This window comes from Amphibalanus amphitrite, unplaced genomic scaffold (genome assembly GCF_019059575.1).
Source record: "Amphibalanus amphitrite isolate SeventyFive unplaced genomic scaffold, NRLGWU_Aamphi_draft 000479F_arrow, whole genome shotgun sequence".
NCBI classification, from domain to species: Eukaryota; Metazoa; Arthropoda; class Thecostraca; order Balanomorpha; family Balanidae; genus Amphibalanus; species Amphibalanus amphitrite.
In genome coordinates, this window is record NW_024881973.1 from 102,208 (window position 1) to 390,565 (window position 288,358).

The following is a 288,358-nucleotide window of genomic DNA, read 5'->3' on the forward strand; positions in this document are numbered from 1 at the left end:
ATTTTGCCGGTTTGATGCAGCCTGCCGTCCTCTAGGAGGCTTACTTTGAGATCACTACACATGTGGCGGTTTTTGCCTTTGACCTTGACCTCTGACCTTGAAAATTGACCTGAGGTCAAAAATTTTAGATGCATTAGAATCGTCTCGTAAGGACCTTTCGTTTGGTATCGCTTTTGTTTCCGTAGCTCCCTTATTTACGGAGTTAGACAGGGGGGGCGAAAAACGCCCCCCCCCCGGGCTGCGGTGGTTGGGATTACCCCCCGGGCCCGGCCGGGTTATGTAACTGGTAGAAAATAATGAAATTATTTTTAGAATAAAGGACTTAAGAACATGTCTTGGGCTTATTGTGCTATTTGGACTTGCAGGGAATATTTTTGTTTGACGCGGATGCCAAATTGTGTTTGACGTTCGTCCCTACGACTACTGTTATTGGAAATAGTCTGCAACGCAGCAAACGAAGCATCTTCTCGGACATGTCTAATGCTTACTGCTCATTGTTCACATTCGAAGTTAATTGTGAAGGTCAAGCTTAATGCTTATACCCAGTCGCTGAAGCTATATTTCTGAAAAAAAAAGCTGTGCAAATACAATACTTGAATTTTTGGGGTCACTCGCCCTCCCCCTAAAGGCTGCCTTTTAACAGCGTTCTAACTGATATGCAGGGACGAAAATGAATACCCGGCCGCCGACCATGGCTTCGATAGGCTTCTTTTGGCGGTTGCTTTTCCCTTTATCCCTGGCTGAGAACTGCCAGTGGCTCTATAGGCAAGGAAAGCCGAGTTTGAATTAACTTCGTTCTATCTCGCTTAATATTTTCTTAATCGTTTTTAAGTGTAATCAACTGCTAGAACTCTACGTGCAGACTAGTACCACTAGTAGGTACCTATAATTCAGCCACAATCATGAATATCTAAGTTTTTATGGAAACACTCTCTGTTCGATCTTGTATGACCATAACAAGACTTGTCAATTGTTTCGTGAGGAGCACACCTCGTAGGACGATTCGAAGCGTCGCTGCCAAACAATGTCTCTCTTGCACGCAAGATCTGCCAACAGTCAATTGCCGATTCGACTTGGGAATTCTGATACGGTGAATAGCTATTGTTCATGAAGTTGTTTTGGGTGGCAATCCCAACAATATGCTTCATTTAACCATGGCTGGTGAAAAATATTTAGGCCCATTCAATCAGTAGGCCCAGCCATCTTTTTTATCCTACAATTGTTACACAGATTTGGCACACGAAGTCTTTTTTCTTGTGAATGGGACCTTCCAGCTATGATGATATTTGCACACATTTTTCTCTTTGCATTGTACCTATCAAAGGCTTTTTATGACTAGAGTCTCGGTGCAACTGTCGGGCTGTTGCTATTTTGTTTGTTTGTTTATTTAAAGATCGACAACGGGCTTGTAGCCAATGGCAGGTAGAGTCATACGGTAAAATTATTGTGGAGTAACACTATCGTATTTATTGTAAAAATAATGTGGAGGCGGATGGGGCTGAGCTGGATCTGACGGCGTTGTGGCCGCTGTAGGGGCGACAGTCTGCGCTGAAGGGTCGTCTTCCTCGTCCGATTCCCCTGCGTCTGTCTCTCGTGCTGCCCCGTTTCTGTCGTGGTCGGTTACGCCAAGCTGACCCATGCTGCTGACGGGAAGCTGGTCACAGCTGTAGCCTATATGGCGACCACTATGGGGATGCTGCCGTCGCGGCAACCATGGCGCAAGGAATGGACAGCATCCATTCCTCGCTCCAGTGCCCGCGATGTGTCGCAGATGCCGCATGAGCTGCAGCTGTGTCCATTGCACACATCTGCGGCACTATCTGGATCTCTGCTCCGGTGCCACTGCGACCGGCGACACCGTAATATAATCCAGCGCAGTGCACGCATATGTAGCGAGTGACGCGCTTTGAGATACATATGCAGATCAGTGCGGGCATAATTTGTCAAACGATATAGGCCTGCTGTTCTGATCTAATAAAAAAATGACATAATGTGTGATAATCGGAGCCAAGTTAGCTAATTTCATCATTTATTGATACAATACATAACAAGGTACACCTTGCCTTATCATTATTTGCACATCAACATATAGACTAGCCGCAACATATACATAGCTTCTCCACAACACGCAACATATGAAGGCAAACTGCCCCATTATCGCTGCAAAGTCAAAATTAAGTATACTGCGAGCATATTCTTATGTTGCATACCACCAAGGCGCGTTTGGGTATTTGACAAAGCGCTATTATACGAGAATCCCCCACCCGCATCAATGATCAGCCGAAGCCATCCGTTTATAATATCGTGCAAACTGATTACCCAAGCTCATTTACAAGGTCATTCAGCTGTCTTTCAAGCATACGGTACTTTTCTTTCTCGTTTCTAAGCTCGTCAAACAGCCGCTCGGCAGTGGTCTTCAGCACGTAGTTGCCCTTCTTGATTGCCTTCTCGCTCTCTTCATGGCGCTTCACCCGTTCTTGAGTCGCTTTGAGCCGCTCCTCCAGCGGCAGCTCCTCGTCAATCGACTCTGACTCCTCCGACTCCGACTCCTCCTCACTCTCGGACTCTGTCTCGGAGACGGACTCCTCGCTGGACTCTTCCTCAGACTCCTCATCGTCTTCGTCCTCGTTCTCGTCATCACTGTCCTTCAGCATCGCTCCCATCTTCTTCACCTCCCTCTGCAGCTCCTTGTACTTCCTGTTCTCGTCCTTCATGTTCATGTTCAGCGTGCGGATCCTGTTCTTCAGGTTCATCCGCTCATCCTTGGCGTGCTTCTCCTTCGTCTGCAGGTGCGACACCTTACTCTGGCACATCTTCAGCTCCCGGAGCGTCTTGCGCCGCTCCTGGTCGGCATCGCGCCGTCGCTCCTCCTCGCTGTCGAGCTCCTCGTCCGACTCCTCGCCGGAGGACTCCTTCGCCTCGTCCTCGAGCGGCGGCTCCTGCTTCCAGCCGCTCTCGTCGCGGCTGATGCGCGCCTGGGACGCCGTCTTGGACAGCCTGTCCCTGGTCCGGCTGCGGGCGACCTTGGCTGACGAGCGGTTACGCCGCAGCTCTCCGTCCCCGCCGCCGTTCTCCACCGACACTTTGCGGCTCTTCTTGTTGCCCGTCTCGAGCTCTTCGAGGCGAGCCCGCAGGGCGGCCAGCTCCTGCTCGGCGTTGAGACAGCGCTCCTGCCACTGCTGTGCCTCGCGGCTCGACTGGCCGGCCTGGTCTCGGATAGCCGCCATCTCACCCTCCAGAGCGCCGAAGTCGTCATCCAGACCATCAACAGCGTCATCGGACCTCTCCGGCTGAGTAGGGCAGAAAATGGTGGTGTTAGATGCGGTCTAAGAGCTCAAAAGAAGATGGAGTAAGTTTCTGAAAATGATCATGTTGATGGGATACACTTGTGCTAGTGAGACATGCGACACTAAATTTGTTTTGACAATATCTACATTGTTGCATTGACGCAATGATTTTATCTTCATGCATCGAGCCGGTTATAATGTGAAATGATATAGTCGTTTGGAAAAGTGATTCTCAGGAGCCTAGAATTACGATGCATGGCCAAGACTGTTAGCAGTGGGACGGTGAGTGGGAGATGCATGCATACTGCATACTTATTTTACTTAGCGATGTATACCTTGGGAGGAAGTGTAACGGAGATACGAGGTCTCTGCTGCAGCTCTTCTTGCGCCTTCTTCAGCTCATTCCTCAGGTGTTTGTTTTCCTTTGTGAGACGCTCCCGGTTCTTGACCTCTTCGCCCAGCAGCTGACGCACAGACTGGAGGTCGTCGCGCACCTGACAGGTTTACATAGGTCGGGTCAGTGAGGTCAGACTTTGATATGCAATGAAAGGAAGCTCACAGTTTAGTGCCTGCGAGATGATGTCCCTTCGCGATGATGTGGTTAGAGGTTACATTAAGTGGGTGAGAGTTGTTTACTACATACAGGGTGGACCAAAAAGGATGGAAACATTTTGAACTCGCATAAAATATGTGTTATTGCATGCAGGTGACTGAAAATGATACTCAACGAGCGAACATTTCGTGGAAATTCATAATGACATCTCTCTCATCTGCTTTCTCTCGTTTTCAGTCTCTCACAGCAAATGTTCGAAGAGGCCACCTTTGCGAGACAGGCAAAGAGCGGCCCGCCTGCCGGCTGACGCGATAGCCCGATGACACATGTCCTCTGGTATGACTCGCACAGCCTTGGTGATCGCTCTCTTCAGATAACAGAGGCCTACATAACCTTCCTTGTAGACCTGGCCTTGAGATGACTCCACAGGAAAGGAATCCATAGGTCAGATGAGCAGACAGACAGGCCAGTTCCACTTCGGCTCGAGGATGGGAGCGACAACACCGTGGCTGACGACCAAAAGCGCTACCAAGCGACGCTAAAGAAGTTGTTGAAGTGAGCCCAAACGAAGTATGGCAGTCTCATGGACCTCATGTGATTCCAGCCAGACGGTGCGCCTCCTCACATCGCGAAACAACGCTCAATTGGAGCGAGAACCACTTTGGTGACCGGCTGATATCCCGCAGTGCCTGTCGGCGGAACTGGCCTGTCTGATCACCTGACCTGACCCCGACGGATTTTTCCTGTGGGGTCATCTCAAGGCCAGGTCTACAAGGAAGGTTCTAAAGGCATCTGTTACCTGAAGAGAGTGATCACCAAGGCTGTGCGAGCCAAACCAGCGGACATGTGTCATCGGGCTATCGCGTCAGCAGCCAGGCGAGCCGCTCTTTGCCTGTCTCGCAAAAGTGGCCTCTTTCGAACATTTGCTGTGGGAGACTGAAAACGAGAGAAAGCAGATGAGAGAGATGTCATTATGAATTTCCACTAAATGTTCTCTCGTTTGGTATCATTAACCGTGTTTACATAGGGTTCCCTTAATCTTCCCCTATTTGTCTCTTAAATGTCCCTTATAAAGGAATCCTCTGTCTCCTTTACCTCGCTTCACTACAAATATGGCGCAACTAAGTCATTCTAGAAGCAGTTTGCAATTGTTACTTACCTTTAGGGCTCTCCCAAATAGCTTCCAGACTAGACACTGAGGTAAAAGTGATAGCACATGAAAGCTCAAAGCAAGAAAAATCAGAAAACTATCTGGCATTTAACATACTTTAAACGGCTGAGCTATTATTCAAGTAGGTGTTATCACATCCACGGCAATATCAGAACACCGCACCTGTCGAATTTCCGCCTTGACATTCTGCCGTTTATGCGTTAATGCCACTTAAAAAATCCTCAGTCGGCGCACGTGCGCTTGTCGAGTCGGGGACCACCAGTCGGACGATTCGGAACTGCCGGCCAATCAGCACGCCGCTTTTGTGATGTGGTAGTTTGAGAACCACTGGATATGGTAGCGTAGCAGCTTTTGGAAAGGCGCTACGCTACCAAATCCTCCCCTATTTGTCGCTTAAAGAGGGAATTGAAGGGCAGGATAAAATTACTTCAAAATATGAATTGTTGAATTTCGAGTAGTAAATAAGCCCAATTTATATTGTTTACAGCATAAACGATGCTTAGTATGCTTCTAACAACAATAGCGTCCATAGCAACGTTACACGCGAGCGCTATGATGCCTAAAATTCGATCTGAAAATAGGGGAGAAATAGGGGAAGATTAAGGGAACCCTATGTAAACACGACTATTTTCAGTCACCTGCATGCAATAACACATATTTTATGTGAGTTCAAAATGTTTCCATCCTTTTTGGTCCACCCTGTACTCGTATACCTGGTTATTTCTGGTTTATTATTCGATTGATATTTGGCTGCTAAATGGTAGGTATATTGCTTTCCTATACGTATTGTACAATTTGTATATGCTGCTCTGTTTCATCGTTATCGATCGTCGGTATATGTTACATGATGGCCTTCCATTATTTTGTTTTTTAGAAACCGCGTAGGCAATAATCTTCCCAAAGAAATCACTGAGCTACTTCCACCGACCTCTAGCGGCGAATACGGTGCTCATCAAGTAAGATTACAATGTCATGGAAAACATTTGTGCGTCCGTATGTGTAGCTGGCTTGCAGATCAAAACTGCATTGCTCCTACTATGCTATGCATTGCCTCGAGTCAGCTGCGAAGTTAAATGTCAGCATGAGCAAACAGAGGGTGAATGCAGGGGGTACACAGAGCCCGCGTTCTGTTTGTTCAACCCAACCGCTTCCAGCCCACTGATTCAGCGAATCACAAGACGCTAGGTGTACGCAGTCATCTCATGCACATCAGACTCCGAGCACGACCTGGCAGGAACGTGCGAGAGGGGGCCAGGCGGACGCCAGATCTTTGACCTGCAGGTGACGCGTCCCCTGCCTCTGTCGGCGGAAAATCCACGCAGTCAGACGTGTCACGTGGTGTCCCCGCCTGCGCCCGCGGGCCGCAGACCCTGAAGTCAGCGTCTGTGCGCGGTCATCACCGCAGTCAGTGTCTACCGGTACCGCTTTGTGGATCGTGGCCGCCACTGGGGAGGGACGCGACAGGCTTTTTGCCGCCCGGTCGCGTCACTGTACGCGCCGGATCACGTCATCTTGACTTGGTTCCTGTGCTTTCGGCTGAGGTGTAATGAATCAGTTAGCGGAATAGGAAGGGTTACAAATTGATGTGTTCACGGCTTGGACTTTGCTCTGCATCTGTTGAAAATTGTTTATTTTTTATCAATTTTTGTCGACGGATTCGTCATTGTTTTCGTGTCAAATGTAATTATGTCTTATATGAAGTCATGCTGTATGAGCTGCCAGGCCCTTTGTTTCGTATGAAATGTTAATGCACTCAAAATAATTGAAGAGACCAGTGTAATCATGAGCTGTCGTCACCCTTCCACCCTTTTATGATATGAACTTGGGAATATCATATACATTTTTTAGATGCCTAGTATTCCATTCAGCGATATCCCTTGTAACTCCATCTATAAAAAAGTAATTTGAAAACGCCTTCCTATAAAGATCAACATTGAGCTGAAACAATATCGTGGTCAAGTTGGATTAGACAATAAGTGGAACATGTTATAAAAGACTTAAGCATATGTTCACCGATGTAAATGTTCAGAAAAACTGACACCAGTTGCCGCATTTGGGTCGTTAGTATCAGTCACGAGTCCTCTGTCATCAAACCCAGACTGAAATACAGTAGTGTCAGTCCTCACTCACCAGTCCTCATTTCTCAATCCCGCTGTCCTCAGTTCTCTATCCCCAGTCCCCAGACTTCGGTCCCCAGTCCCAATCCCCAGTCCTCAATCCTCTGTCCCCAAAGCTCCGTCCCCCCCCCCCCCCAGCCACCAGTCTTCAATTTCCAGTCCCCAGTCCTCAGTCCTAAGTCCTCCGTCCTCCGTCCTCACCCTATCGATGTCATCCTGATCCTCCGGCTCCGAGTCCATCAGCTCCTCGGGAGGCAGGTTCAGGAACGCTTCCGACGTCCTCTGCCGCCGCAGCTTCCGCAGGCCTGCCGAGAAAACCAGGTCATCGCGGCTGGTCCGAGAAAAGTCGGACGTCGTGCTGACTTAATGACACCGCTTGATATTGCGCCCACCTGAACAAATAAGCGGCAAATGTATATTTACTGAGAACAGTCGCCGAACTAACCTGATTCAGTATTACAGGCTTGCAATGATTACCGTTCGTTGTGTTACGACAGGACACCCACCATGACTACCCAAGCCATGGTGTGCACTGTGCATTGTGAAGGGTTATTAACAGCGCAAAAAATGAAATGGTTCCATCTCGATATTTTTCATGCTTCAATAGTTATTTGTGCAACTTCTCCGGCCTGTGGTACCAGGCAAACGTCTTTACTGAAAGAACAGGTTCAATGCAACATACGGCAATGCCGGATTTCTAAATGGAATCGATCATACGGCTCACATTTTACTTGGCGACTTTTCCACGTAAATAGCAATATACTCAATAGCACCTGAGGGCCCACAGGAATGCCTTGCATTCATGCCCATATTAAGAACGGTGGCGCAAAGCAATGCTTTGTTTTTCCATGGGATATGGTGCAACTATGCATTATCTTGCATCCATGCCCAAGGTCTCTTGCAACAAGTAAACAATGCGTGACAACGCTCGCAAATTGAATGGTGTTGCATGTGTCCAATCGTGTTCCGTCACACATTTTTTTAGCTCCATAAATTGATTTGGTCCGTCTGCCAAATCCGCCTGAGCAAATACGATAAATATGTAATTTACAGTCAAATAATGTATGCGGACATTGATATACTTCATACCAGCACAATGCAGAGTTTATGTGAGATAAAAGTGGAAGAAACAACATTCCTATTGTGATACACTTAACAAGTCAGCACTGCTTTGCTAAATAAGGATATGTGGGTTGAAGTGAAGTTCCACTAAACAATTGACTGAGGATAACACAAGTATCGAGCGTTCAGTCGTCCGTACCTTGCAGGTTCGGCCGGCTTCTGTCGTTGCAGCGAACCTTTTTCAGTTTGACTCCACTGCGGATGTCGTTCATCAGCTTGACCGCCGCCGACTCCTTCGCTTTCTCAGACTCAAACACAAACTGAAAAAGACAAAGATGCTGAGATTTGGTATTGCGACCTCTAAGTGCTGATGTGTTTATATGGGTGAGGCATCATTATGTAAAATAAGTAGAATCCATTTTAATAAATCTTATATGGCTTAACCCTCGCCGGACCTATTGGTTTTCTACATACGCGCCGGCCGAGGGGGGGGGGGCGGGTACGACCCCCCCTCGCCGTTTCGCTCCTGGTGGAGCTAGCGCGTCGCGGAAAAAATGAGTGTGTGCGCCGTTACAAGACGCAGAGATTGGTACCCGATTTTAACCCGCGCACCGACGGGGGTCTGCGCCAACTTCGCACCGACGGGGGGGGGGGGGGCGGATGACCGCCCCCCCTGAGATCTCGAGAACGAAGCAAGATAGCGACAAGCGGTAAACGGCATCGGATACGCACGGCCAAGATCTACAATTTTTACTAAGGTCATTTTCAGGTCAGGTCAAAGATGACGTCACAGGGGTCGAAAAAGTCAAAATGGTGGCGCTAAATATGGAGAGAGTTTTTCTCGAATAACTTTCGAATCAGTCAAGATAGGAACAAACTAAGGGCATCATCGTGATCCTCTCGTCAATCCGCATCGAATGATATATATGTTGACCTCGAAAGGTCAAGGTCAAAGGTTGACCTCAGGTCACGTGACCTCGAGGTCATCATGTATATCATTCGATGCGTCTTGACGAGCTGAACACAATGAGACCATCCACGCGTCTGTATCTTGTTCCTGTACGGAGTTATTGGCCAAAAACCTTTGGTGACCTTTGATGACGTCACATGACCTCACAGCTGCCCAACAGCAAAACAGACCTCAAGGTAGTGAAGGTTGATCGTAGGGGAAGCCGGGGGAAGCCCGGCATAGTAAGCTCTTTTTCATTTTTATTACATACCATACGTGCTGTATAAAATGTTGATATCCTGCTAGCTAGCTAAGTTCATTGGCCGTGTTTTCCCAAAAATTCGGTTTCGTGGAATAAGTATAAGGTTGAGAAAATCGAGTTTTAAAAAAGTGTTGATTTTTCTGGGGTGAGCCCGGTATAGGGGTAACGCCGGCCACTCCCCAGCGCTTTACAACGAGTTGATGAAACCATTATGTGTTTTCCAAATATTAACGGAAAGTGAAATATTAAGGTACTGATTAGCTCTGGACATCTTGGAGTTTATGTCACTACTGGTATTTTAGCTAGCGTCTACTACATATACAGTACAGGTCGATGAAAATCGTGATGCAAAATTGACAAAAAATGTGTATTTCAAAATTCCTTAAAACTTATTTTTCTTTTTACCTTAATGCATCATATTGCATATCATTCGACTCGGCTGATGAAGAAGAACACAACGACACCATTTTTGAAGCTCTAGCTTCATTGTTTGTCGCGTTATCTGCAAAAACGTAGTTTGACCCTAGTTGACCTTAAGTGACATGACTGGCTTTGTCTATGATAACATGTTTATTTTCGAAATTTATCTTTGATCTAGGTGTAAACCAAACCTGCTCAGTACCTATTATCTCATGAAAAACAGTGGTTTAATGGCATTGCTCTCGGTTGGGGGTAAGCTTGGCCACTCGCCCGGGGTTACCCCAATGTGCTAATTTTTATTTTAGAACAGCGATATTCGAAAAAATGTCATACTTAAGCCAGCCTGCCTCATCACCCCTCACTACAAACACTTAAACGGTCCTTACATAACATTCGTATAAATATTAGTACTGTATGGTATAACATTAACAGTGCAACATATCTCACTTTTTAGCTAAAAACCCTTAAAATATCATTTTTGCGCTATAACTTAAACAATATGCAATTTTTGTCAGCCTTAACTTTTTCGCTGGCGTTACCTTAGCTGCCACGCTGAAAGGACAAACAGTTGAGCATTTTATTGCGAATAATTTAGCCGGAAACGGGGTGGCCGGGCTTCCCCCGCGCCCGGGCTTCCCCCGGCTTCCCCTATATGAAGTCATGTATGGTATATGGGGCCATTCCGACCCGTTTTAGTGGTAAAAACAGGGAGTTGATTTTTCCCCCATTGACTTATAATGGGGAGGTCGCGAAATTGACCTGACCTTAGGTCACCGATATCAAAATTCCGAGATATACAAATTGTAGCTACTAATGACCTAATAATATCCTGCGACTTTCAAAGGCCTCCGACATCTACTGTAGCTCTGGCACGGTGACAAAGTTGCAAAAAAGTGACTTGAGGTTGGGTCATTCAAAGTGACCTGGTGACCTGACCTTAAAAGGTAGGAGGTTCAAACTTGCACACCATGTGTAAAATTGATGAGGTTATAGTCATACCAAATTTCGCGGCGCTACGCGCCGCGGTTTTCCCGCTATTCGCGAAAAACCTCAGGGAGGGGGGCGGATATCCGCCCCCCCCGTCGGTGCGCGGGTTAAGGTCCTAGGTCAACCGGTGACCTCTGAGGTCAGGTCAAGTGCCCCAAGGTACGGTTCAGTTTTTGGTGAATGACTTCGTAAAAAACGGCCGCAGAGCCGCGATTTTGGCAACATCGTGTTCGCCTTGCTCAGGCGCGTCGAATGATATACTTTTTGTTCGGGTCAGGTCAACTTAGGGTGTTGACCTCAGGTCAAGGTCAGGTCAGCACCCCAGGTCACGAAGTTGGTCGAAAGAGGTCATGTCGCATATATCATTCGATTCGGCAGGTCTTCCTGAGTCCATTGGTGGCTTTTTCGACTCGCTAGCTCAATTTGATCAAGAGTTATTGACGAAAAACTAATATGACCTTGATGACGTCATAAATGACGTCACGCAAGGTCAACATTGCAAAAGTGACGCATCTAACCTTGCAAGGAGTGCATCAAATCACGATTCTGTGTGCTTGAGATAGTTGGAGATCGTTCCCGGTGCCAGAATAGCAGTTTTCATTTTTCCCCATTGGCTTATAATGGTGAGGTCACGAAAATGACCTGACCTCATATGACATTTAGAAAAGATCCGAGATATACAAGTTGTGAGACTCATAATGGATACTAGATCCTGCAAGTTTCATTTCCCTGTGACATCTCCTCTGGCAGTGAGGGCGTTGCGAAGTTGTGACATCTGAAGACCGTGCAGAGGTTCACTTATGACGTCATAGGTCAGTGACCTGAACTGACCCGAAAATGCGGTTGGTGTCAAAAGATCCCGCTTGAATCAAAGGTCAGGTATGTAAAGTTTCAGCTCTCTATCGCCAGCGTGTTCGGAGCTATCGCGAAAAAAACCTATGGGCGGCGGCACCGGCCCCCCCCCCTCGGCCGGCGAGGGTTAAGTTTTACACGAAATCGATGGATAATTAGCATTGCAATGTCAATAAAAAACTATATTTATTATCTAGCAGTGCACCTAATAATCTAAGCATTATTATTTACTATGGATTCCCTTGGTTACCTACTTCATTTTTAGCCACAAACCATCCTTAGAATTTACAATTTACCGAAAAAATCGATAGAGTATCAACTTTCCTTCACTAGCGCTCGTCAAAATCCGTATAAACACCCTTTCAGTTGAGTTTACATAGCGACCTTTACCGCTGTAGTATACACATGGCAGCCCACCGTCGAAGAAAGGAAGCATTCTGTGGGTTCGCGGTAACAAACGCGTGTTCTCAGCTGCACCTGCCCTTGGTCCGTAAATAGCTGGTCTAAACAGTCTGTCGGGAGGGACGGGGATCGGACCACCAGGTTCGTTTGGCCTCTGAACTGATTCCTGCAGGTCGATAGACGGCCAGATTACAATCTGTCGTGCAGGCTGCAACCTAGAGCTCAGCGGCGAATATTTTAGTTTAGTGGTAAAATCCTCTTGCGGGTAAAATAATCGAAGAATGTAAATGTTTTTATATGTGGTGACTGGTGAATGTTTAATTACCTACTACATTTACTTATTGTCTCGTTCTCTGCACCTTCTGCTATGTATGGCGGAGCCAGCTTGAACTAGCCTCTGAAATGATAAATAAACAATAATTTTTCGATGGACGTTAGATGTGAGTAGATTTTGCTGCTTAGCACTGACTTTGTAGCTTACTGGTATCAACCGATTTATTCACCCTAGCTGGGATTCCCTAAACATAATCTGGCTATGAATGAGATTTGGTACCTTGCAGGTCAAATTAATTGAACCAAACATTTACAATATTTGGTCGCTCCGAAAATGGCAAGCACTGCATCGCATGCTTTCATTGCGATTCATTAATCAAATACATTCAAACCAAACTATCTTATCACTTCCTGTAGACTAAGACCGAATCCCCGCACCCCTCCCCTGGATCCCTGACCAGCTGAGAGCACCTGGTGGATGGTGGCGCCACCTACCTCACTACCTCGTCGCTTCAGGTCGTGTATGATGGGGGCGCTGCGGTCGCGGCACTCCACCCTCTTCAGCTGCCGGTCCGGACATGTGATCTCCTTCATCATTTCGTTCCAGTCGGGACGGCGGCGAGGAGTCTTCTTCAGCCGCTCCAGACGCTCCTGCTGAGATTCACTCAGAGGCTTCTTGTCTGCCGACACGGGTGCACGTAAACATCAGAAGAATGCACGGAGCGAGAAAGTAAGAACATGAAGACATACTCGTACGACATTGAAAACGTTGTGATCAAATTCAAGACACGTGTAGGACGGTGAAGGTAGGCGATTAATGTAATATACGTTATGAGGAAATATAGCTAGGAATGGGTAAGTTATCTTATTATGCAACAATGGCCCTTTATATAATCAGACAAATTATGCACGCAAGTGATTGCATACGACTGCGACAGAGTGATGGGCTATGAAAAGAAGATCCCATAGTTGACTTGTTTTGCCAAACTGTGAAATTAAATAAAAACTGCTTCGATGTGTGGCATTAAAGGCTGAATATCAAATAGCAATTGAAATAATGGATTAAAGAACTTGTGGATTTATTCTGTATGCATGATTTATTTCACTCTGTAGGAAAAACGTATTCGTACAAAGTTATTACTACAATTAAACATGGGTACTTAGAAATAGCCGTGGTTAATAGTAGGTATTAGATTGAAAAATGTTAAATAGTTAATTTTACCTTCAAAAATAGGAGGGAAAAATAGACCAACCGAAGCTATATTACTGCCTATTGACAACCAACTGTCTTACCAGCCTTTTCATGTTAATGTGTAGAGTCGACGACGTAATGAGGTGGTAAAGGTTACTCAAAAGTTGTATTAGTATTTTAGGCACCAATGACAGATCACATTCTGCCCATATACCTGGCGGTGGCGGCGGTCTGCCGGGGGGCGGGGGAGGAGGAGGGGGCGGAGGGGGCGGAGGGGGCACCAGCTTCACGGATTCCCATGGCGCCTTGGCCTCCGGTGCTGGCTCAACTGGCTTCGATTTGTCCTCCAATTGTTTCAGCTTGCTGAAATCTGCAACAATTTTGGTCAGAACAGCCTCGCAACATGGTATTTGTATGGGGTCATACAAAATGCGTGCTAAGCAGTGCAAGCGAGATCCTGATCATGGACTATTTTCTACAGTTTACTAAATGCGCACTCGGAATGGGCATACGAGTATGCTCTAAAAGCATTCGGTCAAGACTGAGTGAAACTGTCTCCTTACGTAGGCAAAGCTAATCTTATGGCTACACGGTCAACAAAAGCACACACGATAGCTACACGAGGGAGGAGTGTGTGTGTGGGGGGGGAGGGTAATACACGGAGAAAATTTAAAACACTGCTAACGGTGTAAGTGGTTAAACTGCATACCCACGGGTGTTTTTGAAAGGTGTCAGATAACACTTATATGAGCGTCAAGATACACCATTGTACTATCCCTAAGGGTGTCCAGTTTCTGTACTGTGGTGTCATACACCCCAGACAAGGGTGCGTTTCGACTCCCCTCAGACACCCTATTTACACTTATAATGGTGTCACCAAGATAACACCCGTAGGGATACTGGGGGGAATAATCGCTTGGGTGTGTGTTAAACTGCATACCCACGGGTGTAATTTAAAGGTGTCACAACGCTTATAACGGTGTCACCAAGTTGACACCCATAGGGATACTGGGGGAATAATCGCCTGGGTGTGTGTTAAACTGCATACCCACGGGTGTAATTTAAAGGTGTCACAGCGCTGCTTAGGGGAGAGAGGTCATATTGCGCCATGTTCTTAAATGCGCCACACCTTCCTCCTGCCCAAAATTCGATTAGAACGAATACTTGAATGTGTGCATTTACTTCACCACCAATAACTCGCTCTTATTCCGGTCCACGGGGGCAGTTGAGGTGTCTCAGCTTTCTCGCAGACCATTTTTTGTGATTTCCTCTATTTTCTTACGCGAAACAGTCTATTTCGACCTTTGCTAGTGTCATGGTTTATCTTAGAGATAGTGATTCAACTAATAATCATTGTTAATTGCTCGTTTAATGGTAGTTTTGAAAGTTTATCGCCACCGTGGCTTCGCTGTCGTCGCCATATTTGAAGCTCATGAAAAATGTGTTCCATTCGTAATTGCGCCCACCCTATTTGCGCCCTATTCTTCACCCAGAGAAACAGCATCTGGTGGTTGGGACACATTTCATTGAACACTTTGATTATTGGAGCGCTCACCTTACCATTACCTTAGCCTTCACAGCATAAATGGTTAATGGGCTGACACGTTCAAATAGGCTACTTAGTTAGGTGGCAAACCGTTGTTTTTAATAGGGCGCTTTTACATGAGAGGCATGGGCGCTTTTTGATGGGGGAGTCTGTAAATGCGCCCTTTGCAGATGTGCCGGAAAGCTTTTCTCTTGTTAATTTTTCTGGGTGTGATACAAATTGGGAGTTGTTATTTGATGCCAAAATAACTGAGGTACAATTTGAGATATCATCAAACATGACAGCTGGTCAACTTTAGCCGCAATAGGTCGATATCCTTAAGGTGGCGCAATATGACCTCTCTCCCCTACACTTATAATGGTGTCACCAAGTTGACGCCCACAGGGAGCCCACAGGCTCCATATACTCCATGACACCCTGTGGGTGTCATGGAGTATATGGGCGGCTCCAGTGGCGCAGTTGGTACATGGAGAAAATTTAAAACAACGCAAATTCAAATTCAAAATTCAAAACAAGTCGCATGGAAACATGGTTTCATTAGGTTGCATGTGGTGGGATTCAATCGGATCTCAGATCCTGATTTTGGTTTGTTATAAGATGCAATGAGATCATAGATTCAGAGATTCAGGATACATTTTCTACGTGGGATACAATGGGATTATAGATCCAAGCTTGTCGTTTGCTTTAAGATCCACTGAGATCATGGATCAATCACTCGGATACATGCACATGTCTACTACATATCAGCCCCCCTCCTCCCTCTTAAGACCGTATCAGTTCAGTGTTCACCGAGGTCGCCGTAGGACGCTAGCTCTCTCTAGCCCTATTCACACACTTATTTATTTATTTATTTATTTAGCAGATCTTTGTGGATTCCAATATACAATTGGCTGGTTATTCCACAGCGTCATACAATGCAGGGCTGCCGTCAAATCACATGAAAACACAGTGCATATTATACAGTACAATACAGTCACTACTAACTTCGTCATACAACACTGGATCAAAGACATTCTAAAAAAACATTCTACTGTTTGCTGAGATAAAAACTCTTGACTCGTTTCTTAAAAGTACAGACGCTGCCGCAGTTGCGCATCCCTAAGATCGTTCCATGCAGTCAGTGAGCGGACGGGCGTCGCCATACGCGTTTTTTCCAGTCGGGCGCGCGGCACATGGAGAAGATCGGCGGCGGTCGCCCTAGTGCTACGCTCTGACACGTCGGCTCGCATCGAGACTAGGCTTTTTAGGTGGACTGGCGCGTTTGCTTCATGTAGCATGGCGTGCACCAGAATACAGTCCCTGTAGTCAATCGTGCGCTCGAATGACAGCCAGCCGAGCTCACGTTTCGCCTGTGAGATATGGTCAAATTTACGCTTTCGGGTTACAACTCGAGCGGCGTGGTTGATCACTTTTTCCATGCGCAGACGTTCGCGTTTGGTAGGCGGTGCCCAGGCCGGTAAACAATATGTCACATGCGGGAAGACCAGTGAGCGCACGAGATGAAGTACAGTTGTTTTGGGAAGTGTGTCTCTGATCTTACTAATGGTGATCAAGCCACCGTATAGCATCGCTGCACTACTCTGCTCGTCTGCTGATGCATGTTGAGCTCTCTGTCAAATATTACACCGAGGATTTTGACGCTTAGAGCAGGTGTGAGCTGTACGCCTTCAAAGTCGTTAGAGAAGTCAGCGGTCTTTTTTAGAGCCGCTGTTGTTCCGAACAGAATGAGTTCCGTTTTGTTGGGGTTGATTTTGAGCCCGTTGGAGCAGAACCAAGCAGAGAGTGCAGCCAGGTCGGTTTCCGTTCCGAGACGCAGCTCAGTGAGACCTGACAGAGTCGGCGGAGCGCTATGTACTATCTGCGAGTCGTCGGCGTGAGAAATGAATGCTGCGTGCTGGGACAGGTGACACGGTAGATCGTTTGTATAGAGACTGAACATGATTGCTCCGATCGTGCTACCCTGGACCACACCGAACGGTACTGGGAGGCTGAGGCCGCCGTCTATAGCCTGCGTGCGGTTGCTGAAGTAGTCAGCGAACCAGTGCGTCGAAATGCCATACCACTGGAGCTTTGTGAGCAGTGCCTCGCGGTTAACACAGTCAAAGGCCTTGGAGAGGTCGCATGATGACAGGCACGTCACCATGCCCTCGTCACTGTTCGCTGTGATTCGGCTGACGAGCTCGACAGTGGCGCTCTCGGTAGAATGGCGAGGCCTATACGCGTGTTGGGATGGTGACAAAACATGGTTCTCAGTCAGATAGGTCAGACTTCGCAGTTCATAATCGCCTGTCGTGCCTACCCCCCCCCCCCCCTCCCTCGCCACACACACCTTTTACAGCTCTGTTCACTTCAGCGCGGCCCGAAGCTTGATCTCTGAGCCCTTCTATCTCTTTGCCCTTTGCTTCAGCTCTTTGAAAACGGAGCGCACTTGAGTGGGTACATGGCAACTGAGCTCCACTTCGAAGACCGTTTGCTCCATGAAAATGTTATGTTCTTGGCTTTTGGAGGCACATTCTGGAGAAACACGAAATGACGACACTTAGAAATAGAAACACGTACAGACTACAGAAACAAGTACAGGATGACTCCGCGGCGGGCTTGAGGTGTTTGAACATGAACACCACTCCCCCTCCTGCGGTATTTCGCAGATCTTAAAAAAAACGGCGGCGCCCTGCCCACATTTGTCCAAGATTTTTGCACATGTTAAAATTCATACCCAGGTCGCTCAAGGGCAGGTCACCAGGCCACATCAAGTGACCTCATCCCAGAAAATTAAGAGTTTGTTCGCCAATGCTACACTATCTGAGTGATCACTTTCAAATTTTAGGCGATTGATAAGATTAACAGCATGAATAAATACGTATCTCTGAAGCTTGATATCTGTAACCTGTAAGGTCAAGAATGCAAACATTATGCATAAGTCAACGGGAACAAATTGAAATGTGTTCTTTTGGACGAAAGTCATACTTAACGCCCCCAAACATTGAATAACAGAGAAACATTACACACTGAATGGGAAAATTGCACCCGTGACTCTATTTATACCCACGACGTGCTATCAGGTCATGACATGTATCCACTATCCACTATTCAGTTTTTTTTTACAGTAACTTTTTATAGAGCTAGAGCGATGAAAACACATAAGATGTGTTCAGCTCGACAATACTAATCGACTAATTTGTAACATGACCTTTCTGGTCGGGTCATCACCATAACCCTTGGTCAGATTTTCAAAATCGCATTTGACGGTCATATTATTTTTTAATTAGACGCGTCTCAAATCGAGGAACACGATGCCGGAACATTAAATGTCGTGTCGGTTTTGAATCAAATGAATTGCTGCAGAAAACAATTTCTGTAAAACCGTTTATTTCATGGGTTTTCTCCTCTGTAGGGCAATTAGTTGATCTTAGATCAAATCTGAGGACGCATTTCACACCCACAAAAAAAAACGTTGAAAGAGCTACTGGGTGTACTTTTCGGCGGCGCTGTAGCTCTATTCGTTCACAAGTTATTCGCCGATTCGTCAACAAGTGGCGTAAGAGGCAAAATTTGTCCTTCGATGAACTTTGGTGACCTGACCTTTGACCTAATCTAAGGCTCCCTTAATATCAGCTTCGGGTTACGTTGTTTTTAACGCCCTTTGGAATTTAAGCTCATCCTTCAGGCGTCCATTAAGGGTGTACTTCAACACTGTTAAGACACCCTAGTAACACTCGTAACGGTGTAAAATTGATAACAAACACTGACATTGCAGGGAATGACGCTCACATGTGTGATAAACTGAACACCCACTTTCATCATTGGTGTTATTCAACCTTGTTATTACCAACAATTCATTTAACCCGGCAGGCGGTGGGCCTACTAGCCACCTTCCGCGCGGTGGGGGGGGGGGGCACTTTTTTGCCCCCCCCGTATCTCCGAAACTACTGGACGGATCCGGAAAATTCAAACGGTGTTCGATAGCCCTGTCAAATTTGTCGAAGGAAACCAAATTTCATTGACCTCGGGGTCACCGATGACGTCACAGGTCAGGTCAAAGATAAAATGTTTCACCGTTCACGGGGCTTCTAGGGAAAGCGCTATAACACCGAGTAAAACGCATTTTGTCGAAAATCAGCGATAAGGCGTCAGTTGTCTAGTACATATGTTGCTATTAGAGGTCACTGGTCATACCAGGTCAGGTCACAGGTCAGGTCACCAAAGGTCACCAAGGGTCACCACATGAGCCCAACTTTACTAAGGTTATGCGATGCATGTTTTATGGCCAGTTTTTCATTTCCAACTCAATGGTGTTGGTTATAAGACCATCAGGTACGGTTTAGGTCACTTTCTGGTGGAGGTCAGGTCAAGGTCAGGTCAAAAAAGGTCAAATTTCAAAGTTGATATTTTTGCATAAAATTGGTATCGATTCGATGCAGCTCGTCACGGGGAGTCTAATGGTGGTCTTTGTTTTGCGCTACGAGGTCTAGAATTGCTAAAAATTGAGTTTGAAAATTTGACGTCATCAATTTTGAACAGTTTTTTCGCTATAACTTGGCCAAAAAAAAGAGGTATCGATCTCAAATTTGGTATGTAGATAGAAGGCGGTAGGGGATATGACATATATTCCGGTTTGTTTCGAAATTCAAAAAACTTTTTGGATTTTTAGGCTATTATATTCGAAAAATCTATTTTTTGATTTTTGGGGGTCAAAATCCAAAAAATTCGAAAAACCGAAATAGCAGTTTTGTAGCCCTTTTAATTCCACACCTTTTATGTTTGAAACATTTTTCTGTATCTCTAAAGCTGTAGGCCTGACAGCTCTTCCCGCGAAACCTTTTTTTGGGTCGAAAATGGCAAAAATGACGTCACTCTGACGTCAATAGCGGCCAACCTATCATAGCCTTTGGAAAAATTTTTGGTCACCATGTGCGCTAGCTGCTCCCGGGAGGGTACTGAAAGTTTGGTGACGATCGGCGCAGCGGTTCTCGAGATATATCGAAAAAACTAAAGGGGGGGGGCAAAAAATGCCCCCCCCCACCGCCTGGAAGGTTAAACTACCAGTGATACATTTGTACCTGACACCCTGTACCCATGGGGGAATCAATAAGTTGTATGCATACCTATATGATACAGCGTTATGAAATTACACACAGAATGTAGGTTGCAGGGAACAAATGCCACCACATTGCATCGCAAATCCGTGTAGCAGCACGGATACGCGGAGCATAATAGAAATAAGCAGAATCCAACCCCCTCCCCCTCTCCAGTGGGGTTACGAATTCGGATAAATACCCAAGCAGGGTGCGTGTTAAATTGCACACCAACACAAGAGAAAAAAATCTGAGGATACATTTTTCGGATATTAAAGAACCCCTATCGGGAGTATGCCGCCATCCCCCCCCCCCCCAGCGGCCAGTACCATGTCTTTCGGAATCCGCAGCAGTGCCATTGCTAGCCAAGAATAGATCACCTTTGCTAAAACTGGAGCTCTTCGAGTACCAAGACACCACTCACGATCACTTCTAACTCACTTGCACACACTTATACTCCCAACACACCGTAATCCCACCAGCGCCTCCGCCCGCAGTCGCGCACGTTTCAAACTAGTATGGCGGCCGGCCGCATGGAAGCCAACGGTTGAACATGGGCTACTAGGGCTGCATTATGTTCCCAATATTTTCCCGACGCGTTTTCTTTGAAGTATTGTATATGAATTTATTTATTTATTATCGTGGATTTGTTTAATTGATGTAGTTGAAGCAAATCCATTAGAATATAAATGCAAACTCTGTACACCATACAGCACAGCAGCGCCATCTACCCAACTGCACCCATAGGGAATTTCAAGGGTGTCTGACACTGCAAAGACAGGCTGACGAAGAAAGACGAACGTCTTTCGAAAGCTCCCGTAACTAATAAACGAAGCTGGTAATTTGAATATTTTTATGCTAGAATGTCTCTGTCCCAGCTAAACAATAACATTTATAACTACATGAAGTACCAAGAGAATACGAACGGTGTTAGTCATCCCCGAAACACTGCCACTATAAAAAAATGGGTACATCCCAAGTCACCAAGTGTGCTTTTCAAGTGTCGTGTGACACCTTAAACGGTGTTTAAGGGATGACATGGCACACTCAGTACACCTAACGGGCGTTATGTTTTCTCTGTAACACCAAAAAAGGTGTTGGATGGGAGTTGAGACACCTCGATTACACCCCAAGTGTGTTATTTCAAGTGTCATGTGACACCTTAAACGGTGTTCAAGCAATGTCATTACACCAATAACGGTGTTCAACGGGGTAATGACACTGCTATGAGTGTTGAATGGGAGTTACGACACCTCGATTACATCCCAGGTGTGCTCTTTCAAGTGTCGTGTGACACCTTAAACGGTGTTTAAGTGATGACATGACACTTTCAATACACCCAGAGGGTGTTTTGTTTTCTCTTTGACACCAAAAGGAGTGTTGAATGGGAGCTACGACACTTCGAGTACATCCCAAGTGTGCTTTTCAAGTGTCGTGTGACACCTTAAACGGTGTTTAAGGGATGACATGGCACCCTCAGTACACCTAACGGGTGTTATGTTTTCTCTGTAACACCAAAAAAGGTGTTAGATGGGAGTTGAGACACCTCGATTACACCCCAAGTGTGTTATTTCAAGTGTCATGTGACACCTTAAACCGTGTTCAAGCAATGCCATTACACCAATAACGGTGTTGAACGGGGTAATGACACTGCTATTAGTGTCATGATACACCATTAATGGTGCTTAACACCCATAATACACTAATAAAACACCCGACCAGTGTTTTATATTTTTTCAGTGTAGAGGGAGAGAGGAGGGGGAGGGGAGTTACAATAATACATTTGGTTGTTTGCGCGCTGCTTCGTTTGAATATGCACTTCACATTGGTAGCTCTAATTCCAGTCGCTAGATGGCACTAGCGTTCAGCGCCTGAACTTATACTGTACCGCATGGCTTCAGGGCTTGTGTAGCGACGGTAGCAAGGGCGGTTTTCGTAAGAAGACAGTATCATCTAATGTGATGTGAGCGCGGAGTGTGTAGGCATACAGAAATGAATCAAATGGGTGAAGATGAATAAAGATCAATATGGTCGCAAAGATGACTGCGAAGGCTGCTGGCGGAATCCAAGACATGCAACACATTGATTCACTATTACGTAAATAGCAGTCATTTACACATACGCAATCAATTACTACGGTTGCATTAAGCATACCATGATGGCTGATGCACAACTGTCTTCACGGGGATATTGGTATCAAAAACCGATTGGCACGGTGTCATTGGACTATGCATTACTAAGGTGGTTTGGTACAGGTGTCCTGGGTACAACAATGCTACCGAATACCGATAATCAAATGGGTGACCATTGCCGCATCAATACATTCAAAAGTCCATCAAGCTACTTCTACGAATGTTTCGATCCATGCCATGGGTTCTGCTATACGGTTTTCTCTGTTCTGCGCAGTGCGCACACTTAACATTATCTTCTAAAAGGGTTGGATCGCATTCCAGTTCAAACTTCGTGTAACAACCTTGTTCATCTCCCTCGTCCTCTTCCTCCTCTTCCTCATCACTGTCCTCTTCCGAGTCACTCCCGCTAGAGCTCCCCGACCCATTACTAGCAGGAGCTGGCGGAGGCGGCGGGGGCGGCGGCGGCGGCGGCGGCGGCGGCTTCCTACCGGCCGCGTCTCTCAGCATCTTCTCCCTCATCCAGTCCACCTTGTCAGTGAAGACTGACTCCTCTTGGTCTTCATCATCATCCTCTCCATCTTCATCGCTTTCCTCCCCGATGCGCGACCTGTCAGAACAGACGGCAGACACACGTCAGGTGTTAGTTTATCAACTCACCGATAGAGGCGCTGCGTTCGGCCCACTCGGGAGGCGACCGGTCGAAGCTGGCCATTTTGTCCAGTCGGTTGTGACGCTCCAACTTTCCCAGGGTCGTGGCATCCAGACGTCGACCGCTCCACTCGGGTTGCGAGACGTTCGTCGGCGGCTTCTCCTGGCTCCGCTTTCTCTCCAGCTCCTCGAGACGCTCGACATCGACCTTCCGTTCGGCCCAGTCGGGTCGACTGCTGCTGTCAAACGGTTGGCCGCCACCAGTCGGATAGGTCAGTCTACAGCAGTGCGGCACACCAGCACACCAGACGGACCTAACTTCCTACAGGTGCTACATTACTGAGAGCTAGACACCAAAGCATTCTCAGACTACATACGGTGCTACGGTCACAGTCCATCGCAACATAGTTGCACCGTCTTATCTTACAAACATTTGGGATGTTTTTTTAACAACCATTCTGAATTAATTTACTCCTGTGGCTGAGCGCTGGAAAAAGAGAAATAAATATAAGTCGCTAATCAGTGAATGAATAACTTCCAATTAGGATGATATTTACGTACTATGAGGTTTTGATTCAGACGTTGAGCACGTAATCGGCTAAAAATACTGATGCAACAACAAATCATCGATCTAGTTCAGACGAGTAGCAGGCAACAGCAATCTGCCACGCTGACTAAGCTTACTGACGCAGACATAAACAAAGTTAGAATAATATGGCTCAACTCCAGGCTGTTCGTCTTCTTCATGGCAACGAATCAGTGACAAGAAAACTAAAACCGGGCCACGACGGCTGATTGCGAGCGCTGAGTTATATCCAGGGGTTACTCAAAATGCGTAGCTTTGTGCATGTAGCACGGCAAATAGCAGGTATGGTATGTTTCACCATTCCGGGAAGGCGTGATGCAAAGCGCGATAAGCGAAGCGCGAGGAGCACAGCAGCGGCTGTAACACGGACCTCTCAGTGGTGTCCTGGTGCCTCAGCGGCGGCAGCGGCACGTCTCCGAGCCGCTTCTTGGCGTCCTCCGCCCACTCAGGAAGCTCCGTAGACGGCTGGCGCACCACGCTACTCTTTCTCTCCACGCGGCGCAGCTTCGGGCGCCGCCAGGGCACCGGGTCCTCTCCCGAGGCAGACATCTCGGCGGTGCCCGGCCGGCGCCGGACCGGAGCCGCCTCCCGGTGTTCAGAGCCAGAGGAGGAGTCCTCTGAGGACTCCTCGTCGTCGGAGGACTCGCCGGAGGATGATGCGGTGGTGTCGTTCGTTTGAGGAGAAGTGGTTGGCTTGGTGGTGTGGTTGTTTGGCTTTTTCTTCTCTTGCTCTTCTTCTTCACTGGATTCCTCTTCTTCACTGCTTGTCTCCGCTTCAGAGGAACTGCTCTTTGCCTTGGTCGCTGACCGATCTGTCCCCTTTTTCGTTTGTGTTTCTTCCTCTGATGAACTCTCCTCCGATTCCTCAGAGGATGTTTCCTCCTCGGAGCTGGATTCCTCCGGTTTCACGGGTAATTTCTTCTCCGGAGCATTTCTCTTCCTCGGCTCGGGGTCAATCACCGGCGTGTTCGAGTACCTCGAACGATAGCTGTTGATAGACGTCCTGGGAAAAACGTGGCGTCATCGGGTTAAATCAGGAACTCGTTATCGTTCACGTTAAACGTTTGGCACGTTAACACGTTGACGGTCTGATACACGTACTGTCACACGTCAATGCGCCGTTACCTGTTAACGGCGCTAATGAGTTACTGCTACGGTGCGCTAACGAGTTGCGATACGGTTACTGTTGTTCACAAACAGAAACTGAGTGCCCCTTAGCTTTGATATCCCGAACGAAAACATTCCAAACTGGCTTGGGCGTACATTGAACAAGGTTATTGGGTTTCGGTATAATGGTGGAATGATTCACCGAGCTACAAGCAAAGCAGGCAAGATGACGCATTAAAAACTCATCACACTGCAAGAAAACGCGATAGAGACCTGCAACATGCAGACATGCGGTCTTATGTATGTACGCTCGTTGACCAGACAGGGACTAGGCGCGGGCTCAGCGCCTCTGTCAGGTACTTCTGTCAGCTGACACAGTGTACCGCTGTCAGCTGACGCAGCGTACCGCTGTCAGCTGACACAGCGCCCCCGCGGCGACCAGCTCGCGCTCTGACGTCACTCAGGGATGCGCAGCTCTCTCGTTGGGCCGTCGCGGGGCGCGTGAACACCTCGTAACTGATGGCTCGACCGATGACCGCGGGCTGGCGACGGCCACGGCCAATCCGCCAACGTCACCGACCGACCGAGGCCCCTCCCCTCTGACTGTCCTCGCCCGGCCCGGAGGACCTGTCACCCAGAATAGAGGCCACAGGTCCCACCGGGTGGCAAAAACGAGAGCTGCCTCTGAGTCAGGAGAGGCCATGGCTCAGCAGGGCTGCCAGTGTGCAGCTGTCTGACGAGAACGCCAACTCAGGGTGCTGCTCTGAGAACAGTCGGTGGCCTTTGATGTGCAGCTTATCGTGACTATAATTAGACTGTTGAGGGAAAATGAATCAGTATGAAGTAGTGGAGAGGTGGATCATTACATGCCGGTTAAACCAGCTATGCTGATCGCAGTCTAAGACGTACTGATTTTACTAATTGGCTTAGCTCGGAACTCGGAAGTAATCCTAATCAAGCATACAAGTCACGTTTAAAGTCTTCCCTTCAGACATTATGTGCGGCATATCGTAGCATGCTAAATGTAAATATCATACAGTTTCGAACCGAGATTATTGAGGCAACGGGCAAAAAAATGACATGAGACGCACACACAAATACTGGGAGCACTGTTATGCGCTATTGTGCATTTTCAAAAGACATGATTCCGATTTCCGACTACGAGCTGGAAAGAAGCTAGGCCTACGTCAACGGCTAATTGGCTTGAGTAATTACTTAATTACGCACACGACATGGGCTACTAAACTGACTGCTACAACTGTACAATCGCATATTCACTGAACAACCACACATATGCTTACGTGTCGTCAAACGAAGCCATTCGACTTCATAGGACAACAATCTACTCATTGCATGCTCTTGCCTCGGAAAGTACGAAGATCTTGAGAACGCCATTGATTCTGATAGTGACTGGAAGCTGAAAAAGGCAAACAGTTCCAACATTTGAACTTGCTTATCATGCCTAGCCTTCACTACAATAACAAGCGTGAAGACGTTAAAGAAATGCCTATTCGCAAATGTCACCTGTAGTTAGTCATATTATTCTATCAGGAACAGGAAGACATGTTAAGATTGTTTTGCGCTGGTATCAGTCGCTATCAGCGTCATCATGCTCAGCACGGAACTCTTTTCTGGACTCCCTTATAGTCTCCACTATGGGTATGAGTAGGTGCAGTTGCTGGAGGTGTGACCACTAAATGAAACCTTCAGGCTTCAACCTTGGTTACATGAGATTCGAGGATATCAAAAATCGAGATAAAGTTGTGTCATTTAACCCTATTAGTGGCAGGCTCCTGGCTACCCCATATTAGTGGCAGGGGGGGGGGGGCTGTTTACGACCCCCCCCCTTGATATCTCGAGATCTAACCGGCCGATTTTCAAAATTCAAACGGCATTCGATTTGGCTCAACGAGATCTACATTTCTAAAAAAAACAAAATTAAAAAATGTCAATAGGGGGTAGAGGGGGGTAAAAACGGGCAAATTGCAGATACATTTTAGACTCTTTATCACGGCCAGGTTTCTGAACCAATCTTAACGCAACTTTTGCCGATCGATAGAGAATGAGCCAGGAATTCACATGGATCCTAAAAATATGCATTTTCAAAAATCATAGGCGGATACAGATCATTGAGATTGGGGGTACACAAAAAGTATAGTATATAAGGTTTTTGTTGGTACTGTTTCTAAAAAGGGTGGCAATGGTCTTGTTATGTTACAATTTTCTTATGAGAGAACGACTAAAATTGTATTGGTCATGCATAGGCGGTGTCAGGGCACCTATGTTGGGAGGTAAAAAATAACCCCCCTATTTGGACGCCTGGATCCGCCTATTATAGCAAAAACGTGTCAAAAGAGGATGCACAATAACTTTGTATATGTTATCACATGATACCTTTCATTCACTGTTCGTAAAACTGGTGCAGCATCGTGATCTTCGCCCAAATGACTCGCTTCACGAATAGGACCCCCAATTCCCAGTGCTCTGGAGCCGCCCCTGGTAAAGTTATGAACTTGAAATTTTCAGGGAATGTGCCCAATTTAGTTTTAGGAAAAGTCAGAAAATTTCAGCATCGTAGCTTCAGCGGTTTCGGAGATATTCCCGAAAAACCTGAGGGGTGGATAAAAACAACCCCCCCCCTGCCACTTATAGGGTTAATGCAGAATGATGTCTAAAAGGAAATGCAACAAAATTGCGTAGAAATTATATCCAGAACACCACAGCACACTAATAAACCGCACCGGCCTTGCTTATGAGTTCATAAGAACAGTCATTGGGAGTGTCTCCCTCAATTCGCACGCCATATGTGACCAAGCAGTTGAGCCTGCCGGCCACGTCAGCAGACAGGCCTCAGTGACGTCATTTCCTCGCTCTGCCGCGCGCCACGAATGCCGCCAGAATAGTTGTGTTTACCGGAGCGGCGCGGCTGTGTTTTCGTTTTATGTGTAACGCTGGCCGAGTGCCAGTGGCGGCGCGGCGCGGCGCGGCGATACCGACGCGGCAGTAGCAAGTCCGGCCCCGGCACCGCCGCGCGCGACAGGAATAAACCGAATGGGGGTCAGGGGGACGCCGGCGCGCCGGTGGCAGCGGCAGTGGTGCTGGTGTGCCGGCTGAACTTGACTGTCGGCCGGGACGACCGCCGTCTGGCCCCGAGAAATGTGACAGTTCTGGGACGACATCCAGGTCGTCGGGTAGAGGATCTCTGGCCCATGACACCTTGCTCTAGCTCGTGTTTGGTACGGGTTTCGTTCTCTAAGGCTGGATTATATCCTACTTGTCACCATCCAACCAGCACTGCTGGACGAGTATAATAGGTCAACGGAAGCTGTTAGTTATGAGACGTTAGAAACGTCACGTCACGTCATCGGATCATATACCTTTATCATAACTTTTCGCGTGCATTATGGTTGCACCTGTTCTTCATAAAATATTTCATATATCAGCTCACAATCCTCAGATCACAAGAGTTGGCTATACATAAAGGCTATTTGAATTCGAGAAAAAGTTTTCATGAAAGAACTTCAACCTACATGCGTCATGCAACCTAACCAACTAAGAGTATTGATCAGACCTGAGCTTGCAAGGGATGATTATTGATTATTCACTTCGAAATTGACCCCTACAAAGGAAACGACGACCACCTCATGACAATCTCTTCAAAACTTGTATAAATGAGTCCACTATTTATTTCATTAAACGTCGATATACCAAAGAATATATTCCTGCAAACTTTACCGGTTGTTGGCAAAAGGATTGTCGTGCCCGACTCGAAATACAGGGAAGACATGGCTTATGATGGATTGCGCAGCGACTGTTGGCGTTTTCCGCAAATAAACAATTTTCGCGGCTCCGGTCATTAAGTGCTGGCGCGTCGCCAAGAGATGACAAATTCTGCTGAGTTGGATCGCCCGAACTGTCAATGACACTCAGAAGTCAGAACGCCACGCATCAGCGACCGTTTTCCGAAAACAAAACAAAATTGCACCCGTCCATCAGCCAATGTAGTGAACAAGCAATGGTATTGGTGTCTGGTATCAATCTATCAGATGCACTTTGCCACATGAAAAAAATGTTTTCTGAAATTCACAATGGTACTCTATAAAAGAGTGCACCTTCCGGTCACTCAGAACACAGGCATTGCATCAGTTTGGCTGCCAAATGCGGTGTCTCAAGTCTTTGTGCAGCCGTGCTCCACTGGCAGCACGGACCGGGCTCTTAGCCGACCGCTTCATCATCCGGCGACATGATACTTGGCAGTGACCGCGGTCGGGAGCCCATTCTGGCCGATGCCCCTGTCCACGACGCCCAACGATGCGGCGCCCCTGGCCAGCGCAGTGCTGCCCAGTCCCACTGTGTGGTCGACAGTGTACTTACAGAGAGAGCCTGTGACACAGTGCACAGTGGGCCGATATGCCATTCTAGCGCGACAGGGCCTGAATCTTCGAACGGAACCCTCACGGTTCGTCGGAAGGTCATCTCAGGCTCAAAAGAAGCGATATATACCATTCGAAAGCTGACGGTGAGCTGAATCCAAAAATGTAATTTTTATCAAAATCGATCGATGGCCTTTTTTGAAAATTACGTTTTTGTAAAAACTTTATAATTTTTTATTCAACGGGCTGTCCCGGACATTCTTGAAAACATAAACATATATTTTTTAGTTCCAGTGAAAGCTGAACGCCAAAAGAACAATATTTAGCGAAGCAATATTTCCAAACATTAATATGCGTCTCCCACAGCCGACAATAAGGCGCAATCACACAGCTCAGTGTCACGATGGACAAAAGTCAGCCACACAGAAGCGTGAAATGACCGTTATCGACTCACAGACCCGGCGCTCTCGGCCCGCCTGACCGGCCACGGCAAGGAGGTTCGGCTGTCGTTCTACTAAACAGACGTCATATTTGTTAGTTTAACGATTCAAGTCGGTACTTTAGTTATTCAGGATACATGAGCAGAAGATTCATTGCTCTGTCATCTTCACATCATGCATTAATTTGCATTTGTTCATGTCTTCTTTGCTCAATTGAGCTTGGTATCATGCCCATATAAGGAAAATTGACCGCGCTGAAATGTCAGAGGTTGTACCGGCCTCAGCTCGGGTGGAGTGGGGGTAGCGCCCGGTGGGGCAGGGTAACCTTTGACCGGTCGCACGGCCGAGCAGCTGTCACCAGTACAGCCTCTGACGGTGAAACCCCGCTCACTTCCCCTGCGCGGGCACTGAGCGCAGCTGGATGGAACAAAACATGTATAAGAAAAATGTAAATTAAAGCATGTTGTAAATCAAGCAGAACAACGAATTTTCTTCTCAGGTATCCTGAATAACTTTAATAGCGATGTAGACAGATAAACTGACAAATATGACATTTGTTTAGTAGAACCAGAGCCGAACGTTCTCTCCGTGGCTGGTCAGGTGGGCCGAGAGCGCCGGGTCTGCGAGTCGATAAGGGTCATTTCACGCTTCTGTGTGGCTGACTTGGGTCCATCGTGACACTGAGCTGTGTGATTGCGCCTTATTGTCGGCTGTGGGAGACGCATATTAATGTTAGGAAATATTGCTTCGCTAAATATTGTTCTTTTGGCGTTCAGCTTTCACTGGAACTCGAAAAAACATGCTTACTTTTTCAAGAATGCCCGGGACAGCCCGTTGATTAAAAAATTATAAAGTTTTTACAAAAACGCAATTTTCAAAAAAGGCCATCGATCGATTTTGATAAAAAATACATTTTTGGATTCAGCTCACCGTCAGCTTTCGAATGGCATATACCGTTTCTTTTGAGCCTGAGATGACCTTCCGACGAACCGTGCCCTCGGTTTTTCGCGAGTAATTCGCGTAAAAAGCGGCCGATCGCAACGAAACTTTCAGTACCCTCGCGATAATTAATTTCACAGCTAACCTGAAGATTTCATGACCCTGACCTAAATGATCTTTGACCTGTGACCTTCTTTCGAGACCATGTTTGGCTGGAATCGCGATTCAGCGTATGTCGGCTCCATTAGTCGCGAGTTTGCAGTCTTTTCGTGGTTTAAAGCGTTCAAGCATGGGGTATTATGTTGCTCCCATGCATTAGGGTGGGTGTCAAGGTCACCGGAAGGTCAGGTAAGGTCATTGACCTTTGATGACCTTGGTTCAATTTTTCGAGTTTTACGTGTTTCTAGGCTAGTTTTTGGAGCTGAATTCGAATCTAGCAACCATTTGAACATTTACCATAGGCGTAGGAACAGGGGGGGGGGGCCAGGTGGGCAAGTGCCCACCCACTTTTCGAGGTGGGGGGCCAACCATGTGTTTTGGCCCACCCACTTTTTACTCGATGCCCCTCTTCTCGATTTGAGAGGACGTCGTCACCTTCCAGAATAAACAAACTCGGTAAAAATAAGTTCCACGAATCCCCACGCACGGAGTCCAAGGGGCCGTGATGGATCCAAAGAGGCCCTCTGTTCGTACTTGTCAGTCGAAGCCCTGAGACTGATGGCCTGAGAGGCCCTAGTGGATCTGAGGAGGCCCCAATATCCACACTGGTCTGGGGAGGCCCCTGACACTGGCGGTCTGGGGGGCCCCTCTATCCACACTAGTCAGATGTCTGAGACTGGTGGTCTGGGAGACCCCTCCATCCACACTAGTCAGAATAAATTTAGGCCCCTGACACTGGCGGTCTAGCCGAGACCCCCTACCCTCACTAGTCAGAGGAGGCCCCTCTATCCTCAATAGTCATAAGAGGCCCCTGAGACTGATGGTCTGGGAGGCCTATCCATCTACACAGTAGTCAGAGGAGGCCCCTGAGACTGATGACCTGAGAGGCCCTTATAATCACACCAGGCAGAAGAGGCCCATGATATTGATGGACTGAGAGGCCCTTCTATTTATACTGGCCACAGGAGACCCCCAAAACTTTCGGTCTGGGAGGTCCCTCAATCCGGCACCAGTCAGAAGAGTCCCCTGAGACTGATGGCCTGGGAAGCCCTTATATTCACACTAGGCAGAGGAGGCCCCTGAGACTGATGGTATGAGAGGCCCTCATATTCACACCAGTCAGAAGAGGCCCCCGAGGCTGATGGCTGTGAGGCCCTTCTGTTCATATAACTGGCCACTGGAGGCCCCTGAAACCGGTGGTCTGGGAGGGCCCTCTATCCACACTAGTCAGAAGAGGCCCCTGAGACCGATGGTCTGAGAGGCTCTTATATTCATACTGGCCACAAGAGGCCCCTGAGACTGATAGTCAGAGAGGTCCACTCCTAATGAATCTGAGGGGGCCCTCTATCCACATTTACACTTTTCTAGGGAGGCCCCCCGAGACTGATGGTCTGAAAGGCCCTTTTATTTATACTGTCCACAGGAGCCCCCTGAGATTAATGGTCTGAGAGGCTCTTCTATTTATACTAACCAGAGGAGGCCCCTAGGATTGATGGTCTAACAGGCCCTTCTATTTATACTAGCCAGAGGAGGCCCATGAGACTGATGGTCTGAGAGGCCCTTCTATTCAAACTAGGCAGATGAGGCCCCTCAGAATGATAGTCCGAAGAGCCATGCGGCGGCAACTGGCCGTGGCCATATTTCGGCTCGGTAGGGCCCCACAGAGCTCATGAGAGCACCTCAAGGGCTCCTAAGTAGACACGCTTATCCCCACGTGCCACGCCGGCTTCTGAAGGCTCCTTGTAGGCATCTAAGGGCCCTTTCCGGCCTCTAACGGCTCCACCCGCCTGTGATGGCTCCACACCAGTGTTTATGAGCGCCACACAGCGGCGCCTTTGAGGGTCATAGTGTCTCTTAGGGCCCTATATCGGTGGCTCTGGGGGCCCCACACCGGCGCCTCTGTGGGCCACCACACCTGTGCATCTCAAGGCTCTATAGGTACATCTGAAGGACCCACACCGACACCTCTGAGGGCCCCAGACCAGTATCTCGGAGCTCGGAAGGCCCCACACCGGTGACTCTGATGACTCACCGGCTCCTGAGAGCACCATGTTGATGTCTAACGGCTCCACAAGGCCACTGAAGGCACCACACAAGCTCTCACTGAGCTCTTATGTCCATGTACCGGCCTCTGAGGGATTTAAGCCAGCGCATTCATAGCTCCACACCAGCAATTGTAAGGGCTTCACACTGAAGTATCTGAGGGTTCCACACCGGTGTCTCTAAGGGCCACATACCGGCATCTCTGAGGGCCCATACCGGCATCTCTGAGGGCCCCATACCGGCGTCTCCGAGGGTCCACATCTGGCGGGCACCCATCAGCGACTGAAGGTCCCACACTGTCGACTCCGAGAGCCCCATCTGCGTCTGGGAGCACCATGCCGTCTCTAAGAGCCACAGCGGCTCCTCCGTACGAAAGATGGGCGTCTCCATGCCAAAGGGGAGCGGTTCTGAGACAGTAGGGCACCTACGTGCAATAGAGGGGCGCCTATGGAGCCCATAGGGGCGCCTCAATGCGAAAGAGGGGCGCCTCTGAGGCCTACATATATGGGCGTCCACATGCAATAGAGGTCTGCAAATTGTAATTGATCAATGCCATGGGGGTGCATTCATAAGAAACAGGGGCGCCGGCATGGCAAAGAGAGGTGCCTTCAAGTGTCCATAAAAGAGAGACGCCTATGATAAGCGCACATTGTATGCGACAATGGGGCGACTGTGGGACATATAGGGATGTCTCTGATGACTATACATAGGGCGCTTATATGCCAAAGAGGGCGCCTATGAAGCTAATGGGGGCACCTGGGAAACGAGGAAGACATTTGTGTAAGGGTTTCAGGGGTCATGCGCCGTTTGCGGCAAATACATTCTAAAAAAAATCGGAGGGGGAATAAGTTTTAAAAATGGTGCGGACTTTCTGCACTGTTCGCTTAAGCGGTTACGCCCCTGGGTACATCAGCCCGATCTCAGAAGCTAGATTTGGAGGTCATACTTGAAAGCAGCCAGCAGGACGAGGCAAAAGTTGGAGGCCCCTGAAAATAGGAGGCCCCCTGGAAAAGGAGGCCCCTTGACAGGGTGGCCCACCCACTTTTCATGACGTTCCTACGCCCGTGACATTTACTATGTAGCTTTGGTGCCTTCGTAACATGTTACGAAGCTGTCAGAGGCGGTTGCCTACTACAAATACCCGGCAAAACCCTTACTGGTTGACCTGACCTGACCTGACCCGACCTGGCCTAAATGTATGAAGACATCATCTATGATCATAAATAACATTATATTCGTGATCAGCACCCAAAAAAACCATAGCAGCCACCCTTTACGACGTTCTAACAGGTCCCGATTTTCCTGACTTTTGGGTCATTGACCTGACCTGGAAGATCAACCGATGACCTAGGACCTTACAAATGGGTATCATCAGCTTCCTCTTGTTACTTGCAACACGCTCGTTATTTCCGCGAAGCTCTACCTCGACCAGGGGCAAAACGGCAGGGGGGTCCAACGGAGCCCTTCTATACGTTCGCGGCTGGAAAAACACCACTATGGGCGAGGGTTAAGCCAAATCTGAGGGCTTATTTCAGAAAGACCGCTAAAAGAGCAATTGAATGCACTTTTTCGCGACGATGTAGCTCTATTGGTCCCCGAGGTAAGGGCCGGTGTTTCGAGAAATGTTGTTATATGCAACATTTTACCTTTGATGACATCTGGTGACGTGACCTTTGACCTGACCTAGAAATGACTAATTACTCTATCTGGAATTTCGGGCGTTCTTTCGAATGCCACTTACTACGTGTCGCTATGTGGCCCAGGAGCCGAGTTAGAAGGGGAGTGTTCAATCAACACCTCCCGGCCCGGCGCGTTTGACGCCGAGCACCGGTCCGGCGCGGGTTGATGTTTGGCTGCTACATCCAAAGTCGCAAAAAGTCGCAAGAAATGACTGTTGGATCTTGTAGTGCAATGACTCATTAAACGCGAGATTTTCGAAGCGGTACTTTGCGGTACTTTTTTTAAAAGTCTATTTGTGTGTGACATCAATTATGTGAAATTATATTTTCGTCTTTAAATCTTTGCGGTGCAAATACATCATAACCAAGTAAGAGTTCGCCATTTTCATGTGGTTATGTGTGTTCTGCAGACCCGGAGCTATCGTTTGATGTATATTAATGTGAAATTCCTCCTCAAATTGTGATTGTTTTCGTGGATCAAAGATACGTTGTCGAAGAGTGCGGGGGACGATTCCGGTCCAAACGATTCCGAAGTTCGTGTTTCAGCTGAGTTTTCACCATGAAATAGCAATTGTGTTGGAAAACAAAGACCACAGCAATGTAGTATGATCATTTTTGAGCAAATTGGTATAGGTTTCATTGCACATCCACAAAGTTCGATTTTTTTACCCATGTCGTGCTAGACCTGGCGATCGGCCCAGTGTGCAGTGGGCGCAGAGGGACTCTCGAGTGAGCCACTCGGGTTTTACATGACTGATCCTTGCTATCCTTACTAGCTAACATCCCTTTTTATCACCCCACTTCATCAGATTCCCGCGAAACGTTCCACTACGCTCCTGCAGGTATCCACCAATCAAAATCCTAGCCCCTCCTCCTAACCCCCTCCCCCTAGTCCCCCCCTCCTCCCCCGCTCGCGGCGTCCGCCGTCAGTCTGTCAGTCCGTCTCTGCCCCGCGGTATATTTCGACAGCAGGTGATTGACGTCCAGGGGAGCCACCGACAGCGTGCACGGGCCCCCGTCTCTCTGAACGAGGCACGAACGGACGCACCGAACTGGGGCGCCGGGGCACTGAACTGGGGCGCCCGGGCGCCGAACTAGAGCGCCGCATGTGCAACTGCACGGGCCAATACACGCACGGAATGGAGAACACGCGTGAGATAGCCGTAAAGTTTGATGATTTGTGAGATGGGTGAATGATAAGGGATAATTTAGTAAGCCTGTGATAATGTGAGCTGGAAACGCTTTCTAATACAATATAATATGAAAAATCACAACTATTCACCTATTTGCAGAACAGGGCCTATCGTTGGATACTTGAATTGTAACTTTGGACGTTGAAATTCACGTTGCATTTTTATTTACTTCCAATGGTGCCTTCTAGAATAGAGTCGCCTAACATCTTTCTCTCAACTACGATATTCCTTGCCAATATCGCAGAGAGTGCAATTGAGCTCGCCTATACAGTATACGTCTTTCACCTACCACACACGAGAACGGTGTTCGCCGGTTAACCACCAACGTATTTAGATTTAGAAAAGAATCACAGCGTCGTTTATAGTGCACTGCTCCTGAAAATTGTTTGGTCGACTCCTTCCGTATCTACGAATTCCGCCGTTGTCTGTGGACGGCCTAAGGCAGACCTTTGGAAGCTCTCCGGGAATTGTTTGGCCCGTTCGTGTCCCAGACACACAAATTTACCTTGTTGACATTACGAACTGTTGACGTGAGTGCTACTTTCTTGGAAACTAGGTGCAGCCTTTGGGTAGTTTCTATCTTTCCTGCATGTGTTCTTGCATTACGCTAAGATCCAACTCCATTAATTGTAAGTCATATATGCATGCATGTGTAGTTGTCGCTGAATTGAGCTCTTGGTTTATGAAATCGAACAATGTATGCAGTATTGTATGCTGTAATATTGGCGCATAAAACATGCTTCAAACATATAATGAATAAATTTGAAAATAAAACTTAAGCCATTTCTGAGAAAAAAGGACACTCATTTATAAAATGAAATTCAAAGCAGAAAGATATAGATTGACATATGGAGGACAAAAATAATGGTTGAACCATAGATAACATGAACTACCTGGATTGGACACTCGTTTTTGGCGCGAAAAATAAGAGGCCACTTTGGCCTCTTATTTTTAATGACGGATTTTTAATCAGTCTTTTGAGAGGCTGATATCTCAGCAATCGCTGGGCCGATTCGCCTGCGGTCTTTTTTGTTGGGTAGCTCCATCCTTTCTGCCCCGCAATTCGCTTATCGTGATGCATTCAGGTGACCGTCATGGCACGTGGCACGTGAAAAGTCGGGGTGTTCAAGTCGTTCTGCTGGAGTAACAATTTTGAGAGGCCTATATCTCAGTAACCACTGGGGCGATTGACTTGCGGTAACTTTTGTAGAGTAGCTGTATCCCTTCTAACAAACATTGGATACTCTTGGTGCACGTGAGTGACCCCCGCTGCACGTGCAAAGTGCAAAAAACAGAAGAGGTGTTAAATGTGTTCCCATTACAGTAACTCAGCAACTACTGGGGCGATTTCGCTGAGACTTGGCATTCATGTAGGCAGTAGGCATCCACCGGGCAATGCATATCCGTATGTCATGGTTGGGGTGCTATTGCACGTGCGCACGTGCAGGGGTCGCTTCCAGATCTCGAGAACGGCTGGACTGATTGCGCTCAAATTTGGTACACGATTAGAGACCGGTGAGAAGGGTGCCGTGCAAAAGTCAGCTGGGACCCATATTGCACGTGCGCACGTGCAGGGTGCCGCTTCCAGATCTCGAGAACGGCTGGGCCGATTGCACTCAAATTTGGCACCTCGCAAGAGACCAGTAAGTAGAGTGCCGTGCACCGGGGAGGTTGTAGCTCTGCGCGCGTGCTCACGTGCTCACGTGACACCCCTCTGTCATATCTCAGAAACGGACTGACCGATTGCAATGACATTTAGTGTGTGATTGGATACTGAATGTGCATGAATTTTTCTAAGTCGATGTAGGTGAGGTAATGCACGTGCGCACGTGCAGGGGTCGCCTCCAGGTCTCGAGAACGGCTGGACCGATTGCGCTCAAATTTGTCACACGACTAGAGGCCGGCGAGAAGGTTGCCTTACCAAAGTCAGTTGGGACCCATATTGCACGTGCGCACGTGCAAGGTGCCGCTCCCACATCTGAAGAACGACTGTGTCGATTGCAATCATATTTGGTACATTGCAAGAGACCATTTGGTAGGGTGCCGTGCACCGAGGAGCCTGTAGCTCCGCGCGTGCTCACGTGCGCACGTGCGCACCCATCTGTCATATCTCAGGAACGGACGGACCGATTACAATGAAATGTGGTGTGTGATTGGATGCTGACCGTGTATGAGTTTTTCTAAGTCGACGAAGGTGTGATAATGCACGTGCGCACGTGCACGATTACACCCAACATTAACAGCTTAAAAACTGGAAGGCCGATTTCGATCAAATTTGCCGTGCGATTAGGGGATAAGACAACAAATTGCATTCACTGTGTGCATCAGAATAAGTGTGAATATGCATAACCCATTTTTTAGAGCTGAAAAATGAGCACGCTGGTGGTGATCAGATTCGGTTCATAATCGATAGCGTAGCTCACTCAGGCTGGGTAGTACGCTCAGGTCAGGTATATACCTGACCTGACTGAAATCCCCAGTCTGAGCGAGCTACGCTATCGATTATGACCCGAATCTGATCACCACTAGCCTCTGCCCGTTTTTCAGCTCTAAAAATGGGTTGTGCACCTTCATATGTGCATACTCACACCCATCATCATGCACACAGTCAATTCACTTTGTCATCTTATCCCTTAATCGCACGGCAAATTTGATCGAAATTGGCCTTCCAGTTTTTAAGCTGTTGCTGTTGGGTGTGTACTTGCGCACATGCATACTCAGTGCTGGAGCACACAATTAATGCACTTTGTTATTTCCGAATCGCACACCAGTTTTTACTGAGATCGGCTTGTCCGTTTTTAGCTGTTAATATGGGCTGTGCGGTGTGCACGTGCGCACGTGCATTATCACACCTTCGTCGACTTAGAAAAACTCATGCACGGTCAGCATCCGATCACACACAAAATTTCATTGTAATCGGTCCGTTCGTTGCTGAGATATGACAGATGGGTGTGCACGTGCGCACGTGAGCACGCGCAGAGCTACAGGCTCCTCAGTGCACGGCAACCTACCTATTGGTCTCTTGCGATGTGCCAAATATGATTGCAATCGACACAGCCGTTCTTCAGATGTTGGAGCAGCACCTTGCACGTGCGCACGTGCAATATGGGTCCCAACTGACTTTCGCAAGGCACCCTTCTCGACGGTCTCTAATTGTGTGACAAATTTGAGCGCTATCGGTCCAGCCGTTCTCGAGATCTGGAGGCGACCCCTGCACGTGCGCACGTGCATTACCTCACCTACATCGACTTAGAAAAACTCATACACATTCAGCATCCAATCACACACCAAATTTCATTGCAATCGGTCAGTCCGTTCCTGAGATATGACAGAGGGGTGTGCACGTGAGCACGTGAGCACGCGCAGAGCTACAACCTACCCGGTGCACGGCACTCTACTTACTGCTCTCTTGCGAGGTTCCGAATTTGAGCGCAGTCGGCCCAGCCGTTTTCGAGATCTGGAAGCGGCACCCTGCACGTGCGCACGTGCAATATGGGTCCCAACTGACTTTTGCACGGCACCCTTCTCACCGGTCTCTAATCGCGTACCAAATTTGAGCGCAATCGGTCCAGCCGTTCTCGAGATCTGGAAGCGACCCCTGCACGTGCGCACGTGCAATAGCACCCCAACCATGACATACGGATATGCATCGCCCGGTGGGTGCCTAGTGCCTACTGCCTACATGAATGCCAAGTCTCAGCGAAATCGCCCCAGTAGTTGCTGAATTACTGTAATGGGAACAAATTTAACACCTCTTCTGTTTTTTGCACTTTGCACGTGCAGCGGGGGTCACTCACGTGCACCAAGAGTATCCAATGTTTGTTAGAAGGGATACAGCTACTCTACAAAAGTTTCCGCAAGTCAATCGCCCCAGTGGTTACTGAGATATAGGCCTCTCAAAATTGTTACTCCAGCAGAACGACTTGAACACCCCGACTTTTCACGTGCCACGTGCCACGACGGTCACCTGAATGCATCACGATAAGTGAATTGCGGGGCAGAAAGGATGGAGCTACCCAACAAAAAAGACCGCAGGCGAATCGGCCCAGCGGTTGCTGAGATATCAGCCTCTCAAAATACTGATTAAAAATCCGTCATTAAACATAAGAGGCCAAAGTGGCCTCTTATTTTTCGCGCCAAAAACGAGTGTCCAATCCAATGGTTGAACTTAATAAGCGATCGGAAGCCAGCACGAACGTACGTAACACAATGACATGTACCTTTGCACGTTCATACGCAAGCCGTAACGTACACACATGCACATAACAATAGATAGTCAATCACCATGGCATTGGCAGTTCATCGACTTACAATAAGGTCGGCCGTCCTACTGGCAGTATTTACACAGTTCAGTGGTGCTGGTGTAATCGCACGCTGGGCTGAAAATAGTTAGTTATTTTTTCAGCTAAAGAAAAAAGCTATCACAGACCTATGTCAAAAAAGTTAATTTCATGAGTAGTCACTAATGATAGACTATGATATACATTGGCAATTGGCATGCATGTTAAACATATGGTGAACTGTAGCATTCTTAGCCCTGTGATGTTCTTCTGTCAACACTTAAAAACCGGAAAGTCCAGCTCGTCCCTGTAAAACCTCTACGGCGTCCGAAATACAATCGCATGGCTGTCTCAGGTGGACCATGGCAAGGAGTGGGCACCTACATTGTTCTGTGGAGCGACGATCCTCACACCCACTGCACAGCCTGCACACCTTCCGTAGCACGCCGCGTCACTGTTCCGACTCCCTCTCTGTCTCTCTCTCTCTCCCGGCCGCGTTCGCCGCCGACGACACACTCGAGCTGGCGGGTTGGCCCTGTGCCCTGTGCTGAGCCGGGCGCAGCTCCGACCGCTGAGACAGGGCGTGCTGAGTTCTGGTGGCCCACTCCATTCCACGCGTGCACTGCAGTCGGCCTCATGTCTGTGAAGATCTGACTCAGCAGTCAGCACGTGGATACTGGGTTCAATGCTGGAATGTCTAGCGCTGATATTTGTAGCATGGTATATGTATTACCGTAAACGGGGGTGACTTTGCCTCGCCGGGTGACTTTGCCATGCTTCTCGAAAAATGCTTTAGGGAGATCTCCCATGATATTTTACGAGAAATGTAGTTATGTTTTATGCACAAATGAAAGGTAATTGATGGGCCTCCCAATATAACTAACACTGATAGGGAAGTTACCACTAAATACCTAACTGGGATCCATTTTATTGGAGTCATTGAAATGGTCAAATTTGAAGAGTTCCAAACTTTTTATTATCTAACCATGTCTTAGACAACCTGCGATGCTGAAGCTTGGTATGGTTGATCATGACAAGGCTGTTAAGGTAGCATGTCCAACAAAACTGGCATTTGTTACTTCATTTAGCTAAAATTTTTGGTGGCGATTTTTCCAAGTGAATAGCAGGCCACATGGGGTGACTTTGCCACCATGTTATTTATGCAAAAATTGAATACTTATACAATGCAATTCAAAATAATTTTTAATGTAGCATCATTTTGACCTCCAAACTGGTTTTTAAAAAAGTGAGAGTTTATACGTTTAAAATTATCACAGGAATGCATAGTGGGAGTATAGAAAGGCAAAAATTACCAAACTAAAAAAATGGATGAAGCTGGGCCCAACTTTACAGCACAGTCATGATCATCTACAACTCCTGAGTTTGCCAGTAAGACTAGCTGAAGAAATCGGTATCATTTTATAGATCAAAACGCTGATAATAAGGGTGCCGGTAATTTGCCGCAAGAACGTCTTCTTTCTGTTCCTCTCAATGCCGCTGGAGAAATGTGGCGCGGTCCTAGAGTACCGATACAATCATATTTTTGTATATTTATCTATTCAAAACCATTTTTCAGTTTCTATTTACTATCAATGTCAATAATTTTCAACAAATATAATGTACTATAAAAGTAATGCATCTCTCCTTTTTTGTACATCATTTAAGAGCAAAAAACTTTGAATTGCTTTATTTTTTTCCTATTAAACAATTAAAGATGGTTGGCCTCCCCAATACAATCGAACAAAAATACTTTAAAATTATTTGCAAGCGTTAAAAAACCATTTTTTGACATTGTGGCAAAGTCACCCCTTTTTCAGTTTAACTTTGCCACGACTCATTTTATTTAAAAAATTATATTTTTAGGCAAGATATAAATACGATAATAGCAAAACCAAAAGAGCTAATCTTCATCCGTGTTTTGAACATAGAGTCATCCCAACAAGTTAAGAAGTGTAAAGAATACAAGCGTCTAAAGTTGAAAACATGGCAAAGTCACCCCCGTTTACGGTACTGGTTTTGGTTGCATGCTTGCGGTTTCTAATCAAGCGTACTTGGTATAGTTTTCATGAGCCAGCTTATTTTTTTCTTCAAAGTGATCCCATGCGACTATTGGGTGGCATCGTCTTTATTCTGTTGCTGGTTAGAAATTCCTGCCCGTCCCATTAAAATTTGTGATGCTTGCTCGTTCCCTTCTCCGTTTGAGATCATAAACCAAGATGTGTGAAGTGTGAGCTATGCATATTACATGATGACGATTTATAAATTATGATGGGTGTGTCTTCCTTTCTGAAAATTTAATGAAAATAGATATTGAAGAAAAATGATATCTGTCACTGAGCTATTCAATACATATTTCAATTAAGCATTATGTTATGTCACGGCCAGTGCATCTCATAATGTCCTGAGTGTCTCCGTCCCGCAGCATTTAGCACTTTGTCATTCAGTTGTTACATAACTATCGCAACTCTCGACGATGGGCCGTCCCCAAGTTCCTCGAGCCAGTGACAGCCCCGCTATCATTTGCGTCATGACCGCGCTGTCGCTGTCAACCATATCATCCGTCACCTATCGCCATTTGTGACCATCTGGGGTCACCTATCTGGGGTCACCCCGGGTCACCCGCCAGGGGGGGTCATCCATCGGGGGTTACCCGTCGCCAAAGGATATCAGCGGCCGACCGTGAGGGCCTAGGGTCACAAGAGTCATCAGCTCGTCAGAAACGCAGAAGCATCGCGACTGCAATGGACAGAATGTAACCATGGATTCTGTTATACCACCAGTAAAACGCCTTTTGGGGGCGACCAACGGAACGAGCGAGAGTGGGCCTTGCACGTGCGGTGCGAAATTGCGAGGGGTACCTCTCCAACTAACCTGTGCACTGCACCCTACTAGCCAGTCCCCAGCGATGTACCAAATTTGAGCGCAATTGGCCAAGCCGTTCTCGAGATCTGGAGGCGGCACCCTGCACGTGCGCACGGGCAAAATGGGTCCCAACTGACTTTTGGATGACACCCTACTAACCAGTCCCAAACCATGTACCAAATTTCAGTGCAATCGATTCAGCCGTTCTCGAGATCTGTAATCGACCCCTGCACGTGCGCACGTGCAGCATCACCCCAACTGTGGCACATGGATATGCATTATGCATTGCCTAGTAAGTGCCTACCTACATGCCAACTTTTTAGCACAGTCGGCCCAGTAGTTACCGATATATTGTAATTGTTACAAAACTGACACCTCTTCGTTTTGCACGTGGCACGTGCGTAAGGGGTCACCCATATGCATCGGGAATAGCCCAATACTTGTAGAGGGAATGAAGCTATCCTTCAAAAATTACCGCATATTTTTGTCAAGGGGTTGCTGAGATATAAGCCTCGCAAACACGCCCGCACCGCCGGCCGCACGGCCGCTCTTGCTCAGAAATTTCCGTTAATATACCAGCATAACGCCTTTTGGGGCGACCAACGGAGCGAGCGAGAGGTGGGCCTTGCATGTGCGAAATTGCGAGAGGGTACAGTCATGTACAGGTTGATGGTCCGCTACTCTTTATCCACCGGGTTCCTATGGCTCAGCATTGGCAGCAGCCGCCTGGTACCGGTAGGCTGTGCCGCATGACCCGAGAGTGAAGCGGCACAGCCTACCCACACTGTATGACACCGGCTCGGGTCGCCTGGTAACTAGAGCGATTTGACCGGACGCTGCGTTACACCGGCTTGGGGGAGTTAACAGTTAACAGTTAACACTTATATACAATACAGTTAACAAGCAATTTTATAGTTCTTAATGTGGTTGTGTAGAGAAAAGACGGCGCTACAAAACTCCTATCTCGGATTTTCGAAACTTTGGGATTTCTTTCCCAAAAATAAAAAATGATCTTTTTAGAAAAACTCAAAAAAATTCCAAAAAAAATCGAATTTCGAAAATACCGGAATATATGTGATAGTCCCCGCGCTCTTCGATATACATACCAAATTTTAGATCGATACCTCCTTTTTTGGCCAAGTTATAGCGACAAAACTGTTCAAAATTGTTGACGTCAAATTTTTTAACTCAATTTTTAGCACTTCTAGACCACCTAGCGCAAAACGGAGACCACCATGGAACTCCCCGTGACGAGATGCATCGAATCGATACCCATTTTATGCAAAATATCAGCTTTAAAATTTGACCTAATTTGACCTGACCTTGACCTGACCTTGACCTGACCTTGACCTGACCTTGACCTGACCTTCACCAAAACATAATCTCGACTGACCCCAAGGGCTGCCTGTCCTACATAACTGCATTTGGCATATAAAATGGACCATAAAACATGCATCACATAATATTTTTAATTTGTGACCCTCAGTGACCTTACCTCTGTGACCTGACGGTATCAGTGACCTCAAGTAGCAAAATATGTGTTTGACGAACACATATTCGATTATTTTCAATGAAATGCATTTTACTCGATTTTACAACGCATTTCTTGAAATTTGCCTGTAAACGATGAAAATTCGACATTTGACCTGACCTGTGACGTCATCGGTTAGACCGAGGTCAATTAAATTGGGTCATAAGGTAGTTCCCCGTTGGGGCTATCCAACGCCGTTTGCCGCTTGTCGCTATGTTGCGTGGTTCTCGAGATCTTAACCCGCGACCGCCTGGGGGGGTCGGATCCGACCCCCCCCCCCTCCGTTTTTTCTTGAATAACTCATGAACCGATTACGTTATCAACTTGAAACTTGGCATACCTTCTCCCCCATCAATTTTACGTCTCCTATGTTATTACGGAGCGAGCGAAGCGAGCGGAGTCTTTCCTTAGATTAATTAACGGAAATTTCTGAGTATGAGCGGCCGGCCGTGGTCTCGATTCTGCGACGCTTATATCTCAGCAACCACTTGACCGATTTACACGCGGTAATTTTTGTAGGGTAGCTTCATTCCTTCTACCAAGTATTGGACTATTCCCGATGCATGTGGGTGACCCCTTATGCACGTGCCACGTGCAAAACGAAGAGGTGTCCGTTTTGTAATTGTTGCAATATCTCGGTAACTACTTGGCCGATTGTGCTGAAAATTGGCATGTAGGTAGGCACCCACTAGGCACTGCATATCCATGTGCCAGAGTTGGGGTGCTGCTGCACGTGCGCACGTGCAGGGGTCGTTTCCAGATCTCGAGAACGGCTGGACCGATGGCGCTCAAATTTGGTACACGGTTGGGAACCAGTTAATAGGGTGCCGTGCACAAGTCAGTTGGGACCCATTTTGCACGTGCGCACGTGCAGGGTGCCGCTTCCAGATCTCGAGAACGGCTGGGCCGATTGTGCTCAAATTTGGCATATTGCTAGATACCGGTTAGTAGGGTGCCGTGCTCAATTCAGTTGGAGGTACCCCCTCGAAATTTCGCACGTGCAAGGCCCACCCTCTCGCTCGCTCTGTTAGTCGCCCCAAAAGGCGTTATACTGGTTTTTACGATGTTTTCCAAAACTTGATATATCGATTTTAGTGATGTAACTACATGGCGTTTTCAGTCAAAAAGTGGTAAATGTTTAAAAAATCACCAAAAATCAAGGTTTAAAGTACATTGCAAATAAAGGACATGAGTAGACGCAGCTCATCGAGTTCTTTAAAATGGCTATCTCGGATTTTCCATAAAATGCGTTTTTCACCCCTAAAAATTTAAAAAACTATATTTTTTGGAAAACAGCTAATAAAATCCAAAATTTTGAGAATTTCCAAAAAACCGGAACATTTGTTATAGAGCTCTATTAAAACATTAGATGTCCCAAAATTTCAACTTTCTATCTTGATTTTTGACCCCCAAATTGTAAAAAAAAAATAGCTCCAACATGCATAGGGCATGGTGACGTCATAAGCATTTTCGTGAATTAGAGGCACTTCTTAACATCGCATGTGAAAACAAATGGCACCATTAGATTCCCGGGACAAAACTCGTCTAGAAAAGGGCATTTTTATGTCAAAAATAAAAAGTTGAAAAATTGACCTTTTTTCTTAGCCCTCGTTTAGTTATGTATGGTATAAACGATTTTTTATGCTTTCAATGCACATTTATCACCAGCACAGTGACTTGGGGTCACATATAACCATTACCATCGGATTCGGCGTAAAAAATAAGCCATAAAACATGTGTCGCACGCCCATATAGCAGAAAGTGAAAACCGTGACCTTTCGTGACCTGACCTGACCTTGACCCGTACTTAGTATGACCCCTATACGCACATGGTACCTTCACTAGGCCTTTGAGGTCATTTTTGGTGAGTTTCGAGCAGCAGCTATCGATTCCGCTGTCCGTAAGCCTAATCATGCAAAACCCCAGAATTTGACCTTTGACCTGACCTTGACCCGAAAGTTGACCTCAATCTAAAAATCTTAATAGTGCTTTGGGAAGGTCTCGTAGAGACCTTTCGAACGCCGCCTCGCGGGGCTCGATACGACCATTGGTTCCCGAGAAACGGATCCTACCCCCCCTCCCCCCAGGCTGTCGTGGGTACGGAAATAGCCCAGGCGGTGCCGGGTTAAGGGGGGGGGGCAAAATGGCCCTCCCCCCCATCAGACCACGCTGCTCGGCAGACCCCATCAGGGTGCAGGTTAATCTACGAAAGACTCCGTTCGCATCGCTCGCTCCGTAACGAAACACTGCGCTCGCTTCCTCTCCCCGTAAAAATGTATGGTGAAAAGGTATAAGGTAAGCGACGTATTTCGTAAAACCCGCGCCCCGCTAGGGGGGGGGGCAGAATCTTCCCTCCCCCTCCCGTTTTTCGCGAATAACTACTAAACGCAATTCGCCAGCTACGCCAAACATTCAGTATACCTTATCATACATCAATTTTACAAGATCCCTGAAAATTTGAGCGAAGTCCGTCGGATATGTTTTGAGAAAATGACGTGTTAGTGACGTCGTCACGTCATTTTTGCTTCAAAAACTGCAAAACTTCAAACACCGCTAACTTCTTCATTTTTAAAGGAATCAAGAGGTAACAAATAAGGTTATACGTGATTTTACTTTGTCTATGAAATGGCTATCTCGTTTTTTAACCCGGCAGTTGCTGGGGTATTTCGCCGCCCACCGTTTGCTGGGGGGGGGGGGCGTTCAACGCCCCCAGCCGATAACTCGAGAACCAATAGGCACAGCGAAACGCACGAGGCGGCAAACGAAAGAGCGCGACGAGACGCTTCAGATGAGTACTTTTAAGTTGAATTTTGAGGTCACAGGTCAGGTCAAGGTCAGGTCAAACACCGGAAATCGGGCTTTCAGTAGCATGGACTTCAGGATTTCGCAATGGGCGCCTCTCGTCATAAACTCTGTCAAAACGGTGCACAATCCATCATATAAGGCCTACAAGAGTGTCAGCTCCATTTAGGGGTCAGTCAAGCATAGGTCAGGGTCAAGGTCAGGGCAACCGGGTAGGCACATATCCCCGAAAATCAAAACTGATATTCGCAGCCTGTGACACATGTTTTATGGGTAATTTGGAGCGTAGAACACGATGGTGACATTCCTTTTCTCATATGTGTACGTGTTTGGCTCAAAAAGTTCAATTTAAGAAATGCATGTATCATGGTCGTGAAGTAGTCACGAGAAACTGCCAAGATTCAGTTCAAGATTGTGGAAAATGCGGAACGATAATCAATAATCGAAGATAGCCATTTGGTTGCGCATGGTATTTGCAGTCTAATGGCGTTTACGGCATGTCTGTATATGTATTCTGTGATTTTATATGATTTTTTGAACATATGCTGTTTTTGGTCGAAAACTCAGAAATCATGACGTCACTAAAACCTCGATATCTCAAAAATTTTCCGACCGATTTTTTTGAAACTTTGTCACAATAAACTTCAATCAATTCCCTACAGGTACCTAAAATTTGGCGCGCCTGCGGCGCGCTGTTTTTATGCTATGGCCCGGCGAAAAAGTGGGGGCGTTTAACGCCCCCCCCAGCAACTCGCGGGTTAATTTTGGATTTTTGCCCAGCATTTAAAAAAAAACTGACTTCTTGGGGCAATTCAATATAAATCCAAAATTTTGTGTTTTTCGAAAACCCGGAATATATGTAAGAGAAATGGTCTATGTGCACCTACAATATCCCTCGATGCGACAAGTACATAAGAATTACACAACCACCATCGTAGCGAGATAAGGTTCTTCTTTCTCTAGCTCACATGGGGTCCATACAGGTCTTCCCGCAGCCTCCGATACAACATTTCTGCACCCCCTCGCAGAGTGCATCATTGCTTTTGCACCGGTCTGGCAGCGGGTAGACATGGCAGGTATACATTGGCCGAGGAGGGCAGCGACCCGGCTTTGTCGTCGGATTGAGAACAGGATCCACGCACTGGGTACCGCAGCCTGCAGCGCAGCACTTCTTGTTACCTTCACAGTTGAAATCGTTACTCTGGCAGGGATCCGGCAGTGGGTAAATAAGACACTGATATTTGGGTGGTGGCGGGCACCTGCCTGACTTTTCTAGATGCTTTCTAGTTTCCTCATTCAGCGTTCCCACAATGCCATTCCACTGTTCTTGGTTTTAATTTTATTGAAACAGCGTACTGCGCTAAAAGCATCATATCACGAACAATGGCTGGCATCACGTCCAAGAGAGACCTGGTGTCATAGGCCGTCAACGCCAAACGGCCACGCACATGCACCTATTAATGCACTCGTGCGAAAGACAACACTAACCCTATTACTAGATGGTGACTAGATAATGCAACAAGGCTTCTAGAAAGCGTAGTTGTATATGCCCATGAACACCAAATCAAACACTCAATAAATACAAACAGTCGCGATTTGTGAGAGCGATGAACACAAATATGATGACAACGTGGAGTTTTGTGCATGGCATCTGAAGGGACTGGTCACTGAGATCTGAACATCGCTTCGCCGCGTCACTATACTGAAGGCAACAGAGAGAAAGTATAGGTGCATAGTGAACACGGAAAAATTGCAAACATTACCCACGACGAACAAGAGGTCAACAGCCATTTTGTTTCGCCATTATGCTGCACGCAATAGGTGCATGTCAGTGAGAGCATACTCGGAGCGAACCATCCTCATTTTGTCAGCGAATGCTCAGCAATATATGATGTTACGGCATTTATTTTAGAGGTCATATCTGACGTCACCCAGGCGCCATGCCTAAAAACCACCCAGCGTTGTCATACCTAGTTACTGACGTCAAAAAGATTCGCAATACCTGACGTCACTCAAAGACGCCGTATCTGTCACTTTATAACGTCAGTTAGTGATGTCATACTGTTAAGGTCACCACCCAGTGATGAGCTGTTGCTGCTGCTCCATTGGGTAGCAGAGTACCTCCTGGCTGGCGGCGAACGTCTCCGCCAGGCCTGCACTCTCCTGCAGACAGTCCAGCCCAGTCTGGGCCTCGGCCGGACCCAGGTACCCCACCTCTGTGGGAGGTCCCAGTGGGGGCGGGGGCGGGGGCGGCACGGCCCAGCCGCCCTCGGCCGGCGGCGCCATCTGCTCCACCGGCGGCGCCACCTCACCGGCCTTCAGCAGCGGCTGCTCCAGAGCGAAAATGTCGCCCGGCTGCGAGAGATCAATCTGGTCCAGAAACTGACCGTCAGGCGGCAGGCCGATCGGTCCGGCGAACTGAGCGCCACCTAGCTCGTCCGCGGCCGCCGGGGCGTAATGACCGTACTGAGCTTCGGTGCCATACATCAGTGGCATCTCCCACATGTAGTCCGAGAATCCGTCGGCATCCGCCTCGCCGTAGTACGGACTCCGATTTCCGGAGAACGTGCCCTTCGCATACGGCTGGCTCTCGGAGTCCGGACGGAGGATGTACCGAACCTCAGCTTCGGTCGGCTGCCAGCAGGTGGCAGTGTCGGTGGCCATCCAGTCGGCCGAGTTAGCACTGGGCGGCGGAACCACCGCGCGAGCCGGCTCCTGGTAGGCGGGAGCCGGGCTGGAGCCGCTCCATTGGCACACGCACTCGAATGGAGGACACGAGCACATGGTCCACGATGAATCTGAAACAGAGGAGACTGAATTAAAAGTCTGGCTACAAAGTGTGTGTCTGTAGAGCTTCTTTTTGCCGAGCCGGATTCTAATTTCGGGTGCAGGTTACTGCAAAGTACGGTGGCTTACCAATTCCGTCCTTAGGTAGGCATTTACCTATGCCTAGTGAATATGGTAAAGTGGCAATTGTTTTTTTCCATTCATCCTACGTGATTAACAAGTAATATTCCAAGAATTATCAGAATCATCGTAAAAAAGCTCAGTCCCATAAGAAATATCGAAAAACCGAGCATTGACTCACCCTCTGAGCAGACGGGCACGGGAACGGGGACCGGCGGCGGCCGCTCGCCGCCCAGTAGCGCCCTCTGCAGCAGTTTTCCGGACGGCTCGCCAGGTGGCGGTGCGGACGCCGGTCCGTGCCGCTGCCGGCGGCTGGAGCCCACTGATCGGCGAGCCTCCGCGGTCGACTTGGCCTCGGGTCGCCGGTGACTGTGCACACCTTTAGCCTGAAACAGCGAGGGGATGTGTGACTTCAAATTGCTGTAATGTGGACTACACGGACCTGTGGAAGTGACATCGCGATGCTATTTGAGTCGTTGAAGTGGTCAATTACTTAGTAAGGTGGATCCCACCACCGTTCCGTGCTTCTATCCTCACTCCTCACTCCTCAGTAAACTGAAATAATTCTCCTCCACGCCGCAACCCCCTCTCAGCCCCGGCGACTCACTAGGGTGCCTGCCCAGACCAATGTCTCCCCCTATATCCTATCATCCTCCCGGCTCTGAAATGGTCTAATTGGACCGAAAGGGCCTAACCCAACAAAACAAAACAAAACAAAACAACCCCCTCCGGGCTGGACAGGCAACTTTATCTCATGCGGGCTGCTCCCTTGGAGCGGCACCGCTGCTCCTTAGGGAGCGCACCCCGTGGCCGAGTGCAGAGTACCTTGGGGCTCGTCGGCCTGTCTTTCGGGACGGGCTGAGGGCTCAGCCCCGGTGACTCACTAAGGGTGCCTGCCCAGACCAATGTCTCTTCCTAATTCCTATCGTCCTTCCGGCTCTGAAATGGTTTTGTCAGACCGAAAGGGCCTAACCCAACAAAAAAGCAAGGTGGATAAGAGTAACCAGAATGCAAACAGAGCTCGAGATCTTACCCTCAGTTTCTGGGGGTCGGCCAACTATCAAAGCAGCAGCAGTGCAGCTAAAAAGCGCATTATAAAAGACAGGTTATCAAAGTGGTCTGACAAGGACGAATTTCCTCTGATAAGCCAAAAGCTTGATTGATTTGGCATCTACCCTGGAAATAAAATGACCAGCTGACCCTTAACGAATTTTGACCTGTGACCTTTTTTAAGACCATGTGGGCCCTGCAGAGCTGCAACTTTATTGGTTACCGAGTAATGCGCCGTTCTTTAATCTTGCTCTGCAATCTGCTTTTTATTTTTTGCTCCGTCTTTGACAGTGGCATAAGTATTGCTGATATTCGAACCTCGAGACCACTGATAGCTTATTCTTGGATGTAAAATCCATATAAGCGACATCTTTATCAGCATTTACCAGTGTATGATATGTGTTTATGCTGCCAAACATATACTTAACGGCCACTAGGCCGTATAAAAGATACGACCACCACGCCCGGTGCTAAGGCTGAGTTACAACACTATCAGGTGTCAACTCCTCATGACGGAACGATGGTTTATTAAGATTAAATGAGTCTTATGCTGTTTAAAGGGCGCTGCCAACGACGGTCCCGGCGATCAGCAACAATTATCTCGATGATATATTAGCTGGGCTGTGGCGTCTCGCGCCGCGCTGCATGCTCCATCGCCGTACCATTAGCTCTACCAGCGGCGGCATTCTAATGAATTGACCGTCGCTAATCAAATTTGACGGCCGAGTAATCATCAATGAGCTACCATTGGGGTGATAGGGCCGGTTAGGTCCCCGGCGGCGATGCAGGGCGCGGCTGACTTGAGCTGACCGGCACTGCCGCTACCCCGTTTCTGATCAGCTGATTACAGCTCCCTGCCACGACGCGATAGCCAGGGGCAGGGAAGACTTCAACGCAGCACGAGAGCGTATCTATAGGGTGGTCTGGGGGCCGCCGTGCCGCCGCGCCACCGCAGCAGCGGCCGATCGCTGTATGCTCTCAGCGGGCTGCCGTGAGCTGGGATGGTTGTCGGATGGGGAGGGGAACACACGCCCCGGGGCCAGCTCGAGCGGCCGTCAGTAAAGTCCATTACCGCGGCGCCGGGAGCCTGCGGGCGGTAGCAGCTGAGGTGAGCCGCCGCCGAATGGCGCCGCTAACTAGACGGTCTCGTTCGGCGGTAGTTAGCAGTTAGCACCTGGCCATTTATCCCGCATGCCCATTAGCGCGTGTTCAGTTTGCAATGCGCAACGATTATGCAGCGCTCATTGGTCGTTAAACGTCGTGTCTAATTTAAATTCAGTGCGGAACTGTGACGCATTGAAAATCCCAGGATGTTCCGATATTATTGCGACGTCGCGTCATAAGTGTAACTTTATATCTCTTTGTGGGTGCTCAAGCACCCCCAATCCTGAGCTCAGCACCCCCTGTCTCCCTAAAGCACCCCTGCCTTCTTAAAGCACCCCCAGCCTCCTCAAAACATTGCCAGCTGACTCAAGGCCCTCAATAATCAGTCTTTTCTTCTCCTAGTACTGTAATGAGCTCAGTGAATCATGCAAATACTATGCTTACTCAATTCAGTGACTAAGAGAATATACATTGAATAAATTACCACAAATTAAGACGCATGATATATGTGTTTACATTACATCTGATATTATGGTGCTTGGGACTAAGTAAGATCTCCAATCTAACATAAATGAAGGTTGGCAAACAATGTCAACGGCTGTAAAATTTATCGACATTCACAACACCATACTTAGTTCCTCTGTTTGGGTAAAATATACAAGCATGTATAAGCAGCCGCCAGCCTAACAATATCCAATTTTCTGTAATATTCTAAAAGTTCAGTACAACCTGGGTCAATGAATCAAGTGGGACATGATGACAGAGAGATCCCATAGCTGCCCAGTGTTCAGGCGTACTGGAAAGCCTCACGCCAGAAGGACGTGGAAGGGTGGTAAAAGTCCACCGACGGACCTTGCGCCAAAAACTGATTGCACAACCGAGGAATATGCACAGAAAGACAGTTCTTTACGGTGTTCACTCTCCCGAAGGGCACATGAAACAAGCCCGTGCGGCGGTTACGCCTCCCAGGCACATTAACCCTCGCCGGCACAGGCCAATTTGCGTCCTTCGACGGCACAAGGGGGGGGGGGGTTGGTACGACCCCACTCGCGTTTGGCCCCTGATCGAGCTAGAGCTTCGAGGAAAAACGAGCGTGTTGCCCGTCACGAGAGGAAGCCGATGATATCCAATTTTAAGGTCCTAGATCATCGGCCGACCTTCCAGGTCAGGTCAATGACCCAAATGTCGGGAAAATCGGGACCTGTTAGAAAGTCGTAAAGTGTGGCTGCTATGGGGTTTTCTGGGGTGCTGATCACGAATATCGTGTTAGTTTTGATCACAGATGATGTCTTTGGGCATTTAGACCAGGTCGGGTCAGGTCAGGTCAGGTCAACAGGTAGGGGTCGTGACGGGTATTCGTAGAACGTGTCAACCGCCTCTGACAGCTTCGTAGCATGTTACGAAGGCACCAAAACTACTTCGTAAATGTTGAAATGGTTGAGTTCAGCTATAAAAAAAAAACTAGCCTAGAAACATGTAAAACTCGAAAAAGTGAACCGAGGTCACCAAAGGTCAATGACCTGACCTGACCATCAGGTGACCTTGACATCCATCATGCATGAGAGCAACATCAGATCACATGTTTGAACGTTTGAAACCACGAAAAGCTTGCAAACGCACGGCTAATGCGAGCCGACATACGCCGAATCGCGATTCCGGCCAAACATGGTCTCGGAAAGTAGGTCACAGGTCAAAGGTCATTTGGGTCAGGGTCATGAAATTTTAAGGATTGGTGTAAAATTGATCAATGCGAGGGTACTAAAAGTTTCGTCGCGATCGGCCGCTTTTTGCGCGGGTTATTCGCGAAAAACCGAGGGGAAAGGTTGCATCAACCGTGCTGGCGAGGGTTAAGGCCAAACATCGATACCAGGTAAGCGCAGTCGGTACGGTGGTGTAGGAGTTGGTACAATAACATGACATCGGTATGAATGAGGTGGGCTTTGATGGACTCAGTTTTAAAGGTTTGCAGTAGACTACGATAGTCCATAGGACAGTTCCTCTGCGTTTTAGCCCCTAGCCACATGAGAAAGCAGTGCTGTAGCCGCACCAGCCGTACCAGGTGGGACTGGGCTGCACCGCTCCAAATGACACTTCCGTATTGGAGGACGGACCTAACATGAGCATTGCACGCGCATAGTATCGCCTTGTGCTCGAGACGCGCTGGAGGTGGACAAGCTGGCATCTCCATGCTCCTCATGAGGAGCCCCAGCATCCGGCAGCAAATCTATGACTTTCGTTTATTGAAATCAATGTGCTATTTTTAAATATTTTTAATCAAATTTAATCATTTTTGAGTAAATAAATGTAAATATAGCACGGCAAGTATAGCGTCATTATTTAACCCTCGCCGGCACAGGAGGGGGGGGGGGTTTGATGCAACCCCCCTAACGTTTTTTGCGAATAACTCGCGTAAAAAGCGGCCGATCGCGACGAAACTTTCAGTTCCCTCGCATTGATCAATTTTACACCTACTCTAAAAATTTCATGACCCTGACCCAAATGACCTTTGACCTGTGACCTACTTTCCGAGACCATGTTTGGCCGGAATCGCGATTCGGCGTATGTCGGCTTGCCCTAGCCGCGCTTTTGCAAGTTTTTCGTGGTTTCAAACGTTCAAACATGTGATTTGATGTTGCTCCCATGCATTAGGGCGGATGTCAAGGTCACCCGAAGATCAGGTCAGGTCATTTACCTTTGGTGACCTCGGTTCACTTTTTCGAGTTTTACATGTTTCTAGGCTAGTTTTTCGAGCTGAATTCGATTTAAGCAACCATTTGAACATTTAAGAAGTGCTTTGGTGCCTTCGTAACATGTTACGAAGCTGTCAGAGGCGGTTGACACGTACTACAAATACCCGTCACGGCCCCTACCGGTTGACCTGACCTGACCCGACCTGGTCTAATAAATGCTTAAAGACATCATCTGTGCTCAAAACTAACACGATATTCGTGATCAGTACCCCGGAAACCCCATAGCAGCCACACTTTACGACTTTCTAACAGGTCACGATTTTCCCGACTTTTGGGTCATTGACCTGACCTGGAAGGTCAACCGATGACCTAGGACTTTAAAATTGGGTATCATCGGCTTTCTCTCGTGACGGGCAACACGCTCATTTTTTCCGCGAAGCTCTAGCTCGATCAGAGGCCAAACGCGAGGGGGGTCTTACCACCCCCCCCCCCTCCCTTGTGCCATCGAAGGACGCAAAATGGCCTGTGCCGGCGAGGTTTAAGTTCCAGGGACAAAATGCAATATTTCACGAGAACCATGTCCGGAGAGTAACCATCGAGCCTGTCCCGTCAGGTAGCCCTCAATATAAGCCCATTCGTGCAGAGCTATGCAGACCAGGCTGCCTAAGCGCGGACCTACCAAAAGTCCGGTAGGGCCTGAATTTAAAATTTTAAACCCAGCGTGTTCTGAAATATGTTAAAAAAATTTCCGTGATTATGAATGCATTGGGTGAGCCAAAATTGTTTTACAGTGGTGCTATTAAAACAAGCTCTCGAATCGATTTAACATCATTTCTTGCATGATGCCTGATACAGTAAAAAAGAACAACTGAAAAAAGACCTACGAAAAATATGGCATGCCTTTCTGAAAGCTATTGAGCACCCCCAATGATTTTTGGAAAACTACACCCATGCGTCGCGTGATGTAGTGCCTCAGTTACAACGGCATGATGTCATATACCAGAGAGTTACATTTCCGTGAAAATCGCTCAGGTCAAACTGTTTTTAATGATTTGTAGTAATAAGAAACGATAAACAAAAGCGATGGAAAAAGCAGAGGTGAAAAAAGGTGTCAACTCTCCAACCGGTGTTGGAGACAGAGTCAATCCAATAAAGGAAGGTAGTCGGAGACACAACCACTTTAAGATATCTTATAATCTCTTTTCATTGTTGTCGTCAAATTCTTCTCGTTTTTCTTTGATGCACGCAAAAAAATCAATCATATTGAGTCTTAGTTCATTACGAGAACTTCATACTCCATAGCACAGAGCACTATACAGTATACATAGGCTGCCCCGGAGACAACGGAGACAGAAGGTGGCGAGAAGGTGATGACTCCTTGAGCCGGCCGGAATCCGTAAAGACGATTCTCTTTGACGCTTGCCGCAAAACTAGACCTTACGGCTGTCTCCGGAGACACGAAAAAATTTCAGTAGCGAAAACGCTAGCACAAACCCTGCGCACTTGTGACAACGCGGCGCAGCTTCTGAAAATACCGTTGGGATAGTAGCGACAGTGAAGTGTGCTTGAAGTGACGGAAGAGAGTAGTTGGATCTTGGTTGGATCTACCTAGCTAAGACTAAAATAAGACAATGGTTGAGGTTGAGGAATAAGGATCAAAGTTGAGGAATCAATAGGTACTGAGAAAATATCGAACTTTTCAAACAAAAGTTACATATATTGTACAAAATCCCTTGTGAATGATTTTTATTATATAGTTGATGCAGAAACAGTCGTTTTCCTTTCGATTTGTTTCATATTTCAGATCAAAGTTCAGTTCTGATTGACTGATTTAGGAATGCATGTGAAGGTGGTACAATACATTGATTGCATTTTATTCTACAAATACTTCAAAAGGAAAAGACAAACTTGAAGTTTCTGTTGCTGATTGCACTTCTCTTTGAATTTCTAGAATTTTATATTAAGTATTCAATAGAAGTTTTATTTAAGCTTGATGTTGTTTCTTATCCTAGCTGGTCCTAGCATCAGCCCATGATGTGTAAAACTTGTTTCTATGTACCCATTATACAAACCACATGGTTTGATATTTGCAGATTGAGGTGCACAGCCTCAATGCAAGCATTTGCATTTTGCAACAAGCATTTACCTATATTATTGAACCATTTCTGGACTTCCTGTTGGAAGTGAAGAGCAAATACTCCAAAGTCATCATTTTGATTTTACAAATATTAAATCTTGGTGTTGGTGGTCTATATCAAAGCACCCATCTTGCTGACACTGTCAGGTAAGGCCAGAGATCAGTCTAAATATGTGCATGCATCTCAATGATTTAAAACAATCCAAGTCTTCATTGGTGCTTATATCAATGTAAATCTGCTATTTTCTTTGGCTTATTCCCATGCCTTAGATTTCTGCATGGCAGAGGAAGCATTTATTCAAAGGTGATTATAGCTTTAAAATAGTAAGGATATGCGAGATGACGTTTCCATTATCAATGCATGACTTCATTCCAGTAGCCAAATCAGTCCCTTGCAGTTCTGCATTTCTCGACCTGCCAACGGTGGCCATGACGGCTGGTAAGGCCCCGGTCCGGCAGTTGGCAGTAGCGCCACCTACACTGAAGGTCGGCGGATCCCGAGGCCACGGGCCGGCCTGGCCCGGCCGTGGCGGACGGGCCGGGGAGCGGGCGGCAGGGGGTGGGGAGGGGTCTCCGAGGACGACGGGCAGCATTGCACTTTATAAACAAGGTTGGTATAAATAATTTGCCTGGAGTATCCGCGAGTCATTTTAAGGCAGGCGCGACGTTACCCAAATATAACTTACTTTTAGTTGGAGAGTTGGTAGGCAAATTAAGGCATTCGCGTGTTGCTCATGACTAGCTCTCTGTTTTGGAATAACACCCGGTAATGATGCCCACAAGTGCCCGTTTTTTTTTTTTGTCTGTTTTAGGTATACATAGAAATGATTGAACGCCCTGCTAACCTAAATTTGTTCGTAGGTAATTCTTACGATTTGTTTGAAGTGCCGACCTCCGAAAGGATAGTCCTTTCGAAAGCTGATACTTGCGTCCGGCTTTTATTTTAGGAAAGTAACACACATTGTATTCATAAGCATTGCTGATTTAACAGCAAAGTAAGTTGAAAATTTCAATTACCTTGCCTTTGTGTAGATGAAGGAGAGCAGCCACCAGCACACACGTCTAGCCGATCCCCTCACAGCCTCCACACTGCTGCCCATTGCCCAAGGACCGACCGTAACATCTGTGTGCCATAAAATGGTACAACGGCGTCTTTTATCAGGCGGACCCCAATGCGAACGCCACGCGGTCCGCCCGTAATCGAACGGTTGGTCCAGGACGACTGACGCAGGGCTTAGCTGATTTTGTCTGGTCTGACACAATTTCTATAAGCCTTGGTAAACCATCAGTTCAATCGTTTTGAGTTGACCTCGCGATTAAAGCATAAAGGCTAGCCATTAGTCTATCCCATAAACAAATAGGTACACCCTTCGCATTTGTTCGCGGCATTCGTGATAACTGCGGTTCAAAAGCATGGGAACACAGCATAAGCACAGCCAGTCTTCCAATGGGTATTGTTGGGTCCAGATGGCAGAAAGATGGCAGAAAGTTTTTGAAGGTAGGTATAAAAGGAACACTTCCCTAAAAGCAACTCCAAAATCCAAAATATTACGTTTCCACTTTTTGATCCTTTTTCAGCTCTTAAAAATACTTCACCTTTTATCTAACAGAACTTGATTGAGTGTCTTTCAAAGCCAGAAAATTGTAAAGGTTGTATAAATAAGGGCTTCGTGTGCTGCTCAGCCAAAAAAGTTTACAATTTGCCTGGAGACAGAGCCAGTATGCCAGCTTATACAGTTGGAGACAGCGTAGACATTTTTTTTCACCTCTGGGAAAAAGAACGAGAAAAAAGAGGGAGAGCAAAAGCAAGAGAGAGAGAGGGGGTGAGACTTGAGAGAGAGCGAGAGAGAGAGAGAGAGAGAGAGAGAGAGAGAGAGAGAGAGAGAGAGAGAGAGAGAGAGAGAGAGAGAGAGAGAGAGAGAGGATAAAGTGAGGGAGAATGACTATTGGTCAGTATAAGAATGTTAATGGAAGCAACCAGCCAGGCGACGATCTAATTGATGCGCTTTTGACTGTCAGCTCAGCGACGAGAGTTGAAAAGAATCACTCACCTGGAAGCTGAAGATATTTCCCTCTCTCTCTCTCTCTCTCTCTCTCTCTCTCTCTCTCTCTCTCTCTCTCTCTCTCTCTCTCTCTCTCTCTCTCTCTCTCTCTCTCTCTCTCTCTCTCTCTCTCCCTCTCTCTCTCGCTCTCGCTCTCGCTCTCTCTCTCGCTCTCGCTCTCTCTCTCTCTCTCTCTCCCTCTCTCTCTCTCTCTCTCTCTCTCTCTCTCTCTCTCTCTCATTTCAAAGCAGACAGACCTGACTCTATAACTTTATCTTTGATCTCATAAATGAGAGTATAAAGTCCCCCTGGCATAAAGGAAGTCAAAATCATCATTCACCCACCCACTCGTACTACCAGACAGAATAAAAAATATCACTGATATAAGTAGTAAGAGCTCGTCTTACCTGGAAGAAGGTGGCGAACGGCGTGTGTCTCCAGAAGTGGGTGACCGGATAGCCCTGGTGTCCTCTGCACGCGATGATTGTCAGCTTTCCAGCACAGCGCGGGTTCGGACACGGCTTCCCTGTGGCGGGGAGAGGAGAAAAATGGAAATGCTGAGGCTAATTAGATACTGAGTTTTGGCTGGTTTAAATTTGACTCTAAAATGTCTATTGATGTTTGGCTATCTTGGCAGCTTTGATATCGACACTTCTTAACAGTTTCCATGTTTGAGTGACTGAATGAAAATGTTCTAGCATGCTCTTCTGTGATTAAAGCAGAAATTCCTGTTACAAACCTAAGCCATGCCATATTCGGTCGATAAGATGCGTAGCTATCCAGCTGCTCAGACCGGCCAGCAGATGCCACGGTGACGATTATAATTTAATGTTCCGCTGTGTCCTGGACAGTTATTGCATTGCTGATTATTTAGCCGACAGCTATAACTCAGGTTAGTTCTTGCCCAGGTGTATGTTTCCGTTGCCTCACCGAACATATTGTGCTCGCCTTTGATGCTTGCCTTCAGATATAAAAACTGCATTGTGCAACGCTCATTTATGCGCTGACCCGGCGAGATGAGCAGCTGGTCAATCCACAACATAGTTACAATAGATCTTTCAAAATGAATTATATTATAATTGAAGAATTATAAATTATAAATTGTTCAATGTGTGATCCCAAATTATATTCAATAAACGGAACAGAACGGAAAAAATAAATTACTATAACATATGTAACCAGTATAGCGCCTTTTGGGGCGACTAACGGAGCGAGTGAGGGGGTGAGTCTTGCACGTGCGAAATTTCGAGGGGGTACCTCCAACTGACTTGTGCACGGCACCCTACTGACCGGTTTCTAGCGATGTGCCAAATTTGAGCACAATCGACCCAGCCGTTCTCGAGATCTGGGAGCGGCACCCTGCACGTGCGCACGTGCAAAATGAGTCCCAACTGACTTGTGCACGGCACCCTACTAACTGGTCCCTAACCGTGTACCAAATTTGAGCGCCATCGGTCCAGCCGTTCTCGAGATCTGGAAACGACCCCTGCACGTGCGCACGTGCAGCAGCACCCCAACTCTGGCACATGGATATGCAGTGCCTAGTGGGTGCCTACCTGCATGCCAACTTTCAGCGCAATCGGCCAAGTAGTTACCGAGATATTGCAACAATTACAAAACTGACACCTCTTCGTTTTGCACGTGGCACGTGCATAAGGGGTCACCTATATGCATCGGGAATAGTCCAATACTTGGTAGAAGGAATGAAGCTACCCTACAAAAATTACCGCGTGTAAATCGGTCAAGTGGTTGCTGAGATATAAGCCTCGCAAAAGCGTCCGCACGGCCGGCCGGCCGGCCGGCCGGCCGCTCATACTCAGAAATTTCCGTTAATCTAAGGAAAGACTTCGCTCGCTTCGCTCGCTCCGTAATAAAATAGGCATCTAACGAGGCTTGAAATGATCGCACGCATGTCAAAGTGTTTTTATTTTAGGCAAAATAAAAACGGGTGTTGATGATGTATGCGGCTGATGTTGAGGTGAGATTTATTGACATTGTTGTACCTATGATATATTGTGTGCATGTCATGTTGTAGTGTACGTAATGATACATTGTTGTACATTATTTACTTGCCATGTGCAATGTACCACACTATTTGCAACGTATTGCAATACGTTTAAAAAAGTGAGCTGCTATGAGGATGCCCGGAACAATATGATTGTGCTCTAGCTTTTGAAAATCAAAAACATGTTAATTTATTCAAACTTGATGATGGCGTAATGCCGAAAGCTTGTTTTACTGTTTTAGATATTTATTTTGCCTAAAATAAAAACACTTTGACATGCGTGAGATCATTTCAAGCCTCGTTATATTAATAATAATCATGTCATCCATCCTCGCCCATATAAAAAATAGGCATCTTGTCTAAGTAGGTAGGTACTGTTTTAAGATGTTGAGCAATGATTTAATGAGCCAATTACGGAAACAATTTCTATCTCTAATCTCTACTTTTTCTCTAAAGGATGTTTGGTAAAAGTTTCTATTTTTTCTTTTTCTCTCACATACATAGAATGCAATCATCATAGGTTTCCCCATATCTTTACGTAACCCGCCATCCTCGTTTCGTTCTCCCATTCACTTCCTTCTTTCTTACCCTGCTGTTTTCGTCGCGCCTTATCGCAGATGGCCGGTCGCAGGTGCACCATGGAGCCATCCTCGAGCACACACGAGTCCGAGCATACCACCACGCCTAGGCAGCTCTTCTTCAGGATGCTCACCTGTGAGAATGGGAGATAGTGTGTGAGACTCGCCACGAGAAGAGGCATAGAGCGAGATGGGATGGGTATTTGCAAATTGGAGCTGGGAACAGAAATGTCAGAACTGGTGCTGACTGCTGACCCATCCACCCAGGTCTCGCAATTTTGTTCATTGGACGCCGTGGTGAGAACGTAGCAAATTTTAAATGGTAAAATGGCAAAACTTAAATTGGTTCTATGCAGAAGTGTTTGAGATATTATGATTTTCCAGAGGGTTTCACTGATAAGAAAATTAAAAAACTTTGATGTATTTAGTGCATTGCTACAGTTCAGGCGTTTTTTTCACGACGCGTCAATTAGGAGGACCGGACGTAAATATGTAGTATATTATCTAAGCTTTCTGCCATGAGTGAATTGGACACTAGACGGGCTGTCGGGCTCGATAGGCCAACATTTAGGTCGGTGAGGGCATCCTTCAATCAGCAATGTCACTTTGTCAATGTATGCAAAATAAATGCACGAGTGTAGTTCAAGACAGCGTCAAATAAGAATATGCAAATGACGAGTATGTAATTGCGCCGACCCTAGCCACTATCTGATTTTTCAACATGAACGAAGAACGTCATGCGTCTGAGCATTTCCGGCTCGTGACTACGACAACAACATCCCGTACATCATTTCGAAATCCCAGCCGGCGGCGGGACGAACACCTGGCGCGGCGCGTCAGCTTCCTCCCCTCCATCCCTCTTCTGTCCCTGTGACTGCCTGGCCGTCACGGCTGACCTGTCAGCCGGGCATGACCGGTGACGACCGGTGACAGCAAGTCAGATGACTGTGCAGGTGACACCTCCGGCCGGTGTATTGATTAACCCGCGCCCAGATGGGGTCTGCCGAGCAACGCGGTCTGATGGGGGGGGCCATTTTGGCCCCCCCCTCAGATCTCGAGAACCACGCAACATAGCGACAAGCGGTAAACGGTGTTGGATAGCCCCAACGGGGAACTACCTTGTGACCCAATTTCATTGACCTCGGTCAAACCGATGACGTCACAGGTCAGGTCAAAGGTCGAATTTTCACCGTTTACAGGCTTTTCAAGAAATGCGTTGTAAAATCGTGTAAAATGCATTTCATTGAAAATCATCGATGGGGAAATGTTCTTCAAACACATATTTTGCTATTTGAGGTCACTGATACCAGGTCAGGTCACAGAGGTCAGGTCACTGGGGGGTCACAATATGAAAGTGTCGTGTGATACATGTTTTATGGTCCATTTTACATGACAAATGCGATTATGTGGGTCAGACAGACTTTAGGGCCAGCTTAGATCACGTTTTGGTCCAGGTCAGGTCAAGGTCAGGTCAAGGTCAGGTCAAATTAGGTCAAATTTCAAAGTTGATATTTTTGCATAAAATGGGTATTGATTCGATGCAGCTCGTCACGGGGAGTTCAATGGTGGTCTCCGTTTCGCGCTACGAGGTCTAGAATTGCTAAAAATTGAGTTCAAAAATTTGACGTCATCAATTTTTAACAGTTTTTCCGCTATAACTTGGCCAAAAAAAGAGGTATCGATCTAAAATTTGGTATGTACATGGAAGAGCGCAGGAACTATCACATATATTCCGGTTTTTTTCGAAATTCGAAAAAAAAAATTGGAAATTTTTGAGTTTTTCTAAAAAAGTCAATTTTTTTATTTTTGGGGTCAAAATCCAAAAATTTCGAAAATCCGAGATAGCAGTTTTGTAGCGCCGTCTTTTTTCTACACAACCACATAAAGAACTTTAAAATTTCTTGTTAACTGTAGAATTGGTGAGCGTTTCAAGATGTCATGTTTTTTGCTCATTTTTACTCGAACATGACCTCAGTTTGACCTCAATAACTCCTGACCTGAGGTGACCTGTGACTTGAAATTTTGTGTGAAGGTGTCAAATTGATGCCCGGTAAGGTACCCAAAATTTAGCGCCGCCGTTTTTTCGCTATTTAAGAAAAACCACAGGGGGGCCAAAATGGCCCCCCCCCCCCCCATCAGGGCGCGGGTTAATGTCGGCAGGAGCTGCGCCGACATGACTCCATTTATCATCTGCGTTAGATGGTATGCGACATGATCTGCGTATAAGCCGGGGTGGGCTGGAGTGTAACTTTGGCATTGCTGCCAGTTGCCACACAGATACGTATAACGCAGCTGTATTATAAGTGTCTGTGTTTGAATTTGTAGACAAATTATTATAATACGGGATCGCAGTCTTTTTGTGGAGCGCTGCATGCTGAAGTATAAATTATTCACGAGGCGAATGGCTTTATGAGGAAAGAACTCATCCAACTGAAGTTATTCGACCTAAGACCTCAAAGTGTGCAAGCAAAGCAAGCAGCAAACATGTTCAATGTTCATCCCTGTCAATGTAGATTTTCCCACCAGTCATCGCCCGTGTTACTCACGTTGTGGTTGTTTGTGTTGCGCATGGCCCAGCCGGAGGTGTGCTTCTTGGCGTCCTCCGAGTCGGGAGCGTACACCCTCTGGAAATCACCGTCCGGCCACTCCTCGAACGTGCTGTAACGCACCACCTGGGGGCAAACAGGGGTCAGTTAGGGGTGGTGAGAGAAGGGGTTACTCAGGGGCAGTGGAGGGGGTCACTCAGTGCTGGCAGGAATGATCACTCAGGAGCCTTAGGACGGCATTGCTTAGGCTTGTCACTAATGTGGTCAATTGTTTTTGAGGTGACACTTACTATTGGTGATATTTTCAACCATAATTGTGTGTCGCTAAGATTTTCTTAGATGGCTTTGCCTCCTCCTAATAAGTAATTACGAACATTTGGAATGCATTGATGTCAGATGTGCGCTCATGCTGCGGCAGATGATAAATTTGTCATTTATCTAGTTATCAGGATGTTTTTGATACTATCGGCCCTCATTAAACTATGCATGTTCGGTCTACACAAATATTGCTGACGGGAATACCAAACAGTCATTCAGACCTTAAATAGACATCTAAATTACATGCCTCAGCAATAAAGGTGCTTCTAATGATTGTAGCGAGTGCCTCAGTGGTATTCAGCCCATGTGCTGATCAAAATCACGCAACAGACCGGCGCGGATTTAAGTCGCTGCGCCTATGTAATCTTGATGTGTTATCACAGTCTCTCAGATGCTAACGAGACAATCACCAAATGTACGAGACGCTCTGTGCACGTCGAATGGCAATGGTGATGTCTACTGCACGATCTCGCAGTCACGTGACCGAGCTCGCAGCGCGTGCCGAGTTCATTAGTTAATTAACAGGTCGTTGGGTGTCACAGTGCATCAATTGTGGATGCAAAGTATCTGTAGTCGAAGTGGCACCTGCCCATCGATAATAATTGTGGGAGCAGTTAATGGCGGTACTCTGGGCGTGCGGGAATAAAGACATAAGTTACCAATCGTGGGGTGAAAGTTGGAAGATATAATAAAAGTTGATGATGAAAAAATGAGAGAGCAACAGTTTTTGCCTAAGTCACTGGCAACACAAATATCAGCTGATGCTAAACCTCGTGCGTCGACTACAGATCAAGCGTTTATAATGCGCATTTACTTTGCTTATATATCCGGAAAAAGTGCTTGAAATGAGCCGCTTGCGTCATGCGACATACCCCAACAGGCAACATAAAATCGAAGAGGCCGGTACTGCACCGATAGTCTCGTACTTGTCTGACGGGAAACATGCGCACCGTTCTGTCCCATTGACATTTATGTCTTTTCGGCAGATGTCCTGATAGCAATGTCAGTGAGCTGTCACCATTGCTCAGTCTCAGTAGCTCCGTTCAGGCGGAACGGAGCCGCGGGGTGCCCTCCCCGGCGAGCTGCGACTGAGTGGACGGCAGCCACATCTTCGATTGGGAACATGTCAATGGTGCGCTTTTGCATTGGCCAGATGTAGGTATTAGAAAGGAGCTTTGGTAGGTTCTAGTTTAAAAACGCATAGTCACTTTAGGATGGTTATATTTATCTTTAATTTTTTGTTTCTTGTTTCTCCATGAGCTGGAAAGTGAGCGGATTGAAGTAAAGCTTGCATGCAATCAATCTTTGGATGTCTTGACTGCACGACCCCCGTGACTAGAAACAGAAATAACCAACTTCAAAACAGCCGTCTTCCAAACCATGCAATTTCTCCCGGGTGGTTACCATGAGCTCTGAGAGGAATGCAATCGCTCACATGCTGCGAAAATAAATATCACGTAACGAGCTCGTTTGTCACTGAGACCATGGGCGCATTCATTGCATTACGGGATTGCAGATCATTGTGCTTCTGAACGCCAGCAGGTGAGTTCGATCGTGTGTCATCTGCAGCTGTGAACTGTTCGTTAGGTGAAGAACCTAATTCAATATACCCTGGGTGAAGAATGCTGAGAAGAATAAACACGCAGAAGGCTTAGCATATTAGCACTACACCAGTGTAAGCTCCGATGTGCTAACAATAACAGTGATGTGGTGAGCAGCGTCACTGACGTTGGGCTGAAGTCGGCGGGTGGGTCTGATGCTTCTGGTCTCGGAGGGACCGGTTCAGGGGTATCATGAAGAGAGAGAGAGAGAGAGAGAGAGAGAGAGAGAGAGAGAGAGAGAGAGAGAGAGGGGGGAGGGAGGGGAGGTGAGGGGAGAGGGGAGGGGAGAGGATGCTGGTGGGCAGCACGTGCCGACCGCCCACGGCACGGGATGGCCCCGTCATGACTTGCAGACGCTGCTGGCACCCAGCAGCAGCAGCAGCAGTCGCCTCGTCCTGCCGGGGGCAAACCACCGTTTAGCAGAACCTGTCCATGGACACAGGGCCAGCCGCAGATATTGAATAAAACGGCGGCTCTGGCCCCCGCAGCGAGCAGTCCGTGCCAGTGACGAGCTGTTAACTGCGTCACGGATGTCCAGGACTGACGATGAAGGCCAGCTTTGCGCCGCCACTGCCGCAGCCGTCACCCCGTCGCCCCGGGCGGAGCCGGCAGCCTTTGATTGGCTTCACAGTACCGTTTGACGGCCTCTATCAGACTCTCATGCATTCGAGCATCAGCATGCTGGTGTATGCTGAGCATGTTTTCACTCTCGGTGGGGTCCGGCGGTGAGTGGGGCCGCCCCGACCGGCCGCCCGCCCTGAGGTCGCCGTGATGAGCCGTGTCAGCCGACTGCAGCTGGTTGGACCAAGTCTCCGGACCGTGGTCCGATGTCGGACCATCAGACCCAAGCGTCGATGACAGATCGACATAAGATGCTGTCAACTGACAGAGGCGCGCCCGGCTGTGACGGATGGGCTGTCTGGCGAGGTTGACAGTGAATGGGGCCAGAGCATGCCGACGTCGCCACCAGGGTCGTGCGGGGGATATTAGACGGCCGAGCGGTGTTGTCGGTTATGTGTTTGTGTCTGCCTAATGTGCTGCGTTTTGTTTTGTTTTACAGATGCCTTATAACGAAGTGTTGGTGAGCATGTTAAGTTTAATGGTGTTATTGTTAGAATAAAATGGGTAATGGATGAAGCTGTCGTGAATGTGATGCATGAATCGCGTGTCAAACAGCAACCGGAAAACGGTGACTAAAAACAGAGATAGGCTAATGGTGGCAACGGCATTGCACGCGCAGAGAAGATGCGTGACCGGGTTTTACTACAGGGTAAAGTGCCCTTTTAGGGATTGCCCACTGCCCAGGCTTCAGGCTGCTGACAGTTTGCCTAACTAATCTGCTGTGTTTAGTTTTGGTTTGTAGGTGAGGTGCCCGAGCAAAGAGCGATGCCGTTTATGACTAACCTGTCTTTCATGAAGCTCTCATCGAAGCGTTTTGCTGCATCATGCAGCCTTTTGCGGCATCGCTAAGCAGAAGTGAGAAGCACAAACTCGTGGATGCAGAAACACCTTCATATTTGTAGTTTTTCAAATTTGTAGTAATATTTAGCTGTATAACATTTCGAAAAATAGCTCCCTTTTCGATACTTTGACTAGGTAAAAGCTTTTTACCGACTCTCCAGGCAATGTGACTGATTATTTCCGCCCCCGCCGTGACTGACCTTTGGCACGCTGGCGTCGCTGATCTCGTTGATGTCCCACTCGGGGTCGGGTCGCGGGCTGGGGCTCTCACTCGGCGTGTGTAGACTCATGGCGCAGCCGAGGCTGCCGCTGCGGCACCTGATGTCGGCACGCGTCAGTCGCACATCACACTGATGTGACACGTTATCACACTGACGTTCAAGGTGATACGTTATCACTAAGGGTGGGCTAAGGCACTCGTGATGGCACGCGCGTGGAAGACGTCTCAGCCTGACAGTGTAGTTTGTCAAACAGTTCCGGCTGCCGATCGTCTCGTTGTCACGTAATTAGATCAGTAATTGTGGCGTCAGTGGCGGATAGCTGGGCGGCCGGGCGGGCGGAGGCGGCGCGGGCGGGGCGGCCACGCACGCCGCCAACTGGGTCGGCTATCGGTCGGCCAATCAGGGCGCGCACCGCCGGCCGTCCGTCATGCCGGCGGCCAATGAGCGCCTCCAGCGCTCTCATTAAGCGTGACGTCAGCCAATCAGAGCGGCGCCTGGCCGGCCGTCGCCTGTCGTTTGTCATCGCGGGAGAACCCACCGGGGGGCGGGGGAGGACACCGCTGTCAATGGGGACCCGACCCGGGGAGGGAGGCGGGGAGGGGGAGACGCGCGCCGCCGAGACGTGAGAGGTGTTCAAAACACACATTACCAGCGGAGGCGAGTGTCGGTAGTTAATTACTGGGGCGGCTGTCGCGAGGAGATGGTCCCCCACTGGGGAACTAGTGTCCCGTAGATTAGTACACATCTCCGACACTGGACGGACGGGACCACCGCCGCGGGGGACGCGCCGCTGGCAGACAAACGGACAGCGCTGCCTGCTATACATGTGCTAATGTCGTGGGACAGCCGATTGTCATCTAACGGGGTCGCAGGAGCCGCGGCTGACAGCGCGGACACAGGTGGCGCCGCTGATCGATGCCAGTTTCACAGAGAACAGGGCCGAGTTAAAGTCTCCTCTGTTTGCCGAAAACGAGCGCCAGCTCCTCGAGTTTGTTCTTTGTATTTGTGTGTCTTTCTGAATGGTGTCAGTTGATGGCGAAAGCTGAGCGTTGGGCTTGACTCGGGATAAAAAGTGGAGGAGTGAGAGTGTTGCACATTGGTTTTCTAGCAGAGGGTGTGAAGAGACGATTAAGTGTGTATTCCATGAAAGCAACGAATTAATCCTATTTAGAACTTCTAAGAATATTGAATGAAGCAGTCAGCAGAAGCAAAACATTTGGAGCTGTTTTTATAATATTTCAGATCCCATAACACAAACACAAGAGCTAGATGATGAAATAAAAGAATATCAGCATTTTAAAACGAAAGTGAAAGTTTTACCGATGAAATAACAAAAAAAAAAAACTGTGAATGTTCTAAGCGTAAAGCCTCCAACGCTCCAGATGTTAATTTTCATCGTAATAACAGCTGGCACATTTTATCATTCGGATAAAAACGGCTACTGGACCTAGAAAGAGATGAAATAATTGCCTAAGGAGCCGCTGTACCGTACCGTGGTCACGCGACGTTCCTATCTGCTGTGACGCTCATGACTTCGTGATAGCGTTTTGTCCCTGCATTGCAGTCCCGCTCTGACGCAGCGTCCTGTCGGCTTTCCCTGGCAGGCTTTATCTGTTTGCCACTTGAGACTATAGCATGCATATAGCCGACGCTCGTCCTTGATCTGACAGTCTCCCGCTGAGCGCACAGAATAGAAATGACGCGGCGTCGAGAGGGAAACAGTGGCCGCCCGTGCCGCCCGCCCCTGTCCCTGCATCACCCCAAGGTAGGCAGACAGCCCGACTGCCGGGGACGATTAACCGTGCCCGCGTCCTGTCACGGCGCCTCCGTGAGTCCAGTCGTGACCGAGCTGTGCCACTCTCCGTGACCGGGACGCTGAACAAACCGGTTTAGGGCGTGCTCGACGAGACCCGATAGACGCAGCGGTAGCGCCGGCTGATGGCCTGAGGCGCCTCGTGCCGGCGTCAGGAAGGGTTGGGTGGTATCAGCAGCGCTAGCGCCGGCCCGCGGCGTCCCGTGCCGACGTCAGGAAGGGTCGGGCGGTATCAATCGGTGATAGCCGTGGTTCAGTGTCGCCGGCAAAACACCGCTCCTTGCTCATCATTGAGCAGATGCACGGAGGTCAGCCAGTGCCAGCCATTGTCATTTCGTATCTAAGAACACCCATGGACATTGCTGCGAACGGGTGAAGCGTGGCCGCATTTGGCACGTGCTCGTCCCTCGTGAGCACTTCATTTGATGGTCTGCATCACTTCGCCACCCTCCAGTGCTCTTAGCAGCGTGTTTGCACAGCTGGGTCTGAGAGAAATTCGTCGGGGTGCGACATGTGCCCAGCAAGGTCAGCCAGCCTCAGCTGGACGCAGCAGCAGTGCACGATAGGAGGCACACAAGGCCATCGAAGCGCGGAGATGAGACGATCTTCCGTGAGGATCTTGGTGACAGAGTGCTGGCGAAGATGCAGACAAGAGATGAGCGCTGCTGAGTTCTTCTAGATAGTGGTTTGCTGACGTCAAAATGCGAGATTTATTGTGGCTGCTGACTGCTGTATTATATCGTGGATGGGGATGAACAGTGAAGGGAAATAACCAAGAGACAGTAAACTACGGTCTACAAATACGAATAAGAAGCTCTGATGGAAGTGAGAGAACGACAAGAAGACTAAGAGTAGAAAGACAGAGATAGAGAGAAAGAGAATAAGAGAGAGAGAGAGAGAGAGAGAGAGAGAGAGAGAGAGAGGAGAGAGAGATGGAGATGCAAGAACCAGCACCTGGCGCATCAGTCGTCATTCCTCCCTGATCTCCCGGTGATCCTGTGACGTCATCTCTCCTTCGGGATGCCCCTCACGTGGCAGTGTCGGCTATCACTGTACATTGGCACGCTCTGCTGACACTACACAACATTGACTACAATCGCGGCGCGTCGGCGACACTGCGGCGCGCCCGGTGCTGTTCGGCCCAGCTGCCGCCGCCGCTGACGGAGCCGACGCCGCTGGGGTATTCATGTATGCGGCTACATATGTGCCAAATATGCGGAAGGCCGTTTAGCAGTCAGTAAACCAGTTCAGCTATCGCACGATTTTCATCGAACTCCTTGCAGCTGGTGATATTATGTTTACTGATTGGATGGAAGCTTAATGTTGTTTATTTTATTGAATTTGTTCTTTAAGGAATTTACCAGGGTGACAACGTTACGATCAAGGGAAAGTGAATATATGTAGTATAGTATTTGGTGAATCGTTAACAAAAAGCATTTTGAGACTTATGGGACAAATACACCAGCGAAAAAGTAAAAAAAAAAAAACACCATGCACCATGCGTGCTCGAGGATACCAAAGGCGCTTTTCTCAAAACACGCATAGGTAGTTAAAAGACAGCATACAGCACCTTTGTGTGTGTTTTTATCTCTGCCTTACAAAATATCATTTCACACTCATAAATAAATTTATTTTGAGAGCTCAAAAGGTAAACTATCATTTGAATGGCATTAGAGCATGACATGGTAGCTCTCAAAAGGTATGCTTAGATGACGTTCATAGAAGCATTACCTGAGTCTATGTCGGTTTGTCCAAAATGTGTCAGTTAATAAATACAGCTTATCTTCTGCTCCACTATATCCTAATTTGTACAGCTATTGAGGAGTGTGGAAATCATTGATTTAGCTAAGAATAGGTTTTGCACAAAGCAATGTTATCTTTATGGATAATCTATTACATACCATAGAAGACGCAATTAACTATATCAAATTAGTTAGATTGACAGTCCTTGCATTCAATGATGTTCGAGTCAAAGCCCTAACAAGACAAATGGCGAATTTTAAGTGGAGGGTAAATGCTGCAACCGATCATGTATGTAAGTACCTATGCTGCTTTTCTAGCCACATCACAAAATTATCTTCAAATAGGCCATACCAACAGAAGAATACCAATTTGGATGGCGAAACAGCCTACTGCACTGAAAATTAATTGCTTCGTGACAGCGTTATTGCTCTTCAATGTTATAAGGAAATTAAATACACAGCAGCACATGAAAGCTGCAGCTAAGCGACTCTGGATGCCGATTCGATCATAAACAGCTATTAATGTACCATGTGATGAATGAAAAAGAATTTTGTTTATCTACTTAGCCATGCACGACCAAACGAGCACCTGAATCTGATGAAGAGGCTCAACATGTTCATTGTCATTGTTTATAATTTCCGGGTACCAGGTTCATAATCCCTCCTACATCACTCAATCACGTGCACATGCCAGACAATTGACAGCCCAACCACAAAACGCTTCTGCTAGCCTGACATTTACCACAAAACCACCGACTCCCTGATAACCGGGATATCTTAGTAAACCACTTCATGACCCCTCCAACAATGGCGCTGTGCCAGGGGAGGCCACGGGACCGGTCGAGGTTGGGGTCACGGCCAGGAGCTCCCTCACTGCACTGCCGGAGTCGCCCCGACCGGTTTCTGACCGATCTGCACATGCAAAATTGCCGAACAACAATGCTGAAGGGTCGGACGCTCGGCGGTGGCTGTGCCAGTCACGTGCAGCAGCGGCCATGTGAGAGTGTTCCGACGCGGGGTAGAGGGTGTGGTGTTGTTATCGGCGTCATTAATTTGATATTGTTGTTTGTTATAAATTAAATGAATAAGCCAGAGGCGTCATGAGTCTGTGAGAAATGAGAATCACCGAACTGTTAAAATTACTTAGGTCGCATACCTGTTAGAAAGGGTCGCCCGGTAACAGCTAAAAAGGCAAAACATCTGAAAAGGCAGGCAGAGTCTCGCTTGACAACCATTGCGTACCGAACCGGGATTCAACAACCAAACACAAACATGGACATAACAACAACTGCTTCACCTGACCACCTCGACATCCACTAACGCATCAGACCAAACGGAATGGCATCAATGGTGCACCTGACACTGACACTCACCTGACGACCATGGCGTGTGTCTTGGAGAGACGGTCCTGATACCGGCAGCTGAGTTCGCTGAGTGAAGACCAGTGAGAGACGCGACCCCTGGTCGAGGACTGGACCGAGCGCGACCCCTGCTGGTAGAGGACTGGCCCGGCGCGACTGTCCCCTTCTGACCGGTTCGAGATGACCGTCCGCCTCCGCCGCCCGTCTGTCTGTGTGTCTGTCTGTGAGCGGTGTGTGTGTGTGTGTGTGTGTCTGTGAGCTGTCGGTGCCGACTGAACCGTCGGGAGGCAGCGGGCCGCTCTTCACGGGCGCCGCTGCTGACCGGCTGCCCGGCTGCCGGCGGCTGGCCGGCCAGCCTCATCCTACTGATCCACTGAACGCCATCCCAGACGCCGATTGGTCCTCGGCGCGGTCACGTGACCCAAACGGGGCCCTCCGCCGAGCGGCCGCGCCGGCTCAAAATTGCATTTTGTCCGCGCGAATGAACAGTTTAAACAGCCGCCTGATGAACGCAAACGAGTTGCCAGGCTGGATATTGACACTGGCGGAAAATGTTGCTGATTATCGTTGTAGAACGAGATACAAGTTCGCGAAACGCGGCAGCTGCCGAGAAAGGATGCTCATCGGCTCATAGGGCGTGAAATGATGATTGCTGGAAATCAGAACAAACTTCTGAATTACAACTTTGATCACCTTTGGATGTTTTACTCGTTATTGTAGAAACAGTGATAAATGAACATGGTGTGTCAAAAGTGGAAATAGCCGGTGCGCCGTCTGGCAACCCGGCAGCCCGCCGCCATAGGGAAATTCATGTTTTTTGTCGCTTTTTCGCTCCTTATGAGTCACTTGATCTAATTAGAGCTTAACTAGGAACGAGGCGGATCACTTGGACGTATTCGGGAGCCGAATACGGTGTTTTGGAGCCAATACCTGGGAAACCCTACCCGCCCAATGCGAGTTTTTAAGAGTCTGCACGCCCAAATTAACGTTGAGCGCGGCCGTTTTCGGTCGATTTTCCGCGACCTTGTGGCGAAATCGCCTTATTTATTCAACCAGGGTGGACTAATTCGCTTAACTAGGAATGAGGCGTTGAAGAGAATTATTCAAGGAATAGAGCTGTGCAAAAATATTTTTTGTATTGTTAAAACTGTATCCGCCCTCAAACGATAAATATTGTTGACCCAGCCGAAACACATCCCCTGGAATGCGTTGGGACTTGGCTGGATCTAATATTAGCGAGTACCTGCTAATGCAGTTTCTTGGCTTACACAGTATGCATACAAGCATACATGCTTCCTGCCCTTGGATTATTCCACACTTGAATGAAATTTTGCTATGGTAACTATTCCAAGCAGTTAACAGGTTTTAGTGCAGTGCCAAGTCGGAACCGTTCCGCGCCGCCAGTCTCCCAGGCGGCGCGTAACGGCTGCCGCCGGCCGCCGCGCCGCCGCTCTGGCAGGGTGTTTGACTTCATACCCCTGTTGCTAGAAAAGTTGTGGACCGATTTACTTGATTCTTGCATGACAAGATCCGCCATTCAATTCTTAGCAGGTAACGAAAATTTGACGTCAATTGCACGATCCGCTGCCCATATTGTGGTACTGCCATCTATTGACAAGGCTGGAGAACTAAAGCCATGCGGCTATTTCCACTTCTGACACACCATGAAGAAGTGAAATCAATCGTTAACAAGTGAGTAGTCAGCCGGGTTAAATATTTTCAGAGCACCGTCAAGTTGATGCCGAAGAGAAAATATATAAAAGTAAGTCAAACGCTAAAATATAGTCGTCATATTGATACCTAATCGGCGTAATCCTATTCATAAATACCAAATAGATGCGTCTCCGCCAATGCGAGTTAAGGGGAAGATGGCCTGCTTTCAGTTTCAAATAAGGCTCATTTGTTTGCTATTGTCAGATGATCCATAAGTCTAAGACCCTAGGGACAGTACAATGCTATTTTTATAGGAATATGGATTTTCTTTCACGAAAAATATGAAGATTAACCATTAGCAAGGAGAGCAAACGGCTGATTATTATGAACTGATAGTCGTAGTGACCAATGTTCATTTGGCATGTAATGTTAGATCTGACTTTTTGCGGAGTCCTAAATTCAGCAAGAACCTGGAAAACAAGTGATCAAACGAAGCCATTAGCCTGGCTGAGACTCTTCGTAAGCAAGCTAATTAGCTGATTGTAATCCGTGTCGTACTGACACGGACACGGTAGCTCTTGTTACGCATCGAGGGGCAATAAAGCCATCATATCACGTTTACCCGACCTCCCTGAGGCTGCAGAGATAATTGCTCGTGCAGGGGCTAATGACAATGATCACGCAAAGTGCCGGCATGACTTACTGCGAGTGCAGGTTTAATGGGAGACCTTTGCAGGCGAGGTACACAGAGGATGGGTGTTTAATGCTTTCATGAGACTTTAGATAATAATACGCTCTCGGACAGCCTTCAGCTGCTGATAATAAAAGGGTGGAGCTGCGTAGCCTCAGATATACGAATTCTACCAATCTTTGCGTGTTTCTAGTCGATGTAATTGTTTCGAAACATGACTGGAAATAATCGAATCATCTCGATGGATGGAATATCAGGATATGAAAACGACCTAGTAATTGTTCGCTTCGATCATTGGTATGCATCTATAACAATGTAATTGCGGTTGCAGCAGTTCTTTTTAGGAATGCCGACTGCTGAGGGCTATGCTAACTAACTAGAATGGGATACTGAATGCGAGTGACCACCAGGAGCGTCAGTGATCACGAGCTACTGGTAAGTACGTGTTCGGCGCCACGGGGCCTTCCATGAAATCGCTTCACTCTGGTTCATAAATACGAGTAAATTTCCGCCGAGCTGCAATGTCTGAAGGAGGTGGGTGGTCCGTTCGTGAATATCTATAAGGTCATACTGAGCAATTATTTGATATGATATGCATTCATAATATTACGTTGCTTTATCATGAATCAAGCATCTGCAGAAAATCATGACAGTCCTTAATCAGTGATTGAGTAGTTGTTAAACTATTCAAAACAATCAACTATCGGTTTAATTAATTTCGCTGTATTAATTCAACGCCCAGAAAGACATCGATCTTGATCATATACGGTAAACACTAAGCAGAAGGAAACTTTTTCTCTAATTTTGTTGGCAGCGTAAATATACTGCAGGGCTGCGGAGTCGGAATCGGAATCGGAGTCGGTCGGAGTTGACAATATTGCCCGGAGTCGGAGTCGGAGTTGGAGTCGCCAAAATATTACCCACTCCGACTACGAAGTAGGAGTTGACAATACATGGCGTAGTACAGGTGTAAGTCACGCCTTACACCTGTTTGCTTGACGATATCTCGTTCGCTAACCTTTCAAAATCAGATTATGTTAAAATAAAGGACAAACCCCTGTTTTGGACGAGCGTTTTCATTGAAAATTAAACAGTGACGGCGGCTGCGGCAGAACCTGTTTTTATTTCTGAATGTTACTTAAAGTGACCATCCCACCCTCACATTAGCTTTGGGCTGAGATAGCCAAATTGGTGTCCCTGGCTTGCACTTACCGGTTTGGGCACTCACAACATCGAGAATTGCCTTTACTCGGAGATATTTAATTTCAAACCTGTAGTTTCAGATTCTAAGGGGCTAATGCATTTGAATGCCCCCTTAGAATTTGTGACGTCAGAGCAGATCTAACGATTTCCAAATCTTATACTAAACCATCGGTAAAATGTGGTGGTATACCGCTTTCCACGCAACATCTATCGCATTTTTAGGATGCCATATCTTGAAAACCTGTGAATATTTTTCGGTGAATTCATTTTTGATCTTTCTGAACCACGGGACATCACTTTTATGCCCATTCATTAACTTTTTTAAGGTGGGAGGGTCGCTTTAAAAGGTACCTATATTTCCAATACAAGACAATCATGGAACGCGCGAAGGATCGTTTCAGGTAAGATAAAAAGGACTCCGAGATGACCTTCACTTTTATCATATGGACATAAAGACCAATATCCGGAGTGGGAGCTGGAGTCGGAGTCGGAGTCGGAGTCAATTTTGGAAGTCGGAGTCGGAATCGGAGTCACTAAACAATCCATCGTCTCCGCAGCCGAGATACATACTTCCCATATTTTCTTGTGTTGATATTTTCTTGTAACAGGATAAAGACAATTAGTCGATGGCAACTAAGAAATGCTAATCCTTCTGTTTAAAACTGGGTAGTCATCATCCTCCCTAGTACATCCACAGGCAAAAAAAAAAACAACAACAAAATGTGCATTTTTGCGTTAGCAGTTCTGCAAAAGCTTTGACGCAGAGCCCATATGCAAAACTGTTATTTATTCAATGCATTGCTCTCAGAGAAACGCGACTAACTATAGGTATATCATCTCATTTCCAAATCACTAACTAAAGGTTATGAAAAGGTTAAGTTAAACGTCTTATTAGGCCAAGCTGCATGTCAGTCGATCCGTGGCGTTGGACCCTATGCAATGTGTTTTAATAGTTGCATTGTAATACCCAAAATTAGATTAACAATCGCGTCTTAGTTTAAAAGAATTAATTCACCAGGTCACCAGAACACTCCGAAATGCCTCATTCCTGCCTAGTTTCCCTAAGAGCGATGAAATGAGAGATGACAAATAATCGAACTCAATAATTAAGTAAAATCAAGGTTAGATAAACTAATCTCTTATATTCAGGGCATATTTTAACATACTGACTGCGTCCCATTTTGGGACGCAGCCCCCTGCCTTTGGGACGTAGCCCTCGCGAAATTTGGACCACTGCGTCCCACACTGAAATGCCACGATTTCAGCCGAAAAGTGCGAGCAAAAATAAGTAACATGCCCCGGTCTTTTACTGTGTAAAAGATGTTGGCTTTCCGATTGCTTTGTGCCCTGATTTACTATGTACCTAAGCACATACATGCCCTCTCCAGTCCTTGTGCCCTGCCCTACCCTTGGTCATACACCTTATTATGTTCTTCCCTACTATACCCCTAGGATATGTGCTCTGCCCAGTGCCCTGTCCTTAGGTCTTGTACCTTGCCCTGCCCTTTCTTCAGGCCCTGTGCCCTGCTCTGCATTCAGGCCCTGTGCCCCGCTCTGCCCTGCCCTCAAACATGATACTTTATATATTCTGCCTGGAAATTTGATGCGCTGCCTTCCCGTCTTTTGGCCCCGTGCCCTGCCCTACCCTAGTTTGGGCCCCTGCCCTTCTCTGCCCTCAAGCCTTGTGACACGTCCTGCCATCAGACCCCATGCCGCTGCCTTGTCTTCAGGTACTGTGCCCTGCCTTGCCATCAGGCCTTGTGCCTTCCCATGTCCTGATGCCCCGGCCCCGCGCCCATCCTCGAGCCTAATGCCTTGCCCTGCCTCAGGCCCTGTCCTGTCATGTTCTGCTTCCAGGCCTCATGTGCATTACCCCTCGCCCGTATAGGGGGGGGGGGTCGAACGGACCCCCCCATGGTTTTTCGCGAATAACTCGCGTAAAAAGCGGCCGATCGCGACGAAACTTCCAGTACCCTCGCGTTAATCAATTTAACACCTACCCTGAAAATTTCATGACCCTGACCCCAATGACCTTTGACCTGTGGCCTACTTTTCGAGACCATGTTTGCCGGAATCGCGATTCGGCGTATGTCGGCTCGCATTAGCCGCGCGTTTGCAGTCTTTTCATGGTTTCAAGCGTTCAAACATGTGATATGATGTTGCCCCCATGCATTAGGGTGGGTGTCAAGGTCACCTGAAGGTCAGGTCAGGTCATTGACCTTTGGTGACCTCGGTTCACTTTTTTGAGTTTTACATGTTTCTAGGCAAGTTTTTGGAGCTGAATTCGAATTTAGCAACCATATGAACATTTACGAAGTAGTTTTGGTGCCTTCGTAACATGTTACGAAGCTGTCAGAGGCGGTTGACACCTACTAGGAATACCTGGCAGGACTACTACTGGTTGACCTGACCTGACCTGACCCGACCTGGTCTAAATGCATAAAGACAGTATCTGTGATCAAAACTAACATGATATTCGTGATCAGCGCCCCGAAAAACCCAATAGCAACCACACTTTACGACGTTCTAACAGGTCCCGATTTTCCCGACTTTTGGGTCATTGACCTGACCTGCAAGGTCAACCAATGACCTAGGACCTTAAAATGAGGTATCATCGGCTTCCTCTCGTCACGGGCAACACGCTCGTTTTTTCCGAGAAGCTCTAGCTCGATCAGGGGCGAAACGGCAAGGGGGGGGGGGTCCAACGGACCTCCCCCCCTTATACGTTCGCGGCTGGAAAAACACCAATACGGGCGAGGGTTAACCTGCCCTTAGACCCTGTGCCCTATTCTGCCATTAAGCCTTATGCGTTGTATCGCCCTCAGGCCCGTGCCCTGCCTCGCCCTAAGTTGCTGTGCTCTGCCCTGTCGTCAGGCCTTGTGCCGTCCCATGCCATCAGACCCTGTGTCCTACTCGGCCATCAAGCCCTGTATTCTGCATTGCCCTAAGGTCTCGTGTCCCATGCCCGCTCTCAGGCGCTGTGCCCTGTCCTGTCATCATGCCCTGTGGTGTCTCCCGCCCTCAGGTCCCGTGCCGTTTCCCGTCCTCATGCCCCGTGCCCTTACCTGGGCCCTGTTTCACCGGTGATAGCAGCACGCTGCTATCACACGTGTCAAATTGGGTTTCCATGGAAACATCAACAAACCATAGCGTCGTCAAACTGTGTGATGTCATCAAATATTGCTGCTAACATCTTCACGGTTTGGCGATCAAACAAATGTATCAAACGCATTCAAGGAGACATGGGCGCCGCCACCGGGGGGGACGGGGGGGACACGTCCCCCCACTCTCAGAATGGAAGGGGGACGTCCCCCCAAACTCATTACGGAGCGAGCGAAGCGAGCGTAGTCTTTCGTAGGTTAACGGAAATTTCTGAGTATGCCGTGGTCACGCTTTTGCTAGGCGTGACCGGTCAAGTGGTCTCAGCAACCACTTGACCAATTTACATGCGGTAATTTTTGTAGGGTAGCACTAGATTCATTCCTTCTAACGAGCATCGGACTATTCCCGATGCATGTGAGTGACCCCATATGCACGTGCCACGTGAAAAACGAAGAGGTGTCAGTTTTGTAACAATTTCAATATCTCGGCAACTACTGGGCCCATTGCGCTGAAACTTGACATGTAGGTAGACATATTTAATCATGTAGGTAGGTATACCCACTAGGCAATGCATATCCATTGTTAGGGACCGGTTAGAAGGGTGCAGTGCACAAGTTAGTTGTAGGTATCCCCTCGCAATTTCGCACGTGCAAGGCCCACCCCACCCTCTCGCTCGCTCCGTTGGTGGCCCTAAAGGCGTTTTACTGGTTGTTATCCTACTCGAAATTTGATTAGGCCCTTCAATCCAATGAGTCCATTTCAGAGCCGCAAGTATGAAAGAATTAGTGGGAGACATTGGTCGGGGCAGCCACCCCAGTGAGCCACTTGGGATGAACCCGACCAATTGAACAGGCAGCCCAGCCCACTGGCACTCACTGCACCCGGCAAAGGAGTCAAAGGACTATAGCTCCAATGGAGCCATTCCCGCATGGGATAGAGTTGCCCGTCCAGCCCGGAGCCTAGGAGGTTGCGGCGTGGAGGAGAAGGATTTGACTGTCCTGAGGATGGAAGAGATGGAACGGCCGGTGCCGAATCTGAGAGGGTCCAGGAGGTTTAGATACTCAGTATATGGGGTGTGGGCCTAACATGCATTGGTCTGACCCCTGCCACCTCGGCCAACAAAATCTCCAGCTCTTATCCGACCTGTCATCGCGGAACTGCCGATTTTTGATATCGTGATCAAGGTGTGTCGTATAACACGACTGGCCGAACACGGGCCCGAACACGGGCCTAGTATATTTCGTCTAACCAGCTAAGAACATGACTTTACACCAATCCGACCTCGAAGTCAAAATCCGAACATTTTCGAAGACTTCAACTCCGACTCTGGCCAAAACTGGCCAAAACAGTCAACTCCGACTGATTCCGGCTCCGACCCCACACTTCTGCAGTCACGCTACACTAAATTTCCAGCTTCTAAGAAATAAGCTATACGGTTGACAGGACCACAACACTTTGAGGCGACTTGACTACTTGACTTGGTTTTCCTGACCTAAGGTTTTCTGGTATCAAGCTTGTTACACTGGCTGCAAAATTCAAAGTATTTTGGAGCAGTTTTGCCTAATGTTTTTTTTTGCCAATTTTCGCGGCGCTTCGCGCCGATTCGTGCACAAACCAGAAAGAGAGATTTGTGACTTACCTATACCATAGTGTAATAAATAACATACAACGCCCCCTCCCCCACGCGGGTATGCAATATGCATTATCTATGCAATATGCATTATCGATCATATTAGTGGCATACATCAGCAATTATTCCGTGATAGAACACGAGACTTTGCCGTGTCAAACTGAATCGGACATCAGATGTGTATATATGCGGTCTGTGGGAATGCGGTCTATAGCCATTACTTTAAGGAAATACCTATAACCTAAACTACTTTCCTCAAGCCAGTTGTTTTGCCACAGTTTTATGATTTTTCGAACTTAAAATGGTCAGGAAATAATGAATATTTGCAAAAGGATTTTATATTTATTTTTACATCACTATTTTCCATCTTTCGTAGAGGCTACTTACCTATAGGTATTGCAGCGGAAGCTGATTACGCGTTGACCAAGCATATTACGTAGTTCAAACCAGCTGAATGCTGATTGGCTAGCATTTTTCCGTAAGGGAATGGATTCCTCGGTAAGAGAATGACAAAGTGTAATCTATGGGAATGACTTCAGTCTTCAAACCTAAAATCGATACCGATATATTTGGCTAGGGTGATCGTTGGGCCATTAAAGCTCCTGATTTGTTCTCGTCTCAGCTCAAGCTACAACACTGTTACTTCAGTTCAAAACCCTATGTTAAAAGTGGCATATTTGCTCTAAACGTTGAATGCATCCGAAAAGCCACGGTAAGAATGTCTACTTTTGGGTTTTCAGTCGGTCAGTCCGTCCCCCCCAGTCAAAAATCCGTGGCGGCGCCCCTGCAAGGAGACAGCAACTCTTTTCCAAACGCAGCTATGAAAAAGCTCACGGATTACACGAAACGTCATTAGTGTGACCTCATCACATTACGTCAGCTCGCGCAATTTGATAGTAGCGTGCTGCTATCACCCGTGAAACAGGGCCCAGTCCTCAGAACCCGTGCTTTGTTCTGCCTTCATGCCCTGAGCCTTGCCCTGCCCTCAGGCCCCATACCCTGGCCCTGTTTCACCGGTGATAGCAGCACGCTGCTATCACACGTGACAAATTGGGTTTCCATGGAGACATCAACAGGCCCATTGCTCAGACACTACTACAAGTATGACGTCAGCTCGCGGAATTTGATAGCAGCGTCCGTGAAACACCGCCCACGTCTTGTCATACCTTCGGGGCCCGAAGGTATGACAAGACGTGGGCGGTGTTTCGGGCCTTGTGCCATACCTGTGGCTTATGTCTTGCTCTACCTTTAGGTACTATTTCTTGCCCTAGATCCTGCGTGTTGCCCTACCATCAGGTGTGTTGATCATCAGGTGTTCTAAGGCCCTGTGTCTTGCACTACTCTCCGGCCTTGTGTAATGATAGCCTCAGACCCGCGCCTTGCCTTGCCCTCGGACCCTGCATCCTACCCAGCCCTCAAGTATCCGGCTTGCTTATCTTAGCTTCATGGCCTGTGCCTGCCCTGTCCTTAGGGCTCAGACTCTGTGTCCTGCCCTTCCCTAAAGTCCTGTTTAGAGATGTCAAATTGGAGCCCGCAGGCCCGGAGCCTGGCCCAAAATCCGGCCCTACAGGGCTTTTGCATGCACAGTGGATTATATCATTGTTTTGAGGTACCTCATCGAAACGCATCGACTGATAGGTATGCGACATGATCTATCTTGGTCACGAAATGACCTTAATGTGAGGTCAAGTTCTGACCTTGACATTTTGAGGTAAAAATGAGAGAAGAACGATCGTGCAAACGAAAATTCTCTACCTTTTTTAGTTCAAAAGCTTTTCATGAAACCTATATTGACAAAAATTGTAACTTTACCCGTTTTTGGCTATGGAGCCTTAACCGTTGATCTGAACTCAATTCTGACGAAATATTGACGAAAGAGCTGTTCAAGATATATCGATTGCTTTTCTCCTATCGATTGCGCCCTCCTAGCTATCATAGTTTTTGAGATACCGGCACGTTTTCCGAAAAAAAAATATCGCATCATTGCGAAGTTTGACATTTGATGGCATACGGTCAGATCAGGGCCGTCATGGCCGTCTGACCGTAGGAGGATAGAGGGGGCCACGGGGCCATGCCCCCCCCCCCAAAGCGCCCGGAAATGGCACAAAATCGACACATTTCTGGGCATAATAATTAAACAAAGGAACTTCCGTTGGGAAAAGTTTGGGTTATATTACATGATAGGCAGTAAAGAAGCGAAATCCGAAGCATCCAAAGCATCCGTTCATCCAAAGCATTAACCCTCGCCGGCCCTATTGATTTTCTACATACGCGCCGGCCGAGGGGGGGGGGGCGGGTACGACCCCCCCTCGCCGTTTCGCCCCTGGTGGAGCTAGCGCGTCGCGGAAAAAACGAGCGTGTGCGCCGTTACAAGACGCAGAGATTGGTACCCGATTTTAAGGTCCTACGTCAACCAGTGACCTCTGAGGTCAGGTCAAGTGCCCCAAGGTACGGTTCAGTTTTTGTTGAATAACTTCGCAAAAAACGGTTGCAGAGCCGCGATTTTGGCAGCATCGTGTTCGCCTCGCTCAGGCGCGTCGAATGATATGCTTTTTGTTCGGGTCAGGTCAACTTTGGGTGTTGACCTCAGGTCAAGGTCAGGTCAGCACCCCCAGGTCACGAAGATGGTCGAAAGAGGTCATGTCGCACATCATTCGATTCGGCAGGTCTTCCTGAGTCCATTGGTGGCTTTCTCGATTCGCTAGCTCAATTTGATCGGGAGTTATTGACGAAAAACTAATATGACCTTGATGACGTCATAAATGACGTCACGCAAGGTCAACATTGCAAAAGTGACGCATCTAACCTTGCAAGTAGTGCATCAAATCACGATTCTGTGTGCTTGAGATAGTTAGAGGTCGTTCCCGGCGTCAGAATAGCAGTTTTCATTTTTCCCCATTGACATAATGGTGAGGTCACGAAAATGACCTGACCTCATATGACCTTTAGGAAAAATCCGAGATATACAAATTGTGAGACTCATAATGGTTACTAGATCCTGCAAGTTTCATTTCCCTGTGACATCTCCTCTGGCAGTGAGGGCGTTGCGAAGTTGCGACATCTGAAGACCGTGCAGAGTTTCACTTATGACGTCATAGGTCAGTGACCTGACCTGACCCAAAAATGCGGTTGGTGTCAAAAGATGCGGCTTGGATCAAAGGTCAGGTATGCCAAGCGTCAGCTCTCTATCGCCAGCGTGTTCGGAGCTATCGCGAAAAAAAAAACCCTATGGGGGGGCGGCACCCGCCCCCCCCCCCCCCCCCCTCGGCCGGCGAGGGTTAATCTATGATGGATTTTTTTATGTAGCTTTAAAATCCGATGATTTCTTGTCACAACTTAGATGGGTACTGTTTGACCTTACGTCATCTAATTATTTCAAACACATAGTATCTTCAATGCAAATTGGCAATGTTTCACACGTCAACCTCTGCTTTGAATCGATTGATAAGGGTGAAAAACGCATGAAGAGACGTATGTTTCACATTTTAATCATGTGCATATTCATTTTTATTCTCTAAGCATAGGTACACTTTGGTGCGTCAAGGGAGGTCAAACACGCCCAACGCCGTTCAGGAAAACGAGTGACTAACAACAATGTAAATGTCATTAAATCGCCGGTCCGCCCTTTGAATGCGGATAAAGAACGCACTACGACTGGGCGAATTTCGAGACTGGCCAAAAGCAATCACAGCCCGCTCCCAATATCCCGCTTGCAGTGCCCCTCCACCAGCACAGTACACAATGTATCTGTACATTATCTCACTTGCATTATATACTATTTCGCTTGCAATGTGCCCTTTCCGATCAAAGCGTGTGCCCTATGCCACCTTTGGGACGCAGTGAAAAATCCGTAAAATATGGCCTGCTTATATTTTTCTAAGCGCCAGCAAGAGTAAAGAATAGTGACCCAGCTAAGCAAAAATATTTCACAATACACCTTGCTGCAGTCACGAATTTCAAACTTTATGTTCATTCGACACGATGACGCAAACTAATTCCATCACTTTGACGCTCACTTTCTTTCAGACGATTTGTCTACAAGCTCAGTTCCATTCATGCCCCACTGGGTCACATTCTCCCGCTCGGCTACCGGCTCCGTTCCCACACCCTCCCGTCCCTCCCATCCTCTCCCCGCCGCCTCCTCCCGCCTCCTCCCGTCCCTCCCATCCTCTCCCCTCCGCCTCCTCCCGCGGCCCAGTTTACTGCTCTGACGCCTCGGCGGCAATCGTGGCGCGCTAGCGGTGACGAGTGACGCGCTCGGTGTGCGCCACACGCCGCCGATCAGCACGCCGTGCCGCGATAGCATCGACTAATTATGGTGCGAAGCTGGCGCATGAATTACAAACCGACAGCGGGCGGCGGCGGCGGGAACGGCAGGAAACGGAGCTGATTGGTATCTCTCCGAAGCCGCAGTGGCCACACAAAGTACCGGCGAGGGCAAACACGGGCCTGATTACTGAGTGAACGGTTTGCCGGTCTCGCGGCGGGGTGCCACGGCAGGATATTTATCGTGTGTCGTCGGCGAACATAGCCGGGCATGGATGCCGCCCCGTGTCTCAACTGTAACACCCGAACGGCCTCGGATACACACTTTTTAAGGCCGCGCCACACCTGCCGTGGGATCCAGCACAAAACATACGCCAGACCCGGGACTGAATTGGTTTCTGTTCGATGAGAAAATGCCTGGATTGGCAGCTGAGAATGAAGGGCCGCTTCGGCACAATATCCCTGGTAAAAGCTTCTGTCTCTGCTCATCAAGGTGAATTGATTCATTTGTGTCTAAGAGCATTGGTGGATCGTATGGAGAAAATACTTTGCATATTTGTTTTATTGCTGTTTTCATACCCACGTTTAATTTTCTTCATAATAATCCCAACTTTTTGTCACCTTGTTCGCTTATTATTTAGCGCCAACCCTTTGTTTTCTAGCCAGCCTCATCCTATCAAATATCGCGTGACAACTAGCAATTAAGAGACCAATAAAATGACAAGAATGCGTACCGTCCGGCGAAGATGACGCGGGATTTGGAAAGGGTTGACAATCGACATGGTGGGGAGGCGCTGGCTCGTGTTAATTAGTGCTATCACAGGGCGTTTAGTCCAGATTTCCTCCAATCCGTCACCTTTGAGTGCGGGCACACGATGCAGTGATAACATCGGGTGGATGATAGATTCGGCCTGTCCCCGCCAGGCGTCGTTCAGTTGATGACAATGATAGTGACGAAAATCGAAAGTGTCAGGGACGGAAATCCTTCGGTGTAGGCCCCAACTTCGCTCAACATTTTTCGTAAACCAATTGGTCACGACGCATAATGCGTATTGGCCTGCCATGTTCCACAAAAAGCATACGCTGCATAAGCAAGGATGATATCTGGAATCACATTCCTGTTTCCATTTCAGTATGAACCCATCATTCAGACAGCCAACCCTAACCGTTCCCACTTTACCAGTGCTGCTGTCATTCAGCGTCAAATAATCAGCATCTCCATCTCACCAGTCAAACACCGAGACCTCGACTGCTAACGATTGATCACACTCAGCTGGAGGTCCGCGTTAGAGAGTCATCCACTGTATGCCGAGTGCATACTGACTGCAGCGTGAACACCGGGCGCTGAACACACTGAGCAGTGAGCACAGTAGCTCGTGTTGATTGCATCGGAACGCCTCTGATCTGCATCGGACCGAGGCTGATCGGCGGCACAGAACCAGGAAGGAGGGACGGGCGCAGCGATCACTCATGACTCGCCAGTCACCGCCGCTGCTACCGCCGCCGCCGCCGCCGCCGCCGCCGCTCGCCTACCCAGACCCATCATCACCCAGCAGTACGGGCCGTGCTAATTTTATGGCTATTGACTACTGGTCGGTAAAGAAGGCACCCCTGGACGCTCAGAGGCGTGGCGGTGCTTCAATGACAGCCGGGGGCGCTCCGCGGCCGTCAGTGCAGTCAATGCATTATCGGTGCCCTCTCTCTAGGCCGTGCACGTAGTCGGAATAGGTTCCGCCGCCGGTGCCTCCACAGGATTGTCCATATAACCGACTCAACTGATAATTAGCGGCAACTGTTTATGTTTCTCGTTGTGGTAATAGATGAAATAACTCAACGGCAAAAATGACGTGAAATTTACCATAAGCAGTCGTAAATGCACATCTTAGAAACTAGCTGCTTTCGGCAGCGTCAAGTTCGGATGAATGGCGATTTTTCTGGCCATATGCACTTTAAAATGAGCATTAAATGTAGTGTTTAGCTCCATGAATCTGCATAAATTCAGTAACGACACAACCAGAACGTGCCAACCAGTGGAGGCTTATTCAGAAGCCCATGAACACGCTAATGCTGATTTGAACTTCTAGTCGATCTTGTTCAATCAGCGAGAAGCGCGTGCTCATATTAAAAGTGTCATGTTCTGACATAGGACGAGCAACGCATGTTGATGCAGATGAATATCAATTAGTTTTATCAATGCCTCGAGGCAAACTATTAACTGCTGCAAGGGTCTGCAAAGAGGTCTGGATTTTCCTTTTCTTTTTTTGCCTGTTATTATTAAAGGGACAGTATCACCATTTTGATGAAATTTGACATTGCATAGGCCCCACCTTTCTGGTCCGGGAACTGAAGACCGATCCTCGAAGCTCCACACCGTTATCCCGCTATCGCCGCTCAAAGTACGAAAGGTGTACCACACTTTTTGAATCGTGCTTCACTATCTTCACTGTTTAAATGTTTGCGCCGTTTTGAATTGACCGCCAGTAATAAAACTTTTACCCTGGTCATTTCATCAAATTTTATAAAGCCAAAACGTTTTTCGCACTTATTCATCACCGTTAAATTCATTAAATAGTCGTAGGCAATTTCCGCTGTTTCCTTCGGATTTTAGCGGCTCAACAAAGGAATTCCTCCAGCTTGAATCACAATCTCCCTCCAATGTATGACGTTTATCACGTGATTGTCACGTGATATTTTCTCCAATTGTCAATTGTCACGTCCAATTGTCACTCCCTCCAATTGTCACGTTATATTTTTATAGGCAATACCTAAGGCTACCTCTCCCTAAGGACAACTCAATCAGAAGAACGACCGCGTAAGCGTAGCGTCAATAATGTATTATCTGCGCCAGTTCTGTAATAATTTTGCATGCTTCCAAACTGGCGGCCATGCTTGTATAGTGGTGGTTCGCTCATGAAAATGAATCATGAAAATGAAATGTGGTTGCAATATTTTTCACCGAGTTCGGTCCTTAAACTATGTTTTTCTGATTCAGAAAAATAAGAAATGCTAGTAAAAAAAAAAATCAGCTCCATACATGGATTTTTTTTTCGATGATACTGTCCCTTTAAGACATAAGAAGAACACATTCAGGAAACGAAGGTGAGGATTCCCAGCCGTTATCAAGTAGCTGTTACACGTTTTTTACCAGCTGTCTCTCCCAGGGTCAAGGTGTAGCCTTCCACATTCAACTGGAGCTCCGAGTTTGAGGTCCTCCACTGGCGTTCCAGGCTGTCCTGATCCACTCCGATAAACCCCAGCGGGAACAGAGGGCACACGCGCTCTGCCCTCCCCTCCTCCCGTTCCGCGCTCCTCCCTGCTCCCCAATCACCTGCTCCTAATGGGAATTATATTTCACAGATTTGTTCAGTCGTCTGGCCGGCAACATGCGCAGCGGTTGTGTTGAGACTTTTTGCCGGCTTTTTTGCCGGTCTCGATTCTTGTGGTTGATACGGCGCCTCGACAAAAGCCGTGCCGCGTGTGGGGCACTTACGGCGAGGAGCGGAGAGAGGAGAGGAGGGAGTGATAAAGACGTGCTCTGGTGCGCCGGGAAGATGAACTGGAGGAAGGACTTCAGGTGGACTTGGCGGTGACATGTGTTTTATAGACTCCTTAGAGCCTTGTTTGTGAGTGTTTGATTAACATCATGGCTTTGAAATACCAGTGAAAGCGAAATAAATTGAAAATCGAAGAGGGAAAATAAAATATTTTTTAGCAACATTCCTATACAATGATTAAAAAAGATAATGGATCGCTTGTTCTATAGGATTATAGTGCAAAAGTTAAAACTGTTCGAAAACATCATTCGAGAGGAATCAAAACCATCGTCCGACCCCAACATTTTGCCAGAGTTTCAGCCAGCATTATGTCTGGCAGCCATTCGCCGAACAGCCTCCGTTGACAGCTGCATCTGCACTTTGACGTCTCTATGACGGCTGAGTGGTTGGTCATGCTTGACACGCCAACGCTCTTAACGACAGCGATACGGCACGTCGTTAAGTCTTCCCGAACATGTTGCCTAAGCACGTGTAATCCCGCTGCTGGCTATCCCTGACGAGATGTCACCGACATGTCCTGACAAGACCGACTGACACCCGACCCGGTGTCGCCTCTGCGCCAGCGAGGACCTCAAACAGAACCCTAATGCACATCAGCATGCAGCTGCAATGCGTGCGGACACGCCGGCGTCAATTTATGGACAATTAGCGCCTCCCCTGACAAGACAACTGGTATCACAATGCGAATCGCATCAGCGATTCATTACTGAACATCGGCGCTGGTCCTTGGACGACTTCATGAATGCAGCACATTGTTATTCTCTGGAATGTGCACTAGCCAACGCAGGCTGGGAGGCCCTTCGGCAAAGGTGGACAGACAGACAGCCAGACAGAAAAAAGAGTTACAGAACGACATAAGGTGATGGAAGACGAGAGCTATTGAGAAAGAGAGCTAGAGCGAGAGAGAAAGAGAGCTTTAGCGAGAGAGAGAAAAAGAGAGCAAAGAGAGGGCGAGAGGATGAGAGAGAGATAAAGAGAGGGAGGGAGAGAGAGAGAGAGAGAGAGAGAGAGAGAGAGAGCGGAGAAAGAGGGGAGAGAGAGGCGGATGTACATACATACAAACGTCTACCAATTGTAAGAAGGGCTCCGTTGCATCAAGTTGCCTAAAGCAGAGCTTGCAAGGAGTCAAGTAGTAATAACAGCGACTCAGACAAGGGTGCAGGGTCCGTGGAACGCCCGTGAGGTCAGTGAGAAGTCGGGGGAAGTCTGGGTGTCGGGAAGAGGGGAGGGGGCGGGTAGAGGTCCACCTGCTCTTCTGGCGGGGCATTAGCATTCCGCTGGGGCGACTCGGCTCGCGCCAAACTGCCACCGCGGCTGGCGCGCCAGATCAACACCCAGAGGCCGATCGGCGCGGCTTTAGCGGCAAAAACGGGCACCGAGGCCCGCGCGCCGATCGAGAAATTGGTCGGTGGTATTCGCCGCCGTTTTGGAGGTCATGGACAGACAGTGGAGACGATGAAACCGGTAAGTTGCACTGAAAAAATATGTGTGTTCTGTGTATATTGGACAAATATGGCGAACAAACAAGCAAAGTTTAAAGTCTATTTGCAATTTCGATCGATTTTTCACGAGCTAAATAAAACGTTGCACACCTTTGCAGTATCATATGTGGGTAAATAAGTGAGGTGTATTGTTTCGTTATTTTTACGCTGTACAGGAAGGGCTATTTACAACTAACATACTGGCTGAAATTCGCATACAAACTCCTCTGTAAACCAGTAGTTATTCAAACTGACCGCCCAATTACTACATCGCTTGACAATAGCCCAAAACATACCATTAGAGAAATGCCTGCCATTCCTTGCCGATCCTCGGTGTGTGCAGCACGTTCCTTGATTGACAGTTGTCCTCAGAGTAACAATTGTTCTGGTGTCAGTGACATTGTCACCACGGGGAACCGGAACACCAATCAGTATTGTTTCTCCGGTGGACAGAGCGGCCGCCGCGTCTGTCTCACTGTGGGTGGTCGGCAGGGGTGGCAGTCCGCCCCCGCCCACCGCGGGCGGCGACGGAACCGGGCGGAACCCCCGCCGGAGTCGCCGTCAGGGGCACACGGGACGCCGCTCGCCTCCTCTTTTCTTCTCTTCTCTTCTCTTCTCTTCTCTTCTCTTCTCTTCTCTTCTCTTCTCTTTTCTTTTATCTTCTCTTCTCTTCTCTTCTCTTCTCTTCTCTTCTCTCAAGCTCCGCTAACTCTTCTCTTCCCTTCTCTGCTTTCCTCCTCTCTTTTGCTTTATTTTTATCTCTGCGCCTTTTTGTTTCATTATTCCATCATTAACAAATTTGTTTGTTGCTCATTTACCGTTCAAACTCACCCTAGCTTCTACAAAATCACTATACAATCAACTCGCGCCAAACATTTATTTGGCAATAATCACCGCGGCCGTTGGGCGGTTGGTCTTCCCCAGTCCTCCCCTCTCCCGGCCCCTCTCTCCCCCTGGCCGCTGGGCACGGCACGAGCCAGCGCGGCTGTTATCAGTCGCCGGGATCAGATGGGGGTACTTGAAGTGCCGCAGGTGCCGGCTCCCCACCTGGACCCTCACCGACTGCAGGTGGTTGACTTCCTCGCCGGTCCCCGGGTCTCGGGCCGGCGGCCGGCAGAGGCGACCGAATCACTGAGAGACTAAATCACTGCGAGACCGAATCACTGCAGAAGAGGCGACCAAGCCGCTGCGAGACGAGACCGAATCACTGCCATCACTGCTAGGACGGGACCAAATCACAACCGGCAGAGACGACCGAATCACTGCGAGACTAAATCACTGCCGGGAGAGGCGACCAAATCACTGCGAGACCGAATCACTGCAGAAGAGAAGACCAAGTCACTGCGAGACCGAATCACTGCAGAAGAGGCGACCAAGTCACTGCGAGACGGGTCAAAATAACTGCCATCCTTGCCGGAAGACGGAACTTAATCACAGCCGGCAGAGGTGACCGAATCACTGCGAGACCGAAGTTACTGTGAGACCGAATCATCGCCGACAGAGACGGCCAAATCACCACAACAGACGCAACCAAATCACCGTGGCAGAGGCGACCAAACACCACGGCAGAGGCGATCAAATCACGAGACCGAATCACTGGGACACTGAATCACTGCCGTCACTGTTGGCAGAAGCACTCGAGTATCAGCCGGTGACAGGCAACCAAATCGCCGCTAGACAGGATCGAGTCACCAACAAAACGCTAGTAACCGCAAATTGTTGGAAATAGGCAAACACTTTTCGTTAGTAAGCTGGTATGATGCGACCGGCGACAAAATCGTCGCTGACAGAGGCGACCGAATCATTGCGAGACTAAATCACTGCCGGGAGAGGCGACCAAATCACTGCGAGACCGAATCACTGCAGAAGAGGCAACCAAATCACTTCGAGACCGAATCACTACGTGACTAAGTCACTGCCGTCACTGCCGGCAGAGACGATTGAATATCTGCCGGTAGACGGGACCGGCAACCAAAGTTCTGCCGTTAGACGGAACCGAGTTAACACGTAGACGCGACCGAATCACCAAAGTCCAAAACACCGCTAGTAGATGCGACCAGTGGCCAAATCACTGCGAGACCGAATCACGAGACCGAATCACGAGACCGAATCACTACGCCAGACAGAAGACACCACCGGGTTTTCGGCTCGCCACGGTCACCGTCAGAGGGGTCCAAATCACCGCGGCAGATGCGACCAGCGCGGCGACCGAATCACGATCACTGCGACCCAACAGCTTCCAAAGAATGTGACCGAAGCACAGACATCACCGAGCGTAGCAAAACCATTGCATGGGCGAATAGATGACTATCTTTGGAAAGATTGTTTTCATTTTGCGTTTTACTTTTGCTCTGTGCGGCATCTTCGTGGTTATTGTATTCTTTTTCATTCATACCTGATGAATACGAGCCTGCTCGAAGACAGAAATGATATGCCCCTTCACCGCGATTTGATGTGTCATTCTGAATAATTGCGACACAATTTTCGTCATTTTGGGTGATTAGATCACTTTAGCGTTACTTGATAATCTATTTTGTGATTTACAAATGGAGACGTTCACACAGGTCTCACATCGCCAGCTAAATCGAGTTTAGATCGAATAGGAAAGTTTAATTTCTCAATTATTTGTTCAGAGGATAATTGTCTCACAGCATATTTTTATCTTAAAGTCCAACAGTCCATGTCCTATTGTGTGTAAGCGATGAGCGTGCCCTTTTGTGTTCGAATCATACAAAGATCTGTTTAAACTTCTCGGGTTGATTAGGACAACCTTGCGGCATTTTTGTAACGGAAGACAGAGCCTCCGTTTCCGAAAGTTTCTTTCTTGACTCCATGGTGGATATCGCTGCACCAATACACCATGTGAGGTAACTCGGTCAGTGGGCTGTCGTGAAGACTGCATTACAAGCACTCCAAGCAGGTTTGGTCGATCACTGGAACAATGCCCTACGCTTAGGCGAAACGCTGTTACATATTTAAAGCGACCGGTGGCGCTGGTGTGTATCATCTGCCTGTCGGGCCGCCCCCTGCCTGTCGCGGCCTCAGACGGGGTCCGATAGACGCCGAACCATCAGCTGGTGTGTCTCGCTGCCCCCTGGCCGACCCCCGGATGACCAGACTCGGGCAGCAGCTGCAGCGGGCTATGGAGACGCCACCGGGTCGGGTCGCGGACAACTCGTCCGCTCGGACGCCGCCGCTGCTGCTCGGGAAATCGATAGGCATCGCACTTGACGGAGACTGCGCTCTGACGCCGCCGAGACAAACGACATAAGAGCGGCGTTTAGCGGCGCCCATGTGCGCCAGGTGTGCCGGCGGCCACGAGCGCCGGATGTTGGACTGGGATCGAAGCTGAGCTATGGATATTGCATGCGATGGTGATCCGTTCATGGTTGACTTTAAGTCGGTCAGAGATGACTACTGATCGAACGCTGCAGGCAGTGCGTCATTGAGATGCTGCGCAAGGTCGAGGTATCTCAGTTTTACGTCACCCCATGTCCTTTTTCCAGAGGCTCAACATCCGGTGACCCGACCAAGCCTCTCAGTTTCATAACAGCTCTCAGATTTCCTACATGACCCGGACGGGAAGTCACAAGGAGCGGCGGGAGTGAGTCGCCTCCCTGCCGACTGTCGGGCGGGCACTGGACCGTGGCCGAGCCGTGGACCCCCCTCGTCCCCGCCGCCGCCGCCGCCGGCCGGCACGTGCTGCATGTTAATGCGGCGCGACTGGCGCTAATGTGACGCGCCGCCGTGCAGCCGGCGGCGGCCGGTGCGGCGGCTGCTCGCGCCGGTCAGGTGCGCTGTAACTCCGCCAATCATTGCCGATTGGGAGGCAGGTGAAAACGCCGCCATACGGGTACTATATGCCGGCTCGTTATTGATCCCGAAACAGCGAGCGCGCGTGCCGATCTGTGCCAGCTTGTCGCGCGCGCGGAGGCCGCCCGACCGACTCCCGGCTTCCGGGCTGCGGCGGACTCCAAACAATGACTCCCCGTGGAGTCGCTAATGAGTCAACCAGGGTCACCTCTTACCAGAAGGGTAAGCGGTTGAGGCCATGAAGCCTCAAAATCTCATGACCGGGATTATCGTAAGATCCAGATGGTAGCTAAATGAAATCATTGGAACCATATTAAATCCATACGTACGAAAAACTGACTATAGAACCTAAAATGTACTTACTAAGAGCCCGCCCTGACAAGACAGTTTGTTGACCGAGTCATGAGACGGGCGCCGTATTTGCCACAACACTAAAGGGGACATGTGTGTCGCACACTGTTCCCGTGCAATTAAAAGCGTTAAATGAGTAGTCACATTCCAGGCAGTTTGTTGCACACAGACAAGCGAACCACATCCAGGGAAGCAAATGACCTCACGACCGGCCGAGTCGGGCCTGCGGCGGTCCCATTGTGGCTCACCACAAAAGCCGGCAACGGGAGCAGCTGGGCACAGCCACACTGCGAACACTTGTCACCGAAAACCTCCCACACACGGCGCCATTCACATGGAAAAACAGCGCCCCAAGGGTGGCCGGCATTGAATTCAGGACAGGGGACGGTCGCGACGGAACACTACACGGCAGCTTTGTGATGACGTTTGGGGGGGGGGGAGACGCCCGTTCAGGACGGCTAGAGGGGTGCATTGCGGTCCAGAAATGGTAGTCGAGTTCTACGCGGTGCTGTGCTTGCGTAGTAATGGATGACAAAGCGTGAAACCCGAATAAGGCAGACTATTGAAATGTGTTACATTCGGTGTCAGTCGATCGACAGCGATGCATAACTTGATTTCGAGAAGGACGATTGATAAGGGCTGTGAAAGACTTCCGTAATCAATAGGCATGCTTTTGCTTACAAAGTTATTCTTAGCACCTAGCTCATTCCCTTACAATTATTTCATAAGCTACTTTACTTAACTGCCATGTGAGGGCAGGTTTGTGAATGATCCAGGGCAGTGACTACACCCCATCCCCCCGCAGAGCACTGAACTTCACCCCAACCTTCCGCCAGACAATACCCCGGCCGTGTTCTTGACGAAGGAACAGAGAGGACCTCTTCACAGCAAATATCATGCACTCGGCTACAAAAACACCAAGTGTGCCGACATGTGAGAATGCGGGATGACTAAAACTATTCCCTGGTGCGTGCTGCAGGGGTCGATTTCGAGTGCCGGCTCAGAGGGGCTGGGACAGACGGCAGGGGAGTGGGACAGGATCAGAAGCTCGGCGGTCCTCTCAGCGATGGTGCTTGTAGGGGTGTTAGAGAGTGGTTAAAGACCTCCCGCAGAGGTACCGAAGCGTGGTCAGGTGCGCTGAAATAGTTCGGAATTGACTGGAACAATTTTGTGACGGGGTATTGTCTGAAGAGCATTCCGTTAGTTGAAACGGTAATGGTATAAGTGGTAGGTTAGAGGAGGCTGAAGTGGTCTCCCATAACCAATGGAATGCGGACGAGCATGCCAAATGCCAAGGCGACCTTACATTCAAAGCGGCGTCAAGTACCCGAGAGACATGGCTAGCATCATTTGCATAGACCCAACATTTCATTTAGAAAGAAGTAGGAGAAGTGAGCTTGGTGTCCTCGAGTCGTAAAGTCGACTGCAATTTTCAAACCAGTGATGTGCATGTGAAGAAATGATAGCTATATGCACAAGCTTTACTCCTTACTCACTGAACAGACCAGAGCTGACCTGAAGAGCTGACCAGCGCGTGCAACCACTCCGACTCTGTCTCGCCTCGCGGCAGAGCGGCCCATCCGGTTGCCGACGCGGCAGCTCTTCATTTGGCCGGTATCGCCGACGGGCTCCGATTGGACCGTCCTTATCGGAAATTGGCGGATCGCCGTTACGAATGGCCGGCTCGGCCCACTGGCATCTCGGAGCGCCAACGCTAATAGCTGTCACGACCACGCAAAGTAGCTAAATTGCGCCGCAATCTGACCAATGTCGCCACCGTGCTGAGAGAACAAAGCTTTTATGTCGATGTAATTTGCCGCCGTGTGACTTCGATATACAGGGTGTCCCATAAGTTCCTTCTCACCTAAATTTTTCTTTTAAAGGCTCCCTTATTTAAAGCCACGCTTAATTTATTTTGTAACTTAGCTTTTGGGGTTGCTATGGTAACTGTGAATATGCTCCACGGTAACTAATTCGTCTAGACAAAATATTTTTTGCTAGAGAGTTCACTTCCTGTAGAGACGGCTTACGCCGCAACATAGAGGTCTCCGATACGGGTACGTCTCGGTATTTAGTCCGCACGTGGGCCATTTGCGACGGTTGAGGGTGATTGAGGCATCCAGTCTGTAGCCAATGTCTGTCGCTAACTGGACGCACAGTCAGCAAGTGACACCGATGATTTGTCGGGAGTCAATCGCTGCAAGTTTATGCTCTTTTTTGTCAGCTCTCAGGAGTGTGCCATGTGGTCAAAACTGTGTGGCGCCAAAGTGGCCGTCAAAAAGGTCTTAGCGTTAGAAAGTTGGTAAGCAGGCTTTTCAGAATGGATTACCAGCTGTCTAAGAGTATTATTTCGGAGTACATAACTCACGGTCACTTGGGCTTAAACTTAACGGAGGACGCAAAACAGTCGAAAATGTCTTAAAATGGCCAAACATTTGTTTCGTTATGCCTGAGGCTAAAAAACTGGAGGGCCGATGACATCAATGTGGTCATCTGGACTACCTAGTCCGTGTTCGAGATAAAACAACCGTCCAAACCCCAAAACGGTCCCATATGGGCGACGGAAAAGGCCTTCGTGTCATCCCGCTTTAATCCTATGCAAAAGGCCAGGGTCATGGTAATGTGGGGTAATATGCGTCCAGACGCTGAGCAGGTTGCGATTGATACTCCAGAAACAGTGTTGGGACGCAGAATGCTTCTCCAAGAAGATCTAGGAGGAGTTTCAGCCTTCTAGCTCAACTCGAACCGCAAGTATGAACACATTTTTGGAGGAGAAAATGGCATTCGGGAGGTCGTAGGCCTATCTTCAAGCAAGACAGTGCATCAGTGCAGAGGTCAAGCAAAGCTTGAAAGCAGTGCCAGGAGACTGTGATAGGCATCTGTGGCAAGATCACATCCCAGGCAACTCATCGGATCCAAATTTCATAAAAATGTGTTGGAAATATTGAAATCGAGGCTCGTCGAAGCGAAGCGCTGTTCCAGCCTCGAGGAGCTCACGGCGCATGCCAAGTCAGTCTGGGCTAACTTCAAGCCTGCTATGCTGCCAAACATGCCGGTTGGCATGCCGCAGCATGTATTCATGTGTTTGCCTATGAAATGGGGAGCACATTGAGGGGTCATAAACATATCAAAACGCAATGTTCTCTGTTTTACATGCAAATGTAAGGTGAGAACGAACTTATGGGACACCCTGTATGTAACCTCTGTGGCTGATAGCCCAGGCAACCAAAGGTAATAGGATGACATATGAGTCTTATTTACAATAGGTATAGCTAATTAGGGGGTTATTCATCGGTAGATTATAAATCAGAATGACAGAGCCCTAAAGAAATGATGCATTTATTGAATGAGTGGCCCTTGTCGCAAAATAATAAAAAGGATTCCATCCTCGCATAAATCACTTAGCACAAGGTTTGGAACACTGCCTTATTTCACATTGACGCTGAGGTTATATGAGTTGGTTATGAGTAGGGTAAGGGCGGGTAAGAGTACGCGGGCGATAAGAGTACGCATCAGCTGTTTCGGTTGCTTAGCAACGCGGGTTTGTCGAGTTCATGAAGTGACATGAAGCCGCCAGTGCGTGCTTGTCACCAACGGAACGTGGGCGTTGAGCGGCGACGCTGTTGAGTTTAAGGCGATGAATATTATTTTCGAGTGTTATGATATTATTATGGTATGGTACAATAATTTTGATACTTGGCAGTTGAGATAAGGTACATTTCCGTGATTGTTGTGGGAAACTTGTGAGGTTATCTGGGGAAATACTGTGCAGTGCAATATTCTGTTTGCAAAGTTTTGCACAACGTTTCGGGGTTGTTTTGTGCGCGAATTGCATGTACGGTAAGAAGACGCACTGTTCAGGAGGGTAAGAGTACGCAGAATTATACATTAAATCGAATATACAGAAATATAAAATTATTAATCTATCGCTCAATGACGTTTGTTTTGTAGGTTTATCATCAATGGAGCACTGTGATGCAGATGCGTACCCGAAATTCTTCCAAATACGAGTTATTCTCCCTTTTAATTGTGCATTTTTTTTTTTAAGAAACACACGACATGATTATTTCCTGATTTATAGACTTGAAATATTTATTTTGTTTTTCTTTTTGGATACTAGAATTAACTTAATGCCTTCTGAGTTTGAAGTTAAGCATTTGGACAGTACAAGCTGCATAGGTGTGTGTTCATATGCTTGCGTACTCCACCCGCCTGGCGTGCGTACTCTTACACACCCCATATGGTAAGAGTACGCAACTGCAGCGGTTCAGAAAATGTCAGTTTTAGACCACTTCCATTTACGCTGAAGGATCGTTGTCCCATGGGTTGATGGCTAATTCAATGAACTTTAATATTCCCTTTTTGCGATTTCTTCCTTTCAAATATTAAACAAATGAGAGCAAGAAATCCACTAAGTGCGTACTCTTATACGACTTCACCCTACATGAAAATAGAGCACCTTCTTCACTTCGCAGGTTCCTTAGCACTTGATCGAAGTTGTCATAGCAATAAATTGGCAATGACAATAAAACCCTAATTCATTAGGTATACCCTGAATGAAACAGCATTGGAACTTAGTGCCCTGATTGGAACAAAGCGTGAAACAAGAACAGAGGCCCCGACTGAATTTGCTAGAAACCATAACGTTTAATCAGGCTAATAAGATAGGGAAAGTATAAACACTGTAAAGCTCACACAAAAACGTCACAGATCAAGCCACCAACTGAGTGCACATCATGGAAGTCCGATCTGTTCTGCTGAAATCATTTCACTTGGATCCAAGTTTTTCTCTGATGACAGTGCGATCAGCCGTTCTCAGCATGGAATTGTTCAACCTGCTTGATATTCACGGTACATCAGCGATTAACGGTAAGTGCATACTGCATGCGGAATGCCTACCAGGAAGGGTGGGGCCTCAAAAGACTGAGAAATCGATCATCATTCTAATTTAGCCGAGAGGCTGGCAATCATCGAATATCATCGGCTGGTGTTGTGCCAAGGGATTGAGCATGAAAAATCAGCGTACATTTACAAAACTATGATGAACATAAGCGCACGTTGATAACAAATGCACATCACCGAGCATATGATCATTTGTGTTCACAACGCAGACGCACATGCACAATTTGAAAAATCGAGCTTATGGCTCAGCCGGCTGGTTTCAGTCTCGCGATCAAACGTTGCTCACGTTCTCACATTCTCCTACATACAGGGTGATTTTATTACTTGTTAACCCTATTAGTGGCAGGCTCCTGGCTACCCCATATTAGTGGCAGGGGGGGGGGGGCTGTTTACGACCCCCCCTTGATATCTCGAGATCTAACCGGCCGATTTTCAAAATTCAAACGGCATTCGATTTGGCTCAACGAGATCTACATTTCTAAAAAAAAAAAATTAAAAATGTCAATAGGGGGGTAGAGGGGGGTAAAAACGGGCAAATTGCAGATACATTTTAGACTGTTTATCACGGCCAGGTTTCTGAACCAATCTTAACGCAACTTTTGCCGATCGATAGAGAATGAACCAGGAATTCACATGGATCCTAAAAATATGCATTTTCAAAAATCATAGGCGGATACAGATCATTGAGATTGGGGGTACACAAAAAGTATGGTAAATAAGGTTTTTGTTGGTACTGTTTCTAAAAAGGGTGGCAATGGTCTTGTTATGTTACAATTTTCTTATGAGAGAACGACTAAAATTGTATTGGTCATGCATAGGCGGTGTCAGGGAACCTATGTTGGGAGGTAAAAAATAACCCCCCTTTTTGGACGCCTGGATCCGCCTATTATAGCAAAAACGTGTCAAAAGAGGATGCACAATAACTTTGTATATGTTATCACATGATACCTTTCATTCACTGTTCGTAAAACTGGTGCAGCATCGTGATCTTCGCCCAAATGACTCGCTTCACGAATAGGACCCCCAATTCCCAGTGCTCTGGAGCCGCCCCTGGTAAAGTTATGAACTTCAAATTTTCAGGGAATGTGCCCAAATTAGTTTTAGGAAAAGTCAGAAAATTTCAGCATCGTAGCTTCAGCGGTTTCGGAGATATTCCCGAAAAACCTGAGGGGTGGATAAAAACAACCCCCCCCCTGCCACTAATAGGGTTAAAAAGTAATGAGGTCTAGTGGGGTTAAAATGCAAATATATCTTGCAAAATTATATGCCAGGATGACGAGCATTCTGGGACATTTTGATTTCCTTGATTTCATGCAGACACAATGTGAAGGAACGTCCATCGTGTATTTTACTTGTGCTTGAAGTTACCCCCTCTCTCACCGACACGAATCAGCCCGCCTGAGCACGTGTTGAACAGCACCATGGACTCCCATACTCATTAGGCGGACTGAAAAGGCTCCTATCGCCCATTTTCAGCTCTGCCAGATATCTCCACTGTTTTCTTGTTATATCTGCCATAGCTGGGTCCAAAAACTACACCTTTTTAGGCGCAATTTCAAAAATTTAAAGACCAAATTCAAAAAGTTTACATTCAAAATGCACGTGAACGTTTTGAATTTGGTCTTTAACTTTTTGAAATTGCGCCTAAAATGCTGTAGAAGCTTAGGGAGGGCAGGTCGAGGATTTTGATACTGGCGGCCCTGGTGGTGTCTGATTCGCTGTTTTTCTTTCTCCCTGAAGACTGATTCTTCAAAAGCTGCTCATACGCCAGATGGACCGTTTGAAGATTATTTATGACTACAAGCTTGTTCATGCGTTATTTAACGTCTTTCTGAGGTATCTCCTTGATCATCGTATGCTTCGAACTGCCTCAATGCTTCAAAATCATCGTTTTGTGTCGTCCCTTACTGAACGGCGGTGGACCATGCGTGCCCGATTGGTGGGACATTTTCAGGCTCCATTGGGGCCGAGGCCGTCGGTTAAAAAAAGGGACAAATGATGACACCATACATAATGTCCCAGATTTATCTATCACGTGCATTGCTTTTTTGCACGCGATTTTTCGATTTAGGGGCCACCATTGACGTTTACTTTTTAACAGTTAAAAAAAATCACCCTGTATGTGTAACCACCCTGTATGTATGTGTATGTGTAAACTCAACTATAATCGCATTTTTTAACCAAACTGCAAAAGTCAAACCCTAGTCATACACTTTCTCTTAATTCCGAATGTGATGACAGAAGTAGGTACGACTGGTCAGCTAAAACGTGTGACCTATACCCCCTCCCTTGTGCCCCCAGACGTCATATTCTGCGCTTGGCTGCGCAGCTGCACAAACCTGAAGGGCCACCAGGTATACGACCTGTTTGAACTGTTCGACGTCGACCGATCCGGAGAGATCGATTTCGACGAGTTCTACCTGGTCATCGCCATACTGGTCGCCGTCAAAGTATGCAAAATGTGGGACAGGAGTTGATAAGCGTGATGTGAAACCTATAAGATGACGGACCAATATTATAGCTAATTTGTAATGCATTAGCTCGACTTACCAGGAAAGACAAGCCACATTTATTATCATTATGCTGCATTGTGCACGATACGGCTCGACTATAAAACAACTTTTGGACAGAGATACTCGTCAGCCTTGCACTAAAGAGTTTATCCGTAAACACGACGATGCTTATCAGCTCTTGATACAAAGGACTTCGCTGCCTATTACAGATAAACGTATCTCACAAAACAACACAAGTTTTTGGCGTTTCTCTGTTCACATTCTCTGTCCACAGGACAAAGTGGAGAAGGAGTTTATCTACCGGCACTCGCGGGCCGTGTTCAACATCATGGACTTTGACCAGTCGGGCTCTGTGTCGGCCGAGGAATTCGAGAGGATCGGCTTCATGTTCAACTTCTACAGCACGGCCATCCGCTCCATCTTCAAGGAGTTCGACGTGTCTGGAGACTCAGAGCTCGACTTCAAGGAGTTCAAGGTAGCCGCCCGGCTAGAAGTAGGCCATGTTACGATATTCTCAAAGCAAAGCGATCAATTCGATATAAATGGAATATTTGGGGGGGGGGGGAGGCAGCTGTTTTCTGCGACATCCCAATGGCATTTGATTCATCGGGAATTGGACATGAGCTAGTGAGAGCTAGCCTGTGAAAGAACGGTACATGAATTTGAAATAATTAATCTTATGACATGAATGTAATGAAGTGCCTATTTTCAACCACGGCCGGGTACGATCATCCTCGACTCTTCTTTCGCAGCTGTTTGCGATGGCGTGCATTGACCAGCAGAGGGCCATCTGGCTGAAGGAGCAGCGGAAGCAGTTGCAGCGCAGCCAGCTCAAGTTCCTCACAGAGAACAAGGAGCTGCTGCTCTCCTTCCTCCGCAGAAGCGGCACCATTATCAAGGTAAACGACAACGATGCGACGAATCCACCGTTATTGCAGGGGAAAGAGTGCAGCAGAACGGGACCGGCCAACATAATAGTAATTTCGTACAATCTCAGCAGTGTGGTCGATCATGTCGCTATTGTTTTTCATAAGTATTGCCAATATGTAGAAAAAATGAAGTTTAATTAATCCATCAATCCTCCATCCACAGCGGCCAGGAGTCGAAGATTGAGGATGTTTGCACGGCTGCGAACGCCGGCTTGCCATATAAGTCGGGTGGATACGGGACATCAACTGCCCATGCCCGATCGGCAGCGTGGTGCGCCGTCCACCCAGAGTTCCACAGATCATTGGTGTGCGTGTGATAACACAATGTGCGTGCAGTCAATTGCATGCAGTGTTTGTGATTTAAATGCGGTAAACTGATGTTTTTTTCTGTGATGGTCTTCCTCGGTTTCATGATCCGATAGCTAACTTGGCCAATGAAGAGTTCCCATGTCAGTTTGTGTATAGTGTATATTTTTCCATCATCAGCCACACAAGATGATCGTTCACTACATTCATCCGGGCCTCGTCAGCCACTGATTCCAGTCGATATACATTTATGGCTGCTGACCGTCTTCAGCAAATTATAACTGAATGTGATCCATCACTTAGACGCGCGCCGTCAAGCTACGCATCTCACCCACATGGAATGTATATCGACGACGCAATTCGCACTATCTACACAAGACGCTCACACTGAGGACAGGGCGCACAGGCACACACTGGCCACTGGACCAGCCGCGCTCCCTTCGACATATATGATCCACCTATCGCCAATATATGTACAAGGCCATGGCTTTGAACGGTAACAAATATACATACCTCAAAACGAATTCGCACAAACGTGCCGATAAAAACGTACTGGGCACGGTCTACCAAATGGCCGAAAATTAACTCACACTTTGACGCGGCGGTGCACTTTAGAGACACCTAGCGGCGATTGCGGGAGACTGAAGTTGACCTACCACACACGGCGCGGCGCTGGCTGCTCAGTTGTTATCCGCAGTGCTCTTGTTCTCACGCGGGTAGAACTCGGCGATGGTGCTGGCCGGAATTCGCTTGAGCATCTCCTTGGGGAAGATACGCAGCAGCTGCCATCCGATGTCGAGCGACTCGAACACCGAGCGGTTCTCGTAGTTACCTGGCGAAGACAGAGTGCCGGTTACAAAAGGAAGGCAGACGTGAAGATTATTGGTGCGTCAAAAACGACAACACTCATCTGAGTCAGGTGCCATTGCTAGTAGATGTACGAAAAGTGAAATCATTTAGTGTCATGGGAAGTAGCGTGATGGATGTGCTTCACACAGCACACCTCAATCGGCGCTTCTCATAGCATGAAAATACTGAAAGAACGGAAGCCAAAGAGGGGGGGGGGGGGGCGACAAGCAAACAAATGAGCCTGCCAGTCTGAACAATAAAAAATAAAAAACGCCGAAGCCACGTTCGTAAAGTGGCTAGTGGTCATGGGCCGAGTCAGCATAAAATTTTGTCGCAGCTTTTCAGCACCTAACTACGCAGTCCCACGACAAAACATAACTTTCGAAATGACGTAATGACTTCCCATTTCAGTTAAGCATAGGTAACCCAGCTGGCGACTCTGGCACCTGACATTTATCGGCTTATGACAAAAATATTCCTCTGCTGCAAATGTTACGACGCATCAGATCGCTTTACATGATCAGATAGGCGATTAATAGCAATGAGTAACGATAACAGCGTAGTCGCTAACAGGCACTATTACCTAATACCAGACCCACGACTGATCAACGGCTTTCATTCCATCAATTCTGACGCGCCGCTCGACACTGGACCTCTATACTCTTCCATCCACCACTCGGACTCACCCTGTGTGATGAAGTGCTTCTCGAACTTGGTGAGGAACTCGAGATAGAGCAGATCGTCGGCCGTCAGGGCCTCCTCTCCCACGACAGCCTTCATGGCCTGCACGTCCTTTCCGATGGCGTAGCACGCGTACTGAGAGAGCACAGGAGAACAGGGCGTTAGTGGTGAGATACGCCCGGCGTGGGGCAATGGGGGATGTAAAGAATGGTGATTATGATTTAGGGTTACAGGAAGTGCGGCTACATAGTAATAATGTCTCACTAAAACTACAGAAAATGAAGATCCACAGTTACGGCTGACCTAAATTAACGCATTATCTCTAAGGAAATGCGCAGTATATTTTGAATATTTAAGTGCTCTTACGCAAGTCCATTTGCTGCAAAGTTCATTTCAGAGAACGCATCGGGAAAACTCTGAACAAAGCCCCCAGTTTCATACTCGCAGCCATGTCAAAACGCACAGCACCCTCCTCCGAGAGAGAGAGACCACGTATTAGCTGCACATTTCCGCCCACGGCTTAAGTTTAACTGTTTAAAACGGCTTAAAGTATAAGTTTGAACTGAGTCAGAACTATCGACGCACATCATTTAACGTGCCTATTCAGAGTGACAAAACTATCAGGAAGTCACCGACGCATGCCGAAGTTAAAGTGGCGATTTTAAATGAGTGCCCCTTAAATAGCTCTGCAGATGAGCTTCCTTCACCCTCCCCTCGACGTTACGTGTGAAAGTAAACCGAAGTACGACTGGATTCCAGCCCACATGCCGCAGCTTTTCATACTCGATCTATATAGACAAATAACTCCTTGAACACGGCAAACGTATAATCAAAAACTACCAGCAAGAGCGCACATAGGGGAGAACGGGGCGATTTGGCCGCCCTTTTGTAAAAACGATATTTTGAGAAAACCAGTGCGCGTTTGGTCGATTTCTCCATGGATGGGTGTGGGGCGCTCAATTGTTGTTCCGGCCTATTACTTGCATCATGCAGGGACATCTCGTTTCGGTAGTAATTAACCGTTCTTTCAAAGACTGCACGGCGGCCAAATGACCCCGGTACCGGGGTCATTTGGCCGGGGGAGTGGGGTCATTTGGCCGGGCATGTGATTCAGAGATATACCCATTACAGAGCTGAGACAACCTGAAATATTGACGCTCAAGATTATGCTTAACTCATGAATCCTGGATTGATTCGACGCATGACTGATGTGACGATCCAGATGCCCCAATGCTGACACAAATGATGAGCATCGTGACTCATCTTTGATTCGCCTGAAATTCTTAATTTTTCAAAGGACTAGGCTTACACTCGATTCATTTGAATCAGTGCAAGTGAGGAGCCACATTTGATTTACGAGCTTACGACTCATGAGTTGAGCACTGCCCAGTGACAACAACAGCCAACTGTAATGGCCGCCAAATCGTAGATTGCTTTAGACGACAATCGCACTGCGAAAAAGTCCTTTGTGCACGAGTTGTTTGTTTATTTCAAACTCTGTCGTAAACATGAAATAAAAACGATTCCAGCTCTGGGTCTTCGACCCAGCACTTAAACACATCCACTGTAAAATACGGTCCCGACGGCATGGACACATGTCCATTGTCCAGTCATCACTGCGCTTCACTGTTTTTCACCTTTGCGCCCCTGTTTCTTCGACGGTCCAGCTCCCGACGTCAGATGGTTCGACGGTCCAGCTTGTGGACCCCGCTTTTTGCTCCTCGCCATACGTGCCTGTTGATTGTCCTCCAAAGCCGTCCGCTACGGGCTGTTAGTCATGATTTTAGAACGCCCTTTCTTCCGACCGGCTTTTCGAACGTTGATGCGCAGCTGCGGAAGTGGTCGGATGGACTCTGGGCTTCCGACAAGCAACTAAGACACGGCGACAGCAGGCGGCTGGAGCACGGCCGCGGCAGGCAGCTGGAGCACGGCCGGCCCCGGGGCTGGCGGCTGGAGCACAGCCGCGGCAGGCGGCTGGAGCACGGCCGGGGCCGTGGCGTGCTGATCTGCCGTCGCTGGGGCGACGACCGGTGCGAAGACCGCCGTCGGCGCAGTCTTCGTCGTCGAAGATATCCCGGTTGAGCGGCGATATCCCGGCCGCTTCGAATCCCTTAAGGATGTTTTTCCGCGTGAAGTCTTAGGCACGACGAAAAATCGGCGCCACCTGGTAGAGGTCGATGTGACGTCCCGGGTTCACCATCTGTCACCTGGTGCCGAAAGCCAATCAGCGGACACCTTGGTTAGGTCGTCCCTTGCATTTAGACTGCGCCGCATTACCATCCTCAGCGGCAGAACTTAGCCAGCGCAGCGCGTCGCTCGCAGACTAGGCAAAGAATCAACCGAGTCGCTGGGCGGCCAATTCGCCCCGTATGGGGCGGCCAATTTACCCCAATATGACATTTTTAGAAAAAGGGATCCGCAGACAAGCAAAAATTGTCACTTAAACCTGCAAAAGGGTCAGACAGCTCCCTGAATTACCAGATTGTTCTACCAATAGGGTTAAAATTTTGATGTCACCCAAATTAGGGACACCATGCAACTTTTCGTAAAGAAGAAAAAGTTACGTTTTTTAGCAAAAATTCAAATATCGTTGGCTTTACAAAAAAAAACTGGGCGTCGCCGAGTTTCCTTAGTTTCTTTCCAAAGTAGCTCTTATGACGTCGGATGGTGCCATATTTAAAAATAATCCCTCGGGACCGTCAAAACGCGTAGGCATGGGGCGGCCAAAGTGACCCGGGCGGCCAAATGACCCCGCTCTCCCCTACGCAAACTTTTAACGGAATCCAGAGCGAACCTACAGGAGTCCCTACCTCCCATCCCAACACGCTCAGCATATATAATCCCGCACAGCCGCGGACGTGCTCACCAGCTGGTTGGAGACATCGGCGTGGTCCTTGCGCGTCATGCCCTCGCCGATGGCCGACTTCATCAGACGGCTGAGAGACGGCAGCACATTGATCGGGGGGTAGATCTGCCGGTTGTGCAGCTGTCGGTCCACGTAGATCTGACCCTCGGTGATGTATCCGGTCAGATCCGGAATCGGATGCGTAATGTCTGGGGGAGACGAAACAATGGCGGTTAGAGGTGATCGATGTGGAAAGATGTTCGTAAAAAAACAGCAATCAGTGACGAAACAATGTTATAGGGTGGTCTAGGAAGCACTGTCTTCCTCATGTTGCGGTACATTGAAAACTAAAACTTCGCTTTTACTTTCTGGCGTAAAAAATTAACACCCAACTTTGTTTCGTTATTCTAGAAAGTTCATGGACCAGCGAGCGGTAACGGTAACGGCGCTTCTCATCGGTAACGACGCACATGTAGCTTTCTTCACCATTGTGCCCGAGTTTCGTTCGGACGGAAATCCGCAATTCAATTGGCGGGTTAGATAACCGATAAGTGCGTCATAGGTTAGCGTCATAGCCGTCATCGGTGCGTCAGAAAGATGACGTTAATGACCCCAGCAGCTGCATCTGTTTATTACCAGAATAACAAGGTTCAGACGGCAGCTCATTGTTCTCGCTAGTTCCACCGCCGCCGGCGCCCGTTACACGCCCACAAAACGCCCACGGACAACTCAGCTCACATCGTGACCAATTCAGCCATGAACAGAAAGTGCAGCGACGGCGCACGAGCCGCCTACAGCAGCTGGAAGCCATACGGCGGAGAGGTACGCAGCGGCCACAACGGCGTTCCCACGGCCGGAGGAGACTGTACCCAAAGTTACCGCGCCTGCCCTCACACGCGGAAGCAACCGGGGCATACGAGCGAGGATCTGCACGCGGCAACTTGGCTGACCGAGTTCGACTCGCTCGTTCGGCCGAGTTGGGCCACATGTCACGACCAGCTGTTTAACTTGGTCGTGTGTCAATGGCAGGTGCATTGTGCGCGCCGGCCGAGGGTGTTGGTTCTGATGGCTCCTATCGGGATCGGAGTGCACCCTGTGCTCAGGTCGACAAAACCGAGGGTTTCTGAGCCTGAGGCGGCTCACTGGCTCCTTGGGATGCCGTGAGCGCCGACGAAGGGGCGTTGCGCCAAGGCACACTTGCCCATCTATCTCAGTATGCTCTAATCCCTTCAGGTACGCTGTGTGGATTACACACAGTCTAAAATTGGACCCGGGACGAAACTGCGACACGGCCAGGCCGGAACTTCGAAAATATGGCCCCTGCAACGTGGCTACAATAATTTGAAACTATGTACGCAGCAACTAAAAACTAAAAGCGATGGCAGAACAATTTTCCGCCAGCAACTTTTCAGCATATCGTACTTCCGTTTCTTCAAAATTTAAACTAAATCAATCATCTACCGAAATCCATACAAACCCTCTTTTAAGCCAGTACAACTTTATCTTATCCTCCCAGCTCCCTCCCCTCCCCCACACACACTCACCATCGTTGGGCATGGTCAGAATGGGGATCTGCGTGATGGATCCGTTCCTGCCCTCCACACGGCCGGCCCGCTCGTAGATGGTGGCCAGATCGGTGTACATGTAGCCGGGGAAACCGCGCCGTCCGGGCACCTCCTCGCGGGCAGCCGACACCTCTCGCAGCGCCTCGGCGTACGAGGTCATGTCGGTGAGGATGACGAGCACGTGCTTCTCGCACTGGTAGGCCAGGAACTCGGCCGTGGTGAGCGCCAGACGAGGAGTGATGATACGCTCAATGGTCGGGTCGTTGGCCAGGTTCAGGAACAGACACACGTTCTCCATGCTGCCGTTCTCCTGTGGAGAGGGAGGGGAGGGAGGGGTGGTTAGTGCTGACTCCCAGTCCCCAAGCGGTTGGTGGGTTCGGGCTCTAACACGTCTGGACTGCATTGGTCCACAGAACGTTCAGGCAATCACAGCATCAGAAAGACTGTCTATGTCTGCGCCTGTGAGCCAGACAGCTTCCAATGTGCTGCATTTGACTGCACTCAAAGATAAGTCGAGCCCCGATAACAGGAGAGGTACCTATCAATGACAATCGCTCAGGATATCCGTGATAGGTAACGATACATTTCGCGTGCTCCCATGATATCACACTGCTAAACTGAGGAGTCAGGGCATATTTTGAGCAGTATGTCAACATTTTACATTTCACAAATGATCTTATAACATCACGGGAAACTAGGCCGAAAAACGAAGAAGTAAACCAGTCACTAAGTCGGCCTTCACAGCGTTATCAGCTAACATCAGACAGTCTGCTAAGAACCCAAAACGCGTCCTCAGCGTCCGGCTTACCTCGAAGTCCTGCTTGAAGAATCGGGCGGCCTCCATGTTGACACCCATAGCGGCGAACACGATGGCAAAGTTGTCGCTGTGGTCGTCCATGACCGACTTGGTGGGCAGCTTGACCAGACCGCCCTGCCTACAGATCTGGGCGGCGATCTGCACAGCACAAGACGCAGAGAAAACGACATTGTCAGTGAGACTGTTCGGAGAACACAAATGGAGCACAGGTGTAAGGGTAAGAAGACTGGGACTGTAAATGCAGCTGGAGGTTCATGGGTCTCGAGGTATGGTATTTAGCGACTTTTATCATGCGATACAACATCGATGCTGTAAAACTTAACAACAACCATAGAAATATGGATTCAACATGACAAAATACACTACCTGAACATTACTCATTATATACAGCAATAAGCAGAGGGTGGATGCGCCATGTAATTAATCCCAACCAGCAGCAAGTTAACACCAACCGTGACCTATGGCAGCCAGAGTATCCGTTCCCCATGGCGACACCTTACACCAGATAACAAATTGGACGTCATCAAACACCAAAACATGCGCACCTGAAACATGACAACATCCTGCTAGGCACCTCCTCTTGCCTTTACCTAATCACTCTGACTCTGACTCTGCCTCTGCCTCTGACTCTGTCTCACCTCGTTGTGAGGCAGACCGGCGGCAGAGAAGATCGGGATCTTCTGTCCACGGGCGATCGAGTTCATCACGTCGATGGCAGAGATTCCCGTCTGGATCATCTCCTCCGGGTAGATACGCGACCACGGGTTGATGGGCTGACCTGGAGCACACGTTACGGTCATGTTATGGTCGTAAGAGCGTCAAGGGAGTCAGCAGCCATGCGGAAGGAAAGGTGAGGGTAGTGGGGATTCAGCTGAGACTGGTGCACTGACAACGGATGGTGCTTTTGTATTAACGATTGCTTGTCATCGGTAGACTAGCGACACGACAAAAACAAAATTGCTAGCACCGGTATGTCCTTTCCCAAGAGCGCTGAAGTTAATGTAGAGTGAAACATTAAGCAGCCTCGAGTCGACGCCGCATTTCGCATAGAGCTAATAAGAGATGTTCGCTGGCAGCGTAACTCATACCGGAACAGCTGGGACAACAACGCACAACTCACCACCTTATTGAGCTGATCAGAATTGACGGCAATAGCAAAAACGCAATATCGTTTCCCGGTGGCACGGAACTTATTTCATTAGCCCTCCAAGTTGCTCTAATTGCATATACGTGAATACCGACACCACAGCATGCAAAGCTATATTGCTCGCATATCATCCCTACCAATCACACAATATAATATCTTCCGCACTATCTCGGCAATAAGTACCGTCAATACTCCCCCTGTCTACCCCACCTACACTACCGCAGCTGCCTGTCGCGTTCAGTAAGCCATACCCTGGATATCGAGGAAGTCCTCGGCCAGCACGGGCGGTCCCTTGTCGATGGGCTTGCCGGAGCCGTTGAAGACGCGGCCCAACATGTCCTCGGAGACGGGGGTGCGCAGGATGTCGCCCGTGAACTCGCAAATCGTGTTCTTGGCGTCAATGCCCGAGGTACCCTCGAACACCTGCGGACAAGGTATAGTTAATTAAATTCACCGAGAGGAAAGGCAGTGTCGAAAACACTGGGAGAAAACAGCAGGTCAAAAACACTACCGATAAGTGCGAAATTTACCTACCTACAGATAATGCTCCAATGGCTAGATGCCAACAAGTCAAACTAAGTTATCGGCATTCGAAACCAAGTAAATTACAATGACAATTTTGCGTCTAAAGCTAGAAAAAAAATCGTCAGGTTTACGGTGAGCTTCGATGACGTATTCCACACCCCACCGATACAATCTCCGTAGCTGCGCTGCGATCAGGACCGTTTCCTACACATACCAAGCACGTTCCGCGTAGTGGCGCCATAGCTGGACACTGGCCATTCTCTGGCCGGCAGTCGGAAGCTCAGCACCCACGGCACGAGCGGTCGGAACGTGGCCGCCGGCCCGGCCGGATATACGGCACAATTTACAGTGGGCCGGTTTTATTTCCCCGGCCACAGGCGTGGGCACAATTTACGGCTCATCACGGCGAGGAAATGATGGCTGGGCCGCCATGAAAATTCGCCGCACGGCCGCCGGAGACGACCGCGGTCCAATACCGGGCCGCTGTCTGCTGGCGGGCCGTCCCCGCCCACCGCTGTCGGCGGCTCCACCGCCATCGGCATCGGTAGAATCACCCACGGTAGAATCACCCACGGTATCAGTAGAACGACTCTCTGCACCGATACCATCACTAGCTCACCCAAACTATCCCAGAAACCACACCACCACCCTAATCACCACAGAAGTCCTCGGCACCAAAATCACCACTCTCGGCAACATGACAATCAACACCTACTTAAATCGGTATCGGCGACAGTGCAAACACAAATACAAAGTAAATCCGGTATCGGTTTCCCGCTCCTATTCAGCCCAACCTTTATTCCCGACGACTCACAGTCCATCAAACCCAGCACGGGGGTCAGAACACATAAAAACACCAAAGTTTTAAAACTAACGTTACTAACAGACAGGGACACCCCCACACCGGTCCCGCCGCTCACCTGTACGATGGCCTTGGATCCGCTGACCTCGAGCACCTGACCCTGGCGGTCGGTGCCATCTCCCAGAGTCAGGTTGACGATCTCACCAAACTTGGGGAACTTGACGCCCTCGAGAATCACCAGAGGGCCGTTGACACCCGACACTGTCTTGTAGGCTGTCGAGGGAAGAAGGAAGACGTTGGTGAGATGACCTCAGGAGTGTAGTATGAATATGATGAATGTGATGAGTGTATGTCAAAAGGTGTGGCGGGGTGAGTGTCACGCAGCACAGGACAGAAAATGGCGCACCGTGATGTCAAACACACCACCAAACCACACACAAGCTCACCATAAATCAGCATTTGACTTTAATTCGCAAAGTTAAATGGCAGTTGCAAATTAGGATCGATGCAATTCTTTGAACTAAGAGTCGTTATCACATTGCTAAATCGATGCTGATGACTAGACTAGTGCAGTGACCAGACTAGCCTACTTTATCCACTAATGAAATGGACGATAGTGCACCGCCGCAATACCGATACTAGTCGCGAGTAGCGCACGCTTATGACGCATTCATCTCAATACCCGGGAGCACAATCATGCTTTAGCCAAACGCGTTCCAGCCAATAACCTGTCCCTGAATGCTACGGCGACCTATGCAAATGTATGGCTTCACTGCGCTCAGCACATAATGAATACATGTCCCTGTTGGTGGAACATAATAATATTTAGCATCATGTAACGGACCTTGGCCAGAAAGTACCGGATAAAAGCAAGCTAAAATATGCCGATTTCATAGCAGGAGTCACCACACGAATTCGTCCCCTTTTTAATCAGCATTAACACCGGCACCTACAGACCTGGACCCGGTTTAAGACAGCCTACCTACTGTAGTTATAAACAAATAGTCAATACGTCATTACGAAGATTGGATTGTTAATCACTCGGTGGTCCCGGAACCCGTTTACATTGACCAGACTCAAGGCGTAGCAAAGTAACACACAGGTTACAGTATTACGACTGGCAATATATCAGCGCAGCAGCTGGGGACTTCAGCGCTTAGTCCGGATGCTCGGATAGTTAGCAGTTTTATAACAATGAGGCCCTGGGCACCCGGCCACCTCTAAGCAAGATACCTATTCAATTATACCTTTACTCCTCACAAAGAACAAACTGTATTCACTTGGTCTGGCATAAAAATAAATAGTCGATTGCTAGCAATTGTCCACTGAGCCAAGTTCCTGCCACGAATATTTAAACGGCGCTATAGCGATCGAGTTGCATGAGATCGTAATGGAGGTCTTTTCACATGGAGGGTCACAAGCCTCTGCAACAGCCCACCAATTTATGCTAAAGCATGGATATTTTACATAAAGCATTCATAAATGCATAAAACTGCACAGGGAGCTGAGCCCAATGTACCTTTTGAAAAATGCATTCGTATCCTTAGCATCGGGTGATCTAATTGTCACAATCGTACTATCAGATTAATCAATACATACATAGCCTAGAGCGTCGTAGGTATGTCATATATCGCCGGCCTCAATCAAAAAATTGTAGGCAACTAAAATCGTAAAAATAAAGATACAACCTTTGATCATAGTTTAGGGAGGGGCAATTTTTGGCATTGACAACTTAATGCCTCAGGTACCTACTCAGGGTTTTGATAGGCCTTCTTGTGAGCTCTCAGGTGGTTTCTGTAATCTGTTCTTGATATACCAAATGTCAAGATTAGAAGATCTCCAGGAGAGGAGACAGGTATCTGCCCCACGTCCATTCTAGGGTGGCTCAGAACCAAGTTCAGAGGCCTCTTGTACCAAAATACCACAATAGGTAGAATCAGGAAGCTGTTTTTTGTAGTTAGCTAGCCTACAGTGGTGAATTATGTTGCATAACCCATAATGAAAAGCCCATAGCTGAAAAAGCTCAGTGGAATGTTTAAGTAAATTGTGCTGCAGGCCTTCATGTCAGTGTTCCAAACTGGACTGTCATCAGTCATCACCTCTTGGTAGGCAGGACTGCTAAAGCTGCCAGGTAAGCAACATTATCCTCTCAAATATAGAATCAGTGGGGCCAATTATGATATGATTATCAATGATTTAGTGTTACAGTTCAGATTGCAATTGTCATTAAACCTTATCTTCAGTAAGACTGAGATTGAATGGGCCGGATCAACTATCAAGTCCGAGTGTAATTTTACCCTGAATGAAGAGGCAAATGTAATAAGAACTCGATAGTTTTATGGGACACTGGGACACACAAGCACATCAACTAGTCACTCCCTGCCTAGCCCAAAGCCTCTAAGTCTCACTGCTGCTCGTGTGGCATACCATGGCCCTGAAATGAGTTCCTAATGTTGAAATGGCAATTTTCAACAAAAAAGAGTAGCCCTTAATTGAAATGGACTGTCTCAGAAACAAGAATGCTAAATAAAGCGGCAGCTGAAGCCACACCAGTGGGGGAGCAGGAGGGAGCTATGCTAACCAGCCTGTGCTCAGTAGGTACAGTCCACAGCAGAAGTAATGTGGGGTTTCAGTCATGGGTATGTTCTGCTTATGAAGCTTAGGAACGATTAGCCAGACTACAATGAAACTTTGAATGTAGCTTATATGTATTGTCACCCTTGCAGCTGCAATTTTAGCTATTGACATCTTCTTTTCGATCACTCCGCATTAAACAATCGCCAGTCAAAGCCAACCGTTGAGATTGGTAAAACCCTACATTACTTTAGCGGTGGGCTGTACCTACTGGTACCAAGCAAGGATAACTGCAACATCAAATCTAAATGTGACATATGCATGATATTTAATTGATAAAATTCTAACTTCTCACTGGCTAGTACAACCTGGTTCTTGCAATGCATTGTGAACCTTGACAGTGCCTGCCGCCTGGTGATACAGCACCTGTTCTAGATACCATACAGGTACCGATACTGTGGAAACTCTGCACTGTAGTTAGAAATAGTGTCACAGTAGGTACAGCAATACTCAGTGCATAATCTACCTTGCATCACATAACATTCACACAGGCTTAGCATCCAATACCAGCCAAGATACCTATAATAAACAGGTAGATCCGATGTTTTGAGTAAAGCCCTGGTGACGTCACTGATATTTCTTATATGGAGAATTTCACCCGTAAGGAAAATATTTTACATACAAAAATTTGAATGCTATTAGGAAAAAATACAATCTTTCAATTCCACCATGAAAATTATATAATTTAATTAATAAACTCGAAATCCTTTGAGTGTTTGTCCCAGACCCCTGTTATACCTTTGGTCACGTGACTACCATGATACACTTTGCATTTTACAAGGTTATGACTTAAACGGAAGTAATAAATGCTGCAAATGTATTATTTATGATGTTTTAGGCAGCAATCGTGTGAATATATCCTGAAATTATCCATAATCTGCTGAAAAGAAGTCACGTGATGTTACCAGATTGTGCTCGGACAGCATTTTCTTGAATTTCGATTTTGAGTACTTTGTACCTTCATTGAGGCCTAATAACGGACGTTTTTAGTTATAAAATGAAGCACTGAATCTAATGAGGGCAAAATTTATTCATTTTTGCACTTTCAGGCCGGGCTATCCTGGCATGAACTTCGGCAAGTTTGTGTGTAAAGCCTATGGTGAAGGGAAAACTTCACGCCCGGCTGACGTCACAGACCTCGGCTACCAAATCGTGTCCGGTGGGGGCTGATACCAGCAATGATTGATTAAATTTAGCATGGGTACTCCGTCCCTTAAAATACTAATGACTATCCATATTTCAGACTATATTTATGATACCAAAAACATTCGCAAGACATTTTGAATGCTGAATCTGTAAAAAGCAAATGATTTGGCAGCTAAAACAAATTGATAAAAATCGCACTACTGAACTCAAACTCACTGATACGAGGCTGTGAGATGTAGTCTCTTGTGATCGCCATTGTGTGCTCAGTACGAGCCTGGTGTGGAGTCAAAGTCGTCGGCATCTTGCTGACTGCTGGAACTTCCGCTTCGAATTAAATTTCAAGGAATAACACTAAACTTAATTGAATACGACGGATTAGACCGGTCACAACCAGCGAAGAAGTGCAGTGGTTGCTCGAAGAGAATCTTGTGTATCAGGTGATCCCAACAGCTGTTTGGGCTGTACTCCACACTGTGATGGTTTGCTTTAAATATTTCTTATTTTGCATCTAACTTATGATTAAAATCCATTTTATCAAAAAATGTGTAGAAATTATTCATCGAATGAGTACATGTTTCAAATTTTACTGAAATAAAAAGGTTCTATCAGTTGAAGTACAGCAAATTGTGCTATGAAGGAATCTTGTGTTTGGTAGCATTCTGCATCGTAACTAGCGACAAATCCTGCGCAGTTGTTGCAAAATATTTATCCTGCCAAATTCTGTTTTTGTTGACTTCCGGAAGCCGAATGAGAATACGGGAGATCTTTTCTTCGGATTAGTCATGCCGGCTTTTTCATGGGAAGGTTATGTGCATTGATGGTTAAAGCTTTTTGTAATGAAATTTACTAACTGATAAATCCAGATTGAAGCAAAAATATCTGGGCCGTAAGGACAATTATTCACCATTCAAGCATCACAACCACTGCACTGCTAAGTATCTGATCCTACATCATTTCGATATTTTATTTGCCAAAAAACAAAGGCACAGGCATAGCCAAATATGTGGTTTCTAAATTTAGTAGGATGGCTTTCATTTCTTCTACAGATCTGTTTCTTCACTTTTGCCACAGGTGAGAATCAAATTGAAATGTTCAATAACTTTGTTACCGAGCTTTTGCCTTTTGACTGCTCACATTATCATATAACATACCTACTTGGGTTAGTTGATCCCACATCCTCTCATTTTTTAGTTTGAAATATGTGGTTTTCTTACTTCAACTTCCACCATTTTCAGCTCAAATTAGGAAATGATCTAGATCATCTGTGGGAATATAAATGGGGAGCAGTCGTTTTACTTCTTGATATTCTTGGTAAAAGTATACATTGAGTCCGAGTGACTGTTAAAAGATAAAGTTTTCATATTCTTACATTATTTGACATCCTGAATCAAAAAATGATACTTATATGTCTTGGAAATAAAAGAAAAAACATAATCAAACCTGACCTAACCTTACCTATTTACCTACAACCTACCAACCTACAACCTACAAACCTACAACCTAACCTAACCTAACCTACAAACCTACAACCTAAAACCTAAAACCTACAAACCTACCACCTAACCTAACCTAAAACCTAAATTTTTTGCTGTTACATATTTGTATCAACAGCGTCACAATTGTCCACTCGGACCTAATATATACTAATACCATATCCTTTGAGTATTACAAGAAGTGTATTAAAATAGGTCACCAAATAATACATGCTATTAAATCAATGACTTTCAACACAAATCAGTCCAGCCTTGTTCATCAGGAATCTGACCATCCTTGTCTTGATGCTGTCAGCGGCATGCCTGTACTACCTGGCTGAGCTGGTGGAGGAGTACTCTGTGGCAGCCGGCCGCTTTATCCGCTGGACGATCCTGGTAAGTCCCTTTCACTCTACAAGTACAAGGAGGGGTCATTTGCAACACCTTTCTATTCTGGGGCTATTGTGTAAATGTGTGAAAAATTATACCTACTTTTAAGTGAATTTTGTCTTAATGAATGGATGGGTGGCTATGAACAAACACAGACTATATGAACATACTTATAGTATTTCTATCTGCTTTAGTATTTGATGTATTTTAATATTGGTTTTCAAGTGATAACTATTAACTGTTTTATTCAGGGTGTCGATGACCACTGCAGTCCCGGCAAGGCTACAACCCAAGCATTGTGGCCATCTCTAATCTCTATCGTTCGCTCGACTATCCCCAGTTTACTCGATATAGCTAGGCTCAGGCTAGGAGCGCACGAGACATTCCCTCGATCGATTGCGCCTGCCACCATTCCAGCCAGTGCCGTTAGTGAAAGGGTCGACCACTGTCTTTCCCGGAGGTCATCAGTGCGATAAGACCGGCTGTGGCCACGAGTATCTGAGCTGCAGAGGTGGCTCTGGGATCGTTAGTCCTTCGCAGTAGCGTCCCGGACAGACGGCTTAAATCATTAGAGTCGGCTCCGTCCGTCTCGGGGCCGATGCTTCAGCCTAATGACCTCCGTCGGGCGCCACCGCGGCAGGGAAATTATGAGGACTGCCCGCCACAGTTTCTCGCGACAAGAGGCATTGCACGACGGGCGGGGTCGTGACCTTTGACCCCTGCGACCCCTCGCGAGACATGGTATGTGGCTCCGCTCTGCTATCGCTGCGATAGTGTAAGACAGGCAGCAGCATTGTCTATTTGAGGTATTGGAATGAGCTTTTTGGTGCCTGAGGCCATAAACATGTCTTGACGATTATAAGTGTGGACGCTCCCCGTTCATTATTTGTATTTTGTCGAACGAGTCATTGCCCTGTGCCAGTACCCGCGCTCTGTCCTATGCATCGCAGTCCGGAAATGTTGCTCGTCTGATAAATGTTCGGCGTAGTATCTTATTTAGAAACATTATTTGATTTTCGCTTACTTCCTCAACCCTGAATCTCTGAGCCGCCAATTTGATCTGGCATTGGGATTCAACCTTTCACTCGCTGCTGTCCAGTGACGTACCCAAGGGGGGGGGGGCACGGGGGCCATGGCCTTGGGGCCTCTGATAGCCTGTGGCCCCTAGTCGCCTAGGGGGCCCTGGTCAGTGGTCAAATGGGGGGCCTCTGGTCGCATGAGGCCCCTGATCGACTGGAGGCCCCTAGTCGCCTAGGGGGCCCTGATAGCTGGGGGCCTGGTCGTATGGGCCCCTGATAGTCTGTGGCCCCTAGTCGCATGGGGGGCCTCTGGTCGCATGAGGCCCCTGATCGACTAGGGGCCCCTAGTCGTCCAGGGGGCCCCTGATCGCCTGAGGGCCGCTGGTCACCTAGAGGGCCCCTGGTCGCATGGGGCCCCCTGGTCGCCTGGGGCCCCTGATCGCTTTGGGGGCCTGATCGCATTGGCCCTTGGTCGCCTGGAGGGCCCTGGTCGCCTGGGGCCCCTAGTCATCTGGGGGACCTGGTCGACTGGGGGGCCCCTGGTCTCCCGAGCCCCCTGGTCGCCTAGGGGGCTTAGTCGTCCGGGCTCCCCTGGTCGCCTGGGGCCCCTGGTCGTCTGAAAGAACACTTATCACCTGATTGATCCCAAATCTCTGAGTGGCTACTGGCTACTGGATATATGTAGAGACTGGAGTAGGCACTCATCTGAAGGAGCCAATATCTTTCACGGTGCCGGAGATATCACAGAAAAACAAAAAGGCTAAACTGAATATCCCCCAACCTTGGCCCCAAAGGCGTCATTGGCTAACACAGGGATGTGGGTCGATTTGCAATCGCATTTCCTCCTAAGTCCTATTCCTCCAATGAATACAGGGTGTCCCAGAATTACCCAAGCATTCATAGACCCAGGAACAGGGGGGGGGGGGGCAGCGGGGGCGCTTGCCCCCCCCCAACTTGAGAGCCGAGGGGGCGGCGCCTCCCCAACATTAAGGCAGCGATAAAGGATCTTTCATCCATTTTCCGGACTTCTTTCCTTCTTGTTTCCTTTTATCATCTAAACATCAACACATGGCATTTTCTTTGCCATCTGAATGGTTTCTGATGATACAGTATCGATTTGACAACTTCTGCTATTGTCATCCCGCTTTGGTTTGGGCCTGACCTTGGCCAAAAGTTTGGCAGGCCGGATTTTATCTATTTTACTGGACCATTTGAGTCAACTTTGAGAATTACATAACTTACAACGGTGGTAAAATCGTTGCTATAGGCATGACACAGTTTACCCGCTCCGGGTGTGAGAGAGGGGTGTGGGGCAATGAGTGCACTGACGTGGCGCCCTCGGAAGGCCGGTATGGGATTCAAGCTCAGCGACACTAAGGGTTTGAGTGGTGCCTTCGGTTATCGGTAGCGCCGTCAGAATCACCGGCGAAGGGCCCTCAGAGCCGCCGGTAAGGGCCTTTAGAGGCACTGGTGTGGGGCCGTCATGCAGGTGCCGGTGTGGGCGCTCGCCCAGAGATTAGTGTGAGATCAGATAGAGTCTGATCAGAGATCAGAGATAGTGTGATTCTCTCAGAGGCGCCGGTGAGGGTCCTTACAGGCTTTGCTGTGGGCCCTCATAGACGCTGGTGTGGAGCCGTTACAGACGGGTGTGGGGCCTTTAGAGCTGCTGACGCGAACCCTCTACAAGGCGGCAGGGGGTTCTCAGTGATCGGCAAGGGGCCCTTAGGCCGGCAGAAGTAGTCCTGTGGGGTCCTTAGAGACCGGCATGGTACTGTCAGACGCCGTTGGTGCCCTCAGAGTCAGTAGTCACCGGTGTGGGACCCTCAAAAGTCACCAGTGGGTGGCCTTTAGATGCGCAGGTGCTGACTGTTGGGTCCTCAGAGCCGCCGATATAGGGCTTTAATATAAGGCACTGGTGTAGGCACTCAGAGTTGCGGGTGTGAAACCCTCAGAGACACCGGTGTGGGCCCTCATAGGCGCCGATGAGGGCCCCCACAGTTGCCGTTATGGGACCCTCAGAAAAATAAGTGTGAGACCATCACAGGCGGGAAATGCCCCTAGAACTGGCCTCTCATAGGCCGGTAAGAACTCTCAGAGGCCAATAATGGGCCTTTGGGGACCACCGAGGGGCCCTTAAAAGCCGCAATAGGCCCTCAGAAGCCGGCGTGGGGCCCTTATGGAGATCTTAGTGTGGCTATTTAGGGCCCACGAGGTGCTCTAACGAGCCCCATGGGACCCTTATGAGTCCAAATGTGGCCATTGTTAACCCTCAGCGGTCAAATGGCGCCGCAGGGCCCCTCGGACCCGAGGGTCGCTTTGAACCCGATGGGGGGGGGGGGGGTACGTGTCCTCATAGACCCCTAGCTACGCTACTGTTTCATATGCATCATGTCAGGTATTTTAGGCTCGCCCGCCCCCAAACTTGAAAATCATTCCCGGGCCCCTGCAAGCATTTATTTTCTGGCTAAAAGTACAATTGCGCTCGATTCCTAGTGAAACATATAATAGCCGCGTTTACATAGGGCTAGTTGCCAGATAGTGGAATTCCGATAACGAGACATTTATTCCACACTTTTATATGATATACCTATTGTCCGGAATTGGAGGATGTTCGGTAATTGAGGCGCTCGCTCATAAAATGCCATGCGTTACATGCACACTCCTTAACCCTAGAACGCCTAGGGGGGGGGGGTTGTATCAACCCCCCCCCCCCTGAGGTTTTTTCGAAGTGCACGCTAAACGGCTTGTCGTAGCGGGCTGAAATTTTCAATACCCTCTGGGGCAACCTTTGCGCATCTTTTGCCGAAAAAAAATTGATCGGGTCATGTCAGGTCACGGAGTTATGACGTCATAAGAGGTACAGCCTCCGGCCGACAGTTACCAAACGTGTGCGCCGAATCCCTAGGTTTTCTGCCGGTGATACCCACATTGTTTGATGGATCATGATGAAACTTCCCATGCATGTTGGGGCAAGCATTGGCTATCGTGTGGTGCAAGAAAATTGACCGGGTCAGGTCAGGTCACGGAGTTATGACGTCACAAGAGGAACAGCGTCCGGTACTATTTTTGAAAAGCGCCCGAACCACTATTTTGCTAATTCTTGTCACCTCAATGGGAATATGCAGCAATATTAGCTTCTATAGGGAGCAAATGGACCTCCCAAATCCAAAAATACAATCAGATTTCAAAAATTTAAATTTTGATTTTTCGAATTTCTGCCGCCGACTGTGACCTTGCCGACTTCCGGCGCTCCCAACGCGCCATTTTTAGAGCTAGGGAAACGAAATACATACCAAACGATAGAGAATTGATCAAGGAACACGATAGTGAAGGTTTCAAGTCGATATCTCCCACCGTTTTGCCGCCATCGCCGCCGAAAGTTGAAAAAAGTCTATTTTTCCGAAAATTTGACCTTTGACCGGTCAAAAGTAGGTCAAATGTTGACCTAGGACCAAAAAGTATACCACCAATCGCGAGATCTCGTTGAGAGCAATCCGTTGGTTTTTTCCGCTAAGCTCTACGACCTTCCGTTTCGAAACGCCAGGGGGGGGGGTCGTAACAACCCCCCCCCCCCCTGGTCGTTCGTGTTATGAGAAATGGCCTGGTCGTGCGAGGGTTAACCCTCGCCCGCACATGGGGGGGGGTTGCCACCCCCCCCCCCAGGTAGTCTTTCTGCTCTGCACTCAACATTTTTAGAGCTAGAAGGCTGATTTTTCGTATAGCTGCTCCTCTATCCTTTCTTGATGTCCACTGAAAATTTCAAGTTTCTGTGGTTTTTGGTTTCGGAGATATGACCTTGTTTTTCAGGTCATGTCATGACCCAAATGGCCAATTCTCAACATCTTGCGTTGGCTATGGGCCTTGTGAGCTTTTAACACCTTGATTTCGGCCTTTTATGCCAATCCTACCTCCCACCTATCATGAAACATATTGTTCGACGATGTACAGAGGTCAAGGTCAGGGTCAAGGTCAACCTAGGTCATCTAAGATAATTGCGTTTTAGGCAAGCTGAATTTACTTTTTTTGAAATTTTTTGACTACATTTTTGGTAAAAGCTTCTCAGATCATGATTTCATGTAATATGGACACATAAACAATCGGTGCACTCATCAGTATACACACAGACACACACAGACATACAAACACATATTATTTGTTACATATTTAGAATTTTGAAGGAGTGTGCAGCAGAGTTCACTGTGCCGATCACAAAACTCATTCGACTTTCGCTGAGCCAGGGCACCTTTCCTAGAGTCTGGAAACGCGCGTACGTTACCCCGGTTCACAAAAAGGGTGACCGCAAAAATCCCAGCAACTATCGCCCGGTTTCCCTCTTGCCGATTTGTTCCAAAATATGTGAGCGCATCATATGTGACCAAGTGATTCAACACGTGTCGCCCGTTTTATCCTCAGCACAGCACGGTTTTTTAGCAGGACGTTCATGCGAGACCAATCTTACCTGTCTTGTCGATCAGCTGTGGCGTTCGATAGCCGAGGGGGCTCAGACTGACGTAGTTTATACGGACTATTCGTCGGCTTTTACTAGTGTTGACCACTCTCTGCTTTTACATAAGCTACAGAAGTCATACCATTTGTCTGGTGCCGCTCTCAATTGGTTCCGTTCTTACCTGAGTAGGAGAGAGCAGAGTGTAGTGTTGAACGGCAAGTGTTCTGACTGGGTGCGTGTGAAGTCAGGAGTGCCGGAGGGCAGCATATGTGGGCCAATCCTGTTCGTCTTATTTTGCAACGACGCCCCTCTCGACATATCTTCTGGGTGCCTGATGTATGCAGATGATCTGAAATTGTACCGTCGCATTCGAACTGCTAGTGACTCTTTGGCTCTTCAAGCAGACGTAGATAAATTGTGTGTTTGGTCAGGTACGTGGAAGTTAGCTCTGAACCCATCTAAATGCAAAAGTATCACGTTCACACTTCGTGGAAAGCCTGTAGATACAACCTACCACATTGACGGTACTGCACTGGAACGTGTGAGCCAGATGCGTGATCTTGGTGTTCTGCTTGACTCAAAGTTGACATTCGGTCCCCACATTGATGAACTTGTAAGAAAGGTAAACCGCGCCTTGGGCATGTACTTGAGGTCGCTTCAGAGTTATCGAGCTCCCACCGGCCGCAGGCTACCGCCAGGACCTATAATGACAAGTTTCAATGCCCACATTCGTGCAATCATGGAATTCGGTTGCGTGATATGGGGCGGAGCAGCAAAAACTCATATTGCGAGATTGGAGCGTATCCAACACAAGTTCCTGATGTGGTTGGGCAGGCATTCAAACAGTCCATGTGCTTCTCTTGACTATACTGATCTGCTTCGTCATTTTGGTGTCTTGCGAATTGACCAGCGGCTTGTTCTGAATGACTTCTTCGTGCAGAACGTGTTCACCGGCAGGATCGACTCCGGTGACATTCTTGCGATGTTTTCACTCGCTGTACCATCGCGAACTCGTTCCAAGCCTGTGCTGTATGTGCCTGCAGCAAGGGTTGACACAATCAGAAACGGTTTGTTCTGTCGCTTGCCACGAGCTGTGAACAGTAGGGTGGTCCATTTTTCCAAAGTTTCTAGGATCTTTCGGGCCGGGTCGGAATTCTTGTCGATACCATGATACAAGGTTGTGTGCAAAATTTTATTCCGATCGGATAAATTTATCCCGTCCCGCAAAGCGACCAAAGTTTTCCCTATGTTAACAATAACGGGGTGAGCGATAATACGAATTCTCCCACTCAGTCCACATTTTTTGCTCAATACACACTGGCAGTCACTAAAAAAAGAACAGCAAAGGAGAGAAACACATCAGAGTGGAATAGGCATCGGTGAAAATAGCATGTCTGGTATAGATACAAATACAAAATCCACCGTGCGTGCCACCATGTACTATTGGTCTCAATATAAGGGCCCAGGCGACCTGTAGTTTTAATGCGGTGAATACCCTTACCCTCGCCACAGCTCGGGCCGAGTGCATCCCTCCTCCCACCCAGCGCAACCCCCACTCGAGTTGTGGCGAGGGTGAGGGTATTCACCGTATCCGAACTACAGGTCGCCTGGGGCCTTATCTTGAGACCAATAGCACCAATATCCCTCTCGGATGCAACGCCCGGTGCAGTGGTGCTCCTCGACCTGAAGGAAGTGCTTTCACTATTCCTTGCCGTGCGCGATGGCGCTAAAAATTTCCCACTGATAAGGGCAACAGTGCAATACCCAGCTCTCGCAAGTCGTTCACCACCCGTATATGTGCCGGGCGCCGATGAGCAGTGGTCAAGTCGTCATTGTCTGACCACTCGGCCGAGTCGACATTGAGGAAATCGTGGCTGGCCCCGAGGGATGTACCGACCGACAGATGCAAACGACGCCAGCGAGCGCTGCCCCACTGCGTCGAGGGCGACTTCGGCGCGGCAGGGTTCGTCTCTCTCAGACGCTGCTGCATGGAGGTGGCGATCGCCTCTTTTCCTCGACCGTCGTCCCGTCGTTGAAGAAGGAGAGACCGATGGTCTTGCCCATCACCTTGCCCGGTTACCGTCCGATATCTGTGTGGTAAGCGGTAGGAGCCTTTGCGGAGGGCGATGTCAGTTCACGATGCTGAGGTCGATCAGCGGGCAGACAGCCACGGTGCTACTTACCTTGTGACGATGAAGGTGGTGAACCGGACCATCGTCCTCTTCTCGTGCTCGGTGAGCGCGAGCTGACAGAAGAGTGTTCTTGAGAGTGTTCTTGACTTGAGAAATCTTACGTGTTGATCACAGGCCATCCAACGAGCACGTTGTAAGGCAACCGGTTTCAGGATGCTCGCTTCCAAGTCACCGTCCATCACGACGGTGGTGAAGTACACCACATTGCGGTAGTTATCACGGGGCAGCTGCTTCTTCAGCAATGCGCGTCAGGTGACGATCATCTTGTCGGCGAAGTCGATTAAGTCATTGAGCGGTTTGAACGACACTCGGCCCGTGAGCTGCCACCACTTTACAAACCGCTTGAATGACGGGATCTCGGGAGTTCAGGGCCGGAAGACGGATGGTGTGAAAAGTGAAAAGATGCGTCATGCATTTCGTAAGAGGCTGTTTCATCCAGCAAGGATTTGCTTCTGTCTGCCAAAGCAAGCCACATTTCGGTGATTGAGCGTGTTCCTTTTCCAGCTTCAGCGGCCATCCCAGACGCAGGCAAATTCATAACTAGTGTAATGCATTCGCACCTCCTGGCATACAGGGCCTTGCTCCTGGCACTGAGAACAGGAACTGTAACAGGAACTATGGATTATCGTTCCTGCCTGTGGCTGATATGAAGACTAGATCTATCATTGAGAAGGCTAGAGAGGGTTGGTGCGTTGAGCAGGCAAGCTCTTTGGTAGATAGCAGCTGGCGCGACTGGGCAATGTTGGAAGACAAGTATTCGCCCTATACTGAAGACTGGTACGTATCATGGAAACTTTGACCGCTTTGCGGGACGGGAAAAAATCATCCGATCTTAATATAATTTTGCACAGAAGCTTGTGCTATAGTATCGACAAGAATTCCGACCCGGCCCGATGAATCTGACGAACTTTATTTTTTACCATGTAAATGTGGACCACCCTAGTGAACAGTCTATGTGAGAAACGGCCCACTGCTGACCTGTTCGGATCCCGGGCGGCGTTTAGAAGTCAGGTGAAGGCATTCGTATCGAGCCTGTAACCTTATTTATACATGTGTTAGTTAGACATAGGTAGGTGTGTGAAAATGTGACGTATATTTATGCTTGTGACTCCGTCTGTAAATGGGGTGCACCTGTGGACGGTATATTTCAATACACAATACACAATTATTGACCTTGACCTAACTTGACCTGAGATGACCTCAGCAGCAAAAACCTGGTCGGGTAGTGTGACAAAGAGGTTCTAGCTGGCTTGGCACCAGAAAACGGCATCGTCATCGGTATATGACAAGCAGCGCGCTTGATATCCAACGGTGACCTAAAACAGCAACATTTTTTAGTTTGACCTGACCTGGAAGGTCAATGACTGACCTGAGAAGGTAAAACTGGGTATCGTTGGATTTGTCTCTTCCCAAAGAATCTTTTTGGTCTTTACCGCTAAGCTCTATCTCCAACAGGAACGAAATGGCGCGGGGGGGGGGTGGCAACCCCCCCCCCATGTGCGTTCTAGGATGGGAAAATGGCATGTGCGGGCGAGGGTTAAGCAAAAAATATTTTTAATTTCCAATTTTCCACATTTTCTCAAGGCTTAGACCGTTACAGAGACCGTTTTAATTGACTTTGATGAAGTTGAACGCGAGAAATCACAACCAAATGCTACATTAGGTTGTAAAGAACTGAATTGCGTTTTCCCACACACGTGGCGTTTTCTCACCTACGTCTGCAGGAGAGACCGGACCCACTATGCCCCCCCCCCCCACCATCGAAAGGTTCTGTATGACTCCCGGGGGCCCCCGGGTGACCTGGGGGCCCCTTCGAAAGCAGGTGGCCCCCTCCTGGGCGAAATCCTGGGTACGTGCCTGCTGCTGTCCGGCGGTCCATGGCGAGGTCACCCCAAATGACTGGTGTCAGATCAGCTGTCAATGGAGTGCCCACCTGGGTGCTGACTGCTGACGGTTCCTCTGCGTTCCAGGTGTGACCCCGCGGCCACGTGCATCCACCACCGAATCCAGTGCTGGTCATGGAGTACTTGTATGACGTCCTTTACTTGCGCTGACTTGATTGGTATTGGTAGATTGGTAGGTACAGTTTGAAATGAGCGAACTGGACATTCATGGTAAATAAAGATAAGTGCATTAGTCCATTAGACATATATCTCATCGAGATATTCTTAAAAACGACTTTGAGCAAAACTAGACAGCTAAACACAGTTTTGACGTCCCCGATTGTTTATTTATCACATTTTGTCGTTCAAGAAATTGCGAAATGCGTGCTATGCAAGCCATGCTTAAAATAATTTGTTGTAGTAAGGCGTATTTTAAACGGAATAATACAACCAATGACAACACTTATGGCCGTTATTGACACGGAGACTGTGACGGCATACCAATGCATTGGTATTGACTCGATCTTCTTATGTATTGTTCCTCCTTCTCAAGTCGCAACAAACCGACGCTGCATTCCATTGGAAAGAATGTGCATGATAGATGAATGCGATGCATTACCTTTTCATCGGAATTGTGTCCAGGTCAGCGGATTGGAAGTCGTTCGTTATGATGAGTGGAAAACTGCCGCCGTTGCGTACTCAGCTCAGTACGTGTAAACTGATGCACCGTTGCGAGGGAAGGAAGCTCGGCATTGTGCAACAATTTGCAGGTGCCGTAAACTGCGACGAATTCCCTATTTAGTCCCGCTTGAGTCCGTACCAAGTCCAAGGGGTTTGCTGCACCGGTGCCAGTTGTCACTGATTCGAGAGGAATTGTTTCCTCGGCTGCTTTCAGTCAGAGATGGCGAGTTTTACTGCATATTAGCCAAATCGCGCGTTGCAAAGATGGCAGGCCTGCTTTTCAGAGCCGGTTGAAATTAAGTAGCAACACTCTCTGAAGTATGATAACAATTTTATGGTTGGCCTGTTACTCCTCTGGTGCCCCGATGTTGATAATAAAACACCAATAACAGCCCACTCCGGTGACGTAAAATACCAGTCGGCACCGTCGCCCGTAAACCCCGATCTCAGTTCGTCGGACGGCATTGCACGGTACGATTTGGGCCATTCTTGTCCTCACATGACCATTGACAGCCGTCAATAGGTGGGGCACGATGTGCTGCGACGGCAGCCATTGGGGCCATTCTCTGGTTTGTTGCTCGGTGCTGAGCTCAGGCGGCTGTTTCGCTCGGGACTTATCGTAATCGGCCATCGGGTGGCTGTTGATGGCGCCATTCAGACGCTATGTCGCCGAGACGGCGCGTCTCCCGTCACCGACTGAGATGGTACCGCCCCAGACGGCATCGGCGAAAAGACGACCGGAAGGACGGCCTTGTTTGGGTGGAGTTGGGAACCATGCACGGACTGTCCGATAGTTTGGAAGGCCTTTTGTGTGGCTGGCCGCTGGTAGCAGTCGCCGGGCACTGGGTGCTATTTGAATATTTTATTTTTTAGTTGCGAGAAAGCAATTTACAGGCACCAAGTCGCAATTAAAACTGCAGTTAGAATGGCACAGTGGCTGGGAGTTCTGGGAGCGCGAACTTTTCAGATGGGTTCCGAGTTGAGACTGCCGCCTAATTGGGTTTTGAAGTTGGACCAGACGGGTTTTGGTTTATTAATGTGAATATGTGCAAAACGGCACACCTAACTTATCAGGACACGGTGACTTTTGTACCAATTCACTCCACCGAGCAAAGACGCTTCTTGTGTTACTCGCATAGCAACACCTAGCCGTGCATTAAATGAGTGCATTCCGTTCATTTGTGATTTATATCTACCATCTTCTGTCATTAATCGATGTTTATCATTGAAGTATCTGTAAAAGGTATCTCTTGGAGATGTTTTTTCACCCTCATAGAATACACAATGAACAGTAGCTCAAGTTGTCTACCTTTAATGTTAACTGTATTCGAATTTCAATCTCAACTGTGGCTCATTCAACAACGGCACTACACCACTGAAGGCACAATTTCAGTCGGACAGATAGCTTCGCGCGCCCCTTAACCTTCCAGGCGGTGGGGGGGGCATTTTTTTGCCCCCCCCTTTAGTTTTTTCGATATATCTCGAGAACCGCTGCGCCGATCGTCACCAAACTTTCAGTACCCTCCGGGGAGCAGCTAGCGCACATGGTGACCAAAAATTTTTCCAAAGGCTATGATAGGTTGGCCGCTAATGACGTCAGAGTGACGTCATTTTTGCTATTTTCGACCCAAAAAAAGGTTTCGCGGGAAGAGCTGTCAGGCCTACAGCTTTAGAGATACAGAAAAATGTGTTAGACATAAAAGGTGTGAAATTAAAAGGGCTACAAAACTGCTATTTCGGTTTTTCGATTTTTTTGGATTTTGACCCCCAAAAATCAAAAAATAGATTTTTTGAATATAATAGCCAAAAAATCCAAGAAGTTTTTTGAATTTCGAAAAAAAACCGGAATATATGTGATAGCCCCAACCGCCTTCTATCTACATACCAAATTTGAGATCGATACCTCTTTTTTTGGCCAAGTTATAGCGAAAAAACTGTTCAAAATTGATGACGTCAAATTTTCAAACTCAATTTTTAGCAATTCTAGACCTCGTAGCGCAAAACAAAGACCACCATTAAACTCCCCGTGACGAGCTGCATCGAATCGATACCCATTTTATGCAAAAATATCAACTTTGAAATTTGACCTTTTTTGACCTGACCTTGACCTGACCTCCACCAGAAAGTGACCTAAACCGTACCTGATGGTCTTATAACCAACACCATTGAGTTGGAAATGAAAAATTGGCCATAAAACATGCATCGCATAACCTTAGTAAAGTTGGGCTCATGTGGTGACCCTTGGTGACCTTTGGTGACCTGACCTGTGACCTGACCTGGTATGACCAGTGACCTCTAATAGCAACATATGTACTAGACAACTGACGCCTTATCGCTGATTTTCGATAAAATGCGTTTTACTCGGTGTTATAGCGCTTTCCCTAGAAGCCCCGTGAACGGTGAAACATTTTATCTTTGACCTGACCTGTGACGTCATCGGTGACCCCGAGGTCAATGAAATTTGGTTTCCCTCGACAAATTTGACAGGGCTATCGAACGCCGTTTGAATTTTTCGGATCCGTCCAGTAGTTTCGGAGATACGGGGGGGGGGCAAAAAAGTGCCCCCCCCCCCCCACCGCGCGGAAGGTGGCTGGTAGGCCCACCGCCTGCCGGGTTAATGCCAAGAGAATCGCGGCGCTGTTATACGTGTCGTCCTGAGCCGCGGCACGAGCCTTTCGTGCTAGGTCGCTCGTCGGCTGGCCGTCTTCCAATTGATCTCGTCCCGCTTGGATACCCCGTGCCGCGGCGGGTCGCCCGCTGGGTTCCTCGCTCGTGTCAAGGGTCGCCGCAGGCGCTCCAGGCCGTGCCGAGAGGGCAGCGCTTCGCGGGCCGGCCCGTCCGCCAACAGCGGATGGTATTGTGGTTAGACGACACCCTTTTCGGTGGCTCGGTGTCTTATGACACTTGGCGGCGTTTATGGTCTATGTTCGGCGGACTTGTTGTTTTCATATGGTGACGGTAAAATGTGATTGTATCTCTGAATGGGAGTATAGGGGTTATATGGCAGCGAGATACACAAATAGCTGCTTGTCCTTGTCTCTGGGCGATGATGTGGTGGGTGGAGCCTAAAGAGACGTTTTCCGGGGCTATTCTTGTTGATGAGAAGCGAACCCTCTTCCGACGCATGCTAAAGGCTATGCATTATTTGTTTCGGTACGTGTCGTATGCAACGCGAATTTTGGTTTGCACTGTAGGCGCGTTACCTGTTTCCAAGATATTGAACACGGCATCATCAATGATGCATCATTGCAGTCTCGATCAATACTGAGCCGGATCACCACTCGGAAAGCATCCTGTCTGGGGCTTATTTTAAGGTCTTGCTGATAGGTTTCCAGACATCTGCTAAGACGATGTTACTTCCTTTGTAGATTATTTTCTGCTTTGTATGTTGCATGCGCGGCCATTTGTTTCCTGCGTTTCTGACATTTGTTTCTACATCCATTGAGCATGTGTGGGTTGACGTTAATTCTATCGTCAGTGTATTAGCCGTGGCGGCCCGTCTTACTGTAGTCCGATCACCGGACCCTGTCAATGCGTCTGGTAGTCTCCCTGAACTGTCGACGTCACTGGTTCGCCATGCGGCCTGTCGACGCTACCACCGATCCGTGGGTCGCCATGCGCGGGTCTATGTCCGCCTACCACGTGAAGCCGATCTTAGTCGCCTGACCCGATCGGGCCTCTCTCCCCGGGGGGCGATATGTCCCTCTCGGTCACTGGCCGAATGAACCGAGCTGCTAGCTATAAGCCGCGCCGAGCTGAGAGCTGTGAGCCGAGAGATGGGCTGCGAGCTGAGAGATGGGCTGCGTCTGCGAGCTGTGAGCTGAGGACCGACCCGAGAGCTGCAAGCTGAAGGCTAAGAGCTGAGAGCCGGGAGCCAACCGGTGAGCTGTGAGCCTAGAACTGAGCTGCGTCAGCGGAACACGGAGACGGACATTGATATTCAGCCGGGTTTCGGCCGGCGCGGAGCCGGTGCCTTATCTGCTCGACTGCGCCGGTGTCCGGGTTGGGTACGCGCTCCCGCTGCTCCCGGTCCCCGGTACGTGCGAGGGCCGGGCGGGCCGGCAGAGAGCAGACTGGAGACCTCCGACGCACCTGATCGCAGCGTGATACGACGCTAAACGTGCCGTGGCTGGATGTGATATGGTATGGGTGCCGCTGACCTCTGCAGGTTAGGAGCGCTAAAATGCAGGCCATCATCATAATCATCATTATTATAGTTCTGTCATTCATTTGCATCATCTTCAACGGATATTTCCGTTTAGCGTCGTTCAGAAATTAGAAGCAAATCGATTTCAATTTCGATTCTGATTGGATGCGCTTTTGAGTCTTTGACTGTTCTCGGATTGAATCTGACACTGCTAATGTTTTTCCGTTTCTTCCTACGAAGGCTGGTGCAATTGTATAAAAACATATTTGTCTCCTCCGCTCCTCGTGGCCGCGAAATTAATAAGTTACTTAACCAGCTCGCAGCGGTGCTACCCACATCAGACTCAAATTTCACATACCTACGTAATGGTTGGCCACACCTACCTGTCGTGGCTATCAGCCAGTCCAAGTGAATACAAATATATTGAAGCTCATTTTGAAATGCAACGTCGCTTGCGAGAAAACAGGAAATGCTTTACACATAATTCAAGTTTTGTGACCTATCCAGTAGATATGCAGTAAATGCATCTTCATCCTTGGCATGGTATGATCAATGATCATTGATCAATTTCAGCTACAGGGAGCGGCTCGTACGAGTAGTATAGGTAAAGTAATCTTGGCTCGCACGGCATTGTGCTCTGCGGCACAGCATGTGCCAGGCGCCTCGATTCGAGAGCCATCTAGCGACAGATGTGGTAACCTGTGTCGTGTGGTGCCGCTGGAGAATGGACGTTGATCGTTCACTCTCACATTAACTTTCTCTCTGTATATGAACCTTGTGTCGGAATGCCAACTAGTTTCTCGCATGACATAACTGGCATTTCTCATTACTCGTACGAAACACTCTGGAAGTACTCGTGTTTATTTCATTTTCCCTCACGCACGAGTTTTTCTCCGCTATTTTTCTATGGTTTGTGAGACTGGGGCCGGGCCGGGCCGGCGGCCGTATGTCATTTCCAGTTATATGTTTCGTGCCGCCATTTCAACGGCAGTCGTTGGTTGCATTCGTAATCACGCCTCCCCCTCTTGGGCCGAGAGCGGACCGCGTTATTCCTGCTGAGAAACGGGCTGTATTCTCGGCGGATCTTGTCCTGGTTCCGCGCGCTGACAGCTCTGGTGCGGTGCATAATTCCTGAACTCTCCGAGAACGGGTGTCGCCGCTCGCCCGTTGTTTGTTGTGCTCTGGACTGTGGTAGCTCTTGCGCAGTGTGGCCAAATTTGTGATGTTGCGGGGAAAGTCACCCCCAATGAAAAGTATAATGACATCCTCAGAAATTTTAAAATTACATCATCACATACCTAGTGAAGGAATAAAGACTAAAAATGTTCCAATGTACGATTCACACCGTCATACTCGTACTGTCGCGCTTGCAATGTTTTTTCATCTTTGATGACAATATTTGATTTTTTTTTTTTTACTTTCCACCAGAGCTTGACGTCAGGTATAGTTTTTCCACATAACTTGTAAAAACTGCACCTAAAATGACACTGAAGACGAGTTTTTTTTTTGAAAATAGTGACATCCTCATACGACTTTTTTATACATCCTCCCCCTAACGCTAAACCAATTTGGCCACACTGCTCTTGCGTGCGGTTCCGTGTAGCGAACTGACTACTGAGGTTCTCCAGAATGTTGGAAAGATATTTGGAAAGTGGTAGATGAGTTCCAATTACGTCTTTGCATTTTTATTGTTTTTTTTTTCTGGTCAGTCTGTCTCTCCTTGTCCAGTCAGACTGGACTGAGTGACACCATGCGACTGGTCTAGTCTGAGCTCGTCTGAGTTCAGCCGCTGGCCATCTGGGAGTCATCAGAGGACGGAGCGGCGCCGGTGTCCGCCCGCCGCCCACCGCTGGCCGTCAGTTGTCCGCCGTCCGCCCACCCGCTGCCGTCGGAGCCGCTCGGTGATCAGACAATCAATGGCGCCAGCTGCCCGACCCCATCTATTGCAGTGTGAATGCCTGCAACATACTACAGCCCAGTATGTGGCTATAATACAGCAGCTGCCTCGGTCGGTTGGCTGGTGCTTGACCTGTTCTGTATCCGAATGATACACTGTTGGCCGCAGTACTTACGTTCTGTTTGGGGGGCATTCCACGTCAAGTGGGACAGAAAATGACCATTTTGAACCTCACCTCCTCCGATTTTTGCGAAACTTGGTTAAACTACTCATCTATATGTGAAAATAAAGGAGACATTTTTTTGTCAAGATATGACGTCACGTTTCCGAGATACACGTCATTAAACATTGACTTAGGCAAGGCACATTATCATCTTTAAAGCGTCATAACCATTTAAGTTTTAGACATATCACCACGAGATAAAGTGTGAAATGGAGGGAATAGATCAGGCTTTAATTTGAGGCTAACAATATTGACGTAATTAACTAATTAGTGAACGTAATTAAAATTCAAAAAATAAATTTTGATTTTCTGAAAAATGGGTACCCTTCGATTTTGCTGATTTTTACATATTTTATTCTCCTATACATTAGCTACATCATATAAAAAATCCAGAATGGGCCGACGTCTACGTAACTGTCTTTTGGGCTTCGTAATGTCTGGCACTCGCGTGTTTCGTTTTAGCAACCAAGGAGAGGCGCTACCCGAAGATGCTTCTTTCTGCCCCAAACCAAAGCAAACCTAACCTGACCTGACGTGACCTGGCCTAATCTAACACGCGTAAATATACAGTCCTCACGGCAGTTGCCGACTGGCCAAATGCTACTTAGATACGAACATGAGCCCTCACGACATTTGCCGGCTGGCCAGATGCTACTTAAAAAACGAATGTGTGTTAAAACACTTGAGGCTGACCGGCTGCGAGGCAGCGACCTTTAGATTACGAGGTGGGTACACTCGGCACACTAACTACTAAGCCATGAAGATAGGTGGTCATCGCGGAGATGTAAGCCAGTTTTTTTTTAATGATGCCATTGGGCATTCTCCGGGCAGCGCCTCTCTTTGGTTGCAAAAAAGAAATACGCCTGACTCTCCCAGCGTTAGGGGAGAAAGTCCCGGTTTAGCCAAAAAAGGTATTTAAAAAAAAACGGAATTTGAGTTGTAAGTGGGGCGGTGGGGAACTTTATCGTGTGCCAATTTCATGGCCCTAGATCAATATCTTCAAGATCAAGTGAGGTTAAACGTGATCAAATTTGCTATAGTGACTATTTTGCGTTTATACGCCCATAGCTCTAAGAGTTAGTGGCCGATTTTCCTATTTCTTCCTTTATACGACATTTGTAGTGTTATGAGAATCTCTAGTTAATCTAACCATAAATTTGGCAGTTAGTGGCCTGCTAAGGATGCCGCCGGCAGAGGCGGGGATCGGCCGACGCGGGAAACGTTTCAGTCAAAGATTGTGTTTGCGCCCTAATAATTCAATTTTTACCAGTTGCTTTTCGTATTTATTTGCCCATTAGATTGCGTGTAAATTTTTAAGCCTTCACACAAAATTTGACACGAATCGATCAAAATCAGCGGTAAGAAGCGCAGTGCAAAGATGGAACAGTCCCGCGCCGGCACAGTCTACCATTCAGGCGGCAACGGCCGGCGCCGGCTGCCGCGCCGCTCCGGCAAGATGTTTGACTTTACACCGCTATTACTAGAAAAGTTGTGGACCGATTTACCTATTGCTTGCACGGGAGGATTAGCAATTCAATTCTGGACAGATACTGAAATTTTGACGTTAATGTAATAATTATGGCGTGAGTTATTGGCGAAAAACAGGTGGGGTTGGCGAAATCCGCCACTTCCATCGGCCGTGCTACGTTGCACTACTTGTTGCTATATCATCCAAAGTTATCGTTGGCCCACTCTAATTTTCTCAGCACGTGTGCCTTACGTGTAGTGGAAGACAATATCTAAATTTGAGCAAAATCGAAGGGTACCCATTTTTCACAAATTAGATTTTAGGAAATTAAATCAAAATAAAATAATTTCAAAATCACCAAAAAATGTAAGAATTGCCAAATTTAACTAGCATAACTCCTTATGTACACGTTTCAGTTTGTTTTAAATTAATAGCTTCAAAAATGTTGAAGCTATAGATCTTTCAAGATTGCAATACACGTCCAATTCTGCTAAAAAGCAGACGTTAAGTGGCTTTTATCTCTGTAGCCCGAGGGCATATGACAAAATCCTTTCACCCTCAGAGGTTTCACCCAATAGCCAATAAGTATACCAAGTTTGAACAAAATCGCAGAGGTGGCCGATTTTGGTTGTCCCGGTTGACATGGAATGCCCCTTGGCTTTCATTTGCAAAGAAGAGGCATAGACTGAATCGGCCCTAATCACAAGAGCTTTCAGCGGTGGCATGTCACAAGCCATCATTGGAATGCATCGTACTATGTTAAACGGATGGTAGGGGTGTGCCCAAAAGCGCTTGATTATCGCTGAAAATAGTCTATTCAGATACACAACCATTCCAAACATCATGTTAAATATGTACATGTCACTGCCATCGATGCATTGGTAACCGATTTCGATCACACAAAAACTATAATTTCAGGTTGGTTTTCCGAGTATTTTGGGGCGTACAGCGGCACCGTTTTTCCTGCGTGTATTGACATAGCGACACGGAGCGGCAGGGGAGGGGTAGGGGAGGAGCTGGGTTGGGACGAGCCGGTCTGAGGGGAGGGGCTCGGGAGAGCCACGTAACCACTCCTGTTGCTAGGCGGGCTGGGCTCTAAAGCAGCACGCGGCGCTGCGGAGAACAGCGAGTCTCATCTTATTTGACACGATTTGGTAGCGTTCTATAGAGCTTAGCGGTCGGAAATTCTCGGCCGAGAAAGTCCGCTCCACTGGGGCTCTCGTCGGTAAGGAGGGAAGTTAGCAGATAGTTCACTCTGGGTAGGTGCGGGTAACAGCCATTGCCATAGAAAAGTTAATAGCCGCATTGATCGCCTGAAGCCGTCGGGCTCTGCAAGTTAGAGCAAATGATGCGTCGCAGAACCAGGCGATACTTATAGATTTGACGAGCTCATCGGTATTTTATAGGATGGCTGTTTTTACGTGTGGTTTTTGCACACTCCAATTCGTAAAATATGTCTGCCGATTTTTTTATTGTCACCAAGCACCCCACTTGGTCGACAGGTAGGTGTCCTGCTACGGGGATATGTCTGGCTTCAATATGTATTTACCACGGAAGCTCTGAGACCACAGCGCTCAGTTAGACCGTGACTGCAGAGAGGCATAATTGACAGTAGCGGTGGTAGGGAACAGGCTGCGATAGTGACGGTGGCGGTCGCTAATAAAGAATAATCTGCTTGTGACTTTCAAAAGACTTAGCCATAATATTTAGCTTTGGCTTCGTCCGGAAGTATTGTTGGGCATAGATTTTTCTGTAAAAACGTCTTCGGCTCACCAGTCACCATTCGACCTTTTCACAACATCCAGTCAACTTTAATTGCTTGATTGCTTATAAACATCAGTTAGAGACTGGTGACATTAAAGCATTAGAAAATATGACAATGGCCTTGGTCACTCAATACATATTTGGTAGCCGTGCTCCACATTTGCGTGCAAAACCTATTCGACAGTTGTTGAGCTCCTCTTACGCCCAAATGGATATCTCTTCATTGCAGTTCGCTCATTTGGTTCCTAAGCCTGATGAACCTGAGCCTAATCATGCCATTAGCATTACCAGGCTCCATCTAAGTTCAGCGCCGTCTGCCGGTCGCGTCTCGTGACATTTGCATTACTGTCCTTTACGAAACGCACCGTGGCACAGCTACTCGCTTCCAGTGCGGATCTCCTGGGGCTTATGTGGGTAAGATGGCCCAGGACCAAGGGTCTAGTCTTGACTGGTCAGTCAGCAATTCATGTTATTACGCCGCGTGTCTTTAACCCGGTTTACATAGCATTTTTGACGAGGCTCTAGCTCGCTAATTTGGCGATAATTTCGATGCAGTGGTCTTCAAATATTTAGAGGGGATCATTTTGTAAATTGTTAAGCACCATTGGCATCTTTTGCAACATCACGGACGGAGATATAAGCTTGCAACAAACCCTATGTAAACCGGTCTATTATGAACAGTTTCACGTCCTAGCTGGTATGAGTGAGAAACTCAGGGATCACAATTTTGTGGAAAATGATTGACTTGTTGTTTTCGACTTCCATTTCTCTCCTATAAAGACGCTATTAATGCCTTTTCTCGGAGAAAGCTTCTTGCGCACCGAGGCGTGCTCTCGTGGCATTGGCCAACGGCTGGCTCGTCACTACTGACACTTTTCTGATGAGGAATGCTATCCCGTTGATTTCCGAGCCAAATCGGGTAAACCTTATAATCACGGCCATCACAAAAACCACCAACCACCGGTGGTGGGTGGTGGGATCCGGCGGATCCGGCATTAGAAGAGGCACCGGAGCTGTCTGGGCACATCGGAGTTCGACGTTATCGGTGTCAAATGCGTTCGACGAAACTGATCTGGCAGTAAATTAGATGGTGGGTTGAGACTATTTTAGATGCATGTAACTAGTCCCACTTTTTGTTTCTGACAACAAAGCCACTAGCCGGAGTCAGTGTTGAGTTGGTGTCGGTGGGTGCTTTTTATGATCGCTTCACAATGCACTCAAGGCGTAGCAACAGGCACGTTCATGAATGGAAAGTCGTCCATTAATTGATTTTGATAATGGGCAAGTTTTGCCATTTTCTTGAAGTTTCTGACACTTATTTATTGTGAACATTGGAACGAACTATACGTCCACATAATACATCCAGCTTGTTTTTAGAATAGTTGAGCTACTTTAACGATACGCTACACATCCATGAGCTATTCCATCCAATCATAGCGTTGCATGTAAACAGTAGTATGCACTTTATATCCTTATGGAATGGATACATGCTTAGGGTTATATGTATGCATCATGCATTTCCGTTGACTGTGTGATGTTAGAGGTATGTCGGCTGCCTGAGATGCCCGTTGGGTCAGTGTGACACACGTTTTCTATCCATTGCTCTCCGTTCTCAAAGCCTCTCAGCTCTGCCCACGCGGGCCCTTTGAGTGCGTGTCGGGCGGCTGTCCGGCCGAGGTTTCCCCGGACACGGGCCGGTCCATGGTGGCACTTTATTCCGCCCGGCTGCCCAGCTCAGAGCGGCCCGTGCTCAGTGCTCACTCTAGCGGCGCTTTGAAGAGCCGGTGTGGGCTTCAAACGCGCACTGACTCGGCCTGAGTGCGGCATTTATCACGGCCCGGCCGGTGCGCCTCACGCTAAGAGCGTATCGCTCATCGCTCCATTACGGGCTGACGTCATAGACTCGGCCGGCCGCCGCTCATACTTATAGGAGTGCAGCGTATTGCGACGGTGCCTGTATCAATGTTCTCAGACATGACACGGGGTGACCAGGTGGAAGCTATCAAAGTTTTTTCTTTACTCACGCTCGGGTACGAGTAAGAATAAAAACGTGTTTGGAAAAGTGTTGGCAGCTTTGGGATAATACTTACCTACTTGATAGTTCGTGGTAGGATTGAATGATCAACTGAATCATGAACTGCTTACTGCTGGTGAATTTATTGAAGAATAATTTATGTCGCATATTTTGTATATGCTGTTAGATTTTCCTTGGTATAAATACCGAGCGACATATCCTCTGGAAATGCTGTTTATTGGGCTCTCGCACTGCTACAGGGGCTATTAGATGGGGGCCGAATGACTTAATATGTCAGCTACATTCGGCCCCGGTCCCTTGGCGTTAATTTTCGGCCACCATGCGTTTCATTATATCGTTCTAGCTTTTAATTGATTTTTTCGTGAAGCTAATGGTCACTATTCTCATTGTAATTAGTTGAGACACTTAGATAACGTTCAGTGAAATATTCTGCTATATCTAACGAATAGTGTTTGTCTATTTCAAACAACCTGCGGTTATCTATATTGAGTCCATCGTTCGTTTGTGCACCTGGCCATGACAGAGTGGAAAACTAATGGATGTCGGCGATTGGTTTGAAGGCGGCCAGTTCATCCGTGTAATATAAATGACTGGCCTGTGGCCCAGATAACGAACTTCTCCGAAATATTATAGGCAACATTTATAGATGTAGGATACTCAGGTAGTGTAATTGCGGACTGCGGCAAGCCTGGGCGTTGTTACCAATACTTTGTATTGCTTGTTAGCAGGTAGTACATTAGCGTTAAGGTTGCTAAGTGAGTCCGGGCTAAGCTATTACGTTCGGTGTATTGGCATTGGCTGGCCTCGACCCCTGACCCCTTCCTGGGCTCTTCTGAAAGACGCCCTAGAAAGAACAGAGGGAGACAAAAAAAAAACAATGGCTGCGCGCACTCCGTCGCTCGGCGTCCTAACGGAAAAGGCCGCGTGGGCAGCGTTGCCTCGAGACCAACATAAGTTGTATGTCGGACTTACTTACGTGCAGTTGTGGTAGCCGTTGTGGTTCCAGTGCCTGCGCCCACGCTGTAAGTTGCTAAAATACATTCATGGTAGAAATCAACGCTGTTACAATATATCGCCCACGTTCTAAATGCCATATATCTGCGCCTGTCGTGTGTGTGCGCGACATCTGGTGGCACTATGCGACCCGTAGTTATCCCCCGGCGCACCTAGGTGGCACTACCTGCCCCGTGATGAGGCACGACCTGGCGCTGGCGGAGGTGGGAGATGGCGCAACTTCCCGCTAATATAATTTGCACGGTTCCATCGTGAAATGACCATTAGCGTTAAGGTTGCTAAGTGAGTCCGGGCTAAGCTATTACGTTCGGTGTATTGGCATTGGCTGGCCTCGACCCCTGACCCCTTCCTGGGCTCTTCTGAAAGACGCCAAAAAAACGCCAAAATTAGACGTCATGCCGCTGTTCAGGGCTCTAGAAGGAGCTGCTGGGACAGGGCCAGCGGGGACATGTCATTAGTAGCGACGTAATGACATGGTAGTTGACGGTGAGGTGGATGCGGGGCAAGCCAACGGGCATGCCATTAGTAGCGACGTAATGGCGTGGTAGTTGACAGTGAGTGGTATGCTGGGGCAAGCCAGCGGAAATGTCATTAGTAGCGACGTAATGACATGGTAGTGGACATTGAGTTATGTGCTGGGGGTAGGGGCCAGCTGACATGTCATGGTAGGGACATAGTGACATGGTAGTTGACAGTGAGTTGTATGCTGGGGCAAGCCAGCGGACGTGTCATTAGTAGCGACGTAATGACATGGTAGTTGCCAGTGAGTTGTATGCTGGGGCAAGCCAGCGGACGTGTCATTAGTAGCGACGTAATGACATGGTAGTTGACAGTGAGTTGGATGCTGTGGCAAGCCAGCAGACATGTCATTAGTAGCGACGTAATGACATGGTAGTTGACAGTGAGTTGTATGCTGGGGCAAGCCAGCGGACGTGTCATTAGTAGCGACGTAATGACATGGTAGTTGACAGTGAGTTGGATGCTGTGGCAAGCCAGCAGACATGTCAGTAGTAGCGACGTAATGACATGGTAGTCGACAGCGAGTTGTGTGCTGGGGCAGGCCAGCGGACATACTTGACCGTCCTCCGCACCGGGGGGCTGCCGGGTGACTCATCCGGCGTGACGTCAGCTGCCCTTGGCCAAGGCCGTGACGGGCCTGTGGCCGGCGGTCGGGCGGCCGTTGATCGGGGGTGTCGCCTTGCACCGGTCTGCAGCGGGCCGACTGAGGGTCAGGTCACTGCTGGCAAAGTGCCACTCTGTGGATGCACGAAAGCCTGCGGCTATGCTGCATTGATGATCCAGTGGTGACATAGCATGACAGCCCAGGTAAGGGCAGGCCAGTCAGGTATGGCCATGGGTGGAGAATAAGGGGTTTGAGGGTGCACGAGCACCCCCTCATGTCGCAAAGCACCCCCACAAACATGCCAGTGGGCAGGGCATTGTTCAGGGCCAAGCTACAATGCTGGTGTGTGTGACCGCCCAGAGGGCCATCTGAGTATCTGAGACAGGCGGCCACATTAGTATGGGGCGAAGGGTAGTAACAGAGCAAATGTGCCAACTGCCAGTATTCAAGCAACTTGGCAGACTAAGTTGCTGACGAAAATTAGACCGCCGGTTAGAGGGGCGCCATGATTGCCTCGTGCGAAGGGCCTGCGCGTAACTAACAGGCCGGATAGCTGGTAACTCACCGGTGTTCCTTCTGGGTCGTCCCATGGTGGCGGTAGCCGCCGCTAATAGCTATCACTCAACTCTCCGCGGGTTTCAACCGGTAAAATAAAAAAACAATGGCTGCGCGCACTCCGTCGCTCGGCGTCCTAACGGAAAAGGCCGCGTGGGCAGCGTTGCCTCGAGACCAACATAAGTTGTATGTCGGACTTACTTACGTGCAGTTGTGGTAGCCGTTGTGGTTCCAGTGCCTGCGCCCACGCTGTAAGTTGCTAAAATACATTCATGGTAGAAATCAACGCTGTTACAGTATATCGCCCACGTTCTAAATGCCATATATCTGCGCCTGTCGTGTGTGTGCGCGACATCTGGTGGCACTATGCGACCCGTAGTTATCCCCCGGCGCACCTAGGTGGCACTACCTGTCCCGTGATGAGGCACGACCTGGCGCTGGCGGAGGTGGGAGATGGCGCAACTTCCCGCTAATATAATTTGCACGGTTCCATCGTGAAATGACCATAATCAACGAGTTTTTCAACGTGATCAACCGGGGTTCGAATCATGCTTCGCAGCTGAATTTCATCATGTGTAACCAATTTTGGGCCGATCGAAGTTTTGATATGGCGGAGTGGACTCTGGCACATGATTCTGCATAAATACATTTTTGAAAGGCATCTTTTTTAACCTGCTCGATACAGGAAAAGCGTCAACAGGCGTCCTTTCTAGATGGAAATGAGAGGTGACTGCTCAATACTTCCGAAATCAATATGCGACTGTTTTTGTGCGCTTGCGTGATTTATGAATGTGTGCTGATCTTTGTGGGCATGTTTAGAGACTAGTCTGAAGGTAGACGGATGGAAAGCTCTTTTTTGATGGATTAGAAGGAGGAGAACGGAGAAACCATCAGAATGAGAAAGAGAGGGAGGGAGGGAGGGAGACAGACAGACAGACAGACAGACAGACAGACAGACACAGACACAGACACAGACACAGACACAGACACAGACACAGACACAGACACAGACACAGACACAGACACAGACACAGACACAGAGAGGGGAGGGGAAGGGGAGAAAAAGGGTAGCGGCTGACGGTATTTCATCTGCATTCCTGTATGCCGGCGGGTCGGTCCCTGATGTGGTGGCTCATTGGACGGTGTCCTCTGCCCACTCCGCTGACAATGACCCTGACCCGGGAGGACCGGCACGCACGCCGCTGGTGTGCCGGCATTGTCTCGCCGGCGTCACATTGCACATCATACCCGATTACATTGCCGCCCCGCCATAGACGGTATCTGACCTCTGACCTTCGGAGTGCGGTGGCGCGGTCCCCGGTGCAGTCAGTGGTGGATGGAGCTGGTTTTCTGGGGTAGATGATGAGAACAAAAAGAATACGGCGGGCGCTATTTGTTTTGTACTGGGATGCAACTTAAACTGGTAAACCTACAACAATTTTTCAGTTATATTGGACAGGTATGTAGTAAAGAGCCAGTAGTCTACGAATATATTAAAAAACAATTAGAAATGAATAAGCGGACCGGTTTCGTCTATCAGACTTCTTCAGCGCTTTTTCAAAAACGTTTTTGAATTGTTTCTAATTGTTTCTACAATTTCTAATTGTAAACATTTCTAATTGTTTTTTAATATATTCGTAGACTACTGGCTCTTTACTATATAAACAACTTTTCAATCATTGTTTTGTTTTTCATTGTTAATGGATATTACCTAATTATCGAAATTATCCAGTGTGCCAATGCAGATGTCAAGGCTGTATGTATTTGTTGCGCCTAAGGCGAACTATATTCGTTGTAATTAGATACAAGTTTCATTCTTGAAAGCAATATCAAGCAATATGGCAGGGTTTTGTCGGTTTTTACGTCGGTGACTGGTCGTTTGGCAACATGCTCCACCTCATGTGAATTATTCGATGCAGTTCGATGCTGTTTAATTTTTGTTTTTGCATTTCCTGCTCCGATCTTTTAACCCTTTATATCTGTGACAACTTTGTTTAAGCGACTCTACATAACGTTTAGTGTCGTGGCTACCTCAGTGACCCCCATACCATTGGCCTGATGCTGGTGGCTGCGGCCTCAGGGCTGTAAACAAACTACTCGTCCAGCTGCTGTTGTTTTGTCGGCGACTGCGGGGGCGGCGGCGGCAGCTCCTGGTAGGAACTCCACCGCTCCTACCCAGTGACCTGTTCCCACACGGTGTCACAGCTGACTCTGGTATGCTAATGGGCCGACGGGCCTGTCGGCGGCCGGCGCGGTGGGCGCGGCCGGCGCCGGTCAGGGAGGTGTGGGTGCCCGAGCCACCCGCGGGGTGTGGGTGCTCCAGCCACCCGCGGGGTGTGGGTGCCCGAGTCACCCGCGGGGTGTGGGTGCTCCAGCCACCCGCGGGGTGTGGGTACCAGCTCTGCTCGTGGCGGTGTGGGTGTTATGGGTGCCGGCTCTGTCCACGTGACGGCGACCCTTCCCATCCCCCATGGTGCATGGGCGTGAGTACAATGGACTGTACCAGCTGTCCATTGTACTCACGCTAACCAGCTGTACCAGCTCAGACCAGCTGGCAGACTTTACCAGCTCTGCCGGCAGCATGAGTGCCAGACCGACCATGGTGTGGGAGCCCGCTCTGGCCGTGCCGTGGGCGTCGTATGTACAGCGCGACAGTCGGCGCTCCTATGAGCGCTCCATTACCACTTTCCACTGATGTCCGACATTGTGCGCGCCCATCAAAGGACGGCAGGATGGCGGCATTGTGGCGTCACCGGCGGCCTGTGAATGGCCGGTCAGGTGCGGGCCGTTTGTCTGAGGCCCCACTGGCGCTCGTGGCGCCCGGCCGGGCGGCCGCCGATGCGAATCCACCGTGTGTTGCTACTTCGTCCCACTGGGTCATTACAGGTGGAATGGGAATGCCTAAGCCGAAATGAGAACGGTCAATGTAAGACTGTCTCACTTTTTATTTATTCAGTCGCCTTTGTTTTATCCTTTTCTATATTGTTTTGGTGTCTTGGGAATACGATAGTCGCACTGCATGACATTTTTTTTTGTCACGCAGTCATAAAATTCATGTTACATAAATGACAATGGTTCCCTGCTAGTTCGCCTGCGTCATGGGTGATTATGCGTAATGCTTTAACCACTTGAGTAGTCTTTTGTAAGCCTACGGAGCCTGCTGTCCTATAACGAATGATAGAATGAAAGGTGGTTTCCTGACCAGATTATATTTTCCTATTACGTCGCTTATTTGAGCGTAACGTGAGCTGAGAGTTCCCTCACTGCTCACAACACCCACCTTATGTTTCAGTTTTCCCATAATGCTCACAACATTCACCTGTTATTTATGATGTGGTTGATCTCGAATTATGAGAGAAATAATTGAAAAAACTCGATTGCAATACTGGTAAACAAGCTGCAGATCATGTCTATCGGTGAGTGCTGTTTATGACGGTTGTGTAAGTGTTCATAAATGTCACCCGACTTTATCGGCATGCAATGACTGCAGTCAACGTGCAAATGGCTGCCTGCTCCCGAACGAAGCTTGAAATGCTTGGCACCGTCATGGATAAGAAATGCTGCTTGAACCTCCGTTACTTGCTTCCAACAAACGGTAGAAACAGTGGATGCCATCTGAGCTTCACAAGTGTTATGCAGCTGGATTGCTAAAACAACCATCATCATGTCAATAAGCTTCATAAATAAACAAATATATCTATGCCTACTGCATGAGTTTGCTCTTGATTTAAGACAAGTTCACATGGGACGAGAGAGTCGAAGAGAACGTTAGATGGCATGGCCAAAGTTGAGTCGATCATCACCGAGAGACTCATCGAAAACGCCTCGTTATTTTGTCCGAGGAAATCGGCGCCCTGCCAAAGCCTCCTTACAGCTGCCCCAACTTCGGAACGGAAGAACTTTCTGATGAAGGCCTGAATGAATCCTTATCGTAAACTAACCATGCCAACAAGCAGGCTGAAGCTGATAAAGAGCGCTGGATGGTAATGTTATTGTGTAATATGTTGTTAAGTAGCGGAGGCCTCTCCACTGCTGGCGGTTGAGGCGCCTCTGCGTCTTAGACCCAACCTCGCCAATGCTGTGACGAAGCCGGCGCGCCGCCCACCCTCTCTCGGTGTCCGTGGGTGTGTGGGGCCCGACTGAAGCCGCACCCTCCCCGGCCCAACAGCGCCTGAACCGTCCTGAATGGCGGTGGCCACCGGCACCGCATGTCAATGCTGCATTCCGAGTCGTATCTGGCGCGTTTCACCGCCCGAACAGCTGGGGGCACTCTGGGGCTAAATCCCTTGAATCCCCGGGGCAATTTGCCGGGCAGAGATTGAAATTGTAATGGCGCTGCCAATAGAGGCTGATATGAATGCTGACTTTGACGCTCACCAATCCTATGCTGGCTCTATTTTTGTCACTGCAAAGCTGGCTATGATCCGTGTTTTGTGGGTAACTGCTGTCACTGCTCCCGTTTTTGTTAAGAGCTTGATGTGTTGGGGCCGTTGCCATGGTATACATTTCACATTTTTTGTGGTTTGTTCTGATTGACATATAAAGGTATTATGCTATTTTTGATGAATAGGTTTGTTTAACCTGCGCCCCAGTGGCGATCTCAGCCAACTTCGCCCTAGTGGGGGGGGGGGGGGCACATGTTACCACCCACCTCTAACTCAAAAACTAAGAGGGCTAGAAAGACGCGGTAAAAAGCAGTCGATAGCTCTTAATGCGTACGTTTGAAAGTATTTCGGTCATTTTTCACCTTAGAGCAATATTGGGGTCACCAGAGGTCATCAAAGGTCGAAATTTGCCAATTGTCATTATATTTTTCAGAAAACATGCCGCTATCGGAACTATGGTAGCTAGAAAAACGCATGGAAAAGCAATCGATAGCTTTTGAACTCTTCTTTTGATAAGGTCATCATCAAAATTGACCTCAGGTCAACGGTTTAGCCTCCAGAGGGCAAAACTCCAAAAATAGCTGTTTTTACGAAAAGTGTTTTTCGACAATAACTTTCGACTAAAAAAAGCCACGACATTTCTATTGCCAGAATCGTGTTCCCCTCGCCGAGACGCGTCGAATGAACTATAATTTGACCTTGAAAGGTCAACTTGAAAATTTGACCTCAAGTCAAGGTCATGACCTGACCGGAAAAGGTCATGTTGCATATCAGTCGATGCGTCTCAACAAGACAAACACATTGAGACCATCCCCAGCGTTCTATCTCTTTCCAATCGCGAGTTATTGGCAAAAAACTGTTTGTAGCCTCAAATGACCTCGGATGACCTTTTTAGAGGCTATCAGCAAAAATGACGCCTTGGTCATCACGAGTGGTCTAAATCATTGTGATTCTGAAATATTTGGACTGTTCCTATGCGTACACACGGATCTAGAGGCATTTTCATTTTTCTGCATTGACTTGTAATGGAAAGGTCACGCCACTGACCTGACCTTAGGTCACGGATATAAAAAATCCGAGATATACAAATTGTAGGCGTCCATAACAGCATGCAATCCACCAAGTTTAAAACCCTTCTGACAAACACTGCAGGCTGGAAATGATTGCAAACTTTTTTAGGCTTGGTCAGTTAACTTGACCTGGTGACCTGACCTGACATGACCTGGGGTCAAAAATTTCACACATTGTCCAAAATTGATGTATAAAAAGCTACCCCAAGCGGCGCGGCGCTACGCGCCGCGGTTTTTTATTCACACGCAAAAAACGCGACAGGGTGGTAAAATATGCCCCCCCCCCCACTGGGGCGAAGGTTAAGTTGTTTCATCTGCCATTTGTATCCTCAATGATCTTTCTCCAATAACATTTTGTGGTTCATATGTATTGTATACCCAAACATCCTTTTCTTGTTCATCATTATGATCAGAATTTGTACATTGCGACATACTTATATAGAAAAAGAACATGAGTGATGCTTTTGTGAAACGGGTTTAGGCTAACTTTTCGTTAGCCTAAACCCGATTTTCAATTTATTTTAATTTACCCTAACTTTTTGGATAGCATAAATTAAAACTAGTGTATTTTGATAGGAACAGCCCAGATCCGAGTTTATACTAACTTTGGAGCACGTTAGCCTAAACCAGATTTACCCTAACCTGGCCAATTAAACGATTCTGCTAGTTCATATTTTATCCACCAGAGTTTGCTTCATACTCAAAGGCCTTCCTCGTCCAGTAAAAGATCTGGCAGCGATGTGCTACGTCGATTTGGAAGCACGACTGAGATACAATTTCGGCGCAGCTGTTTGCACGCCGGAATATCTTTGAGCGTTATTGTTGTTGCACGTGCAGTTTCAAGGATGGTGGTCGTTGTGTGCCTACAACAGGTAAGCTAAATATTGTTCTCCCTAATATATGATAGATCAGGTTAAGTAAACAGCCAGAAGAACTCCACCCACCCATGTTGTTGTCACTTGTCTCCTTGTTTTGTTTTGTTTTAACACCTACCTTCTTGCAAAAATTGCCTGTAGGTAGCTTGTGCCTGCCATGACATGACTAAGAGTCCATACCGGTATCCGTTTTTGCTTTATCTTGGCGGCTATATAGTTGTGTGAAGATGGTGGATACTGGGCTCATGTGTTGTTAATGGTTACATCACTTTTCATTTTGAATTGAAGGAGCAGGGCATCCTTACAATTGTAAAACTAACCATACTTTGTTGGAAGCCGTTCTGTTAGGTTGTGCATCAGTTGGGTAAAGGATGAGGCTCAAATCCAAATATTGATTGACCAATGAAAGGTTGGAGTGGGCAGGGCCATGACCATGTAACGAAAAAATGGACGTGATTTTGTGCATCCTAGCTTTCAAGTGAAAAATAAGACATTAGCAAGTTGTGATTCACACAAGGCCTGTACTCACTCAGCGCACAATTAACTGGCGGTCCTAATGAAGTAAGTTGTGACTCAAGGCCAGCCAACGTTTGACTGCAATTGCTGATCGAAAGAAGCGTGCCAGAAAAAGTGAGTAATTAAGAGATGGTAAATAGTTATTATTTGTATTAATTTGTTTACAATATTGTCAATTATAGCAAAATTAATTATTATTCAATAGTTACTATTTTGTATTTATTGTTTTAAAAATAAATTTCTAAACGTTTTTCATAGTGCCAATCCATTTATGGAATGGCCAGCTGATTGTCTGCCAAAGTGGACGCCCAGAACCTGCAAAAAATATCGTCATTTTCGGGTGAATGTGCGTACTTTCGTCAAGTATTACTCGTTAACTATCATTCCTTTGGTAAATGGAAGCTTTTTCTCTTCAGTGGGTGTACTCAATACCGCAAGTATTGTCCCGTTACACTGAATGCACCCCGTCATAGCGGGGCTGCATTTATGCCCATATATGGTCATAGGTACAAGATCCATTTATTGATCGATCAATGTTTTTATTTCTGCCTCATAGATTCCCCAATTGGCATGCTTCTTGTAAAACACTGATTGGCAGTGCTGCTAGCAGGTGGCAAAGAAAAATGATGAGGCTAACCACACACACAAAAATACAGCCAAAATAATGACTGTTTTTTATGCAAAGCATGTTAAAAGGCAATCAGGAAATTGATTTTTTATGGAGGCAATCTGGTGTCAAAATCAAACTATTGATTCCACAAACATTAGTTTGTGTTTTGTTTTTGATAGTTTGGCTATTAACAAAATTGCATAGGCGTAGGAACAGGAGGGGCCAGGTGGGCAAGTGCCCACTTACTTTTTGAAGTGGGGGGCCGGGGGCTACAGGGCCTCCTGTAAGGGATTTTCACTGGAGGGGGGGGGGGCAGAGGCTCAAGGAGCCAAACCTAGGGTTCCCTCAAATCCTGTTTTCTCATCGGATTTAGGCCACTTATTTTTAGTCATAGCCCTGACACAATGATCTTTTCTTAACTAAGAAAAATAAAAATAGTAGCCTATCTTATCCATGCTTTGATATTTATTTGTAACCCTTTCACATTGCCCGACCAGGTGGTTACAAAAATGAAATACAAAGGAAATACAAACCTCCCAATTTTAACCCTCGCCCACACATGGGGGGGGGGTGGTTGCCACCCCCCCCCCCCCCAGGTAGTCTTTCTGCTCTGCACTCAACTTTTTTAGAGCTAGAAGGCTGACTTTTCGTATAGCTGCTCCTCTATCCTTTCTTGATGTCCACTGAAAATTTCAAGGATCTGTGATTCTTGGTTTCGGAGATATGACCTTGTTTTTCAGGTCATGTCATGACCCAAATGGACAATTCTCAACATCTTGCGTTGGCTATGGGCCTTGTGAGCTTTTGACACCTTGATTTCGGCTTTTTTGCCAGTCTTACCTCCCACCTATCATGGAACATGTTGTTCGACGATGTACAGGTGTCAAGGTCAGGGTCAAGGTCAACCTAGGTCATCTAAGATAATTGCGTTTTAGGCAAGCTGAATTTACTTTTTGTGAAGTTTTTTTGACTGCATTTTTGGTAAAAGCTTCTCAGATCATGATTTCATGTAATATGGACACAAAAAAAAAATCGGTGCACACAGAATACACACAGACACACAAACACATATAATTGACCTTGATCTAACTTGACCTGAAATGACCTCAGCAGCAAAAATCTGGTCGGGTAGTGTGACAAGGAGGTTCTAGCTGGCTTGGCACCAGAAAACAGCATCGTCATCGGTATATGATAAGCAGCGCACTTGATATCCAACGGTGACCCAAAACAGCAACATTTTTTAGTTTGACCTGACCTGGAAGGTCAATGACTGACCTGAGAAGTTAAAACTGGGTATCATTGGATTCGTCTCTTCCCAAAGAATCTTTTTGGTCTTTACCGCTAAGCTCTATCTCCAACAGGAACGAAATGGCGCGGGGGGGTGGCAACCCCCCCCCCCCCATGTGCGTTCTAGGATGGGAAAATGGCATGTGCGGGCGAGGGTGCTATCTTGCTCAAAATTTTGCGCTGAACCTGAATCCCCTTTCAGCATTTGGGGCTGGGGGTAGGTCTGGTCAGGTAAGCTCAGGTCAACCAGTGTCCAGTAGCTAGCCTAGGTGTCATGCCAGGTAGCCAAAGTAGGTGTCAATCACCACTGAAAGGGAGCTTCGTAACATGGGAAGCTTCGTAACATATTTTTTGGCACCAAAACCTCTCCTGAAAATGGATCCTAAATTCGACATCTGCAAAAAGGACACTAATATATGTTGAAACTTGAAAAGGTGAAGCAAGGTCATCTAAGCTCAGTAACCTTGACCACCTGACCCTAATGCGACCCTGACACCTACCATAAGGCATGGTATTACAATCATCCCACAAGTTGGCGCGTTTTTTTTTAAAGACACAAATAGTCTGAAAACGCGTCGATAATGTGCGGTAACACGCAGAATCGCGATTCTGCCATGCCATGGTCTCTAGAAACACGCCATAGGTCAAGGGTCATGGGGTTCGGGGTCATATAATTGTCATGATGTGTGTAATTTTGATTAGCTCGTGAATGCGAAAAGTTTCGCCGCGATCGGCCACCTTTTACGAGTTTTTTTCTTAACTGAGTGTCATGGGTGGGTCTATCCGACCTCCCAATAAGCGCGACGTTCAATTTCTCTCAAACACTCAGGGTATATTTTAACAAACTGACTGCGTCCCATTTGGGGACGCAGCCCCCTGCCTTTGGGACGTAGCCCTCGCGAAATTTGAACCACTGCGTCCCACACTGGAATGACAGGGTGTCAGCGGAAAAGTGCTAGCAAAAATAAGTAACATGCCTCGGTCTTTTACTGTGTAACAGATGTTGCTTTTCGATTGCTTTGTGCCCTGATTTACTATGTACTTAAGCACAAACATGCCCTCTCCATTCCTTGTGCCTTGCCCTATCCTGAAGACGTACACCTTGTTATATCCTCCCCTACTATACCCCTAGGGTATGTGCCCTGCCCAGTGTCCTGTCCTTACATCTTGTACAGGCCCCGCGAGTTTTAAGCGTAGGTTTTACCTTTCCGGCTATAGCTTTTTCCTCTTCAGCTTTGAAGGCTTGAAGATGTGACCGATTTATTCGTATAGCTCCCTTTCATGATCATGGAAAAAGGTTTGATCGTATGCCGGCTAGTTTCGGAGAAATTAAAAGAAAACCTCAAAATTCGCTGTTTGGGGCATTCTGACCGCGGCTTCTCTGCAGTCGCCTATGACTACAGTGGTGCCACCCAACGGGTAGGGCGCTGAAACACAGAGGCATGAATGAATCCAGCGCGTGGTGAACGGTGGATAGAGGCGGGACTCGGCAGAGGCTATCACTGCGGCCCGCGCAGGGCGTCCATCACAGCGGGCGAGCCTTCGGGCGGTGAGGCCAGAGGTCACGACAGCCAGGCGCTGTTTGGCATGAAGGGTGGGGAGGCGCTCGCCTCAACCAGCCTCGCCTCAGCCAACTCAGCCGGTTTGGTGGTAGTGGTGGTGGTGTGTGTGGGGGGGGGGGGCGGTAGGCGAGAGCGGCTAGAACGAACGGGATAAAATAGAATGGAAATGCCGTGCCATGGTCAACTTACAATGTTGTTTACCTAATAAGCATTTATTAACATTACGAAAGAACTAATTATATTAAATTGAGAAATAAACAGGAGATGTTATTTACCGATGTTACCGTTTACTTTTAATGGAAACCCTACTTCTTACTAGGGGTGATAAAATGAACCCCTCTCCTTGGTTCTTCCTGAATAACTCGCGTAAATAGTGGCGGATAGCAGCGAAGCTTTCAGTGCCGTAAGTTATTTTTCTCACCATAAGTAAATAAATACCTATGCAGTCAGGAATCAGGATAAGTTCAGGCCATCCGCACTTGAAAGTTTACACCTACCCTGAAAATTGCATGACCCTGACCAAAATGACCTTTGATCTGTGACCAGTTTCTAGAGCCCATTATAGGCCAGAATTCGGCGTGTCAGGTCTCATTAACCGTTCGTTTCTAGACTTAAGATTAGAAACGTCCCAACAAGTGAAATTGTGTTTGGTTACTTGTGTCTTATTTGGCCGGGACCAGCGGAGGAACTTGGCTGGTGCCTTCAGGGCTGCTTAACTACAAATTTGCCGATCTGCGGAACGGATGGAGCCAATCTATAGCCATGTTCAAAACCACTAGGAATGACATTGCGGCACAGCCAATCTTCAAGGTTTCTGCACCCTTAAGCTGCCGGTTTCCGGTCACATGGCCTAAAGGCGAGGTCACCAGCCCCAGCGATGGAAATGGAAACACTTTGAACAATGAACAGGCTAGCTGTGAGAAGGATTAACGTTCATTTTAAATCCGTGCATTGTCGCTTAATATCTATACCGACCGTTTTCTAAAAAGGCTAATTTCTCTCTGTCTCTGTCTCTGTCTCTGTCTCTGTCTCTGTCTCTGTCTCTGTCTCTGTCTATGTCTATGTCTATGTCTATGTCTATGTCTATGTCTATGTCTATGTCTCTGTCTCTGTCTCTGTCTCTGTCTCTGTCTCTGTCTCTGTCTCTGTCTCTGTCTCTGTCTCTGTCTCTGTCTCTGTCTCTCTCTCTCTCTCTCTCTCTCTCTCTCTCTCTCTCTCTCTCTCTCTCTCTCTCTCTCTCTCTCTCTCTCTCTCTCTCTCTCTCTCTCTCTTATACCGAAAGCTCCATAAAAGCTCACGACAAAACTTCTAGGCAGGTCTAGACCCTTCCGCCTATTGGGTCATTAAACTGACTTGGAAGGTCAACTTATACCGAAAGCTCCATAAAAGCTCACGACAAAACTTCTAGGCAGGTCTAGACCCTTCCGCCTATTGGGTCATTAAACTGACTTGGAAGGTCAACGTATGACCTATGATCAACGAGTGACCTATGCTCTATGAATTGGGTATCATCGGCTTCCTCTCGTCACGTGCAACATGCTCCTTCTTTTCAAGAAGCTCTAGTTTGATCAAAAGCCGACCAACTGTGGGGCCTGATCCATCCCCGCCCAAACGTTAGCGCCTGCGAAAACGCCGATATGGGTGCGAGTTATGTCATATTCCTTTATAAACAATTTTATGTTTTGCTTTTTAGTGGCTTACTTCGATTTTGTTCTAAAAATAACTTAAAAAATCAGCATACAGTGATGTTACTTAAACTTTTACGTCTAGTTTCCTTTCTAGTAATACTGCAATTTCATTCATGCAACATATTTCTTGGTCAGTTTTGTGACAAATTTTTGGAAATATAGTGCGGCAGAAAGCAAAATATTGTTGTGAAACGGCCTCCAGCCTCAGCAGGTCACGGTTAACCCTCGCCCCGATGGGGGTGGGCAATATAGCCCCCTGTGTATTTTCCTGAATAGCAAGAAAACGGCGGCGCGCAGCCCCGCCAAATTTTCAATAGCTTCCCGGGCATCAATTTGACACCTTCACACAAAACTTCAAGTCTTAGGTTAACCCTCGCCGGCACAGGTCATTTTGCGTCCTTCGACGGCACAAGGGGGGGGGGGTACGACCCCCCCTCGCGTTTGGTCCCTGATCAAGCTAGAGCTTCGCGGAAAAAACGAGCGTGTTGCCCGTCACGAGAGGAAGCCGATGATACCCAATTTTAAGGTCCTAGGTCATCGGGTGACCTTCCAGGTCAGGTCAATGACCCGAAAACCGGGAAAATCGGGACCTGTTAGAAAGTCGTAAAGTGTGGCTGCTACGAGTATGTGGTTTTTGTATGTGGTTCTCGTATGCGGTTTTCCGGGGTGCTAATCACGAATATCGTGTTAGTTTTGATCACAGATGATGTCTTTAAGCATTTAGACCAGGTCGGGTCAGGTCAGGTCAGGTCAACCGGTAGGGGTTGTGACGGGTATTCGTAATACGTGTCAACCGCCTCTGACAGCTACGTAACATGTTACGAAGGCACCAAAACTACTTCGTAAATGTTCAAATGGTTGCTAAATTCGAATTCAGCTCCAAAAACTAGCCTAGAAACATGTAAAACTCGAAAAAGTGAACCGAGGTCACCCGAGGTCGCCAAAGGTCAATGACATGACCTGACCTTCAGGTGACCTTGACACCCATCCTAATGTATGGGAGCAACATCAAATCACATGTCTGAACGTTTGAAACCACGAAAGGCTTGCAAACGCGCGGCTAATGCGAGCCGACATACGCCGAATCGCGATTCCGGCCAAACATGGTCTGGGAAAAGAGGTCACAGGTCATAGGTCATTTGGGTCAGGGTCATGAAATTTTCAGGGTAGGTGTAAAATTGATCAATGCGAGGTACTGAAAGTTTCGTCGCGATCGGCCGCTTTTTACGCGAGTTATTCGCGAAAAACCTTAGGGGGTTGCATCACCCCCCTGTGCCGGCGAGGGTTAACTTATGTCAGGAGTTATTGAGGTCAAACTGAGGTCATGTTCGAGCAAAAATGAGCAAAATAAATCTTGAAACGCTTACAAAAGCTTCAGTTAACAAGCAATTTCAAAGCTCTCTATCTGGTCGCGTAGAGAAAAGACGGCGCTACAAAACTGCAATCCGGAATTTTCAAACTTTTCAGCTTTTGACCCCCAAATAGAAAATTGGTCTGTTATAAAATAACAAAAAAGTTCTTTTTTGAGTAAAAAAAAAGGACTATATATGATAGTCCCTGCTCTCTGCGATCTATATAACAAATTGTAGATCGATGCCTCCTTTTTTGGCCAAGTTATAACTTAATTTTTAACAATTCTAGACCATGTAGCGCAAAACAAAGACCATCATTAGACTCCCCGTGACAAGCTGCATCGAATCGATACCCATTTTATGCAAAAAATCAACTTAGAAATTTGACCTAATTTGACCTGACCTTTTCCTGACCTTCACCAGAACATAACCCAAATTGGCCCCAAGGGTTGCCTGACCCACATAATCGCATTTGTCATGTAAAATGGACCAGAAAACATGCATCACATAATAGTTATCTTCATATTGTGACCCTCAGTGACCTGACCTCTGTGACCTGACCTGGTATCAGTGACCCCAAATAGAAAATATGTGTTTCCCCATCGAAAATTGTCATTCATTGATTCCTTATCGATGAATGACATGCATTTTACTCGATTTTACAACACATTTCTTGAAATGCCTGTAAACGGTGAACATTCGACATTTGACCTGAACTGTGACGTCATCGGTTTGACCGAGGTCAATGAAATTGAGCCAAAAGGTATTTTCTAGTTGGGGCCATCCAACACCGTTTGCTGCTTTTCGTTATTTTGCGTGATCTCGAGATCTTATGGGGGGCGGGGGGGCAAAATGCTCCCCCCATGGGACCGATGCTCGGGAGACCCTAACGAGGCGCGGGTTAAATGACAGAACTGTTCCCAAGAAATAACAGTACAGCCGTCCCCCGGCCTCGGCTAAAACTTTGGACGACTACCTATGAATCGGCACGCCGCGCTGCCGGCTCACCCCGCCCGCTGGCTACGGGTGGCCTTGACCGTTCAATGCCGATTGGCTAACGGCCGAGGTCGTGCGCTGTTCAGCACGCAGAGAGGACGGGACACGGTACTGCACATGTGAGTGACCTCTGACCTTTCCCCGTCCCCTGACCGCATGCCGTGTCGCCGGCCCAGACGATAAAAACCGGTTTTAGCCTCTACGCAGGCTGCCGCTCTAACCCCTCCCTCCCCACTTTACTATGTGCCGTAGTACGCGCTCGCGAGTAACTGGGCGGAGCAAATGGTCACCGATACAGAGGCGGAACTGGTTGCCCTCCCTCTCGCCGAGCGACCTACCGCTAAAACCCGCGAGACCTGTACCTTGCCCTGCCCTTCCTTCAGGCCCTGTGCCCCGCCCTGTCCTGCCCTCAAATCCGATACCTTAAGAGTATGTACTCTGCCTTGAAGTTGTATGCGCTGTCTTCCCATCTTTACGCCCGTGCCCTACCCTAGTTTGAGGCCCTGTGCCCTTCTCTGCCCTCAAGCCTTGTACACTTGTCCTGCCATCAGACCCCGTGCCCTGCCTTGCCCTCAGGTGCTGTGCCCTGTCCTGCCATCAGGTCTTGTGCCTTCCCATGCCCTCATGCCCCGGCCCAGCGTCCTTCCTCAAGCGTGATGCCTTGCCCTGCCTCAGGCCCTGTCCTGTCATGTTTTGCTACCAGGCCTCATGTGCATGCCCTGCCCTCAGACCCTGTCCTATTCTGCCATTAAGCCTTGTGCATTGTCTTGCCCTCAGACCCCGCCCTCGCACTAAGCTGCTGTGCTCTGCCCTGTCATCAGGCCTTGTGCTGTCCCATGCCATCAGCCCTGTGTCCTACTCTGCCCTCAAGCCTTGCACACTGCATTTCCCTAAGGTCTCGTGTCCCACTGCTCTCAGGCGCTGTGCCCTGCCCTGCTATCAGGCCTTGTGGTGTCCCCCGTCCTCAGGTCCCGTGCCGTTTCCCGTCCTCATGCCCTTACCTGTCCTCACAACCTGTGCTTTGTTCTGCCCTCATGCCCTGAGCCTTGTCTTGCCCTCAGGCCCTATACCCTGTCTTGTCATACATTCAGGCCTTGTGCCCTACCTGTGTCCTTATATCTTGCTCTGCCCTTAGGTACTGTTTCTTGCCCTGCTCTAAGATCCTGTGTGTGTGTGTGTTGCCCTGCCATCAGGTGTGGTGTTCATCAGGTGTTCTAAGGCCCTGAATCTTGCACTACTCTCCAGCCTTGTGTAATGACAGCCTCAGACCCGCGCCTTGCCTTGCCCTCGGACCCTGCAACCTACCCAGTCCTCACGTGCCTAATGTGTCTTATCTTAGACTCATGGCCAGTGTCTGCCCTGTCCTTAAGGCTCAGACTCTGTGTCCTGCCCTTCCCCGAGGTCCTATTTAGAGATGTCAAGGTCGAGCCCGCAGGCCCGGCGGCCAACCAGGGGGCCCTGGGGGCAACCATATGTTTTGCCGCCCCCCGCCCCCATACACTTTTTACTCGGGACCCTCTCGTCTCGAGTTGAGAGGACGTTGTAACCTTCCAGAATAAACAAACTCAGTAAAAATAAGTTCCACGTATCTCCACGCACGGACTCCAAGGGACCCTTGTCGATCCAAGGAGGCCCTCTATCCATACTCGTCAGCGGAGGCTCCTGAGACTGATGGCCTGAGAGGCGCTAGTGGATCTGAGGAGGCCGGAGGCCCCAATATCCAAACTGGTCTGGAAAGGCCCCTGACACTGGCGGTCTGAGAGGCCCGTCTATCCACACTAGTCAGAGGATGTCCCTGAGACTGGTGGTCTGGGAGGCCTCTCAATTTACATTAGTCAGAATAGGCCCCTGACACTGGCGGTCTGGGAGGCCATTTACCCTCACTAGTCAGAGAAGGTCCGTCTATCCTCAATAGTCAGAAGAGGCCTCTGAGACTGATGGTCAGAGAGGTCCTAGTGAATCTGGGGAGGCCCCTCTCCACATTGTTCTAGGGAGGCCCCCGAGACTGATGGTCTGAGGGGCCCTTTTATTTATACTGACCACAGGAGCCCCCTGAGATTATTGGTCTCAGAGGCTCTCCTGTTTATACTCACCAGAGGAGGCCCCTGGGATTGATAGTCTAACAGGCCCTTCTATTTATACTAGCCAGAGGAGGCACCTGAGACTGGTGGTTGGAGAGGTCCTACTATTCGTAATAGGTAGAGGAGGCCCCTGAAATTCAGGATATCAGAGCCATTCCTATGCATACTAGCCAAGAGAAGACCCTGAAATTAATTATCTGAGAGGCTGATCTATTCATACTAGCCAGAGAAAGCCCCTGGGATTAACCCTCGCCCGCACATGCCATCTTCCCATCCTAGAACGCACATGGGGGGTTGCCACCCCCCCCCCGCGCCATTTCGTTCTTGTTGCAGATAGAGCTTTGCGGTAAAGACTAAAAAGATTCTTTGGGAAAAGACGAATCCAATGATGCCCAGTTTTACCTTCTCAGGTCAGTCATTGACCTTCCAGGTCAGGTCAAACTAAAAAAATGTTACTGTTTTGGGTCACCGTTGGATATCGAGTGCGCTGCTGATCATATACCGATGACGATGCCGTATCAGTTGGTGACATACCAGGGAAATAAGCTAAAATTAGAGCGCTCTATTTATTGCTCCTGCCCCATGTTGAAGAGATACCCCTAAAAGCGCGATCTTTTATCGGCCCTTACGCAGCAAGGCAGTAATTCTCAGACCGGTGGATGGTATCAATAGAAAGAGAATGCGTCAAAGATTAACATGAATTAATTAAAATAACATTAAAATGTTAATTAAGCGTGGAAATTAGTCCCAAACATAAGCTAATTATTGCTCCTACCTCGGCAACGGTGCTCCCCGCAGTCAGCGGAGAAGCTAAAATAAAAGCCACCATCCTCCTCCGTAAGTCAATTTTAGAGCGGCAGAGTGGGCCGATGCGGGGCCACCAAACTGAGGTGAGACGTGGCTAGCAATTGCAAACCGCCATAGAAATCAATATCTTAAGACGTACAATATGGGATGATTACTCTGAAGCTGGAGTGAAAGCATGAGTAGATTGCAAGAAATGAAATGCATAGATTGGTTGAATTGTGTACAATAGGCACAGCTCAGATGAAGCCATTTCTATGATGTTGACATTTGACATAACCCTTCCTCTCCTCACCTATGACCTAAGTGCATTGGCAGTTACCGGCATAGTTTTTGAGCACGAGTGTAATTCGCCATCGGACCGCAATGCATGTTGCTAGGCTGCTGCAATTACAACGAACATACGAATACTGCCTTCATTTGTAGACGTTTGTTTTTTAGGCGGTCTTTGACGTACAAGAGGGCATACCTGTCGACAACTTGAGTTTCTCCTAATTTCAAAAACTCCCAGAATTTCAATTCCTTATGCACTGTTGTAGGTACAGCCAAGGTACAGCTATGTTCACAAGTTTTCGTTTCCTCCTGTTCTAAAAAGGATGATATTTGTCGATTTCGTGCGTCGCTGATAGGAGGGTGCGTTTAATAATTAGGCCCAACGCTTTCTGCATCCGCAAGTACCTTCAAAAGGGAACAACAGTTTCCATTTATTACACTATGGGACATGTGACAAAATGACCACTGGAACACGCATGAAACGGAGCTCATATTCCTAAAAATGTCTACAATCACTTCTTTTCTGACACTATAAGCAAATACCATCTCAAGTTAGGTGGTTGACAGACAGTCAATGGAGATCTGGGGAGACTGAGTGATGCCAATTCACCACTTAACTGATAATGAGGGCCGAGGGAAGAGAAACATGCAGCATGCACAACTGACAACTTGACAAGTGACAAAACACTACCACTATTGCGCAGTGCACAACAAATTACAGCAGCCAGCCCAAAAATGCTTTTGGTGGCTAATTGCAAAACAAGTCACTAATAAATGTCTTAGTTGCAGCTGAACACTGCACAATGATCACACTGTTCACACATTGAGTGAGATGCCACAGGTGGTTTGAATCACACTTTGGTACAACTGCAAATCTGAAGTGTTGTCATGAGGTTCATGCCTCCATGATCACAGCACTTTGGTTGTGGTTGGCATAACACTTGTAGTCTGCAGAGTTCCACATGAACTGCAGACACCTCATCTGGTGGTCTTCATGTTGCTCAACTTCTTCAGGAGGCAAATGTCGACCACCCAGCGGAAGCATGGTCCTGCAGAAAAGAAAGGTAATGCATAAGGTACAAACATTATCTGCTGAAACAGCCCCTTCTGTTGGCTGTTATTAAACTTTTAACATAACATAACAACATGTATTCCATGTATATTACATTTGTTGAAGTAAAATACTGCTGGCTATTTCAAAACCAGAAAATGAAATTATATTGTGGCATAATTCACATGCTCAGCTATCAGTATCAAATAATAAATTAATTTAAAATTTGGCATATTCTATATAACACATGCATAGAATATTCTACTTCACGTCACAAGGACTCACAATCTTTCTGTTGGGTGTTTGATTGACGCATTAACTAAGTTTGTCTTAGGTTTTATTATTGCAAAAATTCATATTGCATTATTGTATCAAAATACTGCCAGCAATAACAAAACAAGAACATGAAATGTCAGTGAGCAAGCCGCCTTTCCTAAAAATGGATTACTTTGAAAAGAATTTTAGTTTCTTTTAAGGAAAAGGAGAAATGATTATCAGGTAATTATCAGAAAACCACTCAACCAGCAAGTGGCTGGGTGGTTTCACAGCAAACATCAAGCCAAAACATATACTTACATTTATCTAACAATTGAGCCATTTGACTACTACAAGGATATGTGAGCAAAATAAGAATCCAATTATCCAATGTCGACTTCCTTGCAAAGTTTATGCCTTATTTTATGAAAATGTGTCACTAGAATATGATACTTATCATCGAATATTATTTAATTTACGATTTATTTCGATCGGAACGCACATGGAGTCCCGCGCCATTTTCGTCGACGATGAATATGATCGTGTTTCATGAAGAGATAAGGGGTTTCAATGGTCTTTCAAAGCAATAATTTGATGAAAAAATTTGTAGGAAATAATATAAAGCTGGTTCAAATGGCCATCAACCATTGAAAACACCGAAAATACTCACAACTCCGTCCCGACGACCACGCAGCACCGCGCACGCCACACTACTGGCACAATGCCAAAACTGCTGTCACAGCAGAAATGTTTTTTTTTTCTCGATTGCAATTGTGGAATTATTTATTAAACAGAAGAGGATCTTTCCGAAAAACCGACTGATTTCATACACAGATGCATGGAAAATAAAAAAATCCCGGTAAGTTTATTTGTATTGTTTTGTCGATTTTGACATGCTCCTAGTTTGCAGCCATATTTCGATATGTTCTACAGGGAGTTCAGAATTATTTCAGGACCAATCTTTTCCTCATTCATTTTCCCGTCGATCATGAAATTTTTAGAGCGGAACAATTAGTTTCCAGGCGGTCCGAGCGGTTTTCGTGAGAAGGGTGCAAAAATCGGCGTCATTTTTAGAGCCTCGACACCAGCTCAACACAGGACCCTATGGGAGACGGTGAAGTAGCGGGAGCAATAAATAGAGCGCTCTAATTTTAGCTTATTTCCCTGGTGTGTCACCGACTGGTATTGTGGTGCCAAGCCAGCTAGAACCTCTATGTCACACTATCCGACCAGGTTTTTGCTGGTGAGGTCATCTCAGGTCAAGTTAGGTCAATGTCAATGATATGTGTTTGTATGTCTGTGTGTGTCTGTGTGTATACTGATGTGTGCACCGATTGTTTATGTGTCCATATTACATGAGATCATGAAATGAGAAACTTTTACTAAAAATGCAGTCAAAGAAACTTCACAAAAAGTAAATTCCGCTTCCTAAAACGCAATGTTTCCAGATGACCTAGGTTGACCTTGACCCTAACCTTGACATCTGTATATCGTCGAACAACATGTTCACTGATAGGGGAGGTAAGACTGGAAAAAAGGCCGAAATCAAGGTGTCAAAAGCTCACAAGACCCATGGCCAACGCAAGATATTGGGTATTTGTCATTTGGGTCATGACATGACCTGATGAACAAGGTCATATCTCCGAAACCCAAAATCACAGAGACTTGACATTTTCAGTGGACATCGAGAAAGGATAGAGGAGCAGCTATACGAAAAATCAGGCATCTAGCTCCAAAAATGTTGAGTGCAGAGCAGAAAAAAACTACCTGGGGCGGCAACCATCCCCCCCATGTGCGGGCGAGGGTTAATGATCTGAGAGGCCCTTCTATCTGTACCTACTTGCCAAAGGAGGCCCCTGAGACTGATGGTGGCCAGAAGAGGCCTTCGAGACTGATGGTCTGAGAGGACCTTCTATTCAAACTATGCAGAGGAGGTCCCTGAGAATAAAAGTCCTAAGAGCCCTGCGGCGGCAACTGGCCGTTAAAAAAAAATCTGGCCATATTTCGGCTCGGTAGGGCCCCACAGAGCTCGTGAGAGCACCTCGAGGGCTGCTAAGTAGGCACGCTTATCTCCATAAGGGTGCCACACCAGCTTCTGAAGGCTCCTTGTAGGCACCTAAGGGCCCCTTCAGGCCTCTAACGGCTCCACCCGCCTGTAATGGCTCCACACCAGTGTTTATGAGCGCCACACACCGGCGCCTTTGAAGGTCATACCTACCAGTGTCTCTTATAGGAAATAGTTCACTTTTCACATGTTTTTTTTTGTAACTGGAATAGCAGTTTTGTACTTTGTAGCTTGAGCTGAGACTAGCACAAAGATGATTGGCTCTTTGTGGCTTTTACGGCTCAACAATCACCCTAGACGAAGATATTCCATTTCTCATTCCAAAAAGAGTGCCTTTCAGAGGAATGCGCGCCTTGCAGAGGAATGCAGTCACCTCATCGTCAGCCAATCAGCATGGGTATGTTTGAACTACACAATATGATTGGTCAACGCGTTGTAAGGTTCCGCGATAAACATAATTTTATATAGAATATAGTTCTTCCTAGATTAAAATATGGAAAATAATCCTTCATACAAAAAGGTTTTATTTTATTTTCTGATAATTATGATCATGAAAATCATTAAGCTGTAGTAAAATACAAATTTCAGGAAAATGAACCATTTCCTTCAAGGCCCTATACCTATCTGTGGCTCTGAGGGCCCCACACCGGCGCCTCTGGGGCCCACACACGTGTGCATCTCAACTCTCAAGGCTCTATAGGTGCATCTGAAGGACCCACACCGACACCTCTGAGGGCCCCACACCAGTATCTCTGAGCTCTAAATGCCCCACACCGGTGACTGAGGAGTGAGGACACACCGGCGCCAGAGAACACTAACGGCTGCACAAGGCCACTGAAGGCACCACACAAGCTCTCACTGAGCTCTAATATCCCATACCGGCCTCTGAGGGATACCGGCCTCTGAGGGTCTGAGAGGCCCGTCTATCCACAGTCCACACTAGTCAGAGGAGGTATCTGAGACTTCGGACTATTATTCTCAGGGGCCTCCCATGCCTAGTTTGAATAGAAGGGCCTCTCAGACCATCAGTCTCAAAGGCCATTTCTGGCCACCGTCAGTCTCAGGGGCCTCCTTTGGCAACTATAGATAGAAGGGCCTCTTAGATCATCAATCCCAGGGGTTTTCTCTGGCTGGTATGAATAGAAGAACCTCGCAGATTATTAATTTCAGGGTCGTCTCTTGGTTAGTATGAATATGAGGGGCTCTCAGACCCTTAAGTTCATGGGCCTCCTCTGCCTTTTATGAATAGTAGGTCCTCTCAAACCACCAGTCTCAATTGCCTAGTCCTCTGGCCAGTGTGAATAGAAGGGTCTCTCAGACCATCAGTCTCATTGGCCTTCTTCCGGCCAGTATAAATATAAGGGCCTGTTAGACCATCAATCCCAGGGGCGCCTTAGGTTAGTATAAATAGAAGAGTCTCTCAGACCATTTATCTCAGGGGGCTCCTGTGCAGCTGTGGCTAGTATAAATAAAAGGGTCTCTCAGACCATCAGTCTCGGGGCCTCCCTAGGACAGTGTGGATAGAGGGGCCTCCTCAGATTCACTAGGACCTCTCTGACCATCAGTCTCAGAGGCCTCTTCTGACTATTGAGGATAGAGGGGCCTCTTCTGACTAGTGAGGGTAGGGGGATCCCAGACCACCAATGTCAGGGGCCAATTCTGAGTAGTGTGGATGGAGGGGCCTCCCAGACCACCAGTCTCAGGGACCTCCTCTAACTAGTGTGGATAGACGCCAGACGGGCCTCTCAGACCGCCAGTGTCAGGGGCCTCCCCAGACCAGTGTGGATATTGGGGCCTCCTCAGATCCACTAGCGCATCTCAGGGCATCAGTTCCAGGGGCCTCCGCTGACGAGTATGGATAGAGGGCCTCCTTGGATCAACAAGGGTCCCTTGTACTCTGTGCGTGGGGATTCGTGGAACTTATTTTTACCGAGTTTGTTTATTCTGGAAGTTGACCACGTCCTAGACGAGAGGGCCTCGAGTAAAAAGTGGGTGTGGGGGGGGGGGGCAAAACACATGGTTGGCCCCCAGGACTTCCTCTGAGATGCTAGGGGGGGGCATAGCCCCCCGCAGTGATGCCGCTGGCCCCCCAGTGAAGCTGAAAAGAAAAATAGGTCCTCTCGGCATCACTTATCATTCTGCTAGGGACCTCATGGTGGTGCGCCGCCCCGCATGAAAACTGCGCGGCTTGAATCAGGCATCAGTACACGTTCAGAAACTGAGCCCACCTGTGCAGCCTGGTTGAGTGGCTCTAACCAATCGCTAGCCAGGATGTTGCGCCGGTAATACTTATCACTGATAGTGGTTTTCTGTGGCGTCATGAACAGCTTGAATATTACACAGCAGCTGAACATGCTTCAGGTCTAGATTTTGGCCGGATGTTTGACGCCGGGCGACGCCGTTCGAGCTGCTGGCAGCCCACACATGGTCAATTTGACGGCTCAACGGATATCGCAGCTCGAACGGCTTCCCATCCGACCAGGCCACCTCATTCATCTCTTCCTTCGACCAGTGGAAACGCCCTGGCCTGAGTCCAAAGGTGGTGGACTGGTTGTTGTCCCGTCAATTTCATTGTCTTTTTCAGTTTGAAGGGCAGCAAAACCAAGCTAAAGGGCGGGTAATGGTGAATCATGATGTGGGACCTCTTATTATCTGCCTTGGTAAGAATTCGAGTCTGTTTGCGTTTCCCAGTCGCTATCTTGACAACTCTTCTCACCACTTGGCAAAGGGCGCCTTTTGCGATCGACGCCGGACTGAGTCTGCCACCAAGTCCCAGTCTGTTACGCCTCAGGCAGATGTGCTACTGGCTGCTGCTGATGTCCAGCTGCTGACAGACCAGCTCCTGGCTCATGCCACCATGCCACTAACACTTAGCCTTACTTCGAAACGAGAGACTGTACTCCCTTCTCTCCACTTCCTTGAACGAAAACTCTCAAATGAAACCGTTTGGCGACTCGACTCTTACTCAGAGCAAGAGTCATTTCGCAAGGTCAGGTCACTGCTGAGTTGAGAGCAGATACCAGAGATATGTCTCATGGAGCTGAGCTGGCGGCCGCCGCGCCGGTGCACGCGTACTTGCGCTCGTGACATCCGTGCTGGGGGCACTCGTATGTGAACCGTGGTGGCGTTGCCTCTGTGACCCGGGGGCTACCTGGCCGGCTCGAATACGCGGCGATGGCGGGCAGGGCGCCCGAGTTCGATGCGGACGTTGAGTGCTTCGGTGCTTATACGCGGCGGTTAAATCAGTACTTTGTGGCGCAAGATATCGGGAGTGATCAAGAAGCAAAGAAGCGGGCCGTGCTGCTTTGTGCGATCGGCGCAAAAACGTTCGGTCTGCTGGAAGATCTTATTGCTCCAGCCACTGTAAGGCAGAAAACATACGATCAGCTGGTCAGCGTTTTGCAAAGTCACTTCGAGCCGGATAAATCTGAAATAGTGGCCAGATTCCGGTTTCATTCGTGCTCCAGGAATGACGGTGAGACAGTTGCTAATTTTCTAGCGCGGCTTGGTAAGCTGGCTAAAGACTGTTCGTTCGCACCTAATGTCCTTAATGAAATGCTGCGTGACCGTTTGGTCTGTGGCATACGGAACGAGTTGCTGCAACCTTGCTTCTCGGTGAGCCGGGGCTGACGCTCCAGTCGGCGGAGCAGCTGGCCCAGGCACACGAGTCGGCGGCAGCGAGTGCGGCTGAGCTCAGCGGCGGTGCTGAGCAGCGAGCAGATGGAGCCTCCGTTCATCGGCTGACTGGTGCCCGGGGTCCGCTGCGGCTGCGTAGCAGTTCTAGGGGTGCCGGTGCTGCCCTCGCTCCTGCCGGCTACAGGGACGGCGGTGGCGGCGCAGCGGACTCCAGAGCTGGTGGTCGGCTGCGCTCTCAGCGTGACAGGACGACGCCCGGGCCAGGTGACAGCACGGCGGCGAGCTGTTTCAGGTGCCTGAGGTATCATCAGCCGGACAAGTGCCCGTTCATCGATAAGGTGTGCTACAGCTGTGGCCTCAGGGGTCACGTCCGAGTACCTCCGCCATGTCTCGGCTGATGGCGACGCGTTACAAGGGTCGGACGCGCAGGAGGGTAGCAGAGAGGACGGCACTATGCAACCGAGGAGTTCTAGTCCCGGGACCGGTGAGGAGGTGTACAGCATTTTCACCGTCCGGACCGGCCTCGGTGTCAGGCGACCGCCGCTGATGGTGCCGGTAGCGCTCGACGGTCAGAAGGTCGAGATGGAGCTGGACACCGGGGCGACTCTGTCGGTCTGCTCTGACGCCGGGTTTCGGCAGCTCTGGCCCTGTGGAGGGCCGAAGCTGGAACCGTGTTCGGTGAAGCTGAAGACCTACAGCGGTGAGCAGCTGCCAGTCATGGGGCAGGCTGCAGTGAACGTTCAGTACGGCGGACAGGCTCAGCGACTACCTCTCATCGTAGTCGAAGGTGGCGGGCCCTGGCTGTTCGGCAGGAACTGGCTGGGACACATCAGGCTCGACTGGCCCTCCATCTGTTGAGTGACTGCGGAGACCCGTGTGCAGCCCATCCTGGACGAGTTCGCTGACGTTTCAAGGAGGAGTTGGGCTGCTATCGAGGCGGGGAAGTCGGCATCGACGTAGACCCGGACGTCCAGCCTCGTTTCTTCAAGCCTCGCACCGTACCGCTGGCCTTCAGGGAAGCTGTGGACGCCGAGCTGGAGGACCAGATCCGTGGCGGACTCTGGGAACAGGTACGGCACAGCAAATGGGTGGCTCCCTTGGTGGATGTCCCCAAGGCTGGGGGTCAGTCAATACGGGTGTGTGGGGACTACCGCTTGACCGTCAACAGGGCTGCTAAGGCAGAGCAGTATCCCTTGCCGCGTGTGGAGGAACTGTACTCAAAACTGTCGGGATGTACCATATTTTCAAAGATCGACTTGAAAAACGCGTATAATCAGCTTCCGCTAGATGAAAAGGCTTGCGAGTATCTCACGGTAAACATCCCGGGGGTCTTCTTCGACCCCTTCGGTTGACCTTCGCCTATTCGAGTGCAGTGTCGCTGTTCCAGCGGACGCTGGAAACTGTCCTGGCTGGTATCTCTGGCGTTGGGGTCTTCTTGGACGACATTGTAGTCGCGGGTGTCGATGCCGCTGCGCATGACGAGGCCCTCCGGCAGGTTCTTAGACGGCTGGAGGAAGCGGGTTTTAGGCTCAACAAGGCCAAGTGTAGCTTCAGCGTCAGCAGCGTGACCTATCTGGGGCTTAAGATAAGCAGCCGTGGTGTGGAGACCACCGACGAGAAAACGGCCACGGTTGTCCGTGCCCCGAAACCGCGGGATGCTAAGGAACTGCGTAAGTGGCTAGTAATCAACTACTATGGGAAAGTCCTTGAGAACCTGGCGAGTGTCTTGGCTCCGCTCTATCGTCTTCTAAAGGCAGATCAGCCCTGGCAGTGGGCTGAGGCAGAGAAGTCTGCTTTTCGGAAAGCCAAAGAGATGCTAGTTAGCCCTCCTGTACTAGCCCATTTTGATCCCGCCCTTCCGGTGGTTCTCGCCTGTGACGCGGGACCGGTCGGCATTGGCTGTGTGTTGAGTCAGCGGACGTCACAGGGCGAGCGACCTGTGGCCTACTATTCGCGCACGTTGAATGACACCGAAACTAGATACTCACAGACTGATAGAGAGGCATTAGCTGTAGTGACCGGCGTTAAGAAATTTCACTATTACCTAGCGGGGCGAACTTTCACTATACAGTCAGATCATAAGCCTCTCATAGGCCTCATAGGAGAGCAGAAACCTTTGCCCGTGATGGCGTCACCTAGGATGGTCCGCTGGGCTCTGATGCTTGGGGCCTACGATTACCACCTTGAGTACCGGCAAGGATCTAAGCAAGGCCACTGTGACGCGCTTAGCAGGCTGCCTTCGTGCGAGAAGGCTTGTTCGAGCGTTCCAATTCCGGCTGAGACTCCATTTACTTGAGTTCATCGACTCATCCCCAGTGAATGTGTCCCAGATACAGCGGTGGACCGCTCTGGATCCCGTGTTGTCAGCGGTACATCGATATGTCAGAGATGGCTGGCCGGATGTCAATAGTGTTTCCCTCAGCCCTGATTTTCAGCCGTACAGGTCCCGTATAGGTGAACTGAGTGTGCAGGATGGCTGTGTTTTGTGGGGGTCACGAGTCCCGCCGCAGGGACGGGGTGCCATGTTAAAGTTATTACATGAAGGTCATGCTGGCGAGTGTAGAACCAAAATGTTGGCTAAAATGTATGTTTGGTGGCCAAAAATCGATGACGACATTCGTGATATCGTGAAGTGTTGTGTGAAGTGTCAGGAACTGAAGGGCAGGGCCCCTGACGCTCCACTGCATCCTTGGCAGTGGCCGATTCGACCCGGCAGCGAGTCCATGTAGACTATTGCTCGGCTAACGGATAGATGTTTCTGGTGATAGTCGACGCCCACTCCAAATGGATGGACGTCTACCCAACTCGTTCCTCCGACTCACTGATCACGATTGAAAAATTACGAGCGTCGTTTGCGTGCTGGGGAGTGCCAACAGTGCTAGTGACAGACTACGCCCAGTGTTTTGTATCACAGCAATTCAAAACGTTTTGCAGTGTAAATGGAATCAGGCACTTAACGACACCCAGCCTATCACCCAAATCAAACGGCTTAGCCGAAAGAAGCGTGCAAAGCTTCAAAAACGGGCTGTACAAACAGATCTCGGGGTCCATTGAGACCAAGGTCTCTCGATTTCTGTTTAGGTACCGCACAACACCGCGTACTACGACCTCATGTACGCCCGCCGAATTATTTCTGGGTCGTGTGCCACGCACTCATTTAGATGGTGTGCTACCAGATAGGCAGGAGCGTATACGGAGACAGCAGGAGGCTCAAAAGACGTACCGTGATCGAAATGCCCGTGAACGATGTCTGAACCCGGGTGACCCTGTGTATGTGCCTGCTGTCGATAGATTGCAGGGATTGGAGCGTTGTCGGTGGGCGCCCGGTCGTGTAGTGTTCGTAGAGGGTTAAGATCACTGTGGAGCTAAATGACGGAAGGGTGATTGTGCGGCACGCCGACCAGGTTCGTGAGCGATATTCAGCTGTTCCGCATGTCGCTAACGATCCTCTCCGTTCCAGAGTGACACCGATACCTGCTCCTGATCCGGTCACGGAGAGCGCCGCTGCATCTGCACGGCATGCTCCCGTTCCCGGACAACTGGCCTCCACTCCCGACCGGCTGCCGGCTCCTGATCGAGCGCCTGCTCCTGGCCGGCCGCCTGTTCCGGCGCCGCCAGGGCTGACCGGAGCGGTGCCCGCGCCGGGTGTGACCACCGTCCCGCCTTCCGCACCCTCTCCCAGCGCGCCGCGGTACCGGCTGAGAGACCGGTCCACCCTGCGGCCCCCAGACCGATACGTGGCGAGCTATGAGTAGGCGTTTTGTTTTAGTTGTTATTTGTTCTGTGAGGTGCATATTTATTTGTTTGTCCATGCTGTGCAAGTATTCGGGGTGGAGGAGTGTCATGGAGCTGAGCTGGCGGCCGCCGCGCCGGTGCACGCGTACTTGCGCTCGTGACATGCGCTCATGACACTCGTATGTGAACCGTGGTGGCGTTGCCTCTGTGACCCGGGGGCTACCTGGCCGGCTCGAATACAGTTTGGACCGAGACACCGTCTGTGATAATATGCATTCATCCAATTTTCCAGCTTCCACATTAAACAAGAAACTGTGCGAGCAGATATGGCGAAAAAATAGATGTCCGGATAATTTCGTTACACCCTGTATGTTCTAGTGCAAACTAATGCTATGATGCTAGGGGAGCGGCTGCAGGCTGGCGTAGCGCGTGCGGCCTTACGGTGGTTGGGTGAGCGGGCCACCTTCTGCTGGGGTGGGTGGGTGGGGTGGGGGAGGTCCTCCTTGACCCCGTGCCGGCCCCGCCACCTGTGCTGCGCCATCTTTGGGCTGGCGACGGTGTGGAAGCGCGTACCTTCCGTCAGTTTTCCAGGCATCTGAAGTCTGAACTCGGCGCTGGCCCTGTCGTCGATGTCTGCGCGTGAGCCGTGGCGGGTGCCACAGCCTGCTGGCACCGGCGGGTACGTGCCGTATACATGTGGTGCGGACTGCGGGACCGACTTGAACCACTCGAAGCCAACGGAGACCAGCCACCCTCATTCGCTCAGATTTATGTGAACGACCCACGAGCCGAAATACTGATGCCGAGGACCACGCACGCATTGTGGCATCACATAGAGAACACCTATTACATCCGGGAACGACTCCGAACGGCCATTTTCGGGAAATTTACCGTCCGCGTTGAATATTCCTGCAGGAATATGCTCTGAACGTATCAACCGAATTTGATGTTAGTGCCGGACCCGTGGACTCAGAACTGCGTCACTAATGCCTGTTCATAAATGTAGCGCGGCGTGAGCCATCCATGGACTGCGTGTTTCTTTTTTCCAACCAAAGGTAGGCACTATACCTGAAGATGCTTCTTTGTAACCAAACCAAACAAAAACTAACAACCTAACCGAACCTAACTTGACCTAACCTACAGCCTACAAACCTACAACGCGCCAAAAAATTCAGCCGCCGGCGGGATTCGAACCTTCGGTCCTCTGAACACGGGGCGAGTGCACTAACCAACCACTACACCTCGCAGACAGCTGGCCGGATAAAGGTGTTGTAAGTCACTTGACAATGACGCACTGGGATATACTCCGTATAGCGCCTTCCTTTGATTGGAAAAAAGAATTACGCCCGTGGACTAGCCTCTTCAACTCCGTAGCAGTGTCTCCCAATCTGCGGAAAGTTCAGCTGGTTGCATGATAACCGTGGCGAAGTTTTCTGGCTCTGTTTCAACGGCTCCTTCATATTCCCTTCATATCAGCATAAGCCAGATTTAGGCTAACTTGCAATTAAACGATCAAAAATGTTAGCTTAAGTTTCGTTAGGGTAAATTAAACGGTGTTTTATTTGGTTAGGCTAAGCCCGAAAAACGGGTATATATGAGATGAATTTCAGCTGTTTTTTTATTATCATTAATTGTTTGTGTATATGTATGTAAGCGACGAATATGTCGAAGTTACGCAGAACGCAATTTACGGATCTTTTTCCTAAATCGAGGGGCGTTCGATATGAAATATAGTACATTATTAATTTTGTCAAGCTAGGTAGCTATGTATGGGTAATGAACGGTTTCGTATAATTTATCGGAAGATTGGGACAATGTTATGGGTTATAGCTATCCATATACCTATAGCTATAGCTATACCTATAGATATATACCTATAGCTAGGTATATAGTGGTCTATGATTCAGGATATCTGTCTGTTTTAGGCGGTAGTTGTGATCCTTACGGAGCTCTGCTTCTGTTTTCAGGTGGTGTTTGTGATCCACGTCGGTGTGCTGGTGTTTGAGCCGCTGCCGGCGCACGTACCCGTCTGCGGTATGGTGGGCCTGCTCACCATGCTGCTGGTGATGCGCACCTTCCCCTACTTCGAGCTGCTCTCGCCCTCCTTCCTGCTAGCATGCGGTAAGTGAGGCGTCCCCATCGCACCGCGAATGCCGACAGAAACGCTCGCTACATCACGCACACACTTGACGACGCTTTACATTTCCAGCATCTGCAAACTGTTTGCGTCGCTCTCAATCAAGCAATAAGCAGTTGACGTGCCCGCCTTACTAAGTAATTAATGCTGAAGAGACACGCTCACACACATTCTCATCGCACCGCGCCTGGAAACCCTATGGCTTCTGATACACTCGAAGCCATTCAAATTTGTTTCATATCCTTACAACTCAAAGCCTTGTTAGCGTCACACTTACGCACTTACTTACGCACGCACTCAGTGTCACATTTACGCCATGATATCTGTTCGTGAGAATCGTTCAGTTCACCCGTTCGGTACGGAAATGCTCGTGCGTGCTCGTGATCGTTCACTCGTTCTCGTACTCGTTCTCTTTCGTCACCCGGAGGACCATAAAGTTATTGTTCATATATGAAAAAGTCTATTCTCGATTACTTAGCAAGCGGTTAAAAAAGGGTGAAATACGGCGGTCACAGGTGTCGCGCAATTCGTCGTTCTCGGCACGTCGTTCACATAAGGCCGCGTCGGCCACGTCGTAACACCGGGCCGTGTCGCGCCGGCGGAGTCGCGTTCTAGACTGTTCGTACTCAGGCCGCGTCGGCCACGTCGTATGACACCGGGCCGTGTCGCACCGGCGGAGTCCCGTTGAAGACTGTCAGGCCCCCGTCCCGTCTCAGCCCTCGTGGTACGCACAACACGTGGGCATGAGAACCAGGACAGGGGCCAGATGACACATATGTGAGCGGCGTGGCGCGGCGGGTAGGCAGACAACTGAACCAGTGACAACTGAACCAGGGACAACTGAACCAGTAAAACTGAACCAGGGACAACTGAACCAGTGACAACTGAGCCAGTGACAACTGAACCAGCGACAACTGAACCAGTGACAACTGAACCAGCGACAACTGAACCAGCGACAACTGAACCAGTGACAACTGAACCAGGGACAACTGAACCAGTGACAACTGAACCAGTGGACAACTGAACCAGTGGACAACTGAACCAGTGGACAACTGAACCAGTAGACAACTGAACCAGTGACAACTGAACCAGTGACAACTGAACCAGTGACAACTGAACCAGTGACAACTGAACCAGTGACAACTGAGCCAGTGACAACTGAACCAGTGACAACTGAACCAGTATGACAACTGAACCAGTGACAACTGAACCAGTATGACAACTGAACCAGTGACAACTGAACCAGTGACAACTGAACCAGTGGACAACTGAACCAGTGACAACTGAACCAGTATGGCAACTGAACCAGTGGACGACTGAACCAGTGGACAACTGAACCAGCGGACAACTGAACCAGTGGACAACTAATGTCGTACTGCGCTGTATAGGTATAAGGTAGCGCGTGGCTGGACGGACGGTCTGTGCCAATCTGCCGGTCTGCCAATCATAGGCGGCGGAACGGGGAGGGCACCGGGGCACCGTGCCCCCCTTTGATTGTGGCATTTTAACATTAGCCCTATGGGCGTTGCATGGAAAGAATGGGACCAAAAGTCGACAGTGCCCAGCCTTAATTGAAGGTGTTCCGCCGCTACTGCTGCCAATTGATCTGTGTCCGATCTATTATAGTGTACGTCCGAGCGCCGGACGACGGCTGACAGGGCTGACAGAGCCTGGTGGTCGCGAACTGGTTTGGTAACCGTTACGCCCACCTGGGACGCCCGAATAGTTAGCAACGTATAAATAATATTCACTTTGATGGCCTAACTCGGGGCAGACAGGGCACGCAACGTGGGCTTGGCAGAGTTCAGCCCTCCTGGGCCCAGAGGAATCTCCGGTATATAAATGGAAGTCACTGCTCGGGCTAACATCGGGCTTACGCCAAACGTCGCACAACTAGGGCTCAGGGCTAAACAACGGCTGTCCTGAGCTCGCCGAGAGGGCATATACCTCCGGCAGAGCATGGGCTTTAGTCGGCGTTTTGTGTCATACGCCGACTTTAGTCTTTAGCCCAAGCGCTAGCCGACTTTAGTCCAAGCGCTAGCCGGCTTTAGCCCGACTAAAAATCTCGGGCAAGCCGCACTTCAGCCTGCTTGTGCCCGGAGTAAAATTGCTTGCTGGGCTACTGGTTAGTGGTTCAGTTGTCACTGGTTCAGTTGTCACTGGTTCAGTTGTCCACTGGTTCAGTTGTCCACTGGTTCAGTTGTCACTGGCTCAGTTGTCACTGGTTCAGTTGTCACTGGTTCAGTTGTCACTGGTTCAGTTGTCTACTGGTTCAGTTGTCCACTGGTTCAGTTGTCCACTGGTTCAGTTGTCCACTGGTTCAGTTGTCCACTGGTTCAGTTGTCACTGGTTCAGTTGTCCCTGGTTCAGTTGTCACTGGTTCAGTTGTCACTGGTTCAGTTGTCACTGGTTCAGTTGGCTACTGGTTCAGTTGTCCACTGGTTCAGTTGTCCACTGGTTCAGTTGTCCACTGGTTCAGTTGTCACTGGTTCAGTTGTCCCTGGTTCAGTTGTCACTGGTTCAGTTGTCACTGGTTCAGTTGTCCCTGGTTCAGTTGTCCCTGGTTCAGTTGTCACTGGTTCAGTTGTCCCTGGTTCAGCTGTCACTGGTTCAGTTGTCCCTGGTTCAGTTGTCACTGGTTCAGTTGTCCTGGTTCAGTTGTCACTGGTTCAGTTGTCATGGAACCGGCGCGGCGGACCGACCGCCGCGCTCCGAGCGCCGGCCGTCTTTGCGAAGATATCCAAAATGCCTATTTGCTCGCTAACAATATCAGCTGTGAATTGTTTTCCCTGAACCTCGACGCCATCTATTCGCTTGCTTCTCACAACCACAAATCTCACAAAATGCAGACATTACAGCTCAGACCCCTGCCCCGTAGCGTCATTAGCGATTATAAAAAGAAAGAAAAAAAAAAGAATGCAGAACGAAACGAGTTCCGATTTCGCGCTCTCCATGCTAGGTCTTATTATACTGCAGCGTTGCCGTCTTTCCCTGCACTCCACCACTGGTTGAGTAGATCATAAGACGATCCTTTTGCATATGATTATCCTAAAATGCTTGTTGTTTGAGATATATGCGCCAGGCTCGTGGACAGAGTGCGCGTTCTATCCATCCACGAACAGCGGGAGTTTCGAGTGAAGTCGTCCCTTATAGTCCTTGGCTGTCACCGGTCTAACCTGTACATACGGCAAACGGAGCGTGTAAACACAGTAGGCCCATCTCGGGGGATGGCCGTCGCGCTAGCGTGGTGTGCGTTTCCCTCCCAGAACGGCAGTGTGTCTCGACGTCTCGGAAAGCGCTGATGCGACCGGCGGGCAAACACCACGCCGGTCGGCGCACAATTTGCATACCTTAATTATGGTCGTGTGCCCGTTCTGGCCGAAAACTGTTGCGCGCCAGCTGAGATAAGCGCTCGAAGGGATGGGAAAAGTTGTGCAATGTGCCAGCTGTGGATGCAGGAGCTGGTAGCGGTATTTGATGGGACTCTGTGCGTTGGATTAAGCGCTCTAGGGCCTACGTTTGTCGGCATCTCATGCCGACCTGTCGATGTATTTCGCTTGTCGTTTTTCCTATCCCCTGCTGGGACGACCAGCTCACTTCGGAAAAGTCAGTTCAACTTTATGCTTTTTCCTAGTCTGATATATCGATCATTCAAAGGTCATGTGAACGTGACTAAGGAGATGAGATGTGCAGACCACAGTAGCTTCAGAGGCGGTTCAAGGGCTTTACGGTCATGCAGAGCGTGGGCCTTTGATGTGAAAGAAATTCTGCACTCCATAACGAGTATCAAAGAGCATGGTCTGTGTTTTTCGTTTGATAATGTCTGTATCACGTCGGGCCGTGCCAGACCAAAGAAGAACGTGATCTTGCTTTTCTATGACCCTCTTATCCGATCCCCGCGCGTGAGCCGAGTGTTTTATTTGCGAGAGTGCCGGCGAATCTGGTAGAAAGGTCTCGAGCTCCCCATTCATCATTCCGAAATTATGATTGCTATCGATGCCTTGCAGAGCTCTTCCTCCACAAGATGCATACTCTCTCTCTCTCTCTCTCTCTCTCTCTCTCTCTCTCTCTCTCTCTCTCTCTCTCTCTCTCTCTCTCTCTCTCTCTCTCTCTCTCTTCTCTCTCTCTCTCTCTCTCTCTCTTCTCTCTCTCTCTCTCTCTCTCTCTCTCTCTCTCTCTCTCTCTCTCTGTCTCTCTGTCTCTCTGTCTCTCTGTCTCTCTGTCTCTGTCTCTGTCTCTCTCTCTCTCTCTCTCTCTCTCTCTCTCTCTCTCTCTCTCTCTCTCTCTCTCTCTCTTTCTCTCTCTCTCTCTCTCTGTCTCTTTTTTCTCTCATCCCTTCTCTCCCTTTGCTTTCGCATTTCCGTCCCTCATTCACTCTTTTTACTTGGAGCTCTGATTTTGATTCATCGCTGCTTATTATAATCGGCAACCGCAGTTGAGAATCATGTCAGGGTAGGTATATGCTATTTCTGACTCACGCTGCCCATGTTTCAGTGCTGCTGGTGGTAAATCACTATCTGGCCTTCCAGCACTTCACGTCAGAATACTATCCATTCCACGAGGTGAGTAACATTTCCTTGGGGCTCACATCATTTTAATTTGCTTTGAAGACACTATTCTAGGGAGCGTTTGTGAAATAATATAGCAATCTCCCATCATTGTTGTTGTCGTCCTACACGATTCGCCCGAATAGGGGTTTTCAGGTGCAATAATGTCCAATCGATTCAAAAATTACCCTCTTGATAATGTATGTTTCTTCGTTCACAAACTGAGCTACGTTTGTTTATAAAAGGCGTACGAAATTCGTCATTTCGAAGTTTGTTTATAGGAAGGCGTGTTCGACCTTTCAATTATTTACCGTCATGTTTTGTGTGTGGGATCACGAATCAGACCAAATCTAATTCGACACATAGTGTCATAAGCTAACAGGGCTAGTTTGCACGTAAAACAAAGTAATATTACGCTTGATGCCTATGTGTAAGCAGAACGCATATTAAACTCCATCATGGTTGTTTTGCGAGAACAAATGTGGTCCTATGCTGGGTGCTTTGCTGGGTGTATAAATATGGTGCTGCTGCTCTAGTCCTTCCTGGCCGCCCAGTTACCCCGCACGGTGCAGTCTGCGGCGGTGCGACCGTATATGTTTGTCGCCCCCGAGTGTTTCCGTCCGTGCCCGCTCGTCGCCACAAATGACCGCTTAGCCTGAGAAGCTGGCTGAGGCCAACCATTCCTTTCCGGGTCAAATAAACAGGTCGCGAGTGAACGTGACCTTCCCTCCCCTCGGGAACTTCCTCCCGTGGAGCGGCGCGGCGCGCTCCGGGGGTCACCGGTCGGGCGGTGACAATTCTTTTCAGCCTTTGTCGGCTGATCCTGTTGTTTTCCAGTTTAGCTAAGCCACTCGGTTTGCATTGCTGGAGCGGTGTTCTCGCAGACAATTGGACGGGCACGGTTGGGATTGCAGAGCAGCCCTGCTTTGTTCTCGGCGAGACTGTTGCTCGGTATGCTCGGCGGAAACTGGAGACGGAAGGAGTGGCTTTGTCAGCGCTGAATCAGCCTCCTGTTGACTCGGCATGTTATCGTTAGTAGTGAACTAGTTAATTAAGTAATTAGTTAAATTGTTGATTTTGAAAATCACGTGTTTGTAAAATTTGGAAAGGCAATATACAGCGTGCATTACACTCGTTAGCTAAATATATGTAGTTACATAAGTTAGCTAAATACTATACTCGTATGACCGCTTCAGCAGTGCGGCAAGCCGCTGCTCCTACCGCAGTGGTCACCTATCATTGTTTTATAGCAGTATATAAATAGGTATATTAGGTGTCGAGTAAGCACATGTAGATGCGTTCTGACGACTTAGCTGTAGAACAAACGCCCACCGTGATAAGTGCTCCTTGCGGCAGCGATGAATTGTCATCTTGTCTCGCACCGATTACTCTGAAGCTGCCTCTTCGCCTCCATCTCCGTGTGGTGGTTTCCGTCGAGACGTTTCCACCTGATTGCGACTGCCGGGTCTTTGGTGCATGAAGCGGACTATTTCGAGCCCACTTATTGGCTTCTGCCGACGCTTCAGCTAGCTTTGCGGAGGACGCACTAGCTAACCTTGCGGAGGAAATGACGCCTGTCTGTTGTCGCACCACTGAATATCATTGCACAGACATTTGACGCTAGTTTGAGCTGCAACGTGTCAAACACCGTCTGCCGAGCAACGTGATCCGTCTGGCTTCTGGTAAGCGATCTTGCGCTGTCGTTAGCTTTGGTCGAGCAATTGATGCAACTCCGGCGATGGCGCGTGTGCTTGCTTCTGGGACGAGTCCAGGAAGGTTGGAATAAGGTTATCGGTGTTTCGCCTCACCGAACGAGCTTCACACTGATGTGCGTTGGAAAGATTGCAATTTGAGAGCGCCGATGCTGGCTTAAGATTTGCCGAAGGAGGTGTGATTGGGCTGACTGATCTCAGTTTTTACGGTATAAAACCATTTTGTAATATTCCTTTTTAGGGCATCAGCAGTTTAAGGCTACAGATGTTTGGCTGTGTTTGTGAGTTTGTAGTATTTTCTTAAAGGGACAGTATCACCATTTTGATGAAATTTGACATTGCATAGGCCCCACCTTTCTGGTCCGGGAACTGAAGACCGATCCTCGAAGCTCCACACCGTTATCCCGCTATCGCCGCTCAAAGTACGAAAGGTGTACCACACTTTGAATCGTGCTTCACTATCTTCACTGTTTAAATGTTTGCGCCGTTTTGAATTGACCGCCAGTAATAAAACTTTTACCCTGGTCATTTCATCAAATTTTATAAAGCCAAAACGTTTTTCGCACTTATTCATCACCGTTAAATTCATTAAATAGTCGTAGGCAATTTCCGCTGTTTCCTTCGGATTCTAGCGGCTCAACAAAGGAATTCCTCCAGCTTGAATCACAATCTCCCTCCAATGTATGACGTTTATCACGTGATTGTCACGTGATATTTTCTCCCATTGTCAATTGTCACGTCCAATTGTCACTCCCTCCAATTGTCACGTTGTATCAGAAGAACGACCGCGTAAGCGTAGCGTCAATAATGTATTATCCGCGCCAGTTCTGTAGTAATTTTGCATGCTTCCAAACTGGCGGCCATGCTTGTATAGTGGTGGTTCGCTCATGAAAATGAATCATGAAAATGAAATGTGGTTGCAATATTTTTCACCGAGTTCGGTCCTCAAACTATGTTTTTCTGATTCAGAAAAATAAGAAATGCTAGTAAAAAAAAAATCAGCTCCATACATGGATTTTTTTTTCGATGATACTGTCCCTTTAATCGGATGTTAAATGTAAAAATCCTTAAAAGTTAGCTTTTTCGGAATAGAGTCGCAACAGGACCTCGATGGATCAGCACACCGCTTGGGAGCATCCGTTGATCGTTCATAGATGCGTCGCCTAGCTGTTCTGTCGAAGCGCGGTGATACAGCGATATTGTATCCTTCCCAGTGATGCGACTTAGAAAAAAACTGCAACGTTGCATCGTTTTGCAACAACTCGCCATAGCATTACCACCAGTCGTTTTTCCCATTTCAACAACTGCCGGCCCATCCCAGACTCTCCATGCCTGCCATTACGTGTGCCGCTGCCGCCATTACCTGGGTCGTGTCGCTCCCGCCGCGGCCTCTCCGTGTCCCCCGCGTCCGACTGGCGACATAACCTCACGTGCGGCTCCAACTGGTGCCGCTGAGTCCGCGGGCGCCGGCGACCCGGCTGAACTCGGGCCACGGACGTCAGTTCCGGGCCGGCGGCAAACATCAGCGGTCCCCGGCCGAAGAGTTCCTGCACCCGCGCGCCCCGGGAGGACGGCGGACCGGCCGGAGACTCTCTGCACCCGCGGTCCCTGGTCGGAGAGTTCTGCACCCGCGCGCCCCGGGAGGACGGCGGACCGGCCGGAGACTGCACCCGCGCGCCCCTGTCGGAGACCCTCTGCACCCGTACGCCCCGGCCGGAGACTTGGTGCACCCGCGCGCCCCGGCCGGAGACATCTGCACCCGCACGCCGCAGGACGGCGGAACGGCCGGAGACTTTCTGCACCCGCGCGCCCCGGGAGGACGGCCTGCCGCGCGGTGTGCCGGCCCAGACCGTAGCGGTGCCCGAGATGGAGCGGTCTTCTCAGAATGGTACCAGGATTTGTGTGGCCTGTGACTAAGTAGATGTGCTGATGTTTTGTATGGTCTCCTGATTCGTTTGTCATGGTTTGCCGTGCGTTGTGAACCATCGGACTCGTCAAAATTTAAGCTCCGACTGATTAGGCCTTTAGATGGTTGCATTATATTAATTTTTATCTTCATGGATTTTTTTTTGCATTTCATTTTGTTTTTATATCCCTCCTAAATCCTAATCGCTCACATTTTCAGAAATATTTATCCTGGTCACATCTTTCCTCATCTCATGCTACTCATGGACAATTAATCTCAATCCATATCCTCGAGTGACTCGATGCATACCGGGTTTTCATTACCGACTGGTGTCTGAGCAATGATCCGTCTCGCTGACTTAATGTGTGTCTCTCGGCAGGTCATCGGCTACTTCGTGGTGTGCCTGTGGTTAGTGCCACTGGAGCTGCTCGTTTCCCTGTCGGCAAACGAGAACGTGCTCCCCACCATGGCCGACAACAGCTTACATCGGCGAGGTGAGTTAGGGGAAAGGGGTAAGATCTTACAGTACGCTCGCACAGGCGTTGTAGGTGAGAAAGGGATAAAGACCGAACATGCCACTTTTGTCTGGTATGTATGGTTGAGCAGTGTTTTGAAACGAGTTGTTTGGTGAGTTTACGTACATTCAGAGGCCTCCATATACATAATTCGCTTACTTTGACGATATGAATATGTTATCTCCAAACGAGCGAATCGAACAGCTGGATTCGCTTTAGATATTAGCCTTATCTGCATGACGACTCGTAAAAAGGCGGCCAGGCTCTGTGATCATCTCCCATGGGGAATATGGTCCGGTCTCATCACCATAACGCGCTGGCCGCATGGGTGGAAATGAATTCGGACATTTTCCGGCCTGCTAGGGAAGGAGATAACTGGCGTGCGAAACAGTGCAGACATTATTCTGTGCTTCGGAATATTTGTCATGATATTAGCTTATGTCTGCTGTTTTGATAAAGTCACATACTCCTCTTCAGGCTCGAATTGTCAAAGTATGGTTTGGATGCTGCACTGGTCGTTGACTTTAAAATTGGAACCATCTTCTTACTTTTAGTGAGCTGAATTAAGCCGATATAAAATTGTATTGAAAAATAATGTTTGTCATTTTTTATAATCAATATCTCTTATCATATCGGCATGTTTTTCCATTGGCTAATATTATTGGTGAACGTTTTTCACTGTTATATTACTGTGAAAAGATATTTGATATATCCTACCGCCTTGCCGCTTGGCTCTGGGACTTATCTGTACCAACAACCCGATATTTTAGCATCAATGATGCCTAGCGGGTACTTTGCCTCTGACCGAATCGGCGTATTGCCCATATAATTCACAAGGATATATGGATGTCGGCCATAGCAGAATATGACGTGGAGCACATCTCATCTTGTGAATAGACTGGTCATCGTTAATGTGCAGTGTCAATAAGTTGACTCCGATTTCCTGTAGAAATGTTTCGTTTAGACTCAACCGGATATGATATGGATCTGTATGTTTTTTTTCAGCGTTTTTTGGGGGGCGAAAACGACATTACAATTCCCGGTCTATTATTTGGTAGGCAGTTAGTGTTTCGCCTTCAAAATTTCATTCCGCATGATTTGCATCACGTAAACTACATGCAGCCACACAGTTGTTTGCTCCACCACTCTGAGCTACGACCCTCCCCTATTTTCCGCCCTGGTGGCCCAGCATCGCCGGAACATCCGTCACCTCGGCCGAGAGGATGTTCTCGATATGTCCATTGCCATGCTGTATGTGCTGGAGCTGTCCGCTCAGCGGCTGCCGTGTCGTGTTCGTTTCGCGACGAGACATTGGCGATGAGCTCACTCGCACGACCAAGTTCGGCAGTCTCAGGACTTTGTGTGGACTTTAATGGTGTTATTTCGATCGGTTAGTTGTGGGTCTCGGAAATACGTAGTAGCCATTATGCAGGGTGTCCCAAAAATAATGTCACACTTTTCCAGCGTTAATTGCATGAAAATAACAAACATGAGCGATTCGCTTTTCTTACATACATGTATCCCACCCACCTTCTCCCTGATACGGGTAAGCATACGGTCCGGGACATCAGACATCAACATGTTCAGCTGCTGTGGACTGATCTTGGACCAGACAGGTCGAACGTTCCTGGTCAGCGTGCCTTCAGATTATCCTGGTGCCATTTTGTTCACCTCTTACCGGACGATCGCCCTAAGATTTTCTTTCGGCGACAGGTCGAGGATATTTCCCGGTCCTTCTCCTTGAATGCTGGGAAGTTCGATCTGCACCAGTCCTGCGTCATTCTAGATCGATGAGCCGGGGCGCCGACCTGTTGAAAGATGACCCTGGACATGTTCAGCAGAAGTTCTCGGTTGGAGACATGGCTTGGTGGGCTTCAGCTTAAGAGACAACCTCCAGTACCGACGAATTGTCGACTTGGAGACTGGATGACCGTTGGCAGTCAGCATCCTTGCCAGTTTCCTTGTGGATTGGCCCGTCTTTAGCTCTGCACTTCGCGATGACGATCTGCGCTACCCGGCTGGCGGAAGTCTTCCTGCCGTGACCTAGCTGCTTCTCAGGCGCGCCTGAAGGAGCGGATAGACGCGTCTATCCGCTTCTGTCGCGTGACAACCAGCGCCAAATCGTGCGGCAAGGCAACTAATGCCCAGTGCCTCGGCGACCTGGCCGTGGGTCATGCCGCCGGCAACCATGCCGACTGCCCCGTTGCGGGACGTTTTGCTGTGCAGTTCTGCCATCCTGGACACCTGGTCCGCGCGCGCTGGGTACTGCCCCGGAAATGACCTCCGTACTCCCCTTGACCGGTAAGGGTCACAAAAATTTGAAGGTCACGTGACTAGAATGCAGCCAATATGGTCTGGGAGCCAGTACCGGCGAAATTATGTTAATATTGCGCCGTAGAAGGCAAAATAAAGGTTATGGGAGGGTGTGACATTAATTTTGGGCCGCCCTGTATTACTTTAGTATATTTTCGTTTGTAGCTGCTTATCTGGTTTGGGTTTCGTTTGATGGTTGTTTTTCTGTTCTTCAGCAGGTGGGATTCTTACCACTTGCCGGTAGTAAAATTGCCGTTGAGCTTATTACTAGCGGGCGTTCCAGGTGTACTTCTAATTGGAGACAAACATGTTTTGCCGGACGCATGGTGCCTTATTGGAGTGCATTAATGCCAGGCGTTGCTGGACTTCACTCAAAGTATTATTGGGCTAGAAAATAGCCTGTCAAAAGTCGCTTCGATCTGCCGCGCTGGCTGACGCCGGGTGTCGCTCTTGTGTTGCCGGTGGCGGTGTGAAGTCGAGACTGTTTACCGGCCGCCGGCTGACACCTCCGCTATCCTCTGCCCCCAACTTTTCGCCTGATGTAACCTTCGTCAGACTGCGGGCGGCCGGCCTGACTTCCCGGCTGTCTAGGGCGCCGTCTGGGTGGAAGCGAACGGTGCTTTTAACGACCCGTCTCGCCGGCCCGACGGTGGTAAAACTACTAAGGGCGCAGCGGTACTGTTCTGTGCTCATCCAGAAAGAGGGGTATGCGATCGACCTCCGTGGTGGTATTGATAGCGATAGGACAACTGGAAGATTGGATCGTGGAGTTTAGAAAAAGGGACAAGTGCAGTGGGTTGCGGTTTTTTGTCAGGTCCGACTTGTTTGTGCTGGAGTTAGTTAAAATATTTCGGTATGATTCAAGTGAATCTTGCTGTGGCTAATTCATTTTCCTTATACTTATGTCATTGCATATTTGTTTTTTTTTTCACATTTCATTGAAATGTCAAAACATGAAGCGAGCTTTTCTTGTCAACCTCAATCCCAAATCCAGTCCGATTCAAGCAATGTGGTGCCGCTCTGCTGGCTGGAACTTGTCCCACGATAATCTCGTCGCTAGATGGCAGCAGCACTGTGCTCCGTGGAAGGTATGCTGTCCCGCCGTACACCGTGCCCCGTATGCTGCTGATAACGTGGCAATATGGACGGGCATCGAAGCTAGCTGACAATGGATTCATTACAGCATTCGACGTTGGATATAACAATGCAATTGCAGGACGGTTTTAATAATTGATGATAAACCGCATCGCGCTTTGTTGTGGCTCTATGGACAAACCGAGGCAATTACAGGAAGAGCCCAGCATTAATTAGTTGAACGAGACCGTCAATTTCAATAGCGCATTGTATACCAGCTAAGGGCTGATGACATGTAACATTTCCTTATACATATTGCATACACGTTGGTTGATGCATTTGTCAGTAATCCTCGTCATCACATGCGTCAAGCTGCGTGACGCAGCAGGGACGCAGCCTGCGTCCCTGCTCACCGCTCGCTGGTTACGTACTCACTGGGTTATGCACGCGGTGGCTGCGTGGCAGATCGTATGTCTTCCGACTTAAAGTCTGACGTCTCCAAGGAGCACCCTAACTTCTCTCTCATCTATGCGAACACCGCCCCTCCCCCACACACACGCGCGTAACTTGATGTAAAACTCATTGACCTCGCTCAACTTGGAGCAGATGATAAAAATTGCAGGTCGTCCTGCGTTTCGGGATGTACTGAGCGTCTCAGACTGTCATGCGGCGCCGTCTCGGAAGCCGCACGGCCATGAGCTCACACGGCGCCGGCGGCAGTGAGCATGAACTTTGCGGACCGGTTCTTCCGCATTCTGTGCGGGCGCTCCCGGGGGAGTGCTGCCGGCGCGGCGGCCAGCTCGACGTAACCGAGTCGGCTGTCGGCGCGGCTGAGAGCGCTCCGGCCGGCCGCCGAGAGCAGAGCGGAACTGGCGGCGGCGTCCGGTTGCATCCGGTGGGCAGCGCTGGCCGGCCGGACGCGCCGGCTGCGTATCCGATCAATCGACTCAGAGTGGCGGCGTCACACTCTATTGACCGCGCGCCGGCCGGCCGCCGGTGGCAGCCGTTCGTGACGGCCGCACACGGGCCCTGGCGTGCCGCCGGCGAGTTCGCTGCAGTGGGGAGGGGCAGGACGGTGTTCATTACCGGGGCCATGTGCAACACGACCGGAACACTGCCGGTACACGGCGACTCCTGCGGGCACAGCGGGCTACTCAGTGGGGGCTCAGCCGACACAGGGCTAGAACGGAATACGAGTGGTGTTCTAGATGTAATGAGAAGCGCCAAAATACTTGAATTGGTTTGTTCGCTGCACCTGAAGACTGAATCATAAGTTACCTGAAATGTATAGTGTTTACATTTTCGGGTCTCGTTCACTGTTTAGCCTGCGAGCTGAAAGCATTTAAAACATTGATTTTTAGTTCAAGAAATTGTTCCCACAAAGTTTTGAATGCGGTAACATTTTAGCTGCAAATTGCAATCAATGTAAAAGTACCGCAGCTAGCCAGCTGCTTTATATCACACGGTAGACCAGTTACTCGCTCGTAGGTCGTTTAACATTTGTTGCGCTTGGGACCATAAATAATCCCGGACTTAACCCGCGCCCCACTGGGGGGGGGGCTATTCATAGCCCCCCTCCCGTTTTTCTGCAATAACTTCCAAACCACTTGACATGTCGACGCCAAACTTTCAGTACCTTCGGCTGCATCAATTTGACACTTTGTGCTAAAATTTGAACTTCGTAGCTACCATAGATCGGCCGGAAATGACGTCAGAGTGACGTCATGTTCTACCGATTTCGACGCAAAACATTGAACCACGGCAATCGCTCCCAAGAGCTCAGTTTTTAAGCTAGATCCAATTTCTTTGCATGAGAGGACTCAAAATTGACTGCGCTATCAAACTGCCATCTTGAATTTTCAAAGTTTTGAAAATTTCGAAAATTTTATATAATAATATTCAAAATTTATATTTTTATATTTTTTTCAAAAAGTTTATGACTTTTCGAAAAAAAAAACGGAATATATGTGACAGAACGCATGCTTATGACTAACTCTAGCAAGTTTTAGCTAAATATCTTCAAAAATGGCCAGGTTATATGCATTATTGCAAAAAATTCACAATTGTTAATTTTTCAAATCAATTTTTCAGTACGTATTTGACATCGTACATCAATATAAATAGCACCATCGTGTTCCTGAGCTCAAACTGCATCCAATAGACACCTTTTTTGTTGAAAAATTTTAACTTCAAAATTTGACCTGTTTTGACCTGGAAGTGACCTGACCTAAGCTAAATTCGACTCAAAATGACCTCGAATGACACAGACGACATCAAATTCGAAATCTCTGGCCTAAAAGGACCATAAAACATGTGTCACGTGACCGACGCATGATATGATATTTCCGTGACCTGTGATGACCTGACCCTGATCTGAAAATCAAAGTACAAGTTTGGTACCCTCAAGGTATCTAGAGCATCTGTTCACGAGTGTGTAAACCAAAAATGAGCCTGATGTGACTTGTAAGACGGTGGCCAGAGCCCAAAAGGTGAAGAAGCCGAAATGCTAATAATTTTTACTTTGACCTGACCTGTGACGTCATCGGTGACCTCGAGGTCAATGAAATTAGGTTTCGCTCGACAGTTTTTCCGGGGTTATCAGACGCCGTTTGAATTTTGACGATAGGCCCAGTAGTTTCGGAGTTAGGAGGGGGGGCTATGGAGAGAGCCCCCCCCCCCCCCAGTAGGGCGTGTTATACGCAGGCCCCAGTGGGGCGCGGGTTAAGTTCGCGTACGATGTCTATGGCTCGTAAAGGCGTGTCATGTTCATATATAAATAACAGTTCGCCACATTAGCGTCCGCTGTATCATCGTATTGTCGTTTTTAATGATAATGCATGTCGCGGACATTGATTCATGAGGCTTTAAAACTGACTGTCGAATGTTTTACGACTCCCTCCTTAGGGATATTTTGATGGCGATGGAAAACAATAGCCTTTCTTTACGTCCTGAAAGTTTTTTATAATGCAGCCATGAATTACAGCCGATAAGTTTGCGCTGTTTCTTCCGAGGTCATTACTTAAAACCCGGAAAGCAAAGGATTGTGATGATTTAAAGCCTTTAAAACACCTCAGATGTGCGCTGTTATCGGTGTATATCGTTGGCGAGAATCGACATAAAGACATGTACCAGAAGTACTGCCAACAGTGCTTCGCGAAAAACTCGTTATAACTCGTTATCCATAGTAATAACTCGTTAACTACGGATATTCTCTGTTGTTTCAGATGACGACGTTCTCAGCAATTACTTCTCGAGGAAGGGTAAGAAGAAAGGACTTCTGAGTTTGTTCAGCTATGCCAAAGAAGGTCTCCTTCCTGTGCGGAGCAAGAAGTCCTACTGATGCGTGCTCTCCTGTAGCGTGTGGAGTCACGTACCCTTCAGAATGTGAGCTGGGCCCACTCAGGTCAGTCCGTGTCCGCGTCACCGAGGCGTTCACTCTCGGCGCTGGCTCAGACAAAGAGACTAAACTTGTTACTCAGCCCGGGGAAGGCCGCGGTGGCTGGCTGGTTCCACCCGCTCCCCTCCCACCTTCGGCCGCTCCGAGGGTGTGTTGGAGGGCTCGTTCGGCAGCTGGACGCCCTGTGTATCGCGAACGCCCTTCCAGTGCCATCCTGCACTGACATGAGGTGCGGTCGCTGTGTTGGGGGCGTGGGATCCGCGGTGATCGGCCATGTATTCGCCCTTGGACTGCTGTGCGATGCTCTGTGGTCCAGTTGACTCGTGTGATACATACGAGGCGGACAGGTGCTCTCCGTGACGGTGTTTTATACCGACGCTGTGCCTACGTTTGTGGGTGAGAGAGGTAGCTCTCAGGACAACGTGGTGGAACTGTTAGCCTGGGCGGCTCCGCTCACATGCCAACTGATATCAGCCTTGTGTTTTACCGCCTGTTAGTGATCAGTCTGTGTACCAGCGTTCAGCAGTGACAGTTACTGTTTTCCCATTGGTTGGCCGTACTGCCGTCAGTCATAACTCTGCGGCGGTTGCCAACCGTCGCAGCTCCCCCTCTCGACCCCCCGCGGTCAGGTAGCGGTCTGCCTTCGATTTCTCCGTCGGTGGGCTGTCGGAATCGACGGCGGGTCGTCGGAATGGACGGGGTTCTCCCCGGGGGGCCGCTGCCGCCGCCGTCAGCGTGACAGACGCGCGGCGACGCCGGTGGGGAGTGAGGTCAGGTTTTGCCACCACAGGCCCACTCGATGTGCGTGGACCCGACGGGCCGCTGTCGGTATTCGTTCCCGTGTTCAAATGAACGCAAGTGATGGTATTTAAACAATGCGTGGTGTGTGTGGTGATTGTGGTGAGACGGGCAGGTTTTGAGATGCATTACGTGATTTTGGGAGCGCCTTCGCTCCGGTTTGTTGTTGCTCTGGGGTGTTTTAAGAAGCTGGGTATTTCAATAAATCTGCCTGGCAGCCCACGTTTTTGTCGTATTTTTAAGTTGTTTGGTTGGCCGCGTTCGGAAATCAATGTGAGTCGGATGGCACCGGGCAGTGGAATGGATTTGGTCGGTGGGAGAATCGATGTGAAATGGACGCACCGAGATTCGAACTGAAGACTTTATAGGTAAGTTGGTATGACAGTGTGCGTTCTCACGGAGAGGCGCGCCTGACATCGCTGCACCGTGGGGACTTTTGCGATCCTAGCACGACATAAGTGGCAAATACGAGTATTTTGATTTCCACTTTCTTTACATTCTTTCTACGCAGAATTGTCCAGTGTATCCGAATCCGACCTTAAATCGCTTTAACGATGATGACTTATACATCAAAATACGTCACAAAGTGAAGGGTTGCGCTGACTAGCACCGTGCTCCTAGGATAAGGCGAAAAATTACATGACAACGGAAAGCCTGCTCACTCGTTTAATCAAGCACCAATTCGATGTTACGACATGTTTTTATAATCTGTATTTAATGAGGAATACGAGCATATGGTTCGAAAAATAGTCTTAAAGGTATGATTTTTGAATGAAATACAAAAATGTTGATATGCCACTTGTCTCGGAGATTTGACTCGGCAAATCATAGCCTTACAAAGTGAGTTACGCGGTGTTACGTGTGGAAACACATATCAAAATATTCTCCCATAAATTCTGCATTGGAATCAACTCTTTATCTTTTGCCCAATTTTGCCCAAACAGCTACTACGAGACATCAAAGCAGAAGATGTCGCGTGGCTCCCCGTGCTCCGCCTCGCTGCCCGGCGCCGCGGCGGTCAGCTGACTGCGGCGTACCGCCGCAGGAGTAAAGTCGTGCTAACGGGGGGCAAAGTCCCCACAGTGCGCTGGTGAGCTCATGTGCAGTTGTATATATGCTTGTCTAATGTCTAACGAGAAACATCAGTAACGAAACAGATGCTAAGAAGTAAGAACGTCTTTGTTGTTTGCTTGACCTTGAATACATTGAATACCTTGAGGGCTTATGAATTTGAATCTCGGAGCAAATATTTTTTGCACCTCATTACGATGTACTGTTGTTTCAAGTAATCGAACGAAAAGCGAAGACGTATTCCCCCATCCTCCAGTCGCAGGTCACTCCACACTCCACACACCACCAGAGATACGTCCCACACTACCCCAACCGTCGCACTGAGCTGCGGCGCGGCGCGGGGTCGGTCACTAACGGCGCCCACCCAGCCGCCCGGCTGCCTGAGCCGTCACCGCTGGGTTTCTGCAGCGCCCGGTCGGCCTTTTACCGGGCCGGCGGCAATCGGATGAACGTCGCTGCGCCTCGTCTCGCGTCTGCTGGTCGGACGAGAGGACAGACAGGGCGACCACTGAGCCGGATATAGCTGGCTTCCGGGCCAGTGACGCGGCACGACCTGCCAAAACAGACCCGGGGGCCGGTCAGGGTCGCGCTGGTCGGATAGGACGCCATCCAGCAGTGTTGTGATGGGAAGTGTGGAAAGTCTTAGATCGATGGGGGAAGGCCGTGTGACAGCGGTGACTGGTGTTGGATAGGAATGGTTTGATGTCTCCGTGTGGATTATACATTTTCCTAGCGGATTATACCCAATTTTAGGTACATTATCAGACCATTTATTTTTGGATTTTGTTTTTGTTCTCCCTATTTTGTACCTATTACTTAATATCCCTCCCCTTTGGAAAAAATTGGTAAAATGTAAAAGGTCTACAACTATTCAAGCCCAGTAGAATAATGTTATACACTATTCTATTATAACTAAACTATTCAGTAGAATACTGTGCCTAAAATATGTTTCATAGCATCAATCACCGAGCTGACAAGGCAGCAGCCTCCATGAGATTGGCTCTGTACGTCACAGCAAGTCAAAATACTTAATGAATCGTTAATGAAGGCTGATGCTATAGACGCACAATTACTAGCAATAAACAATGTTTTTATTTATTTATTCTTTTTTGCATGTGCACATTCATGTCGCCTAATGTGTTCTCTTACATTGACGTCATTGACTAATGACTATTGACAATAGACGTCAGTCGGACGAATTCACAGAAGTTTTACGCCGATCTTCATTTGCACATGTCTTTTTGTTAGCTTGGTGTGCTGCTGATTATTGTCGTCTTTCTTGAGGTTATTCGATTATCGTCCGGGTAATAAAAGGATGGCGATTTAATCTGCAATTCTCAACGTCCGTTCACCTCTCAATATCATACATGTGTGTACTTTAGCGTTAATGCTAAAATCAGGACCATGCCGTGAGCATTTCTGGAGTTCACCTTTGCCCAAAAGAGGCATTAACCCTCGCCCTGGCAGGGGGGGGGGTCGATGCGACCCCCCCCCCTAAGGTTTTTCGAAGATAGCGTAAAAACGGCGGCGCGCAGCGCCGCCAAATTTGGCACAGCCTATGGGGCAACCTTTTTACATATAACCTGAAAATTTCAGGTCCGGGTGACCTTGGGTCAGGTCACCAGGTCAGAAAAACCGGTACAAGGTCATGGTCAAATTTCAATTTTCTTTTTGCACCTGTCCAGCTCACAGTTTTGGACTGATTTCCTTCAAACTTTCAGGGTGTGCTAAGTTCACCGAGTTGTATAACATATAGTTCGGGTTTTTTTAGGTCACTGACCTGAGGTCAGTTAGAGGTCATTACGTCGTAATGTTAAGCCTATGGGAAAATACTAAATTCGGAAAATACTGGAGATATCCGCTTCGTTCTATCACTTTTGTGCTTTGAAACCACAGTACTTAACAGCAGGTCACTTGGTGCTTCTTTGTTTGTTGTACTTATCCATGGGTCAGGTCAAATGAGGTCAACTGAGGTCAAATGACGTTTTTGCCAATAACTTGGCACATAATGACGCTAGAGCTTAAAAAATGGTGTCATTGTGTTCCTGGTGATCAGCCGAATCGAATGATATGCGATATGATGCAAGTTGGTTAACTTGAACTTAATTGATTAATTAAAGTTTACTTAAAAATTAAGAAAAACTTTAAGTACACTTAAGCAAGCTAAAAAGTATATCATTCGACGCGCCTTGACGTGCTGAGTTCACTGGTGCTTTTCTTTTTGCTCTATCTTAAGTAGATCAAAAGTTATAAGCGAAAAACGTTTGACCTGTTTTTAGCGAAATTTTTACATTTATACCCCCAAAACCCCCTAAATATTGACCTAGAGCAACCAAATTTGGACAGGGGCGAGAACTCCGGGGGGCCCACCTACCTACCAAATTTGGTGTTTCTAGGTGCCATAGGAGCCAATCGCGAGGGGGGGGGGTCGCATCGACCCCCCCCCCCCTGCCAGGCCGTGTTATGAAAAATGCCCTGCCAGGGCGAGGGTTAATTACCATTGTACGCGTATCGTCTGCACCTTCCTCGGCCTCCTGCGCGACAACATAAAAGTAATTGGATATCTCAGAGGAAACGACTCAAAGAGAGTCCCAGCGCAACAACAAAGCTGCGCGCCGCTCCCGGCCGGCTCGTTTCCGTGTCGAGCTGTGTCGCCGACAAAGCACACCGGGGTCATTTCAAAAGCCGCCGTCGTCGCGCGCGGGATCAGCGGGGAGGAAGCTCCTTGTGTCGCCAAGCGCGGTGCGTTGTTTTCTCTCGGTGTGTTTGTTTCGTCGGTGGGTTTTATCCGACCGCTGCTTCAGTCGCGGTAGGGGATGCAGTTTGTAATATGGACGTGCCTGCCTTCAGACACAGGAATGTCCCATTTCTGGCGTGTGCCGGATGTCATTAGAGCAGAATGTTGTCATGGTTTCTATCAACTGTCCTTTGGGGATTAAGGTCGCTGATGGACGGATGTTAGAGCGCTTTGCAACTAGCACATCGGGAATCCCCAGTCAGGTCCAAGTATGTGTTGCAATGTGTCGTCAAGCATCCGTTGTACGTATAGTGGATAGATATTAAATGCGGTGCGATCTACCCCATAAAACCATTATCTATGGCGCGCTGTATTCGGCATCTTGGGACTCAAGCAGCTGCGTTCTTGTGTTTGCTAGAAGTGATGTTTTATCTTGTTATTGTTGTTGTTGTTTGTTGCGTTCTACCACCCGACCCCCACTACCACCACAAGTAAAGCTCGGGTTTATCTCGGGTGTAGCCAGTGTTGATCCAGCCCTGGTTTTTCTTTTATCTTCTGTTTGACTTGAGGCTGTTTTGCGAAGTTTGAGCCAAGTGCTAAATGACGCTTTTTGTACAAGTCTCGCCTGACAAAGCACGCTCAGGATCACCTTTCTGGACTTTGTGCAGGTGTCAGAGGTGATTAACACGAACGAAGCCACATATTTTGTTGCGTGTTTCGCTGCTCCCTGTACTACGTAGGTACGCGGACCACCACTATCACACAGGTGGGAGGTGAAACCTGCCACACGCTGCACCCGGCCGGCTTTCTCTGCTTCCCAGATGAATGGGGTTGAGGTCGTTGAGAGTAACTGTAGTAGTAGACATTCATCCACTAGCAGAATTAACGCTTTTATTCTTGCGAGAGGTTTAATTGCTATATACCGTGGCGGCGTCTACGAGTTTTGCAATGCAAACTGTAAAACATGGGAAAATGCTTCTTACAATTACTTCTACGACATATACTAAGGTTTCATTTCATTACCAGAGGTTTGTTCCTTACTGAGCACCGATGTCCGATGCCTCGAGAGTCGAGATGGTCGATTAGTTGGCTTACTGTGCCGCAACACACGAATGTCATGCGGTGCAGTCTACCCAGAGAAGAGATACATTCGAGAGGACTGAGACCCGTTCCGCAAAGGCGTTCATTTCTTTACCGCCAATCATATATTACTAAACGTCCAATACATAAAAATGCGATTGCCCACATTTGATACAGTCTTGATGCTTTAGCTTTTATGTTATGAATTGTATGATCATTAACTTGAAGTTTTTTATGTTCAGTTTTAATACCGTCGATTTTCTATCTTACTTTACGCAACAACAAAAACACAGGCGTCCATAGTGTTCATCCCACGACCCACAGTGGTTCAGGTTCGAAACGAATGATGTCGGTGTACATACAGGGTGATTTTTTTACTTGTTAAAAAGTAATGGGGTCTAGTGGCATTAAAATACAAATATATATTGCAAAATTATATACCAGGATGACAAGCATGCTGGGACATTTTGATTTCATGCAGACACGATGTGAAGGAACGTCTATCGTGTATTTTACTTGTGCTTGAAGTTGCCCCCTCTCTCACCAACACGAATCAGCCCGCCTGAGCACGTGTTGAACAGCACCATGGACTCACATACTCATTAGGCGGACTGAAAAGGCTTCTATCACCCATTTTCAGCTCTGCCAGATATTTCCAATGTTTTCTTGTTATATCTGCCATAGCTGGGTCCAAAAACTAGAAGTCTATTAAGGGCAGGTCGAGGATTTCGATACTGGCGGCCCTCGTGGTGTCTGATTCGTTGTTTTTCTTTCTCCCTGAAGACTGATTCTTCAGAGGCTGCACATACGCCAGATTAACCGTTTGAAGGTTATTTATTACTACAAGCTTGTTCGTGCATTATTTAGCGTCTTTCTGGGGTGTCTCCTCGTCCTTACTGAACGGCGGTGGACCATGCGTGCCCGATTGGTGGGACATTTTCAGGCTCCATTGGGGCCGAGGTCTTCGGTTAAAAGGGACAAATTATGACACCATACAAAATGTCCCAGATTTATCTATCACGTGCATTGCTTTTTTGCACGCGATTTTTCGATTTAGGGACCACCATCGACATTTACTTTTTAACAGTTAAAAAAATCACCCTGTACATACATAGATACTGATGCACTGGAATGTGGAATCTGGCTAACTTCTGATTGGTGGAGCGGTGCATCATTCAGCGTGTAGACTGTAGAGTGACCTTCTGCGGTGTTGCGCAAAGCGGGACAACGTGTGGTGTTTATGCATCAGATGAATCTGGCTTTCTGTCAACGGCAGAGGTTCACTGCAGAAGAGGTCACTGCCTGATGTAAAAGTGGTGTCACCATTCAACAAACCTTTGGTTGAGACTATCAAACAGCTGGGCTCTAGCTTTGAAAACTTTCGATGTTGTGAGCAGGGGCTCCGCCACGGTCTCAGGATTGGGGGAGAGTCCAACCCAAAAATGAACACCCTTATACATAAGACTGCATTACGAAAGTAAACCTATTGGGCGTCCGGAGTATGCGACACAGGGGCTCCCTGTTGGTGGAGCCCCTGATTGTGAATAAAAAACCTGCAGTGGAGTACCACGCCTGTAAGCAGGCCAGCTCAGCATTCTAATGTCTATGTACGGTGTCAGAAAGCGTGTGTTACAGTTGAAAATATGTCATAAGTAGATCAGTATGTCCCTATATCAGTTCATTTGTGGAACATTCACCTCGGCGCCAGATTAACGACGGCAATGCAGCCAAAGTCAGCAAGTCAGCGTCGCCACCCGATCAGGTCACCAGGTCATCTGATAAGGTCGGGTTTCTCGCGGCGCGCCGTGCCGCTCGGTGTCGACCTGCGCGGTCATTGATTGAGTCGGCTCGACGGCGACGGCGGCGGCGGCGGGACCGTCGGCGTCGGCGGCCTCCTCCCGGCAGTCACCTGCCGTGGCTGGCCGCGCGAGGTGTGTCACTGTGTGAGAGACGACGGACCGGCACCGCGGACCGCCCGGGGCTACCGCCGCGCAGCCGGCCGGGTCACCAGGTCAGCGTCTGCAGGTGAAGGTCGGACGGACAGACCCAGTCGGCGGGTGGAGACTGCAGGTAAGGAGAGCTTAGGTACGCTGCGAGAAAGCTGTCGCTGCACCTGTTGATCTGTATCGCTCGTTGGTGGGAATGGGTGTCCGGTCTGGTGCTTCTTTTGGAGATAATTGGTGTCGCTGTGTTCGCTTAATATGATATTTTAGGAAAAATAAGAATGTTTTGGGTATACAATATCATAACTACCTACATACATCAGAAATGAAGATAACTTATTTGCATCTGCAATTGATAACAGACTTGATTGACGTAGGTTTTTTCAACTTCTAATGTAAGTACGCGATTCTACAAACATCTAGTTCATTGCCGTGTTAAGTCCATTGAGTAATTATTAGGTACGATTCTATTTGATTTCTATTGTGCGAACCGGTGTTCAATGCTTTCATTAATTTTACGTGTATTTCAGTAATGTATCTTCGGTATCTTCATGCGACGCTGTTTCCGCTCGTTCAGTAAAAGATAAATGAAAAGAAATTCTCGAAAAGTATTTCTTCTTTTTATTGAAAATAGGTTTACACATTCAGTACATTACAATTTCAGTAGCTGTTAGCACTTCACTTTTTGCTCACCGGTATGAACTGGTGAATATTGACTGTTTTATTTGAAAGAAGCCAACACGCACAAGCAATTATTCATGTAGTCATTTGATTTAAAAAAGAATCGAGTCTTCACCTCTCCAGACTACCGGTATGGAGCATGGCTTGATGAGTTGATGACCTCAATTGTTGTCAGCTAGTCATTTGGAAAATGATCTTCGCGTGAAAGAGAGCAGGGTATCAAGGCAAGCAAATAGAATTCGAGCAGAGCTAGAAAAAGAAAACAAATAAAAAGTAGCAGTGTATAATATGTAGATGTTCAAACGTAACAAAGTATTCTTTTGAAATGAAGTGTTAATTAGCAAGCCTGAAAGAGATTGACAAGATCGCAATGCCAAAAAGAGATTGACATTTACGTGTTATCTTCATTATTCATATCTTATAAGTGTGTAACATCAAACAATGCATGTGTATGCTATGCTATGCTTCATCCTGTTCTCCCGTGTTGCTCTCACATTCCTAAATACACCGTACGGCTGCTACTCTCTTACCTACATCATTTCATTACGGAAAGAGTACGAACGTACCGAAATAATTGGAAATGCTGAGCCTCGGGTCTTTAGGTATCGTAAGGTGGGGCTATTTGAGACAGTGGGGCTATTTGAGACAGTATTTAAAATTGTTATAAAATAAAAACCATTTGAAATTCATGCCTAATTTTTGCTCAGGCGATTTACTGCTCGATTCCATACCTCCCTGTGCAAAAATATCACAAAATAATCAAACGATCTTCATTTTATAGCGATTTTAAATACTGTCTCAAATAGCCCCACTGTCTCAAATAGCCCCACTTTACAGTAACCCAGTAATTTCAGAACAAGGTGAATTACTCGACCATGCAGCGCAGTTCTGCGTGGTTTGTAGAAACTCCGGTTTGGTCCTGTGATCAGGTCAGTCGGCCTGCATCCCATCAGCGGCCTGCATCCCATAAGCGGCCTGCATCCCATCAACGTGCATCCTGCACAGCACAGCGCTAAGCTGGATGGGTCAGCAAGGGAGGATCCTGCAGAGGGCTACCCTTACACCATGTAACTTAATATTGAGGCTGGAACTTTACTTTTATGGCGAAACATTTTTCTGCTATAAATGTTTCGTATTAGTCCCGATGAAATGAAGAAATAACATTAGCCTTTGCGATAAGCTGGATATTGAACATTTAAAAAATGATTAGTGGAGAGAGAGAGAGGAGAGAGAGAGAGAGAGAGAGAGAGAGAGAGAGAGAGAGAGAGAGGAGAGAGAGAGAGAGAGAGAGAGGAGAGAGAGAGAGAAGGAGAGAGAGGGAGGGAGAGAGAGAGAGGAGAGGAGGAGAGAGGAGAGAGAGAGAGGAGAGAGAGAGGAGAGAGGGGAGGGAGTGAGGTGAGTGAGTGGTGAGTGAGTGAGTGAGTGAGTGAGTGAGTGAGTGAGGGAGGGAGTGAGTGAGTGAGTGAGTGAGGGAGAGAGAGAGAGGGAGAGGGAGAGGGAGAGAGAGAGAGAGAGAGAGAGGGAGAGAGAGAGGGAGAGAGAGAGAGAGAGGGAGAGAGAGAGGGAGAGAGAGGGAGAGAGAGGGAGAGAGAGGGAGAGAGAGGGAGAGAGAGGGAGAGAGAGGGAGAGAGAGGGAGAGAGGGAGAGAGGGAGAGAGAGGGAGAGAGGGAGAGAGGGAGAGAGGGAGAGAGGGAGAGAGGGAGAGAGGGAGAGAGGGAGAGAGGGAGAGAGAGAGAGAGAGAGAAAGAGAGAGAGAGAGAGAGAGGGAGGGAGGGAGAGAGAGAAATTAGCCTTTTTAGAAAACGGTTGGTATAGGTATTAACACGCGCACCGACGGGGGGCGGATATCCGCCCCCCCCCCACGAGGTTTTTCGCGAATAGCGGGAAAACCTCGGCGCATAGCGCCGCGAAATTTGTTACGACTATTCCCTAATCAATTTTACACATGGTGTGCAGGTTTGAATCTCCTACCTTTTAAGGTCAGGTCACCAGGTCACTTTGAATGACCCAACCTCTAGTCACATTTTTTACAATTTTGTCACCGTGCCAGAGCTACAGTAGATGTCGGAGGCCTTTTAAAGTCGCAGGATGTTATTAGGTCATTAGTATCTACAATTTGTATATCTCGGAATTTTGATATCGGTGACCTAAGGTCAGATCAATTTCGCGACCTCCCCATTATAAGTCAATGGGGGAAAAATCAACTCCCTGTTTTTACCACTAAAACGGGTCGGAATGGCCCCATATACCATACATGACCTCATATACGATCAACCTTCACTACCTTGAGGTCTGTTTTGCTGTTGGGCAGCTGTGAGGTCATGTGACGTCATCAAAGGTCACCAAAGGTTTTTGGCCAATAACTCCGTACAGGAACAAGATACAGCCGCGTGGATGGTCTCATTATGTTCAGCTCGTCAAGACGCATCGAATGCTATAAATGATGACCTCGAGGTCACGTGACCTGAGGTCAACCTTTGACCTTGACCTTTCGAGGTCAACATATATATCATTCGATGCGGATTGACGAGAGGATCACGATGATGCCCTTAGTTTGTTCCTATCTTGACTAATCCGAAGGTTATTCGAGAAAAAAACTCTCTGCATATCTAGCGCCGCCATTTTGACTTTTTCGACCACTGTGACGTCATCTTTGACCTGACCTGAAAATGACCTCAGTAAAAATTGTAGATCTTGACCGTGCGTATCCGATGCCGTTTACCGCTTGTCGCTATCTTGCTTCATTCTCGAGATCTCAGGGGGGCGGTCATCCGCCCCCCCGTCGGTGCGAAGTTGGCGCTGACCCCCGTCGGTGCGCGGGTTAAGCGACATTGCATGGATTTAAAATGAACGTTAATCCTTCTCACAACTAGCCTGTCTAACGTGTTTCCATTTCCATCGCTAGTGACCTCACCATGTGGCCATGTGACCGGAAACCGGAAGCTAAACAGCAGATATTCTAGGGGCGCGGAAACCTTGAAGATTGGCAGTGCCGCAATGTCATTCCTAGTGGTTTTGATACTTTTGAACCTGGCTAGATTGGATCCATGCGCTCCACAGATCGCCAAATTTGTAGTTAAGCAGCCCTGAAGGCACCGGCCAAGTTCTTCCGCTGGTCCCGGTCAAATAAGACACAAGAAACCAAACACAATTTCACATGTTGGAACGTTTGTTTCTAATCTTAACCCGCGCCCCACTGGGGGGGGCTATTTATAGCCCCCCCTCCCGTTTTTCTGCAATAACTTCCAAACCGCTTGACGGATCGACGCCAAACTTTCAGTACCTTCGGCTGCATCAATTTGACACCTTGTGTCAAAGTTTGAACTTCGTAGCTACCATAGGTCGGCCGGAAATGACGTCAGAGTGACGTCATGTTCGTCCGATTTCGACGCAAAACATTGAACCACGGCAAGCGCTCCCAACAGCTAAGTTTTTAAGCTAGATCCAATTTCTTTGCATGAAAGCACTCAGAATTGACCGCGCTATCAAACTGCCATCTCAAATTTTCAAAATTTTGAAAATTTCGAAAATTTTATAAAATAATATTAAAAATTTATATTTTTATATTCTTTTCAAAAAGTTTTTGACTTTTCGAAAAAAAAAACGGAATATATGTGACAGAACGTATGATTATGACTAACTCTAGCAAGTTTTAGCTAAATATCTTCAAAAATGGTCAAGTTATAGGCATTATTGCAAAAAATTCACAATTATTAATTTTTCAAATCAATTTTTCAGTACGTATTTGACATCGTACACCAATATAAATGGCACCATCGTGTTCCTAAGCTCAAACTGCATCCAATAGACATCTTTTTGTTGAAAAATTTTAACTTCAAAATTTGACCTTTTTTTACCTGAAAGTGACCTGACCTAAGCTAAATTCGACTCAAAATGACCTCGAATGACACAGACGACATCAAATTCGAAATCTATGGCCTAAATGGACCATAAAACATGTGTCACGTGACCGACGCATGATATAATATTTTCGTGACCTGTGATGACCTGACCCTGACCTGAAAATCAAGGTACAAGTTTGGTACCCTCAAGGTATCTAGAGCATCTGTTCACGAGTGTGGAAACCAAAAATGAGCCTGATCTGACTTGTAAGACGGCGGCCAGAGCCCAAAATGTGAAGAAGCCAAAGTGCTAATAATTTTTACTTTGACCTGACCTGTGACGTCATCGGTGACCTCGAGGTCAATGAAATTAATTTTCGCTCGACAGTTTATCCGGGGCTATCAGACGCCGTTTGAATTTTGACGATCGGCCCAGTAGTTTCGGAGTTAGGAGGGGGGGCTATGAATAGCCCCCCCCCCCCCAGTAGGGCGTGTTATACACAGACCCCAGTGGGGCGCGGGTTAAGTCTAGAAACGAACGGAATCCGGCAGTTGCTGGGGTATTTCGCCACCCACCGTTTGCTGGGGGGGGGGCGTTAAACGCCCCCAGCCGATAACTCGAGAACCAATAGGCGCAGCGAAACGCACGAGGCGGCAAACGAAAGAGCGCGCCGAGACGCTTCAGATGAGTACTTTAAAGTTGAATTTTGAGGTCACAGGTCGGGTCAAGGTCAGGTCAAACACCTGAAATCGGGCTTTCAGTAGCATGGACTTCAGGACTGCGCAATGGGCGCCTCTCGTCACAAACTCTGTCAAAACGGTGCACAATCCATCATATAAAGCCTACAAGAGTGTCAGCTCCATGTAGGGGTCAGTCAAGCATAGGTCAGGGTCAAGGTCAGGTCAACCGGGTAGGCACATATCCCCGAAAATCAAAACTGATATTCGCAGCCTGTGACACATGTTTTATGGATAATTTGGGGCGTAGAACACGATGGTGACATTCATTTTATCATATGTGTACGTGTTTGGCTAAAAAAGTTCAATTTAAGAAATGCATGTATCATGGTCGTTAACCCGCGCCCTGCTGGGGGGGTGTTTGAACACCCCCCCTTGTGGTTTTTCGCAAATATCTCAAAAACGGCGGCGCTCCGCGCCGCCGTTTTTGGTACATCTTATCATACATCAATTCTACACATGTTGTGAAAATTACAGACCAAGGTCATTCAAGGTCAGGTCACCAGGTCACTTGAAGTGACCTCACCTCATAAAAAGTTTCAATGTCTGTCATAGCTACAACCGAGTGACCGATCGCTTGAAACTTTCAGCGATTGCTAAGAGCAATAGCATGTACAAAATGTATATCTCAGAATTTTGATATCGATGACCTAAGGTCAGGTCAATTTTGCGACCTCCCCGTCCCCATTATAAGTCAATGGGAGAAAATTGAAATGCGCCTCTTTTGGACGAAAGACATTATAAACACTCCCAAACACCGAATTATAAGTGGTTTAGATACACTGAACATGAAAATAGTGTCCGTGACCCTTGTTTATGCCCTGAGGTCATCTTAGGTCACGAATGGTATCTAGAAGTTTTTCGCAAATAACTATTGATAGAGGCATGCTAGAGCGATGAAAACGCCTTAGATGTGTTCAGCTCGACGATACGGATCGACTGGTATGCAACATGACTCTCTCCGGTCAGGTCATGACCTTGACCTTAGGTCAAATTTTCAAGTTGACCTTTCAAGGTCAAGTTATAGTTCATTCGATGCGTCTTGACGAGAGGAACACGATGCTGGTAAAAGTAAGCTCGTACAAGGCTTGGGTCAAAAGTAATTGCAGAAAACTGTTTCCAAAAAAATCGGCTATTTTTGCAGTTTTTGCCCCCTGCAGGCAAAACCGTTGACGTTAGGTCAAATCTGAAAGAATTATCCAGAAAGGGCGTTAATAGGGCTATCGAATGCGCTTTTCCGCGGCGCTGTAGCTCTATTGGTTCCCGAGTTATGCGTTGGCTTCTTGGAAATTTTCGACATTTTACCTGGAAATCGGCGAAATTTTGCCTTCAATGACCTCTGGTGACCTGACCTTTGACCTGAACAAAAAATTGACTGAAGTGATTTCGTCATTATTTTTGACGCTCTTTCGAACGCCGCTTCCCGCGTATCGCTACGTGGCCTAGGAGCCGAGTTACAAGGGGGGTGTTCAAACACCCCCTCCCCCCAGCAGGGCGTGGAAATCCAGGACCCCCAGCCGGGCGTGGGTTAAGTAGTCACGAGAAATTGCCAAGTTTCAGTTCAAGATTCTGGAAAATGCAGAACGATAATCAATAATCGAAGATAGCCATTTGATTGTTCATGGTATTGGCAGTCTAACGGCGTTTACGGCATGTCTGTATGTCTATTCTGTGATTTTATGATTTTTTGAACATATGCCGTTTTTGGTCGAAAACTCAGAAATCATGACGTCACTAAAACCTCGATATCTCAAAATTTTCCGACCGTTTTTTTTTTAACTTTGTCACAATAAACTTCAATCAATTCCCTGCAGGTACCCAAAAATTTGGCGCGCCTGCGGCGCGCCGTTTTTATGCCTATGGCCCGGCGAAAAAAGTGGGGGCGTTTAACGCCCCCCCCCAGCAACTCGCGGGTTAATGAGACCTGACACGCCGAATTCTGGCCTATAATGGGCTCTAGAAACTGGTCACAGACCAGACGTCATTTTGGTCAGGGTCATGAAATTTTCAGGATAGGTGCAAACTTTCAATTGCAGATGGCCTGAACTTATCCTGACTCCTGAGCAAATGGGCATTTATTTACATATGGTGAGAAAAATAACTTACGGCACTGAAAGCTTCGCTGCTATCCACCACTATTTACGCAAGTTATTCAGGAAAAACCAAGGAGAGAGGTTCATTTTATCAACCCTAATAAAAAGTAGGGTTTTCATTAAAAGTAAAGGGTAACATCGATAACTAACATCTGTATATTTTTCAATTTAACACTATTCCTGGCGGGGGGGGGGGCTCAGGAGCCCCCCCTGAGGTTTTTTGGTTATTTCTCCCAAACGCGTTGAGCTAGGAAGCTCAAATTTTCTGACTTTTCCTAAAAGGCTTCTACGCAACTTGTCTGAAAATTTTGAGTTGATCTGACCTCAGGTCAGGAAACAACACTTGTCAAGGTTGTATGAAAACAATATGGCGGCTGTTGATTTTCGGCCGCTAAATGACTGCTTCGGCGAGAAAAGTTCAACCGGTCGAACTTTTTTTCGGTCGTCGCGTGAACATCGCTTGGGCCGAATGCCTGAATAATATGGGCCGAATGCACCGTCGTTGGTTCGTTGTTTCGGCCGATATAAAGACTCGCGCGAGAAAATCGCTGCTGTAACGGCCGAATGAACCGGCCGAATAGCTAGTGTGCGGTGGCCTTTAAAGGAAATAGTTCACTTTTTAACATGGGTTTTGAACTGGAATAGCAGTTCCGTAGCTTAGGCTGAGACGAGCATAAATCAGGAGCTTTTACAGCCCAACGATCACCCTAGGCAAAGATATTCTATTCCTCGTCCCGAAAAAGGTGTCTTGCGTTGAGGATGTGTGCCTTGCATATATTTCCATCCAGTATGAAAAGAGCATAGGTCCCGAAAATTCTTCAGAAACTAGAGAAATTATCTACGAGAACTCTAGAGAAATTATCGTACTGATCAATTAGGACATTCAGGGGAACATTATCAGATCGAGCAGATCGCCCAAATGCCGGTGGCTGCGACAATTTCTCTGTTTCTGAAGAATTTTCGGGACCCATGCTCTTTTCATACTGGATCGCGTGTGCCTTACAGAAACTGAAAAGTTCTTCCTATATCAAAATATAGAAAAAAAATCTTTTGTTATAAAAAGGTTTTATTTTCTGTGCTGATTATTTTGAACATAAAAAATCATAAATCGTTGCAAAAAAAAAATAATTTCGTGAAAGTGAACTATTTCCTCACAAGGTTCATAGCCAACGCAAGATGTTGAGAATTGGTCATTTGTGTCATGATATGACCTGAAAAAACAGGGTCATATCTCCAAAACCAAAAACTACAGAAACCTGAAATTTTCAGTGGACATCAAGAAAGGACAGAGGAGCAGCTACACGAAAAATCAGGCTTCTAGCTCTAAAAATGTTGAGTGCAGAGCAGAAAGACTACCTGGGGGATGGCAACCCCCCCCCTATGTGCGAGCGAGGGTTAATATAGCATAGCAAGGAAAGGGGCACCAATAAACAAAAGAGGGGCGCCAATGAAGGCCGTAATGACGTCTCCATACGAAAGAGGGGCGCCGACATGCAAAAGAGGAGCGCCTCTGAGGCTCAGAGAAAGAGGAGCGCCTGTGAAGCCCAATAGGGCGCCTCAGTTAGAAAGGAGGGCGCTTTTGATGTCCAAAGGGGCGTCTCTATGCGAAAAATGGATGCCTGCAAGTGCATGCGTAAGAGGGGCGCACTGCATTCGAAAGACAGGCACCTGTGAGGCCGGTAGGGGCGCCGCTGATGCCCATTGGGGCGCCTGCATGCAAAATAGGGACACCTATGAAACTATAAGGGGCGCCTCCATGCGAAAAAGGGGCGCCTTGGTAGCGAGAGAGTCGTTTGTGAAACGTTTCTCACGGGTGGTGCGCGGTCGCAGCAGGTACTGAAAAGAGGACGGAGAGGATGGGCAATAGCCAATTTTTTACCTTTCGTGACCTCTGGTGACCTGACCTTTGACCTGACCCAAAAAATGACAAAAGTTTTCGTCCTTATTTTAGACGTTTTTTAATGCCGCTTACTGCGTGTCGCTACGTGGCCCAGGAGCCGAGTTAGAGGGGGGGTGTTCTGCCCCCCCCCCCCGGCCCAGCGCGGAAGTCGCGGAGCACCTGCGAAAAAAACTGTTCAAAATTGATGACGTCAAATTTTTAAACTCATTTTTTTGCAATTCAAAGACCATTATTAGACTCGCCATCACGAGCTGCATCGAATCGATACCCATTTTATGCAAAAATATGAATTTGATATTTAACCTTTTTTACCTGATATTGACCTGACCTCCATCAGAAAGTGCCCTAAACTTTACCTGATGGTCTTATAACCAACACCATTGAGTTGAAAATGAAAAATTGGCTATAACACAGGCATCGCACAACCCTAGTAAAGTTGGGTTCATTTGCTGACCCTTGGTGACCTGAACTGTGACCTGACCTGGTATTATTAGTGACCCCCAAAAGCAACATATGTACTAGGCAAGTGACGCCCTGTCGCTGAATTTCGACAAAATGTGTTTTACTCGATGTTGTAGCGCATTCCCTAGAAGACCCGTGAACGGTAAAACATTTTATCTTTGACCTGACCTGTGACGTCATTGGTGACCCCGAGGTCAATGAAATTGAATTTCCCTTGACAAATTTGACAGGGCTATCGAATTCCGTTTGAATTTTACGCATCCGGCCAGTAGTTTCGGAGGTACAATGGTGGGGGGAAATTGCCCCTCCACCCACCGCGCGGAAGGTGGCCAGGGGGCCCACCGCCTGCCGGGTTAAGGAGAGCTGCATCTCCTCTTGAAAACATCAGACTACCAAGCATCACAATTGAACAAGAGTTGTCATTTTAACCTTCGCCCCAGTGGGGGGGGGGGGCATATGTTACAACCCTGTCGCGTTTTCTGCGTGTGAATAAAAACCGCGGCGCGTAGCGCCGCGCCGCTTATGGTAGCTTTTGGTACATCAACTTTGGACAATGTGTGAAATTTTTTACCCCAGGTCATGTCAGGTCAGGTCACCAGGTCAAGTTAACTGACCAAGCCTAAAAAGTTTGCAATCATGTCTAGTCTGCAGTGTTTGTCAGAAAGTTTTTAAGCTTGGTGAATTGCATGCTGTTATGGGCGCCTACATTTTGTATATCTCGGATTTTCTATATCCGTGACCTAAGGTCAGGTCAGTGGCGTGACCTTTCCATGACAAGTCAATGGAGGAAAATTAAAATGCCTCTAGATCCGTGTGTACGCATAGGAACAGTCCAAATATTTCAGAATCACGATGATTTAGATCACTCGTGATGACCAAGGTGTCATTTTTGCTGATAGCCTCTAGAAACGTCATCCGAGGTCATTTGAGGCTACAAACAGTTTTTTGCCAATAACTCGCGATTGGCAAGAGATAGAACGCTGGGGATGGTCTCATTGTGTTTGTCTTGTTGAGACGCATCGACTGATATGCAACATGACCTTTTCCGGTCAGGTCATGACCTTGACCTAAGGTCAAATTTTTAAGTTGACCTTTCAAGGTCAAATTATAGTTCATTCGACGCGTCTCGGCGAGGTGAACACGATTCTGGCAATAGAAATGTCGTGGCTTTTTGCAGTCGAAAGTTATTGTCGAAAAACACTTTTCGTAAGAACAGCTATTTTTGGAGTTTTTGCCCTCTGGAGGCTAAACCGTTGACCTGAGGTCAATGTTGATAATGACCTTATCAAAAGAAGAGTTCAAAAGCTATCGATTGCTTTTTCATGCGTTTTTAGCTATCATAGTTCCTGAGATAGCGGCATGTTTTCTGAAAAATATAGTGACAATTTGCAAATTTTGACCTATGAGGACCTCTGATGACCCCAATATTGCTCTAAGGTGAAAAATGACCGAAATACTTTCAAACGTACGCATTGAGAGCTATCGACTGCTTTTTACCGCGTCTTTCTAGCCCTCTTAGTTTTTAAGTAAGAGGTGGGTGGTAACATATGCCCCCTCCCACTAGGGCGAAGTTGGCTGAGACCGCCACTGGGGCGCGGGTTAACCCTCGCCGGCCGAGGGGGGGGGCGGGTGCCGCCCCCCCCATAGGGTTTTTTCGCGATAGCTCCGAACACGCTGGCGATAGAGAGCTGAAACTTGGCATACCTGACCTTTGATCCAAGCCGCATCTTTTGACACCAACCGCATTTTTGGGTCAGGTCAGGTCACTGACCTATGACGTCATAAGTGAACCTCTGCACGGTCTTCAGATGTCGCAACTTCGCAACGCCCTCACTGCCAGAGGAGATGTCACAGGGAAATGAAACTTGCAGGATCTAGTATCCATTATGAGTCTCACAACTTGTATATCTCGGATTTTTCCTAAAGGTCATATGAGGTCAGGTCACTTTCGTGACCTCACCATTATAAGTCAATGGGGAAAAATTCAAACTGCTATTCTGGCACCGGGAACGATCTCCAACTATCTCAAGCACATAGAATCGTGATTTGATGCACTCCTTGCAAGGTTAGATGCGTCACTTTTGCAATGTTGACCTTCCGTGACGTCATTTATGACGTCATCAAGGTCATATTAGTTTTTCGTCAATAACTCCCGATCAAATTGAGCTAGCGAGTCAAGAAAGCCACCAATGGACTCAGGAAGATCTGCCGAATCGAATGATATGCGACATGACCTCTTTCGACCAACGTCGTGACCTGGGGGTGCTGACCTGACCTTGACCTGAGGTCAACACCCCAAGTTGACCTGACCCGGACAAAAAGTATATCATTCGACGCGCCTGATCAAGGCGAACACGATGCTGCCAAAATCGCGGCTCTGCGGCCGTTTTTTGCGAAGTTATTCACCAAAAACTGAACCGTACCCTGGGGCACTTGACCTGACCTCAGAGGTCACCGGTTGACCTAGGACCTTAAAATCGGGTACCAATCTCTGCGTCTCGTAACGGCGCACACGCTCGTTTTTTCCGCGACGCGCTAGCTCCACCAGGGGCGAAACGGCGAGGGGGGGTCGTACCCGCCCCCCCCCCCCCTCGGCCGGCGCGTATGTAGAAAACCAATAGGTCCGGCGAGGGTTAACCCGCGCCCAGATGGGGTCTGCCGAGCACCGCGGTCTGATGGGGGGGGGGCCATTTTGGCCCCCCCCCCTCAGATCTCGAGAACCACGCAACATAGCGACAAGCGGTAAACGGTGTTGGATAGCCCCAACGGGGAACTACCTTGTGACCCAATTTCATTGACCTCGGTCAAACCGATGACGTCACAGGTCAGGTCAAAGGTCGAATTTTCACCGTTAACAGGCATTTCAAGAAATGCGTTGTAAAATCGAGTAAAATGCATTTCATTGAAAATCATCGATGGGGAAATGTTCTTCAAACACATAGTTTGCTATTTGAGGTCACTGATACCAGGTCAGGTCACAGAGGTCAGGTCACTGGGGGGTCACAATATGAAAGTGTCGTGTGATACATGTTTTATGGTCCATTTTACATGACAAATGCGATTATGTGGGTCAGACAGACTTTAGGGCCAGCTTAGGTCACGTTTTGGTCAAGGTCAGGTCAAGGTCAGGTCAAGGTCAGGTCAAATTAGGTCAAATTTCAAAGTTGATATTTTTGCATAAAATGGGTATCGATTCGATGCAGCTCGTCACGGGGAGTTCAACGGTGGTCTCCGTTTTGCGCTACGAGGTCTAGAATTGCTAAAAATTGAGTTCAAAAATTTGACGTCATCAATTTTTAACAGTTTTTTCACTATAACTTGGCCAAAAAAAGAGGCATCGATCTAAAATTTGGTATGTATATCGAAGAGCGCACGGACTATCACATATATTCCGGTTTTTTCGAAATTCGAAAATTTTTTGGAAATTTTTTGAGTTTTTCTAAAAACATCAATTTTTTTGATTTTTGGGGGTCAAAATCCCAAAATTTCGAAAATCCGAGATAGCAGTTTTGTAGCGCCGTCTTTTCTCTACACAACCACACTTTAAAATTGCTTGTTAACTGTAGAATTTGTGAGCGTTTAAAGATGTCATGTTTTTTGCTCATTTTTACTCGAACATGACCTCAGTTTGACCTCAATAACTCCTGACCTGAGGTGACCTGTGACTTGAAATTTTGTGTGAAGGTGTCAAATTGATGCCCGGTAAGGTACCCAAAATTTGGCGGCGCTGCGCGTCGCCGTTTTCTCGCTATTTAAGAAAGACCACAGGGGGGGGGGGGCCAAAATGGCCCCCCCCCCATCAGGGCGCGGGTTAACAGCGTGCTGTTGGAATGACAAATCTTTTGACAAATCTCGGGCTTTGACCTGACCTAAAATAACTGAAGTTTTTTTTTGTATCTATTTTGGGCGTTCTTTTAAAACCCGCTTATAGCGTATCGCTTCGAGGTCCAGGAGCCGAGTTAGAATGGGGTGTTCAAACGCACCCCCTTCCCTTCCAGCAGAACGCGGAAATCCAGGGCCCCAAGCGGGGCGCAGGTTAACCCTCGCCCTGGCAGGGCATTTTTCATAACACGGCCTGGCAGGGGGGGGGTCGATGCGAACCCCCCTCGCGATTGGCTCCTATGGCACCTAGAAACACCAAATTTGGTAGGTAGGTGGGCCCCCCGGAGTTCTCGCCCCTGTGCAAATTTGGTTGCTCTAGGTCAATATTTAGGGGGGTTTTGGGGGGTATAAATGTAAAAATTCGCTAAAAACAGGTCAAAAGTTTTTCGCTTATAACTTTTGATCTAATTAAGATAGAGCAAAAAGAAAAGCACCAGTTAACTCAGCACGTCAAGGCGCGTCGAATGATATACTTTTTAGCTTGCTTAAGTGTACTTAAAGTTTTTCTTAAATTTTAAGTAAACTTAAATTAATAAATTAAGTTCAAGTTAACCAAATTGCATCATATCGCATATCAATTGATTCGGCTGATCACCAGGAACACAATGATACCATTTTTTAAGCTCTAGCGTCATTATGTGCCAAGTTATTGGCAAAAACGTCATTTGACCTCAGTTGACCTCATTTGACCTGACCCATGGATAAGTACACCAAACAAAGAAGCACCAAGTGACCTGCTGTTAAGTACCGTGGTTTCAAAGCACAAAAGTGATAAAACGAAGCGGATATCTCCAGTATTTTCCGAATTTAGTATTTTCCCATAGGCTTAACATTACGACGTAATGACCTCTAACTGACCTCAGGTCAGTGACCTCAAAAAAACCGGACTATCTGTTATACAACTTGGTGAACCTAGCACATCCTGAAAGTTTGAACGAAATCAGTCGAAAACTGTGAGTTGGACAGGTGCAAAAAGAAAATTGAAATTTGACTATGACCTTGTACCGGTTTTTCTGACCTGGTGACCTGACCCAAGGTCACCCGGACCTGAAATTTTCAGGTCATATGTAAAAAGGTTGCCCCATAGACTGTGCCAAATTAGGCGGCGCTGCGCGCCGCCGTTTTTACGCTATCCTCGAAAAACCTTAGGGGGGGTCGCATCGACCCCCCTGCCAGGGCGAGGGTTAACCCGCTCCCGGCTGGGGGTCCTGGATTTCCACGCCCTGCTGGGGGGTGTTTAACCCTCGCCCCGTTGGCAGGTCATTTTGGCCCCCTCTGTGGTTTTTCCTGAATAGCAAGAAAACGGCAGCGCGCAGCGCCGCCAAAATTTCAGTACCCTCCAGGGCATCAATTTGACACCCTCACAATAAATTTCAAGTCTTAGGTCACCTTAGGTCAGGAGTTATTGAGGTCAAATTGAGGTAATGTTCGAGCAGAAATGAGCAAAAAACATGCAATCTTGAAACGCTCACCAAATCTACAGTTATCAAGCAATTTCAAAGTTATCTAAAAAGTTAATCGTTTTTAAAAACGGGCATCGCTGAGGAAAAAAATTAACTTTTTAGATATTTATTAACCTGAGGAAAAGAATAATGACGCTTCGGCAATTTCAAAGTTCTTTATATGGTCTAGTAGACAAAAAGCGGCGCTACAAAACTGTTATCTCTGATTTTCAAAATTGTGGGTTTTTGACCCCCAAAAAACATAAAATTGATTTTTTTAAGAAAAAAAACTAAAAAAATCCCGATTTTTTCCGAATTTCGAAAAACCGGAATATATTTGATAGTCCCTGCGCTCTTCTATACACAAATCAAATTTCAGATCGACATCTCGTTTTTTGGCCAAGTTATAGCGAAAAAAAAAACTGTTCAAAAATGATGACGTCAAATTTTTTTAACTAAATTTTTGGCGATTCTAGACCACGTACGGCAAAACAAAGACCACCATTGAACTCCCCGTGACGAGCTGCGTCGATTCGATACACATTTTATGCAAAAATTTTAACTTTGAAATTTGACCTAATTTGACCTGACCTTGACCTGACCTTGACCTGACCTTCACCTGACCTTGACCTGACCTTGACCAAAAGGTGACCTAAGCTGGTCCCAAAGGCTGCCTGACCCACATAATCGCATTTGTCATGTAAAATGAACCATAAAACATGTATCACACGACACTTTCATATTGTGACCCCCCGTGACCTGACGTCTGTGACCTGACCTGGTATCACTGACCTCAAATAGCATAATATGTGTTTGAAGAACATTTTCTCATCGATCAATGAAATGCATTTTACTCGATTTTACAACGCATTTCTTGAAATGCTTGTAAAGGGTAAAAATTGGACTTTTGACCTGACCTGTGACGTCATCGGTTTGACTTAGGTCAATAAAATTGGGTCACAAGGTATTTCCCTGATAGGGGTATTCAACATTGTTTGCCGCTTGTCGCTAGGTTGCGTGGTTCTCGAGATCTTAGGGGAGGGGGCAAAATGCCCCCCCCCAACAGGGCGCGTTGCTCGGCAGAGCCCAACGGGGCGCGTGTTAACCCCCCCCCCCCTTCTAACTCGGCTCCTGGGCCACGTAGCGATATGTGAAAGGCGGCGTTCGAAAGAACGTCAGAAATAAGGAAGAAATCACTTTGGCCACTTTTTTGGTCAGGTCAAAGGTCAGGTCGCCAAGGGTCATTAAAGGCCAAAATTCGCCGATTTGTAGGTCAGATGTCGACAATTTTCAACAAATCGACGCTCAGCTCGGAAACTAATACAGCTACAGCGCCGCGAAAAAGCGCATTTGATAGCCCTATTAACGTTCTTTCTGAATAATTATCTCAGATTTGACCTACCTTCAACAGTTTTGCCTGCAGGGGGCAAAAACTGCCAAAATAACCGATGTTTTCGGAAACCGTTTTTCTGCAATAACTTTTGTCTCAAACCTTGCAGATCTTTATTTTACCAGCATCGTGTTCCTCTCGTCAAGACGCGTCGAATGAACTATCACTCGACCTTGAAAGGTCAATTTGAAAATTTGACCTAAGGCCAAGGTCATGACCTGACCGGTAAAGGTCAAGTTGCATGTCTGTCGATCCCTTCATCGATTCAAACACAACTAAGGTGTTTTCATCACTCTAGCATGCCTCTATCAAAAATTATTCGCGAAAAACAGTCAGATACCATTGGTAACCTGAGTTGACCTCAGTGGCATTAAAAGGGGTCACGGGTGCCATTTTCATGTTCAGTGTGTCAAAGATACTAGTAATTTAGTGTTTTAGAGTGTTTTAAATGACTTCCGTGTAAAAAAGGCGACTTTCAATTTTCTCCCTTTGACTTATAATGGAGAGGTCGCAAAATTGACCTGACCTTAGGTCATCGATGTAAAAATTCCAAGATGAAAATTTGTGCATATTACTGCTCTTATCAATCTCTGAAAGTTTCAAAGCGATCGGTCACTCGGTGTGGCTTTGGCAGACATTGAAACTTTTTAGGTAGTGAGGTCACTTGACCTGACCTGGTGACCTGACCTTAAGTGACCTGGGTTCGAAGTTTTTACACATTTGTAGAAAAGATGTATGATAAGGTGTACCAAAAACGGCGGCGCTTCGCGCCGTCGTTTTTGAGGTACCTATTCGCGAAAAACCGCAGGGGGTGTTCAAACTAGTGATGTCAATTATGGAAAATCGGAATACCGATACCAAACCAAATACCAACCAAAACCACGAGAAAATACCGAAACCAAACCAACTTGGAAACTGAGGGAAATACCAATTTTTACCGATTTCTCTGCCTCTTATACATTAGTGAGGGCTTATGATGCCAACAAAATACCAAACACATTACGATTGAAATACCAAATACCAAGTTGGTATCGGTTTGGTATCGGTATACCAAAAAGTTGGTATCCGATTGCTATCTCTAGTTCAAACACATCCCCCCCCCCCAGCAGAGCGCGGGTTAAATGTTGTTTAACGCCATTTCTTTTCAAGGCTCTACCACGTGGAAAAGTCACGGAGTTTTTACTATATCGTGATGGAACGAGCACTCGGTACAGTGGAAGACTACGTGGAAGGAAAGCTCACTACAAAACTTGATGGAACGGCTATTCTTCGAGACTCATCTATGGGGCTTCAATGGCTGCACTACCATGAAATCCGTTAGTATTTCTTACTTGGTTATTTCTTTGCATATTTTGTGATGCTTAATTCTTAACCCTCGCCCGCACATGCCATTTTCCCATCCTAGAACGCACATGGGGGGGGGGGGTGTGGTTGCCACCCCCCCCCCCCCCCGCGCCATTTCGTTCCTGTTGGAGATAGAGCTTAGCAGTAAAGACCAAAAAGATTCTTTGGAAGAGACGAATCCAATGATACCCAGTTTTACCTTCTCAGGTCAGTCATTGACCTTCAAGGCTAGGTCAAACTAAAAAATGTTGCTGTTTTGGGTCACTGTTGGATATCAAGTGCGCTGCTTATCAAATACCGATGACGTTGCTGTTTTCTGGTGCCAAGCCAGCTAGAACCTATTTGTCACACTACCCGACCATAATTTTGCTGCTGAGGTCATTTCAGGTCAAGTTAGGTCAAGGTCAATTATATGTGTTTGTATGTGTGTGTGTGTCTGTGTGTATGCTGATGTGTGCACCGATTGTTTTTGGGTCCATATTACATGAAATCATGATCTGAGAAGCTTTTACCAAAAATGCAGTCAAAAAAAACTTCACAAAAAGTAAATTCAGCTTGCCTAAAACGCAATTATCTTAGATGACCTAGGTTGACCTTGACCCTGACCTTGACCCTGTACATCGTCGAACAACATGTTCCATGATAGGTGGGATGTAAGACTGGCAAAAAAGGCCGAAATCAGGGTGTCAAAAGATCACAAGGCCCATGGCAAACGCAAGATGTTGAGAATTGGCCATTTGGGTCATGACATGACCTGAAAAACAAGGTCATATCTCCGAAACCAAAAATCACAGAAACTTTTTTTTATTTTTTATTTTTTTTTAGAAATTTAGTCCGAACCTTTTGATGGGAAGGATTCACAAGGACAGAGCCACCGCTAAGCGAAGCTTGTTGCGATGACCCTGCCCTCTACCCTCCGATCGCGCAATTCCGATTCTATGGCAGAATTTAGAGTCCAAAGTTTAACGTGCGCACAAAGCCGCGCACGGCCGGTCCCCTCGCTGACTTCACCTGGCTACGGCCTGCCACCAACCGCAGCCATACCTGTCAGGAGGCCCATAAATGTCGAGCGCCCGTCGCGCTTCGAACCCGGACTGTCATAACCGGGAACGCGTGCTCTCACCACGCGGAGTCCAACGCTCTAACCAACTGAGCTACGGGACCGGCTACGATACTTGAACTTGAAACTTGAAATTTTCAGTGGACAAGCTCCCCAGCCAGCAATTTTGCTCCGGGCCCAAGCAGGCTCAAGTGCGGATTGCCCGAGATTTTTAGTCGGGCTAAAGTCGGCTAGGGCTTGGGCTAAAGTCGGCGTATGACACAAATACGCCGACTAAAGCCCATGCTCTGCCGGAGGTATGCCCGCTCTGCGACCTCCGGACAGCCGTAGTTTAGCCCTAGTTGAGCGACGATTGGCGTTAGCCCGATTTAAGCCCGAGCAGTGAATCCATTTATATAATGGAGATTACTCTGGGCCCGAGCGGGCTGAACTCCGGCAAGCCCACTCTGTGTGCCCTGTCTATCCCGACTTAAGCCATAGAAGTGAATGGAGTTTATACATTGCAAACTGCTGTGGCTTTGCTCGGGTTCGGCTCGAGTGATGGCTCCTGTTTTCTCAAGTCTCGACTTGACTTCATCTTGCTTTTGCTTCACACTGGATCAAGTAGCAAGGAGCAGCCAATGCACTTTCAGCAGGTTGTGCGGTTTCAATGCATATTTAAAATTGTTACGGTCACTCATATGCTCTGTTAACCCTATTAGTGGGAGGGGGGGGGGTTGTTTTTATCCACCCCTCAGGTTTTTCGGGAATATCTCCGAAACCGCTGAAGCTACGATGCTGAAATTTTCTGACTTTTCCTAAAACTAAATTGGGCACATTCCCTGAAAATTTCAAGTTCATAACTTTACCAGGGGCGGCTCCAGAGCACTGGGAATTGGGGGGTCCTATTCGTGAAGCGAGTCATTTGGGCGAAGATCACGATGCTGCACCAGTTTTACGAACAGTGAATGAAAGGTATCATGTGATAACATATACAAAGTTATTGTGCATCCTCTTTTGACACGTTTTTGCTATAATAGGCGGATCCAGGCGTCCAAAAAGGGGGGTTATTTTTTACCTCCCAACATAGGTGCCCTGACACCGCCTATGCATGACCAATACAATTTTAGTCGTTCTCTCATGAGAAAATTGTAACATAACAAGACCATTGCCACCCTTTTTAGAAACAGTACCAACAAAAACCTTATTTACTATACTTTTTGTGTACCCCCAATCTCAATGATCTGTATCCGCCTATGATTTTTGAAAATGCATATTTTTAGGATCCATGTGAATTCCTGGTTCATTCTCTATCGATCGGCAAAAGTTGTGTTAAGATTGGTTCAGAAACCTGGCCGTGATAAACAGTCTAAAATGTATCTGCAATTTGCCCGTTTTTACCCCCCTCTACCCCCTATTGACATTTTTCAATTTTATTTTTTTTAGAAATGTAGATCTCGTTGAGCGAAATCGAATGCCGTTTGAATTTTGAAAATCGGCCCGTTAGATCTCGAGATATCAAGGGGGGGTCGTAAACAGCCCCCCCCCCTGCCACTAATAGGGGGTAGCCAGGAGCCTGCCACTAATAGGGTTAACCGGTCATCGAAGCTCGAGCATTGCAAAAGGAAAGTAGTGGTTGACTTTGACTCAATGTATATTTCAAACGACTACAGACACGTCAAATGAAACACAAATACATGAAACAGTGGACTGCAAACTGCAGCAGTAACATGGCATGAGTCATGAAAAAACGCCATCAAAACTATAAAACAATCACAAGGCCCGCTAGCCTACCTCCCCGTTCATAATACTTGGTTAAACACTCAACTGAAAGCATAAAGTAAGGACAGCAAGTAATCGCTCATAAGACATAAAGCAATAAGCAAACAATCGTTTATAAGGAACTTCACTCTGGTGAATGGGAGCTTTGGAGGCGTCTGGCTCCTCCACACACACACATCTGCAGTAGGTGGTCGGCCAGCTTTCGGCGCAGTTTCCGTATATGTAGGTATACCTACTTAATTATAAGCAGGCAGTTTCCGCTAAACCACTTGGCGAGGGCGACTGCGGCGTCCACCCGGTCCTGGTTTGTAGAACTATTCCATTTTTGGAACCATTTGCTCTAATGGTACGTACCTGAAAAAGAGATTAATTGGTTTAATTTACATTGCATGTTTGCTTGAAAAATAACTTATTGATGCATTAATATTGTAAAAACACTTCTCATTGATCCGTATAAAATGTTCATTTGATTTTAAATGCGGACAGAGAATGAGCGTGCTCGGTGATAAGTAGATAAATATTTGTGTTTTATATTTCATTTTCCTGGGTCAGAAGTGCTGGTATTTCAAAAAGATATAAAGGCACGGAATGCAGCTTTTCTGAGCGAGGGTATAAGACGCCAGGCTGAACAGCTATTCAGCTTCATGTTTGATGGCGTCAAACTCAGTCAAAATCATGACGTTTACATACGATCAAGCGCACCATTCAATACACTTACCTACTGTAAAACTCCATGCCAGTCCACTTGATAAGAGCAGTGAGCACTATTCCTTCTTCGCGCTGTCACACGCGCCCAAACATCAACCACCAAATGCCACAACACCGGTGTGTCGTCTCGTCGCACAGCGCACAGACTGTCACAAACGCTGCACATGATTGGCGCAGAACTGCGCATGCGCGAACAGCCGAACAAGTATGGCTAAGCTCTGGCTTTACTCCAGTTAGCCGAAGGACACAGCCTGCTTGATCAGCCCGCGCTCCGCCCAAGTTAAGCCTGTTTTGGATGCGCGGGCAGATGTCGGGCTGAGCTACTGCTATCCGCACGTGGACATAGCTGCGGCATGCCCCAGCTCAGCCCTAGTAAAAAATACATTGGTTTTGATCAAAGTGGGCAGACCCAAGCTAAGCCCAAGCTGCCCGACGCTTGCCACAGTTCAGCCCAAGCGAATTGCTGGCTGGGTCATAGCCCGCGCCCCGCTGGGCTATTCAGCCATACGCGCCCTGCTGGGGGGGGGGGCAGATTCTGCCCCCCCCCTGTCTAACTTCCGAACCGATGGTCGTAGAAAGACGCGGAAAACGGCAATCGAAAGCTCTCAACAAGGCGGATCTAAAAAGCCCAATTTTTTTTGCTTAGGTAGGTCAGAGGTCAGGTCAAGGTCAGGTCAAGGGTACAAAATGTTTCTACAGTATCGGCCTTGCACCGTAGTTGCCGGAGAATGGACTGAGACTGATTGCCCAAAACGTGTTCTTAGACTACCAAGACAATATTCGTTGCATACAATGTCATTCAAAGGTCAAGGTCAAGGTCAGGTCAGGTCAGGTCAGGTCACCAAAAACAAAATATAGAAAAGGGCATGTGCGACACATGTTTTATGGGTCATTTTACTCATAGAATTCAAAAAGCACACTCAATAAGTGATATGGACCACCTCTGGATGAATTTCAGGTCGAGGTCAGGTCAAGGTCAGGTCAAGTGAGGTCAAATTTTGAAGTTGGTTGTTAAGGCCTAAAAAGGTGTCTATCTGATGCAGTTTTTCACGGCGAATCGAATGGTGCTATTTTGGTTTCCGTACGAGGTCTATAACTTCCAAAAAAATCATTTTTCAAAAATTTTGTGTATCGTGACGTCATAAAATTTTGAATAACTCCCACATTTTTGAACCGATTCTTCTAAAAATTGGTATATACGTGCACATAGACTACTTCTCTGACATATATTCTGGTTTTTTTCGATACACTCAAAATTTTTGATTTTATAATGATTTTCCCAAAAAAGTCACTTTTTTGAGAAAAAAAAAAATTGGGTCAAAATCCAAAATTTTCAAAAAACCGAGATAGCCATTTGATAGACAAAGTAGAATCACGTATAACCTTTTTTGTTACGTCTTGATTCCTTTAAAAATGAAGATGTTAGCGGCGTTTGAAATTTTGCCGTTTTTGAGGCGAAAATGGCGAACATGATGTCACAAAAACGTCAATTTCTCAAACATTTTCCGACGGATTTCGCTGAAATTTTCAGGGAACGTGTCAAATTGACGTATGATAAGGTACTGAAAGTTTGACGTCGCTGGCGTAACGCGTTTAGAAGTTATTGACGAAAAACGGGAGGGGGGCAGATTCTGCCCCCCCCCCCAGCGGGGCGCGGGTTAAGAAAGGATAGAGGAGCAGCTATACGAAAAATCAGCCTTCTAGCTCTAAAAATGTTGAGTGCAGAGCAGAAAGACTACTTGGGGGGGGGTGGCAACCACCCCCCCCCCATGTGCGGGCGAGGGTTAACCCTCGCCCCGTTGGGGGGGGGCCATTTTGGCCCCCCCCTGTGGTTTTTCCTGAATAGCAAGAAAACGGCGGCGCGCAGCGCCGCCAAATTTTCAGTACCTTCCCGGGCATCAATTTGACACCTTCACACCAAATTTCAAGTCTTAGGTCACCTTAGGTCAGGAGTTATTGAGGTCAAACTGAGGTCATGTTCGAGCAAAAATGAGCAAAAAACATGCAATCTTCAAACGCTCACCAAATCTACAGTTATCAAGCAATTTCAAAGTTCTTTATATGGTCTAGTAGACAAAAGGCGGCGCTACCAAACTGCTATCTCGGATTTTCAAAATTTTTGGTTTTTGACCCAAAAAAAATCAAAAAATTGATTTTTTTAGAAAAACTTTGAAAAAATCCAAAATTTTTCCGAATTTCGAAAAAACCGGAATATATGTGATAGTCCCAGCGCTCTTCTATATACATACCAAATTTCAGATCGATATCTCGTTTTTTGGCCAAGTTATAGCGAAAAAACTGTTCAAAAATGATGACGTCAAATTTTTGAACTCAATTTTTAGCAATTCTAGACCTCGTACGGCAAAACAAAGACCACCATTGAACTCCCCGTGACGAGCTGCATCGATTCGATACCCATTTTATGCAAAAATATTAACTTTGAAATTTGACCTAATTTGACCTGACCTTGACCTGACCTTGACCAAAACGTGATCTAAGCTGGCCCCAAAGGCTGCCTGACCCATATAATCGCATTTGTCATGTAAAATGGACCATAAAACATGTATCACACGACACTTTCATATTGTGACCCCCCCGTGACCTGACCTCTGTGACCTGACCTGGTATCAGTGACCTCAAATAGCAAAATATGTGTTTGAAGAACATTTCCCCATCGATGATTTTCAATGAAATGCATTTTACTCGATTTTACAACGCATTTCTTGAAGTGCCTGTAAACGGTGAAAATTGGACCTTTGACCTGACCTGTGACGTCATCGGTTTGACCTAGGTCAATAAAATTGGGTCACAAGGTAGTTCCCCGTTGGGGCTATCCAACGCCGTTTACCTCTTGTCGCTATGTTGCGTGGTTCTCGAGATCTTAGGGGGGGGCCAAAATGGCCCCCCCCCCCAACCGGGCGCGTTGCTCGGCAGAGCCCAACGGGGCGCGGGTTAAGAAAATTAAAGCTCAATTAGATTGGTAACAAAGTATATCTTTTTTTCGGTGTGCTTGAACTTTTTTAAGTTTACTTGCATACGACAGGTATTCACACTTGGATAGATGTTGAGCAATACATTTAACATGAAACTTGTTGCATATTTACGTAATGATTCCCGGCCGCTCTGGACGGCGGCTGAAGCCAGGGTGATGATGGCGCCGCGGCGCTGTTTTTTTTTCACTGTCCTGTCGCAATGGCAGATTCAAGTGCACCCCATGTTCCCGAAAATCTTTCCATCTGACCATTTCTTTTTGCCATGCATCTTTCATTCGAAAGTTCAATCTTTAAAGGGACCCTCCCACCTTAACATTAGATTTGAGTTGAGATAGCCAAAATGGGGTCCCTGGCTCACAATTACCGGTTTCGGCACTCACAACTTCGAGAAATGCCTTAAATCGGATATATTGAATTTCAAAATTGCAGCATTTTGATTCAGAGGGGCTAATGCATAGGAATACCCCTCTGAATGTGTGACGTCAGCGCAGATATCTAACGATTTTTAAATGTTTGACTAAAACGTTTTGTAGCACGCGGTGGTATATGCTGCTTTGCGCGCAACAAGTGCCGCACTTTCAGCTGCCAAACTATTGCTTCCAAATAAAGTCGCTAGGAACAGCGGAGATCCCAAAAGTGAACAAAAGTAAAGGTCTAATATCTTGAAAACCGGTGAATATTTTTCGGTGAAATTTGGTAGATATTTGTTTTCGCTCTTTCTAAACCGAGCGACATCACTTTCATGCCAATTCATAAACTTTTTTGAAGGTGGGAGGGTCCCTTTAACATGTTGATGAAGAAGTTAACATTTAGATTCATCTTCCTAGCAAAGCAAGCATACTTTTTCCTACATCAATAACCCGATTATTAACCATGTTGACAGGGGAGCCCAATATGGCCTTTTTACATGTCAATAGCCGCGTTTACATAACGTTAGTTGCCAGATAGTGGAATTCCGATACCGATACTTTTATTCCACTAACGAGATATTTCAGGCACATTTCGCTGGTTCTGACGACTTATCCGGCCTTCTGGCCGGATATGTCGTCAGAACTAGCGGAATGTGCCTGAAATGTCTGTTAGTGGGATAAATGTCTCGGTATCGGAATTCCACTATCTGGCAACTAGCCCTATGTAATCGCGGCTAATGATACCACACCTTCAAAAACGTTTACTCCATTGATAAAGTCTTCTATTGCTTTCCAAAAGTCGTTCACTTCCTTGCAAAACCAAAATTTATTTGCAATTGTTTCTATAGAGACTCCTTGCATCTACTGCAGAAAGGTGATTTTTTCTATTCCTATTCTATAAAATAACACATAAGTTGCCACTCTTCGTGTACTGTCTTTGTTTAGGTAAATGTTCCCTGCATTGAAGTCACCAAAAATTAAAATAGCTGTCAGTGAGTAACACTGTGCGAGACAAACACTCTCCGTCAAGTGATCCAGAAAGCTATTTAGTCTGTCAGTTGTTTGATTTGGGGGTAATTAGAGGCAGCAAATTACCAGTGTCATACTAGATATTTTTACTTTTGCCTATATCCACTCCTCTTCTCCAAGTTCGAGTTCCTTTAATCGCTTAACCCTCGCCCGCACATGGGGGGTGGTTGCCACCCCCCTCCCCCAGGTAGTCTTTCTGCTCTGCACTCAACATTTTTAGAGCTAGAAGGTTGATTTTTCGTATAGCTGCTTCTCTATCCTTTCTCAATGTCGACTGAAAATTTCAAGTCTCTGTGATTTTTGGTTTTGGAGATATGACCTTGTTTTTCAGGTCATGTCATTACCCAAATGGCCAACTCTCGACATCTTGCGTTGGCTATGGGCCTTGCTTGTGAGCTTTTGACACCTTGATTTCGGCCTTTTTTGCCAGTCTTACCTCCCACCTATCATGGAATATGTTGTTCGACGATGTACAGATGTCAAGGTCAGGGTCAAGGTCAACCTAGGTCATCTAAGAATATTGCGTTTTAGGCAAGCTGAATTTAATTTTTGTGAAATTTTTTGACTGCATATTTGGTAAAAGCTTCTCAGATCATGATTTCATGTAATACCTATGGACACATAAACAATCGGGGCACACATCAGTATACACTAGTTGTGTCAATCGGTTACCAAAATTTCGGTATACCATATACCAAAAGCATTTGGTATTTTGTCGGTATTATGAAAATCAACTACTGCCATAAAAGATTTGAAAGCATTTTTGATAAACCTTCTGAACTCAAATTTGATTTGCTAAATGACACTGGATGAAGAAAAATGGCAATCATGACACAATTCTCCCAAATGCATGATATCCTAACAAATGGGCAAACACATTAACCCTATTCCTGGCGGGCTCCGCCGGGACAAGAAACTGGCGGGGGGGCCGATTCGGCCCCCCCCCCTGAGATCTCGAGAACGAAGCAAGATAGCGACAAGCGGTAAACGGCATCGGATACGAATGGACAAGATCTACAATTTTTACTAAGGTCATTTTCAGGTCAGGTCAAAGATGACGTCACAGGGGTCGAAAAAGTCAAAATGGCGGCGCTAGATATGGAGAGAGTTTTTCTCCAATAACTTTCAAATTAGTCAAGATAGGAACAAACTAAGGGCATCATCGTGATCCTCTCGTCAATCCGCATCGAAAGATATATATGTTGACCTCGAAAGGTCAAGGTCAAAGGTTGACCTCAGGTCACGTGACCTCGAGGTCATCATGTATATCATTCGATGCGTCTTGACGAGCTGAACACAATGAGACCATCCACGCGTCTGTATCTTGCTCCTGTACGGAGTTATTGGCCAAAAACCTTTGGTGACCTTTGATGACGTCACATGACCTCACAGCTGCCCAACAGCAAAACAGACCTCAAAGTAGTGAAGGTTGATCGTATATGAAGTCATGTATGGTATATGGGGCCATTCCGACCCGTTTTAGTGGTAAAAACAGGGAGATGATTTTTCCCCCATTGACTTATAATGGGAGGTCGCGAAACTGACCTGACCTTAGGTCACCGATATCAAAATTCCGAGATATACAAATTGCACATACTGGTACCCTAACTAAAGCCTGAAGAGAAGAAATTGATCGGTCAAAAACTCTAGCTCTGGCGTGATTGCAAACTTTTCTGAGGTAGGCTCACCAAACCGCCTCTGGTGACCTGACCTGAGGTCAGATCAACTCAAAATTTTCAGACCTGTTGCGTAGAAGCCTTATAGGAAAAGTCAGAAAATTTGAGCTTCCTAGCTCAACGCGTTTGGGAGAAATAACCAAAAAACCTCAGGGGGGGCTCCTGAGGCCCCCCCCGCCAGGAATAGGGTTAAAGGAAAAGGGCCACTGTTTGGGAGGATTTTATATCAATGAGGCTCGAGCGTGAGCTGCTCGAGAAATGAAAAAAGATTTTTACTGAAAATAGAGGAGTCAACATGAAGTGTTAAGAGTGTTTAAACCGTTATTAAGTACTTAGCAATTTAAGCTGGTTTATTTATTAAGTATCACATTTATTTAAGATTTAAGATTACAAAACACAACGCGAGGATAGCAAAACTATAATAACATCTGGTGCATGTGACTCCGGATATGGGAAAATCGCGCAAAGCCGGCAATTCAAGCGCTGGCGTAGCCGTTGAAGAAATCATGGAGAGCCAGATTGTGGAAAGTAAAATGAAGAAGAGGCAAAGAATACTGAAGGAGATTCGAATGAATGAATCCAAGTTAAGTTCGCTGATTTGCGACCAAGAATCCTCACTCTCAGAGCTCCAAAAGATAACAGGTGAGCTAGGAGAGCAGGCGAGTGAGCTATTAGATGTAGTAGAGGCCATCTGGGAAGAGAAGAACAGCGGTGAAGTAGAATCAGGACCACTATGGGACATGTTTCATGGAGTAGAAGCCAGCATTCAAGATTCCGTCAGCATGGCAAACAAGTATATCCGCAAGAAACTGTCAGGAAACCTGTATTGTGAGGAAACAAGTGCGAGCAGTGAAGCGAGTGAACAGCCGAGCACGCAAAAAGAAAATGAAGCAAAGGACAAGGAAAACACGAACCGATCCCAAGATGCGACGGATTCGTCCATCAAGGGTATAAAGCCGCCAGAACTGCCTATATTCGATGGCAGAAAGGGTTACAGTGACTGGAGGGCGGTATTCGATGCTTTCGTCGGCAACTCGAACGCGTTGGCTGAGCTCAAGATGGTCTACCTCAAGAACAGTTTGACCGGCGAGCCCCTACAAATGGTAGAACGATATGGGTTGTCGAAAGCTGGTTATGAGAAAGCTAGAGAAGAGTTGGAAAGAAAGTATGGTGGTCATGCCAGGCGAGTGCGAGCAGAGATAGCCAGCATTCGCAACTTCCCCAAGATAGGTGAAAACGATACAAAGAAGCTTGAAGAGTACTCAGATAAGGTGACAAGTCTCGTCACCAGTCTGAAGGAAAATGGATCAGACGGAGATCTTTCGGAAGTATCAGCATTTTATATGCTTGTGTCTGAAAAAGTTCACCACTCCTACATCAAGAACTATCAAAGGTGGCTAAGCACGACGAGTCAACAAGACAGCTTCGAAACATTTTCAAAGTGGCTAGCTGAAGAAGTCATGCTGGAAAAAAGAGCCAAGGAAGCAACAGCAGCCAGTAGCGAGCAGGATGAGCCAAGACCTAGAATGCATAGCCGCGGAACAAAGAAGACGTACGCTGCCACAAGGCAGGCCAGCCGGCATGTCTTCAGTCGGCTGAAATGTGCAGTGTGTCACGCAGAACACGCGACTGAAGATTGCGCTGAACTACGGAACTGGGATGTTGCTAGAAGATATGCATTCTGCAAAACCGAAGGATTGTGCTTTAGATGTCTGCGTGGCAAGCACAGGGGAACTAACTGCCGCAGGTTTCCCGGCTGTGCTGTTGAGGGCTGTGGTGGCACTCATCACAGCCTCCTGCATGCCAGTGGAGGTGGAAACTCTCGAAACTCACCTGAAGTAGCCCGACCGTCTTACAGGACTCCGACACTCAGCAGCCAGGCCAAGGAATTCATTCCGAGAACGGTCGAGGGCCGCGCTTGTGCTAAAGAAGATAGTGCTCCAACAAGTAGTGCACAGGTGTCCGCGGCTCCCGGTGCAAGTTTTAATACCGCTGCCCAGAGACAAGAGAAGCGAAGTGGAAAAGTCGCGTTTCAGACGGCCCCGGTATTAGTGCACTGTCAGGATCGATTTCTGAAGCTGAACGCACTCTTAGATCCCTGCTCTGACGCCAGTTACATAAGTAAAGCTGCTGCAGACGAGCTCGGACTACAAGGAGAAGTCAAATTTGAGCTTGGGACGGTCAATGGCAAGACGGATGTGAAAATGACGTCAGGAGCTGTCCGGATAGCCTCTACCCAGAGTAGGTTTGAAACGTCCTTAGATGTTCACGTCATTCCCAGTCTGGAAGGAGCCTCCGTATGTACGAGCTGGCAGGATGTGAAGCAGCGTTGGCCACACATGGTAGACATCCCCTTTCCAAAGATGGCTGGAAGAGAAGTGGACCTACTGATCGGTCTTAGCCCTGAGACAATGCCCATCTTTGTGCCTCTGAAGACTGTCTCCGGCGAGAGTTCGAGCCCAGTCGCTGTCCTAACGCCACTTGGATGGACAGCATTCGGCTGCGTTCAAGACAATGAAGATCCTTCTAACCTACAAAAGCTGAAGAGCATGACAAACGTCGCAAGAACCTTGAGAACTTGCCTGACAGATAAGTCACTAAACGAAGAAATTCAAGCAATGAGAGCGATGACAGATCTGGAGGTGCTGGACGTCAAGACCACCGAGACCAATCTTCTGTCAGCTGAAGAAAAAGTGGCTATGAAGAAAGCTGCAAGTTCATTGAAGAAACAAGGAAGTAGATATCAAGTTGCAGTACCATGGCGAGAAAACGAACCGCAGCTGAAAAGCAACTACGAATCTGCGCTGATTCGCCTAGTGAAGCTGGAGAATTCTCTTCATCGTCGGGGAGCTCATCTTGCTGCAAAGTATAACGACATTCTTGAAGAGTACGTGAAGAAAGGTTATATGACCAAAACTCCCACGGCGCAGAGATCAAACAGTGGAGAGGATGAGTGGTTCCTTCCACACTTTCCCGTCATTCGAGAGGACAAGGCGTCATCCAAGATCCGAATCGTGTACGACGCAGCGGCCAAAAGTGAGGGAATCAGTCTCAACTCACAGCTCCTTCCGGGACCATCGCTTTACAGCGACCTGATCGAAACGCTAGTCGGATTCAGACAACATCCTATCGCCTTAGTCGGAGATGTAAAGGAGATGTTCCTTCAAGTCGAGCTGGCGCCAAAAGATCAGAAGTTCCACCGCGTTCTATGGCGCAACATGAAGCAAGATGAAGAACCAACAGTTTTTGAGGCCAAAAGATGGATCTTCGGAAACGCTGCAGCACCGTTCGTCGCGCAGTTTGTTCTGAAGGAGCATGCGCGACTCAACGCAGAGAAGTACCCTGTTGCGTCTGAAGTAATCAGCAAGCACGTTTACATGGACGACGAGATCGCATCATTTAAGGATTCGGAATCCGCCATCGGAGCAAGGAGGCAAGTTAGTGAGCTGCTGGAAGATGCTGGCATGAAGATGACGAAGTGGAAATCAAACAGTCAAGAAGTGATGGAAACAGTACCAGAAGAAGACAGAGCCGGCACCTCAAAACACTTCATTGAAGACAAAGGATCAGAACCAACCAAAGCTCTCGGCGTGGTGTGGTCGACAGAAGACGACATTCTATCACTGGATGTGTCCAAGCGACCGCCGGTGACAGGAAGATGGACCAAGAGAGCTGTTCTGAAGGAGATGGCTGCCATCTTCGACCCGTTGTGCCTATTCGCACCATTCACACTCCGTGCCAAGATGTTATTTCAGCAAACCTGGGACTGCACGATCAAGTGGGACGACATCCTACCTGAGGATCAGCAGAAACAGTGGAACGCGTGGTTCTCCGAACTCGCAGAACTGGAGACCATAGCTGTGCCAAGATGTATTCACCGCTTCAAGGGTGAACCTGACCAAGAGCTCCATGTCTTCAGTGATGCCTCTGAGCAGGCATATGCCGCTGCTGTATATGTCGTATCCGAAAGCATGGGTGAGAGGTGCTCCAATCTCGTCCTGGCACGTGCCAGAGTGGCACCGAAAGCAAAGAAGAAGACGATCGCCAGACTGGAACTCATGGGGGCGCTCTTGGGACTGCGTCTAGTCAAGAAAGTGTGCAGCGCTCTTGGGAAGGAGCTATGTGAGGTCCATTTCTGGTCAGACTCAATGGATGTCCTCTGCTGGATCAGAAACGAAGTTTCTAGGTTTCAAGCATTTGTGGCCCACCGAGTGTCAGAAATCCGTGAGTGTACGGTGCCGGAGCAATGGCAGCACGTACCAGGCAAGGAAAACCCAGCCGACGCGCCGACAAGAGGACTGAGTCTCGAGGCGCTTCGAGGTCACAGGCTGTGGTGGCATGGGCCGGAGTTCCTGGTGGATGAAGACCGTACATGGCCGACAAAAAGACACTTCAGTGATGAAGATTTTGACAGAACCGAACTGGTCAGACGAGAGCAAAGAAACACGTTCGCCATAAGAGCTCCAGCCTCAAGCGCGGAGTTACGACTCCTCCCGGAAAAGTTCTCTAGCTGGACTAGGTTCATTCGAATCACAGCCTGGGTGATGCGATTCATCAAAGCACTGAAAGAAAAACTGAGAAAACGCCCAGCCAGATGTACTGAACCAGAGGGGCTAGGTCCAACTGAAGTAGATGAAGCGGAACAGTTCTGGATTAAACGAGCTCAGGAAGAGTCATTTTCTGAAGAAATGAAGCAGCTGAAGACAAGTGAAGGATCCGGTGTCAAAAGATGTCGTCAAAGCTCAGTGAAGAAGCTGTGTCCATTCATGGACGAGGACGGCATACTCAGAGTTGGAGGCAGGCTACAGCGCTCCGACTTGAGCTACAGCGCCAAGCATCCTGTTCTGCTTCCAAAGGGACACCCAATCAGCAGACTGATAATTCGTCAGCTGCACGAGGACACTGAACATGGCTTAGGTGTAGAGCACACCTTGGCCAGCTTACGAACGCGCTTCTGGGTGCCTGCTGCGCGGGAGATGATCAAGAAATGCATTCACCAGTGCGTAAAGTGTCAGAAGCTCCGAAAGTCAGCCGAGACACAAGTGATGGCGCCCAAGCAAAGCAACCAAGTGAGAACGCGCTTCCGCGCCTTTGACAAGACGGCAGTTGACTTTGCAGGACCATTCCTGACAAAACAAGGTCGTGGAAAGGTCAGGCAAAAACGGTACCTATGTATCTTCACCTGCCTCCAGGTCAGAGCCGTTCATCTGGAGATGACGTACGGGCTAGATACATCCAGTTTCATTCGGGCTCTGATGAGATTCATTTCCAGAAAAGGCGAGCCCTCAGAGATCATATCTGACAATGGAAGAAACTTCACACGGGCTTCAAAGGAACTGCAGCAGTCCTTTCACGGATTGGACAACAGTCAGATTCAGCGTGAACTTCTGAAGTCACGCACGAAGTGGACGTTCATTCCTCCTGGTGCTCCACACTTCAATGGAGCGTGTGAAGCAATGGTAAAGATCGCGAAGAGAGCGTTGATGAAGACTCTCGAGCATGCTGACCTCTCTGATGAAGAGCTGCAGACAGCGTTCTGTAAAGTAGAGGCGCTGATGAACACAAGGCCACTGACGGTGTTATCCAACGACCCAACTGATGACCAGCCGCTCACGCCAGCCAACTTCCTCGTGGGTCACACAGCAATCGAGATGACAGTATCATCAGATTCCAATGAGGCGGGGGTAAGGCAGCGCTGGAAACGTATACAACAGCTGTCAACAGAGTACTGGAGGCGATGGCTCAGGGAATATCTGCCGTCGCTACAGCGGAGACAGAAGTGGCTTGATCCGAAACCCGACATAGCACCTGGTGACGTGGTGTTGGTGGTCGACCCGTCTTCTCCACGAGGAAAGTGGCCGATGGGACGCATAGACCAAGTGATGAGAGGTGACGATGGTCACGTCAGAGTGGCGTCTGTGAGGATGCGAGACAAGATCGTCACAAGACCAGTCACAAAGATGGTCCGACTGGATGTCAGCGGCCTGCTGGTGTAATTGTTGGATTGGGAACAATCCAAAGTGAGGGGAAGATGTTTGGGAGGATTTTATATCAATGAGGCTCGAGCGTGAGCTGCTCGAGAAATGAAAAAAGATTTTTACTGAAAATAGAGGAGTCAACATGAAGTGTTAAGAGTGTTTAAACCGTTATTAAGTACTTAGCAATTTAAGCTGGTTTATTTATTAAGTATCACATTTATTTAAGATTTAAGATTACAAAACACAACGCGAGGATAGCAAAACTATAATAACAGCCACCTTTAACATGGGGATTGAAACTGAGATAGCAATCTTGTAGCCCGTGTCCGAAAACCCCCCAGTTGATCTCCTCACGGCCGATTTCGGCCTCCATTCGTAGGTATTAGCGATTTTAAAAGAGGAATGCGTCCTTATCCCAGGAATGCGTCCTTATCCTGTTATACAGCCACCCGTGGCGAGGCTTTGGTTTTTAACCAATCAGCTCCAATCAGCTCAGCTTTAACCAATCAGCTTATCGGACACAATCCGACGAGTCTGTCTTCTGAAGGCTGATTGGCCTGAGTGTGACGTCATCGCTATGCCATCATACAGTAGGTGCCGTAGAGAGTACAAACATAGTACCAATATGTTGAATAGTTTTAAATACTTTTTCGCGAATTGTGCACTTCTGGCACCAGTTTTAAAAAGAAAATGAAAAATAATAATGTCAAAATGAAAAACAACGATATCTTTATATTTCACGAAGGTGGCCCTTTTCCCAGGGCTGGTAAAGTGTTATGTCCTATTGACGTCGTCGGGGAGACAGTACCAGTAAAAGTTCAAGTACCCGGGGTCAAAATTACCACATTTAGTAAACTTTTACAGTAATAAATAACTTTCAAATAAAGCAGAAACTAAACGCAAGTAAAAGATATCATTGAATCCACAACGTATATCCCCTTTAACCCTCGCCCTGGCAGGGCATTTTTCATAACCACGGCCTGGCAGGGGGGGGTGGTCGATGCGCCGCCCCCCTCGCGATTGGCTCCTATGGCACCTAGAAACACCAAATTTGGTAGGTAGGTGGGCCCCCGGAGTTCTCGCCCCTGTGCAAATTTGGTTGCTCTAGGTCAATATTTAGGGGGGTTTGGGGGGTATAAATGTAAAAATTTCGCTAAAAACAGGTCAAAAGTTTTTCGCCTATAACTTTTGATCTAATTAAGATAGAGCAAAAAGAAAAGCACCAGTGAACTCAGCACGTCAAGGCGCGTCGAATGATATACTTTTTAGCTTGCTCAAGTGTACTTAAAGTTTTTTCTTAAATTTTAAGTAAACTTAAATTAATAAATTAAGTTCAAATTAACCAAATTGCATCATATCGCATATCATTTGATTCGGCTGATCACCAGGAACACAATGATACCATTTTTTAAGCTCTCGCGTCATTATGTGCCAAGTTATTGGCAAAAACGTCATTTGACCTCAGTTGACCTCATTTGACCTGACCCATGGATAAGTACACCAAACAAAGAAGCACCAAGTGTCCTGCTGTTAACCCTATTCCTGGCGGGGGGGGGGGCCTCAGGAGCCCCCCCCTGAGGTTTTTTGGTTATTTCTCCCAAACGCGTTGAGCTAGGAAGCTCAAATTTTCTGACTTTTCCTAAAAGGCTTCTACGCAACATGTCTGAAAATTTTGAGTTGATCTGACCTCAGGTCAGGTCACCAGAGGCGGTTTGGTGACCCTACCTCAGAAAAGTTTGCAATCACGCCAGAGCTAGAGTTTTTGACCGATCAATTTCTTCTCTTCAGGGTTTAGTTAGGGTACCAGTATGTGCAATTTGTATATCTCGGAATTTTGATATCGGTGACCTAAGGTCAGGTCAATTTCGCGACCTCCCCATTATAAGTCAATGGGGGAAAAATCAACTCCCTGTTTTTACCACTAAAACGGGTCGGAATGGCCCCATATACCATACATGACTTCATATACGATCAACCTTCACTACCTTGAGGTCTGTTTTGCTGTTGGGCAGCTGTGAGGTCATGTGACGTCATCAAAGGTCACCAAAGGTTTTTGGCCAATAACTCCGTACAGGAACAAGATACAGACGCGTGGATGGTCTCATTGTGTTCAGCTCGTCAAGACGCATCGAAAGATATACATGATGACCTCGAGGTCACGTGACCTGAGGTCAACCTTTGACCTTGACCTTTCGAGGTCAACATATATATCATTCGATGCGGATTGACGAGAGGATCACGATGATGCCCTTAGTTTGTTCCTATCTTGACTAATTCGAAAGTTATTCGAGAAAAACTCTCTCCATATCTAGTGCCGCCATTTTGACTTTTTCGACCCCTGTGACGTCATCTTTGACCTGACCTGAAAATGACCTTAGTAAAAATTGTAGATCTTGGCCGTGCGTATCCGATGCCGTTTACCGCTTGTCGCTATCTTGCTTCGTTCTCGAGATCTCAGGGGGGGGGGCGAATCGGCCCCCCCCGCCAGTTTCTTGTCCCGGCGGAGCCCGCCAGGAATAGGGTTAAGTACCGTGGTTTCAAAGCACAAAAGTGATAGAACGAAGCGGATATCTCCAGTATTTTCCGAATTTAGTATTTTCCCATAGGCTTAACATTACGACGTAATGACCTCTAACTGACCTCAGGTCAGTGACCTAAAAAAACGGACTATTTGTTATGCAACTCGGTGAACTTAGCACATCCTGAAAGTTTGAAGGAAATCAGTCGAAAACTGTGAGTTGGACAGGTGCATAAAGAAAATTGAAATTTGACCATGACCTTGTACCGGTTTTTCTGACCTGGTGACCTGACCCAAGGTCACCCGGACCTGAAATTTTCAGGTCATATGTAAAAAGGCTGCCCCATAGGCTGTGCTAAATTTGGCGGCGCTGCGCGCCGCCGTTTTTACGCTATCTTCGAAAAACCTTAGGGGGGGTCGCATCGACCCCCCCTGCCAGGGCGAGGGTTAACAAGGACATAAAAAGCCCCTATACCTAATACATACCTTCAACATGGTTATGAACAATTAGTAGCCACAACTCACTTCCGTTAACAGCAAAACTACCGTCGACAGTTGCTAACGAAAACTAGATCAAACTAGATGATCAAACACATACTAACAGACGCTTAGACACCGACCCCGCTGTCGGCTGTGCGTTTTCAAGCGGGGTTGATTGACGACCAGTTGTAGCCAGCTATACGACTAGACAAACGACTAGATTCGGAACCGGGGTCGGACCGGTTGGACATGGTAAATTCATGCGGGATCGATAGTTTCTAGCCGTCGTCGTTGTGAGCTACCGATACAATAGCGACACCTATTGCATCTGTTCGACGATCGTAGCGCCCCCTACCCTTTCCGGGTTCTTCGTCTGTTACGCTACCCGCTGACCGAGTGATGCCGTGACATTTAATTAGCAAACTGGAAATTTCGAAGCGCGAGTCTGATAAGCAATTTAGTACATATGACTGCTCGTAAAAAAGTAATATTGAAATGAAACCTAAGGAAACGCGCATCGTAGTTGCATGCAGCCTGCATACATGAATCGTAAAAAGGTCGGGGTCATTTTTCGCTCTCATTTTTTGGTCGGGGACGCAATTAGCTTTTTTACCAGCCCTGCCTTTTCCTTTAACTGTAATATCAAATACATCAGTCTACTCGAGGGCAGGGCTTTTCGAGGAGCGCTGTGGCCCGAAGGTTTGGGCTTTGAATTGTGAAAAACGCCCGCCGCAAAACGCAAACACCGCAAAACGCGCAAAACGCACGACCGAAGCGCCAACGCAAAGGTCGCAAAAAATAAACAAACGCCCGCCCGCCGCAAACCGCAAATAAAAACCCAAAAACGCCGAAAAACAATAAAACCGCCCGCATCGCACGCCCGCTAACCACCAACCGAAAACGCCTAAAACTCGCCCGCCCGCCGCCAAAAGCAAACACCGCAAAAAAAACGAAAAAGCGGCCGCCAACCCCAAACAAATTAACACCGCAAATGACGCAAAAAAAGAAAACCGCCCGCATCAACCGCCCCCCCAGTCCGCCGCCAAAGACAAACACCGCAAAAAAACACAACGCCCGCCCGCCGCAAAACGTTAACACCGCAAAACGTGCAAAACGCACGCCCGAAACGACAACGCAAACGGCGAAAAAAAAATCGCCCAACCGCCGCAAACCACAAAAAACGCCGAAACGCTAAAAAAATAAAACCGCCCGCACCGCACCGACGCCAACTGCTAACCGAAAACGACTAAAAGTCGCCCGCCAGCCGCCAAACGCAAACACCGCGAATAAGCGCCCGGCCGCAGCAAGATAATTTATCAACGACTGGCATACCGTTAGGTTGGTCATTTTCGCAAATCAAAAGACATCTGCAAAAATCTCCTAGATGAAAGCGCCCGAGTAAAAAACGGATGGCACGTGCGTGTTCCTCGCCCCCAACTTCCTTCTGGTCAATCGTCATTTGGGTCACCTAACGCATTGACGACCGGCCGGGTGGAACGAACATTGCGCCAAGAAACGTAAGTTATATATTGTCAAAAAGAATCCCCAGAATGGTGGATCCCAAAAGTTTGAAACTACCACTTTGACTCACTGGACGACACCTTAAACAGTTGCCGACCGGATGACACCCACTGTTTGGTCACCCACGCCATACTATGCATCATGGGTGCGCCGAAATCACCAAAAGTCCAAATTTCCGGTGTGCAGGGTCATTTTCAACGGCACGTGGCACGTGGTTCTGGACTTTTCCGGCCACTTTGCGACATACCCATGGGTAGTGCACCGAATGGTGGTTGATCCGCATGGAAGAAAATGGGGGGTCGTTTGGATCGTTTTCAAGCAATCTGCTGTGGAACGCTTTTTTTTTCATTTTCTCCATTGGCCATGGGAATTTTCAAAGTCACGTGGCACGTGCACCAGACTGTCCGCGGAGGAGAGACCCATACCAGAACGTAGATCACCTGACCCACTAGAAATCCTGAAAAAAAATCAGAATTTTTGGAGCAGCCGTTTTCTAGAGCATCAAGTTGTACTGATCTCAGGCAGCTTTTGTCAAATTGTCAGGGAACTCAGATTTGTTTTTCAATAGAAGATTTGTTTTTCAATAGAAAAACACAATTCTAAAGAATAGTGTTTTAACTATTGACAACAAACTTTCGGTTACCAATGTTAAATGGCAACTTATCATGATCAGTGTTAGCAAATTCCAATACCATGAGGCATGAGGATAATTATCTTACAAAGAAAGCCAATGTGCAAGACATAGGCGTGAATAAATGTTTAACTCACTGTATGCTGGAAAACATGCTTTAACTACCTTTCTCAAAATTTCCAAAGCATTTATTAGCAACAAATTTGACTTTGTTTTGAGGAGTCTGTGGTTGATCTTGACCTTGTCTTGCTCTCCATTTCACTGCAATGCAATTACATTATCCAAAACCCTGTTTTATACAGCACTAGGTTCACCATATCATCTAATATTGAAGGCAGCATTTGTCACTTCATCATCACCCCACAAATCTTCAACTTCGTTCAACTTCAAAAAGCCTCTGTAGTGTGAGCGATCCTGTCATGATCCTGTAGATAATTTATTTTCTTTAATTAGTGTTCTCTTTTCTGCTCTCCTCAACAGATACCTGTAGATCGCTAGCAATGTAATCAAAAGCATTCCTAAAATATAATTGGTTTTTGGCTTGATTCGCACACAGCAGTTTCGAAACTGAACACATCTAAAAACATTTTAGCGGTGGTTGGGATTACCTCCTGGGCCCGGCCGGGTTAACCCTATTAGTGGCAGGGGGGGTTGTTTTTATCCACCCAGGGACGTATCCAAGGGGGGGGGCGACGGGGGCGGTCGCCCCCCCCCCCTGGGCCCTGCCGGGCCCCAAAAGCGGGCCCGGCAGGGCCCGCTAGGCAGCAAGAAAGCGGGCCCGAAGGGCCCGCTTTGGGGCCTAGTCAGGAACAATTTGGGGTCGGCTGGGCCAAAAAGCGGAAGGGCATGTTCAGAAGGATTTGTTCGAATTTTTTGGTTCGCGGATGGGCCCCTGGGGCCCTGCCGGGCCACAAACAGGTCCGTAACTGGGCCCTTCGGCCCACTTTTGGGCAGAGCGAGGGCAATTTGGAGCCCGGCAGGGCCCCAAAAGCGGAAAGACCCGTTCAGAAGGATATGCTCGAGCCTTCGAGCTTAAGGAAGGGCCCCTATGGCCCTGCCGGACTCCAAACGGGTCCCTTATCGGGCCCAAAGGTATCGCTTTTGAGCTAATTGGCCCCGGAGAAGTTATGGTTAGCGGATCCGAAAAAATCCTCTTCCGTGCCCAGTCACAGGGCCTGTCTGTGCCCTAGATGTGGAAGGGCCCGCTGAGAAGATCTTGCCCAGGCTTTCGGGTCCAAAAAGGGCCCATAGGGTCTTGCCGGTGCTCATATGGGTCCCTAGCCGGGCCCCACAAGCGGACCGGGCCAAGCCAATGACAACCGGGGGCCCGGGAGGTCTACAAAAGCGGAAGGGCCCGCTCAGAAAGCCTTGAAGCAGGCTTTTGAGCTTAAGTATTGGTCCCTCGGCCTCGACAACGTATCAAGAAAGCGAGCCCAGATATACACTTCCGTGCCCAGTCTCAGAAACAGCTTGTCCTGGCCGGGCCCCAGAAACGGAAGGGCCCGCTGAGAAGGCCCTGCCCAGGCCATGGGGCCCGAGGAACAGGCAACAGCCGATGATGGGACCCTTTCGACTGACCTCATGGGGCTGCTCCTGTTTACAGTTCTCCGAACAAAATGAGCTCCATAGTTGCGCCACGGATGGCGTTTGGGACAGGCGGTGGGGGAGGCGTTTGAACACCCTCTCTCTCTAACTCGGCTCCTGGGCCACGTAGCGACACGTAAGCGTACGTGGCATTCGGAAGAGCGTAAAAAATCATGCCGAAAGTAACTCGGTCATTTTCTAGGTCAGGTCAAAGGTCAGGTCACCATAAGTCAGCAAAGGTCACATTTTGCCTATTTCAACATTGTTTGACAACTCCGGCGCATAACCCGGGTACAAACAGAGCTGCAGCGCCACAAAAAAAACGCATTCAATAGTTCTTTTAACGTTCTTTCCGTAAACTGTTCTCAGAATTGACCTGCGATTAACCCGCGCACCGACGGGGGTCTGCGCCAACTTAGAACCGACGGGGGGGGGGGCGGATGACCGCCCGCCCCCTGAGATCTCAAGAACGAAGCAAGATAGCGACAAGCGGTAAACGGCATGGGGTACGCACGGACAAGGTCTACAATTTTTAATTAGGTCATTTCCAGATCAGGTCAAAGATGACGTCACAGGGGTAAAAAAAGTCAAAATGGCGGCGCTAGATATGAAGAGTTTTTTCTCGAATAACTTTCGAATTAGCCAAGCTAGGAACAAACTAAGGGCACCATCGTGATCCTCTCGTCAATCCGCATCGAATCATACTCCGTTATCTACTGTAGCTCTGACACGACGTGACAAAGTTGCAAAAAAGTGATTTGAGGTTGGGTCATTCGAAGTAACCTGGTGATCTGACCTTAACCCGCGCCCCGTAGGGCTACCGGCGGACCCTACCACCCGTAGGGGGGGGGCCGTATCGGCCCCCCCCCCCTAAGATCTCGGAAAGTTACCGGCCGATTTTCAAAATTCAAACGGCGTTCGATAGCCCCACCCGGGAACTACCTTGTGACCAAATTTCATTGACCTAGGTCAAACCGATGACGTCACAGGTCAGGTCAAAGGTCAGATTTTCACCGTTCACAGGCAATTCAAGAAATGTGCTGTGAAAGCGAGTAAATTGGTTATTTATTGAAAACCATCGATGGTACATTGTTCGTCAAACACATACTTTGCTATCTGAGGTCACTGATACCAGGTCAGGTCACAGCGAGGTCAGGTCACCGGGGGTCACAATATGAATGTGTCGTGTGATACATGTTTTATGGTCCATTTTACATGACAAATGCGATTATGTGGCTTAGGCAGCCTTTGGGGCCAGCCTCGGTCACGTTTTTGTGAAGGTCAGGTCAAGGTCAGGTCAAATTAGGTCAAATTTCAAAGTTGATATTTTTGCATAAAATGGGTATCGATTCGATGCAGCTCGTCACGGGGAGTCTAATGGTGGTCTTCGTTTTGCTCTACGAGTTCTAGAATTGCCAAAAATTGAGTTTGAAAATTTGACGTCATCATTTTTGAACAGTTTTTTCGCTATAACTTGGCCAAAAAACGAGGTATCGATCTGAAATTTGGTATGTAGATAGAAGACGGTAGGCACTATCACATATATTCCGGTTTTTTCGAAACTCAAAAAACTTTTTGGATTTTTTGGCGAATATATCCAAAAAAATGCTTTTTTAATTTTTGGGGGTCAAAACTAAAAAATTTCAAAAATTCGAGATAGCAGTTTTGTAGCCCTGTCAATTCTACACCTTTTATGTCTTGATCATTTTTCTGTATCTTCAAAGCTGTAGTCCTGACAGGTCTTCTCGCGAAGGTCTTTTTTCGGTCGAAAATGACAGAACATGACGTCACTCTGACGTCATTTGTGGCCAACCTATCATAGCCTCTGGAAAAATTTTTGGTCACAATGTGCAAAATTGATGCCCGGAGGGGTCCTGAAAGTTTGGTGGCGATATCTCCAGCCGTTTAGGAGATATCGACCGAAAAGGACAGGGGGGGGGGGGGCCGTTTCGGCCCCCCCCCCCTACGGGGCGCGGGTTAAAAGTTAGGAGGTTCAAACTTGCACACCATGTGTAAAATTAATGAGAAAATAGTCATGCCAAATTTCCCGCTATTCACGATAACCTCAAGGGGGGGCGGATAACAGCCCCCCCCCCCCCCGTCGGTGCTCGGGTTAACGGTTTAGCCTCTTGAGAGAAAAAACTTTTAAAATAGTCGTTTTTATGAAACACTTTTTTTCTTTAACAATTTTCGACTCAGGAAAAGGCACGACATTTCTTTTGTCAGCATCGTGTTACTCTCGTCGAGACGCGTCGAATGAACTACATATAATTTGACCTTATCAGGTCATTTAGAAAATTTGAACTAAATTCAAGGTGACCTGACCTGAAAGGTCATGATGCACATCCGTCAAACCGTATCGTCGATAAGGCCTGAACACATCCAAGGTGTTTTCAACGCTCTAGCGTGTCTCTAACAAATGCTATTGTCAAAAGCTGTGGAGACGTTTCGTGACCTGAGATGACCCCATAGACATAAGGAGGGGTCACGGGTACAAATTTCCGATTTAGGTTGTCATTTTTTATGTAACCAGGTGATTGAGGGTGCCTAGGATGACGTTTGCCTAAAAGAGGCACCTTTCGATTTTCTCCCATTTATAAAACCTAATAGAGAGGGCGCAAAAATTGACTTGACCTTATGTCACCACCGGTATGCAAATTTCGAGATAATCATTTTATACATACTGTTACTCTTATCAATCGCTAAAAGTTTCAAGCCGATCGTTCAGTCGGTGTTGCTATGGAGAGCATTCTAACCTTTTCTGAGGTGAGGTCACTTGACGTGGTCTGGTGACCTGACCTTGAGCGACCTGGGTGTAAAATTTTCATATCTGTAGATAAGATTCATCCCTCTTTTTTATATCCACGCAAAACCGCAAGGAGGAGGTGTTCAAACAGCCCCCCCCCCGGCCGGGCGCGGGTTAACGAACTTCAACGGAAGTGAACTGCAAAAACGAACTTCAACGGAAGCTAACTGCAAACATGTTATCAAGGTCGAGAAACGCAAGACAATGCATTTTCATTTACAATGCCAAATTCTATCGTAAATTTGCTGTTTTTTCGACATTCTCGAATTTTTACACGCCAGGATAGGCAGTCGCTGTGGGGCCCCTTTTGGCTGACCTCCGGGCCCTTCTCGGCTGTCGCCCCCCCCCTGAGCGAAATCCTGGATACGTGCCTGTATCCACCCCTCAGGTTTTTCGGGAATATCTCCGAAACCGCTGAACCTACGATGCTGAAATTTTCTGACTTTTCCTAAAACTAAATTGGGCACATTCCCTGAAAATTTCAAGTTCATAACTTTACCAGGGGCGGCTCCAGAGCACTGGGAATTGGGGGGTCCTATTCGTGAAGCGAGTCATTTGGGCGAAGATCACGATGCTGCACCAGTTTTACGAACAGTGAATAAAAGGTATCATGTGATAACATATACAGTTATTGTGCATCCTCTTTTGACACGTTTTTGCTATAATAGGCGGATCCAGGCGTCCAAAAAGGGGGGTTATGTTTTACCTCCCAACATAGGTGCCCTGACACCGCCTATGCATTACCGATACAATTTTAGTCGTTCTCTCATAAGAAAATTGTAACATAACAAGACCATTACCACCCCCTTTAGAAACAGTACCAACAAAAACCTTATTTACTATACTTTTTGTGTACCCCCAATCTCAATGATCTGTATCCGCCTATGATTTTTGAAAATGCATATTTTTAGGATCCATGTGAATTCCTGGTTCATTCTCTATCGATCGGCAAAAGTTGCGTTAACACGTGCAGTGGAAGGGTTGCGAGTACTACGCCCAGTGGAAGGGGGGGGGGGCGGATGTCGCCCCCCCTAAGATCTCAGCTCCCACTGAAGCTAGAAAGACGAAATTTGGAGGGTAGGTGGGGGCCATGGGGAACTCTGTTGTGTGTGAATTTCATGACCCTAGGTCAATATCTTCAAGGTCAAATGAGGTCAAATGTGGTCAAATTTGCCATATTAGCGACTTTTTTGCGTTTACACGCCGATAACTCAAAAAGTTGCCGGCCGATTTTTTAAAATCTTTCACTATACGAAAGAGCAAACATTTGTTAGTATGTATAGTGAATTTCTAGATAATCCAACAATAAATATGGCAGTTAGAAGCCTGCGAAGGGTAAGATGTCGCCGGCTGAAGCGGCATCGGCCGACGCGGGAAACGCGGCAATCACAATTTTGTGTTTACACACTCATAACTCAAGTTGTTACCGGCCGATTTTCAAAATTCTTTGACCATATGATTGCCTGTACATTTCTCAGTCTTCTCACCGAATTTGACGCGAATCTAATATAATCAGCGGTAAGGAGCGCGATGTAAAGACGGAACCGTCCCGCCCCGGCACAGTCTACAATTCAGGCGGCGCGCGGCTAGCGCCGGCCGCCGCGCCGCCGCGCCGCCGCGGCGGCAGGATGTTTGACTTTACACCGCTATTACTAGAAAAGTTGTGAACCGATTTTCTTACTTCTTGCACGAGAAGATCCGCAGTTCAATTCTGGACAGGTAGCCGAAATTTCACATTGATATTATGCTTGCGGCGCGAGTTATTGGCGAAAAACAGGAGGGGTGGGCGAAATCCGCCCCCCCTTCCACTGCGCGTGTTAACCCGCGCCCCAGTGGCGGTCTCAGCCAACTTCGCCCTAGTGGGGGGGGGGGGGGGGCATATGTTACCACCCACCTCTAACTCAAAAACTAAGAGGGATAGAAAGACGCGGTAAAAAGCAGTCGATAGCTATCAATGCGTACGTTTGAAAGTATTTCAGTCATTTTTCACCTTAGAGCAATATTGGGGTCACCAGAGGTCATCAAAGGTCAAAATTTGCCAATTGTCATTATATTTTTCAGAAAACATGCCACTATCTCAGGAACTATGGTAGCTAGAAAAACGCATGGAACAGCAAACGATAGCTTTTGAGCTCTTCTTTCGAAAAGGTCATTATCAATATTGACCTCAGGTCAACGGTTTAGCCTCCAGAGGGCAAAAACTCCAAAAATAGCTGTTTTTACGAAAAGTGTTTTTCGACAATAACTTTTGACTACAAAAAGCCACGGCATTTCTATTGCCAGAATCGTGTTCCCCTCGCCGAGACGCGTCGAATGAACTATAATTTGACCTTGAAAGGTTAACTTGAAAATTTGACCTCAGGTCAAGGTCATGACCTGACCGGAAAAGGTCGTGTTGCATATCATTCGATGCGTCTCAACAAGACAAACACAATGAGACCATCCCCAGCGTTCTATCTCTTTCCAATCGCGAGTTATTGGCAAAAAACTGTTTGTAGCCTCAAGTGGCCTCGGATGACCTGCCTAGAGGCTATCAGCAAAAATGACACCTTGATCATCACGAGTGGACTAAATCATTGTGATTCTGAAATATTTGGACTGTTCCTATGCGTACACACGGATCTAGAGGCATTTTCATTTTTCTCCATTGCCTTATAATGGTAAGGTCACGCCACTGACCTGACCTTAGGTCACGGATATAAAAAATCCGAGATATACAAATTGTAGGCGCCCATAACCTCATGCAATCCACCAAGTTTGAAACCTTTCTGACAAACACTGCAGGCTGGACATGATTGCAAACTTTTTTTAGGCTTGGTCAGTTAACTTGACCTGGTGACCTGACCTGACATGACCTGGGGTCAAAAATTTCACACATTGTCCAAAATTGATGTACAAAAAGCTACCCCAAGCGGCGCGGCGCTACGCGCCGCGCTTTTTTATTTACACGCGAAAAACGCGACAGGGTGGTAACATATGCCCCCCCCCCCACTGGGGCGAAGGTTAACACGCGCACTGCAGCGGGTCTGAGCCGAACACGAACTGCAGGGGGGGGGTTGAAAACAACCCCCCCTGAGATCTCGAAAACGGCGCAACGTAGCGACAAGCGGTAAACGGCGTTGGATAGGTCGGGATGTTATCTAGAGGAAATACTAAGGTCATTTTTGTCCTAGGTCAAAAACGAGGTCACCAGAGGTCACCGAAGACAAAATGTTACGATTTTCACAACGGGAATTTCGCGGCAGTTTTTCTTGAATAACTCGTTACACAGAAGAGATAGAGAGTTGATTCGAACGCCATCGTTCTTAGCTCGTCAAGGCGCATCGAATGATATATAATATGACCTCGAAAGGTCAAGTTGAAAATTTGACCTCAGGTCAAGGTCATGACCTGACCGAAATAGGTCATGTTGCATATCATTCGATCCGCATTGACGAGACAAACACGATAAACGTCGAACGGAGTCTCTATCTCTATTCAATCTCAAGTTATTGAAGAAAAACCGTTGGTGACCTCAGGTGACCTCAGATGACCTGGAGGTCACCTTCCAAAGGTCACAAGTGATATGTTTCGGCGAAATCACCAACAGGGACCTGTAATACTATGATCCTGAGCATATTGAAGACATAGGATGGCATTCAGAGTAAGTTGAAATTTCTCCCATTGACTTATAATGGGCCGGTCGCAAAAATGACCTGACCTTAGGTCATCGATATAAAAATTCCGAGATATACAAATTGTAGCTCGTGATGCCCTTACTACTTCCTGCGGGTTTCAAGATCCTATCTCAACAACTGTGGGCTTGGTGGGATTGCAAACTTCGAAATTTACGTTCTGAGGTAGGGTCACTTGACCTGACCTGGTGACCTGACCATAGGTCACCTGGGGTCAAAATTTTCACTCAAGGTGCGCAACAGTTGGGAGAACAGGTATGCAAAATTTGGCGGCGCTGCGCGCCGCCGTTTTCTTGCGATCTGCGAAAAACCACAGGGGGGGGTTGAAAACAACCCCCCCCCTGCAGTGCGCGTGTTAAGATTGGTTCAGAAACCTGGCCGTGATAAACAGTCTAAAATGTATCTGCAATTTGCCCGTTTTTACCCCCCTCAACCCCCCTATTGACATTTTTTAATTTTTATTTTTTAGAAATGTAGATCACGTTGAGCGAAGTCGAATGCCGTTTGAATTTTGAAAATCGGCCCGTTAGATCTCGAGATATCAAGGGGGGGTCGTAAACAGCCCCCCCCTGCCACTAATAGGGGGTAGCCAGGAGCCTGCCACTAATAGGGTTAAGCAGATAAAAATAGCCAAAATGTAACCACTTCAGCGTTACAAAATTTATATTTTACTTTCTCTTGTTTTTAGTGATATGCGAACAAGTACGGAGATACTCTTCCTAATGGGTCGCGTGACAATATATAATATCACACGGGGCCGGTAAAATGTTTCATTCAGGACCGAGGGATTTGTTGAGTTTTCCGCACGAGACCGAAGGTCGAGGGCGGAAAATTCAACAAAGCCCGAGGTCCTGAATGAAACATTCCGGCCCAAGTGTGATATTTATTTTAGCATGTGCCGTTTCATTTCCATATTTAATCTTCTTTAACAATTTTACATGCTTGAAAGAAGTGGAAAAACCAAGACCGAATATCAAGAACTAAAAAATGTACATATTCCCTGACCAAGAAAATAAACCAAGCCGACTCAAGATCACTGTGTTCATCCTTGTGTCTGGCTCTGAGTTGGATTCATATCAAACCAAGAACATCTACTTCAATCTATGTCATATGAGAAGCCAGAGTAACGTTTGTTTTCAATATTAGAGAATAGTGGAAGGTATACCATCCTGTGAAGTGAGCGCTTGGTTTTTTACCCATGTCAGTATGAATAAAGTTTTTACTGATCAATGTGAAATGCGTTTTTTGTCAATTCATTGCAGTTGTAAAAGGCATGAAATTGACGCCATAAATGTAGGTGATTAATTAATATGTCTGTACCTACATTAGGATTTAAAATATTATCTTATTGAAAACCAACATTTACAATCAATAGTTCAAAGCAACCAAATGCAACACGTAAGTTCACGTTAGGGTTCTATCTCTATAGCCTTGGTTCTATCAGTTAAGGTCTTTTCCAGCGCCTTCCTCCGTCTCAGGAAATGCTTCAAAAGTTCGCTGATAAAATGTTTTGCCCATGGGCCGAAACCTTTGCTCAATTGCCTTCAACATTATGCGGTTTAATCCAAAAAGCTTTTACCGCACGCTCGCGCTAATGCTAAAGGCATACTTCGGCATATGCTAATATCCGATTCCTAATGGTTGAGTTTGATGATTTTTTAATTAATTGTAACTCAAAACACTTTTTTTTAGTTCACAGGGACATTAAACCATCCAACATTTTGCTGGTGAAGAACGGAAGGGAGACTGTGGCGAAACTCGCCGACTTTGGGGTGTCCAAGGACCTGACAACGGGCAGACCGACGATGACTGCTGGCGTCGGCACTCTGGGATGGATGGCTCCGGAGGTGATTGCGGGCGAGCAGGAAGCTGTAAGTACCCGGTCATCTAGGCTCATTGCAATATTGACGCTCTTATCATTGCTTGATAATCATAATTTCATGTTTTTTTCTGTTATTTGAGCGACTTGCTATTTTGCGTTTAACGTTAACCATCCGACCAGAGATATTGCTGATATGTAACCATGGTAAGAGGCAGTTTCCAGCAAATGCATGGTTTCGGGATGATCTAGCTAAAATCATGGGGTGCATGAAATAAGGCTAACATTTTCTCAATTGCATCTATCGAGCCATTTATGAGAATGAATGTTTTTCAGGCTGGTGCGGCGGACGTGTTTTCCCTCGGCTTGGTCTTCTACTACGTCCTCTCCGAACCCAAAGGAAGCCACCCATTCCTCCAAACTGCAAAGAACATGCGGATGAACATGAGAAATGAAAAGGCTTGGTGAGTTCAGGAATTTTACAATTTTTATCAATTTATGCTTAAGTTTATGTACCAGAGTACCTCTCACACAAAGAACGAAGCCGTTTAGCTGCGACCAACCGCGAAGAAATAAGCTATACAGTTTTTTTTTATTCACAGATGAATCACGGATCACGGATAAATGAAATGTATGTTCGGAACCTGCGATAAACGCTCCAGTTTTTCTTTTTTACAGAAGCCAAGCATGCATGCAAGAACATCTGGAATAAGCTTCTTGTTCTTGGTGGATTAGCCCTCGCCGGACCTATTGGTTTTCTACATAGGTACGCGCCGGCCGAGGGAGGGGGGGGGGGTACGACTCCCCCTCGCCGTTTCGCCCCTGGTTGAGCTCGCGCGTCGCGGAAAAAAACGAGCGTATGCGCCGTTACGAGACGCAGATATTGGTACCCAATTTTAAGGTCCTAGGTCAACCGGTGACCTCTGAGGTCAGGTCAAGTGCCCCAAGGTACGGTTGAGTTTTTGGTAAATAACTTTGCAAAAAACGGCCGCAGAGCCGCGATTTTGACAGCATCGTGTTTGCCTCGCTCAGGCACGTCGAATGATATACTTTTTGTTCGGGTCAGGTCAACTTAGGGTGTTGACCTCAGGTCAAGGTCAGGTCAGCACCCCCAGGTCACGACGTTGGTCGAAAGAGGTCATGTTGCATTTCATTCGATTCGGCAGGTCTTCCTGAGTCCATTGGTGGCTTGCGCGACTCGCTAGCTTAACCCTCGCGGGCCCGGGGGGGGGGCGTTTTTCGCCCCCCCCCCCCCCCCTGGCGAATATTTGCGATAGCTCCGGAACGCTTAGGGAAAGGAAAGCGAAACTTTCAGTACCTTTTCTCCCATCAATTTGACATCTTCTGAAGCAAAAAATTTGGACCTAGCCCCCTTGATGACGTCACAAGGTCCATTTTTCTAAACCCCTGCACAGCAAACTTCGGCGTCACAGACGCAAACTTCAAATAGCTGCTAAAAATAGAGTTTTAGAGATAAAGACAAATTACGAGCACGGTTGTGTAGCGTTTGACCTAGAGAAAAATAGAAAAATAGTTTTGGTGACCTGAGGTCAGAGGTCAGGTCAACGACCCCGAAATGAGGTTTTAGTTTTTCGCAAATAACTTCGACAAAAATGGTCCTAGAGCCACGGCAGTGGTACCATCGCATTCGCCTTGTCAAGCCGCGTCGAATGATATATATTTTGTTCGGAAAAGGTCAAGTTTTATGTTGACCTCATTTGACCTCGAATGACCTCTGGTTGACCTTGACACATGAAAGGTCGTTTATGATGGATTTGTACCCGCTGATCACGAATCTGGCATCTATTTTCCTCTAAGCCTTCATTTAGAGCTTCCGGATGGCAAAATTGTCTTATTTATTATTACTAACTTGAATTAGTGAAATAGCCTCTAGCAGGGATACTCTTCAGTGACCTTGACCTTTGAACAGCCTTGTATCGTAAGATGAACCACAAATAGGGAACTGATAAGCCTCAAAACATTTCAAAACATCTTGGAAGTTAGCACGCAAGATGTGCGAAAAAGTGCCAAGTCTGAGGTCAATTTTGAGCGTGACCTTGACCTTGACCTTTCACTTTGAGCACATTTTCAGAATCCTCAGATTCTCTTCTTTCGTTTGACACCCAATTTTGCCGGTTTGATGCCGCCTGCCGTCTTCTAGAAGGCTTACTTTGAGATCACTACACATGTGCCGGTTTTTGCCTTTGACCTTGACCTCTGACCTTGCAAATTGACCTGAGGTCAAAAATTTTAGGTGCTTTAGAATCGTCTCGTAAGGACCTTTCGTTTGGTATCGCTTTTGTTTCCGTAGCTCCCTTATTTACGGAGTTAGACAGGGGGGGGCGAAAAATGCCCCCCCCCCGGGCTGCGGTGGTTGGGATTACCCCCCGGGCCCGGCCGGGTTAATTTGATCAAGAGTTATTGGCGAAAAACTAATATGACCTTGATGACGTCATAAATGACGTCACGCAAGGTCAACATTGCAAAAGTGACGCATCTAACCTTGCAAGGAGTGCATCAAATCACGATTCTGTGTGTTTGAGATAGTTGGAGATCGTTCCCGGTGCCAGAATAGCAGTTTTCATTTTCCCCGTTGACTTATAGGTAATGGTGAGGTCACGAAAATGACTTGACCTCATATGACCTTTAGGAAAAGTCCGAGATATACAAGTTGTGAGACTCATAATGGATACTAGATCCTGCAAGTTTCATTTCCCTGTGACATCTCCTCTGGCAGGGAGGGCGTTGCGAAGTTGTGACATCTGAAGACCGTGCAGAGGTTCACTTATGACGTCATAGGTCAGTGACCTGACCTGACCCAAAATTGCGGTTAGTGTCAAAAGATCCGGCTTAAAGACCTATTTGTTTGGTCGATGTTTTGTACAAAATCGTCGCCAAAGTTCTGGCATTAAGTTTGGGCGTACGTTTAAGCAAAATCATTCATCCCGACCAAACAGGTTTTGTGAAGGGTCGGTTCATAAATCATAGGGAAGAGCTTAAGACTTGTATCTGACATCATTGCACACTGCAATGAAGAGAAACAGGGAGGTATCTGCCTTAAGGCCTGGCTACACTATGCGTTTTCTGCGTGCGTTTTTTGCAGGTTTGCGTTTTTTGCGTAATATCGTTCTAGAAAAAAGTCATAAATGATATAACTTTTCCATTAGTTGGATACAAAAGTTAATATAATTCTGATATTAACTAAAATTTAACATAAAAAACATCACAAAACCGTAATATCGCTTTTTTTTCTAGAACGATATCACGCAAAACACGCAAACCCGCAAAAAACGCACGCAGAAAACGCATAGTGTAGCCAGGCCTTAACAGTAGACTTTCGCAACACGTTTGATACGGTAGAACGGGAGTTTATCCTGTACGCCTTGAAAGCATTCAATTTCGGTGAGAATTTCTGCGATTGGATAAAAACCTTGTACCAAGGATCCCAGATGAGCGTGATGAACGATGGCTATATATCTGAATGGTTCCCATGTGAGCGAGGGACATTTCAGGGTTCACCAATCAGCGGAATGTTATTTCTTTTGGCCATCGAATTGTTGGCAAACAAGATAAGAAGATGTCAAGAGGTAAAAGGAATCTTTGTTAATAAAGTTGAGATCAAGGTAAGCCTGTATGCGGATGACATGACCTTATTTTTAAGAGACGAAAGGTCGTTGGAGAAGTGTCTATCAATTTTGCAGGAATTCAAAGATGCAAGTGGATTAGAAATAAACGTGCAAAAGACAAAACTGATGTGGATAGGAGCATTCAGTCATAAAAACGAGTCAGTCAAGCAAATAAAGGCAGTCGATAAGGTGAAAATACTCGGCATTTATTTCAGCTCGCAAAATAATTGCTACAGGATGAACATAGACAAGGTTATAGGGAATATGGAGAAAATCACTAACGCTTGGAATCAATGAGACATTACCCTGAAAGGACGCATCACGATGGCTAAATCATTATTGATATCGCAGATTATTTACGTCGCCAGTTCTTATATGATAGAGAAAAAGGATTTGACCACGATTCAATCACACATAATGCGTTTCCTGTGGAGAGGCAGGCCACCAAAGGTAGCAAAAAAAAGTGATGTGGCAAGAAATATGTCTAGGCGGTCTTAATGCTCCTTGTGTAGAGGCGCTAGTAAGGGCCTTGCGCGTAACATGGGTTAACCCGCGCCCTGCTGGGGGGTGTTTGAACGCCCCCCTTGTGGTTTTTCGCGAATAACGGCGGCGTGGAGCACCTTATCATACATCAATTCTACACATTTTGTGAAAATTTCAGACCAAGGTCATGTAAGGTCAGGTCACCAGGTCACTTGAAGTGACCTCACCTCATAAAAAGTTTCAATGTCTGTCATAGCTACACCGAGTGACCGATCGCTTTGAAACTTTCAGCAGTTGCTAAGAGCAATAGCACGTACAAAATGCACATCTCAGAATTTTGAAATCGATGACCTAAGGTCAGGTCAACTTTGCGACCTCCCTATTATCCCTCGCCCTGGCAGGGCATTTTTCATAACACGGCCTGGCAGGGGGGGTCGATGCGACCCCCCCCCCTCGCGATTGGCTCCTATGGCACCTAGAAACACCGAAGTTGGTAGGTAGGTGGGCCGCCTGGAGTTCTCGCCCCTGTGCAAATTTGGTTGATCTAGGTCAATATTTAGGGGGTTTTGGGGGGTATAAATGTAAAAATTTCGCTAAAAAACAGGTCAAAAGTTTTTCGCTTATAACTTTTGATCTAATTAAGATAGAGCAAAAAGAAAAGCACCAGTGAGCTCAGCACGTCAAGGCGCGTCGAATGATATACTTTTTAGCTTGCTTAAATGTACTTAAAGTTTTTCTTAAATTTTAAGTAAACTTAAATAAATAACTTAAGTTCAAGTTAACCAAATTGCATCATATCGCATATCATTCGATTCGGCTGATCACCAGGAACACAATGATACCATTTTTTAAGCTCTAGCGTCATTATGTGCCAAGTTATTGGCAAAAACGTCATTTGACCTCAGTTGACCTCATTTGACCTGACCCATGGATAAGTACACCAAACAAAGAAGCACCAAGTGACCTGCTGTTAAGTACCGTGGTTTCAAAGCACAAAAGTGATAGAACGAAGCGGATATCTCCAGTATTTTCCGAATTTAGTATTTTCCCATAGGCTTAACATTACGACGTAATGACCTCTAACTGACCTTAGGTCAGTGATCTCAAAAAAGCCGGACTATATGTTATACAACTCGGTGAACTTAGCACATCCTGAAAGTTTGAAGGAAATCAGTCAACAAATGTGAGTTGGACAGGTGCAAAAAGGAAATTGAAATTTGACCATGACCTTGTACCAGTTTTTTCTGACCTGGTGACCTGACCCAAGGTCACCGGGACCTGAAATTTTCAGGTCATATGTAAAAAGGTTGCCCCATAGGCTGTGCCAACTTTGGCGGCGCTGCGCGCCGCTGTTTTTACGCTATCTTTGAAAAACCTTAGGGGGGGGGGTCGCATCGACCCTCCCCCCTGCCAGGGCGAGGGTTATAAGTCAATGGGAAAAAATTGAAATCTGCCTCTTTTGGACGAAAGACATTATAAACACTCCCAAACACTGAATTACAAGTGGTTTAGACACACTAAACATGAAAATGGTGTCCGTGACCCCTGGTTAGTGGTTATGCCCTGAGGTTATCTTAGGTCACGAATGGTGTCTAACGGTTTTTCGTAAATAACTTTTGATAGAGGCATGCTGGAGCGATGAAAACGCTTTAGATGTATTCAGCTTGACGATACGGATCGACTGATATGCAACATGAACCTTTCAGGTCAGGTCATGACCTTGACCTGACGTCAAATTTTCAAGTTGACCTTTCAAGGTGAACAAAATCGCAGCAGGGCGTGGAAATCCAGGACCCCCAGCCGGGCGCGGGTTAAACGGATATTCACATCACATGGTAGCACTTGGAGACGTTTGTTGCAAGCTGGGATAGGAGAGTTTGATATCAATAATATATTCCAAACAAGAAGTAGTAACTGGGCTTTACGAAGGTGGAATATCCCACTATTTCATAGGCGTAGGAACGTTTTCGAAAGTGGGGGGGGCAAGGTTCCAGAGGTCCAAAACCTAACCTACCCCCAAAATCCGATTTCTCCTCGGATTTCGGCCACTTTGTTTTCGCAAACATGATCAGAGATAAAAAAATCGAGACAAAAACAAAAACAAAATGGGTTAAAATTTCAGGGAGACTCCCGTCCATAAACTCAAACTGATGGACGCGTTCCCCTGACCTCCGCAGCCGTTGGCACCCATGCAAATTCCAGAGGCATCTAGCAATTTTTTTCATTACGAGCAAGCGTGAAACGTGCAAAGCGAGTCTTTTCAATATACCTATAAAATCAGAATGGACGGCCCAGCTAGGCTCAGCCAGGCCTATAACGTTTTTAAGAGGTTTCATCTCAGCGACCACTGCAACTGGGCAGATTGACTAAATCAGAGGCCAGTGTGGGACTTTTAGAGGCCGGTCTGGGCCCTCAGAGGCCAGTTTAACCCTCGACGGCTCGGACCTATAGGTTTTCTACATACGCGCCGGCCGAGGGGGCGGGAGGCGGGTACGCTCCAGGTGGAGCTAGCGCGTCGCGGAAAAACGAGCGTGTGCGCCGTTACAAGACGCAGAGATCGATACCCGATTTTAAGGTTCTAGGTCAACCGGTGACCTCTGAGGTCAGGTCAAGTGCCTCAAGTCACGGTTCCGTTTTTGGTGAATAACTTCGCAAAAAACGGCCGCAGAGCCGCGATTTTGCCAGCATCGTGTTCGCCTCTCTCAGGCGCGTCGAATGATGTACTTTTTGTTTGGGTGAGGTAAAATGAGGGTGTTGACCACGGGTCACGGTCAGGTCAGCGCCCCCAGGTCACGAAATTGGTCGAAGGAGGTCATGTCGCACATCATTCGATTCGGCATGTCTTCCTGAGTCCATTGATGGCTTCCCCGACTCGCATTGACGACAAACTTATATGACCCTTATAACTTCATAAATGACGTCGCGCAAGGTCAACATTGCAAAAGTGACGCATCGAACCTTGCAAGGAGTGCATGAAAGATTCAGTGTGCTTGAGATAGTTGAAGATCGTTTACGGCGCCAGAAAAAGTTTTCAGTTTATCCCCATTCACTTATACCTAATGGTGAGGTCACGAAAATGACCTTAGGAAAAATCCGAGATGTACTATTGGTCTCAAGATAAGGGTCCAGGCGGCCTGTAGGTTTGATGCGGTGAATACCCTCCCCCTCGCCACAGCTGGAGTGGGGGTAAGGGGAGGGGGTGCGTTCGGCCCGAGTCTGACAGCGGGGTCGCTCGCCACGGTGTGGTGTCCAGCGGTGCAGTCGGAATCAGGCGGAATTATGCCGGCGGCGGTAACCGGTCGAAGGACCTGGCTCAGTCACGTCTCGAGACGAGTTACCGAGCAGGGTGTCAGCGATAGATGGGAGGGGTGTGGTCAGGGCGCTGTTTGATCACCAAATCAGCATGCTGTCAGTTTGCTGGCGTTTCTCATCTTCTCATTGGTCATTGCTGAACCACACGTGGTGTGTGCGATTGACCAATGAGAGACTAAGACTTGAGAGACGCCTGTAACTGGCTTCCATATATTGGAAAACCGACAGCAAGCTGAAAACACGACAGTGCATGGGGCGCACTAGCTTTGAAGGTCACTCCGCAAAAGCAAAACTTTCCATGGTTGAGGGTGACGGGTGTTACCTACCCAAGACTTCTTGCGATTGCTCTCAACAAGGCAACCTGAAAGCTGAAAAATAGCACACCTGACTTGATTCAAGCCGATTCTCTGGTGACACCAATGACCAATTACATTTTCAATTCTGGTCGAGTCACTGACCTATGACGTCATAAAAGACTTCACTCGGTCCTAAAATATTGCGACTTGGCAACTCCACCATTGCTAGGTCAACTTCTGCAGATAAATAAAATTCACAGAACTTCATATTCTTCCGAGATCTTGCAACTTTTATGTCTCGTAATTTTTTATAAAGTTCACGTAAAGCTAGATCAATGACGTGACCTCACCATCGTAATTAAACAAGGGAAATATTAAAATCTATTTTGATGACAAAAAGACTAAGACTATCGTTTGCACATGGAGTCGTGCTCGTGTCGCTTCACTCCTTGCAAGATCGGTGCTCAAATTTTGCGTTTTGAATCATGTGCAACGTCATAAACGACGTAACATAGATATTGGAGATTTTTTGCCATTATTCCGCAACATAGACGGTGTTTACAATTGCTTCACGTGCAAAGAGAGAAAATTGTCAGATGTCGTTTAACTGATTTGTTAAACGTCTAAACGTTTAACAAACTAGTCTAGTAGACATCTCGTCTCATCTGAAACATGCCGTATTTTTACATAAAATGTATTTTGAACCTTTAAGTGCCGGAAAGATGCCGGCGGTACGGGATAAAATTATTAAACCGCTAGGTAGAATTTTTTAAACGTCTCGCCTATCGGCTAGACGTTTAAAAAATTTGTTCTACCTACTCGCGGTTTAACCCTATTCCTGGCGGGCTCCGCCGGGACAAGAAACTGGCGGGGGAGGGGCCGATTCGGCCCCCCCTGAGATCTCGAGAACGAAGCAAGATAGCGACAAGCGGTAAACGGCATCGGATACGCACGGTCAAGATATACAATTTTTACTAAGGTCATTTTCAGGTCAGGTCAAAGATGACGTCACAGGGGTCGAAAAAGTCAAAATGGCGGCGCTAGATATGGAGAGAGTTTTTCTCGAATAACTTTCGAATTAGTCAAGATAGGAACAAACTAAGGGCATCATCGTGATCCTCTCGTCAATCCGCATCGAATGATATATATGTTGACCTCGAAAGGTCAAGGTCAAAGGTTGACCTCAGGTCACGTGACCTTGAGGTCATCATGTATATCATTCGATGCGTCTTGACGAGCTGAACACCATGAGACCATCCACGCGTCTGTATCTTGTTCCTGTACGGAGCTATTGGCCAAAAACCTTTGGTGACCTTTGATGACGTCACATGACCTCACAGCTGCCCAACAGCAAAACAGACCTCAAGGTAGTGAAGGTTGATCGTATATGAAGTCATGTATGGTATATGGGGCCATTCCGACCCGTTTTAGTGGTAAAAACAGGGAGTTGATTTTTCCCCCATTGACTTATAATGGGGAGGTCGCGAAACTGACCTGACCTTAGGTCACCGATATCAAAATTCCGAGATATACAAATTGCACATACTGGTACCCTAACTAAAGCCTGAAGAGAAGAAATTGATCAGTCAAAAACTCTAGCTCTGCCGTGATTGCAAACTTTTCTGAGGTAGGGTCACGAAACCGCCTCTGGTGACCTGACCTGAGGTCAGATCAACTCAAAATTTTCAGACATGTTGCGTAGAAGCCTTTTAGGAAAAGTCAGAAAATTTGAGCTTCCTAGCTCAACGCGTTTGGGAGAAATAACCAAAAAACCTCAGGGGGGGGGGCTCCTGAGGCCCCCCCCCGCCAGGAATAGGGTTAATATAGGTATATCCAACTGAAGTACAGGGTGATTATAAATTAAACTGCGAGTAGGTAGAACAAATATTTCAAACGTCGAGCCGTTAGGCGAGACGTTTAAAGGGACCCTCCCACCTTCAAAAAAGTTTATGAATTGGCATGAAAGTGATGTCGCTCGGTTCAGAAAGAGCGAAAACGAATATATACCAAATTTCACCGAAAAATATTCACCGGTTTTCAAGATATTACACTTTTACTTTTGTTTACTTTTTTGGGATCTCCGCTGTTTCTAGCGACTTTATTTTAGAAGTGCGGCGTTTGCGGCAGATGTTGCGCGCAAATAGCATATACCACCGCGTGCTACAAAACGTTTTAGTCATACATTTAAAAATCGTTAGATATTTGCGCTAACGTCACACATTCAGAGGGGTATTCCTAAGCATTAGCCCCTCTGAATCAAAATGCTGCAATTTTGAAATTCAATATTTCCGATTTAAGGCATTTCTCGATGTTGTGAGTGCCGAAACCGGTAATTGTGAGCCAGGGACCCCATTTTGGCTATCTCAACTCAAATCTAATGTTAAGGTGGGAGGGTCCCTTTAAAAGATTTTTTTCTACCTACGAGCGGTATAACAATTGTATCCCGTACCGCCGATATCTTTCGGGCGCTTAATGGTAAAGAATACATTTTATATAAAACTATACGACATATTTCAGACTTGACGAAATGACTACTAGACGTTTAACAGTTTAATAATCGTCTAGACGTTTAACAAATCGGTTACACATCTGATAATTTTCTTTCTTTGCACGTGAATCAATTGCAAACACTGTCTACGGTCCGGGATAACCGCATTTTAGCATCCACGCGCTATCCTCTAAATTACAGGGTGATCAATAAAAGAGGACATAAAGTCAGCCCCGCCAGAGGCGTAAGACATATTGCATAAACAGCTCACCGTTGGAAGGATAAATCTTAGACATTTAACAGCGCACAAACAGAAATCAGGCACCGTTCGTAAGGCGATTTTCTTTCTTCAGTATAATTTGGTATTCACGTCGACTCTTCGTAAGTTTTTATCGACGGAGTTCACGTGAATAAAAAAAAAGTTGCGAAGTAGGTCATCCCTAAGAAAATTCTTACGAAAATGATCGACGTGAATATGGCCCCAGTTGTGTCGCTCGAAGAAAACTTGCTTCTCCGTGCGACAGACCTCGGCCAAGAACTTCACTCCATACACATCCTTGTATCAAAATTCAAATAAACTGTGGATTCTTCGGCGAAGGAGCCTGGATTCTTCTTGCGGGTGCTTGCTGTAGCGCGAGCCACTTTTCGTCACTCAATATCGCCCTTTCGAACCATTCCTCCGCTTCACTGAGCCGTGAGCTAAAAGGTGCACGCTTCCATCCTCGACACCATGCTGTCGAAGGGGAGATGACGGTCATTAGGATCGGACGATAATGTTTCCAGTTCAGTTTCTTCTTGTAGAGGATTGTCCAAATTAGAGATGTCAATCGAATACCAACTTTTTGGCATACCGATACCAAACCGATACCAGCTTGATATTTGGCGTTTCGAGGCTAACACATTTGGTATTTTGTTGGTAAGTATTCGGTCAATCCTCGCTAATGCAAAAGAGACTGTGACTTTGGTAAAAAGTTGGCATTTCCCTGATATTTCCAAGTCGGTTCGGTTTCGGTATTTTCCCACGGTTCCTGTTGGTATTTGGTTTGGTAGGTATCGGTATCACGACTTTCTGTAATTGACATCACTAGTCAATATATTTAAAAATGCCTTCCCAGGTTTCTTAATCCATTGCGAACGTGAATACTGGACAGATTACTGAAGAATTGCTAGACTCTCTTCACCTTCGAGCAACTGAACAAGATCCCAGCACCCCTGGTCACTCTGCAATCTGGATTTTTACTGCTTGGACTTCACCGTTTAACCTCAAGCAACTCAAATTGCGGAGCGAACTCAAGAGTCCAAGACCCTTGATGAACTGAACGCTGCCGTGAGTCGTCGAAGGCTTCGTCTGCACGATGGCCGGCGATCATTTGGGGCTCCAGCGGGGGCTTACTTTATGTCATTCGCTAATGAACACCCTGCACTTGTGCACGTGACTTGACCTCAGAGGTCAAACGTTGATCTGACACTTTTAACTTGATTGTGAATCGCTGGGTGTTGTTTATGTTTGCAAGGCTTTTAGCTTAATTATGGGCGAAACGGCGGGGGGGGGGGGTCCAGCCCCCCTCCCCCCACTCTAGACCCCTCTCGGTATTCAAAAAGCCGATAGGTCCGACGAGGAATAACGGATACAACGACAACGAGACACGTGCACTCTTGAAATATGTTTGTTCCGTGTGGATTTGGTTTTTGAGAACGTTTCCTTGTCTTGTCTAGGTATAAGCTGAAATTTGCCAATCAGCCTTATGCATAACCTAGCTGCATCGCTTCGAGTCCCATCAGTGGGAATGGTTTCTACACTCTACACTATTAGTGCTTTCTTGGAATGATATGATATCACGTTCAATAGAAGTATACAGCGAACACATAGCGAACGGGACGAGAGTAACACTTAGCATATTGTTTACTGGTTAACTCTACCGAAGGTTTAACAATGCAGTTATTGAAATGAACTGTTGAACAGTTGTTCAGCGCCATAAATGAAATTATATGAAACAATGGGAAATTAAAAGTTATGAAGATTGAAATATGCAACCGTTAAGATAATGATATAAACAGTGACGTTGTCGGCGGTATGCCGATCATGACAACAATAATTGCTACGTCCTAAACAACTTGCCACGTCTTGCAATCTAAGGTGAAACTGCAATGAATGATGCGTGAGCTGCATGGTCCGGCATAAGTTTTATCCTCTAAAAATGTCCTCTAAGCTGCTACCTAGGGGACAGCGATTCTCCTTAGCGTCCATTTTATTCCCCACGAACAGGGATTTACATACGAAGGCAAATTTGCATTCTGGTAACTAGGTTTTGCAGTAAATACGGCTGAATTTTTATCATGCCCGTTTGAGCTGTAACGACAAGGCGGCGAGGCGGGCCGCCGGCTTCTGTTTGTCCAGGTCCTGCTGGACGATAGCCCGAAGTTTGTCGATCAGGATGAGGTCCGGATGGCAGCCGGCTAGCATCTCTTTCCTTCAGAAATCTGGCACGTTCAATTCGCACACCGCTAGACCTTGGCAGAGCGATGAGCTGGCGCGCCGTCCAGATTGAAAATGCATGTCAACTCAACATGCCATTGACCATGCGTTGGCTTAGAATTGGGCCGAAGGTAGGTAATGAGCCTCGGAGAGCTCTTCCAATAGCGTCTCACGGTCCTGAAGATGTGATAGCGCTTCAGCGCGAGCCGCTTAACCAATTTTATTTTGTCGCCAACTAATGGCTCCTCTTCCCGGCCGCCTTTTTCAATACGATTTTTGTAACGTTTGAAATGCCGGCAAACTGGAATTATCAGCAGCACTGCCAGCAGCCGTATGCTTATCTCACCAACACCAGACTGTGAAGGCAGTTCGTCTATACTTAAGGCTTGCAAACAAAACAACAGGCAGATGTCCCGGCCAATCAGCAATGACGCGCTGCGTCATTTCGGCCTGGAGCATGCTGACTGTCTGGTTCAGCTCCATTGATAGAAATTTCCGACCTTCATGTATCGACGCAGCCGTTCAGGTGGACAATCTCTGAAACTGGCCGTAGCTCGGTGATCCGTGACCCGAGGTCCGTTTGTCACCTCATATTCTGCGGTTAAGGACCGTGAAATGCAGGAGTGCAGCCTGAATCGTCATCCCTGAGGTGTAGACACGATTAAGAACCGGAAAGTTCCCCGACTAGGGCTGTAGCCCGTCGGGAGCAAAATTAAAAAAAGGAAAGTGTTTTCATAGGTAGTGGACATAACTTTTGCCGAAGCGTGTAGTGTCGTCCTGTAGTGTCTTTCATTGTCAGCGAGACGCTACATGGAGTTAAAATGGCGAGCGGCCTGCCGCCGGAATGGTGAGCGTCCTTCTCTCTCAAACGCGGCGCTAGTTTCCGCCTAAGCTCCGCTGCACTGTGGGGTTTTTATCGATCCTAGCACGAATTTATTTATATCGCATCCTCCGCTACCTTAACTAATTTTATTTCACCTTCAAATGGTTAGGCTTAGGGTGTATGATCCCTGACAACATGGTTGGCTCTCCTGCTTGACCCCATCCCTCCCCCGCCCCCTCCCCAAGGACTTAGCACTGAAGCGTTTTCGGCTAGCAATGCATCGTGGGCGTGGAAGCGTTAAAAAAGCAGAACGAAACTACAATTGTTTTAGAAGTAGATATTTGATCATGTCTAGCCCAATCACCAAAAGGCATTTCGGGCTTAACCTTTGCACTTTGTTAGTCCTTGCACTTAAAGGGGGAGGGGGTCGCACAGACTTCTGTCCTCGACTTTTTCGACTTTTCGCATACTAACTCAAGCAAAACGTGGCGGATCACGACGAAACTTTCCATACCTTCGATTCGATCAATGTTACTCACACACTTAAAATTTCATGACCTTGACCTTAATAAAAATTTGACCTGTGACCAGTGGCGTATCCAGGATCTTGAAAAGGGGGAGGCCAAACCTGCTCAAGGGGCCCCACCCTTACCTTAGGGGCCCCAGTGGTAGCCACTTAACCCACGAACAGGTGCGGTTCTTTGCCACTTTCGCCATGTCGGGAGCCTTTTTAGCCACACTTAGCAATCTAAAAACTCTCAAGACTCATTCTGGCCTCTAAGCCCCTCTTCGGCAACAGAGTGAACGACTCTGGCCTCAGCCGGCCCCATAATGGCCTCAGGAGACTCATGCTATTGCTGACCTCCCAGGGCCTCACGCTGGCTCTTGGGAGCCTTTGAGTCAGTCTGATGGCCCTATGCCGCTCTCGAACCCACGCCGGTCTCTAGAAGCCCATGCTGCCCTCTGAGGGTTCCGCGCCGGCTTCTAAGGGCCATTCCTACATCAGGGGGCTTCAACATGCACAAGATCTGAATTATGGCTGCCGAGGCCCTCGAAGTGGCCTCTAATGGCCCGACGCCAGCCTATGAAGGCCCCGTGCTGGCTTCTGAAGGCCCAGCACCAGCGTCTAAAGTCAGATCACAGTTGGCCCCACGCTGGTCTCAGAGGGTTCACGCTGGTCACAGAGGGTCTCACACTGGCCTCAGAGGGCTCCGCATTGTCTTCAGAGGGCCTCAAGCTGGTCTTAGTGGCCAGTGGGCCTCAAACTGACTTCAGAAGGCCCCACACCGCTGGGCTTAGAAGACCCCAAGCTGGACATACACGGCCCCACACTGAACATGAGGGTCCCACACTGGCCTTAGAAGGCCCCACACCACACTGTCCTTAGAAATCCCCACAATGGACTTAGAGGACCCCACGCTGGCCTTAAAGGGCTCCACGGCTGGCCTTAGAGGGCTGCGCGCTGGCTCCTTAAAGGAAGGGTGCCACCTTCCGAAATTTTTGTTCTATGAATCTATTTTACTTATTTGAATTTTTAGACGTGGTTAGCGCGTCCACAATATACAAAAAACCGAAACATTGCATTTAATACATTGGCCAAAAAAAAGATCGTTGTTTATATCACCACTACAACTCAAGGTCGTTTGATGTGGCAGCTAGGACGGCTGGCATATCCTGTTGTCATGGCAACATATCATTCTGCCATTTGCATTGATGGCGCAACTGAGACAAAAAGATGAACAAATAAAAAGGAAGAAGATAACATGATTTGAACTAAGTTGTAGTAAGTAAGTTGAACTAAGTAAGATACGTCAAAAGAACATCAAATAAGTTGAGTAAAGGTTTTTCCTTTACAATGCTTAAGAGATCTATGGAACCCTTCACCCTTCATGCATCTTACTAGAAAAACTTCCCAATTAAAATTTTTAAACTTAAGTGTATACCATAAAGAAAAAATATACCCTTTCAAAATGATAAAACATGCTTCAAAAGTATAACTTTTATACATACCTTTGCTGATTTCATGTTTTATAAAATACCCTTAACACGACGAGGAAATAGTGCTGAAGATTTTTGCCTGCCCGAATGCTGGCAGCAAAACTCGCAAATGATAACTTCACGTGCGGATTCAATGCTGACCGTCTCGAGCATAGGTAAGTGAAGCCGGTTTTTAGGTTCATGTGAGGCTAATCTTGTAAAAACTGCGTTGTGTCCAAAAGGTGGCACCCTTCCTTTAACCCGCGCACCGACGGGGGTCCGCGCCAACTTCGCACCGACGGGGGGGCGGATGACCGCCCCCCCCCTGAGATCTCGAGAACGAAGCAAGATAGCGACAAGCGGCAAACGGCATCGGATACGCACGGTCAAGATCTACAATTTTTACAAAGGTCATTTTCAGGTCAGGTCAAAGATGACGTCACAGGGGTCGAAAAAGTCAAAATGGCGGCGCTAGATATGGAGAGAGTTTTTCTCGAGTAACTTTCGAATTAGTCAAGATAGGAACAAACTAAGGGCATCATCGTAATCCTCTCGTCAATCCGCATCGAATGATATATATGGTGACCTCGAAAGGTCAAGGTCAAAGGTTGACCTCAGGTCACGTGACCTTGAGGTCATCATGTATATCATTCGATGCATCTTGACGAGCTGAACACAATGAGACCATCCACGCGTCTGTATCTTGTTCCTGTACGGAGTTATTGGCCAAAAACCTTTGGTGACCTTTGATGACGTCACATGACCTCACAGCTGCCCAACAGCACAACAGACCTCAAGGTAGTGAAGGTTGATCGTATATGAAGTCATGTATGGTACATGGGGCCATTCCGACCCGTTTTAGTGGTAAAAACAGGGAGTTGATTTTTCCCCCATTGACTTATAATGGGGAGGTCGCGAAATTGACCTGACCTTAGGTCACCGATATCAAAATTCCGAGATAAACAAATTGTAGCTACTAATGACCTAATAACATCCTGCGACTTTCAGAGGCCTCCGACATCTACTGTAGCTCTGGCACGGTGACAAAGTTGCAAAAAAGTTACTTGAGGTTGGGTCATTCAAAGTGACCTGGTGACCTGACCTTGAAAGGTAGGAGGTTCAAACTTGCACACCATGTGTAAAATTGATGAGGGAATAGTCATACCAAATTTCGCGGCGGTTTTCCCGCTATTCGCGAAAAACCTCAGGGGGGGGCGGATATCCGCCCCCCCCCGTCGGTGCGCGGGTTAAGGTTCCACGCCAGCGTCAAAGGGTCCCACGCCCAAGTCTAAACTTCTGTAGGACCGCCAAAACGGCCTCTGAGGGCCCCCACGCCAGCCTCTGGGCTCGGCCTCAGCCTCTGAGGGCCCTGAGACGGCCTATAGGGCCCTAAGCCGGTCTCTGAGGGCTATCGAACGGCAGAGGCCGGCAAGGTCCTTCAGAACCTGCGGTGGGGCCCTTCTGGAGATAAGTGTGGCTACATAAGAGCCCATGACGTGTTCTCAAAAGCCCCGTGGTGTCCTTTCACTACTTTCCAGTTGAATCGTGGCCGGCGCGGAGCCTCTAATGTCAATTGGCACCGTAGGGCCCCTCGGGCCCGAGGGGACCCTAAACCATATAACGGACACGTGTCCCTCGCCCCCTGGCTATGCCATTGAATTCAAGTGATCAGGGGCCCTTCAGGCAATCAGGGGCCTCTCAGGTGACTGCATGGGCTTTTCAATTGATCAGGGGCCCACCAGGTTACCGTGACCAGGAGACCCTCTGATAATCAAAGGCCGGTTATACCAGGGACTCCTCGGGCAACTAAGGGCCCTCATGTGACTGCAGAATCCCTTCAGATAACCAGGTACTCCCCGGGTAAACATGGGCCCCTCAGGTGACCAGGGCTTCTTCAGATGACTGGCCAGGGGCCATCCAGGGGATCAGGGGCCCCTTGGGTAACTAGAGGCCACTCAGATAACCAGAGGTCCCTCGGGTAACCAGGGGCCCCTCAGGTAACCAGGGACCCTCGTAACCAGGGGTCCTTTACCAGGAGTCCTTCAGATAACCAGGGGACCCTCAGGTAAACAGGGGTCCCGTGACCAGGGGCCCTCAGGAAACTAGGGCCCCTCAGATAACTAGTTAGGGGCCCCTCAGGTGACCAGGGGCCCCTTGGGTAGCCAGGGGGCCCTTAGACAACCAGGAACCTCTCGGCCAACCAGGGGCCCCTCAGATAACCAGGGGCCCCTCAGGTAACTAGGGGCTCGTCAGATAACCAGGGCTCCTCAGGTAACTAGGGGGCCCCTCAGGTAACCAGGGGGCCCCTCAGGTACCCAGGGGCTCTCAGGTAATTAGGGGCTCTCTGTGTTCGTGACTGTGATAGATATCGCTCTTTGATATTTGTTTTTTTTTCGAGTAAAAGACATTCTGTAGTACTGGAATTAAGACAGGGAGACCCAGAACGCCTTCGTCACGCTGGTTCTCCTGAGTTATCCTTGGACCTCAAGGGCCCCCGTGGCCCCCTTGGGTACGTCACTGCACTCAAGTGACCCAAAGGGCCCACTTGCATGTCTGATCCCAAAGGGGGAGGCCATGGCCTCTTGGCCTCCCCCCTGGATACGCCACTGCCTGTGACCTGTTTCACCAGACCATGTCAGGCTGGTATCGATTTGGCGCTTATCAGCGCACATTATCGGCGCGTTTTCAGTCTTGTTGTGGTTGTTAACTCTCCAAGGTATGAAATGCTGTTTGTTCTTTGCATTTTAAGGTCACGTTAACCCGCGCCCGGCTGGGGGTCCTGGATTTCCACGCCCTGCTGGGGGGCGGGGTGTTTGAACACCCCCCCCCCTTCTAACTCGGCTCCTGGGCCACGTAGCGATACGCGGAAGGCGGCGTTCGAAAGAGCGTCAAAAATAATGAGGAAATCACTTCGGTCAATTTTTTGTTCAGGTCAAAGGTCAGGTCACCAGAGGTCATTGAAGGCAAAATTTCGCCGATTTCCAGGTCGAATGTCGACAATTTCCAAGAAGCCAGCGCATAACTCCCCAGCCAGCCATCCCAAATGGGGCCCACATGGGCTGGAAGTGGGGCATCTGGGCGAATGTGGGCTGGGCTACATCTGGGTATGTCATGGGCGTCCAACTGGGCCCCAGATGGGCTAGATGTGCTAACTTTACGTGCTGGACTTGGCCAGCGCCTCCACTGTGCCGCTACTCTGCCTGATCTGTGCCGCTACCCTATCAGACTCCTGATCTGACAACTGCCTGGGCACACCCCTGCCCGCGTCCCTGCGAGGTCGCTAATACTGTGTCGCCGGCATTCGTTGTGTGGCGGCGCGGTCGCGGGGCGGCCGCGCCGGCAGTTGGTGACTATAAATAGACGCAATACGGCGCTGACGGACCGCGCGGGCCTCTATCACTATCGTTACAAACTCTTCTCCTTTTTACAATCGGTACGCATCCACGCTTCCGTTCTCTACTGGCCGCCGGCCGCCAACCTGCAGTGGTAGCGTAGTGTAGTGATTAGGGTCCCCGCATCATGTTCCATGGGTCTTGAGTTCGAATCTCTGGGGATCTAGTGATAGGCAAAGGGTACGCGGTTCTCCCACGTGTGACCACATTGCTTTTTGGGATTCACGCGGAAATAGTGGACGCATAAGCTAGGTACCAAATCCCAATTAAATTCCATGTCCGCTTTTTGCATGTGTCCGTGTGAGTCCCAACTGGGAAAGCCCGTGTGGGACCCAAATATATGCATATATCCCAGCTGGGTCCCATATGGGCCCCACTTGGGCTGCCCATGTGGGTCCCAACTGGGAAAGCCCATATGCGGGCTCAATACGGGCCCCAGATGGGTCCCACATGAGCCCCGTCTGGGGTGCCCAGATGGGACCCAGTTGGACGCCCATGACATTCCCATCTGGGTCCAAGGTGGGCAGCCCAGATGGGTCCCAGTTTGGTGCCCACTTGGGGCCCACGTGGGCCCCACTTGGAAAGGCTGGCTGGGTCGGGAACCAATAGAGCTACAGCGCCGCGGAAAAGCGCATTCGATAGCCCTATTAACGCCCTTTCTGAGCAATTCTCTCAGATTTGACCTAACGTCAACGGTTTTGCCTGCAGGGGGCAAAAACTGCAAAAATAGCCGATTTTTTCGGAAACAGTTTTTCTGCAATAACTTTTGACCCAAGCCTTGTACGAGCTTACTTTTACCAGCATCGTGTTCCTCTCGTCAAGACGCATCGAATGAACTATAACTTGACCTTGAAAGGTCAACTTGAAAATTTGACCTCAGGTCAAGGTCATGACCTGACCGGAAAGGGTCATGTTGCATATCAGTCGATCCGTATCGTCGAGCTGAACACATCTAAGGCGTTTTCATCGCTCTAGCATGCCTCTATCAACAGTTATTTGCGAAAAACTGTTAGATACCATTCGTGACCTAAGATGACCTCAGGGCATAAACAGGGGTCACGGACACCATTTCCATGTTCAGTGTGTCTAAACCACTTGTAATTCAGTGTTTGGGAGTGTTTATAATGTCTTTCGTCCAAAAGAGGCGCATTTCAATTTTCTCCCATTGACTTATAATGGGGAGGTCGCAAAATTGACCTGACCTTAGGTCATCGATATCAAAATTCTGAGATATACATTTTGTACATGCTATTGCTCTTAGCAATCGCTGAAAGTTTCAAAGCGATCGGTCACTCGGTGTAGCTATGACAGACATTGAAACTTTTTATGAGGTGAGGTCACTTCAAGTGACCTGGTGACCTGACCTTGAATGACCTTGGTCTGAAATTTTCACAACATGTGTAGAATTGATGTATGATAAGGTGTACCAAAAACGGCGGCGCTCCGCGCCGCCGTTTTTTAGATATTCGCGAAAAACCACAAGGGGGGGTGTTCAAACACCCCCCCCCAGCAGGGCGCGGGTTAAGGTCAAATCAAGGTCATTTACCTTAGATGACCTTAGTTGACTTTTTCAAGTTATACGATTTTTCTAGATAAGTGCTTGGAGCTTATTTCGAACTTAACATCCATTTGAAGATTTCAGTAGTTTTGGTGCCTAACGGAACATGCTACGAAGCCGTCAAAGGTAATCGACGCCTACCTTCTATGGATAGCCGGCAAGACACCTACTGGTCGGGCCTGACCTGACCCGGCCTAGCATGAAAACATCATCCTTGATCAAAACTAGCTTGAAATTCGTGATTAGCACCCCAAAAACCTCCAACCTCACTTTACAAAGTTACAGCATTTTTCGATTTACCTATATCAAAACTCTGTACTGAAGTTCAATAAGGTGAACATTGGCGGCGATAGCCAATAAAATGGACGCAGCGTTGCAAGGATGTTGTTGTTTTGTTCAAAAAGAACATTTGGCGATAGAAAAATAATGTCAACATGGTATCACCCCCTTCCTCCCTCCTCCCAACTCCTATACTGATACTGACCGGAAACCCCCAGGCGGTGTGCTGCGGTCGGGTAACCCGCCGCGGCGCGGCCCGGCGGGGCGTAAGAAACCACGCGGCACCGTCTGCTTTGACGTCTCATAGTGACTGGTTTAGGCAAATTTCGGCAAAAATGAGAGCTGCCCCCGATGCAGAAATTATTGGAGAACATTTTGATATACATTTCCACGCGTAACACCGCGTATCAAACTTTGTAAGGCAATAGTTTGCTTGTCAACTCTCTGAATCAAGAAGCATTTTAACATTTTAAGCATTTCGGTCAAAAATTATACATTTGGATGAATTTTGGAAATTTTCGTGCATACCATCATCTTCCTCATAAGTCAAAGATAATGAAAACATGTCGCAACTATAACCTGCTGTTCAGGGAAACGAGTGAGAGGGCGTTTTATTGTAGTGTGCTTTTTCGCTGTATGCAGGTAGCACGACGCTGGTCAGGACGAAGCTACACTTTGAGAGGTTTTTTGAGGCATAAACAATCATTTTACAGACGGTTTAAGGTGTGATTCGGATGCGCTGGACAATTCTACGTGGGATGAATAACAAAAAAGTGGAAATCGAAATACTTTAACTTGCCACTTAATGCGTGCTAGGATGGCATAAGTCCCCACGGTGCGCTGGCCCGCTCAACTGCTATGTCATGCGGCACACTCTACAAGTACAGGTGACCGGTCGCGAGATCGGGGCTCCGTAGCACTGAGCGAGTGTGGCGAAGGTGGGGGTATTCACCGCATCAAACCTACAGGTCGCCTGGACCCTTATCTTGAGACCAATAGTAGAAGTTGTGAGACTCCTAATGGATACTAGGTCCTCCAAGGTTCATTTCCCTGTGAAATCTCCTCTGGCAGTGAGGGCGTTGCGAAGTTGCGACATCTGAAGACCGTGCAGAGGTTCACTTATGACCTCATGGCCCATGGGTCAGTGACCTGATCTGACCCGAAAATGCGGTTGGTGTCAAAAGATCCGGCTTGATTCAAAGGTCAGGTATGCAAAGCTTCAGCTCTCTATCACCGGCGTGTTCGGAGCTATCGCGAAAAAAAAACTATGGAGGGGCGGCACCCGCCCCCCCATCGGTCGGTGAGGGTTGAGGCCCTCAGAGACCAGTACAGGGCCTGCAAAGGGCAGGATGAGACATTTAGATGCCGACTTGGGCCATCAGAGACTAATGTGGGCCCTTACAGGCCAGCATGGGCCCTCAGAGGTCAGTGTGGGACCCTAAAATGCCAGCATGGGCCGGTGTTGGACCCCAGAGGCCAGCAGAAGGCCCTCAAAAACCAAGATGGGCCTCAGAGGCCAGCATCGGGTCTTCAGAATCCAGTGCAAGGCCCTCAGAGGCTAATGCGGGTCCTTACAGGCCAGCATGGGCCCTTAGAGGTCAGTGTGGGGCCGTAACAGACCGGCATGGGCGGGACCTGGAACCTAGAGACCAGCGGAAGGCCCTCATAGGCCAAGGTGGGCCCTCAGAGGCCGATGCGGACCCTTAGAGACCGGCATAGGATCTTCAGAATCCAGTGCGGGGCCCTTAGAGGTCAATGTGGGACCCTAAAATACCAGCATGGGCCGGTGTTGGACCCCAGAGACCAGCAGAAGACCCTCAAAAACAAAGATGGGCCTCAGAGGCCGGCATCCCCTAGTGAAAAAGTCCTTAAGGATTTCGCCAGAATCCCCACAATCCTTAAGGATCCATAAGGACCCATAAGGATCAGATATGAAATCCTTAAGGACTCTACGGACCCTCTTGAATCCTTAAGGACGCATTCGCCGATCCGTAAGGATTTTAGGGCGATGTTTGGTATCCTTAAGGATCGCTCAGTATTCCGTAAGGAAATTGCTACTTGCTAGTGTCTCTTAATCCTTCAGGATAGCCGATGCAGCCAGTACGTCAATCATTATGGAGTGATTGAATCATCCCTACTATTATTCCGTGCTCCGTATCCGATAATTTCTTAGCCATATGACATATACGGCATGTAAAAACTTTGTGACGGACCAAAGCAGCGTTCGCTATCAGCAGACTCCAGACTCCAAATCGGATAGACGAATAGTTCTGATAAAAAGTACCTAGATTGGTATCTCAACCAAGTGCCACAGTATGCATGTATCGTATGGCCTTAGTGCCACCGGTGCCACAGTGTTTGCGCTGTGCTCTTTCAGAGACCGTACCGACTGGAATTTAGCGACCGCTGACCGTTTTAAAGACTGTACGGGCGGCAGCGGGCGGTCTGATCCTCGCCTCCGGCAAGAGGGGAGACCGCGCGTCCCCCTGTCGCATTGTGCCGCTGCCGCTCGCGGGATGCGGACGAGTCTGTTGAGTGTGTTGTGCCGTCTGCCGTCTCCTCTTCGGGCCATGTAAGTCTCTGCCATGCTGTGTATCAATGAGATAATTGATCCTAGTTATTGCATTGAAAGATACAAAAACCGGCGCTGAAACGTTCACTTCAATTAATGGCGATCGTCGTCGTCATTCATTTGGCTGAGGCAAATGAAAGTACTACCGGTAGCGTCTTTTAGCGTCATGCCTTGGAACGAGGCCCAGGTAAATATGTATAATAGAATGGATTCAGGGTAGTAGGACGTAGGTGCATATGTGATGCATTGCTAAATGAACATACACAGGCATCTAAGCTGGAAATATGACTGAACTTCAAAGGCTCACCAATATTCTTTGGCTGGGACTGCAGTCTAAGCCTAAGAGTATAATTCGTTAGCCTTTGAGTAGGTATTGTTGATCAGTATATTACTGTTATTACATAGGAATATCCGCCTCGTTACAGGAACGCAGGATGCAAGACTGGACAGGCGACGGGCGACTCAACCGCTCAAGATGTGTAGAATGTGGATGGCGGAGGAGCGGCGGCCGAGGACGTGTGACGTGATAATATCTGAAGCTTGGCTGACTCGAAAAAGTGTAGACTTATCTTCATGTAAATATGTTTTTCGGAAGTCCTCGGCTCATATTTCTCGGAGCCTCAGCTGCAACCTGCGAATGCCTAGAGCTCCATATATGTATACCCGGTCGCCTGTGGTTGGCGGCTGCTCCATTCCTGGCAATGAAAAATGGCTAAATGTGCTTGTTTTAAGTAAAAAATATAGCACCAGAGACCGTACAAATGTGTTTGCTAGGGTTTGATCCTTACGGATTTATATATCGTTCATTAAGGAAGAGCCTCAAAATCCTTAAGGATTGTCGCCAAGATCCTTAAAGATTTTGCTACAAATCTTTAAGGAAAAGTCACAAAGTCCTTAAAGATTATTACCAATGTCCTTAAAGACATTGCTAGAGATCCTTAAGGATTTAGCTAAAAATCCTTACGGATTTTCCGCAGAATCCTTAAGGAATTTCTAACAAAATCCTTAAGGATTGTGTATCAATTTCGTACAAGGATTTTGTTAAGGATCGTCCTTAAGAAATACATAGGACTGTCCTTAAGGATTTTTTCACTAGGGTCAGGTCTTCAGAATCCCGTACAATGCCCTCATAGGCTAATGACGGGTCCTTACAGGCCAGCATGGGCCCTTAGAGGTCAGTGTGGGGCCCTAAAAGACCGGCATGGGCCGGCGTTGGACCTCTAAGGCCAAGATGGACCCTCAGAGGCCGATGCGGACCTTAGAGGCCGGCATCGGGTCTTCAGAAATCAGAATTCAGTGCAGGACCCTCAGAGGCACCTAAAGGTTAGTCTTGGGACCCCAGAGACAGAAATGAGGCCACCAGAGGCCGGTGTGAGGCCCTCAGACGCCGACTGGGCCCTTGAGGCCGGTTTAGGGGCCCTCAAATGAGGTCAATGTGGGTTCTCAGCGGTCAATGTCGGCGCTTGACCGCCACTGAAGTGCCCTCCAAGATCAGTGTAGGACTCTCAAAGACTGGCTTGGGAGCTCTGTTAATAGCTAGCGTGGGGTTCTTGAGCCTCGTGACAATCGAATAAGGGCCAGAGCCCCATACGCCCATGGGGGCCCATTGGTTGTTGGGGGGGGGGGCAAATGATATGATGGCCCCCTGATTAGCCTTTGGAGGGGGAAGGGCATGGCCCTGATCCCCCTCTGCGACCGCCACTGCACTGAAAGTGGAAGGGAAGGGGCAGACACAGACATTGCTGGCCCCCAGCCTGTTTGAGCCGAGGCGGGGGCATGGTCACCCTGGCCCCCAGCTAGTACGCCTTTGACGAACTATGCCGACCCCAAGCAGATCCGGTCAAGCGTTGGTCGTTTGTATACGCATTCTCCTGCACCGTACTAGTATTGTCTTATACCTTTTCAGTGCTCGCTGTACCGTGCCTCGTATTCAAGAAAATGTTGTCACCAGGACCCACAGTCTTGTCTCTGATATGGTTTCCTTCATTGAGTGAAGGAAATTGCGGTCAATAACGCTGTAGAAACAAAAGGGAATCAGGGCAAGCTGAATTGTTGTCAAGTTACCGGGTGGTAGCACTGGTACCTAGGTACAGACAGACACTTAACCCTCGCCCTGGCAGGGGGGGGTCGATGCGACCCCCCCTAAGGTTTTTCGAAGATAGCGTAAAAACGGCGGCGCGCAGCGCCGCCAAATTTGGCACAGCCTATGGGGCAGCCTTTTTACATATGACCTGAAAATTTCAGGTCCGGGTGACCTTGGGTCAGGTCACCAGGTCAGAAAAACCGGTACAAGGTCATGGTCAAATTTCAATTTTCTTTTTGCACCTGTCCAACTCACAGTTTTGCACTGATTTCCTTCAAACTTTCAGGATGTGCTAAGTTCACCGAGTTGTATAACATATAGTTCGGGTTTTTTAGGTCACTGACCTGAGGTCAGTTAGAGGTCATTACGTCATAATGTTAAGCCTATGGGAAAATACTAAATTCGGAAAATACTGGAGATATCCGCTTTGTTCTATCACTTTTGTGCTTTGAAAGCACAGTACTTATCCCGGCCGGGCCTGGGGGGTAATCCCAACCACCGCAGCCCGGGGGGGGGCGTTTTTCGCCCCCCCTGTCTAACTCCATAAAGAAGGGAGCTACGGAAACAAAAGCGATACCATACGAAAGGTCCTTACGAGACGATTCTAAAGCACCTAAAATTTTTGACCTCAGGTCAATTTTCAAGGTCAGAGGTCAAGGTCAAAGGCAAAAACCGGCACATGTGTAGTGATCTCAAAGTAAGCCTCCTAGAGGACGGCAGACTGCATCAAACCGGCAAAATTGGGTGTCAAACGAAAGAAGAGAATCTGAGGATTCCGAAAATGTGCTCCAAAGCAAAGGTCAAGGTCAAGGTCACGCTCAAAATTGACCTCAAAGTTGGCACTTTTTCGCACATCTTGCCTGCTAACTTCCAAGATGTTTTGAAATGTTTTGAGGCTTATCAGTTCCCTATTTGTGGTTCATCTTACGATACAAGGCTGCTCAAAGGTCAAGGTCACAGAAGAGTATCCCTGATAGAGGCTATTTCACTGATTCAAGTTAGTAATAATAAATAAGACAATTTTCCCATCCGGAAGCTCTAAATGAGGGCTTAGAGGAAAATAGATGCCAGATTCGTGATCAGCGGGTACAAATCCATCATAAACGACCTTTCATGTGTCAAGGTCAACCAGAGGTCATTCGAGGTCACATGAGGTCAACATAAAACTTGACCTTTTCCGAACAAAATATATATCATTCGACGCGGCTTGACAAGGCGAATGCGATGGTACCACTGCCATAGCTCTAGGACCATTTTTGTCGAAGTTATTTGCGAAAAACTAAAACCACATTTCGGGGTCGTTGACCTGACCTCTGACCTCAGGTCACCAAAACTATTTTTCTATTTTTCTCTAGGTCAAACGCTACACAACCGTGCTCGTAATTTGTCTTTATCTCTAAAACTCTATTTTTAGCAGCTATTTGAAGTTTGCGTCTGTGACGCCGAAGTTTGCCGTGCAGGGGTCTAGAAAAATGGACCTTGTGACGTCATCAAGGGGGCTAGGTCCAAATTTTTTACTTCAGAAGATGTCAAATTGATGGGGGAAAAGGTACTTAAAGTTTCGCTTTCCTAACCCTAAGCGCTCGGGAGCTATCGCAAATATTCGCCAGGGGGGGGGGGGGGCGAAGCGAAAAACGCCCCCCCGGGCCCGCGAGGGTTAACAGCAGGTCACTTGGTGCTTCTTTGTTTGGTGTACTTATCCATGGGTCAGGTCAAATGAGGTCAACTGAGGTCAAATGACGTTTTTGCCAATAACTTGGCACATAATGACTCTAGAGCTTAAAAAATGGTATCATTGTGTTCCTGGTGATCAGCCGAATCGAATGATATGCGATATGATGCAATGTGCTTAACTTGAACTTAATTTATTAATTTAAGTTTACTTAAAATTTAAGAAAAACTTTAAGTACACTTAAGCAAGCTAAAAAATATGTCATTCGACCCGCCTTGACGTGCTGAGTTCACTGGTGCTTTTCTTTTTGCTCTATCTTAATTAGATCAAAAGTTATAAGCGAAAAACTTTTGCCCTGTTTTTAGCGAAATTTTTTTACATTTATACCCCCAAAACCCCCCTAAATATTGACCTAGAGCAACCAAATTTGCACAGGGGCGAGAACTCCAGGGGGCCCACCTACCTACCAAATTTGGTGTTATCTAGGTGCCATAGGAGCCAATCGCGAGGGGGGGTCGCATTGACTCCCCCCCCCCTGCCAGGCCGTGTTATGAAAAATGCCCCGCCAGGGCGAGGGTTAAAGGGACAGTATCATCGAAAAAAATCCATGTATGAAGCTATTTTTTTTTTTACTAGCATTTCTTATTTTTCTGAATCAGAAAAACATAGTTTGAGGACCGAACTCGGTGAAAAATATTGCAACCACATTTCATTTTCATGATTCATTTTCATGAGCGAACCACCACTATACAAGCATGGCCGCCAGTTTGGAAGCATGCAAAATTACTACAAAACTGGCGCAGATAATACATTATTGACGCTACGCTTACGCGGTCGTTCTTCTGATTGAGTTGTCCTTAGGGAGAGGTAGCCTTAGGTATTGCCTATAAAAATATAACGTGACAATTGGAGGGAGTGACAATTGGACGTGACAATTGACAATGGGAGAAAATATCACGTGACAATCACGTGATAAACGTCATACATTGGAGGGAGATTGTGATTCAAGCTGGAGGAATTCCTTTGTTGAGCCGCTAGAATCCGAAGGAAACAGCGGAAATTGCCTACGACTATTTAATGAATTTAACGGTGATGAATAAGTGCGAAAAACGTTTTGGCTTTATAAAATTTGATGAAATGACCAGGGTAAAAGTTTTATTACTGGCGGTCAATTCAAAACGGCGCAAACATTTAAACAGTGAAGATAGTGAAGCACGATTCAAAGCAGTGTTCGCCACGGGCCCCAAAATCCCCAGCCCAGCCCGGCCCGGGCCCATGGGTTCAGAGCCCGGCCCAGCCCGTAGCCCGCTCTTGGCAAATATTCCAAGCCCAGCCCGGCCCGGCCCGTCAAAAATAGCAATCTAGATATTGTCTTAGTCTATTGCTATAATAAGCATGATTGATTACACTATTTTGAGAACAATTCAAACTGCATGAATATTAACATGGCAATCATGACTCACTTCTTTTCAATGAATATAATCATTTCAAGCACCTATGGCACAAATTTTAACAGTAACAGCAAGCACCTCAGTCAATTAGGTCATGATTACACACCTATAAAAAGTTTACATGATTATATTAACTACATTCTATGAGTAAAGTTATCTTGCAAGCTGATGTGTGTGAACATTATCATTCATAATTGGTGACTCTAATGCATACTTGAAGGAAGTATTTGCAACATACTCTATGCTTCCCAGCACTTACCAGCAGAAAAAAGCTTGACTTATGGGAATTGATGAATCTGTCTGGGATTGACCTTGCTGTTAAATTCACTCCATAGATGCTGCAATATCAAAAGCCTGAGAAAGCATACAAAATAGGTATTGTATTTGTATTGTATATTTTCACAAACTTCCTCCGTGCGAACACAGCTTTTTCAGAAGTTCGAGTCATACAAAGGTTAAGAGAACTTAAAACTATAAAGACATTAAAACAATGATGACACATATATAGACTCCTACCTAATCAGAACTTTCATTTGATTAATTTTGACCACTTCTATGCATCATCCTCAGACGGCTTTTGAACTGCCCGATCGACGAGCTCTGCAACACAATATTTGGCAGTGAATTCCAAGAGGTAGCGGCGCGGTACGAGAAAGTACGTTGGGTGGCGGCGAGTCTCACTCTAGGCAGGTCAAACTGCTCAGACCGGGCGAGGCGGGTGTCACGGGAGGCTGTATCACGTCTCGGAGTAAATAACCGGCGCATCGCAATCGTTAAAATGTCCCGTTAAAATGGAAAGTTGCGCTTGTTGTGCCGATTCACAAGTCTGGCGACATCAACACTGCCAAAAATTATCGACCAATTTCATTGTTGTCGGTACTGTCAAAGATTTGTGAGCGAGTGGTGTGCGACCAGCTATCGGCTTACCTATGCGATAACGGCATACTGAGCGACACACAATATGCTTACCGACGCAGACACAGCGTAGAGGACGCCCTGGTCGACGTTGTCGAGTGGATCTCGAAGAAGATCGACTCAGGTCACCTAGCATCGATAACATCCCTCGATCTCAGTAAGGCATTTGACAGCGTCGACCACGGCGTCCTTCTCAATAAGATGGGATGGTACGGCATCTCGTCTGATTGGTTTGCCAGCTACCTGAGCGATCGAAGACAGATGGTTCGCGGCGGCACCACTGTGCTGCCAGTGACGTGTGGCGTCCCCCAGGGATCGATTATCGGGCCGATTCTTTTTTGTCTCACGGTTAACGAAATGCGAAATTTTCTTCCCCATGGACGGCTCATCAGTTACGCTGATGACACCCAACTGCTCGACAGTTCTTCAAGGGACAAAGTCAGCATGAGTTTGCTCAAGATTCGCCTCGAGGAATCCCTCAAGTCCATAGAAATGTGGCTGAGAGTAAATTCCCTAAAAATGAACCCCTCAAAAACGGTATTTTCACTTTTAGGCACACGGCAAGCCGTCAAGGAAAGTTCCTCCTTTTTCTTCGAAATGTCTGGTCACAAATTTACCCCATCAAAAGACATCAAAGTATTAGGTGTCATCATTGACCAATCCCTCACATGGGAGAGCCACGTGTCACTGGTAGTTCGCCGGTGTACGGGTATTCTCGTCTCGCTGTATCGGTTTAGACGTCACTTCACTACTGAGGCGCTCCTGGCCATCATTCAAGCCCACGTATTCAGCCATATCTTGTACTGTTTGCCAGTTTGGGCTAGTGCATGCAGCAGCCAGTTGAAGCGCATACAAAAGCTGCTGCATTTCGCAGCCCGTGTGGTCACTGGCGCACGACGAGCCGAGCACATGTCTCCCGTGCTTAGGTCTATTGGCTGGGTGAACTTTGAGGATATGATTTCGGAGCGTGACTGTATTCGTGTATATCGTGCGCTTCATGATCCGGACACCTGACTTTTTTAGGACACATAGGTGACACTCACTTTAGCACTGTCTTCCAAAAAAAGAAAATCCATCCATTTATCAGCAAAACTGATTTAATCTATTTTCAACTCATGCCCACGTGTCAACCGAATCTCTGTGGACAACTATCTGCTACTTTCCTTGCTATTTTATGTTAGGCTCTTTTCAAGATATGGATATCGCTAGCAGCGTAAGCAGAAAACATGGTAAGCTTGAAATGTCATTGGGTTCTTTTGCGACTTTTACGCATCATCATCATCAATCGAAAATGAGCGAACACTCTTTGATTGTCGCAGCTGCGGCAGGTAGCGATCCTGACCAACTGTATAATAAAACATATATGATCAAGTTTTTGTTTTGTTTTTCGTTCGAGTTTTCAGACTTCGTGATTTAGGTTTTATTTTTTATTTGTTTAATTTTGTTTTTCACCTTGATACTTACTTAAAAAACGTATTTTTTTTGATATACTGTTGTGTATACTACCTAGATGCCGCCACATAAACATAGCGCCGCCGCCATGATTGCAAGTTTTGTTGAGAAGGCGCTGGTTTGTTGTGATTTATTTTGACAAATTTATGGACATTTAAAGAAGCTTTCATCGCGAAATACTCTTTAGAGTTCCTCGTTACGTACAGTGTGTTTTGTGAGTATCCTTTTAAGGTTCTGTTCGTTAAAAAGCCGTCGGTGAAGGAAAAAAGACTGTGTTGGAATTTTCTCACTATCGCCATATATAAGTGTTAACCTTAATGTAGCCCTGTAGCCCATCATTGTTGAGTGGCTTCTTAGTTTTTGGAGTTTTAGTGCTAAGTAAGTTATTCTGATGACTACATTTTAACTTTTATTAACAAACTAATGATGCTAGAGATTCTCTGATCTTTTTGGTTGCGGAATTTGTATGAAAACCCTCCTATGTGTGACATGATGTGATATTGGATAATTCTCAAGATTCCCAAAATTCAATATCAAGTAGGTTTTCTTTCACATTGCTTAAATTTGGTTTAGTTTTTGTATTTTCCCAGTGGGTTTTGTTTGCATCAGTTTCCAAATTTTCTTAAATTGACATTAGTCGCAAAACCCATAGTGCACAAAGCTCTTGGCCCGGCCCGTCCATAGCCCGTTAACTAATGATATTTGGGGGCCCGGCCCAGCCCGTAGCCCAGCCCGGCCCATGGCCCGTTGGGCTGGCCCGGCCCGTGGCGAACACTGATTCAAAGTGTGGTACACCTTTCGTACTTTGAGCGGCGATAGCGGGATAACGGTGTGGAGCTTCGAGGATCGGTCTTCAGTTCCCGGACCAGAAAGGTGGGGCCTATGCAATGTCAAATTTCATCAAAATGGTGATACTGTCCCTTTAAGTCAGCAAAAAGTGGGGGGGGGGGGCAGTTAACATTGCTGGCCCCCACCTCCGAAAGTGGGGGGCCATGGCCCCCCGGCCCCCCTGTTCCTACGCCTATGCACTATTTTACCAAAGCGCAATAATTGATTTTCAGAAGATAAATGAGATGAGAAATTCTACAGGGAGTGACGTTAGAAAGGTTATTATATGGTTTAATGATGATATATCATTGTTGACAGTGTACCAGTATTCTACAAGTCTCTATAGGTACAGAGCTGGTGTGAACTGCATTGGAGACAAAACAAAACTGAATGGTTGTTTTTTGTCCCATGACGAATTGCGAGAGAAGTACCCTCAGGCACAAGTCAATCCCCTAACTTACCAAGGACTCCTTGCTGCTATACCAGGGGCGTGGAAGCAACTTATAAGGAATGAGTATTTATACAGCTGCCGGACATTGGTCATGTGACCACATTTTCCGTTTGACCTTGAGTTGGCACCAGATTTTGTCGACAGACGTGGCGCAGCTTATTTTACTGCATTATTTTAGATACTAAATATTTGACGTGTTGTAGTAAATGATACCATGCAAATAATATTGAATCATTGGTGACATAGTTACCATTGAAACTTGAATAGCATCAATAAAATACAATTTATCTATTATTACTCCTCCATTGATTTAATTGTGTTTGCAGGCATACGTAGAAACTGAAGACCTGAGCCTGTATTGTATTGTATTGTATTGTATTGAACAATCATGAGCGATCCACATTCTCAAAGTGCGTGGCGATTACTTGTTCTATACAGTAGCGGCGGAGGCACTGCCGACTTTCGGTCCGATTCTTTCCATGCAACGCCCATAGGGCTAATGTTAAAATGCCAAAATTCAAGGGGTCACGGTGCCCCGGTGCCCTCCCCATTCCGCCGCCTATAGTTCTATAACTCTTAATGCACAAATCAAGGCTACTGAGGACTGCAAATTTGTTTCACTTATCTTTAATAACTTATTTCCTATCTTCATCTACCATTATCTGTAAGAATTTTGCATCAATCATCACCAGACTTCTTAGTTTTTTACATACCTACACTGAAAAAAAATGACACCGTATAAGGGATCAATTGACTCTGACGAAAAGTCCGCCCCACAGGGGGGTCACCATGAGTCCCTAGAGGGGAATCCTAACACCAAAATATGGTGTTCGACACCGTATACTGGTGTCCAGATGCAATAAAGGAGGGCGTCACGACTCCTTAAAAAGGTCGCGACTCCTTTCGAGTGACACCCTCCCGGAGAATCACTGACCCCTTGTTTTAGTGTCTGACGCCCCGCATAATGGCAGACTCCCTTGCGTGACACCCTTCATGAGAATCATTGACCCCTTTTCTTAGTGTCCGACACCCCCTCATATGGTTTCGCGACTCCTGTTGCATGACACCCTTCAGGAGAATCACTGACCCCTTTTCCTAGTGTCCGACCCCCCCCCCCATATGGTGTCAGACTCCCCTGTTTCGGTGACACTACGTTCCGGTGTCTGATTTCTTCCTTAATGGCTCTCAAAATGGGCTCACTGACACGCATAATGTGCTAACATAATGAAATGAAAAATCCAAATATGCTAATAATCTTTGGATTTTTCATTTCATGGAGATACCACATCATGGGTGTCGGTGAATCCATTTAGGGAGTCATTGAGGGAGACATCAAACACCGGAACGTGTGTCATCGAAACAGGGGAGCAAAACACGTGACGGCAAGTGACCGGGTCCCACCGCCCGTTCACTTGCCTCCCATCACATCTCCCACCATCACACGTGTCGTTCGGCCGATGCGCCCGCTCCCCCACCCCCACCCCCCTAACCCGCCAACAACCGCCAAACCCGCCAACAACCGCCAAACCCGACAACAGACACAGGAGTGGAAAACGGTCGTGTATTACAGCTGTACTCCTGTCAGCGGACCACACAAGCTGCCATGGCGATGAACCTGCCTCTCACCTGTCCTGGGTCACTCGCAGTGGGCAAAAAAAAAAAATCAACCGACCCCCCTCCCTGCCTCCTTCATTGCCGGTCAGCGGCCGTCGCTAACGTCTCACTAACTACTTGTAGATCTTATGAAGCACACGCTCCGTGACCTTTGTGACCTGCATGCGGAAGCCGCAAACTTTGTTGTACAGGACGGAACCCAGCCGCCCATACCCTGAAGGGAATTTGGCGGCAAAGACCATGTGGGCCAGAACCCACAGGACCAGTTTCACGTCACTGTTGGCTTCAGGGATCAGCTGGGCTTCGTCCGATACGATGACGCCGGCGTCCACCATCCTGATGCCGACTTTTCCCCCAGCCAAGAGGACGTCGAGGTCCCCAGCAGGAATGCCAGATGCCAAATGGCACTATCTGACGAATGAAACGCAGTTGTTAACATTCATTCACACTAAATTTCATAACTTAGAACGTACACGGACGGAGCCTTGCCAATCCCGCGCCATTTCGCTTCTGAGCGTGATAGAGTGTATCTGGACGAAAACGAAACATTTTTAGACGATAACGAATTTCAAAGAGAGAGAGAGAGGGAGAGAGAGAGAGAGAGAGAGAGAGAGGGAGAGAGAGAGAGAGAGGGAGAGGGAGAGGAGAGAGGGAGAGGGAGAGGGAGAGAGGAGAGGAGAGAGAGAGAGAGAGAGAGAGAGAGAGAGAGAGAGAGAGAGTACGAAGAATTACAGAGGGCGTGCGCCTACTTACCATGCGGGCACCGATGTTCATTGCAGATGAGCCCCTTCAGCCTCTCCAGGTTAGCCAGGGCCTTGCCCCGGAACGCTTCAGGTTCCATGCCTGTCAGAAGCTCCACTTCATCCCAGAACTGCAAATAAGGCGGAAAAAGAAGACATAAAACAGGGTATATAATATACCTACCATTTTGTTAGTTGAAGGGTCACAAAAACGACAGACTTCAAGCTGGAGGTTATAATTACATAATTCTTTTTAGTGCTCAAACGTCCCTTACAGTAAAATAGCCACCTGACATGGGTTTTAAAATAGCGACATCAATCGACTAGGTGATAAGTGAAAAACCTCTAGTGGTGCTCATAGGTGTCAATTTATATACGCCCCCCCCCCCAATGGTGCTCTCGCCCCCCCCCCCTCACTACATCTACACTTGTTGCGGCCAATTTAAGCGGCAGAGCACGAAATTCAGAAATAGTGCAGGCAATTTCAATTGTTCGGCAAGTGCGTTAATATATTGAATCGGTGCACGATATTCGGCGTATATATGTTACAGGGAGTTTGAGAAATCCGTGAGTTTGCAAACTCCCTAGTGAGTTTGCAAACTCCCTGACCCATCAGTGACTTTGCAAACTCACTAGGGAGTTTGCAAATTCACTAGGGAGTTTGCAAACTCACTGACCGGTCAGGGAGTTTGAGAAATCCCAGAGCGATTGGGCCAAATAAAATCAAATGTGTAAGATGAGGGTGGCATACGTGCCGTCCGTGATGTTAAAACAAAAGCGACTAGTGGTACAGCTTATATAACCGTCGCACGCTGACAAAAAGCTTACAGATCCTTCATTGTTTTACCGAAAAAATGCTACTCGCGGCTATGTAAAGGGGAGGTTCGGAGCAACGTGCTCCTCCGTTCCGTCGTTTCCATCCTCAGGAATCAGGATACTGAAATCCTTCTCGTCCACGCCGAAACCCCCACTCCGGGCTGGACAGGCACCGTTATCTCATGCTGGCTGCTCCCTTGGAGCGGCACCGCTGCTCCCGAGGGAGCGCACCCCGTAGCCGGGTGCAAAGAGTGCTTGGGGGGGCTGGTCGGTCTGTCAATTCGGACGGGCTCAGCCCCGGCGACTCTGCATATAGAGTGTCTGCCCAGACCAATGTCTCCCCCTATAATTCCTATCATTCGTCCGACTCTGAAATGGTCTTGTCAGACCGAAAGGGCCTAACCCAACAAAACAAAAACAAACAAGCAGCGTGCGCCAGTCGCAGCTGGGCTGGCTGCCAGCAGCGCCGGCTCTCGATGACACGTCTATGGCGGAGTGGGAATGGGCGTGAATTGATGCGTGTGCCTGTACTTTAGCATAAGTGACCAACAGTCAGCTGTTTCTACTTTGATATATTTAGCCTGACTCTGGAATAGCCGCACTTGAGTGGAACGGGTCTAATTGGGACGTGAACTAAATAAATGTATAACTAAATAAAGCGGCGGTACATGCATGGGTAAATCACTGAATAGTTTCAAATAAAAAAAGGTATTTATGGTGTGCATATGATCTATAAGCGTTTTGTCAGCGTGCGAGGCCTTAGAGCTAGCCTCCTTTGTTTTAACACGGACGGCACGTATGCCACCCACATGCTGCAACACTTGTTTTTATTTGGCCCAATCACTCTGGAATTTCTCAAACTCCCTGACCGGTCAGTGAGTTTGCAAACTCCCTAGTGAATTTGTAAACTCCCTAGTGAGTTTGCAAACTCACTGATGGGTCAGGGAGTTTGCAAACTCACTAGGGAGTTTGCAAACTCACGGATTTCTCAAACTCCCTGTAACATATACATACTGCTGCATATTTCGGCGTAGTGCAAGCATAAATAACATTAGTGAAAACGTTTCTAACCACACAATACAGAACACGAATGCACTGCTTCTAAAATTGAATGCATTATATCTGAATATTATGCGCTAGGTATAGGTCCGAATAGCCTGAACTCTGCCGAACTACCGATGCACTATGCCGTGCTGTCGAAATTGGTCGGACTATTACCGAACTTCATGCACTAGTAACTATGTCTATAATTAGCAGTATAATGGTGTACAAACATGTCGTAACAGGGGAGTGACACAGTTTCTTTAACCCTTGCCCTGGCAGGGCATTTTTCATAACACGGCCTGGCAGGGGGGGGGGTCGATGCGACCCCCCCCCTCGCGATTGGCTCCTATGGCACCCAGAAACACCAAATTCGGTAGGTAGGTGGGCCCCCTGGAGTTCTCGCCCCTGTGCAAATTTGGTTGCTCTAGGTCAATATTTAGGGGGGTTTTGGGGGGTATAAATGTAAAAATTTCGCTAAAAACAGGTCAAAAGTTTTTCGCTTATAACTTTTGATCTAATTAAGATAAAGCAAAAAGAAAAGCACCAGTGAACTCAGCACGTCAAGGCGCGTCGAATGATATACTTTTTATCTTGCTTAAGTGTACATAAAGTTTTTCTTAAATTTTAAGTAAACTTAAATTAATAAATTAAGTTAAAGTTAACCAAATTGCATCATATCGCATATCATTCGATTCGGCTGATCACCAGGAACACAATGGTACCATTTTTAAGCTCTAGCGTCATTATGTGCCAAGTTATTGGCAAAAACGTCATTTGACCTCAGTTGACCTCATTTGACCTGACCCATGGACAAGTACACCAAACAAAGAAGCACCAAGTGACCTGCTGTTGAGTACTGTGGTTTCAAAGCACAAAAGTGATAGAAAGAAGCGGATATCTCCAGTATTTTCCGAATTTAGTATTTTCCCATAGGCTTAACATTACGACGTAATGACCTCTAACTGACCTCAGGTCAGTGACCTCAAAAAACCCGAACTATATGTTATACAACTCGGTGAACTTAGCACATCCTGAAAGTTTGAAGGAAATCAGTGCAAAACTGTGAGTTGGACAGGTGCAAAAAGAAATTTGAAATTTGACCATGACCTTGTACCGGTTTTTCTGACCTGGTGACCTGACCTAAGGTCACCCGGACCTGAAATTTTCAGGTCATATGTAAAAAGGTTGCCCCATAGGCTGTGCCAAATTTGGCGGCGCTGCGCGCCGCCGTTTTTACGCTATCTTCGAAAAACCTTAGGGGGGGGTCGCATCGACCCCCCCCCCCTGCCAGGGCGAGGGTTAACAATGATGGACAAACATTAATGATAGGTATAGAAAAGAAAGGAAATGATAAAGAATAGGAGTTGGAGCTAGAGACGTGGAAACGCTACCACGACTCAGCATCTATGAATTACTCACAACCTTAAACTGAACAGATCTGGTACTCACCGCCTGCTGAGGCTGACAGAATCTCCACTGACAGCGACGTCTGAGATGATGAGCTTGCTGTGGTTGTCCACTTCCGCTGGGCTGTCAACGTCCAGTAGCTCATCCGGCCACACTGCAGAGCACTGGCTCACCCTAACAGTCCCACAGCACCCTGGCTGTGGGACACCACAGCCACAGCAGTGGCTCACCCTCCCCCCCCCCCCACAGCAGCGCACAGACTACGGGAACACCACAGCAGGAATATTTTAAAATCTTGTTTTAACGCCGGCTAAAAAATAGGGGCCGAAATCGGGGGACTTTTCAGGTTTTTTTTGGGGGGGGATCACCTTGACTGACCGTTCAACCCGACCCTCCTAATCGAAAATCTGTTGCGACGCCACTGCATTCAAACAGGATTTTCACAACTCTGCATACATGCAAAGCACCCTCTATGACTTTCACAATAGGTACGACTTGGGTACGACCCTGAACGTAGGCATCGCAATCGGCGCAAGTTCAAAACAGGGCCCGTATGGCGAAAACAGAAATGAAAACAAAAATAGGTAGGTACAATGCAACTTACCGATAGCTTGAGGAAGTCCAGAATATGTATGCAAACACCGAATATAAATGTAAAGGCCTATCGTCGCCCTCACCTACCCTCATCCGAGCGACGCCGAACGCGCGAGCGCACCGGACCAAGCTCCGCGCCGACTGAGACGCTCATGCGCCAGTTCATGCAGGAAGTGACGTCACAGAGGCCTCTGACTCCACGGAAGGGTGCCAGCAATAGGCCCTATAACAACAGGTTGGATGGAGTTTTCTACCAGAAATATACTAACATTTCTCACGTTGACCAATGTCAACCTGATATTCATTAAAAATAATTGAGTTTTGATGGATGGTTTGTGATTAACTTCGTTTTTTATAGACACAATTCTCATTATAATAAATTTAATTATATTATTCCTCTTTTGGATTCTTAAAAACTAGGATAGCTGAAACAAAGTTATAGTTGCAACTAAGTTTGCAAGACAACGTGTTCTATAACAATATTGGTATCATGGTTGCCATGGAGACCTGTTCAGATTCATTGGTTTGTTACGGGGTTGCTATAGAAACCTGAGTTCATAGAACAGTGCAAGCAAATACCGTTGCCTAGCAACCTCTTCGTCGGTGGCACCTCCGTCGCGCTGGGAGGGAACGCAGGGTGCCGGCACGCCGGGAGAAGATACCAGAATACCAGAGTCAATAGCGCCGAAGCATCTCCACGTGCACGTGGACCAATCCGGAAGGGGTTGGCACCATTCGACGTAGCGATCCGCCGGAAAGACGGTGGTGTCCGTCACGTGAGACGATGCAGCCACGTGTTACGCGTCACTATCACGTGGCGCCACGTGGGGCTCTGCAAAAATATTCTGTTTGGCCCCCCCCCCCCCCAAAAAAAATCATCGGAAATATGACCGAAGATTTGTATGTGCCTGGAAGGAAAATTTAACTTTTTAATTAATTGAAGTTGGTTTTAAAACGATGTCCGATGCGTAAGCATCCCATTTCGATCAGTGCCGGACGGCGCGCTCTGATTGGCTAACACTCGAGGTTAACCACCTTGTAAGGGGGTCTGACTCCCTGTGAACGGGAAAGGGTGTCCCGACACCTTTTCCACGAAGCCTTTCTGTGGAGTCGGACACCTTTACCAATCAGTCGGAATTTACAGGAAGGAGTCGCAACTCCCCCGTCTGGAGTCGTGACACCGTCTCTTGGAGTCTTGGAATCAAGGGAGTCAGCCCGTTTGCCCCATGGGGAGTCGCGACACCTTCAGGACAACACCAGTTCTTGGTGTCGGACACCATATATTGAGATCGACCTCTCCAAATTTTGGAGTTTGAACCCAAATTTAGAGATCACTGACACCTGTAAGAGGAGTCAGATGTAATGTGGGGTGTCAAAATTTTTATCAGTGTACGCCCCGGCCGCAAGAGTGGGCGGGTACGACTCCCTCGCCCTAATTGAGCTAGCCTCGCGGGAAAAACAAGCATGTGTGCCGTTACGGGACAGGGGACGCAGCGATTGATGCACGGTTCAAAAGTCTCAGGTCAACTGGTGGCCTCTGAGAGTCAGGCCAAGTGCCCCGAGGGCCAAAATACGATTTTAGGTTTTGAGAAATAACTTTGCCAAAAAACGGCGCAGAGTCGCGATTTTAGTACCACCAGCACCATGTTTGTCAAGCTCCGGTGCGTCAAAATGGTACACTTTTGTTTGGCTGGGGTCAACATAAGGTGTTCACATCGGGTCAAAGCCAGGTCAGAGGCACTCAGGTCACGAAGTTGGTCGGAGGAGGTTATATCGTATATCATTCGATTCGGTAGGTCTTCCTGAATCTATTGGCGACTTTTCCGACTTGCCAGTTCAATTTTATCAGGAGTTATTGACGAAAAAACTTAAGAACTTTCTTTGTGACGTCATATATGACGTCACGCTAGGTTAAAGATGCAAAAGTGAAGCAATGGACATTGCAAGAATTGCATTAAATTGCGATGAAATTTCATAAGTCAGTGATCTGACCTGAGACGGAAATGCAATTGTTTTCCAAAGATGCGTATGGAAGCAAAGATAAGGTGTGCCAAATAGCAGCCCTCTAGCTGTAAGGTGTTTTGAGTTATCGCCAAAAGTCGTGAGTGGAGCGCTACTGACTCCTCCGGTCGGCCGCCGGGGGTTAGGAGGCGTGCAGGGCATCGGAAAACCACCTGGTACTTTGCGAATTTTGCCGATAAAAATACATTTCTTATGCCGACTTATAGCCAAAAGACTACTGAATCTCAAACCAGTCGTATCCTTGCACTAAATGGCTTGGCTTAGACACGATAGGTCTGAAAAGAAAAGGTCCCATGTATTCTCTATGGGCGCCACGAGGCCGTTGGCACCAGAGTTTCGGGAAGTGCCCTCGCCACAACCGCACGTGCAGATTTGGTCACGTGACCAAGCGCATTTGCCGCCACTGTATTTATCCAGAATTGGAGGATCAAAAGCATGCGATGCCATCCGGAAATTCCGCATATTTACGTCTGGACAACGAGTTGCGGGGAAAAGTGCTGACTTTGCCGCAGTTTTAGGAGCCGGTGATTAGGCTGGATTTTTGGGTTACTTTTCGTTCCGATTCATGTATTTCATAGTGTTTGGCTTTTGAATATTTTAGTTCTTTGAGATAAATATTACTTGCTCTACAACTTTTGCAAAAACGTTTCATTTTTGTAAGCCGACCGTCAGAGTCCTAAAAATACATCAGCACTACAATCATTGTAAACAATCAAATGGAGCACCGCTTGGCTCTGTTCCAAGGCCCTTTTCAAGTTTATCTGGTGGTTCCGTACTCTTGTACGTCGTTTTATTGCATTTTTTGAATCCCTTAGCCCGCGCCCTGATGGGGGGGGGCCATTTTGGCCCCCCCTGTGGTTTTTCTGAAATAGCGAGAAAACGGCGGCGCGCAGCGCCGCCAAATTTTGGGTACCTTACCGGACATCAATTTGACACCTTCACACAAAATTTCAAGTCACAGGTCACCTCAGGTCAGGAGTTATTGAGGTCAAACTGAGGTCATGTTCGAGTAAAAATGAGCAAAAAACATGACATCTTGAAACGCTCACCAATTCTACAGTTCACAAGCAATTTTAAAGTTCTTTATGTGGTTGTGTAGAGAAAAGACGGCGCTACAAAACTACTATCTCGGATTTTTGAAATTTTTGGATTTTGACCCCCAAAAATCAAAAAAATTGATTTTTTTAGAAAAACTCAAAAAATTTCCAAAATTTTTTCGAATTTCGAAAAAACGGAATATATGTGATAGTCCCTGCGCTCTTCGATATACATACCAAATTTTAGATCGATAGCTCTTTTTTTGGCCAAGTTATAGCGAAAAAACTGTTAAAAATTGATGACGTCAAATTTTTGAACTCAATTTTTAGCAATTCTAGACCTCGTAGCGCAAAACGGAGACCACCATTGAACTCCCCGTGACGAACTGCATCGAATCGATACCCATTTTATGCAAAAATATCAACTTTGAAATTTGACCTAATTTGACCTGACCTTGACCTGACCTTGACCTGACCTTGACCAAAACGTGACCTAAGCTGGTCCTAAAGTCTGTCTGACCCACATAATCGCATTTGTCATGTAAAATGGACCATAAAACATGTATCACACGACACTTTCATATTGTGACCCCCCAGTGACCTGACCTCTGTGACCTGACCTGGTATCAGTGACCTCAAATAGTAAAATATGTGCTTGAAGAACATTTCCCCATCGATGATTTTCAATGAAATGCATTTTACACGATTTTACAACGCATTTCTTGAAATGCCTGTAAACGGTGAAAATTCGACCTTTGACCTGACCTGTGACGTCATCGGTTTGACCGAGGTCAATGAAATTGGGTCACAAGGTAGTTCCCTGTTGGGGCTATCCAACACCGTTTACCGCTTGTCGCTATGTTGCGTGGTTCTCGAGATCTGAGGGGGGGGGGCCAAAATGGCCCCCCCCCCCATCAGACCGCGTTGCTCGGCAGACCCCATCTGGGCGCGGGTTAACATTGACGTATATCATATTTAAGAAGCATGTGACTGAAAACAATCCCTGAAGTATTAAGGAGGCTGACAGAGGTCCTGACACCCTGAGCAATAACAATATCAAGTTGAGCTTGGAAGTTATGAAATTTTGGTTGATAAACGCGAGTTGATCGGGCTCACATATCAGCAAGAAAAAGTAAAATTAAAAGAGCTCATCATTCTTGGCCGAAAACAAGCTATAATTTTGCAGGAGATCTTGGATCAATACTGAAGAGCACGCTGAGCAGTATCATGCCAGAAAATGTTGACTGATGAGTGCATATTATTGAATGAAGTAACTTACAACAACAAGATAAGTTAGTGCTAACTATCAAGGAAAAATCTAGAATGAATGGACTCGGGCAGCTTTACTATGATTAGATGCTATGCAGATGGTAATGTGCATCAGGTAGGTACTCAGTGTCTGGCAAATGAAACATGCGATCATTCCATTGCTACTGGAGGAGAAAGCTTGGATCACTAAACCCACTTTATGTTGATTTTGATGTTTATCATTACTGTATTTCTTGAAAAAAGGATTGTAATAAAATTGTAAATGCGACAATCCATGCAACGATGTTATCATATGTGTTCATTAGTCATTTGTGATAGTGATTGTTGGTCCAATATACAATGGCAAAGCTCTCAGCGTTTTTTTCTTCTGTGGATGGCCAGCAGTGACTCAGAACTTAGAAGTAATAGTTTTCTTCACAGGGCTGGGATAAAAAGTACTGAGGGTAATCTTCCACCAAGGAACTTTACTTTGACATGGTATGAGATGCAGGCACAAGTAGGTAGGTGCTTCGTTCCTATAGTCAGTAATTGTGTAGGTTTAGTTGGGTTAGCTTATATTAGGTTTTAATTTGCCCCAAGTGTCCATAGAAATGTGACCTGAACAGTGCGTATACCTGACTAACCCGACAGCTGACCTAACCTCAATCATCACATATTTGCAATCTAGCCAAGACCTGCATAGCAGTAGCACCCAGTTATAGGTAGGTACAGGGTGTCCCAGAAGTCTTGAAGCTTTTTTATTTTTGTCGTGTGACCTTGCTATTCGACCGATTAAGGCGAATCATGCCTCAAACGAAAGAGAATGAACTGAAATTTTGTATTTTCATGCGTACAGCACCACTTTAGTCAGGTGGCCCCCGTTGTGAGTCGCACAAGAACGAGCGCGAGAGATAACGTTCTTCGCTGCCGCCAAGGTCTCCCGGTTTGCGAAACACCGGTGTCGCCATGCCCGTTTCTTGTCAGCTTCAGAGTCTTATTCCCTGAAGCGAGCGACATAATATTAGCGACATATATTTGCGACGGGTTGATATTTGTTTTGCACCGTAATAATGCGACGAATCAAAGGATTACAACGGGCTGTTGCTTAGCGCGCTCAAGCAGCTGAGCCTTATTTTCGTAATGGATGCGTACAAACATGTCAGGAGACTTTCTGATCAGTAAATTATTATGTTGCTAATGTTTTCTCGGAGATCCAATACTCTGTTTCCTGGCTCGCTTCATGAAATAAGGCTCTGAAGCTGACCAGAAACGGGCATGGCGACACCGGTGTTTCGCAAACCGGGAGATATTGGTGTCAGCGAAGAACGTGATCTCTCGTGCTCAATCTTGTGCGACTCACAATGGGGGCCACCTGACTAAGGTGGTGCTCTACGCATGAAAATACAAAACTTCAGTTCATTCTCTTTCGTTTGAGGCGTCATTTGCCTTAATCAGTGGCATAGCAAGGTCACACGACAAAAATAAAAAAGCTTCAAGACTTCTGGGACACCCTGTACTTCCAACACCTTCAACTTGCCAACAGTTAGCTCACCTTGCCAAGCTGCATCCAGGGAAAGTCAACTGAGGAACTGGCTC

The 288,358-nt window shown here is 47.6% G+C and overlaps 6 protein-coding genes and 1 long non-coding RNA gene across 8 annotated transcripts; 4 read left to right on the forward strand and 3 right to left on the reverse strand.

The window, feature by feature from the left end:
- Nucleotides 1–2,005: 2,005 nt before the first annotated feature.
- Nucleotides 2,006–40,202, reverse strand: LOC122392279 (FK506-binding protein 5-like). Its single transcript, XM_043386965.1, has 10 exons — nt 40,112–40,202; nt 25,985–26,038; nt 23,885–24,517; nt 22,622–22,887; nt 13,742–13,897; nt 12,831–13,015; nt 8,390–8,510; nt 7,330–7,433; nt 3,623–3,781; nt 2,006–3,290 (listed from the first exon to the last, which is right to left on the reverse strand). Exons 2-10 carry the CDS (start codon nt 26,014–26,016, stop codon nt 2,316–2,318), a joined length of 2,631 nt encoding a protein of 876 aa, XP_043242900.1. The 5' UTR covers nt 26,017–26,038; nt 40,112–40,202; the 3' UTR covers nt 2,006–2,315.
- An 8,042-nt stretch (nt 40,203–48,244) lies between these two features.
- Nucleotides 48,245–72,521, reverse strand: LOC122392280. Its single transcript, XM_043386967.1, has 7 exons — nt 72,511–72,521; nt 67,562–67,679; nt 63,982–64,107; nt 61,446–61,569; nt 59,260–59,378; nt 50,011–50,215; nt 48,245–49,720 (listed from the first exon to the last, which is right to left on the reverse strand). The coding sequence occupies exons 1-7, from the start codon at nt 72,519–72,521 to the stop codon at nt 48,993–48,995; spliced, it is 1,431 nt and encodes a 476-aa protein (XP_043242902.1). The 3' UTR covers nt 48,245–48,992.
- A 26,278-nt stretch (nt 72,522–98,799) lies between these two features.
- LOC122392283 (EF-hand calcium-binding domain-containing protein 9-like) lies at nt 98,800–103,039 on the forward strand. Its single transcript, XM_043386970.1, has 5 exons — nt 98,800–99,111; nt 101,446–101,594; nt 101,932–102,132; nt 102,410–102,556; nt 102,750–103,039. Exons 1-5 carry the CDS (start codon nt 98,979–98,981, stop codon nt 102,768–102,770), a joined length of 651 nt encoding a protein of 216 aa, XP_043242905.1. The 5' UTR covers nt 98,800–98,978; the 3' UTR covers nt 102,771–103,039.
- LOC122392282 (V-type proton ATPase subunit B) lies at nt 103,037–116,337 on the reverse strand. Its single transcript, XM_043386969.1, has 9 exons — nt 116,120–116,337; nt 112,242–112,396; nt 111,048–111,219; nt 110,288–110,427; nt 109,641–109,787; nt 108,812–109,142; nt 107,289–107,476; nt 104,428–104,557; nt 103,037–103,724 (listed from the first exon to the last, which is right to left on the reverse strand). Exons 1-9 carry the CDS (start codon nt 116,202–116,204, stop codon nt 103,573–103,575), a joined length of 1,500 nt encoding a protein of 499 aa, XP_043242904.1. The 5' UTR covers nt 116,205–116,337; the 3' UTR covers nt 103,037–103,572.
- A 308-nt stretch (nt 116,338–116,645) lies between these two features.
- On the forward strand, nt 116,646–189,081 carry LOC122392275 (protein TEX261-like). The gene is made up of 6 exons (XM_043386963.1): nt 116,646–116,974; nt 117,692–117,771; nt 172,422–172,575; nt 177,086–177,153; nt 181,136–181,250; nt 187,883–189,081. Exons 1-6 carry the CDS (start codon nt 116,905–116,907, stop codon nt 187,996–187,998), a joined length of 603 nt encoding a protein of 200 aa, XP_043242898.1. The 5' UTR covers nt 116,646–116,904; the 3' UTR covers nt 187,999–189,081.
- Nucleotides 148,376–170,708, forward strand: LOC122392277. Of its 2 annotated transcripts, none has more exons than XR_006258491.1 (2): nt 148,376–148,540; nt 170,180–170,708. It is a non-coding gene; the product is annotated as an uncharacterized LOC122392277 (long non-coding RNA). The 2 variants fall into 2 exon arrangements; XR_006258490.1 differs by lacking the exon at nt 148,376–148,540 and adding an exon at nt 166,123–167,789.
- Nucleotides 189,082–225,722: 36,641 nt separating the features above from the next.
- LOC122392281 lies at nt 225,723–229,091 on the forward strand. The gene is made up of 2 exons (XM_043386968.1): nt 225,723–227,217; nt 228,715–229,091. Exons 1-2 carry the CDS (start codon nt 225,723–225,725, stop codon nt 229,089–229,091), a joined length of 1,872 nt encoding a protein of 623 aa, XP_043242903.1.
- The last annotated feature ends 59,267 nt before the right edge of the window (nt 229,092–288,358 follow it).

Coding starts and splice junctions, on each gene's coding strand:
- LOC122392279 (XM_043386965.1), bottom strand. CDS start 26,016: ATGGCGTTCTCAAGATCTTCGTACTTTCCGAG. Junction 24,518..25,984: donor AGATCTTCGTACTTTCCGAG/GCAAGAGCATGC, acceptor CGTTTTTCCCAG/GACGTCTATCAACAGCTATC. Junction 13,016..13,741: donor CAGACCGCCGCCACCGCCAG/GTATATGGGCAG, acceptor CCGTGTCGGCAG/ACAAGAAGCCTCTGAGTGAA.
- LOC122392280 (XM_043386967.1), bottom strand. Junction 61,570..63,981: donor GCAACACAAACAACCACAAC/GTGAGTAACACG, acceptor CCATTCTCACAG/GTGAGCATCCTGAAGAAGAG. Junction 49,721..50,010: donor CGTGCCCGTCTGCTCAGAGG/GTGAGTCAATGC, acceptor CCTCTGTTTCAG/ATTCATCGTGGACCATGTGC.
- LOC122392283 (XM_043386970.1), top strand. CDS start 98,979: ATGGAAGTCCGATCTGTTCTGCTGAAATCATTTCACTTGGATCCAAGT. Junction 102,133..102,409: donor TCGACTTCAAGGAGTTCAAG/GTAGCCGCCCGG, acceptor CTTCTTTCGCAG/CTGTTTGCGATGGCGTGCAT. Junction 102,557..102,749: donor GAAGCGGCACCATTATCAAG/GTAAACGACAAC, acceptor CTCCATCCACAG/CGGCCAGGAGTCGAAGATTG.
- LOC122392282 (XM_043386969.1), bottom strand. CDS start 116,204: ATGCCGACGACTTTGACTCCACACCAGGCTCGTACTGAGCACACAATG. Junction 112,397..116,119: donor CATCTCACAGCCTCGTATCA/GTGAGTTTGAGT, acceptor TTCCCTCGACAG/CCTACAAGACAGTGTCGGGT. Junction 103,725..104,427: donor GAAGCACTTCATCACACAGG/GTGAGTCCGAGT, acceptor TGTCTTCGCCAG/GTAACTACGAGAACCGCTCG.
- LOC122392275 (XM_043386963.1), top strand. CDS start 116,905: ATGTGGTTTCTAAATTTAGTAGGATGGCTTTCATTTCTTCTACAGATC. Junction 172,576..177,085: donor CTCCTTCCTGCTAGCATGCG/GTAAGTGAGGCG, acceptor CCCATGTTTCAG/TGCTGCTGGTGGTAAATCAC. Junction 181,251..187,882: donor CAACAGCTTACATCGGCGAG/GTGAGTTAGGGG, acceptor CTGTTGTTTCAG/ATGACGACGTTCTCAGCAAT.
- LOC122392281 (XM_043386968.1), top strand. CDS start 225,723: ATGACAGATCTGGAGGTGCTGGACGTCAAGACCACCGAGACCAATCTT. Junction 227,218..228,714: donor CGCTCTTGGGAAGGAGCTAT/GTGAGGTCCATT, acceptor CGCTCACGCCAG/CCAACTTCCTCGTGGGTCAC.